Below are 212,801 nucleotides of genomic sequence, written 5' to 3' on the forward strand. Positions count from 1 at the left end.
GGTGAGGAATACAGACATATATATGCCGTGTTCAGGGAGAGTGAGCCAGGAGGGGAAATGTAAACGAGAGAGATTACTACATTTTGTCCTTGGAGTCAGGGAGCAAAAGAGCAAGCGGGTTTGCAAGAGACCTGGAGACAAACAGTGTCCTGTCGAAGCTCACCGGACAAAGCAGAGCAAAGAAAAGAGTCAGTCCCTCCTCAACTTGGGCTTTTTAAGGGGCTTGGAAGCAGAGTGGTTCCAGGTAATGATAAGTGAGCTCACAGGAGAGCAGAGTATTACAAATGCGGGAGATGGGGTTTCCAAGCTTGTGACCTGAACTGGCTGCCTGCTGGGGCCCAGCTCCAGCCAAGTTCGGAGCTTGAGAAGGGGGCATGGAGTTGGCAAAAAGAGACACGGACACTGTCCCTTGGTGCCCTCTGCCAACAGCTCAAGAAGCTGTCTTTTTTATTTACTCAGACACACCACAAACTTCTGCACAAACATTTGATTTTTCTGTCTTTTTTTTTTTAAAAAGATTTATTCATTTTATTACAGTCAGATATACACAGAGGAGGAGAGACAGAGAGGAAGATCTTCCATCCGATGATTCACTCCCCAAGTGAGCCGCAATGGCCGATATGCGCCGATCCGAAGCCGGGAACCTGGAACCTCTTCCAGGTCTCCCATGCGGGTGCAGTGTCCCAATGCATTGGGCCATCCTCAACTGCTTTCCCAGGCCACAAGCAGGGAGCTGGATGGGAAGTGGAGCTGCCGGGATTAGAACCGGTGCCCATATGGGATCCCGGGGCTTTCAAGGCGAGGACTTTAGCCGCTAGGCCACGCCGCCGGGCCCTGATTTTTCTGTCTCTAACTTCAGGACTAAGCCGGCATGCACAGATGTTTGATTAATTGATTTTCTACTTCATGGTCAACCAGGTGCTCTTAAAGATAATTCTGTAAGTTACTATAATCAGTTTCTTCAAAGCAAGTCATTATCCATTCAATAGTAGCCATCAGGTGACAGCCAGGACTTCAAGGTCAAGGCACATGTGGTTACCTACTAATTAGTAATACATTTCCACTACATTTCTGTTTCTATACCCTATATATCACTTAATGGGAGAAATACATCAAAAGGGAAAGAAAAATAAAGATCCAAGACTAAATTTCAAACATTTAAACTCCCCTACAACTATAGGCTCTACAACCCCATAAGCAGTCAAACAATAATTAAAGGCATATCTCTATTATATTAATAAAAGTACCCTATAATTCCTCTAGCCAAAAAATTATAAAAGCAGATAAAACAGATATATCTATGCTCCAAAGAGTTGCAAGGACAGGCTAACCTTTAATGTTACGGTAACTGTATTTATCACCATAACAGTTTCAGCTCATACTCCAATCACTTACATTAATTTTTAGTATTCTTATAAAGCCATTTGCAAGAAGGCATGCTACATATCTGGGCCAAATTCCGGAGCAATGGGAAGGCACACAATAAGGTGTCCAGAAACAGCATGGGCTCAATTGTACTCCTGTGTGTAAACTGTTAAAGGCTCACTAACCAAGACATTATCAGCCACATTAACTCCCAGGCTCACATTGGTTGTAAAAACAATCTCACAGGGGCAAACAACAATGCCTTAATGCATGACAGAATTCTTAGCGGGGTGGTTGAGTGTCCATGCAAAAAGGAGGTGAGGGCCAGGCACGGTGGCCTAGCAGCTAAAGTCCTCGCTTTGAACGCTCCAGGATCCCATGTGGGTGCTGGTTCTAATCCCGGCAGTTCCACTTCCCAACAAAGCTCCTTGCTTGTGGCCTGGGGAAGCAGTCGAGGTCTGTCCAAAGCCTTGAGACCCTGTACCCGCATGGGAGATCTGGAAGAAGTTCCTGGCTTCTGACTTTGGATCAGCTCAGCACCAGCTGTTGTGGTCACTTGGGGAGTGAATCATTGGATGGAAGATCTTCCTCTCTGTATATCTGACTTTGCAATAAAAATAAATGAATATTTAACAACAAAAAAAGATGAAACTGTCAAAGTGGTTGGAGAGACATCCACCAAGCCCTGCCATACACATGGAAGCTCCTCACGGTCTTGCTTCTTCACATCTTTGTGTCATCCACACTCACTGCACAGATCCCAGCAGCTGCCTGCCTAGACCAGCTCACCAGTGGAGGTGGAAAAGACCTGCTAGTGCCCAAGCTTTATGGAACAGAAATAGAATAGTCAATTTAATCAGTGTGTGGCTGGTTCAGGGTCAGGTCGATTGAGAAATGTCCCAGATCATGACATTTGATTTCTTTAGCTAGGGATGGAGGAGGTCCCTGTAGCGGGCCACTAGAATGACAGGTATTCAGCGGGAAACAAGGCACGCAGGACAATCATGACTGATAGTCAGGGGCCAGAACTTTGGCATAGCAAGCCAAGCCTCCATCTGAAACATCAGTTCCAGTCCTGGCTGTTTCGCTTCCCATTCAGCTCCCTATTAATGTACAGGGAAAGCTTCAGGGGACAGCCCAAAAGTGCTTAGCCCCCAGCACCTGTGTGGGAGACCCACAAGGAGCTCCTGGTTCTTGGCTCCTAGCTCCTGGCTTTGCACTGGATCAGCTCTAGCCACAGGCCATCAGGCAGTGAACTAGTGAATGAAAGGTCTCTTTTTGTGTGTTTCTTTCTTTCCCTCTCTGTAACTTGGCCTTTCAAATAAAAATAAATGCATATTTTAAGAAGAGATGAGTTAGCAGAAGTATTTTTTTTAAAGGTTTATTCATTTTTATCGGAAAGACAGCTTTTTCTTTTACAGAGAGATCTCCCAAGGCTTTGGGCCACCCTCTGCTGCTTTCCCAGGCCACAAACAGGGAGCTGGATGGAAAGTGGAGCAAGTGGGACATGAACCAGTGCCCAAATAGGATTCTGTCACTTACAAGGTGAGGATTTAGTCAATTGAGACTCCACAGCAGGATGATGCTTCAAGCAGCAGCAGCAGGGCAAAGAGGAGAATGAATAAAGGGCAAAGGTGTGAGAAGATGTAACAGTCTGGAAGCAGCAGGCAGGTGGAGGGAAAGGAAGGAGGGGAGGAGTAAGTTCTGCTCCACTTAGGAAGGCTGGACAGGGCAGGGCCTTCAGAAGCCACAGCTCTGGGAGAAATTTCTTTCTTTTTTTTTTTTTAAGATTTACTTATTTATTTATTTTTATTGGAAAGGCGGATATACAGAGAGGAGGAGAGACAGAAAGATCTTCCATCCGATGGTTCACTCCCCAAGTGACCACAATGGCTGGAGCTGAGGCAATCTAAAGCCAGGAGCTCTTCCAGGTCTCCCATGCGGGTGCAGGGTCCCAAGGCCATGGGCTTCCTCGACTGCTTTCCCAGGCCACAAGCAGGGAGCTGGATGGGAAGTGGAGCTGCCGGGATTAGAACCGTTGCCCATATGGGATCCCGGGGCTTTCAAGGTGAGGACTTTAGCCGCTAGGCCACTGCTCCAGGTCCAAAAATATATAAATCTTAAAAAAGAATTTTTTCTTTAAGATTTTTAAAATTTATTTTTTATTGGAAAGTCAGATATACATTGAGGAGGACAGACAGAGAGCAAGTTCTGTCCACAGATTCACTCCGCAAGTGACAGCAAAGGCTGGTGCTGAGCTAGTCAGAAGTCAGAAGCCAGGAGCTTCTTCCGGGTCTCCTTGAGGGTACAGGGTCCTAAGGCCCTGGGCCATCCTCAACTGCTTTCCCAGGCCTCAAGCAGGGAGCTGGATGGGATGTAGTGTAGCTGGAATTACAACCGGTGTCCATATGGGATTCTGCATGCAAGGCGAGGACGTTACCCACTAGGCTACTGTGCCGAGCCCAGAAAGAAAAATTTTCATGAAACAATTTCAGTGTGCAAAGCGAGATTTAAGAAAGCAAGAGAGAGGTGCTTTGCCTGCCATACTGCCAAGGCAGAAAAAAACCCGGGAAATGGTGGAAGTGGTGTCTTTTAAGCACCATCTGGGTGGGGAAGGAAAAGAACAACAGGAGTCACTCACAGGACAGAAAAGAGATAAAAAAAAAAGGGTAGCTCAGTTGCCTTGGGCAACGAGGCCTGGCAATTTGCTCAGGACAAAAAAACATAACACAAAGGTGACAAGGGTGGCTTCTTCCTCCCACTCAGATGATAATCTCAAATCTCAGACACCATTTCCTTGCAGGTAATTCAGAGTTGGGGTTGCTTTAGGTTAAGTCTCTCTGCTTTTGTCAAGACAACCACTTTAACAGATGGGAATTGATATGTTGATTTTCTTTGTTCTCCCTCAAAGGGACTAGGGAAATGAAGCTAGGCTAAAAAATGGAAGAGTAAGGGTCAGAAATGGGAAGAAGCAAGATTTTGTTTTAAGAGGAGCCAGGAACTAGAGACCCTTACTGCTTCGTTAGTCCGTCTGACTTCTCACAGAATCCCCAAACTCGGTCCAATTGCCTGAGTCAGAAGTCCAATCACTGACCTGGGGTGGTGGAAGAAAATAGGTATTTATCACAAAGCGAAAGAGCGAGACTCCCAGCAGCTATTACTTAATTCCCAGGCTCCCCAAAAAGTTAGGGGAGACGGTTGCTCTATATTGGAATTGCAAGTGACTAGTTCCTATTCAGGCTCCCAATCTTCCTTTGATGGGGGAGTTTGCTATACTCTTTAGGGAATTTATAGCGGGTGAGGGGGTAGGGTCACATCGATGTTACGTTTTCTCCAGTAATTCTCCCCAGACACTACTAGCCATCAAGGCTGTTACCTGCAGGGAAGCAGGTTACCATTCGAGATTAGCATTTTGTAGAATCCTTTGTGCCCCTCCCTCAATTCTTGGAATTCCTTTTGATAAAGGACTGGCAGGGACACCTTGTGCTAAGGGCGATGGGAGGGTAGGCTGACATCACGGGCAACTTGGTCTCACTAACCTTCTGTGAGTCATTCATATTCTCATTCCCCCAAAATCATTCGCTCCCCTCTCGCAAATTAACAGCGTAGACGGGGTCTGGGAAAGAGTAAACACAATCGCAAGGCCGCGGAGCGAGCCACGTCCCCAAGCCTCGAACGTTCTCCAGAAGACCGAGCTCCTCTCCGACTAATTCCTTTCTTCCGCCCCGCCCACCGCGCGCGCGCGCGAGGCTCGGGGTCACGTGGTCTCCCGGCGCGGGGCGGGGGGAAGGGAAGTGGGTGGTGCGGCGGCCGCCATCTTGCGTGGCTGGAGGCGGGGCGTGTGGGGCGCCGGGCGCGCGCTTCCCTTCCCGTCCCCTCCCCTCGGCCCGGTTGCGCGCGCTTCTCCGGGCTGCTGTCTGTGGCCGCCGCTCGCTCCCCGGATTAGCGGATCGGGGAGGCCCCGGAGGGCGGGAGGGGTGTGTCGGCCGCGTGCCCGCGCCCTCAAACCGCCGGCTCGCGGGGGCGCGCTGGGCCTGGCGCGGGCCGAGGGGAGGGTGCTGCCCCGGGGGGCGGCGCGCCGCGGCCCTGCTGGTGGCGGTGGCAGCGGCTGCAGCTGCGGCGGCGCGCTCGGGGCCCGCGTCCGGGGCGCCCGCGGGTCGGAGCTGCTGGCGGAGCCATGTACCGCAGCGGCGCCCGCCCCTCCGTCTCCTCACACCGGCCTAAGGATGGCGGCCCGCGCAGCAGCCGCAGCTCCGGCTCTTCGTCAGGCTCCGTTCGTCGCACTTCGCCGCCACCGCTCTCCTCCTCGTTCCGGCGGACCCCGACTCGCCGGCCCCGCTCGCCTTCAGGGCACCGCGGCCGCCGGGCCTCACCGTCTCCCCCGCGGGGTCGCCGCGGCTCCCCGTCCCCGCCGCGGGCCCGTCACGGCTCCCCGTCGCCACCGCGGGGTCGACGACTCTTCCCTGCGGGCTCGTCCGGCTACCGAGGCAGCAGCCGAGGGGAGTCCCGCGCTGACTTCGCCCGGGACGGCCGCGGAGACCATCCAGGCGACAGCGGCAGCCGGGTAATCCCTCGCCGGGGAACCTTCCCCTCCATCCCCAGTCCTTTCGGCTGGAGTACCCGCTTCCACCAACGCCCCCCGGGGCCTCCAGGCCCGGGTCCTGGGTGGAAGCCTCGCCTCAGCCCACCCTGCCCCTCTGACCCTCGTGTGGCTCCCGTCTGCCCGGGAGCGTCATTTTCCACGATAGCGGAATGGGGACCACTCGGGCGCCTGGACGGGAGGCAGCGTCCCGCTTCTCAGGACTTGGGGTGAGGTGTTGGAAAAGTTGGCCAGGACGAGGGGGCGTTTCGGAGAGTTGATGTCTCAAGGGTTTCGCGACGCGAGTCCCCCTGCCCAGGAGCTTGCTAGTTGCAGCACGGGGCCTGAACCTCGCCGAGGCTAGCAGAGGCTAGCGGTGTTAGCGACTCGCCGATCTAAAGAGGAATGAAGTGTGCAGAACTACAGCCCTGCGCATGGGCACCATCCCCTCCCTGACCTGGCAGTAGTAGTTTGACTTCCCCCTAGTCTTCCCCCTCCCACACGCACATCCCGACCCTGGCCACCTTGGTTGATGAGTTACTGCCAAGGGGATCCCTGCCCTGTCCAGGGAGGCTTGGGTATCTTGGGCGAGGAGGCGGCAGTGGTGCAGCTGGGTATGTTCAGTTGGCATCTGCCCCTGTGTTTAAGCAGTTTTCACCGTTAGGTTTTACTGCCCCAGCAGCTGCAGCAGCGCAGGGTAGATTCCGTGGACTTGAGGTATACTGGCCACCTCCGACTAGAGCCTCTGGGTAGGGTTTGCTGTTTTGAAAGTAGTTTTTGTTTTCGGTTCATCACTTTTTTGTTTTTCGTTTAAGCTTAGTAACAGTTTCTCTTTTCGCAAGCTGGTCTGACATGTAACCTGGTAGAATTGCTACTGTTTAGGCTGAGCAGTGTCGGTCACTCCCCTTCAGGGGAAACAGCAGAAGATGTGCTACCAAAGTCTCCCTTTTCTCTAACGACTGATTGGCTTCGTTCTTCTGGGTTTTAGTAAATGGTGTCTTCCATTGCTTGAGAAAAAGTTGTGGTCTCTCTCCTTCCCACAGCTTTCTGTCAGATGAACTTGATATCTGTGTAATCTGCTAGCTCTTCCCCCAGTTCCATCCCCCAGAACAGTCTTGTGATCTTCAAAACCCTAGTCCCTCTTGGTGGAGCGTTGTATTTGGCTCCCATCCAATTCTCTTTTAACACTGTGGTATATTATGCATGCAGTGGTCAGTTTGATGATTTCCATCTTTATTTTGTACATTTCACAAACATTCTGCAGCATCGGGCAAGCACTGTTCTGGGATGTCAGGCCACAAAGGTGAACTAATCAGACCAACGTTTCCTGTCCTTGTTTCACCATCTGGAGAAGAGCTAATTAGTAAGAGATGTTAGAAAGGCTGTGACATAAATGAAATTGCAAAGCAAATAAAAAAAAAGAAATACCGAAGTTAGTTGAGTTTTTTTAAGACTGATTTTATTTGAAAAGCAAAGTTATAGAGGGAGAGATAAAGAGACGCTCCATCTACTGGTTCACTCCCAAATGACTGCAGTCTGTGGGGTTAGGGCCAGGCTGCATCCAGGACCCTGGAACTAACTCATCCTGATGTCCTGTATGGCTGGCAGGGGCACAAGCTCTTGAGCTGTCTTCCACTGCTTTTCCAGATATATTAGCAAGAAGCTGGATGGGAAGTGCTAGCACCTAATAATGTAACTGTTGCTTATATGGAATGCTGACATTGTGGGTCAGGACTTGATGTGCCACAATGCTAGTCCAGGGAGTTAAAATTTTGAGTTACGGAAAACCCTTCTGGGAAGGTGAGCCTTGAAGACAGACCAGGAGAAAGCGAGGCAGTGAACCATACAAGCATCTGAAAATAAAAATGGAGACAGGCCACATCACTTTCCCTCTTAAAACTCTCCTGTACCTCTTACTAAGAATAAGTTCAGATTTTTTTTTGGAAATTCAGATATACAGAGAGGGGAGGAGATAGAGAGGAAGATATTCCATTCTTTGGTTCACTCCTCAAGCAGCCGCAATGGCCAGATATGAGCCGATCTGAAGCCAGAAGCCAGGATCCTCTTCCGGGTCTCTTGTGTGGGTGCAGGGTCCCAAGGGCTTAACTGCTTTCCCCGGCCACAAGCAGGGAGCTGGATGGGAAGTGGGACTGCCGGGATTAAAACCTGCTCTCATATGGGATCCTGGTGTGTTCAAGGTGAGGACTTTAGCCGCCACACCACCGCGCCGGATCCTAAATTTAGATTTCTTAGCCATGAGTTCTGTTTGTCAGTTCACTGCAGACACACACAGTGCTGTTACTTGAAACGTGCCAGGGACTTTATAGCTGTGGTACTGCCTTGGCCTGAATCAGTTCTACTTAGTTTTTACAGGACCAGTATCTCACCATCTAGTTGTTAGGGTGAGTGATACTGCCTCAGAAAGACTTTCTCCGTTCTGTGTGGAGAGAGTGACTCCTTTTCTTCAGTGTTTCTTGGGCTGTTTTATGTTTTAATGACTCTAGCATCTACCTCTGCTAAAAGTATTTGACAAAAAGTTCCTGTTTGTATTTTGCTCCCTTCTCTTTGTGGGCTCCAGTTCTCTGTTTGCACACTCACTAAAATGGGAAGTCACTGGGAAGATCAGATGTATGGGCTTTTGTCTCTGAAAAAGGAAAGCTTTTTTTTTTTTTTTTTTAAGATTTATTTTATTTTTATTACAAAGTCAGATATACTGAGAGGAGGAGAGATAGGAAGTGGAGCTGCCGGGATTAGAACCAGCAGCCATATGGGATCAAGGCAAGGACCTTAGCCACTAGGCCACACTGCCGAGCCGAAAGCTTTTTTTTTTTAAGTGCTTTATTTGTGGAGGAATATGTTCTGTCCACTGGTTCACTCTCCAAATGGCCGTAATGCTCCAGCTGAGCCAGTCTGAAACCAGGAGCTCTTCTGGGTCTCCTATGCAGGTGTAGCGTCCCAAGACCTTGGGCCATCCTCCACCACTTTCCTAGGCTACAAACAGGGAGCTGGATGGGAAGTGGAGCAGCCAGGACATGAACCGGCACCCATGTGGGATGCTGATGTTGCAAGGTGGAGGATTTAGCCAGTTGAGCTATTGCTCTTACCTCTGGAGTAGTATTTTGCAGCCCTTTTTCATCTTGTTGGACCGCAGCTCTGATTAGGGAGAGACGTGTTTCTGGGTAGAGAACTGTCTTGACCATATTGATTACCATGTGATCTTTGATCTTACAGAGGCGCTCTCCTAGTCTACATTCTGACTCTGTGGAACAAAGCCTAAGGATCACTGTAGGCAATGACCACTTCTGTCTTAGCACCCCTGAACGGCGGCGGCTTAGTGATCGGTTGGGGTCACCAGTGGATCATCTGGAGGACATGGAAAGGTAGGCCATGGCTGAAATAGTGTGTGCTATGTTAGTATTTGCAGGCAGAAATCTTGCTGTTTCCTCACAATGATGTGTTTGAAAGGCTGGCGCTGGCACTGACGTTATTCTGTGAGTACATTTGTCTGATAGAAAATACTAATTGTAAAAGTTTTTCTGAGTGAATACAATTTTGAATGAATTGTATAGGAGAAAAGACTTTAAGAAGGTCATCTTGTGCCAGGCCTCGTGGTACAGAGAGTGAAGTCACTGCCTGGAACTTTGCTATCACAGTGCTTGGGATCCAATCCTACCTCTGCTTCTGATCCAGCCTCCTGCTAATATACTTGAGAGGCAGTAGGTGATGTCCTTTGCTTGGGTTCCTGCCAGCCCCATGGGAAACCTGAATGGCTTCTGGCCACAACTGTTGTGGGCGTTTGGGGGAGTAAACAAACAGATGGAAGCCTGGCCTATTTCTTTCTCTGTTTGTCACTCTTCCTTTCAAAGAAAAAACAAAAACAAAAGTTTAAACCTAGAACAAAGAGAATCTAATCAGAATTCTTCCAAATCAAAAACCCTTGAGAGATGGTATAGATTATAGATTGTAAATTACTAGAAATACCAATGGTTATGGATAAAAGGACATCTTTTTTATTTCTTTTTTTAAAAATATATTTTTATTTTTATTACAAAGTCAGATATACAGAGAGGAGGAGAAACAGAGAGGAAGATCTTCCGTCCGATGATTCACTCCCCAAGTGAGCCGCAACGGCCAGTCCTGTGCTGATCCAAAACCAGGAGCCAGGAACTTCCTCCAGGTCTCCCACACAGGTGAAGGGTCCCAAAGCCTTGGGACGTCCTCAACTGCTTTCCCAGGCCACAAGCAGGGAGCTGGATGGGAAGTGGGACTGCCGGGATTAGAACCGGCACCCATATGGGATCCTGGGGCGTTCAAGGCCAGGACTTTAGCCTCTCGGCCACACTGCCGGGCCCTAAAAGGACATCTTTTTTAGTGGTATATTTAGATATATTTTTCACACTTGTTCAGGATGAAATACAGATTCTGAAAGGGTTTAAATAGATTCATATATAATGTGTGTGTGTGTATATATATATATTTAATGTATGTATATTAAATAAGCCATTAATAGAAATACATCTTTAAAAATGTTGAAGTTCAGTTATTACTTTACAGCTGAGGAAGGGCACATATTCCCAGGATGTCTAAAGACCTCAATCACTGGGAACCTAACTATATGTGGGAAGTAAGTAATCATGTCAGGTGTCTTTCACTTCACAAAAGACAAAATGTAGGGATGGAAGTACAAGAAAGCAGTTTCTGTGATCTCTCTGAGCTGAGACTATGTTTGACACGATCCCTGTCCACCACACTGCAAGTTTTCATATGGTTAGCAGCAGTTAGTCAGGATGGTACTCTGTCAAACTCAGGCTGTCTTTATTGGTGCCTAGGACTTGGACAGGGAGGTGGGGGGAAGTTGGGCAGTCCAAGGGTCAGTGAGTCCATTGGTGGTATTTTTTTCAAAGCCCCAGCGGCTGTGGATGCAGTGAAGCAAGCAAGACATGTACCACTGAAGCTCCTGAAGAGAGGGTTTCAATATATATGGGTATCCTGCTTAATTGAGGCAATAGCCCTTGCCCTTCTAACTGTTTCTAATCTGGGAAATGGTTGAGTAGGCTGTCTGGATAGTTGATACATGTTATCATTCTCTTCCTTCCTTTGTGAGGTTTTGAGGTAACTTCAATATTTCCTCTTGGTAAGCCTTTGCATAACCTTTGTTGTGCATATGTATCATGGATAGCCAGTTCTCTCTCTCTGTCTCTCTGTGTTTTTATAAGATTTATTTATTTTTTTTTGGAAAGGCAGATATACAGAGAGAAGCAGATTCAGAAAGAAAGATCTTCATCCTCTGGTTCACTCTGCAATCAGCTGCAATGGCTAGAGCTGAGCTGATCCAAAGCCAGGAGCATGGAGCTTCTAGATCTCCCATGAGGGTGCAAGACCTCAAGGCTTTGGGCCACCCTCTGCTGCCTTCCTAGGGCACAAGCACGGATGGGAAGTGGAGCAGTACCCATATGGGATCCTGGTGGATACTAGGCAAGGATTTAGCCTTTAGGCTATTGTGCCAGCCCCCACCCCCATTTTTTTAAAGATATTTATTTTTATTGGAGAGGCAGATTTACTGAGAGAAAGAAAAAGATCTTTAGTCTGCTGGTTCAGTCTCTAAGAGGCAGCAATAGCTGGAGCTGAGCCAATTTGAAGCCAGAAGCCAGGAGTCTCTTCTGGGTCTCCCATGTAATGCAAGGTCCCAAGGCTTTATGCTGTCCTCAACTGCTTTTCCAGGCCACAAGCAGGGAACTGGATGGGAAGTGAAGCAGCCAGGACTCAAATTGGTACCCATATGGGAAACCAGAGCTGTAGGCGGAGGCTTAATTTATACTGTGGTGTTCACATCCATTTTTCATTTTAAAATTTGTATTTTTGGGGACCAGTGCTATGGCTCAACAGGCTAACCCTTCACCTTAAAGCACCAGTATCCCAAATGGGTTCTGGTTGTGTTCCAGGTGCTCCACTTCTAATCCAGTCCCTCACTGCTTGTGGTCTGGGAAAGCAGTGGAGCATGGCCCAAAGCCCTGGAACCCTGCACTGTGTGGGAAACCCAGAAAAAGTTCCAGGCTCCTGGGATTCAAATCAGCTCAGCTCTGGCCAATACATCCATCTGGGGAGAGAGCCAGCGGATGGAAGATCTCTCTGTTTCTTCTCTCTGTAAATCTGCCTTTCAAATGAATTAAAGAAAAATATTTTGTGATATAGTGGGTTAAGCCATCACCTGTGATGCTGGCATCTCATAGAAGTACTTAGACCATCCTCTGCCTTCTTTGGCACATTTTCAGGAAGCTAGAATAGAAGCAGAACAGCTGGGACTCAAACTGGTACTTTAGTAGAGGATGCTGGCATTGCAGTTGGTCGCTTAGCTGGCTGTGCTGCAACACCAGTCCCAAACTTTGTTTTTAAGTTTTACCTGTATTTGTAGCATTCCTTTCTGTTGTTGATATTTCATTACCACATTTTACAATAATTAGCACTTTCATCATTAGTGAATAAATGATAACATTTGTGTTTTGACTTTTTGGATAGTGGTGCAGTGAACTTCAGTGTACAAGCCTTTCTGTCTTTATGTGGGCACGTACACTTTTTAAAATTTGTGTTTAGGGCCCAGCATGGTAGCTCTCGTGGCTACAGTCCTTGCCTTGCACACACACTGGGATCCCGTGTGGGTGCAGTTTGTGTCCCTGCTCAACTCCGGCTATTGCGGCTGCTTGGGGAGTAAACCAGCGACAGAAGATCTTTCATTTTATATTTCCTTCTCTCTGTATATCTGCCTTTCCAATAAAAATAAATAAAACTTTAAAGAAACCTTGGGTTTAAAGTTAAATTTTGTGTATTTTTCCTTAAAATTCAGAGTGATAAAGCGGGCAGAGAAAGAATCTTCTATCTGGTATTTCACTCCCCAGGTGTTTGTGATAGCTGGAGCTAGGTTGATCTGAAGCCAAGAGCCAAGAGCTTCGTTTGGGTCCCCGATATGGTTGCCGAAGCTCAAGGCTTTGGACCATCCTCTGTTGCTTTCCCAGTGTATAAACATGGAGCTGGATTGAAAATGGAGCAACCAGGACTTAAACTGGTGCTAATATGGGATGCCAGTGCTGATATGAGATGCCAGTGCTGCAAGCAAAGAATTGTTGTGCTATGCTACAATGCCAGTCCCATCTAATGAAGATTTTTAAGCAGAAAAGAACCCATGTACCTATCACCCACATCTAATAATCAGTTTTTAAGATTTGTAAAAGATTTATTTATTGGGTCCGGTGTAGCATTCTAGTGGCTTTATGTACTGGGGGATCATTATTTCTATCTGTGATTGAAGACATAAATTTTTTTTTTAAATTAAGGACTTGGGCCCGGCGGCATGGCCTAGCAGCTAGTCCTCACCTTGAACGCCCCGGGATCCCATATGGGCGTCGGTTCTAATCCTGGCAGCTCCACTTCCCATCCAGCTCCCTGCTTGTGGCCTGGGAAAGCAGTTGAGGATGGCCCAATGCATTGGGACACTGCACCCGCGTGGGAGACCTGGAAGAGGTTCCAGGTTCCCGGCTTCGGATCGGCGTGCATCGGCCCGTTGTGGCTCACTTGGGGAGTGAATCATCGGACAGAAGATCTTCCTCTCTGTCTCTCTTCCTCTCTGTATATCTGTCTTTGTAATAAAAGATAAATCTGTAAAAATAAATAAATAAATTAAGGACTTGTTTATTTTATTGGAGAGGCAGATTAGATTTACAGAGAAGGAGATACAGAAAAGTCTTCCACCTGCTGGTTCACTCCGAAGGTGATCTGAAGCCAGGAGCTAGGAACTTTTTAGAGGTCTCCCATGTGCTGCAGGGTCCCAATGCTTTGGGCCATCCTCAACTGCTTTCCCAGGTTACAAGCAGGAAGCTGGATGGGAAGCGGAGCAGTTAGGACACAAACTGGCTCCCAAAGGGGATCCCAGTGTTTGTAATGGGAGGAATAGCAAATTGAGCCATTGTGTCGGGTCCTAAACGTTCTTTTTAGATACAGAAGCTGTATGACCATCATGCCCCAAAAGATTCTGTCCATTTTTTTTAAAGATTTATTTTATTTTTTTGGAAAGTCAGATATACAGAGAGGAGGAAAGACAGAGAGGAAGATCTTCCATCCGCTGATTCACTTCCCAAGCAACCTCAATGGCCAGAGCTGCACTCCGCATCTGAAGCCTGGAGCCAGGAGTCTCTTCTCGGTTTCCCACATCGGTGTAGAGTTCCGAGGCTTTGGGCCATCCTTGGGTGCTTTCCCAGGCCACAAGCAGGGAGCTGGATGGGAAGTGGGGCTGCTGGTACACAAACTGGTGCCCATATGGGATCCCAGTAGCTGCAAGGCAAGGACTTTAGCGACTAGGCTACCACACTGGACCCAGATTTTGTCTATTGTATGTGGTGTAGAGTCAGAGCTAAAAGGATAACTGTCCCATCCTGTATTTTACCTTCACACCACCAAAGTCGAGACTTTTATTTAATTTACATTTTAATATTGTTTACATAGTTCAGAGGGATGCATGCCCATACATATGGGTCTCTCATTAGGGTGGGGAATTTGAGATATGGAAGACAGTGGATAAGACAGATGTTTCAGGTTTTTTTTCCCTCTGTATTCGCTGTCCCTATAGGGGGAAATGGAGGAGGCTGTTCTTTGCTGTCAAAGTACATCAGGTCCCAAGGGGTGAGGGATGGCTATTTAATGATGCCTTAGAAATCTTGATATGGAAGTAGATATTCCAAGAGTGTTGACTTTTAATAGTTCTGAGACATTGTCAACCTCGTTGCACCAGGGTTGAGAAAGTCCACTTTAGTGTATCCACATTTGTTACAAAGCTTGGCCAGGAGAGTTGAGCAACCTGTTTTGCTTCCTATCTTGTGATGTACTTAACGTCCCCTGATGGACTAGTTGAGCTGGCTGTCATGTCCCCAGTGTGAATCTGGGCATGCTGTCCATTTCACAGATAGGTATCAGGAGACCCAATCTTGATACATGACTCCAAAGTTGGACCACACATCCTGTGGTTTCCCTTTGGCCAGGGTCTACTCCAGGGGTCTAGTTGGGGAGTCCACCAAGAAGCCTCACCTGGGGTGACCTCAGTCTTGACTCTTTTTTTTTTTTTTTAAAGATTTATTTATTTTATTACAGCCAGATATACACAGAGGAGGAGAGACAGAGAGGAAGATCTTCCGTCCGATGATTCACTCCCCAAGTGAGCTGCAATGGGCCAGTACGCGCCGATCCGATCCGATGCCGGGAACCTGGAACCTCTTCCGGGTCTCCCACGCGGGTGCAGTGTCCAAATGCATTGGGTCATCCTCGACTGCTTTCCCAGGCCTCAAGCAGGGAGCTGGATGGGAAGTGGAGCTGCCGGGATTAGAACCAGCGCCCATATGGGATCCCGGGGCGTTCAAGGCGAGGATTTTAGCCGGGCCCAGTTTTGACTCTTGTGTGCAGCAGCCACTGAGGGTCAGATATAGTCTGTTACCTGATGCACAAACTGGTAGATGCAGCTGCTTGGTCAGTTGTGCTTCCAGCCCCATCTCTCACATGAGCTCATGGGTGTTGTGGCTTAGTCCAGCCTAGCCCACCACAGGCCTGTTCTTCACACACAGCAGTGGTTGCCGCAGCCTAGTTGTGGTGACCCCCAACAACAACTACCAGGCCTGTCTCCAACTCCATTTTTAAAAATTTATTTATTTTTATTGTAAAGTCAGATATACAGAGAAGAGAGACAGAGTGGAAGATCTTCCGTCCTGCTGATTCACTCCTCAAGTGGCTGCAATGGCCGGTGCTGAGCGGATCTGAAGCCAGGAGTTTCTTCCAAGTCTCCCATGTGGGTGCAGAGTACCAAGGCTTTTGGCCATCTTTTGCTTTTCCAGGTCACAAGCATGGAACTGGATGGGAAATGGGGCAACCGGGACACAAACCGGATCCCATATGGGATCCCGGTGCGTGCAAGGTGAGGACTTTAGGCACTAGGCTGCTGTGCTGGACCCCAGCCCCGGTTTTTGTTTGTGAAGCAGCCTAGCCATCCTGTCCGACATCCTATCTGGTTGTTGTCCGCACGCATGGATACTGCAGCCTAGTTCAGCCTGTTCTACTCACGGACCCGGCCCACACAGAATGCTAGCAGGTGCTGCCGCTTGACCAGTCGGCCTGTTGCAGTCCTGGTTCTCATGCTCACTAGTGGTAGCTACAGCCCAGCAAAGAAATGCCTGAAGTTCCCCTTCCAGGCATGTTCCCAGCTCTGGATCTTGTGCCTGTTGGTGGGTACTATGGTCCATCTTTACATAACTTGCATCATTACCAGCACTTGCCAGCTGGTGCTGCAGTCTAGCCCAGCTGGCCTGCGCCCATTCTGACTCTAATGCCAGCGAGTGCAGCCACCTAGCCCAACTGGGTCCTCCTCAAGACCCAGCCCACAGGCCTGCTACAACCCTGCCTGGATCGGCCCAGCTCCAGTCTCGGTTTTCAGGTGCACCAGTGGAAACAGTGACCTAGCAGCGGAGTCCCTAAAGTTCCCTTACCAGGCCTGCGTTCAGTCCTGGATCTTGCACGTTCCAGCAGGTGCTGTGACTCAGTCTGAGATGGCCCACCCTCAGTCTTGGGATTTGCTAGCAGATCTGCAGCTTGTCTCAGCCCAGCCTGCCCCAAGTCCCAGCTCTTGCTGGCAGCTGTTGCAGCCTAGCCCAACCTGGTCCATCCTCATCTCTCATGTGAAATGGCAGGTGTTGTGGTCCAACCTGGCCTAGCCTGTGCCCCATCTTAGCTCTTGCTCTAATCAGTGTGTGCTATGGACTGGCCCAGCCTAGCCTGGCTTTGCCTGCCTCTGCCTGACTCAAGCTTTGCCTTGGCTCACTAGCAGGACCTGCAGCCTAGCAGGGGAGTTCCTCAAATTTCTCTACCCAGCCCACTCCCAGCCATGGATCTCAGATTGTGTGTGTGCCGACTGGACTGTTGTCTAGCCTGACATGGCTGGTTCCCAGTCCTGGTAGTCACCAGCAGGTATTGCAACCTAGCCCAGCTGTCCTGCACCCATTCTGGCTCACTGCTAGGAGCTACAGCCTAGCCCAGCCTGCCATCTCCCGGACCTTTCTGTCATTGACCTGGCAAATGTCATGGTCTGGCCCATCCTGGCCCACATACATCCTGGCTCTTGCAGGTGCCAGCAGGTGCTGGAATCTAGCCCAGTCTTTCATTCCCCTAGACATAGCCCACATGCTTGCTGATAGATGCTGCAGCCTTATTCAGCCCAGTCTTCTCACACCCCTGGCTGTCTCACTCACCAGTGGGAGCTTCAGCCTAGCAGGTGAGTCTCCAGTTTTTCCCCTACCAGGCCTATTCCCAGCTCAATCTTGTGCATGCTGGTGGATGCTTCAACCTAGCCTTGCCTAGCCTACCTTCAGTCTCAGCTCTTGCTGGTGGGTATTGTAGCCTGGCCCAGCCTGGCCTGGGCTTCCCCCGGCACCAGCCCTTGTGCTCCCCAGCAGGAGCTGCAGCCTAGTTAGGGAATTCCCCTAAGTTTTATCAGGCCTGTTTCCAACCCCAATCTCGTGCTGGTGCATGCCATGGCTCTGCTTGGCATGGTCTGCCCTTGGTCCTGCCTTTGCATGTGCCAGTGGTACTGTAGCCTGGTCCAGCCTGGCTCATTCCATCACTGCCCCCAGCTCTCATTTGAACTGGCAGGTGCTGCAGTCCGACAGAGGTGAATCCACAAACCCACAAGTCCCCTACATAATCTGCTCCCGGATCCAATTTTCTTGCATTTTACCAGGTGCTACTGCCCAGCCTGACATGGCCTATCCCATGCTCTAACAGACAGATACTGTGGCCTAGTCCAACCAGGCGTGGTCCCCCAGCCCTAGCTTTCATAAGCACCCGCAGGCAGCCGGTGACGCTACTTAGCCCAGCCCAGGTTTTCCACATGGGCAGGTGCCTTGGCCTGACCCTGACATGCCCTCCAGTCTCTCCTCTCTAAACCACCTTGTCTCGGCTCCCTTGCCTGCCTTTGAGTGGAGTGGCCTGGTCTGTGGAAGACCCCAGAAGTCACTCCTCTCCTGTGAGACGTGTTCTTAGCTATTCCCACTCCAACATGTCCCAAACTCCTTTCCCCAGGCAATCTCAAGCTCAGATTTCTTGCCAGCTCTTGGCTGCTTTTCTTCCAGCAGTGTAACATTTGCCTAAGTAAAAAGCAACCTAGGCAGTTGTCTATAGCTGGGGGAAACTTTTGTGTATTTTTAACAATACTTATTTATTTGTATTGGAAAGTCAGATATACAGAGAGGAGGAGAGACAGAGAGGAAAATCTTCCATCCGATGATTCAGTCCCCAAGTTGCCGCAACCACTGGTGCTGAGCCATTCGAAGCCAGGAGCCAGGAACCTCTTCTGGGTCTCCCATGTGGGTGCAGGGTCCCAAGGCCTTGGGCTGTTCTCGACTGCTTTCCCAGGCCACAATCAGGGAGCTGGATGGGAAGTGAGTCTGTTAGGACACGCACCTGTACCCATATGGGATCCTGGCGCATGCAAGGTAAGGACTTAAGTCACTAGGCTATTGTGCTGGGGCCAAGACTTTTGTATTTCTGGGCCCGGCGGCGTGGCCTAGCGGCTAAAGTCCTTGCCTTGAACGCCCCGGGATCCCATATGGGCGTCGGTTCTAATCCTGGCAGTTCCACTTCCCATCCAGCTCCCTGCTTGTGGCCTGGGAAAGCAGTTGAGGACGGCCCAATGCATTGGGACACTGCACCCGCGTGGGAGACCTGGAAGAGGTTCCAGGTTCCCGGCATCGGATCGGATCGGCACGTACTGGCCCGTTGTGGCTCGCTTGTGGAGTGAAACATCGGACGGAAGATCTTCTTCTCTGTCTCTCCTCCTCTCTGTATATCTGGCTTTCCAATAATAATAAAATCTTTTTAAAAAAAAAAAAAAGAGTTTTGTATTTCTTTTTTTTTACTGCTCATTTTTTTGGGGGGGTGGGAGAGAAAAAGATTTTTTTTTTCTACTCTTACATAGTTGATGTAAGGGTACAAAGGGTCAAGGGCTACAGGAAAAGTGGGTAAGACCATTGTTTCCACATTAATATAACTTTTTTTCCCTGTATCTGGGGTCAGGGGAGAAACAAAGGGAGAAGCCTCACCCAGCCTCCCTCCCATCCCGATGTGGGGCATGCTCCGAGAGTCCTGCTTAAGCAGTTTTGATAGTTCAACAGTTCTGAATTGTTCCCAATCTTGCCGTTCCAAGCACGATGAAATCTTCAGAATCCACTGGCTGACATAGTCTCTTCATGGTTGGGCTTCTGAGATCAGCAGTTCAGTTGGAGGGATCTCCAAAAAAAATTGTGTCCAAGGTGTTCTCAGACCTGATTCTTGTGTGTGCTTGCCAATACAGGGTCCGGCACAGTCCATCACCCCAATCAGCTTATGCACATGCTGGTGGTTGCAATTACTGGGCCAGTTGTGTCTCCAGCCCTGTCTTCTACACAAACCAATGGGTGTTGCAGCCCATCCCGAGCCTGCCCACCACACACTCGGCCTTCATGCAAACCAGTGGGAGCTGCAGCCTAGTCGGGGCGACTCCCCATAACCCCCACCAGTCCCACCCCCTGCCCTGGTTCCCGTGCTTGCCAGTATGTACAGTAGACAGGTCTAGTCTGTCCCACATCCCATTCAGCTCTCGTACATGTCAGTGGGCCTTGAAGCCTGGTTCAACCCAACCAACCCCACTATCCAGCCCACACACATACTGATGGGTGCCTTTCTGTCTAGCCACCCCTGCCCCTGTCCTAGTTTTTGTGCTTTCCAGTGGGAGTGGTTACCCAAGAGGGATGTACCCACTATTTCCCTACTAGGCCATTCCCACTCCCTAATTATGCACTTTCCAGTTGGTTCTGGAGTTTAGCTTGACAGATTTAGCCCCCAGTGCCAGCCTCTGCCAGCTGATGCTGAGGCGAAGCCCAACCAACTCTCATCCACTTTGACTTTTCCCTGATCTAACTCATATGAAGCCCACAGGTATTGTAGCCCTGCCTGGTCTGGTCTGTCCCCATCCCAACTCACGCTCTCCAGTGGTAGTGGTTGTCCAGCAGAGGAGCCATGTTTCCCCTGCTGGCTTTGCCCCCTCCCTCCCTGGTTCTCATGTGTGCTGTTTGTGCGCTGTGGCCACATCTGATACGGCTCACTTACCTTGGCATTCCGTAACGTGCTTTGGTTTGTGTAGTGACTGAACCTGGCCCAACCCACACTCTGTTCTGGTGCTTGGGTTCTCCATTGGGTGATGTGAACTGGTACAGCCTGGTCTGCCCCTGACCTATGCCAGGTATATGCTGGTGGGTATTTCTCTTGTGTGGTCTGGGTTACTCCCTATCACGGTTCTTGCACTCACCTGCAGGGACTGTGTCCCGACAAAGGAGTTTCCCAGACTCCTCCATCCAAACCTCTTCCTATGTCAGATCTTGTGCATATTGGTGGGTCCATGGGCCAACCCTACTTAGTCTATCTCCTGTCCTGGTAGAAACAGTAGCCTTTCCTTGCTGGCCTTCAATCCATTCCAGTTCTTGCTGTTGGATGTTTCAGCCCAGCTGAGGCTCGTCCATACCCAGACACTGCTAACATCTGGCTCAGTAGGGGCAGAGACCTAGCTTAGTCAGTCCTACATCTACACAGGTTCTCCAGAGCACCAGATGGTGCTGGTATCTATCCTGGTTAGGTGTACCTAACCCCAGTTCACATTTGTGCCAAGGGAGATTGCAGCCATATCCAGACCAGAATGCAGCCCTCACTCCGGCCCCGGCACTCACCAGGAGGATCCCCAACCTAGCAAGGGTATACTCTCACAGTTCCACAACTGAACCTATTCCCAGCCCTAGATTACATGCGTTCCAGTGGTTGCTCTGACCCAGCTTGGCGTAGACCTTCACCTATCTTGGCCTTTGTCTTCGTTGCTGTGTCCTGGTATCCCTGACTCATGCAGACCGGTAGTTGTAAGAGCCTCGTTCAGCATGACCTATATGCTCCATCCTGATTTCTGTTCCTTGTGAATTGAAGTTTGCTCAGCCCTGTCCGGTCCAACCCCTTCCAGTTGCAGCTCTGCCCACCCCACATTCTATTTTAGGATGCACATTCAGGTGCTGCTGCCTTGACCTGCCCAGACTGTTGTTAGTTCCTTTACCTGTAAGTGATGGCAGATTCCATGGTCACACCCTAGCTCAGCCCATCACCACCCCAACTTGCAAGCTAACCAGCAGGACTTGTATTTCCAAAGGGTTGGGCCCACACTTCCCTCACAGAATCTACCTCTGGATCTAGTGCTCTCGCGTGTTGGTTAGTGTCTTGACCCTGCCTAGTTGACCCTTCCCCTGTTCCGCCCCTTAGTCAGGTACTGGTACCTACCCCTGCTAAACAGGCCCCCATTCATAACTTCTGTGTGGACTGATATGTGGCAGTCAGTGATGCTCTACGCTAACAGCCCATCTCAGTATTCTTTTTTTTTTTTTCAAATTTCCAAGAGGAATTTTGTTGATGGCTCCAGTTTATTTCCTCCCCCCCTCAAAAAAAATTAAGTAAACAGTAATCTTAAGACTTTATTCAATTCTAGAAGCCATAGAGAACAATGCCCCTCTTCTTTTATATATAACAAAAGGGAGGAATGTAAGGAGTTATTCCAATATCCTTCCCCGGACCCAGCACCATTCCTTCTTCCTCACAGCTCACTAAATTCCTGCCAGCCTAGCTATCCACCAATCGGATGTAACCTGGCATTCCACCTGAGAATCCCACCCCAATCTTCCAGCCCCCTCCCCAACTCCACCCACCCGCCACATTCGCTTGCAGGCGCCAACCCCCTGGGGCCTGCCCTCAATCCCTCCCAATCCCTGCCCCCTACACCTGGCAGACAAAAGGCCCCCCCCAGGTGCGGCTCTGGTCTCTTTCTCTCCCCCTCTCTCTCCTCTCTCCTTTTTTTTCCTCTCCTTTTCTTTCCTGATCTTCACCACCCCTATCTTGTTCCTGCTCCCTTGTTCCCTTGTTCCTGCTCCGTTGGAATAAACCTCCTAAGATACAAAAAAAAAAAGACTTTATTCAATTCATAACAAGGCTGAGAATGAAGTTTAGAACTGGATCACTTGGCCCTCTCTCTTCTTATCTCCTCCCAGTTCAGAATGTTTACATCTCTTAATAGCCTGCATTCTCTTGGATCTGCAGTTGCGCTCTACACACTCAAGCCTCAGCACAATCTTTGTGGTTTTAGCCTTTTTCTGGAAAATAGGCTTAGTTTGCCCGCCATAACCACTCTGCTTCCTATCATAATGCTGTTTCCCCTGGGCATAGAGGGAGTCTTTGCCCTTATACTGTATTACTTTGAGGGGCTGGTGCTTGCCTTCTTGCAGAAGGTCCGGCGTGCTTAGGAACGTTCACCATGTTTGCGGAACGATACCGGCACGAAAAGCCCATCTCAGGATTCCGTGTGTGCTGGTGAATCAGTCTGGCCCAAATAGATCATATGGACTGTCCCCTCCAAACCACCAGGTCTCAGTCCCCACCTTTGCCAGAAAATTCTGTGACCCTGTTGCTGGGAATCACCCACAATTCATGCCTCATCTACACTCACACTGGCCTTATCCATGGATGTCCCTGGGCAGCAATTACATATCCTAAAAACTCCAGAGCTTGCTGCCAGGCGGCCAGAGGCAGAGCCTGGTGTCAAATAGGTGCACTGGCCGCTTAAACCTAGGACTCGTTCACTGCCTGTGGGCAGTGACTTTGGCCTGAGTCACCAGCATTGGGTCTGGCCTTGCTGGGGCACCCCCAACAGCTGCTACACTGCAGGGGGCTCCATTTGCCCCAACTCCATGACTCAACACTGCCCAAACTCATCCTGCCACAAGATAACCGACTTTTGTATTTCTATGAAATGAAAGGCTACAGTGAGTTACACCAACTCCATTTCCTAGTCCCAGTATTGGCAATGTACTTGTGGATTTCCAGGTAAGGCAGGAGAGAGGGTTGCAGAACAAGCGGTGAAGTTTTGTGGTTGTTGGTATGTGACCTAGCAAAAGAAAGTGTTGAATTATCTTTTAAAACAATGAGAAAATAATACTAATTGGATAATTAGTTAAAGACATTTCCCCACAGTGACACCCTTTTTTTCAGATATTAAACAGAACTTTGTTATCTAGACAAAAAGTTGAAGGTATTATAATTTAAGTGGTATAGAAGGCCCAAAGCTCTGCTGGTTCCGTTTTCACAGCACCTTTTCCATTAGGTGGCTTCTTAGACTGCTTAAAATCTTTGTGGAGTATCTTTTTTTTTAAAGATTTATTTATTTTTTATTACAAAGTCAGATATACAGAGAGGAGGAGAGACAGAGGGGAAGATCTTCCATCCGATGATTCACTCCCCAAGTGAGCTGCAATGGCCAGTACTGCGCCGATCCAAAGCCGGGAACCTGGAACCTCTTCCAGGTCTCCCACGCGGGTGCAGGGTCCCAATGCCTTGGGCCGTCCTCGACTGCCTTCCCAGGCCACAAGCATGGAGCTGGATGGGACGTGGAGCTGCCGGGATTAGAACCAGCGCCCATATGGGATCCCGGAGCATGCAAGGCGAGGACTTTAGCCGCTAGGCCACGCTGCCGGGCCCTATTTAGTTTTTGTTTTAAAAATTGTGAAAAATGGAACCTTTTCATTAGTAACATGGAAACTAATTATTTGGGCATAATTTTTTTTTCAAATCTGTATGAAGTTTTCATATGCATTTTCTGTAAATCTTTTTCAAGACTTCTTAGTGCATGCATTTCAATTTTTTTCCCCATGAACTTTTAAAATTTTTTTCTTTTTTCTTTTTTTTAATAATTTATCGTTATGGAAAGGCAAATTTAAAGAGAATGAGAGACAGAGAGAAGAAGATTTTCCATATGCTTTTATACTCCCTAAATGAAAACAGCCAGGGCTGAGCCATTCTGACACCAGGAGCTTCTTCTAAGTCTTCCATGTGGGTGCAGGGACCCAAGGCTTTGGGACATACTCCAAACTTTGCCAGGCAACAAATAGAGAGTAAGATGGGAAGTGGAGCAGCAGGAACACGAACTGGTATTCATATGGGATGGTGGTACTTCCATCATGGTAACCCCAAACTTTTTGAAGTATCTTCATATCATTACTTGATTAGAAGCTGAAGCTGCTCATGTCCCTGGGGAAAGAGATGGGAAAAGTTCCACAGATAGTATATAGATCTATTCTTGTGCTTTGTGACTGCTGTCTTTTTCTCTGTGCTTTCCAAATGTGATTCTCATCCTTGTCTGTTTTTGCCAAGTCCATTTAATGATGCTTCTCTTCTTTTTTTCAGGGATGACCTGACAGACGATTCTGTCCTCATTCGAAGCTCCCAGTGCTCTCGTGGTCCTGAGCGATATATTTCCCGGGAGGAGGGACCACTCAGCCCCTTCTTGGAACAACTTGATGAGGACTACAGAACAAGGGAGGCTTTTTTGCATCGTTCTGATTATAGTCACCACATCGGTGGTCATGATGAATTCTTGCAGGGGACAGGGCGGAATAGAGACAAAGTTAAAGGCTCATACTCTGTACGATCTGAGGAAAGGAGCTGGGAGGCCAAAAGGGCCCGTTACGATGATGCTGAGAAGATGCACAGCACAGGTGGGGAACACCCAAGTTATACCTCGGGGACTCGAAACTGTCGACAGCGGAGACGGAGCCCAAGTCCGAGGTTTCTAGATCCTGAGTTTCGAGAGCTGGACCTTGCTAGGCGAAAGCGAGAGGAAGAGGAGGAACGAAGTAGGAGCTTGAGTCAGGAGCTGGTAGGAGTTGATGGCGATGGCACTAGCTGTTCCATCCCTGGATTGTCAGGTGTCCTAACAGGATCAGAGCCAGGATATTCTTTGCATCGGTCTGAGGAAGTATCTCTGATGCCCAAGAAGTCCATTCTCAAGAAGCGGATCGAGGTAGGTGTGGAACCCGCAGGTGTCTGTTGAATGTCTTGCTAGTCCCTTTGATATATTACAAGCTGGTTTCTTTCCCAGGAACTATGCCGCTAATAAATACTGGACCCATTTGTTATGTCTATACTTTCCAAGATTCCCAGCCAAAACTATAGGCCTCATAATATGTCAGTAAAGCTCTTCCCTTGCCATATAGTAGGTTTTTTAGGTAGACATTTGAGTATCTGCTCTCTTGTTTCCGTCTCAAATTAGGTGGGCCTATAAGAGTCTTTGAATATGGATTTCCATCGGATGGAAGATCTTCCTCTCTGTCTCTCCTCCTCTCTGTATATCTGACTTTGTAATAAAAATAAATAAATCTTAAAAAAATGAATATGGAATCTTAGAAATGAAGCTTAAAGGGAAAGAGAAGGAGTTGACCTAAATTTCCTCATCTGTTTTTAGAGTGAATTGTATAAGACATTATGCCAGAAATTGGTGATGCTGATTTTGGCTCCTTCCACCAGCTTTCTGTGTAGTTTTCAGACAAATCATTTCACCATTCTAGATCTTATGCATGAGAAAAAAATGCGCATACACACACACACACAGGGTGTGTGTGTATGCGCATTTTTTTCTCATGTGTAGATGGTAAGGCAGGACCATTCAAGTTCACCTGTCCTCTTAGGAGTGTAAAGCTTCTGAAGAAGATCACTAGAAGCCAGGAGAGACTCATGAGTTAAAGAGTTCAGAGTTCCTTTTCCTTATTGTAAAGCAGTTCTGTTTTTTATGGTTTTTCTCCTAACAACCCATATTAAAAACAAATACAAGCCAAGGAATCTCTGAAATCCTGTTGCATTCAAGTTCCTTGATTAAGACCATAGTGACCAAAGGTGAGGATTCTAGTCAATCTCCCTCACTTTAGATTTCTCTGTGCTCTAGCAGAGAACTGGAGAAATGGGAATGCTTATCATGAGCCTGGCTAAGGAAGCTCTTCTCCCGTTTATTCAGATTTATACATCCCCCAGTAATTCAGGAAAAGCTTGGTTTCCTCCTTGTGTTCTGAGATTCTTTGTAGAAGCTAAATTAATTATTTGTCTTTTGCAGCTTGAGAATTTTTCCAGCAGTACCAGCTCTAGCCAGGATCATCCTCTCTACTCTGCACACCCATCTCTTCCACTAAGTGGTGCTATTGCTGCATTTGCCTCAGAGATTGAGAACAAGGGGACTGCCTTAAAGGAACCTCAGGGTAGCCTCTACCAATGGGGTACCCTCCCTGGGATACCCAAAGACAGCAGTCCTCACAGAGAAAAATTTGGTAGTTTTCTGTGTCACAAGGAGAAACTGGATATGAAGGCTGAGGGACCTGAGCAGAACACAGACTTTTTGCTGCCTCATGAGAGAGCTAGCCAGGATGGTAGTGGTTTTTCCCGCATTTTGAGCATGTTAGCTGATTCTACTAGTACGCAGGAAAAAAGGCGACGTAGCTTTCCTGATATTGAGGATGAGGAGAAATTTCTCTATGGGGATGAAGAAGAGGATTTAAAAGCAGAGTCTCCACCAAAGCCCTTCGAGAGTGAAAATATGATGCAGAAGGCAAACTCCCTACCTTCTTCAGCTCCAACTGTGAAGCTAGAATCCCTAGAAGAGACCAATCCAGAATATGCTAAGATTCATGATTTGCTGAAGACCATAGGGCTGGATATTGGTGTGGCAGAGATCAGCAAACTGGCTGCGCGTACCCAGGAACGACTTCATGGCAAGAAGCCATCATCTCGCTCCTCAGCTGACCGGCGTTCCTCAGTTGACCGACATTTTTCAGCTGATCGCTGTTCTTCAGTGGATCATTGCTTCTCAGCTGATCGACGTTCCTCCGATCCCCATAGACTGGAGAGCAGGGATGCACGCCATAGCAGTATCCACTCTCCAGAGGCATCCCATCCACATCCAGCCTCCCCTGTGGATGCTTACCTGCTCACACAAAACAGCCCTCCATTCCTCAAATCTGACCATCCCTTGGGTCATATATCAGGACCAGACATGATTGGTAGTGGCTTTCGGTCATCAGCAGTCAGGTGCCGGTTACCAACAACCTCTTCTACCCCAATTAGACTTTCACATTCTGCTTCTTTATCTCAGTTTCATATGCCAAGGACCTCTCAGTTTTCTGCAGCCCGGATATCTTCAAACTACCAGGGAGCTGCCATACCCTCTTCCTCCTTTGATGCCCATAGGCACTTTATGGCAAATGCAGCCTCAAGATGGCCCATGTACCCCACCTCCCAAACATCAAACCACACTCTACCTGAGCCACACAGGATAATGCCAATAACCAGACTAGCTACTCGTAGTCGTCCCAATCTCCGTGTGATCCCCACTGTCACTCCCCATCAGCCCAAGCAGGAGGAGGCGGAGCTAGGTGCAATTCCTGCTGCTCAAGTGCCTGTCCAAAAGTCCATCCCACCACTCATAAGATATAATCCAGAGAAGATCTCTGATGAAAAGAACCGTGCATCCCAGAAGCAGAAGGTAAATATTCAGTTTGGGCATCCTCTGCCTGAGTTTTCTGTTTCAATATAAATTTATATTTGTCTTATAAAGGGGACTGAAAATTTACAAGGCCCTGTCATTTTCACTTTTTGGAGTTTTCTGTCATCCCCTGAGTAACATGGATAGCTCTTCTGTTCTTTCATGTTCTGCCATTGCAACTAAAAAAGTCTGGCCCTAGATCCCACTGTGATTGCCAGACTGTAAAATATTTTTTTTATTTACCTGAGAGGTAGACAGAGCTCTCAACCACTAGTTCCTTCTTCAAATGCCGGCAAATAGCTATTTGGCTGGTTGAAAACTGGGAACCAGGAACCTCAGTACACATTGGACATATCAGTGGTAGGGACCCAACCACCCACTGCTTGCTGGGTATGCAGTAGCTGAAGCTGGAATAAGGAACAGCAGGGTTGGAATTTAAACTCTGCCTCTTAAATGAATGTGGGATGCAGGTGGCATTTTTTTTTAAACTTTTTCCATTTTTTTATTATATTTTTGACAATCTTTACATAGTTATAACTAGGGTAAAAGGTTCAAGGGCTACAGGAAAGTGGGTAAGACTATTATTTCCATATTGTTTCCTTCATGTATCTGAGGTAAAGGGGGATATTGAGGGAGAAGCCCCACCCAGTCTTCCACGCAGGTGGCATGTTAACCACTTCTCCAAATGCAAATGCCCCCTTCACTTCTACATCTTTGTATATATTGTCTTAGAAGACTGGGTGGGAGCTAGCAGCCTTGAAGTTCTCAAATGACCAGATGCAGCAAACCAAAACTGGGTTGGATGAAGAAAAATCAGTAATTCTGTTTCATTCCAGTGAATTTTGGGTCCTTCTATAATGATTATGGGAGTTAAAAGCTAATTGTTAGTTAAAACAAACCAGGAAATAAGCTTGTTCTGGTTTGTCTTACAACTTAGAAGTAATGTTTGTTTTTGTGACTTTTGAAAAAACAGTTTTTGTATTGTCAGAGTTCATTGGGTTCCCAGGCTGTTTGAAGGGAGTAATACCTGGGATAAAGATGCAATAATTCTAGATGTCTTAGAATAGTAAGTAAAAATTATAAAGGCATGAGGAATGCAGAATACAATTTTTTTAGTGGAAAGATTAGTAATACTGTTAATACCTAATAAGTCACTTTGTTTAGGAACATAAATATGTAATTTATATGACTTTGGTTTCCTTGTAAGATAATGCCTGAGGAGAAAAAACGAAAAGGAAAAATTAGAGGACAACTCAGATTTTTTTTTTTAAATGGGAAGTTAAACCTTGTAAGACAAGAAATTTAATTTCCTGTTGTATTTAGATACTCTGAACTTGAGCCTTTAGTTTCATTGAAGTCTTTTGGGAAAGAGTAATAGATTTAATTTAAACAAAAGTTAGTTGGTTTTTGGGAACTGAGCGTGTTTCACTTTGCCTTATGATCCTGGCAGTTAAGTCAGGGCTGATAATAGCAGTCCCCGTGCGCCCCCCCCCCCCCAGCCTGTTACTTACAAGCCACATTTGCTTTTTTCCCATTAGATGGTGGTAATATAGTAGAAGGATCATGAGCTTTAGAGAAAACATTCCTTTTTTTTTTTTTTTTAAACATTTATTTTTATTGGAAAGTCAGATATACAGAGGAGGAGAGACAGAGAGGAAGATTTTCATCTGTTGATTCATTCCCCAAGCGGCTGCAATGGCCAGACCTGCCCCAATCTGAAGCTAGGAATCAGGAGCCTCTTCCAGGTCTCCCATGCAGGTGCAGGGTCACAAGGCTTTGTGCCATCCTCGTCTCCTTTCCCAGGCCACAAGCAGGGAGATGGATGGGAAGTGGGGACACCGGGATTAGAACTGGCACCCATATGGGATCCTGGCGTCTGCAAGATAAGGACTTTCACTGCTAGGCTACTGTGCCGGGCCCAAAATACCTGGTAGATTTTAAATCTACTTTTACTGTGTAACTCAATCTTGTGTATCCTCAGTTTTCTTACTGTACAATAGAGAAAATATTGTGAGGATTGATGTAATACAACTTACTCATAACACATGTAAGTTTCCTTCTCCAGGGTTCCCTTTGGCTCAAAGCCTTTATCTAATAGTTACTGTTAGCAGCCTTAGGATCTTCTCCGTAAAAGCAGAACTTTCCAGGCAGTATAGAACTATACTGGATAATTCTACTCTGGAACTTGGAATAGAATGAAATACTACTTTGATTATAAGGCAAATCTTTAGTGTGCAGGCATTTAATCCTTAGATTCAGATAATGAGGGCTTCTGGAAAAGAGAAGTAGGAAAGGGGGGATATTAGAGGTGGCAGGACTCTTTCCCATTTTGTACTTTGTAGGTTATTGAAGAGAGGGAAAAACTAAAGAGTGACCGGGAAGCCCGCCAGAAGAAAATGTATTATCTGAGGACTGAGTTGGAACGGCTTCGTAAACAACAAGGTATCAGACAACTCCTTGCATGACTGCCTTTCTGTAGTGACTTAAGCAGGTGATCCAAATGGAGAGGTTTTGGTGCTCTCAGATTCAGTCACCTAAAGCATGACTTAAAAAAAAAATTGACAGAGTTACAGAAAATTACAGTAATTCAAAGGTGCTCTTCTTCCAGGTTAACATTTTACTACATTTATTTGATTTGTCTATTTCTCCTTTTTAGTCTCTCTGTATATATAATTTGTTCTGAGTTCAATTACAGGAAGTTACAGATGAGAAGCTCCTTTATCCCCAAATACTTAAGCGTGTATTTCCTAACAACAAAGATCTCTTGTACATAACCATAGTGCACTTAACATTTTTTTTAAAGAGTTATTTCTTTTTATTGCAAAGACAGAGAAGGAGAGACAGAAAGACGTTTCATCTGCTGGTTCACTTCCCAAGTGGTTTCAATGGCCAGAGCTGAGCCAGTCTGAAACCAGGAGCCAGGAGCTTCTTCCTGGTCTCCAATCCAGGTACAGGGTCCAAAGCTTTGAGCCATCCTTGACTGCTTTCCCAGGCCACAAGCAGGGAGCTAGATGGAAAGTGGGGCTGCCGGGATTAGAACCAACACCCATATGGTGTCCCAGCACATGCAAGGTGATGATTTAAAGCACTAGATTACCAGCTGGGTCCCTTAGCAAAATTTTTTACGGTATGTTAATATTGTTATCTAGTCTACCATATTATTCCTATTTTACTAGTTATACTAGTTATGAACATTAGAGCACAAGGAAATAAAAGAGTATTCACATTCAGTTGTCATGTTCTTTTAGTCTTTTTGGTCGGTAGTAGTTTCTGAGTCTTTGAATTTGTTAATAGCATTGTGAAGAGGCCATATATCTTGTAAAATGTCTATTTGGATATGTCTGATCTTTCCATATGATTTTTGGCAGGAACATTGCAAAAGTGACACCGAGTTCTTAGTAGGTGTTGGTTTTGTACCATAACTGCTGGTCTTAACTGATCATTATTGGCTTAAGGTGCTATAAAGTTATTATTTGATCCATTTTAACTAAATATCTTATAAGAAAGCTGCTTTGAGACTATGTGAATATTTAGTTACTTCTCAAACTTCCATTTGCTAATTTTAGCATCCACTGATGATTCTTTTTTTTTTTTTTTAAGATTTATCTATTTTATTACAAAGCCAGATATACAGAGAGGAGTAAAGACAGAGAGGAAGATCTTCCGTCCGAAGATTCACTCCCCAAGTGAGCCGCAACGGGCCGGTGCGCGCCGATCCGAAGCTGGGAACCAGGAACCTCTTCCAGGTCTCCCACGCGGGTGCAGTGTCCCAATGCCTTGGGCCGTCCTCTCCTGCTTTCCCAGGCCACAAGCAGGGAGCTGGATGGGAAGTGGAGCTGCCGGGATTAGAACCGGCGCCCATATGGGATCCCGGGGCTTTCAAGGCGAGGACTTTAGCCGCTAGGCCATGCCGCCGGGCCCCACTGATGATTCTTGACTAAGTTATTATCATGGTCATTATATAGCAACTTTTTTTTAATATTTATTTTTTTTATTGCAAAGTCAGATATATAGAGAGATAGGAGAGACAGAGAGGAAGATCTTCCATCTGATGATTCACTCCCCAAGTGACTGCAACAGCTGGTGCTATGCCGATCCAAAACCAGGAGCCAGGAATTTCCTTCAGGTCTCCCATGCAGGTACAGGGTCCCAAGTCTTTGGGCTGTCCTCAATTGCTTTCCCAGGCCACAAGCAGGGAGCTGGATGGGAAGTGGAGCTGCCGGGATTAGAACCAGTGCCAATATGGGATCCCAGCACATTCAAGGCAAGGACTTTAGCCACTAGGCTACCATGCCGGGCCCAGCAACTTTTAATTTTGTTATCCCCTCTACCTTTATAGTTGACTTTCCACCTTAGAGGTAGGTACAACTTATTACCCCCATTTATTCTGTTAATTTGTATCAGTGTACATTCATGAATTCTCTATTCAAGAAGTTGTATTTGTCTATTATGGATTCTTGTGCTTTAATTAGGCCATTGGGAACCCCTTTATTGTTTCCTTTTGGTATGTCCCCATTATTTTTGAGTACATGCTTATATTTGAATACAAAAAGATGTTTCATGATTCCTTTTATTCCATCTCTACACTTTTGAGAATTCACATAAACATGAGGAAAGATTATAGTAAAACTTCTAAATACTGCAGCTGATGATAGTGTTAAAAAAAACAGGGAGAAAATGTAATTGTTTCTGGATTTGGACTATTTAGGGCTGAAAAATTATTATTCTTTTAAATTTATTTATTTTGGGACCCAGCGCCATGGCCTAGCGGCTAAAGTCCTCCTGGGATCCCATATGGGTACTGGTTCTAATCCCGGCAGCTCCACTTCCCATCCATCTCCCTGCTTGTGGCCTGGGAAAGCAGCTGAGGACAGCCCAAAGCCTTGGGACCTGCACCCGCTTGGGAGTTGCGGAAGAGCTCCTGGCTCCTAGCTTTGGATCGGCGCAGCACCGGCCATTGCGGCTACTTGGGTAGTGAATCATCAGAGGGAAAATATTTCAGTCTCTCCTCCTCCCTATATATCTGCCTTTACAATAAAAATAAATAAATCTTTAAAAAAAGAAATCTTTAAAAAAAGATTTATTTATTTTTATTGGAAAGACAGATAAACAGAGAGGAGGAGAGACAATGAGAAAGATCTTCCGTCTGATGGTTCACTCCCCAAGTGAGCCGCAACGGCCAGTGCTGCGCCACTCTGCACCTGAAGCCAGGAGCCCAGATCCTCTTCTGGGTCTCCCACGCAAGTGCAAGGTCCCAAGGCTTCGGGCCGTCCTTGACTGCTTTCCCAGGCCACAGACAGGGAGGCTGGGTGGGAAGTGGAGCTGCCGGGATTAGAACCAGTGTCCATATGGGATACTGATGCGTTCGAGACAAGAATTTTAGCTGCTAAGCCACCGTGCCAGGCCCAGGGATGTGAAATTACTTATCTTGTGAGAATCCACGAGGAACTGCAATTCAGAATAGTAAATAATATTAGGTAATTGGATGCAAAATTCATTGGAGGTTTACTTAGAGTCACAGAGGTGACTAAATATTTTTTTACCCTCTGAATACTACTTTGTCTCTGAGAGAAGGCGGCTATTGGATTCATAGTTATCATATTTATAAACCTTTTTGGAGGATACATGTACACATGCTTATGAAACATTCTGGCCATAGATCTCTAGTCAGTCATCTTCCACAAAAGATAAGGTGAGCATCCAACACTTGCCTTAATAGAATCTTTTTCCGAATCAGCCTGTGCAGTAGGAAAATCTTCCTTGCTGTTAGAAACTTTTGTGGGAATAAATTTGGTAACCATAAATCCCTGACTGATTGTGCTTATAAGTGAAAAATAAATCGTCCTAACTTATTTTCCCTTTGTTTCCTTTTGTTGACATTTGGCTATTCAGGAGAAATGCTTCGTAAGAAAAGAAGAGAGAAAGATGGCCACAAAGACCCACTCCTAGTGGAGGTCAGTCGGCTTCAGGATAACATTATGAAGGACATTGCTGAGCTCCGACAAGAAGCGAAGGAGGCGGAAAAAAAGCAATCCGAACTGGATAAAGTGGCTCAGATCTTAGGAATTAACGTCTTTGAAAAATCTCAGAAGTCTTTAAATGACAGTAAAGAGTCTTCCGAAAAGCTTGGGAAAGCAGAAAAATCTATGAGTCCAGAAGAAGTATCATCTTCAAACTCCTCCAACAACAAGGTAACAACTCGACTTTTCCATTTCTTTTTTTGTTGTTGTTGTTCTTTATTTTTGACAATCTTTGCATAAAGACTATCATTTCCACATTTTTTTTCCTATATCAGAGTTAAAGGGGGAGGTAAAGGGAGAAGCCCCACCGAGCATCCCACCCATCCCAGGTCCCTGATGTGGGGCATGCTCCGAGGGTTTTGCTCAAGTGGTTTTGATAGTTCAACAGTTATGAATTGCTGCCAATCTCGCCATTCCAAGCACGATGAAGTCGCTGAAGAATCTGCTGATTGACATAGTCCATCTTAGAGTCTCCGTTTGCCCAGTTTTTCACTGCCAACATATGGCTAGGGAAGTTGATTGATTTGTTCTGTCCTCTGTCTTTTCATGGTTAGGGTTCTGAGTCTGGCAGTTCGTTTGGGGGGGATCCCCAAAGAATTTTGTCTGAAGTGAATCCAGACCAGAGTCTTGTATGTACTTGCAAGTACAAGGCCTGGCACAGTCCATCACCTCAATCAGCTGGTGGTTGCAGTTGCTGGGTCGTTTCTCTTTGCAGCTCTGTCTTCGACTGGAAACAATGGGTGTTGCAGTCCAGCCTGATTCTGCCCAGCACACACTTGGCCCTCACATAAACCAGTGGGAGCTGCAGCCTAGTCGGAGCAACCCATAATAACGCCCACCAGTCCCGCCCCTGCCCTGGTTCCTGTGCTTGCCAGTATGTGCAGCATAGTCCAGTGTGTCCCACATCCCATTCAGCTCTAATACGTGTCAGTGGCCATTAAAGCCTAGTTCAACCCAACGAGCCCGACTATCCATCCCTCACACATGCTGTTGGGTGCCACTCCAGCCCCTGTCCTGGTTTTCGTGCCCTCCAGTTGGAGTGGTAACCCAACAGGGAGAAGACAACTGTTTTCATTCTAGGCCACTCACATTCCTGGATTATGCATTCTACAGGTGGTTCTGGGATTCAGCTTCACAGATTTAGCCTCCAGTGCCAATACATTTCTTCAAAAACAATTTTTTTTTAAAAAATTTTAATTGTAGATGAGTTTTACATAGTTGATTAGGGTGCAAAAGGTCAAGGGCTAGAGGAAAGTGAAATTATTGTTTCCACATTCCCTTTTTTCCTTTTTGTATCTAGGGAAACGGGAGAAAAGGAGAAAAGCCATACACAGTCTCCCAGCCATCCCAGGGTCTCCAGTGTGAGGCATACTCCAAGAGTCCTGCTAAAATGGTTTTGATACTTTAACAGTTCTGAATTGCTGTCGATCCTGCCACTCAAATCATGATGAAATCTAACCAGATTCCACTAACTGACTTAGTCCACCTTAGAGTCTCCGTTTGCCCAGATATTCACTGCCAACACATGGCTGGGGTAGTTGATCAACTTGTTCTGTTCTCCATCATCTGTTGTGGTACCAGGTGTCCTCTGCAAGCTCCAATATACTGCCATATCTTCCATATGTGTTTGAATGTGCTGTCCACTGCTCCGTCTGAGGCACTGAGGAGGACCAGCTCTGATACATGCACTCCATGGATAGACCATGGAACCTGCAATTCTCACCACGGTTGGAGTGCTGAGTCCAGTGGTTCAGTTCAGGGGGAATTACCAAGGAGACCTCATCTGAGGTGATCCCAGACATGATTCTTGTGTGTGCCTGCCAATACAGGGTCCGGCACAGTCCATCACCCCAATCAGCTTATGCACATGCTGGTGGTTGCAATTACTGGGCCAGTTGTGTCTCCAGCCCTGTCTTCTACACAAACCAATGGGTGTTGCAGCCCATCCCGAGCCTGCCCACCACACACTCGGCCTTCATGCAAACCAGTGAGAGCCTCAGCCTAGTCGGGTCGACTCCCCATAACCCCCACCAGACCCACCCCCTGCCCTGGTTCCCGTGCTTGCCAGTATGTACAGTAGACAGGTCTAGTCTGTCCCACATCTCGTACATGTCAGTGGGCCTTGAAGCCTGGTTCAACCCAACCAACCCCACTATCCAGTCCACACATGTGCTGGTGGATACCACTGTCTGTCTAGCCATGTCTGCCCCTAGTCTTGGTTCTCATGCTCACCAGTCAGAGTGGCAACCCAGAAGGAGGTGCCAACTGTTTCCCTGATGGGCCCACTCCCACTCCCGGATGTTGCACTCTCCAGGTGGTCCTGCTGTTTAGCCTGACAGAATTAGCCCCCAGTGCCAGCCTCTGCCAGCTGATGCTGAGGCGAAGCCCAATCCACCCATTTCCAATCTGGCTTATGCATGCACCAGAAGGTACAGTCAGCTAGCCTGGCTTTCTCTTGATTCAGCTCACCTTTAGGCCATCAGGCTTTGTAGCCCTGCCTGGCCTGGTTGGTCCCTGATCCCAGCTCCCATGCTCACCAGTGGGAGTAGTGGTCCAACAGGAGGACCCCTGCAGCCCTGCTACTGGGTTCTCCTCCACTCCCCTGGTTCTCATGTGTACTGATTGGGAATGTGGCCCAATCTGGCATGGCCCGCCTCATCTCAGCATATGCCAGTGGGTGGTGTAACCAGGCTGGGACTGGTCCACCCCCCAATTCCAGATCATGTTGGTGGGGCTACAGCCTAGCTCAGCCTAGCCGACAGCCAGTCCCGGCCCTAATGTGTACTGACTTGTGCTGTGGCCCGACCTGGCCTGACCCATTCTGGCCTGACCCTGGCACACTCCATTCTGGTGCTCAGTTTCACCAGCAGGTGATATGAACTGGCCCAGCCTAGTCTGTCCCACACCTGAGCCAAATGTATGCCGGTGGGTACCATACCCTGGCCTAGTCTGAGCTGTTCCTTGTCTTGGCTCTTGTGCTCACCTGCAGGGACTGTTTCCCAACAGAGGAGTTCCCCAAGCTCCTCCATCCAAACCTCTCCCACTGCCAGATCTCGCGCACACCAGTGGATCCATGGGCCAACCCTACTTAGTCTACCTCCCATCCTAGCAGGAATGGTGGCTATTCCTAACTGGCCTTCACCCATTCCAGTTCTTATGCTTGGGTGTTACAGCTCAGCCAAACCTGGTCCACACCCAGTCACAGCTCACACATGGCTCAGCAGGGGCAGAGACCTAGCCCAGCCCATCCTACACCCACCCTGGTTCTCATGAACACCAGTGGGTGCTGAAGTCTAGCCCAGTCTGGCATGCCCCAGACCCAGTCTGCATCTGTGCTGGGGGACACTGCAGCCATATCCAGACCAGACCACAGCCCCACTCTGGCCCTTGTGCTCATCAGTCAAAATCATAACGGAGCCAGGTCTGCTTTGCTCCCCAACCAGTCCTGTTCGTAGCCACAGATCTCACACATGCCAGTGGTTGCTCTGACCCAGCTTGGCATAGCTCCTCACCTGTCTTGGCCTTTGTCTTTGGATGCTGTAGCCTGGCCTGACTCAACTGGGCTCCAGTTTCCCCTCTTGTTGGTGGGTGCTGGAATCTGGCCCTGCTAAGTCTGCTCCCATCCCTTCCTCATGTAAATCAATATGTGTGATATCCTGTCCTGGCATGACCTGCACTCCAGCCTGGTCTGCACTCACTAGTGGGCTAAAGTTTGCCCGGCTCTTCCTGCTTCACCCCGTTCCAAAACCATCCCACATGCTTGCCAGTGGATGGAGCTGCCTTGCCCAGCCTGCACAACCCCCAGTCCTGGACCACATGCTCACCAGCGGTAGCTGTGGCCTACAGGAAAGTTTCCCACATTCCCAATTAGGCCTGCTCCCAGACCCAGATGTCATGCATGCTAGCAGGTGCTAGACCCTTGCCTGGCATAGCCTGCCACCTCCATCCTGGCCTTTATATGGGTTGGAGGGTGTTGCAGCCCAGCCAGCACCACACCCTGTTTGAAGATGCCCATGTGTGGTACTGCAACCTGGACTTGCCAAACTGTTCCCAGCCTCAGTGTTCACGGTTTCTTTTCTTTTTTCTTTTTTACATTTTATTATTATAACTATTTTATGATATAATTCTATAGGCTCCTTGCATTTCCCTTATCCCCCTCCCCAACTTCCTCCCCCCACCTAGTTCCTCTATGTCATTACTAAAATATAGTTCTTTATATACAGTCATATGTCCATTATTGCAGGCATGGACAATGGCAGAGAGTCCAGCATCCTATTGTCAAGATATAGTAAATAGTTTCTTTGTAAGTCCATCTTTGTCTGGAAGTGAAATGTGTACTACATTGTGTCCTCACATCTGGATGTTAGTCTCATTTCACAGCTACTGTACATCCCCTCAAATGAAAAGTTATAATACAAAATCAACAATAAAAAGAAAAATAGAAATTTACAATGCCATGAAGTTAAATGACATGTTACTAGATATGACAGTCTCCATTACACAGCTACTATACATCCCCTTAAACGAAACACCACGAAACAAAATCAACATCAGGAAGAAAAAAGAAATTAACAGCACCATGAAGTTAAATAACATGCTACTAAACAACTAACGTGTAGCTGAAGAAATGAAAATCAAGAATCTTGTTGCTGAAAATGATGCTACTGTATGATGTAGGAGTCATAGAATGATTTAAGTAGAAGAAAGTGTTTTGAAGAGATGAAACCAACAGAAAACAACAAAACCCATGCGATATAGTTTCCGTTGATTTTTGTTGGTGAAGTGTGTCTCTTCTAGACTATAAGTAGATGGGTTTTGGTTTTTAATCCAGTCTACTAATCTTTGACGTTTGATTGAGCTTAAGCCATTATATTCAGGGTTAATATGTATGGATGGTACTTTGGTCCTGTCATTTTAGGAATGGGCTGTTCATTGATTTAGTCTTCTGTTGTCATTTTACTGGGATGTTCTTCCTGTTTGCCTTTGGTTTTGTTAGGTGCTATTCCTTGAAGAGAACATCTTCAAGTATCCTTTGTAGGGCACGTTTGGAAGAGGCAAATTCTTTTAACTTTTCTTTACTGTGGAAGAATTTTATTTCATTTTCAAAGACAAAAGAAAGCTTTGCTGGATGTGTTATCTTAGGCCGACAATTTTTTTCTTTTAGAATCTGGAATATGTCACTCCTTTCTCTTCTGGTCTGTAGAGTTTCCTGTGAGAGATCTCCTGTGAGTTTAATTGGCATTCCTTTACATGTCAATTGATTTTTTTCACATGCACATTTAAGGATCTTATGTTCAACTGAAGAGAACTTGAAGGTTGAAGATCATGTGTCTTGAAGGTTGAAGATCGCTTTTGATCAAGCCTGTTGGGAGTTCTGTGCCCCTCCTGGATCTTGTTTCCCCATTCTTTCTTTAGATTAGGGAAATTTTCCTTTATTATTTCATTAAATACATTTGCAAACTCAGCTTCTCTTTCTGCACCTTCTGGGACTCCCATAACTCATATTTGACCTCTTAATAGTGTCTTTCAATTCTTGAATACTTTTTTTGGCCTGATCCAGCTCTGCTTCCAGCTTTTTGTTTGCTTCCCCCTGATGACAGGAAATACCTTCCAATTCTGAGATTCTTTCTTCTGCTTGCTTCAATCTATTTTGGAGACTCTCCATTGTACTTTTACTTTGCTCTACTGTGTTCTTAATTTCTGATATATCAGCATTGATTTGATACATTGCTTCCTTAAATTCTTTGAACTCTTTTTTTTTTTTTTTTTTTTAAAGATTTTATTGTTATTGGAAAGCCGGATATACAGAGAGGAGGAGAGACAGAGAGGAAGATCTTCCATCCGATGTTTCACTCCCCAAGTGAGCCGCAATGGGTCGGTACACGCCGATCCGATGCCAGGAACCTGAAACCTCTTCCAGGTCTCCCACGTGGGTGCAGGGTCCCAAAGCCTTGGGCCGTCCTCGACTGCTTTCCCAGGCCACAAGCAGGGAGCTGGATGCGAAGTGGAGCTGCCGGGATTAGAACCGGCGCCCATATGGGATCCCGGGGCTTTCAAGGCGAGGACTTTAGCCGCTAGGCCATGCCGCCGGGCCCAAATTCTTTGAACTCTTGCATGAGCTTCTCATTTTTGATCAAAATCTTTTAAATGAGCCTTATGGATTCTGTGTCCCCCATTTTCTCGATGTCTTCCTCAGTTAACTCTGAGGTTGGCATAGGGTTTTGCTCCTTTGCAGGGGAGTTTTTGGTAATATTCATTGTGCCTTTGCCTCTTCTTTTGTTCTTGGTCATTGTACTTCTGGTTAGCAGAGTCTTCTCCTTGGGGTAGGTTTCTAAGCTGTGTCACCCACAGGTCTACAATGCGATTTTACTTATTGCCGTTGGTACACAACTCTTTACTTGCAGCCACTTGTGCCACAACCTCCAGCAAGTTCCAGGTCTGGGTTCTTACGTTAGATTTCCACCATGGTCTCCATAGCCCCAGCTCCTGGCTTACCACTCTCTGCCTCCTGTGATACCGTGCTGAGGCTGCACCATTATCTCTGCAACCTTTCTCCCACTTTCGGTTGGAGCAGGTCCCAGGATTAGAGAGACACCAGGCGTCCTATATAGTTAGGTTGTTGGTGGTGGTGATCTTGCCGGAACCTGTTGGACGTTCAGTCTGGGTGCCACATGGACCTATTTTGACCCGTATGATGCCACAGTCGGTATTATTTTCCTGTGGGACCAGTGCTACCCACGGACCTCAGTGAGTTCTTGCGAGCTCAGCACATGTGCAATTCACTGTTATCCCCTGCAGTCCTAAAGCTATTGCCACAGTGTACAAAATGGCACCTGATGTACCACTACTAGAGTTCTTGATCTGCTGGCCGTTAGGTCTTTGGGTCACCTAGACCTGTCTTGGGTGGAATCTGTAGAATGCCTCGTTGCTGGAGTTCGCTGAGTCAGAAATGAGTTCACTCCCAGCATAGTGTATGCTCAGTCCTTTCCCTTGCCTTTGCCTCCGCACGCAGAATGGCGCCCAGTTCGGCTCTAGGGGGCTGACTGGGCTGTGAAATCCACCCTGTTCTCGCACTGTCCGTCTGGGATCTGCTGCTCTGTCTCTGCTCCTGGTCAAATCAAACGGACCAGCAGGACGGACAGTTCTTTGTCTGGGCTCACCTCCCAAGCTCCCAGTGAAAGTCCCTTCCCACTTGGTTGCTGGTGGAGTTCCGGCTGCTGGTGGAGTTCAGATCGCTGTTAAGCTGAATGCTGCTCGAGTATCAGTCACTGCAACACCACACCGTTGTGTCTGCTGCTTTCCTGTGTCTGTCAATTTCCAGGTACCCCTCTGGTGTTGTTCTGTCCTTTCCTATTTCCTGGAATATGTCCTCTCTGCTTCATACTGGCTAATGTTTCTCCATCCGTTTAAACGTGTCCTTACCCTATTCCGCCATCTTGATTCTCTCAGTGTTCACGGTTTCCATGGTCATACCTAGCTTGGCCCATGACCATCCCAACTCTTAAGCTAACCAGTGGGCCTTGTAATTCTACAGGGTTAGGCCCACATGTCCCCCGCAGAATCTACCCCTGGACCTGGTTCTCTTGCATGCTGGTTAGTGTCATGGCCCTGTTCCCTGTTAAGACATTCACTGTTAGGTGCTGGAATCTGGCCTTGCCAGACAGGCCCCTAGCCCTCGCTTTGTTTTGGGCTGGCATGTGTGGTCAGCAATGTTCCATGCCAGCAAGCCCAGCTTAGGTTGCTCATGTGGGCTGTGGCATTGGTCTGACCTATAAGGTCTTTTGGTCTCTCCCCTCAGAAACACCAGGTCTCAGTCCCCTCACTTACCGGCAAATACCATGGCCTTGTTGTTGGGAGTTCCTCAGGAGTCCTTCCTCACCTGCAGTCTATTCCCACTGTGGTCCTCCCTACTGCATATCCTCTTGCTCCTTTCCCTATTCAATCCACAATCCTTCTGCCCAGGAGTACATGAGGTTCTTCAGCCCAGCCTTCAGAAGCCCAGTGGGTGGTGTGCTGATCCAGAGCTCCACCCACCAGAGTTCCAAGCCAATAGATGCTGCAGCTTTGCTCGACTCTGAATTCAGCATGAAACTATTGATTGTGGTCAGGCTTCCCACCACTTTATCTTTCTCTAATGTTCATCATTTTCAATGAATGGCACTAGTGATCAAAAATGTTCAGACCGGGCCTGGTGGCGTGGCTTAGCGGCTAAAGTCCTTGCCTTGAATGCGCCGGGATCCCATATGGGCGCCGGTTCTAATCCTGGCAGCTCCACTTCGCATCCAGCTCCCTGCTTGTGGCCTGGGAAAGCAGTCGAGGACGGCCCAAGGCTTTGGGACCCTGCACCCGCGTGGAAGACCTGGAAGACCTGGAAGAGGTTCCTGGTTCTCGGCTTCGGATCGGCACGCATCGACCCGTTGCGGCTCACTTGGGGAGTGAAACATCGGCGGATGGAAGATCTTCCCCTCTGCCTCTCCTCCTCTCTGTATATCTGACTTTGTAATAAAAATAAATCTTTAAAAAAAAAAATGTTCAGACCAACAACCTGAATGTTTCTGTAATTGCTACACTCCTAATAAATTATGGCCTGCTTATCAGCATTCCCTCCAAAGTAAATCTCAGTCTCATTTTAAAACTTATTTTACTTATTTGGAAGGTGGAGTGACAGAGAGGGAGAGACAGAAAGAGATATATCCATTGAGTCATTTCCCAAATGACCACAGCAGCTGTTGCTGAGTCAGGTCAAACCCAGAAATTCGGAATTCCTTCTATGTTTCCCATGTAGGTGGCATGGGCCCAAGCTCCTGGGTCGTCATCTGCTGCTATCCCAGGTGTATTGACAGCTAGGTTGCAAGTGTAGCAGTTGAATTAAAACCAGTGTTCATATGGAATATTGGCATCGCAGGTGATGATTTAACCAACTTGCCACACTAGCGCCTCCATTGCAATAAAGATTAAGTCATGTGAAGCCTTGAAGTTCCTACTATATTCTTTAAAAAAAATTTTTTTTAAATATGTTTGAGAGAAATAGCCAGCACTTCTCTCAACTTCTAGTTCAATCCATAACTTCCCACAGTGGCTTAGCTAAGTCTGTACAATGCCTTAGGCTGGGAACTCTATGCAGGTCTTCCAGTAGTAAAGATCTAAGTTATTACCTATTGCCCCCCAGGGTTCAGAGCCACAGAAAGCTAGAATCAAGAGTGGAGCCAGAACTTGAACCCTGGCACTTCAATATGGGAGTCAGGTTTCCTAACCAGTCCTTTTATTCTTTCTAAAAAATATTTCATGATGCAGTTCCTTAGGTTCAGAGATTTCCCTTCCAGCTTCTCCCTCACACTGTTTTCCCCTATATTGTAACAATATTATAGTCTTTCAACAACAGTCCTTAACCTTAGTCTTTTTTTTTTCCTTTTATTTTTGATGATGTTTACATAGTTGAAAAGGACAGATACCCATGTGAACCTTTGATTAGGATGGGAGAGGTCAAGGAATGGGGGAAAGTGGATGAGACAATTGTTTTCAATTTCTTCTTTCCTCCTATATCTGGAGGAAGGGGAGAGTGTTGTTCTCAGCAGCCTACCTACATCAGTACCTAGAGATGGGACAGCCAATTGATGTCATCCTGTGGTTCCTGATGTGGAGCATGTTCTGAGGGTACTGCTTAAGTGGCTTGGATAGTTCTGACATGTTGATTTTGTTGTTCCAAGGTGGAGGAACTCCTTCCAAGGTCCATTGTCTGACATAGTCCATCCTAGAGTCTCCACTCACCCAGATACTTGCTGTCAAAGCTTGGCTGGAAGAGTTGTCCAATGTGTTCTTCCCTCCATGTTACTAGACATTCTCTGCAAGCCTCAACAATCTGTCATGTCCCCCATGTGCCACCCCCTGCACAGGCTTCATCAACCCCTAACCACAGTCGTAACCACCAGACAAAATGTCTGTCCCCTGCTTTAGTTCTTTCTCCACATAACAGCTAGTGATCATTGTACTTTTTCCTAATCTAACTCTTCAGCCTTATTTCATACCTATGGAGTGTGAGCATATATATGTGTGTGATTTATTGATTTGAGAGGCAGAGTTAGAAAGAGAGAGACGGATCTTCCATCAACCAATTAACTTTCCAGCCTCAGTGACTGGAGCTGGGCCAGGCTGAAGCCTGGAGTGAGGAGTCTTTTCTGGGTCTCCTGTATGGGTGTAGGATAACAAGCACTTGGGCCACCTTCCACTGCTTTCCCAGGTATATCAGCAGGGATGTGGAGCAGCAAGGACTCAAATAAGTGCCTAAATGGGATGTTGGCACTGTAGTTATTGACTTTACCTGCTGTGCCGCAACACGAGCCCCAGAGTGTGAGCTCTTTAATAACTCTTTCATAGGATTCTGATAGGGAATGAGCATCTTTGAATCCCTAATTGCTTCATTTTACCCTTTTTCTCCCCATCATCCAATATTCCAGGTGCCCAGATTATTCATCTGCTGTACAGCTCCATTCATATTTACCATCTCTGTGTTTCAGAATTCTGTTCTTTTAATCTTACTATCCAACATTAGCCCGTATTTTTTAAACATGTATTTTTATTGCATTTCATTTTTTTTAAATTAATTACATTGCATTATGTGATACTTTTTTTTTTTTAAAGATTTATTTATTTTATTACAAAGTCATATATACAGAGAGGAGGAAAGACAGAGAGGAAGATCTTCTGTCCGATGATTCACTCCCCAAGTGAGCCGCAACGGCTGGTGCTACACCGATCTGAAGCTGGGAACCAGGAACCTCTTCCGGGTCTCCCACGTGGCTGCAGTGTCCCAACGCATTGGGCCATCCTCAACTGCTTTCCCAGGCCACAAGCAGGGAACTGGATGGGAAGTGGAGCTGCCGGGATTAGAACCGGCGCCCACATGGGATCCCGGAGCATTCAAGAGGAGTACTTCAGCCGCTAGGCCACGCCGCCGGGCCCATGATACGTTTTTTATGTACTGGGATTCCCCCTCCCCTCCCCACATCCTCCCCCCACGGTGGATTGCTCCACCTTGTTGCATTTCCATAGTTCAAATTCAGTTGACATTCTTTCATTGGAGGTATTTACCAAGCATGAAGTCCAGCATCTTATTGTCCTGGTAAGTTCAATGGTTTCTTGGTGAGACCATCTCTGGTCTGAAGGTAGAGCCAGCAGAGTATCATCCCAGTCAACTAAAAGCCCCAACATAATATTTCCAACCATTTACAACACTGTGGCATTAATTGACATGGTATTGATTAACCAATATGTTAATAGGAAAATGCAGGTTCTCAACCACAACCTGTGACTTCTTCATAGACATTTCAATTTTGGTTTATATTCAACTGTGTTCTATACACCTTAAAATGGCTTAGATTGCTATTCGGCTGTCTCATGCCTATTTTAATTTTAGTATTTAGCAGTTTATATCATTGAAGCACGTTTTCGCTGAACCTGGCTGTTTTTCGGGTGGTCTAACTCTATAATTCTAACAGCATATATGTCAACAGTTTAGGTGAGCATGTATAGGAGGGGTATGCAGAGAAATCTTCCATACTCCAGTGAGGAGTAACTAATCTTTGTGTCCCACCCAGTGAGTTATAAGTGCATCCCTGCTGACCGTTTCCTGTCTGTTTCTAAGCTTTCCTTGTTGTTCTGTCTATCTATTCTAGTTTTGTTTGTTTGTTTTGAGGAGTTTCTGGAGTGATCCTGATGGTTATTACAAGAGGGGATGGGGACCCAAAATTGGAAGCAGGCATGGACCAGAGAAAGCTCCTCTCCCTAGTCCCAAAGGAAGTTTACTGTTCTTCTGTTTCTGCGGACTGCTCAGGGATCCTGGTTGTTGTTCCGATGACCTTGGATCCTGCAAGGCAGGATTTGTAGCCCGTATTTTCTAAGTATCTTGTTTCTCGCCTGACGATAGATTAATTTATTTTAAAATTATTTTCTTGTTGCAAAATTGAAATGTTTTAAAAGAGAACTAATTCACATGTAAATTCTATACTGATGACATTTCAGCAAATATTTTGCACAGATTTCTTAAGTAGTTCTTTATAGATAGCGGTCCACTTTGTCTATAGCCAACACTAGCCCTGCTCTTCAGTTTTCCATTTCAGGGTGAATATGGTAATTGAGTTCACTGCCTCCAGTTTTCTGCATTCTTTTAAAAAGATTTATCTATTTTTAGTGGAAAAGTAGATGTACAGAGAGGAGACAAAGATCTTTCATCTATTGGTTCACTCCCCAAATGACAACAACTGCTGATCCAAAGCCAGGAGCTTCTTCCAAATTTCCCACATGAGTGCAGTGTTTTCCACAGCTTTCCCAGGCTGTAAGCAGAGAGGTGGACAGGAAGTGGAGCAGCCGAGATTAGAACCAGTGCCAATATGGGATCCCAGCACATTCAAGGCAAGGACTTTAGCTGCTAGGCCACTGCACCAGGCCCGGAAGCAAATAATTTAACACTTAAGCTGGCACACAGATATGGGATACAGGCATTGCAGGTGGCAGTCTAACCCATTATACCACTATACTGGCCACTTATTTTTTACATTTTCTTTGTTCAACCTGTCAGTCACCTTTTTGTCTTGGTGTTTCTTCTCTCCCTGGCTGTTATTTTTTTTGTTGTTTTATTTTATTTTATTTTATTTATTTTTTTGAAACGACAGATATACGGATAGGAAGAGAAATAGAGAGGAAGATCTTCATCCAGGGATTCATTCCCCAAGCGGCTGCAACTGCTGAAGCTGCACCCATCTAAAGCCAGGAGCCCGGATCCTCTTCTGGGTCTCCCACGCAGGTGCAGGGTCGGTCTATCCTCAACTGCTTTCCCAGGCCACAAGCAGGGAGCTGGATGGGAAGCAGGCTTTCAGGATTAGAACTAGCACTCATATGGGATCCTGGCACATGCAAGGCAAGGACTCTAGCTGCTACGCTATCATGCTGGGCCAGTTGTTATTATTTTAAAACTTAAGTAGTATACTTAACATGTTATTAACATGTTATTCAACTACCAAAGTATATTCAGTGAAAAGAAGCAGCCAGTATTTCCAAAATTTTGTGTATTCTTCAGCTATTTTAGTATATGCAAGTAAATATATTGCTATTTTAATTTACTCCTTGTAATATGATAATGCCTTAGGATAAATTTTGGTTGAGCCTTGAGGCTGATTTCTCTTAGGGTTCCTCCCCAGTTTGTACAGCCTTAGGCACCGAAACGATAGTTAAGTAGCCATATTCTTATCATTGAGTTTTTGAGAGGACATGGATAATCTACCTTGAATTCCTTGTAAGTACCAATTTTCTTTCCCTCCCTAGGAATCAATGGTAAACAATGAACAGTCTGATACGAGAAGTCCCAACTCTGCTGAAAGCCTCCAGTTGGCTGCTACGCAGTCAGATCAGCCCACTGCTACTTATGAGTATTATGATGCTGGCAATCACTGGTGCAAAGACTGCAACACCATTTGTGGGACTATGTTTGACTTCTTCACCCATATGCACAATAAGAAGCATGCACAGGTAGGTGTCCTGCCTTCTGTTGCTTCCACGCTCACCTCCTTCCCCACAAGCTTCTATGTCCACATCTACATTGCAAAACTGGCAAATGAAATATTCTCATGGGCAGGAGCCCCAATCTGAAGAACCCAGAAATACCAACAAAGGAGACCCCATCCCCAGGGTTCAGTCTAGGGAACCTGCCTATAACTAAATACCATGGCAAGTATAAGTGAGGCTTCAGCCTCTTTGATTCCTTTGAGTACCTGATTTTTTTCTTTCATTTTACCCATTTCTGATACTTGCTCTAACATGTGTTTACCTTTTCCACAGGTGATTTCTGTTGGCAGAGGGGGTGGCTAGGGGTGGGTCGCTGGGGAATTCTGGCCCTGTGTTATATGTTTGGGTGAAAGAAAGAAGTGGGACATTGAGTTATCAGTGCTGTTGTATGAGCACCTCTGCCTCTTGCAAATAGACACTGGATCCCTACAACAGACCTTGGGCTTCAAAGACCCAGAGTGAGGCCAAGCAAGATACTGTAAAGCGCAATGACAAGATAACGGTCCCTGCAAAAGGTATGTTCTCTCTCTGCCTCCTTAGCATTTCTCTTACATTCAGCTGGGGAAGAGGTATTCCTGAATAGGGTACTAGGGAGCAGCCTAATATGAAACACAGTCATTCTTACTCATGAAGCTGTAAGAATGGCTTCCATATGAAAATGGGGAGTTAGGTCCTGGAGAGATGATGTCTGTAAAAGAATGGTCTCTACCCATCTAGGAAGAAATCTAACAGATTTTAAATATATATCATTGGCTTATCTGTCATAATCTTATTTGGAATCTAGGTTGAAAGGAATAGTGAGAGATGAAATAACCTCACTGCCTTTACAAGTACAAATTATACAGTATCTTGTCATTGTTATTAGAGAGTATGTTGAAAAGTAGAAAGTTTTTTTTATAAAGTTTTGTTTGTTAATTTCTAGTAAACGTTACTACTATATCCTATGGATCTTAAGTAATTGATACTAGCTTTAAAGATCTTTATATATATATATATATATATGATAATAGGTACTAAGATGCTTTGTGCCAGTTAGTGTTTGGTCAAAGTCAGCAACAAAGAATGGCCATGGCAAAGGGCCACTTGTGAATTAAGTGGTTATATTTCCAAGAGATTGGAGGAATAGAGGTCTGGAATTCAAGTTTTAGGTTAGGAAGGTGATGCCATTAGGATTCATCTAAATGCTGTTTCTGATTCCAGAGTGGTAGGTCCTCTGTACTCTTACCATTTTAGTGCACTGGGGTGGTAGAATTTCCTTTTGTTGCTCTCATCCTGTGTGAAAAGATTTATTTCCTTAACTTACTTCTGTTTGTTTCAGGCTCTGAGTTTCTGATTCCCATCACTGGATTTTACTGCCAGCTCTGTGAGGAATTTTTGGGGGATCCAATTTCTGGAGAACAACATGTGAAAGGTCACCAACACAATGAGAAATACAAGGTTGGTCTTTGTTGTGGATTGTGGGTTTCCCTCTTTCTGCAGTATTTCTTACAGATTTGTCAGGCAACTTCAGAGCCAGGGATGGTCACTGTAACCATTAGGAAGTTCTTAACCCTAATGAAAGATGATGAGCTGTTAGTCTATACCTTTGAGTAAGATTACTCTAGGAATTTTTTCTGAGTGAATTCTAAGTAGTAGTAGAACCAAATTTTCTCTGTTGTGTTTTGACCAATTGTTAAGCCTTTATCTTTTCTCTTCCCAGAAATATGTGGATGAAAACCCGTTGTATGAGGAACGGCGGAATCTGGACCGCCAAGCTGGCTTGGCTGTAGTTCTAGAGACGGAAAGACGACGACAGAATGAACTAAAGCGTAAACTTAGTGAGAAATCAAAAGAAGAGAAGAAAGAGAAAAAGGCAAAAGTTGTGAAAGAAATAAAGGAGGATGACAAGGATTCTGAAGAATTGGAGGACCAACTCTCTGAGGATGGGAGCTCTCCTGAAAAAGCTGAGAATAAGAAGAACGCTAGCATGAAACTCCAGTTAAAAGAAGAGATAAAGAAAGAATCACCAACATCATCTTCATTTGGGAAATTTAGTTGGAAGAAGACAGAAAAAGAGGAAGAAAAAATTTCAGTGGTAATCCCAAATGTCCCTAGAGAAGAGATGGTGGAAAGTAATAAAGACAAAGAAGATGGTAAAACTGAAACTGGGAAGGCAAAGCCCATCAAAATCAAACTCTCTGGGAAAACTGTTGTTGCACATAGCACTCCTTGGATGCCTGTGGTGACAACTTCAGCACAGACTAAGATCCGACCAAACCTGCCTATCCCATCCACGGTACTTCGCAAGTCCAGTTCAATCACAGTGAGCAAACCTGCACCTCTTAACACATTTCTCTCCATCAAGTCCTCTGGAACTACTGTCAAGCCCCTGCCAGTTGTTAAAGAGTCTTCAGCTGATCTCTTGTTGCCACCAGATATCATCTCCAAAGCATTTGGAGGGGAAGAGGTGATTCTAAAAGGATCACCAGAAGGAAAAATGGTGGTGGCTGAAAAGAATGAATCATCCCACGTACCTGAGCAAATGCTGCCACCTCCTCCACCACCACCACCACCACCACCACCACCACCCCCTCCAGTTGTACCTCATCCAGCAGCTCCAACTCAAGCAAATACTGTCTTGGCTTCAGTAAAATCGAACGCAGTTGTATCTCAGACTGTCAGTCCTGGCTTCCTGGGCCCTAACATTTTGAACCCAGTGTTGCCTATAGCCATCATGGCCTCAGCACAGCCAGCTGCCATTCCTTCTGATGAGACAGCTCCTGGGGTGAGTGAGAGTGACTGGGATCAGACCCTATTCTCTGTGTTAGTGCGTCCTCCACCACCTCTTTCAAGTGTGTTCAGTGAACAAGCCAAAAAATTGGAAAAGCGAAATTCATGCTTAGCCACAGCCAATGCCAAAGACTTGTATGGCATATTCTACAGTAGTGGTGGAAAGGGGGCACCTGAGCCTAAGCTGAGTGGTGCTCCATTGGCCAATGGGGAAAATAGCAACCTCTCTAGAACTGAAAGTTCAGACACTTCTACTTCTACATCCCAAGAGGAGTTACCTCAACATAAGGGTTCAGCCATTGCTCCTGTAGTCAGCACTGAAAAGCCCATTGCAAAAACTCTGGTGTCCCTAGGGAAATGGTCAGCTGTGGAGCCTGGAGACCCAAAAACCAGAGGCAGTAGCTATGGCTTTTTGCAACCTCTGACAAGGTTGTGCCAGAGCAGACCTTGTGAAAATATTACCCCAAAGCCAGACACTTCAGCAAAGTGGACTTCTAGCTCCTTCCAGATTGATACTAAAAAGGATGTATCTCCAGAAGTAAAACTTGAGCTTGACCAAGGAGATCCAGGGCCACCTGGTGTAGAAACAGCTGCTCAACAGTCAGATACACAGTGTCATACCAAGGACCCTCAGAAGTTTGTAGAAATTCACCTCATAGAATCTGGTAACCAGAGTAAGGAAAGCCAGGACCTTCATTCTGAAGAATGTGGAGAAAGTAAGTTGGGGACAAATATTGAATTAAAAGGAAGAGTAGCAGTTGAAGTGAGAGGAGATCATGATCATGTCCCCCACAGCTTGGAAGATTCTAGTGTGAACTATGGAAAGCCATACACATGGAAAGGAGAAGCAGAGCCGTCCAAGAAATTCATGACAGGGAGTGAAACTCCAGGTAAAGCAGTGATTGAATTAGGTACACAGGCTCTCTCATCCACAAAGAAAAAAATAGACTCTTTTCCATCAGAAACTAGATCTTTAACCCAAAGCCCACAAGATCTAACTGTGAAATTTTCTGCTCCAGAAGTACTACTTCCATCCTCAGCCAGATCAGATATATGTGTAACAGGTAGTCCACAGGAGCAAGGATTTCCAGCTGGTAACAAGGAGTGGCTAGAAAATTCAACTCCAGAATCAGCTTCCAGAACCTCTAAGTACAGAAACCTCAAACTCAAGAGAAAGAAAAGGTCAAAAGGCTTTCGTGGTAAAATGGCCTATGACCTGGCTGTTTGGAATGAGAGCAAGAAGAGACCAGAGAGCTGGGTAGGTCCTGAAAAACCAGAGATGGAAGCTGTGGAGCTGCGAGATGTCCGTCCAGAATTAACGGTGACAATAGAAAACAAAGCCTTTGATGATTTCAGAGGTGCAGACTTAAAGGTAGAGGAGATCGCTGCCCTGGGAAGTCTGGGGGATATGTGTGCTGATTTTTGCAATACTGAGATAGATCCAGCTTGTAGATCCCCAACTGCCTCATCTCAGAAAATGTGTGACGAAAATTCTGTATCATCTATAGGTTGTAAATCCTCTACTTCCACCGACTTTAAACCGATTCCATCTTTTTCTGGGTTTCCACGAGAGTCTCCCAAATCCGTGGTGCTTAATTTTGAGACAAAGGGTGTACAAAATTCATCTAATCCTAAAAGTGGGAGGATTACTTCTAACAGTATGAAAACTGGATTTCCTGTGGAAAATGTTGACCGAGGCTTCGGAAGTCTAGAGGGAACCCACCAGGCCCTTGACCTATTAGCAGGTGGCATGATGCCTGAAGAAGTGGAAGAAACTTCCCAATTAGAAAAACAGGAGTCACTCCGATTAGAAGCAGAAGCAGTTAATCCTGCAGGCCTTGGGCCATCTCCTTGCCTTCCAGACCTTGTTGACTTTGTCACACGGACATCAGGAATTCAAAAAGAGAAAGTATGTTCTCCCCTGTCTGAATCAGGCAACCTTCCTAATTGTAGTTCTCTGGATATGGGACCACTGCAGCCTGAAATTCTGAATGCATCCATCGCAGAGGTATCAATTCCTCAAATAGATGAAAACTCTTTGAATTTGGGAACAATTCCAGCTTCAAGGTCACCTCCAAGGGAGCAGATCATTGGAACCAATGAGACCCCTCTGGAAATGCCTGAACAGCAAGGTTCAGTTGATGTCATTCAGGACTACACAAAATCCAATACTTGTGACTAAGAATATACACCCAGAGCTACTTGTATATAAATCAGATTCTCAGATGACCCAGGGCTAGTTGGCAATCTCATCTAAAACCTACACCAAGAAATGAAGTCAACATCTTAAGTAAATGTTCATGGAAGCTAAAAAATGTACCTCCTTTCCTTCTTAAAATCCAAGACAAATTAATCATAACTTCTATACATATTTGTAAAAAAAAATATTTTTGTTTGCTTTTTTGGTCAATTTATTTCTCCTACTTTGTCATTAAAATCTGATGTCTATCTGTCTCACCATAGTGTGCTTTGATTGTATTTTGGCTTTGATGCTGCCATTTCTGGAATGTGGGGGAGGAGGGAGAAAGAGAGATGACTTTTCCAATTGCTGTGTTATATTCTTACCCAATTTTCTGGGCAGCTTATGGATCTCTGGGACAAACACCAGAAAGTTTGCCAAAATGGAAAGCTTCTGACGAAGAAAGAATTATTCATCTCTAAGGCTTCCATTTGGATGAGCCTGCCTTAACATGGTTTGTTTACTGTTTAATTCCTTCATTGGCATGTCAAGTCCTGCACTCTCCTACTCTGTTACCTGAGATGCTCCTGCTAACTCACAAACCCGTGGGGAAATGACCTCAGAAAACAGGGAAGAGAATCTGGCAGGCTCACTTTGGAAGACGGCAATCGGTAAGGCTTTTTCACAGCCCAATGCCAGGAGCAGATGTGATTTTTTGGTCACTTTTATTTTTGAAATGGCCTTTGTCCATTGTATTGTGGTCTGGTGACACTCTATATTAAATTATTTAGCAGCTATTTCTGTTCCAAAGTGATAGACTATCTGAAAGTTGTCTTGGAATTGTACTCATTATTTGTTCTACAAACCCATGTGTTTCCTTCCTACCTCTGCTTTTCCCAGGTAGTTTCTACCAGTGTGATGTTTTGGGTTGTACATTTTGTTAAAAAAGATTAAAGAATTTATGAGTTGACTTGGAAAAGTTTAACTTTATTTTTAATGTGTTAATTATTTGGAATAAATACTTTAATCTCATGTTTCTGGATTTTTGTTCTGAAGGTATATTCACATTTTGAACTACCAAGAAGCTAGAACAGTGAATTTGTACTGTCGTCATGTTGTGTGTCATTCTTCAACCACTTGTCAGCTGCTGCTTTAGTGCTAGAAAGCTACACAGTCTCTGCCCCAGTACTTGCTGGAGAGAACGAGGGTGGTAGGCATCTTCCTGCTGTGAAAGCCTGTGTTGCCTCTCCATGGGCTTTTCTGGGAACTCTGCTACTCTCAGTGTGTTTCTTGCTAACAGGAGCTCAGTCCTTAGTTTGTCGGATCTGTCTCAGCTTCCCATGACCTTGCTGTTAGCAGTTTGTCAACTTGGCTCAGCAGAGGCTTCAGATTGCTGTTCTCTCACCCACTCTAAACAGATAATGCAGAATTACTAATTTTTTTTTTTTGCCTCCTATTTCCTGTATACAAAGCTGCAGAATCGTTAGGTTGTTTGGCGATCTATTTCTAGAACTTTGGTTAAGGACAACGCTGAAGTCACACTCCTCGTGTGGAGAATACACAGATATGGGATAACTAAGATCCCCGACTATGCCGCAACCATTTACCTTGCTTTGATTTTGAACAAATTACTTCAGAGGGCGGTGTTATATCTGTTGGCTTGGTTTTGCTTGTTTCCTTAACAAAATTAATTATTCTTACCTTAGCACCAAAGCAGAAATCCAATATTTTTTTTAAGCAATCCAATATTCTAAGTAATTTTTTGTAGGCCTGATTTTTCGGCTTAAACTTGAAACAGCATATTTCCCCCAGAGGAGATTCCCTCAATTCATAACTATTATAATTATAACTTCATCTAAAATGAGTTTTAACCAAACTCAGTTGAAGCAGTTCTAAAAACTTGGAATTTTATAAATTTTCAAGCTTCCTGAGCTTGACAAGTTATATTTATACAGTGTCCTTTTCTGGCTTGGAAACCATAGACTGACTCAAAGGTACCCAATAGAGGAACTTAAATCTGGGTGGACTTGTTTACCCAGAGAATTGGATCCTCCCTGTTCTCTAGGAGGTCATTTGCAGGAATCCAAGGAATATGATAATTTAAAATATTAATTTGTACTAACTTTCAGGCATGTTCACTTGATAACTTCTGTTTCTTTTTGGAAACAGATTGGCTTTCTTGGGGAAAGAGTGGGTGAAGGTTGATTAGACTTAATTGACAATCCTAACCTCACTTTTTTTCAGTTAGAATCTTCTCCAGGTTAAAAGGCCACTTGAGAGTGACAGGAAGAAAGGCAGAATCTAGGAAAGACTAAATTAATTCATGTCACTGGGGCTGTTGTACTTTAAGCCTAAGCCTTGATAGCAACTCCTCTTGTGCTCTCTCGTGTCTACCAACCTAGGTGGATTGCCTAATTGGTTGGTTGGTTTTCTATAATAATACTCGTTTCTAAGAGTTAAAGGAATGACATTCCTCCTATCTACCTTGAGCCACTTGAGGGAGAGCTTTTAGATATCTATGGACTGGGCAAGAAATCTCTGGCTTCTTCCTCTTGATCAATGGGGTCCTGGCTTTTGAGTCCATTCAGAAAATCCCTGTGAAAGGAAGGGTAGAACTCTAGCATAGTAGCTGGAGGTAAGGCATATTTATTTACTGCCATCACAATATTGAATGTTATTTAGAAGACGGGCACATGTGAGAAATGGGCCCTAATCTTCACATGTGACATACAGTGTTCTATAGCTGTTTTATAGATTTCCACGAACATGATGTACATAGTTTTTATTGGCTACCCTCAACTGTTTGAATAGATGACCATTTGTGTTTAAATTGTGGGGAAAAAAGAACACCTAATTTTACCTACATTTTGAAAATAATTCCCTAAAATGGCCACTTGGGTTTATGCAGAAAGCCATCTTCCATTCACAACACACGTTATACTTAATATTTCTGCTAACTTGTGGGTAAGACAACAAAATATTTCCACTTTCCCCATGCCACTTATTCTTGGGGGAAAAAAAAGTCACAAAAATGTTTTGGTTTCAGAACTTGCTGCAAATTGTCTATCATTTCTAAGATGAGGGCCAAAGGGAGAATTGAGAATGGAATAAAGGGTAGATACACAGGACACAGGTGTCTAACTCGAACACCAAATGCTTTTTTTTTTTCCAGTGGGCAAGAGGGCAAAGCGCAAATAGCTATAATAAAAGTAAATAGTTAAAATGTTCTTAAATCTTAGGTATCCTCACTTTAGTAAACCTTAACTAAGCTCAAGTTACAGAAACTAGGCTAAGTCTTCACTGATAACAGTTCACGTGACAACACTGACAAATGGAAATAGTTTGGTATTGTGGAGCACATTTCTTATTTAGAATCTAATTTTTACAATGTTTATGTAATTTTAAATTTAGTTATGTATATGGTAACAGTATTCATTGTTCAGTTGATTCTAACATGAAAATCTTAAAATAATTGCTATTCTCCCAGATTTGCCCTCCACCCATACATTTTTAAGAAAGCAGTCTTAAGTATATATTATTTTTTTAAAAGATTTGTTTATTTTATTACAAAGTCAGATATACAGAGAGGAGGAGAGACAGAGAGGAAGATCTTCCATCCTATGATTCACTCCCCAAGTGAGCCGCAATGGGCCGATGTGCGCCGATCCGAAGCTGGGAACCTGGAACCTCTTCCGGGTCTCCCACGCGGGTGCAGTGTCCCAATGCATTGGGCCATCCTCGACTGCTTTCCCAGGCCACAAGCAGGGAGCTGGATGGGAAGTGGAGCTGCCGGGATTAGAACCGGTGCCCATATGGGATCCCGGTGTGTTCAAGGCGAGGACTTTAACCGCTAGGCCATGCCGCCGGGCCCATAAGTGTATATTATAGCTCTTAACATGGTTGTGATTTTGTATTTATGTATTTCTTTGAATAATATGTCTCCTCAAGTATATCTTAAATTCTCTAAAGCAGGAAGCTGTCTCTGCTTACTTTTTCATCATTTGTTTTTACAGTGCACAACAGTTGCCTAGCACACAGAAGATGCTTAATCAGTGTGGCAATAATGGCTATTTTTGTCAAGTGGTTGATAATTTAGCAAGTTGTAAGTGGGTGAGAACTTCCTAAGTTTAAGAACTTAAGAATACAAATTGTATTTGTATTCTTTTGGTGTGCTTAGCACTCCCAGGGCTAACTGTTCCTTGGCTGGTTTTTGGGATATTCACAACAAAGTCCAGTCTAAAGGAGTGAATACATATAAAGTCTGGGAAGGTGGTTCTACCCATTTCAACAGCCTTCTAAACTAGTGGGGCTAGGCCAGGAGAGGGAGAACATTGCCACTACAGTTTCTAGAAGACAAACAGGATAGGAAGGGGAAACTGGCCTTTAAATTTGCCAAAAAAAAAAATTTCTGGAGTTCTAATTTTCAAATGTTCCCTGTTCTAGCCATACTTTATGACCATGATTAAGTTAGTCAAATTCTAAATTCTGTCAATATCTAGAAGAAAATTAAGAAGGTTGTGTAGGGGAAAGAGATGCTTTCACTTTTTGTTTTTTTATGTTTTATTTCAATATTTTGATCATGAAAGTATATTTTAAACAGAATATTAATACTTATATAAAACGTACATGTGCACACACACATAAACATACTGTATTTACATTAGAAGTTTCATCTGCTGCTATGGAAATGAGGTCAGGTGTGTTTTCCTTTTGTAGCAAAAAAAAAAAGTTGTGTTTCTCCTACTCAGTGCATTCCTGTCATTACTGCTCTTGCTATTTTCCTTGCTAAACTTCCTAAATTTGTCATAGATGCCAGACAACACTTTCCTCAAGTGTCTCTCTACTTTCTTCTCTTCCTGCTTCCCCTACTCTTGCCTTGTCTCTGTTGAGGTTGTTGTACATACCCGTTAATGCTGTAACAGCACTAGAACATTCTATAAATCAGAGCTTTAATGCAAATGTACAAAAAAAATTACCAAGACTTTTCTGCATGCAAAATGATGAAAATAATGTGCCAAGGTATGATGATTGAAAGTTTTACATGTTTTAATTCCTTTCATGTGTAGGGGCAGGCAGGAAATTTTTTTTTTATAGAAAATGATGGAAATTAGTATGTTTAAGGAAGTGGGCAAGCAGGACAAAAATGGAGTGTTATGTAACAGTAAAACAAAAGGTAGAGGATGTAGAGAAAGCAAAGACAGTATGCCATACTGAGCTGGTATTTTCTTTCATCTTTGTTATTCTGTCCCTGCTAGAGTTCCATCCAGCCTTTCTGCAGCCTGCCTATTTCGGAATGATTGTGTCACATTACTGATTCTCACCAGCCTATCTTTCTTTCCAGGAACAATTCCAGAAGTCTTCAGATTTCCAGAAGGAAAGAATACAACAGACATCCCTAATCCAGGGAGGCAGGATTAAAAGCCACAGAGACCATGGAAATGATGAGCGCCCTTGGGGCCAGTAGGCAATCACCTCCAGGGTCTGAGTTTCAAAAGGTAGGTATGGCTGCTGTGAAAGGAGTGGGTTATAGAGAAAGCCCTGTTTTAGGTGCCAGGAGATGGTGAGTTGGATAAGAGAGAAAATTGTGCATGTGGTGTACATGCATCTTCTTGTCAGAGGAGGAATAAGAGTGGATATAGAAGGTATGTATTTTAGACTTGCCACTCCTTACCTTATTTAGCATTGAATAAATTATTTCTCAAGCATCTCTTGTTCTATGTTATGATGTGTTTGTAAAAGCTGGGAATTCAGATCTGCCCATTCTTGGATCTGCAACCCAGTGTCCTCAGCAAACAGAACATCTGTTGTCAGTGCTCGTCTTCTCTTACTGGTCCTTACAAAAATTTAGGTAAAAGTGGGACAGCTGTCTACTAGTTTTCATTTTACTACTTCTCCTACACATATTGGAAAATCTGGTACACAGAAGGGAGCAAGCATCAGTTTGAAATACCAAGGCTACTCCTTCATTTCTATCCATGTAAAATGCCAGTAAGTGCTTCTTTTACTCCACTGTGTCTTTTTGTGCCATGGGATGAGAAACCCAGTGGGAGTGAGAACCATAATAAGTCATTTACAATAAGATTCATTTACAGCTGAATTGCCCTGACACTACATTTACCCAGAAAGCCCTTACTCTAGTTTTGTTCCTAAGAACAAAACTTCTATAGCACTTTAGAATCCTGGAAATCTAGTTACTACAGTTTAGTAATTTGAGGGAATGTTCATGTACTACAAATAGTAAAATGTATAACCAAAGCCATCAGCACAGGATGAAGTGAAGGGGGAAAAGTGTCTTAGGGCCTCTTGCTGTTGACATCCTATCAGTTAAGAACTACTCACTTCTAAGACATGACCCTGGGATGAAGCAATGGAAAGCAGCCTTGTGCCAGGGCTGCCAACACTTTGTCACCACCGGTTTCTCTCCATTCTTCAGCCCAAGATCTGTTTTTCATCAGCTATCACATTCCTCTGCTCATGGACAATCAAGAATGTTGGTAACAAGCTTTCATTCCAATCTGTTACTCACAGTCCTACCTCCAGTTTTGCTGTTAGACCTCAATTACTTGTGTCTGAATTCCATGTTTAAGGTATACCCATCCAGGGAGTGGATGAGAGAAATGGAGCTGCTGCCTTTTTTGATGTATTTATTTATTTGAAAGAATTGCAGAGAGGGAGAAGTCAGAGAAAGATCTTTCACCTGCTGGTTCATTACCCAGATGACCTCAATGACCCATCTGGATTGGCCCAGAGCTTCTTCCAGGTCTCCTTCTTGGGTGCAGAGGCTGAAGCACTCGGGTCTTCTGATGCTGTTTTTCCAGATGCATTAGATGGAGCTGGATCAGAAGTGGAGCAGTTGCATCTTGAACCAGTGCCGTATGGGATGCCAATGTTGCAGGTAGTGGCTTAACCTGCTATAACAGTGCCAGCCCAGAACCTTTTCTTTTGAATCTTTTCGTTTTTCCTTTGGACTTTTTTTTTTTTCCTATCTGATGTGCTAGAGTTCATAGCTGTTATTAGTGATGATATTTTTAAAATCTACTTTTTCATGAAAGTATAACATTTTTATGTAACAAAACTTGCCATCTTAAAGTGTGCACTTCTGTAGTTTAATACATTAAAGTTACACAATCACTGTTGCTATGTAATTCCAGAATATTTCCATCATTCTCCCACCCCCAAAAAACTCATACCTATTAGCAGACACTCCTGCTCCACCAGCAATTACTAATCTATTTCCTATCTCTCTAAATGAACCTAGTCTGAATATCTCAATACATGAAGTCATGTTATATGTGTTCTTTCATGTCTGACCTGGATCACTTAAATGTAAATGTTCTCAAGGTTCCTTTGTGTCGTATATCATGTGCTACTGTTTCATTGTGTGTTATGACTAAATAATATCCCATAGTATGGATATAGCATGGGTTTCTAATTCATTAGTCAATAATGCTCAGCTTATTGTAAATAGTGCTGCTATGAATATTTATGTAGTTTTTGTGTGAATATGTGTTGTTGGTCATCTTGGAAAAACACATAGGAATAAAACCTAAATCATATGATAATAATGTTTAACCTTTTAAAAGTAAACATTGGGGCCCAGTGCGATGGCCTGGCAGCTAAAGTCCTCGCCTTGAACGCGCTGAGATCCCATATGGGCGCCGGTTCTAATCCCGGCAGCTCCACTTCCCATCCAGCTCCCTGCTTGTGGCCTGGGAGAACAGTTGAGGACAGCCCAAAGCTTTGGGACCCTGCACCTGCGTGGGAGACCTGGAGGAGGTTCCTGGCTCCTGGTTTTGGATCGGCACGGCACTGGCCGTGGTGGTTACTTGGAGACTGAATCATCAGACGGAAGATCTTCCTCTCTGTCTCTCTTCCTCTCTGTGTATCTGCCTTTCCAATAAAAATAAATGAATCTTTAAAAAAAAAAAAAGTGAACTTTGGCATTAAACTGTAATGTTGGGCCTGGCATGGTAGCCTAGTGGCTAAAATCCTCGCCTTGCATGCTCTAGGATCCCATATGGGCCCTGGTTCTAATCCTGGCAAACCTGCTTCCCGTCCAGCTCCTTGCTTGTGGCCTGGGAAAGCAGTTGAGCCTTGGGACCCTGCACCCGCATGGGAGACCAGGAAGAGGCCCTGGACTCCTGGCTTCCGATCAGCCAGCTCCAGCCATTGTGGTGGCTTTGGGAGTGAATTGTCAGACAGAAGATCTTCCTCTGGCTCTCCTCTCTGTATAGCTGACTTTCCAATAAAAATAAAGTTTTGTTTTTTTTTTATTGCCAAGTCAGTTATTTAGAGAGAGGAGGAGAGACAGGAAGAACTTTCGTCTGATGGTTCACTCCCCAAGTGACTGTAACGGCTGAGGTTGTACTGATCCGAAGCCAGGACCTAAGAGCTCTTCTGGGTCTCCCAGGCAAGTGCAGGGTCCCAAGGCTTTGGGCTGTCCTTGACTGCTTTCCCAGACCACAAGCAGGTAGCTGGATGGGAAGCGGGGCTGCCAGGATTAGAACTGGCGCCCATATGGGATCCTGGCGCTTTCAAAGGGAGGACTCTAGCTTCTAGGTCACCACGCCGGGCCCTATGCTCAGCTATTTTCACATGGTAAGCACAAGTGGGTAAGTATACCTAAATCAAAAAATAAAATATGACTAATATCCCTGAAAACATTCTTATAATCTATTATGGGTTATTATCCTAAAATGTAATCATAATTCTGACTAGTATATCAGGTGCTTTAAAAAAAAAAATTGAGGGCCCAGTGCTATGCCCTAGTGGTTAAATCCTCACCTTGCATGCACCAGGATCCCATTGTTGTGCTGGGTTATATCCCAGCTGCTCCACTTCCATCCAGCTGCCTTCTGGTGGCCTGGGAAAGCAGTAGAGGATGGACCAAAGCCTTGGGACCCTGCACCCAAGTGGAAGATCTGGAAGAAGCTTCTGGCTCCTGACTTCAAATCTGCTCAGCTCTGGCCATTGCGGCCACTTGGAGAGTGAACCAGCAGACAGAAGATTTTTTTCTCCGTATCTCCTTCTCTCTGTAAATCTGCCTTTCCAATAAAAATAAATCTTTAAAAAGGTGAAATTCACATTATAAGATATATTTTCATCACTACAAAATAGAATACTGTTTTTCTTTAGGCCTCATTATTTCACATTTCTACCTGGCTACACTCCTTGTAATCTCCAATTTGCTTGTCTCTGTAGATTTACACCTTCTGCATATTTCACTTAAAATGCCGTTATGTAGCATATGATCTTTGTATCAGTGTTTTATTAACAATGCTTTTGAGATTCATCGGTGTAGAATTAAGCTCCTAGTTATGTTGGAACAGTATTCCAGTTGGAACTGTATATAACACAGTTTATCCATTTATTCATCAGTGGACATTTGAGTTATTTCCAACATCTGGCTGTTATAAATAGTGCTGTTATTATGATTTGTTTATAAGTATTTTCTGAGTAATGTGTTTATTGTTTTCAATAGTCTGGTATTGCTGGGTCATCAGGTTATTCTATGTTTAACATTTTGAGGATCTGTCATATAGTTTTCTGTAGCAGTTAAATCATTTTACAACATTACCAACAATGTATAATAGTTTCATTTTTGTTTTTTCGTAGTTTCATTTTTCTACTTTACACTTGTTATTTTTTGTTTCAGACATTTTACAACTGTCCTCATATCTTAGTATGGTTTTGATTTGCATTTCTGTAATGCAATCCATGCTATTAAGGATCTTTTCATGTGGTTATTAGCTACTTATGTATCTTGTTTGGAGAAATGTCTATTCATTTTCCTCACCTGTGTTAAAATCAGATTGTTTATTTTTTCATTGTAGAGATCTAAGAATTCCTTATATTTTAAAGGTTTGTATTTATTTGAAAGGCAGATTTACAGAGAGAGGAAGAGATCTTCCATCTGTTGGTTCATTCCAAAATGGTCTCAGTGACTGGAGCTGGGCTGTTCTAAAACCAGAAGCTTAGAGATTTTAATGTGTCTCCCATGGGGGTGCAAGGACCCCACAGGCTTGGGTCACCTTTTGCTGCTTTCACAGGCACATTATCAAGGAACTGGATCAGAAGTAGACTCAAACTGGTGCTGTTATTGGGATGTAGACACACAGGTGCCTACTGTACTACAACACCAGCCCATCTTTATATGTTTTAGTACTAGATATTAGGCATGTGATTTACAACTATTCTTGTATTTTCACTTTTTAAAAACTTTATTTGGGGTCCAGCGCCGTGGCCTACCAGCTAAATTCCTTGCCCTGAACACACCAGGATCCCATAAGGGCGCTGGTTCTAATCCCGGCAGCTCCAGCTTCCATCCAGCCTCCCTGCTTGTGGACTGGGAAGGCAGTCGAGGACGGCCCAAAGCCTTTGGACCCTGCACCCACGTGGGAGACCCAGAAGAGCTCCTGGCTCCTAGCTTCGGATCGGCACAGCACTGGCCGTTGCGGCCACTTGGAGAGTGAATCATTGGACGGAAGATCTTCCTGTCTGTCTCTCCTCCTTTCTCTCTCTGTCTCTGTCTCTGTCTCTCTCTCTCTCTCTATATATATATATGTATATATATGTATGATTTTGTGATAAAAATAAATCTTTAAAAAAATAAAACCTTTATTTGAAACGATGGCAAAGAGAGGAAGGGGGAATCTGAAGGAAAGAGATCCATCTTCCATCCACTATCACTCACCAAATGACTATAGCAGTTGGGGCTGGGTAAGGCTGAAACCAATGACGTGGAACTCCATCTGGGTCTCACATGGTAGCAGGGAGAGTTCTTGGCCATCTTCTACTGCCTTTCCCAGGCACATAATGGGGAGCTGAATCATAAGGAGTGCAGCCGGGACTCAAATCAGGACTCCAGTACTGGATGCCAGGCTTGTAAGTGGCTTAATGGAACATCCCACAATGCCAGCCCCAGCCACATTCTTCATAATATCCGTTGATACACAAAATGTCTTTTTTATTATTATTATAAATAATACATATTTATTAAAAATTCAAATACAGAAATAAAAGCACAATATCCCACCCAGTATACAGACAGCCACATAAATCCCCTTCCCTCTAATCCCATTCCCCAGAGGTTATCACTGTGAACAAGTTAAAGTATATTCTTTGAAACATTTTCCTTTGTATATACAAGTATATATAAACACACATAAATGCACTTTTGCCTTTTACAAAAATGAAATCATGTAAATGTACATATTAATCTTTAATTTCTATCTTCATTCATTCATTATACAGAAAATTCACAACAAATCTGATTATCAGTCCTCTTGGGTTCGTTTTCCATTATATAAAATTCATATTCAAGCATCAATTACAAAACTCTTAATAATATACTTCCTGCTATCTTTGAGTCTCATCTCTAACCACTCCAGTATGAAAAGACTGGAACATAAATTACCTTAAATTCTTCCTGAAACAAAGGCAGTACAATCAAACAAACAAACAAACTAGGAACACACTCTGTCATTCCTAGATTTTGGCCTTTTCACTTTGTGTTACATTCTGCCTGGACTTTTCCATCTGGCAAGTCCCTAATTCTTCCAACAATCAGCTTAAAAATGATCTCTAGAAGACAAGACTTCCCAACTTTTTTCAAGACATAATCACTTCTCTATTTACCCCATACTTTATAGCTAGCTTCTTAATTGTACTTATCTCACAGTACTGCAGTAATTCACTTACATGTTTTGAGTTACCTTTCCATCCAAAGGATCTGATGGAGTGTTTATCTTGGAGCAGGTACTCAGCAATTTAACTGTTGAGGAACCAATGCTTTAGGAACATTTGCTGAGTACCTACTATGCACAGAACCATATCCCAAGCATGAAAAGAAACTTACCATTTTGTCCTAAGGAACTTACCATTTTCCTATTATTTCCCCTGGGTGGATGGGGGAGGGACAGAACACATTTATTGTAAGACCACATATTGCTTCTGACATATAGTTGGTTTCAAAAATCTATAGTCATTTGCCTCAAATTCATTTAGGAACAAGGCATTGCATAATCAAATAAATCACAAAATAACGGGTAGTTTGTCCAGCAGGTCTGTTAAATGTGGCACAGAGCCTACCAGATCCCAATTCTCTGTCCCAAACCATGGGAAGCCTCCCCACCGTCTCCCTCATAGGACATCATGCTTTCTTCATTTTCCATGCCCAGTCTTGTGTTCTCCTGAAGCACACGGGGCTGTTTAGGTCTTACACCACCAGATCCCACATCAGAGTCACTTCCACTCTCACTCAGCTGGATAGCAGAGAAAGGATTATCTCCTTCCTCATCACTTCCAGCATCTTCCTCATCATCTTCTTCAGACATAAGCAAATCCTCATATAGGACACTGGCTTGAGAGTGTTGCACAGTTCTCTCCTCTTCATCTGCAAGATCACCATCTCCATTTTCAGATTCCTGAATTACTGGCTTTTCTGCAGTGGCAGTGGGAATATCCAGGACAGAAATATTGCTCTCATCTTGATATACAGAGGCATCTCGAGACATACTGAGGGATGTGCTGGTATACAAATCAGGAGGCTGAGGTGTGTAGGGCCCAGGAGTCATAGGGTCCAGGCTTTCTAATTCTGCTTCCTCCAAAGCTGCTTCTTTAGCCATACAAATATCCTTCTCAAGTTGAGTCAAGTGCTCATCATACTCAGTCAATGTCTGGTAACAAACGTTCACAATTTCCTGAGTAGTCTTAGTATACTGACTCTCAGGCCCCTTTCCATGTTGGCTTCCTTATATGAGAGAGAATATATGGTATTTATTCTTTTGTGATAGACTCATTTCGCTGAGCATAATGGTTTCTAGTTGGGACCACCTGGTTTTAAATAGAATAATATCGTTCTTCTTGACAGCTGAACGATATTCCATTGAGTAGATGTACCACAGTTTTTTTAACCATTCTTCCTTAGACGCACATCTGGTTTGTTTCCATGTCATTGCTATTGTGGATTGTGCAGCTGTAAATATAGGATTACAGATTCCCTTCTCATATGCAGATTTTACTTCTGTTGGGTATATTCCTAAGAGCGGAATTGCTGGGTCATATGGCAGGTTTATTTGCAATTTTCCAAGCACAATCCATATGGATTTCCACAATGACTGTACTAGCCTACACTCCCACCAGCAGTGAAGGAGGGTACCTTTCTCCCCACATCCACGCCAGCATGTGTTGTTTTTTGAATTCTGAATGTAGGCCTACATTTAAAATGTCTTTTTAAGGTCTATTGATTTATTTGAAAGGCATAGTTAGGGAGAGACACAGAGATCTTCCATCTGCTGGTTCACACCCCAAATGGCTACAACAGCCAGGGCTTGGCCAGGTTGAATCCAAGAGACAAAAACTTCATGGCCAGGGTTTATCCAAGCTGAAACCTAGAGCCAGGAGCTTCATCCAGATCTCTTACACAGGCCTAAAGCACTTGGTCCATATTCTGTTTTTTCCAGACTTATTAGCAGGGCACTGATTTGGAAGTGGGACTTGAACTGGCACCCATATTGTATGCTAGCACTGTAGATGGTACAGTAACCCACTCTGCCACAACACTGACTACTCTGGGAATTTTATAAACATAGGATCAAGTTATAGGAGATAGTTTCACTTTCATAATAGCTGTTATCTTTTTTCCTTGCGTACTTGCTTCAGCTGGAACTTTGAAAACAGTGTTGAGGAACAGTAAAGTGACATCCTAGTCTTGCTCCTGATCTTAAGGAGAAAGTCTCGCAGTCTTTAGTCTGAGTATGATGTTAGCTGTAGATTTTTATACCCTTGTCTTGTTTCCATCTATTGCTGGTGTTTTGAGAATTTTTATTACTTAAGAGTTTGGGATTTATTCAAGTATATATTTTATGTCAAGGTTATCATATGTATTTTTTCCTTCAATTAATTGATTTTTCTGTTAAACCACCTTATATTGCCAGGATAAATACTACATGGCATGTAATCTGTCTAGTATGGTCTAGTATGTTAGATTCTGTTTCTATCATGTATATTATTATTAGATTATATATTTTATTGTGGATATTTGCATGTATATAAACAATATTGGTTTGTCGTTTTCTTATGGTGTCTTCATTTCACTTTGATGTAATGGGTAATGCTTACATTATATGTTAGTTTAGAATGTTTTCTGTGCTACTGTTTTTGGAAATTTGAGTAGAATTAGAGTTAATTCTTGCTTAACTGGTAGAGTTTACTGTTAAAGCCATATGACCCTTTACCTGTCCTTGCTTGGTCATTTTGAGTTATTAATTCAATCTCTTGTTACAGTACTGTTAGATTTTCTACTTATTCTTGAGTCTCTTTTGGTAATTTTATATGTTTCTGTAATCTTGTCCATTTCATCTAGGTTTTCAAATTTGTTGACATATAGCTATTTATAATATTCTCTTGTAATCCTTTTTATTTCTGGAAGATTAGTAATAACATCCTCACTTTCATTTCAGATTTTAGTTTTATTTACATGTTTTCTGTTAGTCCATCTAGAAGTTTCAAGTTCTGGTCATTGATTCTGTTTTTCTATTCTGTTTCCACAAGGTGAAAAGTTAGGTTGTTTTTATGAGATCTGCTTTTGTAAAATGTTTATTGCTATCATTTCCCTTTTGACAGTTTTAATTGCATCCCATAAGTTTTGAGATTTTTGTTTTTGTTTTTGTTCATCTCAATGTATTTTACAGTTTCCCTTGTAAATTCTTCTTTAGCCTATTGAATGTTTAAGAATGTGTTGTTCAGGGCCCGGCGCAATAGCATAGTGGTTAAAGTCCTTGCCTTGCATGCGCCAGGATCCCATATGGGCGCCAGTTCTAATCCCGGCGGCTCCACTTCCCATCCAGCTCCCTGCTTGTGGCCTGGAAAAGCAGTCGAGGACGGCCCAAAGCCTTGGGACCCTGCACCCGCTTGGGAGACCCGGAGGAGCTCCTGGCTTTGAATTGGCGAATACTGGCCATTACACTCACTTGTGGAGTGAATCACTAGAGGGAAGATCTTCCTCTCTGTTTCTCCTCCTCTATATATATCTGACTTTCCAATAAAAATAAATAAATCTTTAAAAAAAAAAAAAAGAATGTGTTGTTCAGTTTCCATTTCCCAGTGAGGGAAAGTATGTCCTAAGAGAGGGGTCATTGATTGAAAGAGCTGGGGGGAGTGTGGCTTCCAGCTTGTGACCCTAGCTACCTAGCTTGTAACCTAGCCAGCTTAATTCTCTCCCTCCCCTTAAAGAATTTTGACTTCTGAGGGTTCCTGAGGGATGCAGATTCATCACATTTTCTGTCATTACTTCCTGGTGATTAAGATGGTAGGGCTTGCCTTTTCCTGGATTTGGAACTCCTTCTATCCCATCCCTCTTACAAGCCAGAGAACCTCCACTCAGTGCCAATGGCTTTATCCCCATCTACATCATTACTATTAAGATGTTGGCATATTTGCACAGAAATCACAGCATAGGTCTAATGTGATTTCTGCACCAAGGTTAGACAACACCCACAGGTTCTAATCTCTGAGATAGGAGATTCTGAGATGTCTGCAGCCACCATTAGATGAAAGATCGTGGTGCCAATGCCAAAACCATTGATGGGCCTCCCCCAACAACATGCCAGCTCTTTAGACTCTCAACTCAGCCTGGCCTGACTCTCAACTCCAGCTCTTGTGTGCACCAGTGAATACAGCAGCCTGGCCCAAAGCAGTATTCTAGTCCCCCTACCTGGCCTGCCCCCAGCCCTGATTCTCAAGCACCTTCATGGGTGGTACAACTCAGCCCAGATCAGAAGTCCTCAGGGGCTTCCACTCCAGACCAAGCAGATGTCGGCAATCCAGTCATTTCCCTTCCCTCCCATTGTAGATTTAATATTAAAGACTAGGGAACTATGCTAGCACTCTGTTCTAATTAATACAGAGCATGAACCTGGCTCAGAATGCTAGCCAGCCGTTGGCTACTTTTCTTCCAGCAGTGGAACACTTGCCTAGGTACAAAGCAGCCTAGGCAATTGCCTAGAACTGGGTACTTTCTGCTGTCAATTTCTGACTTCGTTTCTTTGTTGTTGGTGAAGATATTTTGTATGGCTTAGAGATGTGTTAATGTATTGTTTTGTGACCACATGAAGGCCACATTTATTTTCTCACCCAAAATACATTCTTAGAGAATATTTCATGTATACTTGAAAAAAAAACCCATAATCTGTTGTTGGGTGATGTGTTCTATGTATGTCTGGTAGGTTTGCTTGGTTAAGTGTTGTTCAAGACTTCTATTTCTTTATTAAACTTGTGTCTGGATGTTGTGCTTATTATTGAAGTGGGAATTGGAGTCTCCATCTACTGTGTAGAAATGTTTATCTGCTTTCAGTTTGCCATGTATGTTTTGGGCTTCTATTGTCTGATACATGTATATTCATGGTTGTTCTATCTTCTTGGCAAATTGAACTTTTTATAAATATATAATAATTTCTTTGTAACAATTATTTGTTTAAAATATATTTTATCTGATGTTAGTATGACTGTCTCAACTCTTTTTTGGTTACTATTTGAATGGAATATCTGTTTCATCCTTTGAGCTTCAAACTATGTTTCTTTGAACTTAAGACAACATGTAGTTGAATGATGTTTCTCTTTGATCCAACATGCTAGTGTTTGTATAATTGATGTCTTAGTCCATTCATGTTGCTTTAACAAAATAGGTGACTTACGAACAACAGAAATTTGTTGTCACATATCAAATCGTTGGGAAGACCAAGATAAGGATATGAACAGACTTGATATTTCATAAAGGCCTTCTTGCTTTTAGATGGCATGAAGAGACAAATTCTCTCCAGATCTCTTTCAAAGGAACACTAATCCCATTCATGACAGTACTAGTCTCATGAATAAAAAAAGTATTTCTGTATTTCTTTTGAAAAAATTATAAAGAGAAAGGAAGAGACACAAACCTTCTATCTGCTTGTTCACTCTTTAGATGGCTACAGTGACCAACCCCTGGGCCACGCCAGAGCCAGGAGCTTCATACAGGTCTGCACATGATTGGTAGGGACCCAAACATTTGGGCCATTTTCTGCTGCTTTTCTCAAGTCATTAACTGGGATTTATATCAGAAGTGGAGCAGCCAGCAACCATATGGGATGCCAGCATCAAGCCGAAGGCTCACCCGCTATGTCATAATCATTTTTTAGTTGCATATTTGAAAAATTTCTTCACACTGCTCTGCCTATTTTTTGTTTTTTTTAAGATTTGACTTTAAAAAAATTTTTAAATCATGTTCTTTTAAAAAAGTATTTTTATTTTTCATTGGAAAGTCAGATATGCAGAGAGGAGGAGAGACAGAGAGGAAGATATTCCATCCATTGATTCACTGCAGTGGCTGGAGCTGAGCTAATGTGAAGCCAGGCACCAGGACCCTCTTCCTGGTCTCTCAGGTGATTGAAGTGTCCCAAGGCTTTGGGCCGTCCTTGACTGCTTTCCCAGGCCACAAGCATGAGCTGGATGGGAAGTGGGGTTGCTGGGATTAGAACCGGTGCCTATATGGCATCCCAGTGCGTGCAAGGCAAGGACTTTAGCCACCAGGCTACCGCACCAGGCCCTCAAGTTCATTTTTTAAAAAGATGTATTTATTTTTATTGGAACGTCAGATTTACAGCGTGAAGGAGAAACAGAAAGATCTTCCATCCACTGGTTCAATTCTGAAGTGGACTCAACAGCAGAGCTCTTCCCGGTTTCCACACGAGTGTAGGGTCCCAAGGCTTTGGGCCATCCTCTACTGCTTTCCCAGGCCACAAGCAGGGAACTGGATGGGAAGTGGGAGCAGCCAGGATAAGAACCAGTGCTATATGGACGGAATTCCGCAAGACGAAGACTTTAGCCACTATGCTACCTTGCCAGGCCCTTAGTTTCTTGAAAGACAAAGTTACAGATGGGGGGAAGGTTGAGAGAGAGCGCCTTCATCCTCTGATTCATTCCCCCAGATGGTCACAATAGCCAGAGCTGGACCAATCTGAAGCCAGGAGCCAGGACCTTCTTTGAGGTATGCCAGATGGCTGCAGGGGCCCAACCACTTGGGCCGTCATCTGCTGCTTTCCCAGGAACATTAGCAGGAACGGGATCAGAAGTGGAAGAGCCAGGACTGAAACTGGTACTCATTGTGGGATGCCTGCTGAAGGTCACTGCTTTCCTCACAAAGCCACTGGCCAGCCCTTAAATCATTTTCTAAGGGCTCTCATCTATTAATACTGTTGCGAATTAGGTTTCAATGTATGAATCAGAGATATAACAATTATAAATGTAATCCATTTAGTCTTAAAATGATTATAGTAAGGACTCCTACTGGATTGTTTCTTGTTTTCATTTGTTATATTCTTTTTCATTCTTCAGTTCTAATACTGTCTCGCTTGTTTGTGTCTTTTTCTGTAAAGTTACCTTAAGTGGGTTTTTTTTTGCTTTTTTTAAAGTTTTTTTTTAATTGGAAGGGCAGATTTACAGAGAGAAGACACTGAGAGATTTCTGTGCATTGATTCACTCCCCAAATGGCTGCTATAGCCAGAGCTGAGCTCATCTGAAGCCAGGAACCAGGAGTTCCAGGTCTCTTACATGGGTGCAGAGTCCCATGGCTTTGGGCCGTCCTCTACTGCTTTCCCAGGCCACAAGCAGGGAGCTGGATGGGAAGTGAAGTATCCAGGACATGAACCAGTGTCCACACAGGATCCACGTGCATGAAAGGCAAGGATTTAGCCATTAGGCTAACATGCTGGGCCCAAGATTCTTTTTTTGTCTATTTTCTTCTTGTTTTATACTTTTTTTTTTTTTGCTGATTTCTTATTTTTTTATATTGGAAAGTCAGATATACAGAGAGGAGGGGAGACAGAGAGGAAGATCTTCTATTCGATGATGATTCACTCCACAAGTGACTGCAATGCCCGGAACTGAGCTGATCAGAAGCCAGGAGCCTGGAGCTTCTTCCGGTCTCCCACGTGGTTGCAGGGTCCCAAAGCTTTGGGCTGTCCTCCACTGCCTTTCCAGGCCACAAGCAGGGAGTTGGATGGGAAGTAGAGCCACGGGAATTAAATGGGCACCCATATGGGATCCTGGCACATGCAAGGCGAGGATTTTAGCTAATAGGCTACCATGCAGAGCCCAAGATCCTTTTTTCAATGATTTGTATGAATAGCAGAACTACAGAGAGTGGAGAAAACAAAGGTTTTGCTTCCGTTGGTTCACTCCCCAAATGACCGCAATGTTAGAGCTGAGCTGATCTGAAGCCAGAAGCTCCCTGTGGGTCTCCCATGTGGCTGAATACTGAGACCATCTTCTGCTGCTTTCCTAGGCACATTAATCAGGAGCTGGGTCAGAAGCGTAGCAGGAAAGACTAGTACTGGCCCTCACATGAGATGCCAACACTGTAGAAAGTAGCTTAGCTTACTGGGCCTCAGAATTGGCTCTATCTTTTAATTTGCATTAGAAAATATATGTATGTGGGCCTGGTGCAATGGCTTAAGGGTAAAATCCTTGCCTTGCATGCCAGGATTTTATATGGATGCCATTTCCTGACCTGGCTGCTCCACTTCCCAAGCAACTCGCTGCTTTAGGCCTGGGAAAGCAGCAGAGGATGGCCCAAAGCCTTGGATCCTACACACGCATGGGAGACCTGGAAGAAGCTCTTGGTTCCTGTCTTTGGATCAATTCAGGTCCAGCTATTGGAGCCACTTGGTGAATGAACCAGCAGGTGGAAGATCTTTCTGTCTTTCCTTCTGTGGGTAAATCTGCCTTTTCAATAAAAATAAATAAAGCTCCCCCCAAAAAAAATGTATATAGGCCAATGCAAAGGTGTATCAGACTGTTCCTTTTCCTGCACTGCTAGCATCCCATATGGGCACTAGTTCATGTTCCAGCTGCTCCACTTCCCATCCAGCTCCCTGCGTGTGGCGCAAGAAATCAGCAGGGGATGGCCCAAAGCCTTAGGACCCTGTACCCACATGGACGATCCGAAAGAAACTCCTGGCTCCTGGCTCCTGGCTTTGGATTGGCTAAGCTCCAGCCATTGCAGCCATTTGGAAGTGAACCAGTAGAGATCTTTGTCTCCTTTCCATAAATCTGATCTATCTTTTCAATAAAATAAATCTTAAAAAAAATTTTTTTTAAAGGTTTTATTATTATTATTGGAAAGCCGGATATACAGAGAGGAGGAGAGACAGAGAGGAAGATCTTCCATCCGATGATTCACTCCCCAAGTGAGCCGCAACAGGCCAGTACGCGCCGATCCGATGCCGGGAACCTGGAACCTCTTCCGGGTCTCCCACGTGGGTGCAGGGTCCCAATGCATTGGGCCGTCCTCAACTGCTTTCCCAGGCCACAAGCAGGGAGCTGGATGGGAAGTGGAGCTGCCGGGATTAGAACCGGTGCCCATATGGGATCCCGGGGCTTTCAAGTTGAGGACTTTAGCCGCTAGGCCACACCGCCGGGCCCTAAAAAAAATTTTTTTCAAGGGGCCTGGAACGTTAACCTAATAGCTAAAGTCCTTACCTTGGATGCACCAGGATCCTATATGGATGCTAGTTCATATCTCTGCTGTTCCATTTCCCATCCAGCTCCCTGCTTGTGGCCTGGGAGAGGGGTCAAGGACAGCCCAGTGTCTTGGGACCTTGCACCCATGTGGTAGACCTGGGGGAATCTCCTGGTTTTAGTTTGGCTTAGCTCCGGCCATTGCAGCCACTTGGGGAATGAACCAGCAAATGGAAGATCTTCCTCTCTGTATCACTGTCTTTCTATAAATCTGATTTTCCAATAAAAGAATAAATATTGTATATATATTAATAAAAGAATATATGTGTGTAGACTAGTGTAGTGGCATAGCAAAATAGTCCTTTGCTTGCAGTGCCAGCATCCCAGTGAGCACAAGTTTGTGTCCCAGGTGCTCTACTTCTGATCCAGTTCCCTGCTATTGGCCTAGGAAAGCAGCCGAATATGGCTCAAGTCCTTAGGTTCCTTCACCTACTTGAGAGACTTGGAAGAAGCTCCTAACCCCCAGTTTCAGACAAATTCAGTTCTAACCATTGAGGCCATTTGGGGAGTGAACCAGTGGATGGGAGATGTCTCTCTGTGTCTCCCTCATTCTCTGAAACTGTGATTTTCAAATAAAATCAAGTAAACTCTGAAACTGATTTGCAAATACAATTAACCTTTAATGAAAAGAATATATGTATGTAAGACTACCTGCAATGACAGATCTTTATACATTGTGGAATAATTTTTATATACAATAAGCATTTCTGCCTGCATACAGGTATATATATGTTGTATTAATTGGGGTCCTTTTGGGTGTATCAGAAACCTAACTAGAACAAGCTTAGCAAAAATAAGTGGAGTAATTTATGGCTTGGCTACTGAGAAACTGAGAAACTGAGGAGAACCATCTCTGGATGATCACAGATGCTATGCCTTTCAACTTTGCTTGGCCTCGTTTTGTAGATCTTTTTCCTCAAAGAAAAATAACCCTACAGTCTCAAGACACCACAGATCTTGAAGGTTTCCAGCTTGAAAAATGAGTGGATCTTTCCCTATTATAGTAACAGAAAGTCTCCAGAATGAGGCCTGTTGCCATTGTCCAACAGCATCATTGATGCTTAGCTCTGAGCCTGCACACCATAGACAGTAACAGTCCCTTCTTTCCTAGAAGCTACTCTTGATCATTTTAAAATAATGAAAAGCTGTCTGATACATGCCTGAATAACATAGTCCCATGACCTGGAAGGGCTGATATTATACATTAGAAAACATGGGTTGGACATTAAGCCTCTGCCTGTGGTGGGCCACATGGCCCATGTGGGCACCAGTTCAAGTCCTAGCAGCTCCCTTTTAATGATCTGATAGAACAGCAGAAGGTGGCTCAAGTCCTTTGACCCATGCACCCATGATGGAGGAGCTGGAAGAAGCTCCAGGTTTTCAGCTTCAGATTGGTCCAGCTACATTGCAGCCATTTGGAAAGTGAATGAACAGATGAAAGATTCATTCTCTCTTCCTACTTCCCTCTTTCCTCCCCCACTCCCTCCTTTCTTCTCTTTTGTAAATCTTTCAACTATAAATAAATTGTAGGGAGAAATTTTTTTTAATTTTTTGATGATTTTTACATAGGTGATTAGAATGCAAAGGGTCAAGGGCTACAGGAAGGTGGGTGAGACTGTTATTTCCGCATTCTCTTTTTTTCCTTCCTTTATCTGGGGAAAAGGCAGAAACAAGAGGGAAGCCACACCCAGCCTCCCAACTGCCTCTACACGCTGGGATGGAGAACGGACAACCAATGCAATCCCAGGGTTCCCGATGTGGGATATGCTCTGAGGGTCCAGCTCAAGTATTTTGATAGTTCAACAGTTCAGAATTACTGCCAATCTTGACACTCTTAAGTGCGAAAAAAATCTCTCCAGAATAAACTGGTTGACATAGTCCACTTTAGAGTCTCCGTTTGCCCAGATATTCACTGCCAACACTTGACTGGGGTAGTTGATCAATTTGTTCTGTCCTCCATCATCTGTTGTGGTACCAGGTATCCTCTGCAAGCTCCAATATACTGCCATATCTTCCATATGTGTTTGAATGTGCTGTCCACTGCTCCGTCTGAGGCACTGAGGAGGACCAGCTCTGATACATGCACTCCATGGACAGACCATGGAACCTGCAATTCTCACCACGGTTGGAGTGCTGAGTCCAGTGGTTCAGTTCAGGGGGAATTACCAAGGAGACCTCATCTGAGGTGATCCCAGACATGATTCTTGTGTGTGCTTGCCAATACAGGGTCCGGCACAGTCCATCACCCCAATCAGCTTATGCACATGCTGGTGGTTGCAATTACTGGGCCAGTTGTGTCTCCAGCCCTGTCTTCTACACAAACCAATGGGTGTTGCAGCCCATCCCGAGCCTGCCCACCACACACTCGGCCTTCATGCAAACCAGTGAGAGCCTCAGCCTAGTCGGGTCGACTCCCCATAACCCCCACCAGTCCCACCCCCTGCCCTGGTTCCCGTGCTTGCCAGTATGTACAGTAGACAGGTCTAGTCTGTCCCACATCCCATTCAGCTCTCGTACATGTCAGTGGGCCTTGAAGCCTGGTTCAACCCAACCAACCCCACTATCCAGTCCACACATGTGCTGGTGGATACCACTGTCTGTCTAGCCATGCCTGCCCCTAGTCTTGGTTCTCATGCTCACCAGTCAGAGTGGCAACCCAGAAGGAGGTGCCAACTGTTTCCCTGATGGGCCCACTCCCAATCCCGGATGTTGCACTCTCCAGGTGGTCCTGCTGTTTAGCCTGACAGAATTAGCCCCCAGTGCCAGCCTCTGCCAGCTGATGCTGAGGCGAAGCCCAATCCACCCATTTCCAATCTGGCTTATGCATGCACCAGAAGGTACAGTCAGCTAGCCTGGCTTTCTCTTGATTCAGCTCACCTTTAGGCCATCAGGCTTTGTAGCCCTGCCTGGCCTGGTTGGTCCCTGATCCCAGCTCCCATGCTCACCAGTGGGAGTAGTGGTCCAACAGGAGGACCCCTGCAGCCCTGCTACTGGGTTCTCCTCCACTCCCCTGGTTCTCACGTGTGCTGGTTGGGGAATGTGGCCCAGTCTGGCATGGCCCGCCTCATCTCAGCATATGCCAGTGGGTGGTGTAACCAGGCTGGGACTGGTCCACCCCCCAATTCCAGATCATGTTGGTGGGGCTACAGCCTAGCTCAGCCTAGCCGGCAGCCAGTCCCGGCCCTAATGTGTACTGACTTGTGCTGTGGCCCGACCTGGCCTGACCCATTCTGGCCTGACCCTGGCATACTCCATTCTGGTGCTCAGTTTCACCAGCAGGTGATATGAACTGGCCCAGCCTAGTCTGTCCCACACCTGAGCCAAATGTATGCCGGTGGGTACCATACCCTGGCCTAGTCTGAGCTGTTCCCTGTCTTGGCTCTTGTGCTCACCTGCAGGGACTGTTTCCCAACAGAGGAGTTCCCCAAGCTCCTCCATCCAAACCTCTCCCACTGCCAGATCTCGCGCACACCAGTGGATCCATGGGCCAACCCTACTTAGTCTACCTCCCATCCTAGCAGGAACGGTGGCTATTCCTAACTGGCCTTCACCCATTCCAGTTCTTATGCTTGGGTGTTACAGCTCAGCCAAACCTAGTTGTTAGGAGCCACAGACTTATGGGCCTTAGACTTGGCCTACCTGACAGCCTGTTACATTGCAAAAGCCTGCAAGCAGGGCCACAGCAAGCAGGATATTAGGCCAAAACATCCTCTGTAGAGCAAGCAGAATAGAACCTCCACCCTTGTTCCTGTTCAAATAAGTAGTTCCTCCCCTGTTTCAATATAGCTGATTAGTTCCTTCCCTGCTTCAGTGAAGATAATTACTCCCAGGAAACCCCTCCCTTTTTCCCCCTCCCCTAGAGAAGAAGGTATATATATGAGGAGTAAAAATAAAGAGAGGCACTCTTTTCCACCAAGTACGAGTGTCCATGTGTTTCTTGGGCCAGCAGCCCGGGGCTAGCAGCCCGGCATTCCCAGTCCACCCTCAGGGTTTGAGCATTGTGTCCTGCAGGTCGGGACACCTAGTCCACACTCAGCCACAGTTCACACATGGCTCAGCAGGGGGAGAGACCTAGCCCAGCCCATCCTACACCCACCCTGGTTCTCATGAACACCAGTGGGTGCTGGTGTCTAGCCCAGTCTGGCATGCCCCAGACCCAGTCTGCATCTGTGCTGGGGGACACTGCAGCCATGTCCAGACTAGACCACAGCCCCACTCCGGCCCTTGTGCTCACCAATCAAAATCATAACGGAGCCAGGTCTGCTTTGCTCCCCAACCAGGCCTGTTCCTAGCCACAGATCTCACACATGCCAGTGGTTGCTCTGACCCAGCTTGGCATAGCTCCTCACCTGTCTTGGCCTTTGTCTTTGGATGCTGTAGCCTGGGATGACCCAGCTAGCCCCCAGTCCCACCTCTGGCCCTGCTCCTTCTGCTCCTACCCCTGGCTCATGCAAACTAGCAGGTGTAATAGCCTATCCTGGCATGACCTGCACTCCAGGTTGGTTTCTGCACTTGCCAGTGAGGTAAAGTTTACTTGGCCCTGTCCAGCCCACCCCCTTCCAAAATCAACCCACACACTAGTCAACTGGTGGAGCTACCTTGCCCAGCCTGCACACCCCCAGTCCTGGACCATATGTTCAACAGTGGGAGCTATGACCCACTAGGGGAATTTCCCAAGTACCCTCACTTGGCACACTCCCTATCCAGATTTCAGGCATACCAGCAGGTACTAGGCCCTTACCCAACATAGTCTGTCCCTGCATCTTGGCCTTCGAATGAGCTGGTGAACGTTGCTGCCCGGCCCACATCACACACTATTTTAGGATGCACATGCAGGCGCTGCAGCCTGGACCTGCTCAGCCTATTCTCGGCCCCAGTATCAAAATAATAGATAGATTTGTTTATCTATTATTGGAAAGGTAGATTTATAGAGAGAGACACAGATCTTCCATCACTAGTGCTCTCCCCAAAGTGGCTGCATGGCTGAAGCTGAGCCAATCCCAAGTAAGGAGCCTGGGCTTCTTCTAGGTCTCCCATGCATGTGCAGATTCCCAAGGCTTTGGGCCGCCTTTTACTCTCCCAGTCCACAAGCAGGGAGCTGGATGCAATGTGGAGCATCCTGAACATGAACCGACATGTATATGAGATTCTAGTGCCTGCAAGTCAACGTTTAACACTGAACTATTGACCAGGAAAAAAAAAATTTTTTTTAATTACCTCCCAACACAGTGGAGGATGACCCAGGGCCTTGGCACCTTGCACCCATGTGGGAGAGCTGGACGTGGCTTCTGGCTCCCAGCTTCAAATTGCTGTTGTGACCACTTGGAGAGTTGAACCAGCAGACAGAAGATTTTTCTCTCTGTATCTCCCTTTCTCTGTAAATCTGCCTTTCCAATAATAAAGATAAGAAAGTTTCTAGTATTTTATGCATACTCTAAGGAACATTGCCACCATCTTAACTGATAGGCAAGGTGACCTCTATATTTTTGCTGGTCACTTCAGTTCCCAGTAATTGTGTTAACTGTCTTGCTATTAGGTATTTGGAGGTGGTTTTTCCTATATACTCTCAGATGTAATACTTGAGAACAGACATCTATTTTTGCATAGAAAACCATACTTTAAAGCTGTTAATTGATTTCTTCAACAAAAATGTGGGGCAACTATGGCAAAGAACTAAAGGGTCTATCCCTGCCAGTCTTGATTCTGAATTAATCCAGCAGATGCCATGGAATCACAAAATGTAGCTCACTCCGTACCATAGAGGTAGTCAAAGTGGCTGTGTGGAGTGCACTCTGAGCAGGTCCAGATGGTGAGAAGATGATTCTTAAAATGAGGGGGAAATAATGATAACTGCAAGGGCCGTGACAGCTGTGTGATTCTACAGTAGGAATTCTCCACGGGGGATCAGTAGGAAGACAGAAGACTCAACCATCTTCTGTTCTATGTGTGTATCTTTTGTTTTTAAAACATATTTAAATGTATTTGAAAGACAAGGAGAGAACAAGCAGATGGGAGTGTCTCTGCCTTTCACATGATATAAATAAGTCAATATTGATTTGCAAAAATAGATGGGTGGACATTGTGGCACAACAGGCAAAGACACTGCTTGAGACCCCATCATCCCATATCAGCGTGCAAGCCCCCAGTCCCTGCTACTTGCTAGTTCGGATCCAGCTTCCTGTGAAAGCAACTGGGAGACAGCAGAAAATGGCCTAACTGTGTGGGGTCCTGCCACCCATAGGGGAGGCTCTGATGGAGTTTCTAGCTCCTGGCTTGTACCTGGCCTAGCCCCCAGGTGTTGCAGGAATGTGGGGTGTGTACAGGAAGTAGAAGGTATCTCTACTTCTCACACCCTTCCCGTCTTGGTCAGGCAATTTTTCTTGCTCCAGGGCTTTCATTAGTAGCAACTCTGCAGCCCTGCCAGTCCCCTTGTGTTAACACCAGCACTTATCTACTTAGGCGGGAGGGGAATTTGTATATGACATGTAACATTCATTCACCAACAAACCTTTGTTGAGTCCCATGTGCCAGAGATTTGAGTAAGGCACTAGAAATACAGTGGTTGGCAGTGTGGCCCTTGTTCCCACCTTCAACAGAGCACAACAGACTAGGCAGGCAGACAAAGCCTAGATAGGGTAGGGGGTGAGCAGGAAGTGAGCAGGTCTGTGTGACTGTCTCACTCATCGACCACCTCACCTTAATCAATGAGAAAGGCATTGCACTGGTCTCTCCTCTTCTTTCCTTGTTGAGATCACTTCTCAGGAAAGGAAATGAAAGCTGTCACAGATGGTGCCCTCCTCTGCTGGCTAGCAGAGGGTGTGCTATAGGAGAGAGCTCCTTGGGCCGGTAGCTTGGTGCTGAGTGGATGAAGGGAGCCAGGGATAGGCAGGACTTGATGAGGTGAGGTTATCTTGAAAAAGAGGTTAGCCTTTGCAGAGGCTCCGAGACAGAAAAGAGCTTTGGTAAGTTGAAGATCCTTAATGTGGTTGGAGGGGTTGATGCAACAGGCAAGTGGTGAGAAGACTAGAAAGTTGGCAAGTCCTAGGGGCAAAGAAGCTTGATTTTGAGGATAGTAAACAACTGTGGCAAAAGGTCTTCACTCCCCAAGTGAGCTTAACGGCCAGCTGGTGCTCTCTGATCCGAAGCCAGGAGTCAGGAACTTCCTCCACATCTCCCACGCAGGTGCAGGGTCCCAAGGCTTCGGGCTGTCCTCAACTGCCCTCCCAGGCCACAAGCAGGGAGTTGGATGGGAAGTGGAGCTGCCGGGATTAGAACCGGCACCCATATGGGATCCCAGGCATGCAAGGCGAGGACTTTAACCACTACGCTATCGCACCAGATCTAGCAAATTTCTTAAACTTTCCAAGCTATCTCATCAGATTATTGTATCAGAACAAGTACAGTGTTTGTGACTGTACTCCGTGGGTGGAAACTATGCTGTTTGGACCATGCTGTCTCTAATACCAGTTTCAAACTCCTCTTTGGGAACAGAGTCATAAAATCATGTATCATGAAGAGACTTCAAAATTCTGTCTGCATGTGTTGCTTGCATCCCTTCTGTAACACTGAGGATGGGTGGTCTGTTTCTGGCATTACTTCTATCCAGGGACAGGAAGTTCACTGCTGTCTGAAGCAACTACTCCATGTTGGGCTCTATTAGAAGGGTCTTTTCTTGAATTGCATCCCAACCTGCTTCTCTGTGACCTCTATCCAGGAGTCTTGATAGTGCCAAGAATGCCTTTCACCTGTGAGAACTCTCTAGGCGCTTCAAGTCATCACCATTCACTCATGCAGAGTTGAAAGCTCATGTCATCAGCTTTCCTGACAATAATCAAGGGATCAATTCATCAACAAAGTCACAATCTCAAAACATTTGTGTCTCATAACAGTTCAAGAATGTGAGGTCAAAAGTCTCAATGGGAGTCTTGAATAATACCAGGAGCTGTCATTTAGTGACTGTACTCAGAGCTAGAAATACCCAGGTAATGAAGTCCAGTCCTTCCCATGAAGAATGTCGAGTATACAAGCTCACTGTAGTGTACATCCTGTGGTGGGAAAGGTGCAGTGGGCAGCCAGGAAGGCGGATCCGCTGCTCATGGGAGACAAAATAAATCGCACCTTGACAGCCGAGTAAAGTCTCACTCAGCTGGCCTTTTCCATCTGTGGTAATCGTGTGATTATCAGAGGCTTGAGTCATGCCAGCTATTATTTAAAACAGACACTGTATCTGCAAATGCATTCCTACAAGAAGTGTTCCTTCTCTCTGTTAGCATTCACCACAAAGCGTCTATACAGCACCAAAATAAAGGGAGCCAAAGAAGAGGAGAATGTTGTCATTTATTCTGCCTGCAAATGGATTTGTTTATATTAGTGGTGCACTCAGTTCTAGATCTTGGGGAATAAAAGACCTGCATAGTAGGATGAGGAAAGTGCAAGGTTCCAAAGCAGAAAGTGCCAAAGATCTCTAGGAAAGAATTACTTGGTGTGTTCTGGAAGTTCTGAGGAATACACACATAGGCAGATGAAATCGCTTAGGGACTGGCCTTGTGGCTCAGGAGGTTAAGCCAGCATGCCTAATTGCCTGGTTCCTACCACCCTGATAAATCGCCAGGAGCTTTGGCCCCCATCATCCACTTGGAAGACCCAGATGGAGTTTCTAGTTCCTGGTTTCAGCCTGCCCCAGCCCTGACCTTTGTGGCTATTTGGGGAGTGAACCAGAGGATGGAAGGGCTCTTTCTCTTTTTCTCTACCTCTCAAATATTATATACTTTAGAAAAAGGAGAAATCCTTTAAGAAAAAAGTTCTAAAACTACTGCTCTTGGGAGTAGGCACTTAACACATCTCATATTGGAATGCCTGGGTTCAGTGCCCAACTCTGGCTCTTGATTCCAGGTTCCCCCCAGTGTAGACCTTGGCAGTCAGTGGTGATGGCTCAAGTAATGGGGTTGCTGACACTCATATGGAAGACCTAGATTGTACTCCCGAATATAGCGCTCCCAACAGTGAATGAGAGTCTACTCTGTTTGCTTTAACATTTATTTTTATTTTTTGAAAGGCAGAGGAGACAAATCTTGCATCCTCTGGTTCACTCCCAAATGTCTGTGAAAAACCAGGTCTGGGTCAGTCAGACCAAAGCCAGGAGCCCAGAAAATCTCCCTGTGGGTAGCAGAGACTCAAGTGCTTGAGCCATCAAGGCCGCATTCCAAGCACATTTGCAGGAAACTGGATCAGAATCACACACAAGACTGGATCCCAGGCACTCCAATATTGAATGTAGGCAAACCAGATAGTGACTTAACATGCTGTACTACAAAGCCCACCCCCAATGCCTTTAAAAAATTTCCTTTCACTTATTTATAGGCAGGGTGACAGAGATCTTCCATCCACTAGTTCACCCCAAAGGACTGTAACAGATGAGACTGGATCGTGGGACTCCATCTGGGTCTCCATGTAAGTGACAGGGCCCAAGTAATTTACTGCCTTCCCAGGCATATTTAGCAGGAAGTTGCCTCAGAAACAGGGCAACAGGGACATGCAAATCAAAATTCCAATATGGGATATGACACCATAGGCTGCTACTTCACCCACAAAACCATAATGCCTAGTCCCTCTTTTTCCAGAAGAAAATGTTAACTTCTGTTTGTTTTTTTAATTTCCATTTCAAAGACAAACACAGATCTCCTGTCTTCTGGTTCACTCCCCAAATGCCTGCAACATTCAGGTTGGGCCAGGCCTTGGTCTTGCACATGGGTGGCAGGGACCTTGGACATTAGCAGGAATCTGAATCAAAAGCAGAGAAACCAGGCAGCCCAACAGTGGATGCCCGTGTCCCATGCCACAACTTGATCACTGTGTCAAAATGCCTGCCCCTGGGGGAGAGCTGCAAGTGTTCCCTCCTCCCTTCTGTCCCCCCCCCACACACATACCACTGCCTGAATTATTTAAAGAAGAAACCATGTGTGGAAACTCACTATTTAATAAAAAGTTACACTCAAAAAAAAAAAAAAGCCTGCTCCAGCGTGTATATTCTGGTTACCAGATCCTTATTATAATCTTGATTATTTTTTTAAATTTTATTGGAAAGGCAGATGTACAGAGAGGAGGAGAGATGGAGAGGAAGATCTTCCATCCGATGATTCACTCCACAAGTGAGTGCAACGGGCCAGTGCTGTGCCCTCTCTGATCCGAAGCCAGGAGCCAGGAACATCTTTCCGGGTCTCCCACACGGGTGCAGGGTCCCAAGGCCCTGAGCCGTCCTCGACCGCCCTCCCAGGCCACAAGCAGGGAGGTGGATGGGAAGTGGAGCTGCCAGGATTAGAACCGGCGCCCATATAGGATCCCAGCGCGCCCAAGGCGAGGACCTTAACCATTACGCTATTGCACCGGGCCCACCAGATTCTTATTAGATAATTTTCAGATATGGTCTGCCATTCTGTGAGTTTAAATCTTGACATGTCCTTTGAAGTACTGTGCAATATGTTACCAAAACATTGTAGTGTCTTGGCAGTCATTTGGCCTAGTGGTTAAGATGCTGGTTAAGACGTGCAGGCCAGAATGACCAAGTTTAATAGCTGGTCTCACTTCTGACACCATCCTTGTTAATGAAGATCCTGAGAGGCAGTGGCCATGGCTCAAGGTAACCGGGATCCTGCCCACCCCCACTCCCATCCTATGAGAGACCTTGATGGTATTCTGCTCCTGGCTTCAGCCTGTTCCAGCGCTCGCCATTGCAGGCACTTAGGGAATGAACCAACAGATGAGAGTGTGCTCTCTCTTTTGCCAAAAGTAAAATATATATATATATAAAATATATATATAATTTTTAAAAGATTTATGTATTTTTATTGGAAATGCAGATTTATAGAGAAGGAGAAACAAGATCTTTCATCCACTGGTTCACCCTCTAAGTGGCCGCAATGACCAGAACTGAACTGATCAAAAGCCAGGAGCTTCCTCCGGGCCTCCCGCGCAGGTGCAGCGTCTTAAGGCTTTGAGCCATCCTCTACTGCTTTCCCAGGCCACAAACAAGGAGCTGGAAGGGAAGGGATGTGGAGCAACCGGGATATGAACCAGCACCCATATGGGATCCTGGTGCATGCAAGGTGAGGACTTTAGTCACTAAGCTACTGCACTGGGTCCCCAAGTAAAAATTCTTTTTTAAATGCAATCTTCATGTAAACTAGAAGTATGTTGTTGTGTGTAAATTACACTTTTAATAAGCATTATAACTTTTGGAGTCAATCATTCTATATGGGCAATTTTTAAAATTTATTTTTATTTAAGAGTCAGATTTTTACAAAGAAAGAGGGAGAGACGGAGAGAGAGAGATCTTCCATCCACTGGTTTACTCCCCAGATGGCTGCAATGGCTGGAGCTGAGCAGAGCCAAAGCTGAGATCCAGGAGCCTTCTGGACACAGGATCCCAAGGCTTTGGGCCATCATCTGCTGCTTTCTCAGGCCACAAGCAGGGAGCTGGATGGGAAGCGGGGATTAGAACTGGTGCCCATATGGGATCCTGGCACATGCAAGGCAAGGACTTTTAGCCACTAGGTTACCATGCCGGGCCCCAGATGTCTAAACTAAACAAGCCATCATGGTGGCAGCTTTTGGTTTTAGAGCATTTATGTGTTGGGTCTTGTTTGGGCAGTCTCCATGTACTAACTCCTCCAATTCTCATATCAGGTGAGGTGGTGCCTAGCACCATGATACCCTCTGTGCACATAAAAAAAAAAAAAGAAAAAAAGGAAGCAGTGCCATCACCCCTCCCTCCCTTCCTCTTTCTGCCTTCCACCACCTTCCTCTGCTTGCCAGCGCCAGTGCCCATCAGCAGTGCTGCAAAGGGAAGCAAAGGGCAGGGTCCTATTGCACCACGCCCCCAAGGCGACGTCAGATTTCTGTTGATGAAGCAGGACTGGGGTGACCTTCATGAATTTGAAATCATTGGTGGTCAGAAAGCTGGGGAAATTCTGGAGAACTTCACAGGCACGTTATGAACAAGCATGGGCGATCTGCTTGATGGGCAACTGGAAGATGTAGAAAACCAGGAGGAATCACCGCCCCCGGGCCGTCAGCAGGGAAAGCCAGAAGTGAAAACACAGGAGAGGCAACACCCTAAGGTTCCACCTGCCCCCAGGGATGTGAAACACACAAATAAACAGACTGAAGGGGGTGGAGGTGGGGGGTGGGGGGAAGAAACGGAAAACTGTAATTCGCCGAAGAATAGACAGCAAGAGAACGAAGCCCCGGACTGCACGGCTTTCGTTGCTGGCTAGCTGGACTTCCAAGGTGGAATCCAACCATTTCACGGAATGTCACTCCTTGACTTTCCTGGGGGACGGGGCAGGGGAGAACAGGATCTCCCTGGCATCTGCACTGTGCACATCTGTTCTTACCCCACCCAGAAACTAATACTCCCGTCTTCCCTCATTCCCCATGCTGCCCCGGTCTGGGCGTCTTGGTCGCACCCTGCTGGGAGCCCACACAGCTTCAGATCTCTGTATCCTCCCCAGGGGCAGCGGGCTTTAGCGTTCTTCTTAGAAGTCGCCGGCCTGTCCCGCACCTCCCACCCCAGCAGGAGAGAGGCAGGGATCAGAGCGTCCGGCGGCCAATGAGCGCCTCGGAGCTGCCCACTGAGACCGCCAGGTGAGCGGTGGGCGGGTCCGAGCCGCGGAGCCTCCCAGGTGCCGTGCCTGCTACCCCGAGCGAGTGAGCGAGTGAGCGAAGCCATGAGCTGGACCTGCCCGCGCTGTCAACAGCCCGTGTACTTCGGTGAGGCCAGGGCTGCCAGGCGGGTAGGAGATGGAGCGGGCGGGCTCCCTGAATGGGATGTGGTCCCCGCCCCCTTACAGTTCCCACCTGAGGCCTTTTCTTCTGAGAGCTCTGGAAGAGCTCTGGGCGCTGCGGTGGCATTGAGGTGGCCTCCCCCTGGGGGTCACTTGTTATTGCCTCCAGGGAGCAGGCAGCAAGGACAAGCTGAACTGGTTCTGGAGAGGGCTGATAAGGGTGTGGTGGAGGAGAAGGTCCCCCCTCCCCCACCGGCCTGACCTGGCTTCTGGCAGCTTGGTTCCACCCTGTCCCCCACAGCCGAGAAGGTGACCTCCCTGGGCAAGAACTGGCACCGCTTCTGCCTGAAATGTGAGCACTGCCACAGTATCCTGTCCCCGGGTGGGCATGCAGAGGTGAGGCTTGGCCAGGGCACACAACTCTGGACTATCACTAACCCCCTGTCTCCCCAGTTTCAGCCTTGGAGGCCTGCCAAAGGCAGTGCTCAGCAACTAACCCAGGGTGGGCCCCACACCAGCCAGGATTTGGGGACCACATGGAGAGAAGGGGGATGGGCAGCCTTGCCTCCTGGCTTCATCTTGCCCATCCTCCCTGGAGCACAGTGGTAGCTCTGCCCATTCAGCCACTACACAGACACTTGGCAGCCTGTCTTGGGGAAGGCTGTAGGGCACGGGGCCCCCTGGCTCTGAGCTACCCCTTTTTCTCCTGCATGTGCCCAGCACAACGGGAGGCCATACTGCCACAAGCCATGCTATGGGGCTCTTTTCGGACCCAGGGGTGAGTACCAGCCTGGGAAGGGGCCAGGGTGGGCTGGCAGGGCAAGCTCAAGGCTGACTTCCTCTCTTCTCTTTGCAGGGGTGAACATCGGTGGTGTGGGCTCCTACCTCTACAATCCCCCCACTCCCACCCCTGCCAGTGTCACACCCCTAACCCCCAGCAGCTTCAGCCCCCCTAGGCCAAGGACCGGCCTCCCGCATGGCAAGAAAAGTAAGACAGGCCCGGCCTCAGCTGCCGCGGCTGCTTCTCCTCCTCCTCATTGTTGTCCTCCTCCTCTTCTCCTTCCTCTTCCCCAGGCTGGAACAGGGGATAGGGTCAGGTGGTACTTTCCTACTCAGCCCTCTGCTTCACAGTCCCACAACTTCATTCTTGGAAAACTCTTCTCTCTACACCCCCCTCTGCCCCCTCATTCTAACTTGCCCCCCTCACTCATATTAGCTGCTGGGTGAAAGAGGTAAGTTGGACAGAGCATTGTAACTCCCAGTTTGCAGGGGCAGAGAGGAGAGGTGTCTCTGTGCAGTCATACAGCTAGCAAGAAGGCCAAGTGGGACTAGAACTCTGCCTCTCCCAGGCAAAGGCTGCGGAAGGAATGAGCTGTGCGGGGCACGAGGGGTCCTGGAGATGGAGCCATCCCCTTGCATTCCTCCACTTCTCTCTTTGGTCCCTGGATCTGCCAGCCTGTGCAGTGGGCAGTGACACCATACTTCCCAACACCTGACACCCCTGCCCTGGCCAGCTCCTAGAGAGGCTCAGGTTGCTTGAGGATTGAGTTGCTGATGGGGTGGGGCTGGCGAGTACCCCGAGCCCCTTGGGAGGAGGAGGAGCAGGAGGAAGAAGAGGCAGATGGTCCCTAACACCCAAAGGGATGGAGGAAACTTGGCTGGGGTGGGGGTGGGGAGGCTGTGGCTCAAACACAGGCATAGGGATAGGTCAGTGCCATATACTGGCTAATGCCAGGGACACAGTCCCAGCCAGGCCTCTCCTCCTTAAAGGCCCCCCCCACATGAAGACATTCACTGGGGAGACCTCACTGTGCCCTGGCTGTGGGGAGCCCGTCTATTTTGGTAAGTGACCATGGAAAGAAAGTTTGGACATTGAGGTTGGTAATGGGTGAGGGAGTGTGGTGGGGACACCAAATGAGCAGCAGAGGGCACCAGTCTCCCTGCCTGGCCCCTCAGACCCACCACTTCCCTCCACCACCAGCTGAGAAGGTGATGTCTTTGGGCAGAAACTGGCACCGACCCTGCCTGAGGTGCCAGCGCTGCCGGAAGACCCTGACTGCCGGGAGGCATGCTGAGGTGAGCAGGGCAGGGCTGGGAGGTTAGCTGTGTTGGGAGAAGGCAGACTGGGGCTGGAGACACAGCCAGACCCAGACGGCTCTTTCTCTTTCTCTCTCTCGTTCTTCTCTGTCTCCCCAGCACGACGGTGTCCCCTACTGTCACATCCCCTGCTACGGCTACCTGTTTGGTCCTAAAGGTGGGCACAGCCCTCGTCCCAGACACAAGGCATGCGTGCAGCCTGTGGGGATGGGGACCCCTCCAGATTCTCCTTGGCCCCACGCTCCCAGACCCAAGGCCCTTGGTGACAGGACTGTGTTCCTCAGGTGTGAACATTGGCGATGTGGGCTGCTACATCTACGACCCTGTGGATGAAAAGTCCAAATGAGCTGCTTGCCCTCACTTGGGTTTCTACCCCAGTCCCTCGGTGCTCCAGCAGGAGCAACAGAACTCTCCAGTCCCATGGCCTAGGATGGGGCATTGGGAAGCAGGGTCCCAGACACCTGGGCTTAGGGAGACAAAGAAGTGCAGACTTTTCTCTACTAATCCTTACCTTTCCCATTCCTGTCTGGATAGAGGACACAGGCCACCCCGTTGTGGAGGGTTTCCCTCATGGCCTTGCCCAGTGTCTTTCTTAGTAACTCCTGGAACTTCAGAGTCCTCACAACACTGGGTTTATTGCATTATGTCTTCTCCAATAAAGTGTTAAGTCCCAGGTCTTCAAGTCTGCTTTGGGCTAGGGTTGGGGGAGACGTTGCCTGCAGAGTGCCTGGGAGTAAGCAGGGCTGACCATGGAACCCCAGCAGTTCATTCGCCTTGCCCTTGGGTAGTCCCTAGCAGCACACAGTGCATGTCCAGCAGCCCCATTGGTCCCAGAGGTCATCACAGGGCAGGCTTTTTTTGCACCCTCTCTAGAGGAAGCATCCCCACCCATGCAGCCCCTCATGGGAGCGTGAGAGCATATGCTGCCATGAGGTCTGCAGAGAGGCCTCGTTATTCCCATGGGAGATGAACTCACAGAAACCCAGAGAGCGAAAACCACATGCCCCAAGGTTACACAGCAGACTGCCAGCAAAGCCGGAAGCAGAGTTTAGGACAACATTCAATGGGCTTTCCATCCACGGTTCCATCCCAAAGCCCCTCACCATGCCCCAATCCAAGAGCTACGTTTATTTATAGCATATGCACACATACCTCCCTCAGCCATGCAAAGGCTGCCCAGAGTCCCCCATGGCCTACTGCCTTTTAGGATGCTGTCAAGGCCAATGAGCATAGGGAGAAGGCTCCGGGGGCAACTCTGGCTCTAGGCAGGGGGAGTCTGAGGCCCCGAGCCCCCGAGCCCCCGTCGCAGGGCCTGACCTCCCCACATCCCATGCTGCTGAGTGGCCAAGGAGGGCTGTGCTCAGTGCCACTCAGTTCTGCACCTGTTTCATGACCATCTCTTCATCCTCAAGACGGGACAGGACCCTGGGGAGGAAAGAGGCATGGCAGTGGTGGGGGTCAGCTGTTGAACCCACCATCCCAACCTGTCTCATCATCAGGTCTGGCCCAGGGCTCCCTGCATTGCCAGCTTCCAGAAGGCAAATGCATGTCCTGCTCCAATGACTCACACACGACGTGTACAGTCCCCTGACACCTGAGGTTGCACACATACACCTCTTCCTGTGTCTGCACACACATGTACACTCAGGCCATGTACCCTGAAGCCCTCACTCCTGCACATACACAGATATGCCCCAAGCCCAGGAGGTTAGACACGTCTTCACACGCATGCATTCCCACAGACGTGGTCCTGCGCACACACCTCTTACTCTCCACATCCTGGATGGTCTCTGGTAGCTGGGCCCGCCTGGTCTCTGGCAGCAGGAGGGCAGTACAGGCGGCCAGTAGGGCTACCCCTCCGTAAGCAAGCTTGGGCAGTGACAGCCACACGCCATCCAGCAAGGCTGCAAGTGGGGCCAAAGAGCCCCCGAGCCGGCCCACCAGCGCAGTGAACCCCATCCCTGTCTGCCTGTTCAGGGAGAAGAGGAGGGAGACAGAGTGCACGCCTGCTTAGGGTCATGTCCCTCAGGGCTCTCCTCCCTCCCTGGCTAAGGAAGCTAAGGTCCTCCCAAGCAGATTCTGGGACCCTATACTGACCCAGTCACAGATAGTGTCCCAGCAAAAGCAGGGTGCCAGAAGAGAACTGGGGAGGAGCCATGCAGACCGACGAGAGTCGGCAGCTGGTACAGGCCTTACCTTGCCGCTAACTGCATCCCACCCTCCACCAACAGCTGATAGGGTAGCTTTGCTGGGGTGGGCAGATGGGGCGTCTTGGGACTGTTTCCTTCCCAAAATACCCAGAGAGGTGGTCCCACTTGACTCAGGGTCACACAGCTTGGGAGAGAGAAAACCTTCCCCCTTTAACTGGGTAAACATTGCAGTGTAAGAATGAGCAGAAAGGGAAGCATTCTAGAGACAGTGTGTGCACATGCAATTGTGGGTTAAGACACATGATTAGCAAGCCCCACCCCAAGGTGGGGACCCAAGCTGCCTTCACCTGAGCACGGTAGGGTACAACTCGGAAGTGAACAGGTAGGCGGTAGTGAAGGCAGCCTCAGAAAATCCCTTTCCCAACACCGCTAGGGCGGTGCTCCACGAGCTTCCCTCTGGAGGAAAACCGGTTCAGGAGATGAGAGAGCCAGTAGTGAGAGCCACAGTCAGAGCCGGAGGTTCCCGGAGAGGCCCAGTGAAAAATCAGAGCTGGGGATGGTGGTGTCCAGGGGGCGTGCTCACCGGAGGCCACCAGCAGTCTGATGCCCAAGGCCAGGGCCGCGCCCAGCAGTGTCCCGGCCTGCGTGAGGCGGCGTCCGGCGGTGCGCACCGACATGTAGACCAGTAGCTTGGAGGGCAGCTCCACCGCCCCGAACAGCAGCTGTGTCTGGTACAGATTCAGCCCCAGACCCGCCACAGCCAGACTCTGGCCGTAATAGGAGAAGTTCACGCCAAACCTGAAAGGCGTCGCGATGCCACCAGGGGGCCCCCCTTCCTTCCCACTTCACTGTCCTCTGTGCCCAGAAAGACCTGGACACAACCCGGTCCCCTCCCCCCAGAGACTCCCACCTCCACACCCCGACAATCCCAGCTGAGACTGCTGCCTGTGCTAGTGGCCGGGTCACTTTGACCGTGACCTTCACAGCAGAGAACTGAGAGCGGCCTGAGGCTCAGGAAGGTGGACTGACTTGTGGGAGGCCAACCAGGGAAGAGGTCATACAGCCTGAGTTGGAGCCCACGCATCTACGGCTTACTCCTTCTTCTGGCCTTGGCCAGCCAGATGGTCCCAAGGGTGGGTCCCCCTGCCCTTCTGCCTCAGCACCGCCGCCCTGGAGCTGGTCCCCCACCATCACTGTCAGCTTCCTCCCGGCTCTGTCTCCTCCTTCCTTACCACACCACCATGCAGCACAGGGAGATGTGTCGGAGCCTGGGTGTTCGGAACAGGTCAAGGTACGAAGGTCTTCGGACTACCTGTTCCCCAGCAGCCACCTCACTCAGTGCCTGGTCGGGGGAAGGGGAGCTCTCAACAGTGCCAATTGCCAGTCCCCCACCGTCCCCCCTCCTGCCACCCCTCTGTTCCTCTCCTCTGTTGTGCCAGGATGGCAGGTGTACATGAGAGCTGAGGAGGGTGAGCCCTGAGGGAAGGTGTGGCCCACCAGGTAGGAAAACAGCCTGGCATAGGGGGGCTTTTCCTGCCACCTGTAGTGGGGAGAGGAACTGGACCAGACTCCCCCAACCCCACCCCAGTACACAGGTACACCAACTCACGTGTGTCCAATCTCACCTCTCGACTCAGACTGTCCTCACACACCAGCCGCCTGTTGAGCCTGGCACAGCGGAGCAGGTATGTTTGGGCCTCATCCACTCGGCCCTGGGTCAGAAGCCAGCGTGCGGACTCCGGCACCCACCTGTGGTACAGACAGGAGACATCTCAGCTGCAAAATCAGTGCCTCCACCACACATCCCAGCACCCCACCATACCTCCCAGCACCCATGCCACACCTCCCAGCACCCCCACCATACCTCCTAGCACCCATGCCGCACCGCCCTCCAGGCCACACCACATGTTTTTGCTCCTGCAGACCCTCTCAAGCTGGAAGACTATCCATTCCCCAGGCCCTCCAAACCTCATAAATTCCTCATTGTCATTTAAAGCCCAATTTAAAAAGCCACATCCTCCCACACTGCCTGACCCAGACCTGAGGTCCCCCCAACCTGAGGGTCCTTTCCTTCCTCAACTGAACTTCACACCTCCCAGAGCTTGCCTGCCAGTACCAGCCACTTGCTGCTCTCCACTGAGCCGTCAGGAGGGCACAGAATGAAGGAAGGATAGACTTACCGTCACAGCCACAAGAGCCATCCAATCTAGAGTGTGTTTGGGAAGCAATGCCCACCTGGCCAGGTCCTCCCACTCCTGCCAGAGGCCAGCTTCAACCTGCATATTGGCCTGCTGACTGTGTCCTGGCCCACTGTCTTTTTGAATCTGCCTTCCCGTTCTAGCTGCTGCCGCTGTTCTCACACTGATCCGGTCCCTGACTCTCCACACCTTGTTCTTCGTGGAGTTTTTTTTTCCCCTTCAGTTTTTATTTATGCTGAAAGCTGGGGAGACGGACAGGAATCAACAGACAAGCAGAGCTTTTGTTCTCAAGTCCCCTTCCCAAATGGCTGCATGGCCTGTGCTGGGCCACGGTGGAACAAGGGGCTGAGAACTCCCTCCAGGTGTCCCACATGGGTGGCATGGATCTAACCGAGTGAGCCGCCACCTGCTGTTTCTCAGGAAGCTAGAATCAGGAACGGAGCCAGGACTCAAAATTGGGCACTTTGGTGTGGGTAGTGGGAATCCCAGGCAGGGTCTTGACCACTAGGTCAAATGCCCACCCCTTGTTCTTTGTTTTGTGGTGGGCCATGCCACCTTATTCTGTCCTTCCCCACCCCAACTCTCCCCATCCATCTTTATCAATCTCTATTTTTCTTCCCATCTCTCGCTCCATACTCCTTCCCTTTGCTCAGTCTGTCCTTGACTTCCTGCACCTCTCACCCCCCAGCTGCCCACAGCCCCTCCCTCACCAGAGGCTGAGGATGCCTGGAGCCAAAGGCAGGGTGACAGCCAGCAAGAGCCACCGCCAGTCCCGGATGAGGTAGCCAACCAGTGCCAGCAGCATCACGCCCCCCGTCCAGAAGGTACTACTCAGGACACCTGCCACGATGCGGTGCTCCACGTCCAGCCACTCCAGCTCTGGGCCCCCAGGGGGCCAGGGCCAGAGATGGGAAGACAGGGAAGTGAGGGTTAGCTGGGCTCAGCAGCACCCTGACCGCTGCCTCCCTCCAGCCCTCTGGGCTCCCCGATTGTCTCTCGCCTGCCTCACCCAGGGGCATCACAATGATCGTGAAGCCAGCCAGGGCTGAACCAGTGAGGGTGCGAGTGATGGCAAACATGACGTAGCTGACCGAAGCAGCGGACACCAGGCCCAGCACCAGGGAACTCACATAGGCCACCAGAAGCAGACGGCGCCGCCCAAACCTGCAAAGGGTCATGTCCAGTCAGCTCCCATGGGAAGCAAAGCTTCCAAGAACACACAGCTTGGAGGCCAAGCCCACCCTCCAGCCTGAAGGAAGAGGCTGCCCAAAGCCCCACATTTCACTCCACCTGTCAGCCAAGTATCCAAAGACCACAGCCCCTGTCAGCACGCCAACAAAGAAAAAGGTGGACACAGCTCTGCTCATATCCTTCTGCTCACACACGAGGTCCCACTGCAAAGACAGGCAGCGAGGGGCTCCCCTGGGCACCTGCCCTTCCCAAGCCACCTCCATCCCCTCCTTACCTGTCTCTGGGGCCTTCACCAGCTGTGCCATTTGAGTGAGCAACCCTTGTGGGGTAACCAACCTCCCAGTCTCAAGGAGTGTGACAATTCGCACCTGCAGTCTCCGCCTCTTCCTATGGGTAGCCTTGGCCATGACCACAGGAATCCTAACACTATCCCCCTCCCCCTCCCCTTCCAGCCCCAGGAGACTCTATTCCTACTCCTTCTCCTCCTTCACCTCCAGGTGGGTTTTTAAACCCCAGGCCTGGGAATCTAACCAGGCCCACTTCCAGGAGAAGTGCCCTCTGGGAGCCCCTTCCCTGATCCGCAAGAAGAGCTCCCATGGAAGGGCCTGGTGCTTGATATTCATCCCCAACATTTGTAGATGGGCAAACTGAGGCCCTAAGAGGTGACAGGTATCTAAGACCCACACACGGTTCACCAAAGGCAATGCAGAGCCTGCCCACACCCACATGTAAACACAGACATACACAAACATGCAGACACACAGACATGCCAACACAGAAACACAAACACAAATGCACACAGACACACAAATGTGCAAATACACACACACACACACACACACACATACACAGAGCATCCCTCCCCTCCTGAGCTCATGTACCTCAGTAGTAATAGTGGAGGAGAACTCAGAGTGGTCATATTCCCAGCCCTGTGAGCAGGGCACGGTGGAGGGTGTGCCCCCCAACTCGCCAGGGCTGGGTCCCTCTCTCCCCAGTGTGATGTTCTGGGGAGTCTGGGGTTGGGCGAAGCGGAGGCAGGAGCTAAATGTGCCATCAGGCTCCCGGGGCACGTAGGTCTCGAGCCATGAATCCTGGTGGCTGAGGTTGGTAGGAGCCCCAGGCAGGGCGCAGCGATGGGCAGGCACAGCAGCCAGGAAGACGGGCAGCAGGAAGTGCATGGGTAGCAGAATGCGGGGCAAGGCCAGCAGGGCCAGATTCCGCAGCTGGAAGGGCCCGAAGCCACCCACCTGCTCCAGCAGCTCCTCGAAGCCCATGCTGCCCGCCCACCAACCCACAGTGTCCGGGGTAGGCTCCTGCTGCAGCACCAGGTACTGCTCACCCTGCTCTCCACATGGACCCCTGGACTCTGGAGGCGCCAGGCCTCTGCAGCCAGGGCCCAGCCCCCTCCCTGGGAGGCAGGCCCAGGATTGGGCCCTCCTGAACCACCCCACCCAGTCCTCCCAGTGTCTGGGGAGGGGCTGCTATCTGGTCAGAGGTTGCTGACTCTGCAGCCCTCATATATTGCTACTCGGAGCAAGTAGGGGAGCCCAGGGCCATCATGCTAAAGAGACTGGGAGTATAGGAAGCAAGCGTTTAGTCCTGGGGCCCCTGGGACATGATGCACCTGCTCTCCTTAGATGTCTTTTGTCCTAGGAGGCACAAGGTAAGCTCTCCCTGTCTGCAGCAGCCTGACCCGCAGCCCCAGGTCTGAGAGTTGGACTCTAACCAAGTGAAAGGTTCTGCCCACCAAGCCATAAGGCCTCCTTCTTCCCCTAGTTCATTGCCCTGACCCAAGACACACCAATGCAGTTGGAGAACTCTTGGGGTTCCATGCTCCCTGTGCCCCCGTTCCACCCAGTAGCTGGCCCCAGGTCCTGCCTGTCATTTCCTACTATTTCCTGCAGCATCCCAGATGAGTTCTAGGAAGAGAGGAGTTGCTTCTGGATTTTCCAGCTGTGGAATCTGGCCCTGCTGGCTTCACCCCATCTTCCTAGCTGCTGTGTTTGCCCACCACTGTGCCCTGCCTGGCATTCCCACGAACTTCAGCCACAAACATGCATTGCTAGAGGTCCATCTTTCCCAGGAACTGCTGAAGCCTTGTATCTCACAGGAGCCACAGTGCTTGTGGCCAGTTTGATTGGCTTACTCTGTCGCTCTCAGTGGGACAGAATGTCACTCACAGTACCCCATCCGAAAGGCACAACAGAGCGGCCAGCATTGTGGCATGGTGGCTTAAGCTGCCAGCATTCCGTATGTCAAGCACTTCTGATCCAGTTCCCTGCCAATGCACCTTGGAAAACTGCAATAAACATTGGCCCAAGTGCCTGGGTCGCTGTACCCATGGGGGAGACCTATAAGCTTCAACCTGGCTCTTACAGGCATTTGGGGAGTGAACCAGTGAATGGAAAGATCTTTCTCTGTCTCTCCTTCTCTCTGTAATGTTGAATGCAAAATAAATCATTTTTAAAAAGATTTTTAAGTTTTTATTGGAAAGTCAAATATATAGAGAGAGGAGGAGAGACATAGAAAGAGGAAGATCTGCAGTCCGCTGATTCACTCCTGAAGTAACCTCAGTAGCTGGGGCTGAACCGATCCAAAGCCAGGAGCCAGGAGCCAGGAGCCAAGAACTTCTTCCAGATCTCCCACTTGGGTGCAGGGTCCCAACGCTGTCCTCCACTGCTTTCCCAGGCCATTAGCAGGGAGGTGGATGGGAAGTGGGGCCACCGAGATTAAAACCAGTGCCCATATGAGATTCCGGCAAGTGCAAGGCAAAGACTTTAAATCATTTTTTAAAAGACACAACAGAAACCAGCAATGTCAAGTTTATGCCCACCCAGTTCTCCGAACACCAGAGCTGAGAGAGTATCAGGTTGTACACCAAAGGTTGTAAGTGAGGAAGCCTCTACAGCGAGTAAGCATGCCTAGAGAAAGGGCCTTGGCTCAAAGCAGATTTAGGAAATTACTTATCTGGCTCTGCAACGAACAGAGGAGAAAGACAAGGACAGGATGTAGGGTGGGCAGTCACAGCAGGACCCTTGGCTGCAGCAGTGGGGAGCTCCTGGAGCTGTTAAGCAAAAATGTCTCTGGTTGCCCCAGGTAGGATCCCCAAGACAGCGCTGGGCGAGGCTGGGGGCATGGCATGTGCTGCTGATGACAAGCACGGGCTGAGGGAGGGGCTGGCCCGCGTGCTGAGGCCCAGTGCAGCCCGGTCGGCAGTGGTGGACTTGGGTGTACAAGGACACAGTTCCTGCTCTTGGGAAGCTCCTAGCAGGGCTAAGTTCCCCCACAGCTCTCTGCCCCTGATTCACTACTGGCAGCCCATGCCCACAGCCACTCTGAAGACTGCCTCAGAACACGTCTCCCAGAAGGCCACTTTCCTGGCTAAAATCCTTCCCCCAGGGAGGCATTCACCTAGGATTTAAGACAGCGGGAGGCAGTACATCTGAGCACCCAATTTGGGTTTCCAGCTCTGGCTCCCAAATCTGGCTTCCTGCTGATGGAGATCCTGGGGCTTGGATTGAGTTTCCACTTTTTTTTTTTTTTTTTAAGATTTATTTATTTTTATTGAAAATATTGAAAAGACAGATTTACAGAGATAAGGAGAGACAGAGAAAGAGCTTCCATCTGCTAGTTCACTCCCCAAGTGGTCACAATGGCCAGAGCAGAGCCAATCCAAAGCCAGGAGCCTCCCTGAGGTTTCCCACATGGGTGCAGGGTCCCAAGGCTTTGGACCATCTTTTGCTGCTTCCCCAGGCCATAAGCAGAGAGCTTGATGGGAAGTGGAGCAACCAGGACACAAACTGGCGTCCACATGGGATGCTGGTGCTTGCAAGCAGAGGATTAGCCAGTTGAACCATTGCACTGGCCCCTGAGTTTCCACTCCTGACTTTAGCCCAACCTTGGCCATTGTGGGCATCTGGGGTGCTGGTGAACCAACCAAGAGGAGCTCTCTCTGTCTGGCTCTTTCATTCTCTCTCTCCCTCTCAAGTAAACTAAACTAAAATATTTTTAAATAAAATTCCTTGCTAGCTCCCACTACCAGAGGGCAAAAATCCAGCTAGCACCTTAGCTAGGCTCCAATGATACCCTCCCCCAGAGCCATCCTTTCCCCTCCCTCATGTGCATGCCCAGCCTTCAGCCACCCCAGCTGCTGTCAGCTCAATGCAGTCCCTGGGGAGCAGGATTGGTGTCCCTGCAGATCAACTCGGGGCAGACAACTCCTGACCTTCCTGTGCTCCCCAGATGGGACTCCTCACACTGCAGGGGCCTCTCTCAGAGGACACTATGTCCTCGCAACCCCTACAGCTCCTGAGAAGAGGGTGTGGCCCTCCAGTGGATCTACCTGGGCAGACAACAGTGAGGAGACCAACCTGGGGCTTGGCTGGGGTGTCTGAGGTTTCACAGTGAGTATCTTCTTCCTGTCCTCATTTCACAAGTTGGTGAGAATCAAGGACAACTTGACCATTAAGTACCTCTGCCTTCATCTCACTCCCTGACCTCAGACCATACAGCAACTCTCATCTCAGGTTCTCAAGAACAATAGTCATGATGATGTAGTTGGACAGGCAGGTCTGTAATTTTCCATCTAACCAGAGGACAGACCAGCTTGGAATTTCCAGTTAAGTCCTATAGGAAAAAAAAAAATTAAAACATTTGTCCCACCCACCTTCCTCTAGACCTCAACCTTCCCTATCCTAATCAGAGGCCCACACAGGCATGCATCCCTCTAAACTATGTAAACAGTATTAAAACATAAATAAAAAAATTTTTAAAAAACTTGTCCTGATGGGATATTAGCCATCCATTCCTCCCTCTCAAAGCTGGGAATCCAAATCTAAACTTGGTAGGGACCTTCATGGATAGCAAGGGAGGGCATGCACTTATGCACAGAAAAAAAAAATGCCACCTTCATTGAAGTGGTTACTCAAACTAATGGAGACAGGGAAGGATATGTTCCTGGGATAAACAACTTCAACTTGGGATTACTTGCAACAAGCACTTCCTATACTTCCAGCCTTTGCTCTTTGGCCCCTCTCCCATTTGAGTGGCCTCTACCGACCTCCTCATCTCTGCTGGGGCTTCAGTGACCATTAACCAGTGGCTGTGACCCATGCAACCATGGACAGCAGCAATGAAGAAATCAATTAGAGCGCTAATTCTAGTGCTAGGATGGCAGAACCATGAGGAGGAAAGAACACTGATTGGTGGGGGTGGAGTAACAGGAGAGTAGAATAGGTGTACAGGGGCTGGAGCTGGTGGAGAAGAGGCTGGTGATGGTGTGGTGAAGGATGGTGGTGACAAGGACCATGCAGTGGATGGTGCGTGGTGGTGGCAAGCAGGTTCCCTGACAGCAGGGACCTTGCCTTATGAAGACCTGTCACGTCTTTGAAGCCTGTTGGGGTGAGGGGGAGAGGTTAGGCCAAGAGTGTGGGTGTCAGCCTCCAGGATGGATACTACACAGCTCTGGGTGGGAAGGCGGACTCGGAGCAGGGGAGGCGTGCTGTGTGGTCAGGAGGCCTTGCCATGGTGGGTGCTATGTGGACTCTAGGGTGGCCAGGAGTGAATCTTTTACTTGGTCAGTGCATAAATGGTTTCTGCCCCAGGGCCAAGCCTTGGGCTGCTCCTGGGGGTGAGGCAGGAAAGTCCAGACTCCGAAGTCCCGCTCTCCTGCCGAGCAGGCCCCTGCCATGCTTACTCATGAGCTTCCAAGTCTCCTTTGCTGTGGTTTCCCCACAGGCACTCACATTCTTCTTCTTCTTCAAGATGTATTTTTATTGGAAAGGCAGATTGATAGAAACAAGGAGAGACAAAGATCTTCCGTCTACTGGCAACAGCCAGAGCTGAGCTGATCTCTAGTCAGGATCCAGGAGCTTGTCTCCCATGTGGGTGCAGGGTTCCCAAGGACTTGGACCATCCTCTGTTGCTTTCCCAGGTCATAAGCAGAGAGCTGGATCAGAAATGGAGCAGCCAGGACACAAACTGTAGCCTACATGGCATGCCAGCACCACAGGTGGAGGATTAACCTGCGGAGCTACAGCTCTAGTCCCTCACCTTCCTTCTTGATTTAGAGCACCTTAAACAGGGTACACTTGCAGTAAACAGCCAAACATGGCATGCACAGGGAATGAAGCAGGGATGGGCCTGCCCACAACCTGACATTGGAGGCTTCTCTTACAAAAGGCTTGGGGCGTGTCATTTCAGTTTTTTGTTTGTTTTTTGCTTTATTTGAAAGGCAGAGTTACAGAAAGGAGAGACTGGAGAAGAGATCTTATACTCCACTGGTTCACTCCCCGAATGGCTGCAAGGGCCAGCGCTGAGCTGATCCAAAGTCAGGAGCTAGGAGCTCCTTCTGGATTTCCCATGTGGGTGCTACTTGGGCCCTCCTCTTCTATTCTCCCAGGTGCATTAGCAGGGAACTGGATCAGAAGTGGAACTGTACTAGCTCTTGGTGTTACTATTCAGGACACCAGCATTGCACAGAACAGCTTAACTCAACGCTGACCCCAGTCAACTGCTTTGTTTCTAAAGACCTGTTAGTGACATTTCATATAAATGAAGTCATGTGGGACTGTTGCTGCAGTTAGTCGGTTAGGCTGCCACCTGCAATGCTTGCATCCCGTATCAGCACCTGCTCGAGTCCCAGGTGCCCCATTTCTGATCCCACTCCATCTAACGGCCTGAGAAAGCAGTGGGAGATGGCCCACATGGATGAAGCCCCTGATGGAACACCAAGAGCCACCTCCTTCATTTTACCTCTTTAGTAAAACTACACCTTGGGAGCGGCCCCCCCGGGAGTTGGGAGACAGCAGCCATCAGAGAATTTGGCAGAGCGGTCACTTTCCTGCTGTGCGAAGGGTGGGGTTGAGTGGCTGCACACGTCCGGTCTGTCTGCGGGCTCGCAGCCCCCCCACTCTCGTGTCCACCAATCGGTGGTGGCGCTCTTCTCTCCGGCTCACCCCCGGCCCCGCCCAAGGGAAGAAGAGTCCAGGCCTACTGAAAGGTCCACAGGCTTTTTAATGGTGTGATGGCTACTTCCCTTCCGAGATCCAGTCTAATAATGACGGCGGCTTCCAAGGATCGGGGTGGGGGTGGACAGAGGCCATGCAGTGACTGGGAGGATGAGCGGTGGCGGCAGCGGCGTGTTACATTCTGTGTGGCTTGTAAACATTCTGCAGTGGCTTCTCCCTGCCCGGGGCTGGCCGTCCTCCCAGCCCTGGAGCAGAGAAGGCTGAGCAAGCCAGGCCCCGCCCTGCAAAGAGGTGGGCCGAGGGAGGAGGTATTGGTGGACATAGCTCCTTTCTGGCACCGAGGGGAAGGGAGGCAAGGCCTGGTCTTCAGGTGCATATCCTTCCCCCCACCCCCACGGTCTGAGTCAGTGATGCAGGCGGTGTGATGGACAAGTGCTGGGGCGCAGAGGGGGTGACACTCTATAGGGGAGGGGCCCAGGCCCAGCAGGCCTCATGGAGGGTATGGGGGCAGCTGGGGATGTGACGCTGGGGGGTGGGGGCACGGTGTCTGCTGCTCTGGGTCAATCCTGTCTGTCCCCTGCCACCCTCCCACTCAAATACTTTGTACCCCATGTCCTCCTCCCCCTCCCTGGTGACATTCAGTGACTCAGAGGCCTGGGGTCGGTTGGGAGACCCTGGGATTTGCATCATCCCAAGGACAGACTGTGTTTTCATTTGTTTGTTTTTGGTGTTTTTTTGTGGTGTTTTTTTGTTTGTTTGTTTTTGCAGTCTCTGCCAGCTGCAGTACTGAGTGAGGCTGGGGGTGGAATGGGCCCTGGAGTAGGGGCTGGGGCTCCCTTGGGCCCCTCTCCTTTTCCTCCCGGACTCCAAGCCTGGCTGTTGTTGGTCCAGGGCAGCGATGAGGCTGGGGCCCCCTACATTCACGGTTCGGTTGGTGGCAAGGAACAGGCCCTGGGGAGCCTGGATAGCAGGGGTCCTGCCTGGTTCCCACCTGGCACGAGCTGATTGTCATTCGGAGAAGCTCTAGGGTAGAGCAGACAGTCCCCCTCCAGCCCTGACGTCGGGTCCAGAGAGGTTTCCTGAGTGGTCTGTGTCAGCGTGGGCTGGACCTCGACAGCTGTCCACCCCAATGCCTCCCCCACCACCAGAGTAGCTGGTCTGCAGAGAAGCCGTGCCAGCAGCTGCCCAGGTCGGCGGACTGTCCGGGATTTTGGGGGTGGTGGTGATGTGAGGGGATCAGCAGGCACCACCAGCCTGTTCCTGGGCTCTTGCTCTCGTGGGCATCCTTAGGGGTGGCCGGCACACTGGGGAGGGGCTATCCTCTTCTTCCTTGAAGTGTCTTGGTTGCTCCCTGTGGCTCGAGGCAGGACAGCATAGGACCAGGCTAAGGGACAAAGGCTGAGTGAGGGAATTAAGGGTGGATGAGGTCCTGCCCGCTGTAGCCCTGGCTAGCCATCCCTTTTGCAACCAGGGCACTGCCTGCCCCAGCCACTAGCAGCTGGGGACTCATGATGAGGTGGGGGTGAACTCTAGAGGGCAGAGGCCCCCAGGTTCATTCAGGGAGGCAGGGTCTGGGGTTAGGGCAAGGGACTCTAGGGAGCTTGAGCTGGGCACTCATCATAGCACACACCCTCAGGACATCAGATTGGCACTTCTGCTTTGGGGGCCACCTGTGGATCTGCTCCTGCTTTCTCTGTCCACTGACCCAGCCCACACCCCACAGAGGAGAGGATGGAGGGTAGGAGCCAGGTAGAATTGAGCTTCTGCAAAAACAACCAGCACACAGATCACAACCAGCCCCATCTCTACCAGCACTGACTGGCAGGTGGAAAAGGTAAAATTGGCTGAAATGCAGCAGGCAGGATTGAGGTCAGAAGACAGGAAGGAGTTCCTGGTGGAGATGGGCTCTGAGCACTAGATCAGGTTAGACCAGGAGTGAGAGCTTTTCCAAAGACTGCCTCTTCCCCCACCAACTTCCCATTGGTAGACTCTTGCCCAGAGAGGCCCCCCCCACACACACACACTGCCACTGTTCTGCTGAGGCCCCACTCAAACTTGGGGGCAGCTGGGTCTCTGCTCCTCAAAGATGCAAGGAAGCATAACTGCCTTCCTCCCTCCCCCCACTCCCACTTCCTCCCTTCCTGCCCACTTCCTCCCCCAACGTGCCCAGGATGGAGCTGGGACAGGTCAGAGCTGCCCTGCCACACCTGAGTAGACCCGAGTCCCTGACCCGTCCTCTCCTCCTCTCCCGCCCCTCCTGTCACCCCACTCCAGGGGCCGCAGGGGTGCGGCAGGGAGATGCTGAGACTGGGGCTTCCACTTGGGCCTTTTAAAGCCGCTTCTCTGCAGACTAGGGGCTTTGGCTGGAAGAGGAGGCGGAGTGGCAGGGAGCCGCGGGAGATGTAAGCAAAGGTCCCGGGCAGAGGAAGATGAGCGTGGAGAGCAGCGAGGCCTGGGGCGTGAACGGGGCGTCCCCAGACGTGGATCCCTCGGTGACGCAGACAGACCCGAGCCTTGCCCCGGAGTACGGGGCGGCCGGGAGAGGGAGGATGCGGGCTGGGGAGGGAGGCGATCCCTCCCCTGTCCCGCGCGGCTGCGCGCGCGCGCGCGTCCACGCGATGCGGGCGGGAAGCCGGGGGCGCGCGGCGGGCGCGCGTAAGGCTGTGCGGGGAGCGCTTCCAGTGTGTCTGGCTGCGGGTTGGGGCCAGGGCGAGGGGGCCGCGGAGGGTCGCGGGCATCATTATCTGGCCCCGGCCCGGCCCTCCACCGCCCCCGCCCGGCCTTTGGTTGCTGCGCGCTGCTGAGTCTGCAGTTTCCCTCTGGGTCCCTTTTTGGGGCCTCCTGGGGAGGGGGTACTGCCATCAGGCTGGGCTCCTCCTCGGGCATGCGGGACGCCCCGAGGAGCCGGGGAGACTCCTGGCCGGGCCTGGTGAGAAGGGGAAGGGCTCTCTTTGCGAGACAAAGACTGGCTCCGAGGGGACGAGCTGGAGTGGCGTCGGGCAGAGGCGGGAAGGCCTGGGCTGCGGGGAACTGAGGGCTTGGCACCGGCTTGGGCTCTTCCGGTGCCCGGGCTGCGGCGGCCGGTCCCGGGGTGCTGTTTGGGGCGGAGATCAGGAGCGGTGGCCGACCCTGGGGGCTTCTGCAGCTGGAGCCTGCTCGGGAGCAGCGGGAGGCAGGAAGAGACCAGGACACAGAAAACAACAAAAAGACAGACTCAGAATCCTCCAGGGCCCTGTGCTTGGGATCCCCATCCTCATGAGCAGCCAGGACCTTGTCGACCAAGGCACAGATGGGTAAGCTGAGGCCTGGTGTGCCTGCCTCTAACGCAGGACCTCTATGGCCTGCTGGTGGAGGAGTCTACTACAGGCTTTGTTTGGGGACCTTCCTTTAATTCTCACGGATTTTGTACTGTAATCTATAATGCATCTGTGCTTGTATTAACATGAAATAATTTTTTCTTCTAGCCCTCCAGAGTGCTGGATGTTATGCTTTGGTGTCAAACACCTTCATGGCACCCCAAACCTGCATGTATCAGGGAACCCCCATCTTCCTCAAGATAGACTTGAACCCTACATCAGGGCCAGAAGTTGGCAGACAGGAGGCAACTCCTAGAATTTTTCCCTAGCCCTTGACCTGGAAGAGGTCACTTGCTGCCCAACCCTGGGACCAGCCGTGGCTTCTCTTACCTGCTGGTGATGGTTGTGTCAGACACCGGGGCCGGCGTGCCAGGGCCTCGGCTGAGAGTCTGCTGGGTTGCTGCAGTGGCAGGCATGCGAATGTTGATGGGGCGGGGAATCCGGCTTCGAGTGGCAGATGCCTGCCCAGCCTTCCTGGGCAAGGCCGCAGCCAGCTCTGAGGCAGGTGTGTCCTCCTCGGAGCCCGTGCCGGAGAGCGTTTCGGAGGCGCGACGCTGCTCATCACTTGAGGAGGAAGAGGCTAGCCGCAGCAGTAGGTGGCTCTTCCTCTTCTCCATCACCAGCCGCGCCAGGTCCTGCTGCGGCCGGGCCCTCTTGCTCCATCGCTCTCTGGCCGACAGCGAGCCCGACGGCTCTGAGCCTGTGTCCTCCTCAGAGAGCAGGACAGGGATGCGGCTCCTGGGGCGAGGGCCTGGCATGGCCTTTGGGCCCAGGGGGGGAGATGGGGTGGCCACTTTTTGCAAGCCTAACTCCGGCGGGGACACGGCAGCTGACCCTTCGGCCAGGGCTGGGCCATTGGGCAGGGAGTCTGTGGCCACTTCTGAGGGGGTCACCCCAGGGGACCCAGATAGGACACAGCTCTCCATCTCAGCCCCACGCAGGGCAAGGCCATTCTCCAGGGGCTCTGTGGCCCCCTCTTGCATCGCACCTCCATCTGAGGGTGCCTCTATCCCCGACTCTCCACCGACACTGAGCTCCTCAGGCCGTGAGCTCTGGCTGCCAGAAGACATGACGTTGAGGTGGGTTTTCTCCGCGATGTGTACGAAAGTCCTTTCGACTTTGGTGAAGGGTGAGGAGGTGACAGCCACGCCCCCCGCCCCTGTGGTCACTGCCCCCACCCCGGGTCCTGTCCCAGGCCCCAAGGGTTTAGACTCAGATTTGAGGACAGAGGACAGGGTGCCCGGCTCAGACACATCCAGCTGGCTGCCTGTGGGCTGCGGCCGCTCGTGCTGAGGCGTGAGGGCAGCCAAGGTGCCCAGGTCAGGGTCCGGGGCCAGCTCGGCAGTGACAGGTGACTTCTTCATGTCACCAGGGGAGACGAGCACCAGCGTTTTGGAGCCCTCCTCTGGCTCCAGGTCCCCGTCAGCCATGGAGGCCCGGCCCCGGGATTCCCTCTGATCTTCCGCCAGCAGCGTGGACGGAGCACCCTCCTGGCTCCGGTCTGTGCTCCTCTCACTCCCCTCACTGCTGGAGCCACTGCGTGGCCCGAGCACCTCCCCCAGGGCCACCGCTTCCTCTTCTTCTTCCTCCTCTTCCTCCTCCTCTTCTTCTTCCTCCTCTTCCTCCTCCTCTTCTTCTTCCTCCTCTTCCTCCTCTTTCTCTTCCTCCTCCTCTTCCTCCTCCTTTTCCTCCTTCCCATTGGCCTGAGGCTGAACAGGAGCCAGTGGAGTTTGGGGCGAGGTGAGCAGCATGTGCGAGAAGCCGACCCTGCGCACCCGGTGGAGCAGTCGGGCCCGCTCTCGGTAGTCAGAGAGGTCCCTCTTGAAGTCCTGGTAGGGCAGGTTCAGAGGCACAGCCCGGGGGAGGCCGTTCACCTCAAACGGGGGCGCCACGGAGAGCACCTGCAGGAGGAGCACACACAGGGACCACTGAGGCCACCCTCAGCACATGGCATGTTCACCCGAGGGCTCAGACTCCAGAACAGCACCCGGGAGTGGGGAGTTGGCCCTGAAGTCCCGGAACCTGATTCCTGTGGGTTTTTCCCCTCCCTGCTTGCCCCCATTTAATGCACTCCTCGCCATGTGCCCCTTCTCCCCCTCCCCCTTTCCCCACCCCAGGCCCACAGTCAATTCTAAGTGTAGGACCTGGATCCTAGAGGGCCCCAGGAGCTACCACTGAGGTCGTCTCTGCTCTCTGTAGACGAGGGGCAGCAAACATCCCTGAGTGCCCTCATGGCCATCTTACTGGGGGACTTGGGTCCCACAAGGACATGGTTGGGGCTGTCCCACATGCCCTGAAGGTACAGGATGGGCCCCTGCCTTCCAACACGCTCCGTAACTGCCCAGCCCCAGCTTGTGACTATTAAGTTTTCCTCCTTGATGTTTCACATATGGGTCCTTGACATCATGATAGCCATGCCTGTTCTAGCTTTTCCAGCCACTGTTCGGCCCCAACTGCCTTAGCCTCCTTTAGCTGGCTTAACCAGGTCAGGCCTCTCATGCTAAGGTCCCTGAACATTCTTGGTTCTCTCTTCACCATGTTCCCTGGTCAATCCACAACCCAGGATGCACAGGTCCGCCAGGGCCGTAGCCACAGTCTTGCTCCTCCTGGCTGTGCCACAGCCGCCGGCCTGCTTTCTCCATCCTGCCCTGGGTGATGGTCAGATCTGAAGCCCCCATGCTCTCTCGCCTGCTCTCACTCTTGCTCTCATTCTGCTGCAGATCCGCCATGGTTGCTCCAGGCACAGGAGACAGTTCTGACCCCTGGCTTGGCCACAAATGCCTCCCACCCCGATTCCTAGCTCTGGCTTCATCCCTAGCCTCTTTCCTACAGCCACCTTTGACCCCTGCCCTATGCTCCAGCCAGTGCTGAGGGGTGGTGGGAGGAGGCAGCAGCAGGTCCTACATCTCACCTTTGACCCAGGCTGCCCCCAGGGTCTCTCTCAGCCCTTCTACTCACGTAAAAAAAAAAAAAAAAATTACTTCTGGGCCCAGCGATGTGGCCTAGCGGCTTAAATGCTTGCTTTGAATGATTGGGATCCCATATGGGGGCCGGTTCTGATGGTGAACCTATCCAGCTCCCTGCTTGTGGCGTGGGAAAGCATTCGAGGACGGCCCGAGGCCTTGGGACCCTGCACCCACATGGGATACCCAGAGGAGGATCTGGGCTCCTGGCTTTAGATCAGCACATCACTGGCCATTGCGGTCACGTGGGGAGTGAATCATCAGACGGAGGATATTTCTCTCTGTCTCTCCTACTCTCTGTATATCTGACTTGGTAATAAGAAAAAATTAAATCTTTGAAAAAATTGCTTCCAGGTCTGGCGGTGTGGCCTAGCGGCTAGAGTCCTCGCCTTGAACGTCCCGGGGATCCCATATGGACGCTGGTTCTAATCCCAGCAGCTCCACTTCCCATCCAGCTCCCTGCTTGTGGCCTGGGAAAGCAGTCGAGAACGGCCCAAAGCCTTGGGACCCTGCACCCGTGTGGGAGACCCGGAAGAGGTTCCAGGTTCCTGGCTTCGGATCGGCGCAGCACCAGCCATTGCGGCTCACTTGGGGAGTGAATCATCGGACGAAAGATCTTTCCTCTCTGTCTCTCTTCTCTGTATATCTGACTTTGTAATAAAAATAAATAAATCTTTAAAAAAAAATTGCTTCCAAGTCTGCCTACAGCAACTCCACGTCTTCACAGACCCCTCCTGTCCATCCAGTGAGCAGGTGCTTCCCTGCACTCTCCGCTCAGAAGACCTTGCAGACCTAGCCAATGAGGATGTGCAGGGGTTTACCCCGTTCTCTCTCCTATAAACAGAATCCCTTGAAGGCTTTTTCATTCACTCATTTTGTTTTGTTTCATTCATTCACTCAAGCTGGAAGCAATCCTTGAGTGCTGTTATCCCAGCCACTATGTTCGGCCTGGAAGCTGGATGGGGCCAAACTAGACAGACAGTGGTCCCTGCATCTGTGGAGTGTACAGTCTCCCTTTCAGGACAGTGGTCCTGCACACTCCGCCATGGCATGGTCATGTTCACATCTCTTTCCATCCTGCTCCCTCATCCTGGCTTAGTGATCATTGCCCCCTTCTCTAACCACAGAACAGCCTGATGCACCGACTCAGGCTTGGCAAGGGAAGGCAGGCACATTTCACAAAAGTCCTGGTGGAGACCTGGTGGAGGCCCTCAGCAAATCCCAGCCCACCCTGTTTGAACCAGGCAGGGAAGTTTCTTCAAATTCTGCCCACCCTGCACACAGACAGGAAGTCTCCTGGCAACCACTTCCTTTCTCTGTGCCATCCATTCATTCGTTCTTACTCATCCTCTCCCTCTGCAGTGGGCATGCCTCTGGGCTGGGTCTTGCATGTGCAATGGGGCAGTAACCAAGGTCAGAGGCTGGAAAAAGTGGCTGGGCAGAGATAGGAGCTGTGAGCCCCTGGGTGAATGGTGACCAGGAGCCAGGGGCTGGCGCTGATAGCTGGGGGACAGGCAGACAGACATGGGGTTCTGATCATAACTTGCCTGTGCAGCTTAGACCTTGAGTCACCCAGCACCAGCCACACTTGTCCCAGAGCAGGTCACAGCAGGTCACCAAGACAGCCTCTGCCCATTTTCCTGTCTGTCTCCCACCACCTGCAGCATTGCTGCTAGAACCAGCATTTCTGTTGCCATCTGGCCAGGCCCAAGAGCTATTGTACATGACGCCCACAGTAGTGATGGCAGTTGGGACACTCCCCGCCACCATCTCAAAGCCCTCCACTCTTGGTACCCAGAGAGAGAAGGGATGAGAGCTCAAAGTCAGTTCTTGGGGCTGGTGTAATGTCTCAACTGGCTAATCCTCTGCTTGCAAGCACCGCCATTCCCTATGGGCACCAGTTCATGTCCTGGCTGTTCCACTTCCCATCCAGCTCCCTGCTTGTGGCCTGGGAAAGCAGAAGAAGATGGCCCAAAGCCTTGGGACCCTGCACCCATGTGGGAGACCCAGAAGAGGTTCCTGGATCCTGGCTTCGGATTGGCTCAACTCTGGTCATTGTAGCTATTTCGGGAGTAAACCAATAGATGCGAGATCTTTCTCTCTGTCTCTCCTTCTGTCATAAATCTGTCTTTCCAATAAAAGTAAATCATTCTTTAAAAAAGAGAAGTCATCCCATCCAGCTCCCTGCTTGTGGCCTGGGAAAGCAGTTGAGGATGGCCCAATGCATTGGGACACTGCACCCACGTGGGAGACCCGGAAGAGGGTCCAGGTTCCCAGCTTCGGATCGGCGCGCATCGGCCCGTTGCGGCTCACTTGGGGAGTGAATCATCGGACGGAAGATCTTCCTCTCTGTCTCTCCTCCTCTGTGTATATCTGGCTGTAATAAAATGAATAAATCTTTTAAAAAAATAAATAAAAAAGAGAAGTCAGCTTTTAGCTGTAAAATAGACTGGGAAGCTAAGACCTGGAGAGAGACCTCGCCTTGGCCATGGACCTGGACTTGTGCAGTGTCCAGCACCTCCTCAGCCTCCCATGGTGGGAAAGCCGGGACCCTTTGGCTTTGGGACGGAGGTCTCGCTCGAAGTCCCAGAGCGAGGGACAGTGCTGCCTTCAGGGTGGCTACACTCTTATACCAAGTCCCTCTGTCCCTCTCCCTTCTGACTCTGAGTTGAAGGAGGTGGTCCCGTTCCTCTCTCTTCATTCCTCACCCTCACCCTGAGAACTCTGAGATGGACCAGGAGTGGCTCATTCATTCACCCAGGCAGCAATCAGTAGCCCTATGTGCATGCCTAGCGCATACCTTGCCCGGGGTAGCGACTTTCACAGTCCCGGTTTGCTTATGGTGACTCCCAAGCCTGGCTCAACCCTGTCTGGTGAGCGGGCTCCCACATGCCAGCTCCCAGAGACCTGGCCGCTCTAAAGCTCCAACCTCACAAAAGCAGACAGGAGCACATCAGCCATGTGCTCCCTGCTGGCTTACATGGGGTTGGCAAAAGGCAGATGTGATGAGGGCTGGAGCCTGGGCAGTGGCTCTTCTGGCCAAGACCCTCAGAGAGAATGAAAGCCCAACACTGCCCCACCTCCACTGAGCCCAGTTTAGAGTCCTTTCTCATTTCAGCCAGCCAGCAACAAAAGGGAACAGGAGCCTGATGCTGTGGCTGAATAAGCTAATCCTCCACCTGCAAGCCTGGGTATCCCACAGGGGTGCTGGTTTGTGTCCTGACTATTTCACTTCTGATCTAGCTTCCTGCTTTTAGCCATACAGAGCAGCAGAGTAGCTCAAGTCCTTGGGCCCCTGCATGCACATGGGAGACCCGGAAATAGCTCCTGGCTCATTGCTTCTGATTGGCTCAACTCCAGCCATTGGGGCCACTTGGGGAGGAAACCAGGGGGTACAAGATCTTTCTCTCTCTCCTTCTCTCTGTTAGTCTGCCTTTCCAATGAAAATAAATAAATCTTTAAAAATGAATAAATCAAAAAGCAAATGGAGGGGACAGAGCAGACCTCCATTGTCCCTAGGCACCCACAACAGCTGGGCTCTCAGGCTTGAGAAGACCTTGTGGACCAGACACAGAACTGGGCTATTCCATGTCCCTGCCTGGGGTGCCCACGCAGGGTGCCCGGATCAGTTCTTGTCTGGACCCAGACACAGGGCACTGCCCAGCCACCCCCAGTCCCCAGCTGGCCGAAGGCAGGCTGGCAGCAAGTGGCTGAGAGATGGGAAGTGGAGGTGGAGCTGGAGCCTGGCACTGCCCCTTGCCCACTGTAGGAAGACAGCTTTGTGCCTTCCTCTTCCTCCTCCCTCAGGAAACTGCCTGGTGCACACCTCCCATCATGCCCCACCCACTCCCACACCAGATTTCAGAGTTCAGGGCAGAGCGCTGTGACCTTCAGCCCTCAGTGTCTTCTCAAAGCCTTTAGCTGTCCGGGTCTGTGTGGTCTCCAAGCTCAGCATGTCCCTGGGCATTACCTTACTCCCGCAAGTGCGGGGAGCAGGCTACCCGGGGTCCACACAGACTTCACACACCTGATCCCCCTCAGGGACCTGAGTGTTCCAGATTGGTTTAGTCTGCCTTCAACCTACCTGGCACCCACAGGCCCTGCATTCATCCCAGCTCCCCTCCTCCTCCCTACCATCCCCAGGAGCAGAAGAGAGAGCCTTAAGCCTCTGGCATCCTAGCTGTAACCCACTCCCACACCCTGACTCTGTACCCTCTGACTTGGTAACCTTCCCACTCTCTGCCATAGGCGATTTGGAGTTGGGCCCCATAGACCCAAGTGCACACACATGTTATGGGATCTCCCCCAGAAAAGGAGAGCGCCGGAAAATTCAATCAGGCCCAACCCTGCTGACGCTGCTCCCTTGAAACGCCCCTGTCCCCCATTCCCCAAGCCCTGGAGTCAATGTCAGGCTGCCCCACCCCCCCTCCCAGTGGCTGAGCGCTGGCAGGGGAGTGAGGGGAAAAGAAAGCAGGCAGAGGCGCGGGTTCCTGGAAGGCGTCTTTTAATCAGGATTTGGTAGCGCACAAGCTCTCCGGATTGTCTGCATGAACATACAGGGACTTCAAAAGGCACAGGATCCCTCGCACAGCGCGGCGCCGCTCAAGCGCAGCCGTGTGCGCGTGGGTGCGTGTCCGTGTCCCACCCCCGTGGCGGCGCCGCGCGTGTGCGTGTCAGTTTCAAGTGTTGGATTTGTACAGTACTCGCAGTCTAGGGGCAGGGAGAGGGGGGGCTCAGTGCATGCTCTTCTACCCATCCCGGGCCCCCACACCCCGACGCCGCTATGTACACTAAGAAGGACGCACCCCGGAGAGACAGAGGAAGAAACCAAACGCGTCCCATCTCCGTGTGTGTGCGTGTGTGTGTGTGGTTTTGAGTTTTTCGTGCATGCTGAGGTTGGCAGGGTCGGGGGACTAGTGCAAGCGTATAATACAGTATTATTGCAGTACAAAAGGGGCAGGGGCTGTGGGTCCATGGAGCCAGGGGGCCTCAGGAGTTACACCAGCTGGGCTTGGGACCTCCAGGAGGGTCCGCTCGCCACCCACCCCCTTTCCCTTCCCTTGCTCTCCGCCCCCACCCCACTCACCCCGAGGAGAAAGGAAAAGCCAGGGTCTCTGGAAGGAGGAGCTCAGGCGGGCACCCCTCTTGAAGGGGCAGGGGCCAGCCCCTCTCCTCGTTCAATACTGCCAGCTCTAAGGGCCCGGAGCCCCGCCCCCCGCCACGGAAACCTCTTCAAAGCAGGGTTGGGGGTGGCAGTTGGGAGGCCGGGGTCCACAGAGCAAGTGCAAAGGAAGCAGATGTTGGTCCCTGAGTTTTATTTTCGGGGGTGGGGATGGAGGAAGAGTCGGGAGTAAGGGCGTGTTTGGGGACCCTTCCATGGCCCAAAGTGAAGCAGGGCTATGGGAACGCAGATGGGTCGTGCGCACAAAAAAGGGGTGCTGGGTGGCTCAAAACTTCGCTCCCCCTCCACTCTGGGCTCTTTGGCATCCAAATGCAAGGCCAATTATGGGAGGAGGGGGAGAGAATGGGAATGAGGCAGCCCTGCGGGGCGAAGAGGTAACAGGCAAGGGGTAGAGGACGGGGAGGGGGTTAGGTCGCCCCTTTCTTCCCCAGCCTCCCCGAGCCTGGAGCGCTAGCCAGCTGCCCTACCTCCGTGTCCCCTCCCCTGCCTGCACCCCAGGCCTGGAAGCACTAACAGGGAGAGCCCTCCTCCCGCCCCTGCCTCCGCCCAGAGGAACCTGGGAGCCCCACAAACGGCAAAAGCAAACGAAAACGGAGCTTGAAGCAGGGAGCGACCCTAGCGGGAGGAGGGTCGTCTAGCAGCAGGGGGCGGCGGCGGCCCCGGGGGCGGACGCCGTGGAGCAGCTCGTGACAATGACAGAACGTACATTCGTGGGGCTAGGGCCAGCTGAGCACGGAGCCCGAGGGGGCGCCAGAGGCCCCCTCACCCCACCCCATTCCCGGGCGGGGGGCTGCCAGCTTGCTGTCTGTAGAGTACATTGAGAGTAAGAGTGTGTGTGTGTGTGTGTGTGTGTGTGTGTGTGTACAAGCGCGCGCGCGTGTGCACATGTGGGGCGGTGGGTACGTGGTTGGTAGAAGGAGAAGCTCCCGAAGGACCCCACTGCCCCATGGGTGTCATTTCCCCACAACACCCAGCGAGCTGAGGGCGTGGCCAAGGTCCCTCCCTTAGGGAGAAGGTGACTTTAAGGTTGAGAGATCGATTGAAGGGTGGGCTGCGTGCCAGCCCTGTTGAGGGGCAGTGTCCCACATCCACACGGGGTTGCGGGGGGAGAGCATTCAGGTCCGATCTCCCAGCTACCACTCAATCCAAGGATGCACCCTGCACCCCCACACTTGGAGGCAAACCACAGCTCCCCTCTGCAGGATCCCCTCCCCCACCATTCCACAGGGCTGTTTCTGCCATCTCCCCCCCCCCCCTTGCCACAACTAGAAATGCTAAATGTAAAAGGTCAGGTTCTGGACCGTTAGTGTCTGGGACGAGTGTCTGGTTATTGCTGTGACCCAAGCTGCCTTGAGCTCATGGGGATGGCTGTGGGTTCCTGGGCATCTCCTAGGGCGGGTACAAGGTTTCAGGGTCTCAACATCCATCCTATCCCACAAAGACCCCACTCACCATGAACAAGTTCCCAGAAGCACATGCACAAGACACACACACACACACACACACACAGCATTGGCCACATGTCCCACTAGTCAAAAACAGTGACAGAACACTGCTCCTCCCGCCACCACCACTTTCGAGAACTGCAGTCTTGGACAGGGTGGGCTGTGAAGGAGGGGCATTCTTCACACACGTGGCAAAATGAGCTCGGGTCATCTCTGCCAGTCAACTGGTTCTGTCCAGCTCACAGCATGATTTTTCTTTTAAAACTCTGATTTAAAAAGAATAGATGCCAACAATTAAAAATTGGACTTTGCACAATTTGGAAGAGAGTGGCCATGATCAGCAGAGGTGAGGATGGCTGTAGGATTGCTCTGTTGGCCAATCTGCCTGACACTGCTTGTCTCCTGTTGCTGTGTCAGTTGGTGACAGCTGCTCAGAGTTCCCTGCTGATGTCACAGATGGCCTTGTCTGTGAGGCTGACTCTCCGGTCAGGGGTTCTAGCACCTGCTTTCCTTCCCCCCAGAAAGGGGGTTGCGGGGGAGCATTTGGGAGTGAGTGGTTGGAGGTTCCCTAGTGAGAGAGAGAGGAGAACAGCATCTCATCTAGCTCCATGGGTTTCCAGGCAGTCAGCGTTCCCTGACCACACTGAGGAGTTCGATCTTCTGATTAGTCCGTTCTTGGGGATAACACTGGGGATCCCCTCACAGGCTTCCATGAGGTCAAAACGAGTAAAGTGCATGGATTATGGCCTGGCACCTGATGTGCCAGTGCCCATGACATAAAACGGAACAGAAATTGCCGGAAGCCGTTACTACATGCAAAAACTGTGACGACGGAGAACTAACAGGAGTTTCAAAACATCGAGGGGCACAGGCTCTTTGCCAATCACCCATTCCATGTAGGGTGGTGCCCCTTGAAACACCCTGGCCTCCCTTGCAGGGGTGTCCTTCAAAAGGAAAAAAAAAGGAAAAAAGAGTCTGATGCCACTGCAGGTTCATGGCCTACCTCTCTAGCCTGGGGGCCAGAGACACACGACTTTGCCAAGCTTCACATGAACCTCACCCTCACCAGTGGTTCCCCAAAGTCAGAGGCACCCTAAAGAGGTACTGACGCCATCAAGGGCACCTCATGCTAGTTCAGAATTATGGCTTACAAAATGCCCTTTGGATGCGCCAAAACATGCCACCTGCCCGGAGATCTGCAGGTCACATCTTGTTCCCCAGGTGCCCTGCGTAGGGGTGCATGAGACTGTAAATCCCACCCACCTGGGAAGGCTAGACAACCTGCCAGATCCCCTGCCATCATCTGGAGGAGGTACAAAGCACTTTGGGATCTTACACCTCAGGGTTCTGGTTCCTGAGATGGCCCTATGCTCAGACTAAGGTGATGGAAGCTTCTGGAAGAGAGAGTGACGGATCACTGGGGGCTGGGTTTCCTCTCATTCAGATGGGAGGGACTCTACCCTCAGTGCCCCCAGCTCCCAGGATCAGGGGGAGCACAGGAAGAGGGTCCAGGGTGGGGGTGGGGAGGGCAGTGCCAGATGGAAGGGACCAGGCCTGCTGTCTGTCTCCCCTCCCCCACTTGTGTACTTTGTTTCTGGTCTCCAGGAGAAAAGTCTTCTTTGACCCTTCTTCTGCCTTCTGTCTGGGCAAGGCATGGTGCCAGCCAAGGCCGCCCAGACAGCAGTGGAGGCTGGGGTTTGGGGAGCTCAGAAAGTGAGCAGTTGGGACGGGAGCAGGGATGGAACCCAAGGGCTAGGACCAGTCCAGGCAGCTTCTAAAAGAAAAAGTTTGTGGACAAAAAAGTAGAGTGGAATGGACAGCAGCTTGTGTGGCTGAGCCAGGGCACTGCCCACATCCCTCCAGCACCCCCAAGCCGGGGGAGGGGCCTTGAACCCTGTGCTCTGACCAGAGACAACCAGGGGATGGAACTAGATGGAGGCAGAAGAGAGATGAGCTAGGAGGAGAGCAGACACACAGGAAACCACCAAGGACTACACAGCCTTCTTTCTGATTCACACACAGATTCACACACACTCACTTGCATAGGGCTGTCGCACTGTGCAGCCTTATTAAGCACCAGTCACAAGGGGGTCCATACTCTCTGAAACTGCACAGTGCATAACCTGAGCATTCATTCATCCATGGCAGCCGTGTCACTGGCACCAGTCCACACACACACACTATCTCACGGAAACGAACATTGTGCACAACTTCATACTTCTCCTTTCCTTATAGATCCACTACCCTTTCTGACACCCTCTTCACCCCATTTCTTCCTGTCCTCCAAGTCGGAGAGTTCTAGCCAGCACAGGCACAAATGAAGACAGGGAGCCCTGAAGTCCCCTGCAGTGACACCTGGCATGTGGACCCCCTCTGCCCTGCCTGGGCAGCACTAACTCCCTGACTGGGCTACCCTTAGTTCTATCTCCCCCATCTCTGCCCCTCCCTGCTGGCCTGAGCACCTGCAGGAGGGGACCACGCTGTAGGGGAGAGGTGGGTTGCTCCTGTCTGGGATCTGTCAGACGTTGCTTAGCAACCACTTTTCTGGCTACCACTTTCAAACAGGATACCCTCACTGCTGGGTATCCAGTGCCTCTCCTGTACCCTGGTCTTAGCTCATGGGGAGCTGGTGCAGGTCAAGCCATCCTGTCTGGTGTGTGTTGGGGGATGGGAGGGAGGTGACGGATGACCTATAGATCTTGGCAGAGCCCAAGGCCAGTTGGGATGAGATGTGGGAGGGGCTCTGTCCCCTGGGGGAGGCTCACTAGGTCACAGGGTTGTGTACACCAGCTGGCCCAGGGCTTCCAGCCTGTGCACAAGGCCACCTGCGGAGCCCTACATCAAATGTGCCCACGGACACACACACACACACACACACACACACACAAGCAGGTACACCAAGCTCAGCCTCTGCAGGGAGCTTGGGCTCCTGCCACTCTAAGAATGCACAGTTCAAATGGATCCACCCAAGATGCCTCCTCTCACCCTGACTGGCACTGGCATTTCATTCGAACCCTAGATTCTGGGGTGACTTCAGCTCGGCTGTCCTTGTCTCACAACTGCACCACCGAGCCAGCCCTCCTGGAACTGTTTGGCTGGCACCTAGCAAGGAGCTGCTGTGGGGCAGCCTTACAGTACCTTGGGCCGAGGTGCATTGGGATAGTGGGTAAGGGGAATGGGCTAGCGCCTGTATTGCGCGACGGGCAGAGTGTGAGTGTGCGGTTATTGCGTCCTGGGAAGGACTTCCCCCCATGGTCTCTGCCTACTCCCCGCCCCCCCACACCTGCCCCCTCCAGGCTGGAGGGGGGGGCGGCCCCATCTAGGTTTTGTGGGTAAAACGGGCCCACACCTGCTGCAGCTGGGACCGCGAGATGCGGAGCACCGAGGGTACGAGTCTGTGGTTGCCGGCGGCCAGGGGTGCGTGGCGCCGGTGGGGCGCGCGCACGGGGCTGCTCTCGGCCGAGCGGCTGCGCTGAATGAGGGAACCGGAGGAGCCGCCACCGCCGCCGCCGTGAGGGTAGTGCTCCGTCTCCAGCGTGGAGGAGGAGAACACGGAGGACGCCAGTCGTCGCAGGGGGCTGTACCGCGGGAGGGAGTGCCCCAAGAGTCTGTCCTCCTCCAACTGAAAGAGACCAAGAGAGTGGAGGGAAAAGAGGCGTCAGGCACAGACTCGACAGCTCTGTGTCTCGGGGGCCACCCACCGCTCACAGCCCCCCGCGCCGAGGTCCTGCCTCGGAGCCCCTCCCCAGCCCGGATTCCTCTCACACCAGGGTCTCCTGCAAGAGCCCTTGGTCACTCACCTCCTCGGGCAAGCCTGCCTGGCCTGGTCCCACCTCAAGGTCATTCTGAGGCTTGGAGAACTGCCCACTCCCCAAATCCCCAAGACTGGTCAGCAAGTGTGGGCAGTTGTGTTGGACCTAGTAGGCTTCAGGCTCCTCCCCCTGCACCAGAACTCTGCCATGTAGCTGTCCCCATCGCGGGGGCTGTCAAGGTCTCAAGGAAATCGGGCATCCCCACAACTTGCTAACCGGGGCTCTCAGACTGGTCTGCCTCGCTGCCTCAGTTTCCTTGTCTGTGAGGCTGTAAGGCTCTGTGCTGGGAATAGCATCAGGTGGGTGGGACAAAAGGAGAAGGGTCTGACTGGAGTCACTTATCCAAAATGGTTTGCCCTGGCAGGATGTTGCCTCAGTGGCACCAGGCAGAATCCCGCCCTAGTGCCCTTGAGTCCCTGAAAGGGCAGGGGAAACATGGGGGCGGGGGTTTACAGTGTGACCTGTGCCTGTCACCAGCCCTTCCCTAGCTCACGAAGCCAAGGGTGTGTAGTGTGGCAGTGAGAACTGGCGGACCAGCTCTCTGGGGGGGTGGTAATGCACAAGGGGCCCACGACACAGCACTGGTGGGCACACAAAGGACTCGCCTGCAGGACAAGTGTGTGTGGTGGGGCAGGGGGTGGGGTAGAACATTCCAACAACATTCTCTTTGTTCTCACTCTACTTTCCCTTTCGACTTCATTCGTGCCAATCCTAGGAAGCTTCCCAGCAGTCCTATGCGCACTGACAGTTTGGGGTCTAGGACCGCGCTCCCTCTCCTCCCCCCCCAGGAACCAAAGGTGGCCCCAGCTACCCACACAGCAAGTGTGGGAGGTCAGAGTTTGATCAGCAGCCAGAGAGTGGCTCTGGGCTGACACGGATGCCCTTTAGGCAAGTCATCTTGCAGCCACCTCTATGTCCCCACGCCTGGCTGAAATCCCACCCCTGACACTCCCAGAGGGCTCTTAGCTCCTGGCACTCAGACACTCCTGGCTAGCTCCCAGCCGGCTGTGCCCGTGGTGCCCGCTGCTATGCCTTGCCTCGCATTGCAGCTTTTAGGACTGTGAACGAAGTTCCGGTCATCTTTGTCCCCAGCCTCTTGCACGCTGTCCAGCAAGTGGCAGACACCTGTCCCAGCAGCCCCAGGGACCGCTAACCTTCTGTGCAACAGACAGCAGCAAAGGATGGCAAGCGGCCCTCTCCCCCACCAACCAACCACACACTCTCTGCCTTTGCAGTCCTTTTGCCTAGCACTCTCGGCCCCTTCTCATTTGCACCTGAGGTTCCCTCTGGAGATGAGTTAGCTGAGTGTAGAGGAAATACCTGGAGGTGTCACACAGTGCCCCCCCCAAAACAGATGCTCCAACACCAGATCTGCTCTGTGTTTTCACACTTGCCACCACAAGAAAGTTCACACATCATATGCGCGCAGGGCACACTGAACTGCAGAGGGATTCCTCGCAAAAAGAGTCAGGAGCGTGTTCCTGCAGAAACTCACAGCCCCCTTGGCAGGTAAAGAGTTCTACAAGTTCCAACCGCAGCGTGCAGCCAGGTCTGGACGTCCCGGCCTCCATGCAAGCTGGCTCAGCACTCGCCTCGGGCAGAAAGAGGATGGCTGCCATGCTGAAATACTCAGCAAAATGTGGCACGTCCCATATGCTCTCCCACCAGGTGCACACGGAGGCCACGTGCATGCCGGCATGACCAGAGCCAGACCTGCTGGCACCAGTCAGTTGCAGGTGTGTTCCGGGCGTTTGCATGCACTCCAGGCTCCCCAGCTGACCCTGCAAAAGCCACCTGTTCCTGCTAAACACACAAGGCCTCAGATGGAGTGTCTAAGCCCAGACCCTGGGTTCAAGTCCCAGTTCTTCCACTCAGCAACTAGCCTGGTTCCAGAGACCAGGAAATGAGCCTCTGGCTCCTCACCTTTTAAATCAAGATTAACTGCCCGCTCATGGCGGTGCTGTGAGGAACACCCATACACACAAGCTAAGGGCCAGCTCTACAATGAATGCCTTTAAGATTACCACTCTCATTATTCCAGTTCCAGCTGGGATGTTTAGGCTTTTGTAGCTCTCCATACACCTGCATGCCCACTGCATGCTAGGTACACTCAATAGCTGTGCACCTGCATACAGGTGTCTCATATAGGTCCACATGCATGGTGATGCACACGTTAGAGCTTCCATGACACCCACAGCCGTGGAATGCCCGTCCAGGGAGGAAGTTGGGAGAACCTGGACCTCCCTCCTCTGGGTCTGGGTTTGTCTTGACTCCACACCGGCACCATCTGTCATCATGCACTCTCCTATTGTGTGTGTGCTCCCTCGATGTCTCCAATAGGAGACACATAGGAAACACTCAGCCAGTGTTCAGTGACTGCATGGGAGGGGCCCAGGGAGCCCAGCAGGACTGCAACCAGGCCAGCACCCACCTGGCCCTGCAGTTGGTAGCTGGCTCGCTGGGCTCATCCACTGCCACCCTTCATCCTGCCTGGCTGCATTCTCAGCGCATACATGGGCCTCATAAGGTTCCGGCCTAACAAACTCCAGGAGCCCAGATGGGAGCCCTGCCCTGTCTCCTGCCTCCAAGGTGCTGGCAATAGAGGGAGCACAGATGGGTCACCACACAATCAGGCTGGCACCACACTCTCACAGCTGAGCCACTCACTCTCATCAGCTAGGAACTCTCTGGTGAGGACTTGGGGGTTGCTGCTTTTTGAGCCCCCCATTTCCAGTGTCCAAGACAAGGTCAGGGTGTACACTCCTCAGGGCTCAGGTACCCCTGTAGCAGGACTGGGCCTCAGTATGTTCCTTCCCAGATCATCACAGAGTTCCAGGCCAGGTCTGCCAGCCTGAACCAGGGGCAGCACAATGCTCCCCCATCCAGACCCCAGCCAGCCAGCCCTGCACCTGGCACCTCCCAGACCACCAAGTGGAACACAGCGCAGCCCTGGGCTCCCTCCCATGTCACCTCTGAGGCCCTCAGCCCCGTGAGGAGATCATGACCTCATGTAGCGCACGGTGCCAGAGTGACCATCCACTTCCCAGGTCAGAGGTCAGCCTCCACCCCCACCCGGAAGCCAGCTGCACCAGAAGACATGCCCCTGTTCCTCAGTCTGACATTTGAGAGCCCCGGCCCTCACATGCTGTGGCAGTCCGGTTGCCCCCCCCCCACTTCCATCCCTGTGTCCTTTCAGACTCCCCCACCCTGTTCCCCCCTCACCTGGCCCTCTGTGAAGCCGACCTGATGCTTGGAACCACTTCCAGGGCAGCCCTCTTCTGCAGCTTCAGCCCTCCTCTGGGGGCCTCCCAGCCCCGCCCACTTCCATAGTTTCCAGTACCCTCAAATCTGCATCTCTAGCTTTGTTCTCTCTCCTGAGCCTTGCAGGCTCCTGGCGGGTCCCCCTCAGTCCCCGTCAATCCTGGTGTGCCCATCCAGAGCATGCGGAGCAGGAAGATGTGGGCTACCCCACCCCACCCCACAGCACAGTCGTCCTGCCCTAGTGTCTCCCCTGCACCCCTCGACTCCATACACTTGTCCCCATGGCTGCAGCCCAAGCCACCTCCAGCTTCTAGCTCATCTGGCAGCCAGAGGGACCATTCCAAGCAACCAATGTCACTGTGTCACCAAGCCTGAAGCAACATACTCCAACCTTGGCCTAACCCCACAGACCTGGCTGAGGGCTACCCAAGACTCTCCTGATGGCCCACGGGCTGCCTCCAGCCCTGTGCACAGCCTTGGCACACCCTATCGCCTGCGTGGCTTTGGATCTCAGCCTGTCCCCTGCCATTGAAACCAGCACGCAGGTGCATGCGTGGGGCGCTACAGGCTGCACACCAGGCCCCCCTCCCCTCCCGACCTTCAAGTGTCTGGGATCTGGAGTGGGGTGCAAGCCCACGCTTACCTGTCTCTGCGGGCCTGTGGGGTCCGACTCTCTCCGGCGAGGGCGGGGTCCCGAGTGGAAGGGTGAGTGGGAAGGGCTTCCGGGCGTGGGGGGCTGGGAGGTCTCCGAGCGGCCCTCGGCCTGGCTCAGCTGGGGTGGCGGCGGCTGGGGCGGCACATGCCGCAGGTCCTCCTCAGCCAGTGGGTGCATGCCACGTCCTCGAGGCCTCACGGCAGTGGCGGTGGCAGTGGGCTCCAGCCCCGATCGCCGCCTCTCCTCGCCTTCCTCGGGCAGCGGCCGCAGCTCCTCCGGCTCCTCGTCCGTGGTGCCCGACGTGCTGGGCTCAGCCCCCGGCGGGAAGTCCTTCAGCTCGGTCTCCTTGTCAATAATGACCCACTCCTTACTGTCGAAGTCCTCCTCCTCAGCCAGCGGCACCGAGCGGAAAGCGTTGCTCAGGGCCTCATGTTCCACCGAGGCCGACACGTCCATGCGACCGCTCGCCTGCCGGTCGGCGTGGCCTGTGTCCACTGACAGCATCTGGGCCGGCTGTGAGGAGCAGGCCTGCCGCGAGGGCGAGCCAGGCAGATCCATCCGCGACCTGTAAGGCCACCCCACCCCACAGGGATGCTCAGTGCTGTCTGTCTCAGTGCTCAGAGAGTCTGTCTCCCACACTCCTCCCTGGGCCTGGCCAGGTCACCTGCTGGCTGTCACCCGCTAACCTTATTTTCTGGGAAATCTTCATTCATCCAATAAATGCTTCCCAAGGCTTACCAGTGCCTAAATTCCAGGTCCTAAAGCCAGTTCTGTTCTTGCTCCTTCTCTGGTCCTGGGGTTGGCAGCTGGCTCTCTGGGCTCTTCCATTGCCACTTCCCAGTGTGCCTGGCTGAGATCTCACCCCCTACATGGGCCTCATAAGGTTCTGGCCTAAAAACCTCCAGGGGCTCAGTCTCCTGCCCTCCTAGCCAGATTCAGCTCTCATTCAATCACTTTCCACCTGATCCCTACCCTCATAGCCCACACTGCCCATCTCCTCCGCCCCAGCTGTTAGACCCTGCTCCAGGTGCCATCTGCCACAAGACAGCTTCCTGTCCAGGCCCCTCCCCATCACAGAGAGTATCCCAGCCTGTGGGTGTTATTTGTCTCCCGGGTGTGCTTTGGGGCACCTGAGTACCTGACATGACTCAGATCAGCTGTCTGCTCAGCATCTTGAACATACACAGCCCCTCTCCTGGAGTGATCCTAGCCACCAGGCAGGGACTGGCTACTCCAGGGAGCAGGGTAACTTCAGTGATGGCCTGACTCATACTCAACTGTGGTCCCCAGGACCCCAGCTCTCCACTCCTCCAGCTTGTACCTTCCCACACCTTGTCCAGCCCTGACCCTTTCCAGCATGCATGGGGACTCTGGATTCTCTCTCTCCCTCTAGGTCATGGACGCCCATTAAACATGGTTCCAGGTGGAGCATTCCCTTCTCCCCACATTGTCACCTCCCACCTTGCCTTGCCTTCAGCCTGGTCAAGTGGAGGGGGAGGGGACCAACAGGCCATGGCCCCACCCATCCCCAGACCCACCTCCTTTCGTGCAGCTCCACCCGCCCATCAGCAGTAGACAGCCGCTCTGACTCTGGGCTGGTGACCCTCCGATAGCGCAGAGAGCGGACTGGGGTAGTTGGGGAATCCGGGGGGACACGCACAGGGGAGCTGGGGACCCCCACACCTCGGCTCTGCTCCTCCTCCACACAGGGGGTCTGCGGGAGAGAGGAGCCTTGTGAGCTGACACAGTGGCAATGAGGAGGGTGCAGTGATGATGATGATGATAATGATGGTGATGATGATGATGATGTAGTAATGAGGCCGAGGTGCTAGGGGAGACCCAAAGCCCAGGCAGGCAGACAGCAGGGAGTGCCCCCCACCAGGGGGAAGTGGGTAGGGCCCAAGAATGAGGTATGGGGGCGCCTTTATTACTTTGCCAATGTTGATCCGAAGTTTGTTTCGGTTCACGTCCGTCTCCTCCCAGACTTCAGCCTCCAGACACCCAGGGTGGGGGATGAGGTGGGGACTGGGACCTAGCCCTTCGGGGGGCCTCCCTGGCAGGATTGGGGGTGCATTCTCCTGGTCACTCAGGTGCTCGCCCTGCAGCACGTCTTCCGTGTTCTCCCGCAGCAGGTCCCCGGGCACTGGTGTCACGTTGACCACCCTGCAGAGGCCAGGAGGTGGTGTGTGCAACGTTGACAGAGAAGCGCTCTCTTCTCCTAATACAGCTGCCGTGGTCTGTGCTGGGGACCCCTGACAGGAGTGGGCACAGAGGCAGCCCTGGCAGGGTTGGGATCTCAAAGCCTTGGCAACCGACGGAACCTCCTGTCATGAGGTCATGAGGCTACCCTGGGCCCAGCGCTCAGGCAGCTCTAGCTCCTCAGGAATTCCTGCTGGGCTTCAAGGCCCCGTGAGGTTTCCACTGGTGCTCACAGCCTGGCTTCTTTCTAGACAGCTTTGGAACTGTCTAAGCAAATGCCAGGTGCCACCATGTGATGTCAAGTCTTGTGGAATCTTTCAATGAAATGCATCCTCCAGGGACCAGTGTCTAAGCTGCTACCTCCAAAACCAACCTGCTGGTTTCATGGCAGGTTCAAGTCCCAGTTGTTCCACTTCCACTCTACTTCCCTGCTAATATGCCTGGAAAAGCAGTGCAAGTTGGTCCAACCCTGGAGGGAATACTGGGCTCCTGGCCTCAGCCTGGTCCAGCTGTTGTGGATATTTGAGGAGTGAACCAGCAGATGAAGATCTGTGTCATTTCCTTCTCCTTATGTAACTCTTTTTTAAAAATTAATTTTAAAAAACATGCTATGGCTAACAGGGTGGCTCAACATTCTGATCCTTAGTCTGCAGTGCCAAGATCCCATATGGGTGCCGGTTCATGTCCCAGCTGCTCCACTTCCCATCCAACTCCCTGAGTATGCCCTGGGAAAGTGGCAGAGGATGGCCCCAAACCTTGGGACCCTGCACTTGGCATGGGAGACCTGGAAGAAGCTCCTGACTCCTAGTTTAGGACTGGCTCAGCTCTGGCCATTGTAGTCATTTGGGGAGTGAACCAGCAGATGGAAGATCTTTTTCTCTGCAAATCTGCCCTTCCAATAAAAATAAAATAAATCTTTTTTTAAAAAGTGTGTCCTGGAGACCCTGCCCACTTCTCTCCCTGGCTTACTCATTCCAGCCCCTCCTCAGGCCACCTCCGGTTCAAAAATCATCCATCACCTGAGAGCACTTGGTTAGCAGGGTCTCTAAGCATTCTCAGTCCATCCCTGGACCTAAGTGACAAGCACAACAACAACAGCTGTGGACTCAGGTACTCACGTCGCTTTGGTCTCACCGAGACTGGAAACTTCTCTGTATGACACTACTTAGAATGGGGGTGCCTGGGCCCAGCGTAGTAACCTAGAGACTAAAGTCCTTGCCTTGCATGCACTGGAATCCCATATGGGCGCTGATTCTAATCCAAGCAGCCCCACTTCCCATCCAGCTCCCTGCTTGTGACCTGGGAAAGCAGTTGAGGACGGCCCAAAGCCTTGGGACCCTGCACCCCAGTGGGAAACCAGAATTTCCGGGTTCAGATGGCTCAGCTCTGGCCCTTGTGGCCACCTGGGGAGTGAATCAGTGGATCAAATATCTTTCTCTCTGTCTTTCCTCCTCTCTGTATATAGGACTTTTCAATTAAAAAAAAAAATCTTTAAAAACAAAGCAAAAATAAGAAGAATAGGTGTGTCTATGGTGCAGTCGCCCTGAGTTCTAAAACTCCACTGTGGAACAAGCACCAAGTGTCGGAAACACAGCCTGGTGTAGCCAAGGAGAGCCAGAACAACTCCAGGCAGGGGGTTACCAGCTGCCTGCCCCTGCCCCCGCCAAGACTCACCCAAACATGGCCGCTGTCTGCCGGGTGTTCTGCTGGGGTGGGGTGGAGGTGCTGGTGGAGAGCAGGGCGTCAGTGCCCGCCTTCTCCCAGTCGAAGGCCTCGTTCTCGGCGATGCCGCGCTCCTTCATGCTGTTCTCAAACACTGACATGATCAACTGCAGGGGGCGGGGTGGTGGGAGGACAGACAGGTGACCCCAGGGGCCAGCCAGAAGGACAGGATGACAGAGAGGGGGAAGACAGGGATTTCTCGGGGCAGGGAGCAGTCTAGAGCAGGCATGGAGGGAAGAAAGGCACAAGGGTTTGAAACGAAAACATGCACATATTATGCAAATCAGCATGCAAGCAAAATCATCTGGCATTGCACTCCAGGGGGGCCCCATCTCCCCTGCTTGCCACCATCCCCACTCTGCACTGGCTGCCTCCCTTCAAGGGGGCTCCCCACCCTGCCCATGCATCTGTCCTTCTTCCCTCCCTCTTTGGGTCCTGGGCTCAGAACACTGCTGTGAATTCAACAGCAACCTGCAGCCCTGTGACCACAGCAGCCTGCACACAATCCAGCTGCAGCCCCAAGGACCCACCTGGCCTGAGCCAAGAGCTGGGGCCACTTCTGCCAGTGACAGGGGTCATGAGGACAGACAGGGGCTACTAAGCAGCTGTAAGCGCCCTACCCCACCCCGCACCAAAGTCCCCACACCAGGTCATTTCCGGCTTGACCTGCTTTGGGACACTCAACGGGTGCTCTTGACAGCAACCCCTGGATTGAGTGCCCACTGTGTGCTCCTCATGCCTGCCTGGAATGCAATCAAAGAGCACTGGGTTGGGACGTGGGAGCTGCTTGGCTGTTTTGGCTACGCCAGGCAGCACACATGACTGCGGTTCTCTAAGATTCTGGTGTGGCTGGATCATTTTTGTCACCTTGGGAAGAAACCATAGCCATTCCAATGTGGTCCAATACACAGAGAATGCCAGGTGGTGACCACTCGTGTTGAGGTCACTGGCTTGCATAGGATACTATGCTGCCCTCATTACTTGTGAGTCCATGCCTTCTGCTTATTAAAAAAAGAATGGGGCCAGTCTTGTAACACAGTAGGTTAAGCCTCAACCTACAGTGCTAGGTATATCATATGGGCACCGGTTCAAGTCCCAGCCACTCCACTTCCAATCCAGCTCCCTGCTAAAATGCCTGGGAAAGCATAAGATAGTCCAAGTCCTTGTACCCCTGTACCCAGATGGGAGATCCAAAAAGAAGCTCCTGGCTCCTGGCTACAGATCAGCCCAGCTCTGGCAGGTGAGATATCTCTCTCTCTCTCTCTCTCTCTCTCTCTCTCTCTCTCTCTAACTGTGCCTTTTAAAATAAAAATACAATTAAAAAAAAAGAAAAATGACAAAAGTGTTGCCTGCAAAGCTGGGCGTGTCACCCAACAGCAGCCTCAATCCTTCGTATTGATCCCACCTCTCCATCACATCCTTTTCTCCACACTCCATCTAATCTGCTGTGTGTAGCCTATGGGTATGTAGGTCATGCCTGGCAGGCCTGTGTGGGTACACACCATCACGGTGAGCAGCCTGCACCCCTCTGCTCAGTGACATCCAAGTGCTTGTACTTGAAGCCACCCCTGCTCTGATTCCCAAATAACCCCTCCAAAACCCGCTGAGGCTCCTGCAGGTTTAGGGGGTCAACTGCCGGCATAGCAACATGCGAGGTGCACAGAGGTTGGCTGCCAAGCATGAGTGAGTTAACATGTGGCTAGGGCCAGCTCCAGCTGGGACTGCTGTGGATATGAGCACAGAGCAGGCAGAAGATTGGGGTGGGGCTGGAGCAGATGCTCAGGTCAAGCACCATCTAGGGCAGGGGAGGAGCTGGGGGGCAGAGGGAGTGCGGCGGCTCACACCTGGTAGTCAGGCTTGGTGAAGTAGTCGAGGCTGGCGATGTGGTCCAGGAAGAGGTGAAACTCTGAGGGCATGTGCTTCAGCAGCATGCGATGCTCATACTTCTCCTTGATCATCCCCACCTGCTCCTGCAGGCAATGGGGCGAGGGAGCTGCAGCCCGGCTGCCCCCATGCCGGACCCCTCCGCCCTCTCCAGCCCCACGCACCCGGGGCTCACTTTGTCCTTGATCTTCCTCCAGGGCAGCTGGCCCACTGCGAACTCCACCAGCATGTAGAAGAGGGACCACAGGTCATCGTGGCGGCCCATCTCCTGGGGGCGGGCAGCGAGTCACCCATGGCTCTCATGACCTCCCTTGGGCGTGGATGGCTACACGTCTCTCCAGGGACACTAATCAGGGAGGCTTGACACCCAGACCTCCTGCAGATGACGGAGCTGGGGTCTCTGTCCCCGGCCCGTCAGCACACACACAAACCCACAAGTTGACATGGCTGCCTGCCCTGTGTCACCCCCTCCTCCTCCACAGTGGGAACCAAAAGGACAAATGTCCCAGAAGAAAAGGAGAAAGAGAATGGGCATTCAGGATGTCAGCAGGGTCACCTTGTCTCAACCCAGCTGGCAGATTCCTGTCCCTGCCCCATTCACCTTTCCCCTCCTTAATACCAGCCTGCCCCCTGCTCCAGCAATACACTCCATTCTGACCTCACTCCCATGGCCACCGCCTCAGCCCACACCTGCCACTCACCCGGTTCTTGTGGGCATTGACTGAGGCGTAACGGACAGTCCCACGAAACCCGGCCACGTTCCGAGGCTGCAGAGAGGAGACCACCAATGAGAGGCTCACCCCTCCATCTTGGCCACTAGTATGCCTAGCTCAGCCCTGTCTTGTCCCTGGCTCCTTTTCCTTTCATCCCCCTTGCCCTGTAAGGTGGCCTGGCTAAGAGCAGACTCAAGATCTACCCTGTGACTTGTCCATCCCACACTTGCCTCTAGTGCACAGCTTGCTGGCCATGGCTGTGGCATCTCCCTGAGAGAGACCACGCTTGGTGTGCATGCCTCAGTTGGGGGACAACAGACACCAATCACCAGGCTGGGGTGGGGCTGGGGTGGCAGTAGGGGAGTCCACCACTGTCCTAGGTCCCCAGGATGTGGTAGCACTCACGGGTCGGACGTCTCCAGTGGTGTTGGTGTACTGACGGGCCAGCCCGAAGTCCAGCATGTAGCACTTCCTGTAGGTGGAGGGCAGCCTGCCCATAGCGAAGTTCGACTGCCAGCAAGAAAGAAAGGGCAGCCATGAGCCAGCACTGGGGGCTCCAACTCCCCAACCCACCATGAGGGCTGCCAAGACAGGGCTGGGGGCACGCAGTCACACACAAGAAAACCCCACACGTGTGACTGCATGTGTGTGTGTGCATGTGTAGTGGGCACCGTCCCTTATCTGAGGGCTGCCTACAGGCCTGTCCCTTTAGTGATGGGAAAACTGAAGATCATAGGCAAGAAGGGGCTTTTCTAAGATTGAACAGCAAGAGAGGGTAAGACGGCCAGGTCGTGAACCTGGACCAGCACAGCTCTAAACCCTCGGCCTGGTGACAGGGTCTAGGGTAGCTATCTGGCCACAGGGCACAGAACTGCTGTATGACATAGGGACACTTTTCTGATCCCTGAAGGCAGGGAGTTTTTCTCCCAGCATCAAGATCCAAGAGGTCACCAAAATCAGCTCCTTGGGAGTTCCCTTTCAAGCCCTCCACTCCCTGAACCTTGCAGTCCTCCCCCAGCTCCTGCCCTTTCTGTGTTCACAGGCCACTGGGGGGTCAGAGACAAAGAAGGGAAGAGTGGGACAGATGTGAGGACATGGCCATGGTCATGGGGCAGCAGGGGTGTGTGCTCCCTGGAAGCTGAAGGAAGAGGAGGAGAGGGAGCTCAAGGTGAGAGCAGGAGGAGTTCCAGATGGCAAAGCTGAGTGTCGGGGAGTGGAGTCTGGGGGTGAGGGGGGGCTCACCGGCTTGATGTCCCGGTGCAGGAAGCCCACCGAGTGGATGGCCTCAATGGACTCCAGGATCTGCTTGCCCAGGCGCAATGTGGTGCTCAGCGTGAAAGTGCCTCGGGGCTGGCTTCTGCGCAGATCAGCCAGGTTCCGGCCCTGGAGATGGAGGGCAGGGTAGGGAGGGCAGACAGGAGGATGGGGCCACAGACCAGCTTCAGCTGCCATCCTAGCCTCCTCCTCCCCCGAGAGACTCTTCCCAACCCCTTCCCTGAATGTCCGTGCCCACCCTCCACTGGCCCAGCAACCAGTCTCCACCTCCTCTGACCTGCAGGGAGAGAGGGAAGGCGTGTGGGCCGGGGGGCTCACCTGAAGCTGCATCACTACATAGTTGAATTTCTCGTTCCTCCCACAGCCGATAAACCGGCACACGTGGTCCTTCCCTGAGAGGCACAGAGAGGGGGGTTTCCCAACTCCAAACCTAATATGAGGGCTCCTTGATCCCTGGCCCACCCCAGCCCTGGACCCCAGGGTGCCTCTCCCATCACTTTCTCCTGCCCTTGGCCCCATCATGTCTGTTAGACTCTGGCTCCCTCATTTCCAACCCAGTACCTGCTCTATTATCTCTTCCATCCACTGTACTCCACCTCTTCCCCTGCTACCTGTCTCAGCATGGCTCTGAGCGCCTGGCTGCAGCATCCCTCCCTCACCCCACACCTGCCCGGTCCAACCCAGGCCCACACCTTGCAGCTTTTTGAGCACAGCCACCTCCATCTTGAGGACCTGCTTGGGCTGCTGGGCTGACTCCACCTTGAGGGCCACATTCTCCCTGGTCAGCAGGTCCATGGCCTCATAGATCTCACCAAAGCCGCCGCCCCCGATCTTTTTCAGCTACAGGGATGAAGGAGAGGGGGGCTCCTCAGGGATCATGCTGGACAGTTCCTGAGCCCAGCCAGCAGTTGAGGTTCTTCCTTCAGGGGCCCAGAGCCGGGGTGTGTGTGTGTGTGTGTGTGTGTGTGTGTGTGTGTGTGTGAATCCAGGCCTTCTTTCTTCCCATCCAAGTACTAACCAGGCTCTAACCAGGCTCCACCCTGTTTAGCTTCTGAGAGCAGCAAGATGGGGTGCAGTCAGGGTAGATGACTGTAAACAGGCCTCTTTCCCTTGCCTCACCCCCAGCATCAGTGCCCCAAATTCCTCTCCTAGTGCCTGGGACAGAGCTCAGCCCTCAGGTTTCCATCACCTGCATGCACACACACACGCACACACACATACATACACACATGCACACACATATATGTACACATGTGACTGCACAACCGCATACACACATGCTTGGCCAGAGCAGACAGCAGAGACGGGTGACTCCATACAGACAAGGGGACAGGCCTATACTGGATTATAAAGAGCCTAATGGACCACCCTGGGCATTTTCTTCTCTAGAAGAACAATATATACTCTCCTATCCCTTCCCTTACCCCTCCCACCTAGACTGAACAACCCCCATCCAGAAGGAAAACCAGCTCTAGGGCCTCCCAGACTGCTCCCCCCGTGGCAGCCAGCACATGTTGGGGTATCAGTGGAGGGAGAAGCTATTCCGGAGAGGGACTGGGCCATGGGTGTCCCAGCCATGCCCACTGCTGAGGGTCACGTGGCTGGCTAGGTGCCTGTGCCCGTGCTGCCCCAGATCGTGCCAAGACTCTCCCACTTGCGGACAGGGGTGGTGGGAGGGGTTTTGGAGAAGAATGAAGCAGTGATGTAACCTCAGGCACAGTCCTTGGTCCTCGGGACGCATGGCCGAGCTCTTTGAGGACAAGAGAGGCACAATGCTGAGTTCAGGGGAGGAGGAGCAGGCAGGGGGTCTGCTGGCAAGTGGTAGGGGAGCAGGGAAGAGGTGCTGAGGAGAGGCCAAGTTGTCAGCAATGACTCATCTCGGTTTCGGCTTCTCCATAGCCCCTTCAGGGCTGGCCTCCTTATTCTGAGAATCTCCCAGAGCCCACCTGCACCCTCACCCTGAGTTTCTGATGGCCTAGATCTACCTGCCAGCAAGTGGACTTGTGCGCTGCCCGCCGGCTGTGTCTATCTTGCAACCCTCCCCTTCCGCTCTCTCAGCACCTGAGCCAAGATCAGTGGTGGAGCTAAAGGACCGCAGCTTCCCAGCAGGTTCCCACTCCAGAAAGACAGAAGAAGGAAGGGAAGCAGACAGCTAGGTGGGCACTAGGGGAAGAGGGGGGTTCTTGTGTCCAGCAAAGAGGAATACAGAGAGAAATCATAGCAGCTTTCTACTTAGAACATGCCCAGGAAGAGAGACTCAGGACACGTGGGGGTGAGGGGACTGGAGGGGCAAATCTGCCTTTCCAATACAAATAAATTTTAAAAATAGTTCTTTAAAAATCAGAAGGGAGTGGAGCTGGTGTTTGGCATAAGACAGGTGTGTCCCACATGAGAAAGCCTGGGTTTGAGTTATGACTCGCTTCTGGCTCCAGCTTTCTTTTTAAAATTATGTATTTATTTTTATTGCAAAGTCAGATTTTTACAGAGAGGAGGATCTTCTGTCCAATGATTCACTCCCCAAGTAACCACAATGGCCGGTGCTACGCCGATCCGAAGACAGGAGCTTCTTCTGGGTGTCCCACACACGGGTGCAGGGTCCCAAGGCTTCGGGCCGTCCTTGACTGCCTTCCCAGGCCACAAGCAGGGAGCTGGATGGGAAGTGGAGCTGCCAGGATTAGAACCGGCGCCCATATGGGATCCCGGTGCTTTCAAGGTGAGGACTTTAGCCGCTAGGCCACCGCACCGGGCCTGTGGTTCCAGCTTTCTGCTGGTGCACACCCTGGAAGACAGCAGGTGGTGGCTCAAAGACTTGGCTCCCTGCCAGCCACGTGGGAGATGGAATTCCCAGCTCCTTCTAGCCTGGAGCAGCCCCAGTTGTTGCCAGCATTTGGGAAGTGACCCAGTAAATGCAAGATCTCTGTTTCTCTACCAAATCATATCTTTTTAGAAATATCAAGAAAGAAATAAAAATTAAGAGATGCAACCCAATTAAAACACAGAAGAAAATAAGAAGGGGAAAAATCAACTTTGAGGTTGAAGTGGAAACTTTTCTGGAAAGCATTGCTCTGACTGCTGAGGAAGGCGCAGACCTAGTCCAGGGTCCAGGAATGGGAGCACACTCTCCATCTCCCATTCCAGACCCTATTCCTCCCCCTCTCCTAAGTTCTTTCACAGTCCTAAACCCTGCTGAAGGTCTTCCTCAAGTTGGAAGGGCAGAAAGGTGCCTGGACTCTGGGCCCAGCTCTGATGCCCCGGGTGACAGTGCAAATGCCTAGCCAGGGAGACCTGGTCCCCCTGCCCACAGCCTAACCCTGAGCCTCAGTTCCCACACCTATGATATCAGGATCTGATGCCACAGATGGCTGAGGTGACGCTGTGTGCAGGCATGGTGACAGTGACTGCTCAAAACCAAGGCTGTGTGTTCCTGTCGCTAACTATTCTCTCTCTGCCTGGGGTCCTGGAGCCCCATTTCCTCCCAGCCACAGGCCAGATCAGGAAGTCTGTTCTTGGTCTCCAAGCCCTGCCTCCCTGGCATAAGATGGCACACTCCCTCCATCTTCCCTAGCCCAGCAAATGTCTAAGGAGAAAGGTAGGGGTCCTGGCCCCACTACCTGTCCACCCCAAGCTACTGTTGACCATTTCTGCCCAGTGCATCTTCCACTGCCAACTCCCCCAAGTACAGGAAAGTTCCAGACCCTCCTGCCCCTTCCTTTACTATCACCCTAGCTCCTGCCCCAACTTCTCCAGGATGACAAGACACTGTCTCTCTGGAAGTCCCCTTCTAGCACCCACACAACCCCTTTCTCATCCATAGGGTCCCCCCTCTCACCATATTGCTCTCCTGGAGGTCCCCAGAAGACATCCCTGAAAACGCCACCACCTTGGCCTCTCTGTACCTCTATGGGACCTGTGTGGCGGCCCGGAGGCTGTTGCCATGGATACCCGCCCGCACTCAGGCTCCACCCTCCTCCCCAGTCCCGCACCCCTGGCAAACCATCTCCACCCCCCATCCCGAGCCACAGTCCTCGGGCGGGCGCTCAGGCGCCAACACACACACATACGCACATGCACACGCACACGCACACACACACGCGCAGAGTAAACCTGACCTCGGCTCTTCTCCCTTCTTCCCGGGGCAGACCCATAGGCTCACGTGCTGCTTCTCCCCACACTGCCACCCCACGCCATCCTGCCCCCACACTGATAAGAGGACAGCAGCGCATTCTTATCAGAAATGGAAGCGAGGATCCGATCCAAGAGGCCCTACTCGCCAGACGATGCCAATCTCGACCCCCGCGCGCCCCCTCCCTTTCAGCCCCCCTCCCTCGGGGAATCTCGGACTACAACTCCCAGCAAGCGGAGCAGCCTAAAGTCCCGGGCTGGAGGAGAAGGGCACGCTGGGAGATGGAGTCTCGGCATGTTGCACCTGCCGCAGAAACCAGGGAGGGGAGGAGGGTGCATGGAGAAGATGGAGTGCGGCTGCCGCCCGCAGGGCCTCTTTCCCCACACACAAGCCTCGGCGTCCTCTGCCGAAGCGGAGGGACACGAGCTCATTCACTGTCCTTCTTCAAGGTCCGGGCAGAGGGAGAGCGAGCCCCCTCCCCCACCTCTCCCTCCCTCCTCCCCACACTGAGCTCTGCAGCTCCGGCCCAGACATCCAACCAGGAGTTGTTCCAGGCTGGGCCCCGACCAACGTGACCTAGCGGGGAGAGGATGAGCGAGGGCGGAGTTGGAGAGAGGGTGTTGGGAGGGAGTGACTGTCCACATGTGTAGGCAAAGATGATGACCTGCAAGCACTTTGCAAATGAGTCCCGGCAAGCACTTTGCAAATGAGTCCCGGGCAACCCCCCACACCTTAAGTAGAGTCACCGAGGGCACCGGTCTTTAGGTCGACCCCTCTCCCACCTGCCCCCACCCCCTTCCCAACGCCTCCGCCTCCAGCCCCACTCACCACCTTCCAGCGATCCTTGACCGGGAAGTTGGCCGGCAGGATGTCGGCCTGCTCCCCTCCCCCACTCATGTTGGTTTCGTCCTTAAGGGCAGCCGCTAGGCACTGCATCCGCCAGCCTGACGGAGGGGTGTCCGCAGGGTCTGCCTTGGGGGGGCCATCTACCTGGGGGAGCAGTGAGGGACCGTAAGTGGGGACCTTGCCGCACCTGGCAGGTGCAGAGGCTGCCAGCTGCACTCTGCCGGTCAGCATCCTCCCTGGGCCCCCTGGGTAGGTGCTCCAAGGATTGCTGGCTGGAGGTACAAACTGGCCCTGTGAAATCAGCAATGGGGCCCACGTGCTGACAGAAAAGGGCAGGGAACAGTGGTTGCTCAGGCTGTGGGGAGAACATTGGCTTGAGACCACTGCTAGCCAATGAAAGTGGGGAGAATTCACAGACCAGGAGGACATTCTGGACTGGGACCTTGTCAGGGTCAAGGAAGCCTGCGCCATTAAGGACCAGTCGCATGACCTGGGCTCCACGGCTCCCACATCTTCCCTGGGCCCCCAGGATGCCCGTGCAGCTGTGCATCACAGGCTCTGAGACAAGGCAGGACCTGCTGAGCCTGAGGTGACCCAGGAGAGAGCCACGGCAGAGTGACCTGATTAGGCACTAGGGGAAAAGAAAAGGGAGAGGAGACACTTCATCCCCTGAGGCCAGTGCCCAGGGAGGAGGAGGCGGTGGCTCTCTGGAGACCGGAGCCCTGTGGCCTTGCTGAACTGGGAGAGCAGGGAAGTAGGAGAAGCCCATTAGAAGGCAGGGAGCGGCAGCCTCAGGTGGGCTCGGGGTGAGAGTTCAGGGACCAGCAAGGGGCACAGCTCTGGTGCCCCTGGGAGAGACAGAAGTGGGCGTTTCCCCAGTGGTGAGGCACATGTTGCAATGTGCGCATGTGTGTGTGTACACCTGTGCATGCATCTCCCAGGGTAAGTGTGTGTCTTTATGCCTGTGGCCGTGAGCCTATGAGGGCTGGAGTGTGTGTGTGTGTTTGGCAGGTGCAACAGGAAACGACTCTGAGCTTTTTGCTAACCAACCCAACACAGCTTTGGGGAACCTGGATGCTTCCCCAACACTTTTTTTTATTCACACAACACTGTGCCAGCACAGTGACTCTGGAGGGTCCCAGTCAGAAAAGAAAAACAGGGCATGGGGGAACTTAGGACTGAGGCTAGGGAAGGAAGAGAGGGAAGGAGAGGAGCCAAGTGGCTCAAGACACCCATTAATGGGGTGGGAACTACCTAAACTTGTCCTATCTTGGGAGAAGAGAAATTTCTGGGGAGGGGGTGCTCCAGGGTGGAGGCGTCCTGAGATGGGCAGGGAGAGGGGATGTGAAGCAACTTTGCCCAGGTCACAGGGTGTCAGAGGGACATGAGGGGCAGAGCAGTCCTCAGGGCGCGACACCTGCCACTTGGTCTCTGACAAGGTGGAATCCGCATCACTCCTACTGCTGTGGGCTGTGAGCAACAGGACAGCAGCAGAGGGGAGAGCGGTGGGGGGGGTTGGGGACCAAAACCACAAGCTCAAGAAACAATTGCCCCTGTGAGGGCGGGGGGTCTTGAAAATTAACCAGGTGACCACCGCAGGATGGTGCGATCTGTGGGTTGACGAGGTAAAGTAGTGTACTGCGTCTATGCCTAGACGGGTGAACCTAAAGGGAACGGACAAGAGGGAAAAGGGCAGACCCGGGCCTCTCCCCTGCCCGCCTGTGTGTCCCTGAAGGTCGCATGCACACAGTGACTTGGCTGCCCCAGTACTGCCCCTCAGGCCCCTGAGCTTGCATGAGAGGTAGAACTTGAAGAAGAAATGTTTACTCATCTCTCCTGTGTATGGCCAGTGATGTGCGCAAAGATGTGTACATGCAATCATGCATGTGCATGTGTGTATGTGTGTACGTGTGTCAGGCAGCAGGACTGCCTAGCTAGTGACTGGGGACTTGTCCTGGTATGAGAAGGCAAGGCTGATCGCTTTGGCCAGGTGTGTGCCAGGTGTGTGTGGGCATGTGGGAGTCCAGTGAGAGGTCCTGGGAACAGGTGGAAAGGAGTGTGGATAGGGGCAGAGGAGAATGGGAGAGATGAGGGGTGATGGATCAGAGGGTAGGGTCAGGTACCACTGAGACAGGTGAACCACAAGGACAGGGAACCATACAGGGCCATGCTGGGATTCCCGCACAGTGCAGAGAGAAGGAAGTAGGTAAGGAGGCTAGTGGGAGGAATGCAGGGACAGGAGGAGAGAGATGAGATTGGGAGGCAGAGGAATAACCTCTACCAGTCTGACAGGAGAGTGGGATGAGACTACAGGACAGGGCACGCTGCTGGGGAGCAACGAGGAGCAAAATCCCTGGAGGACCGGCTGGAGAGCATGCTGGGGGCAGGGAGCGGCCCCAGGCCTCGGGCTGAGGCCCAGGCTGTGCAGGCCGATGTCCTGCTTGGACGGCAACCGCAGCCCAGGGCACGCTGTGTGCCTGCAGCCGAGCTGGGTGGGAGGCCCTCGGAGCTCGCGGCAAGCGCCCCCTCCCGCCCCCGGCCCGGCCCGCCCGGCCCCGCCCCGCCTCACCTGCTCTGTGCCCGCTGCGGCTGCGGCTGCGGCTGCAGCGGAGGCAGCGGCTCGGGGCGGCGCATCCCCCGGGGCCGGGGCGGGGCGGGCGCGGGGGCGGCTCAGCGCAGTGCGGGGCTGCCCGCTCCCTCTGGCGGCGGCGGTGGTGGCCTCCCGACCGGGACCATCCCGGCCCGGCCCGGCCCCGATCCTCTTCGGGCGGCGGCGGCAGCGGCGGCGGCAGAGCGGGGAGCTGCCCACAATGCACTGCGCCGCCAGCATCAGCACCAGCCCTGACATCACCGCTCCACCGCCCCGGCTCTGACATCACCGCCCTGTCTCTGACATCACGTTCGTCCCTGTGCCTCCCGCCTGTGCGCTCTCCCTGATAGCTCCCCCATCTACTCACAGGTCCTCAGTGGTGTCTACTTCAATGAGTTCAATCCCCCGGCACAGATCCACCACTCTTTACCTGTCCCATAAACCTCACCTGTTTCCAACACCTTTCGCCTCTCCACTGCGACAGGTCCCCGGTACTCCTGGCCTCACTGCACCAGCGTTACCTGGCTCCCCACTCCATCCTCCATGTGTTCATGGACTTCTAAACCTGTTTGCCCTCACCTGTTCCCAGTTTCGCATCCGGCCCCATCACTCACCTCTTCTAAAACCATCTTATGCTGCAACCTACCACCCTTTCCCTGGCTCCCTGGTATTCACCTCACTACACCAGAGCTTCGTCTCTTTTTGGCCCTTTCTCCCATCTCTTGACAAATTCTGCCATTGTTTCTGACTGCTTACCAAATAAGATGCACACTCTTTACTGTGACATTAACAACGCTTCCCAGCGTGCATGCGTGAGGCCAGTTCTCGCTTCTGGCAGGCAAGCCGACTCATTCTCTGAAGATACTCTGCACTTTGTCTCTCTCAAGTTGTTCCCTCCCTCCATGCTCCCCCACACGCCTTCAACAAACGCATCCTGGACAGCTCTCATAATAACAGCAGCAATATTTATGGCTGCCAAACGCTGTTCTAAATTAATACATCCGAGGGCACTATTTAAAGGCTGTGGGAAATGGAGCCAAAAAGAAGTTTATTTTGTTGGAAAAAAAATACATATTGAAATCCATGCTTGCTATTTCATGATTTTTTGGAGAAAACTTCCTATCTGCATAAATTTTTAAATTTTTAAAGAGTATTTATTTATTATTGGAAAGTCAGATTTACAGAAAGGAGGAGAGACAGAAAGATCCTCCATCTGCTGATTCACTCCCCAAGTAGCTGCAATAGCCAGAGCTGAGCCAATCTGAAGCCAGGAGCCAGGAGCTTCCTCCAGGGCTCCCATGTGGTGCAGGGTCCCAAGGCTCCAGACCATCCTCAACTGCCTTCCCAGGCCACAAGCAGGGAGCTGGAAGGGGAGTGAAGCATCCAGGATACGAACCAATATCCATATGGGTTCCCAGAGCATGCAAGGCAAGGACTTTAGCCACTAGGTCCAGATTTCAAACTTTTGTACCTAAATAATCTTACCTTTCATGCCATGTTCTGTGAAATTTTTAATAAAGATTTTTTGTTGATGTATATATTTTTAAAAGATTTATTTGTTTTTACTTGGAAGGCAGATTCACACACAGAGAGAGAGAGATCTTTCACCCATTGGTTTACTTTCCCCAAAAGGCCACAGGTGGGAGCCAGCAACTTTTTCTGGTATCTCATGTGGGTTCAAGGACACATGGGGCTAACCATTCTCTACTGCTTTCCCAGGCCATTAGCAGGAGCTGGATCAGAAGTGGAGCAGCTGGAATATGCACTGGTGCCAGTACGGGATGCTGGTGCCACAGGTGGAAGATTATCATGGCACACCACTATGTCAGCCCCATGCATTTCCTTTCTTTAAAAGGAAGCATAACTGGTATCCCAATTTGTGCCTAACCACCCCCTCCAGCCATTAGGCAGCTTGTTAACAGCCCCCAGAGCCCTGTCTTACCGTAGACCAAATGGAAATAAAAGTTTTTTGCTGCAACTTGAAAAAAAAAAAGGAAGCATAACAGAGAGAGAGAGACATCTTACATCAGCTGGTTTACTCACCAAAGGACCACAGTAGCTGGAGCTGGGCCAGCTCAAAGCCAGGGGCCATGAACTCAAGTCAGGTCTCCCACATGGTTGCAGGGGCTCCAGCTCTTGGGCCATCCTCTGCTGTTTTCCCAAACACACTAGCAGAGAACTGGATTGGAAGTGAAGCACCCAGGACTCCAACCAGCGCCTATATGTGATATGGCATCACAAGTGGTCCTAACTATACTTCGAGGTAAGAATACTATTGTCAGCCCTACTTTACCATGGTGGTGCTGAGTGAGAGAGATGAAATCACTGGCATTTGGCTACACAGCTAGCAACTCTAGTTCCAGGACCCATGCCCTTCCCACCCTGGAAGGACCCCTGCATCATCAAAGGATGCTTCCCAGAGAAGGTTCCTCTAACCAGGAATGGAAGATCGGTAGGAATTTGACAGGGGCCAAAGTGGAGGGTGAGAGAGACTTGCAGCCAGAGCAAACAGCACACAATGGGGCTGAGGGTGGGCCTGGGTTATGAGGCAGCTGGCGTTTATTCACCTGGCTTGGGGAAGCTGGTGGTGAGGCTGCCATATCCACCCTTGGGATCTGGGAATCCTTCCCCATCTGCCCAAGGGATCAGAGGAATACCTCCAGAAATCGCCCTTGACCGTGAGAGTTACCCCAAGCAAGGTCATACCCCCTTCCTGAGGCGTCCCACATCCACCTGATGATCAGCCAGGGCTTACACAGGCTTGATGTTGCTCTCATCCCAACTTGGGGTTGCTCAGAAGGGGCTGCCCTTGAGCTACAGCAAGTCAGGCTGCCATGTGCGACACCAACACCCAGTATTCCAGCACCAGTTAGAGTCCTGGCTGCTCTGCTTCCAAGTGGCTCGCTACTCGTGCATCTGAGCAAGCAGCAGAGAATGGCCCAGGTGGGGCCACGCCTGCAGCCACGTGGGAGATCTAACCAGGTTCCTGGTCTCAGCCAGGCCCAGTCCTGGCTCTCCTTCCCTCTCTCTACTATTCTGCCTTTAAAGAAAACAAATAAAATAGATTTAAACAGAAGGGATGACCCATTTTCAAAATTAGTCCGGCCAGCCGGGGCTGCCGTACAGACAGCATCAGAATGCAATTTCCCCCCTCCCCCAGCGGCAGTCGATCACCTGAGTGTGGCCTCATCATCCTCTGGCGCATGCATTTCTATCTCAGAGGGAGCGTCCCAAAGGGCCCTGCCTTCAGACAGAGCCACTGCAACAACTGCTTCTGCCCCTTTAGTGAATCGTCTGAGCGACAGAAAGAGTGAGCTGGGCACACGCGTGCGCACACACACATCTCCATTTGCTGCTCATCCCCCCCAGATGCCTGGATCTCGGGCCCGGCTCTCCATCCAGGCCTCTGGCAGGAATGACAAAGACCCAGTCATTTATGCCATGACCAGTGGGTGTCAAGGTCTGCACTGGCAAGAAGCTGGAGAGGAGCCAGTTTTTTTTTTTTTAATTTGTTTTTTTTAAATTTGTTCTAACTTTTTATTTATTAAGATTTATTTATTTTTCTTGAAAAGCCAGACCTACAGAAGGGAAGAGATAGAGAGAAAGATCTTCCATCTGCTGATTCACTCCCCAAGTGGCCGTGACGGCTAGAGCTGAGCTGATCTGAAACCAGGGGCCAGGAGCTTCTTCCTGGTCTCCCACACGGGTACAGGGTCTTAAGGCTTTGGGCCGTCCTTGAATACTTTCCCAGGCCACAAACAGGGAGCTGGATGGGAAGTGGAGCTGCCAGGATTAGAATTGGCACCCGTATGGGATCTCTGTGTGTTCAAGGTGTCGAGGACTTTAGTCTGTAGGCCACCACGCTGGGCCCTATTCTACCTTTTTAAAGATTTTCTTTATTTGAAAGGCAGAGGTACAGAGAGAAAGGGAGAGAAAGAATCTTCCTACTGCTGCTTAATTCCCTGACACCCCCCACACAGCCCTACATACACACCCAAATAGCTCCAATGGCCAACAATGGGTTCAGACTGAAGTCAGGAGCCAGGAGATTCTTCCAGCTCTCCCATGTGGATGCAAAGACCCAAGATCTTGGGCCATCCTACAGTGGTTTCCCAGATCCATTAGCAGGGAGCTAGAGTGGAAGTGGTGCTGCCAGACCCTATGCGATGGCTCAGTGGCTAAATATTTGTATGTGCCCGGATCCTATATGAGTGCCTGTTAGTATCCCAGCTGTCCCATTTCCCATCCAGCTCCCTGCTTGTGGCCTGGAAAAGCAGTAGATGATGGCCCACAGCCTTGGGACCCTGCACCTACGTGGGAGACCTGAAAGAGGCTACTGGCTCCTGGCTTCAGATCGGCTCAACCCAGCCTTTGCAGCCACTTGGGATGTGAATCAGCAACAGACCTTTTTCTCTCTGTAAAATTTGCCTTTCCAATAAAAATAAATATATGTAACAAAATTAAAAAAAAATGAAGTGGAGCTTCCGAGACTCGAACTGGTGCCCACATAGGATATAGATAGTGGCTTAAGCTGCTGCATCACAACACTGGCCTGTCTTCTAAGTTCTTACACAAATGGAATCATTGTTAGAACCTGGACCGACCCCAGCTGCTGCAGCCATTTAGGGAATGAATCAAAGAATGGAAGAGCTAACTCACTTGCTCTCTCTCTCCCCCAACACACATATTCCAATAGATTTTCTTCTTACCACTGATCATACTTTTCTGCTTTCCACCCTTACCAAACAATTTCTTTTTCTAAAGATTCGTTTTTATTGAAAAAGCAGATCAGATTTACCCAGAGAAGGAGAGAAAAAGATATTCCATATGCTTGTTCACTCCCCAAGTGGCCACAACAGAGCTGAGCCGATCCGAAGACAGGAGCCAGGAGCTTCTTCCAGGTCCCTCACATGAGTGCAGGGTCCCAAGGCTTTGGGCCGTCCACCACTGCTTTCCCAGGCCACAAGCAGGGAGCTGGATGGGAAGTGGAGCAGCCAGGACATGAACTGGCACTCCTGTGTGATCCCAGCACTTGCAAGGTCAGGATTTGGCTCCTGAGTCAACATGCCAGGCCCACCTAATAATTTCTTATTGGATGTTGAAACTTGTAAGTTTCACTTTGTTGAGTCCTAGGTATTTCTGTATTTCACCAAATGTTTCTGAACTTTGTTCTTGGCAGTAGTTAATTTTTTAACCTCATAATCGAGCTGCTTGAGGCTTATATTTTATGTTTTTGCAGGATAAAACAAGAGCGGTCACTGCTCTAGGACTGATGTTTGTCCCGCACACATACTGAGGCTAAGCCCCTCTGATCTAACTCACCCAGTGTCCCATGGGCCACGGGGTGCTCACATCGGCCTGTGGGAACGGACGCCCGGAGGACTCCACAACGACCTTCCAGCAGTTCTCCTCCCACCTCTGCTGGTCTCCTCTTCCGCACCTGCTGACCCGTTCACTGACACTCCTGGGAAATGCTCTGCTCTCCCCAGTCTTGCAGACCAACTGCCTTAACCTCCCGGGACGCCCCATCCCACAGCCTGGACGCCTGCTGGCCAAGGGCAGCCCGGGAGCTCACCTAGTTTTGGTTCTCGGGGACTGTCACCCAGTGCCACCTGCTGTTCAGCACTCAGCCACCACCAGGTCATCCAGTGTTAGTTGTCTATCTAGCTCGGGAAGCTGTCTCAGACATTGACCTTTAACTCTATTCAAGGACACTAGTTTGAAGAGGAAGTGTGAGGGGCCCTCAATAGCAAATTCCCGCCCCCTGGGGATGCTCTACCTGGTAGCACTAATCTGAGCCCTCCTAGCCCTGAGCTAAGACTGACTCTTCCCAAGGTCAAATTCAGTCTAAAGCCTCGGAGTCTCTTTAATTCCCTAAAAAAAAAAAAATAGATTTACTTATTTACATGGAAGGCAGACCCATGGGAGAGGGGGAGATCCTCCACCCACTGGTTCACTCCCTAAATGGCTGCAATGGCCAAGGCTGAGTCTGGTTGCAGTCAGAAGCCAGGAGCTTCACTGAGCCTCCCGTGTGGGTACAGGGTCCCAGCACTGGGCCACCCCCCACTTCCTTCCCAGATGCATCAGCAGGGAGCTGGATCAGAAGCGGAGCGACCAGGACTTAAACTGGTGCCCACATGGGATGCCAGCAGCCACAGGGCTGGCTCCTCCTTTGCTCCTTTTTGTAGCACCTTTCATCCCCACTGGGTGTCCTGCACAAAACGAATGCTTCAATAAATATATCTTCAACTTGCAAATTAAATCACACGTGGAAGTGTGTAGATGTGAACAAGGTTAGAACGCAGTGCCCAGTAATAAAATCATAAAGTAACATGAGGAAGTTGATTTGTGCCGCTTTTGTCTTTACTGTAAAAGAAATGGCAGCAGCTACCTTGGGGGGGGGGGGGGGGCGGCTCAGGCAGCTGTAATTGGAGGGAGCACATCAAAACCCAAGGATAATGACTACTGAAGTGTTTATATTAAAATGATCATGTGTCTTAGGAGTTTTCTGCAGCTGGATTTTATTTTGCAATAAATACACTTTGGCTAGGACCAGCACTATTAAGCAATCAGTTGAGTTGTTGTCTGTGATGCCAGCATCCCATAGTGGCATGTTGGCTCGAGTCTAGGTTGCCTTGCTTCCGATCTGATTCCCTGTTAACGGACCTGGGAAAGCAGCGGAGGATGGCTCAAATGCTTGGGTCCCTGCACCCTTGTGGCTGACCAAATGGAGTTCCTGGCTCTTGGCTTCAGCCTGGTCCAGCCCCAGCTGCTGTAGCCATTTTGAGGAGTGAACCAGTGGATGGAAGATTATCTCCCTCTCTCTAACGAATTTTCAAGTAAATACATAAGTCTTAAAAAAAATACTTTAATTGGCATGTCCTGTGAATGAATGAATGAGCAGATGTGGACATTGACCATCAGTGGTTCCTAAAGTCGAGAGAGAGAGAGAGAAAGGTGCAGGCTTTGGGTGTTGCATGGTAGAGGTGCACACCTCACTAGGAGCCAATCCTGTCTTGAATTGACGCTGACTCTGATGAAGCCTTAGATCCAAGCCCATTGCATGGGAAACATGGACAACAAAGGAACATGTTACATGACAGCACAGGGACACAGGCAGCAAATCCCAGGCGACAGGAACTTCAGGGGCAGGGAGGGAGAGAATAACATAGGGTATGCAGAGGACATGTGACTGCTAGATTGCAAAAACATGCCGACCAAGCACAATATGTGGAGTGTGTATCCTGAATTTAATCAAATAACTTAGAAGCAAATATTTTTTAATGTTTGTAAGATAATAGGAAATTTTTGTTTAGCTGAAAGGCAGAGTCACAGAGAGAGAAAAAGGAGAGAGAGAGAAAGAGAGAGAGAGGGAGACCTGAATTCTCGTTCAATCCACAAATGGCTGGGCTGCAGCAGCCAGGTCTGGGCCATGCTAAAGCCAGGAGCCAGGAGCTTCTTTCAGCTCTCCCATGTGAGTGCAGGGCTCCAAGCACTCAGGCCATCTTCCATAGCTTTCCTAGGTGAATTAGCAGGAAGCTGGATTGGAAGTAGAGCTGCCAGGACTTGAGCTGGCACCCGTATGGTGCCAGCATCACAAGAAGCAGCTTAACCCACTGTAACACCAACCCAAATATGTACTTTTTAAAAAGTTACTTATGTATTTTTTTTTCATTTGAAAGGCAGGAGCAAAAGAGAAAGAGGGAAGTCTTATTTCTGCTGGTTTACTCCCCAAGTGGCTGTAACAGTCAGGTCTAGGAAGCCAGGATAAATCCAGAAGTCAAGCACTTCATCTGGGTCTCCCACATGGTGGCAGGAGCCCCAGACTTGCGCCATCCTCTGCCGCCTTCCCAGGTGCATGGGGAGAAGGCTGCGTCGGAAGCGGAGCAGCCAGGACGTGAATCAGTACTTCGATACAGGATGCTGGCATAGCCACTGGCAGCTCAGCCCACTGCGCCGCAACACCAGCCCCAAATATTGTTTAAAATATTCCTTTAATACAGTCATGTGTAAATTAACTATAATAAAACATAAATATTTAAATGTTTAAGAAGTATTTTTTGGGTTGGTGTGGTGATGCAGTGCTGACGCCTGCATCCACATCAGAGTGTCTGGGTTTGAGTCCAAGCTCTGCTTCCAGAGCCAGATTCACCCAATAAGATACTGTCAACCTACTACGTAGGTGAAGCTACCAACTGTAATGCCAACATCCTGTGTGGGCACCGCTTCATGCTTCAGTTGCTTCCCTGATAAAGGCTTAGGAAAAGCAATGGAAGATGGCCATGGAAGTGCTCAAGGGTCTGCCACCCATGGAGGAGACCCAAGTAAAGCTTTGGCTGCTGACATCAGCCTGATCCAGCTCTGGCCATTGCAGCCATTTAGGGAGTTGAATTAGCGTAAGGAAGATCTCTCTGTCTTTCCTCTCTATAACCCTGCTCTTCAAATAAATAAATAAAAAAATATAACGTCAATATTGAGTGTTCAAAAACCCTTGCCTTTTAGATACACAATGAAATGCTTACTAATGAAACAATATGATCCAGAATTTGCATTAATATAGTATAACAAAGAGATGGAGCAGACAGGTAAAACAAGGTTGACCGTAACTGATATTTCTTGCAGCATATTATTTTCCTTTGTAAAAAAAAAAGTAGATGTACATATTAATGTTTAGTTCCATTTGTCCTTTTTAAAAAATAACAAAGATTTTTTAATTGGAATGGCAGATATTTGACAGAAAGATCTTCCATCTGCTGGTTCACACCCGAAGTAGCCGCAATGGCTGGAGCTGAGCTGATTCAAAGCCAGGAGCCAGGAGCTTCTTCCAGGTCTCCCGTGTGGGTGCAGGGTCCCAAGGGCCAGCCTCAACTGCTTCCCCAGGCCACAGGCAGGAAGCTGGATGGGAAGTGAAGCAGCCGGGACATGAAACAGCACCCATATGGGATGCCAGCACCACAGGGATGAGGATTAGCCAACTGGACCACCACACCAGCCCCAGTATGTCTTTTTAAATTGGATTTTAAATGATAAGGAGGAGTTTATGAGGCGTAGAGGGCTTGGGGAGGGGATTGAGCAGTAGGGACTTACGCTGGTGTCCATATGGTATGTCGGTGCTGCAGAGAGATTAGCCTGATATGCCACGGCACCGGCCCCGCCTTTGTAAAAATTCTAAAGATTTATTTTATTTACTTGACAGGTAAAGTGGATAGACAGAGAGATCTTCTATCACTGGTTCACTTGCCAAATAGCCACAATGACAGGAGCTGCGCCAGTCCAAAGCCAGGAGCCTGGAACTTCTGCCTGATCTCCAAGCACTTGATCCATCATCCACCGTTTTCCCGGGCACATTAGCAGTGGATGATGGATCAGGAGAGGAGTAGCCAGGACATGAACCGGCATCCATGTGGGATGCTGGCACCATGGCAACAGCTTTTACCGACTGTGCCACAGAGCCAGTCCCATTGTGACTTTCTTGAATTTTGCTTTGAGCACAGCGCTGCTGTTACCTGTGGCAGTCCTTCCTCGCTTCAAGCTGGATGCTATTCCATTGTGTGTCTATTCCATGTTTATCCATTTCTTTTCCTCATCAGTGAACAAGCAGGTTGTCCTTGTATTTTTGGCTAGTGTGGATAATGAAGCAAAAAATGTTTGCATGAGGATAGTTCTTCAGAATCTTGATTTTATTTCTTTTGCAGACACACCCAGATATAGGACTCATGGATCATAATGTAGTTCCAGTTTTAATTGTTCGAGGGCTCTTTTCCACAGCTGTTACATTCTCATCAATTGCACACAGAATTCCAACTTCTCCACATTTTTATCTTGGAAGTGAGGCAGCTGGGACTTGAACTGGTACCCATACTTGAACTGCTGCTACAGGCTGACTTAGCGTGCTACACTACAGCACTGGTCCCCAGGTCCTACATTTAAATCTGAGTAGGCTTTGATGCATGATATAAGATAGGGCTCCACTTTCCTTTTTGTCTCTATAGATCCCCAATTTTCCCACCACGGTTGGCAACAAGCGCACCTGGATGGGAGCGCCCTCTAGTGTGTATTCTTGGCATTTTTGACAGAAACGACGACTCCGTGGGCTTCTTTCTGGACTCTTAATTCTTTCCCATTGGGCTTTAGGTCTGTCTCTATGCCAGTGCCATACTATTTTAATTACTCTAATTTGTAATGGATTGTTAAATCAGGAAGTATACAACATAGAAGAACTTGGAGGCTATGCCCTAAATAAAATAACTTAACCACAGAAGTACAAACACTGCAGAAAATGGAATCAACTTCTGCAGCTATTTATAATAGCGAAATCCCTAGAAGTAGCAAATACAGTCATTGTTGCCAGGGGCTGGGAGTGTGGAGGAAATAGAGGGCTGCTTAATTAATATAAAGAATCAGCTCTGCTGATAAAACAATTCTAGGGTCAGAGTTGGGGCACAACGGCTTCTGTTTCTTATGATGCTGGGATTCCGTATTAGAGGGCTGCCTGAGTCCAGCTGCTCCACTTCTCATCCAGCTCCCTGCTTGTGGCCTGGGAAAGAAGCAGAGGATGGCCCAATGCCTTGGGACCCTATGTGGGAGACCCAGAAGAGGCTCCTGGCTCCTGGCTTTGAAGTGGCTCAGCTCCAGCCAGCCATTGTGCCTTTTAGGGAGTGAACCAGGAGATGTAAGATCCTTCCCTCTGTCTTTCCTTCTCTCTGTAGATCTGCCTTTCCAATAAAAATAAATAAATCTTAAAAAACCAAATACATAGACATTCATCTCTCTTTCTGGAATACAAGATCAATAGTTAGAGCCATTACAGAATATAATTTAGGACTTTATTTTAAAAAGTTTAATTTTTAAAATTTTTATTGGAAAGGCAGATATACAGAGAGGAGAAGAGACAGAAAGATCTTCCATCTGATGATTCACTCCCCAAGTAACCTCAACGGCTGGAGCTGAGCCGATCAGAAGCCAGGAGCCTGAAGCCTCTTTGAACTCTCCCACATGCGTGCAGGGTCCCAAGGCTTTGGGCCATCCTCGACTGCTTTCCCAGGCCACAAGCAAGGAGCTGGATGGAAGTGGGGCTGTCAGGATTCGAACCGGTGCCCATGCAGGAACCTGCCAGACCCAATTTAGAACTTATTAAAAAAAATATTTATTTCATGTTTATTGGAAAGGCAGATATACAGAGAGGAGAAGAGACAGAGAGGAAGATCTTCCATCTGATAGTTCACTCCCCAAGTGGCTGCAACGGCTGGAGCTGAGCCAATCCAAAGTCAGGAGTGTTTCCAGGTCTCCCACGCAGGTGCAGTGTCCCAAAGCTTTGGGTCATTCTTGACTGCTTTCCCAGGCCACAAGCAGGGAGCTGGATGGGAAATGGGGCTGCCGGGATTAGAACCTGCAACCATATGAGCCGTTGTGGCTCACTTGGGGAGTGAATCATCGGATGGAAGATCTTCCTCTCTGTCTCTCCTCCTCTCTGTATATCTGACTGTAATAAAATAAATAAGTCTTTTAAAAAAAAGAAAAAAAAAAGAAAACTTTTCCATCACCCCCAAAGCTCACCTGGGACCCCTGTGGCCAATCCCTGCCCCTTCTTAGACCTAGCCAGCAGCAGTGTCCAGCCTGCTCTCTGCCTGTGTTTTCCGGTTCCTTCTCTCGGGTGGAATGCCACAAAAAGCAGTCTTCTGCCCTTGTCCATTGTACTATCAGTGGGGGCTTGGACGCTCTGACACATTTACGATGGCATTCACCTCCATCTTGAAAGCACACACAGGACTGTCCCTGCCCCAGCAGTTCTGGAGAACCTGGTGTGTTCTAACAAGCTTCCACGGGCTCTGCTTCATCTGAATGGCACCACCCTGTGCATGCCCCTCATTCCCCCATTCCGGTCCTTCCTCCCACTCGGGCCTCCCAGCCTAGCTGAGAGCCAGGCTGCACCTGCCCCTGCCTCTTCCTTCAAGCTGGCCTTGTTTCTTGTAGGAAAGAACAGCTTTCAGTTGAAAGAGGACTCCAGGCACACACACCACAGAGGTGTACACCACAATGGTCCTGTGTGCATGTGTAAATAGCTGTGTTGCATGTACATGCATGTTGCATGTGTGTTCTTTGCTTATGGGACAAACTGGAGGGAAGATGGGAGGGCAATAGAACGCCTGGAGGAGACTGCATGCTCATGTGACTGTCATAAGCTGGGTGATGGGTAAGCCGACAGTGTGAGGCTGTGACCTCTGTGCACCTGGTTAGCCAGTGCTGTGAAATGCATGCTTTCCCTCAAGCCACTCACTCCAGTGCCACATGGAGCCGGCTAGAAGCTGCTAGAACAGCAGCCAACAGAAGCAAGAACACGCTCCACTCCCCTGGGAAGGGACCCTATGGGATGTAAAAGGACAAGGCATAATTGGTAAGTTACCGAGTGGTGAGAAGGCTAAAAGAACAAGGGCAGGGCAGGGTGGTAGGGAGCGGGGAGACCGTGCAGCCGGATGGAGGGTGGTGGTGGCAGGGGACGCGAGGTCAGGGTGAGTGCTGGCTTTCGCCCTGGCGGGGGCGGGCCCGGCCGGTCACGTGGGGGGCCGGCGGTGGCGGCGATGGCGGCGACCGGGACGCGGGAGCGCGGGGAGACCCCGGGGCCGGGCGAGCCGGCGCGCCGGGCCCTGTACTTCTGCGGGAGCATCCGCGGCGGCCGCGACGACCTGGCACTGTACGGTCGGATCGTGGCGCGGCTGCGACGCTTCGGGGCGGTGCTCACCGAGCACGTGGCGGCCGCCGAGCTGAGCGCGCGCGGTGAGGCCGCGGGGCGCGGCGGGGAGGGTCGGGCCCGCCTCTCTCCCCGATCCTGGCGCTCTCTTGGCCTGGAGCCTGCTCCGCCTGGCCTGGTCCTCCCCACGGGCCCTCCTGCCCGAGGACGAGGGCCTTCAGGCTCGAACATTCGTTGCCCCCCCTCCCCACCCCCTCCTTTGGGGCCATCTTAGCGAACTCTGGGTGGCCCCTGCCAGCAGCGAGGGCGGCTTGCGCTCTGTTACTGCTCTGCCCCACGGCTGAGGAGACTGAGCCAGACCAGCCCCTTCTCTGGCCCAGCTGTTACTGTGATCTGCTTTTGGTGCTGCCTTTATCCTTTAAAGACTTATTTATTTTTTATTGGAAAGGCAGATTTACAGAGAGAAGGAGAGACAGAAAGATCTTCCATCTGCTGGTTCATGCTCCAAATGGCCACAAGGGCTGTAGCTGATCTGAAGCCAGGAGCTAGGAGCTTCTTCCAGGTCTCCCACACACGGGTTCAGAGTCCCAAGACTTTGGGCCGTCCTTGGATCCTTTCCCAGGCCACAAGCAGGGAGCTGGATGGGAAGTGGAACAGCCGGGGCACCTGCACCCATGTAGGATGCCAGCACCACAGGCAGAGGCCTTGCATGCTACACCACGATGCTGACCCCCCAGTCTGTGCTCCTAACAAGCCCTGCAGTTGCTCTGTTCTGATGCTGCTGGCTGGGTGCCTTAGTGTCCTGGACGCTGTGAACCTGGTGTGCTCACCCCAAGATACCCCTCCTGCTTTGCGTCAAGTGCCCCTGCACCTCTTCATAATCACCCTGGAGTAGGGCAGTCCTTGCTTGTACTCCTCCCTGGCTCTAACCCCACAGCCCACCTTGCACAGGGCTGAGCATATCTCATGGCCCCCATTTCTTCTCTGTTTTTGTGCAGTCAGCTTGGGCAGGCCCTTGGAGGTCACACCTGAATGGAGCCTCCCTGACTGCCCGTGCCCCTGACTGGCTTTCCCTCACCTGTAGGGGAAGAGGCCACAGGCGGGGACAGATTCATCCACAAGCGGGACTTGGCCTGGCTGCGGCAGGCAGACGGTGAGTGGCCTCCCTCCTCCATGCAATCTCCTGGGATTTCCTTCCCACCACAGCCTGCTGCCTGCCCTCTCTCCCACAAGCCCCAATGGCCCACACACAGAGCCATCATCTCCTCTTTCTTCCTAGTGGTCGTGGCAGAGGTGACACAACCATCCTTGGGCGTAGGCTATGAGCTGGGCTGGGCCATGGCCCTCAATAAGCGGGTCCTGTGCCTGTTCCGCCCGCAGTCTGGCCGAGGTGAGCACCCCAAGCCCGAGATGGCCACCTGGCCCTCTCAGGCTTTGTGTGGGCTAAGCCCTTAGTGCCTTCCTCGGAGGGCTGAACATGTCTGCCCACACCAGGGCAGGAAAGCAGAAGACAGTATCACCTTTCCCTGCCCTTCTAGTACTTTCGGCCATGATCCGGGGAGCAGCCAATGGCACACAGTTCCAAGTGTGGGACTACAAGGAAGAAGAGGTGGAGGACCTGCTGGACCAATACTTCGAAGCTGACCCTCCTGGGCAGGCGGCTGCCTCCCCTCACCCAACCACGTGACATTATCTGGCTTGATTACACTCTTCTTGTCCCCCCCAGCACTAGTGGAGATTAAAGACCGTGTGAAAATTCTAACTTCACATCTGTGCAGCCAGTCTCTGCATGTGTGTGTAGTGGTGGAAGATTTATTCCATAAACAGAGAAGGGTGATGCTGGCAAGGGCAGCCCCTCCCCCACAGCAGGTGTCCAAAGCCCCAGGACTGTGGTGGTGCCATTCCAGGTGTGTCCCACGTCTCTCCCACCCCCTGCCTCCCCTCAGTCATAGGCCTCATCGTCGTCATCTTCCTCATCGCCGAAGAAGAAGGCGCCTTGGTCCAGGTTCTCTGACTCCTCGTCATAGGAGAAGCTGTCATTGTCCAGTTCCTCATCGAACTCGTCCTGCTGCCAATCAGGCACATCGTCTTCGTCCTCCTCCTCTTCCTCCTCCTCCTCCTGCAGTCCCGAAGAGCCTAGGGGCCTATGCATGGCCAGCCCACTCAGCCCCAGGGAAGCCCCACATCTCCTGCCACCCCTCTGAGGCTTGGCATCCCCCTTACCCCCTACTCACGGGTTGCCAGGCATGTTGGGTCCTTTGGCCTCCCGGGTCTCCACTGACGGGCCCTGCAGGCCCACCTGGAAATCCTAGTAAGGAAATTGGGTGTTTGTGGAGAGCAGGAGGGCAGAGAACACTGAGGCCCTGGGCCTTGTCTCCACTATTGAGTGCCTGGCTTGGGCCAGCAGAGTTCCCCCTACTCCCCCCTTATGCAAGTGAAATCACAGTGGTCTCCAGGGCATTGGGGCTGGGGGCAGAGGCAGACACACACATATACACCACCCTGTGCTCAAGGGGCTTACAGCAGGCCGTCAGTCCCCTAAGGCAGGGGCAGACTCAACGTGAGTGAGTCAGAGCCAGGGAAAATGTTGACCCCTCAACCCAGGGTTCCCAACTCCACCTGGGATTTATAGTCTGAAACTCCCGGAGGGAGTCTGATGGGTTCCCAGCTAACCCCTTTGTGGGTTGCGAACCATCCCAGCAGGGTGAAGGCCAGCAACTGGGAAATGCAGTCTCCGGGCTGTACCTGGGAAGAGTGCTGCAGGATGGCCAGCAGCCTCTCCTGGATGCGCCGTAGCAGCTCCATGCCCGTGCTGAGGCAGTCAGCCCGCAGGAGACGCAGGGAGGAGGCCAGGTCTTGGCACCGCAGCAGCGTCTCCTCTGCAGGGGCAGGGAGGGAGCGTGTGGTGGCAGGCAGGGGGACTCCTTCCCTTCTCTCACTCTCCATTGTTCCTCCCTGCAGCAAGCACTGAATGAAAAGCAACTGCCAAGAGGCAGGGCAGCTCTGGATGGCTTACAGTTGCTCACTGATGGGGCTCAGACTCAAGCAGTGGGGTACAGAGCAGACTGAGAACACGCAGGGTGAATGCCTGCCCCAAATCCGTTGGCATGAGGACTTCAGAGCTGAATGTCAACATCCAGGGGTGAGAAGACTACGTAGCAGGCAGAGGGAGCAGGAGCTGGTGTGTGGGGAGGTGGCCCCTATGGTCAGGGTGGGCTGCCCAGCACAGGCAGGATGGCGGGGCAGGGGGCCAGCTCACCCAGCAGGATCTGCAGGGCGTTGGTGTGCAGCTCCAAGTTCTCGGTCTGCTGCTTTAGCACGTCCATGTGCTCTGTGTCCTGGCTGTAGAAGCTGTACACGCAGGCATAGGCCAGCACCTGTGGGAGGCGCCGTCAGCTTTCCTGCCTCCTCCGCAGCCCCTCCAGCCAGGCGAGGGGGAGGAGAGCAGCCAAGCCCATCAGACCCCCTGGACACACACATACCCACTACCACCACCATCCCGCTGCACTACAACCTTTCGTGCTTGCTCAAGTCCCCGGCAGGCATCGTTGAGGAAGGTGAAGGATTTGGGTGGGGGCACCTCGTGGATGGCAGACACCTGATTCCGCAAGTTCACAGCGAACTCCTGTGTGGGGGGGTGTTCAGCAGCAAGGCTGCAGCCCAGTGCCGCCCCGCCCTGCCCCCTCCCCATGGCCCTCTGTCAGCCCAGCTCACCCGGGCCTGGTGATGGAAAGTGCATCTCTCATTGAAGTCCTGAAACCGCTTCTCCTGGCGGGCTGCTTTGCTCACCTGCCAAGACCATGTGGCAAGGGTTAGGGGGAAACCTTGCTGGGCCAGCGTGGGGGTTGTCGCTTAGCCGGGGCCACCACTCTTGCAGGCCTTCCTACACTGCACTTGGATGGTTTCTCACTGGATCCTCCGCTCTTGTCACATTGTGACCCCCATGAAAAGGCAGGATGCTGGAGCTCATGGAAGGAAACGGATTTGCCCAAAGCCACTTTCTACACAGCAGAGACCAGGCTCTGAGGTGAGAACCCTTGTTCTTCCCCGACACAGCCCTGGCACCCCCACCCACAGCCTTGCTTGTGGCTGCCTCTGTGTCAGAGTGGAAGGCCCCTGCTGACGGGATGGCCAGCACCCACAGGCCCATGTGACCATGCCCCTTACCATGGCAGAGCAGTTGTAATAGTCTTTGTGGGTCGGCTTCCAGGGCTTGAGGCAGCGCCAGCAGAATCCATGGTTGCATTTGGCACAAGTCATGCTGGGGAGGAGGCAGGTTGGTCAGGGGCAGCCTGCCTGTGGGCTGGGACACAGTGGGCCACCACAGATAGGGCTCTGGTCTCTGCCCCTGCCCTCTAGTCGAGTCTTGCTGAGGGTGCCCTGGCATCTGAATTCTCCAGGAATCACTGTGACACATGCCAGGTGAGGGATGGGAGCTGCCCTCTTTGCTGCTGCCCCCGCTCATGGCCAGGCATCTCCCCCCTGCCCACTCCCTTCCCTGCTTACTGCAGGCACCCCTCATTCTTCTCGATGGGAGCCTGGCAGCTGGGGCAGCGTTTGGAGATGAGCTTGGCCAGGTGCTTGCTCTGGGCCTCTGTGCTCATGCCATCGTAGTAGCCTCCATCATCCACCCACTGAGACATGTGGCCACAGCTGGCGGGATAGTGCGCCTAGGGTAGGAGTGGGGGGAGGGGATGAGGACACAGCCCAGTCCTGGCGGGGAGGGGTAGGAGATAACTCTGCTGGTGTGCATGGAAAGAGGGAGGGAGAACACACGGGTCACACATGGAGGAAGGAAGGGGAACCCAGATGGCAGAGGCTAAGGAAGGACAAGTCAGTGTGTGGTGGGGTGGGCTCAGAGCAGGAAGGAGAGGGGATCTCTCCTGGGGAGAGCGCCCACCTCGGGGAAACTACAGTTGAAGCAGGAGGCCCAGCCACACTTGGAACAGGTGGTTCCGCAGCCCAGGCCCTGGCGGCACAGGATGCGGTCACAGCCCTGGGGGTTGGTGCACCAGGTCAAGTTGGAGCAGCTCTCCACGTAGCCACGCAGGAGTGCCTTCTCGTACTGTGTGGGGTCAGAAATACCGTGGAGTGAGGTCATTGCCTCCAGGACGCCATGCCTCCAGGCCATAGCACCAAGCCCCACTTCCCACCCCAACCCAGGTTAGCCCAGTCCTGGGGCCCATCCCCTTGCCTCTCTATACTGCCACCTCTCAGATGAGAGGGGATACCTTGGAGATGACCTCTGGCGTGGAGACGATGGTGCGGATGAAGGCTCCAGTGGGCTGGGCGGGGCAGTCGGCGATGGGGCAAGTGCAGTTCAGCACAAGGTTCTGCTCAATCCGAGTTGTCAGATATTCCCTCCAACAAGACTGGGCGGGAGGCAGGGAGAAGCCATTCAAGAAAGAGACAGTGTGCCCGCTGGACAGCAGGTCCCTTCCTTCCTCCTGCTGCATCTGGAGCCACCTCAGAATTGGCCCCAAGCCTTCTAGTCTATCTGGATTGTTCTTTGCTTTTGAGGATGTGTTGGCAGTAGTGTCACCCTGATTATAATTTCTGTCAGGTTTGGCCATGGAGGGAGAATCAAGAAGAGAGACTCAAGTTCTATAAAAGGCATAGAAGCAGCAGGAAAGTCAGCTAAGAGGCCTGCGGATGTGGTGCTGGCCTTGCCCCGAGGCCAGCCCATTTCCAGCATCTTCGTGTCTCTTTAACTCTCCTCTTGTTTCCCCATCTCTGGCCTGCTCCATTATCCCTAAGCCGCTGTAAGAGCCTATTCTGACAAATGGTCCTTCCCCATCTCATCCCACGCGGCCCATTTGCTGTACGCAGGATCAGCAGCCTGAGCCTCCTAAAATACCCCTCTCCTGATGGCTGCCCTGCACGCTGCCTGTGGAGGGACTCTCTAAAAGGCTGGGTGTGCCTCCAGGAGTCCATATGGAGCAGTGCCATCAGAGCCGCAGGACAGATGCAAAGCACCTGACTGGACCGTGCATCCCACAGCCCTTCTGAAAGACAAACAAGGCCAGACCAAGTGCAAGTGCGAATGCAATATCCAGGTTGCCCCCAAGCCTTGGGGAACCCTTCCTACTGCTGCTGGCTGCTCCTGGCTTCCACTGCAGCCTGTCCAGGCCATGTGAAGCACGGGGCTGCCGCCTGTCCTCTGCCGCTCAGCTGTGACTTCGTCATGGCCTCCTCTCTGGCTGGAACTTGTACAAGGTTCTGCTTCCCCCATTTGCATTTCCAGGCTCCCCATCTCCACACCCTCACAGTCCCCCAGGCTCAGTGCCTGGCTGGGCTTCTTCTCTCTCCCTGAGTGATGCCGCCAGGCCTCTCCATCTCATCCCATACCCACAAGACTCAGTGGCTCCCTGTCAGCCCCAAACAGGCATCCAAACAGCAGCTTAAACTTCATTTGGGCCACAACACATTGAATTCCTCAGAAACCTGCTCTCTACTCCCAACTTCCAATCCTAACACTTGCTGTTCTGGACACTGGGACACATTCCACTCACCCAGATGCTTAGGTCAAAACCACAGGCACCAGCCTTGACTTTCTGGTCTGGAACCCCCACAGCTTCTCAGCTCCACCTCCGGGGGTATCTCAGCTTTCCACCTCCCTCATCATCTCTGCCCCAGATCAGACTCTTTGTACCACAGTCTACTTCTACTCTTATAAACCTACACACTTTGCCCACACACAACAGCCCAAGTCACCTTTCCAAGAATGTAAATGAGACCCTGTAATTCTCCTATTTAAAATCCACCAGGGCTCCCTGCAAAGTCAGATCTGTTGTCTGCTAGTCCCCAGTAACTAGGCCCCTTACGTCTTGTGAACTTGCTCTCCTGCCCTGTGGTAACCTTAGCCACCAAACTCAGCTCCTCTGCGCCCTCCTCCCCTCACCACCTCCCAAACAGGCCTCCCCTGACCCCCCCACCCCCGTCAACCCCACTGCCAACCACAAGCATTGCCTGGGACATCACCCAACTGTGCTTGCTCCACCCCTCTCATCCGAAAAGTGGGGAGGACCCTGAAGTGAGACTGCTAAAATCCAAATCTTGATCTTAAGCAGATTATTCTTCAAGAATCCCACCCCCCGCCATAATCCATAACATGGGAATGATAAAAATACCCAGTTCCTAGAACTGTTAGGAGACTTGGGTTTACAACGCATGCAGACAGTCCCAGGCCCCATCCCCAAGCAAGCTCCCCAGAAGTATTAGCTGCCATGATTAGTAGTTCCCGGATCATTGCTTGCTTGGGTTTTTATTCTCACTCCCTCATAACAGCATCCAGTACAAGGCTCATAGTAGGTCCATGACAAATATTAGTTGAATGGAAGAAAAAGATCAGAGTGTAAAGGAAGTCCTTGAGACCCTTGGAAGGGAGGAGCAGTATTCGTTAGGTGAGAAGAGTAAGAGATGCAGAGCCAGAGGGGAGAAGAAGAGTTCACACACAGTGTTTCTCTCTCTCTCTCTCTCCCTCACACACACACACACACAGAGTTCTCTCTCTCACACACACAGTTCTCTCACACACACACAGTTCTCTCTCTTTCTCTCTCTCACACACACAGAGGCAGGTTCCTTGGCTCACCCATGATCAGAAGGCAGCAGGAACCACGGCAACAGAAGCATGCCTCCTTGAAGCTGCTGGGTTTGGGTGCCACTTCTAAAAAGCTGTGTGGCAGACTCGGCACCCCAGCCCTGCTCCTGACCCGAGGAGGATTCGGCCCTCAACCACAGCCTCCTGTGTCTACTTCCCAGCCACCAGCCCCCTTCCTGCAATTCCCTCTGTCCTTCAGCTTTCCTATCTACAGCACTTCGTTCTGCTTCTGTTTTAAATGAGGGTCTAGTGACAGTGTTCTTGAATGGTGACAAGGGAACTATAAGCTACAGCCCTCATTGCTTTAATATCACTTCCTCATTTATAAAGTTCCTTAACAGAGATTTCATACAAAGATCCAATTCTGTTGCTATTGCCATCACCTGGGGGGATTTTAAAACTCAGGAAGCCCGGGGTTTCATTTCTAAAGCCTGATTTCATTGGTCTGGGGTATAGTCTGAACATCAGGACTTTTATTATCTTCTTAAAACTTATGACATAGTTTTAAAACTTATGACATAGCTGGGGTGGTGGCCTAACAGCTTAATCCTCCACCTGCAAGCACCAGCATCCCATATGGGCACCAGTTCATGTCTCAACTGCTCCACTTCCCATCCAGCTCCCTGCTTATAGCCTGAGAAAGCAGCAGAAGGTGGCTCAAGTCCTCTGGCCTCTGCACCCACATGGGAGACCCGGAAGAAGCTCCTGGTTTCCAGCTTCAAACCAGCCTAGCTCTGGCTGTTGCATTCATTTGGGGAGTGAATCAGCAGATGGAAGATTCTTTCTTTCTCCCTTTCTCTCTCTCCCTGTCTCTACCTCACTCATTGTAACTCTGACTTTCCGAGTAAAATAAATGTCTTTTTTAAAAAATAAAGTATGACAAAAGCAGACTTACAGAGAGAGAGCTCTACCGTCCACCAGTTCTCCCTCCAGATGACCACAGCAGCTGGGGCTGGACCAGGCTGAAGCCAGATGCCATTGTTTAGTAGCTCCCGAAGTCCACCTGTGTCTCCCATGTCAGGGCGGAGGCCCAAGCACTGGGCTCACCCTCTGCTGCCTTTCCAGGCACATTAGCAGGGAAGGAGCTGGATTGGAAGTGGAGCAACCACAATTCCAACTCTGATGTGGGATGCCAGTGTCGTCAGAAGTGATTTAACCCACTATGCCACCATGCTGGCCCCTGTCAGGAAAGCTAAAACTCCAACTGGCAATAATTGGCAGCGGAATCTGAGAATCACTGATACATCTCACTCGACCCTTGCGTTCACCCATCCAAGTACCACGGCAGGTGAAAACTTCAAGGGGAACAGAGCCTTGTCTGACATTCTCCAGGTTAGGCGTGGCCATGCTTTGTCCCCAAGGCACTGCATCCAGTGGCAAACCTGTGTCAGGAGGAGCCTTACCTTACAGCAATAATGCATGCAGCAGAGGCAGGGCAGGTCGTCATCCGGCTGCAGGGGGCTGATGCAGACAGGGCAGTGGTCAGGACGTGTGGAGGCTGTTTGGGCTTGGGGTACGCGGAGCCCTGCTGCCAGCAGCACCGGCTCAGGGTCATCACTGTAGCGCTGCAACAGCTGCTCGGCACCCCAGTGGGAATGGGCCAATAGGTGCTGCGCCACATCTGCCTCCAAGTTCAGTGTCTCCTGCACCTGCCGTACCATCTGCTCCATCAATCCTTCCACCTCCTGGGGGCTCATGGTATGGCCTGTGGGCAGCTGCAGAGATGCCAGAGCAGCCACAGCTTCTGGGCTTGGGGTGGTGGGGTGGGGGACAAAAGAAAGACAACAGTTACTGCCCTGCCCTGCTGAGAACCACGAAGGGAATCCAATGAGACTCCCCACCCCTCATGCACCCTGCTGCTCACGTGTGCCTTCCCAGCCAGAGAACAAGCACCAAAGACACTTAGAAATGTTGAGTGATTAGGGGAATCCAGCAGGCAGGAGTAAGGATGCTGCTTACAGGAGCTACTGTGGAAGGGACAGTCGTACTGTAGTCCTGCCCAGAAGAGCAGCAGCTGGCAGGGAAACAGCAGGGAGCCCTACCGAACCAGGATCTGCCCTGTGGCGTGGTCCCCACGCGGTACATGCTAAGGTCGGAGAAAGTGCACTGGAGAATGCAGCTAACACACAAGGCAAAGAGCATGTAGGAAAACACAGAGTCCCGACCACACCCGTGAGCTGCTTGGGACAACAGTGGAAGCTTTAGGGGTGCTGCCGAGAGGAACCCTGTGGCAGATTCATCTGTGGAACCAGAGCGGGGAAGTCTGTGTCTCATATCAAGCAAAGAGTACTGTTGGCTCTCGGTATGTGTTGGCAGAATGGTTTGTGTTGGCTTAGAATGAGAGACATCCATGCAGGAACCTGAGTGGCTCATGGGGATGGCTCCCTGGAAGGGAAGGTGAAGACCCTCTTTCCTTGCCAAAGGCCTCTTGGTAACATCATTTGTGAGCCATACAAAATTATCCACTTAACAATCAGTGGGCTCTAGATTTCTCGAATGTCAAGTCCCACATGATGTCGCAGGCTGGAGGTTTCCCCCTTGTGCTAGGAGCATCGGCACTCCAAGGCTCCTGGCTGGCAAAGGAGGGGGCAGGCGATGGTTCTCAGAAGAATTAAAACTGGCACAGGGGAGTGGGGGGAGGTAACACGGTTAGGGAGAATAGGACTAGACAGAGAAGTGATTGCCTACACATGAGCCTAGCTTTGGCATTCCCGTAAATCCACTGTAAGGGATAGGGAAGGGCGGCTACCTGGGCTTGGTGGCCTCAGCGCTCTGGCTGCCACAGAAGGGGATGTCCGCCTGACCCCGGCAGGGCCCCGAGGGCTCGGGGGTGGCATACGTCAGGATCTGAGGACGGTCATGGCATCGTTCCACATAACCCTGGCCCAGGAGGTGCAGGATGCAGGAAAGGACATCCGTGCTGCTACAGGCCACGCCACCGGCTATGGCACGGCCCAGGCTGCTGGGGGGATTTGGACCCTTGTGCCAGGCCTCCAGCACCTGGATGGGGGCAGAAAAACACCATGCTGTTTAATCCAGCTGGGCCTGCCTGCCTGGGTGCAGGACCCAGCTCTGCCATTTATTATGCTGGGTGACTGTGGGTGTGATTTTCTCATAGCTCACTTGTCACCTCTGCCAAATGGGATGAAACAACACTACTTCTCACAGGATTACTGTTGAGGATTCAACGATTCAATTAAGCAATTGGGCTCCCCCTGGAAGAGGGCCTAGCCCATGGCAAAGCCTCTTGTCTTGCCTCTCTCCTCTAACTGCCTTGTTAGCAACAGAACCCAGCATCAACAGAGAGCGAGAGATCTCACCTTTTCTGATGCTGAGCTCCAGTCCCAACCCCAACCACCCTGAAGCCTGGCTGGCTCCCTCCCTCCCATCACCACCCAAGCTGCCTACCAGACAAACCAGCTGGTCAATGTGAAGGCCTTCCTGGCCGTGGGCTTTGAGGATACGGACAAGCAGACAGCTCAGGAGGTTCCTCTTCTGTTCCAGGGTTCGCCCCTCATCCTTTTCCACATCCAGGTAGGTCTGAGGAGGGATCAGCCACAGGGCCTCCCCACTGGCCCAAGACCTGGGCTCACGAAGCTGCAGCACACCTGGAACCCGCTCCCAGTCAGGTCCTCAGGGATGGGGAGGAACAGCTGCAGGGAGTGCTAAGAGAACCCTTTCTCACAGCCACCCCAGCAGAGGCTCAGCCCAGGCCCCCCATGGACCTACCCCGTGGTGGAAAGTCTGGACCTTCCTGCAGGGTCAAAGGGCCATTTTCAGAGGTGAGGGGCAGAAATGCCTGGAGCAGCAGCTCCGGAGAGAGATCCGAGTGCTTCAGCAGGGACTCTACTGACACCTCCTGGCAAGGAGATGTAGGGCCGGTCAGGATTCGAGGGAAAGGAAAGGGACATAGAAGGAGGATCAAACAGAATAAAGACCAGGAGGTAGAAGACAGAAAGGAGCTAAGGGGGCTGAAGCACCTCTGTGTGATTGAAATTCAGCAGTAGCCACATCTGCACAGTGGACACATGCAGGGTCTGGTCCCCAAACTGCAGCTCAGCCCGGCCCAGCCACGTCCATTGCAGGCGCCGATGTGGTCCCACATCCAAGACGGAGTGGTTCTGACCTAGGGCAGTATGGAGAAGAATGGAGACAGAGTCCCCCGGAAAGGAAGGGGTTAGGCTTTGCTGGGGTTAGTTCCTGGAGGGAAGAAGCCCCACTTTGGCATTTACAGGCAAAGACAGTGTCCGGCTTCCAGATCCCAGCCTGGTCTAGGCCTGCCTCCCTGAGTGTCTCTGTGCCCAGCCCTGCCCCTGGCCGTCTCCTTGGGAAAAACCAAGATGGGAGACCTGAGTCTCAGCCCTGATAGAGTCCACACTCTTAAAGGACCACCAGCCTGGGTCTCATTGTCCTTATGGTATCACAGCTCAGGCAAGGTGGGGCTGGGATGTGTGCTCATGCACTAGAAAGCAAGGAACTTTGCAAAAGGAGGAGTGTCAAAAGGGACCAAGGCCAACCCAAGGTGGTAGTGGGGTGTTATCTGACCAAAGACAGAAGGACAATGTGACCATCCAAAAACAATACCTGGGATGCATGATGGAAACACACAAGATATTTATTTATTTATTTGAAAGTCAGACAGACACACACACATACACACATTGGCTAGGGTATGGGGCGATATCTTCCATTAGCTGGTTGAATCCCAAAATGGCTGCAACAGCTAGGGCTAAGCCAGGCTGAAGCCAGAAGCCTGAAACTTCATCCTAATCTCCTATGTGAACAGCAGGGGTCCAATACTTGGGCCATCATCTGCTCCCTTTGCAGGTGCATCAGTAGGGATCTATATTGGAAGCAGAGTTGCTGAGAGTTTAACAAGCATTCCAAAGGATGCTGGCATCATAAATGGTGGCTAAACTCGCCGTGCCACAATTCTGGCCCAGAAAATATTTTTAAAATTCTTGAGCCGATGACTTTAATAAAAAAGCCTAATGGCTACTAGGGAAGCCAATATTTATTATTAAAGAATTAAGTCTGTTGGATCAGGCATACTTGAGGGTCACCAAATAGTAAATGAGGAGTTTCTTTTATTTTTTTTAAAGGTTTATTTTATTTATTTTTATTATTATTGTTGTCATTATTGGAAAGTCAGATATACACAGAGGAGGAGGAGATACAGAGAGGAAGATCCTCCGCCCACTGGTTCACTCCCCAAGTGGTCTCAACAGCTGGAGCTGAGCCAATCTGAAGCCAGGAGTCCAGAGCCTCCTCTGGGTCTCCCACCTGGGTTCAGGGTCCCAAGGCTTTGGACCATCCTTAACTGCTTTCCCAGGCCACAAGCAGCGAGCTGGAAGGGAAGCGGGGCCGCCGGGATTAGAACTGGTGTCCATATGGGATCCCCGCATGCGCCAGGCCCAAGAGGGAGGGAGTTTCTTTACAGAGAACACACTCTTGCTAACACCTAAAGGAGGAATGACAAAACCATAACCCCGACGCTACTTCATAACCCCGACGCAATGATGAACATAAGCAATGGTAGTGACCGCCTAGGGAAAAGTTAGGAAAGGGGTATCCTATAGACCCTGCTAACAAGCCCACTGATCCACCTGCACACCACAGAGAAGCAGCTGGCTGTCGCATGCTTCTTGGAGGACACAATCCCAACCATCAACTCAAACCCAAAGCTGAAAATACCTCCACATGTAAATATCAGGTTTCAGGAAATAAATGTCAGGCAGAAGAACATGCCAGAGAACGCCACGTGGACGCATTCGGCAAACTTCAACCTGTGAACAGCTCTACTCAGCAAACAATCCAAGCTTGCTCCACAAATAACTGCAAGGTAGAAGAAAAAATTGGAAGGCAGGGACCAAAAGGGACAACCAGATGTAGTGTGAGGGCCTTACCTGGAGCCTCATTAACCAGCCAGCCAGAAAAACTCTCAAAAGTCTCCTGACTGTATACTTGATAAATGGTTCATTTATAAAGGCTTGATAATGATGGTGTCATTTTTAAGAGAATCTTTATCTCTTAGGTCTTCATGCAAACAAGACTGGCCAGGAGTTGATGTAGGTGACACACTGACAGTTATCTATTCTGTTTACACACTTGAAATTTATTATAAAAATATATATATTTCTTCATTTAAAAGGCAGAATCACGGGAAAAGAGGAGAGAGAGAGAGAGAGCACCTTTTTCCATTGGTTCATTCCACAAATGGCTGCAGCCACCAAGTCTGGGCAGGAAGAAGCCAGAAGCCAGGGATTCCACTGTGGTGTCCCACATGGATGGCAGGCGCCCGCGGACTTGGGTCATCTTTCACTGCCTTTCCAGGCCTTCAGCAGGAATGCTGGATTGGAAGCAGAGCAGCCAGGACGCAAACTATGTCCTGTCAGGAGATGTCAGTGTCACCTTACGTGAGGTTAAAAATAACTCATTCTCAGAAAAAAACCGGTGAGGTTTTTTTTTACTAACTAATATGAGTTTAATGAAAAAGCTCCAGCGGATATATTTTAAGAAGAGATCTGAACATGGAAGGCCTGAGAAGCAAAAGGAATGGTAACTAAAGCAACTGGTATGAGGGTACATATATAATCTGAAAACAGAAATAACGACTAAGCTGGCAGGTCAAAAAAAAAAAAAAAAAAAGATAATTCAAAAGTTTTGGACAGCAGTAAGCCAGCAAGCATCCAGAGCGGAAATGGAGATTTTCTAAGGTCCCTTTATTCTTCAGAAAGGAGGGAAGTGATATTAACAAATGCAAGCAGATAGGTTAAGTAAGAGGCAACCATTATGGAAGCATGATGCCTAAGAGAGACAGGAGAGACAGAGAGCGAGGGAGAGAGAAAGCAAGTTTGAAAAATCAATCATCAAAAAAGGGAGTGAGGAGCCTAGTACATTGGGTTAACATCGTATGGCTTCACAGCTTTTCACTCTGTTCTTTCTAAAACATAAGGAGGATGAATATAATCAGCAAGAGGTCAAAAATAAAAGCCAAATATCACTCATTATTAGTCACAAATCTGCTACTACAAGAGACTGGCTGAACAAAAGACAAATTCCAGGTGTTGGTAAGACACATATCCATGAAAATGGGGCAAGGTTAAAAGTGAAATGATATTGTGGAAAGGTAGCTTGTTAATAGCAGCAAGGAAATCCGCCATTAACTATGCTGCAGAGAAATCAAACAACTTCTTGTTCTTTTTCAAGATTTCTTCTTAGGGGCTGGCACAGTTAATTCTCAGCCTGCAGCACCAGCATCTCCCAGGGGCACTGACTCGTATCTCAGCTGCTCCACTTCTGACCCAGCTCCCTGCTTATGGACTGGGAAGGCAGCAAAGGATGGCTTAGGTAGGTCCTTGAACTCCTTCACCCACGTGGGAGACCCAGAGGAAGCTTCTGGCTCCTGGTTTCAGCTTAGCTCTGGCCATTGTGGACATCTGGGGAGTAAACCAGCAGACGGAAGATCTCTCTCTCTCCTCTCTCTCACTGCACTCAGCCTTTTTTTTTTTTTTTTAAGATTTATTTATTTTTATTGGAAAGTCAGATATACAGAGAGGAAGATCTTCCATCTGATGATTCACTCCCTAAGTGGCCGCAGTGGCTGGAGCTGAGCCAATCTGAAGACAGGAGCCAGGAGCTTCTTCCAGGTCTCCCACGCGGGTCCAGGGTCCCAAAGCTTTGTGCTGTCCTCAACTGCTTTCCCAGGCCACAGCAGGGAGCTGGATGGGAAGCGGGGCTGCCGGGATTAGAATTGGCACCCATATGGGATCCCAGGTGTGCAAGCTGAGGACCTTAACCACTATGCTATCGTGCTGGGCCCCACTCTGCCTTTCAAATAAATAAAAATAAATCTTTTAAATTTTAATTTTCTCTGGAAGGCAGATTTTACAGAGAGTTAAGGACAGACAGAGAAATTGGCCTTTCATCTGCCAGTTTACTTCTCAATAGTTGGCGCAGGGCCAGGCTGAAGCCAGGAGCCAGGAGCTTCTTCCAGTCTTCCATATGGGGGCAGGGGCCCAAGAACCTGGGCCATCTCCTGCTGCTTTCCCAGACACATAAGCAAAGAGCTAGATCAGAAGTGGAACAGTGGGTCTCCAACCTGGGTGCTGGCATCATGGACAGAGGCCTTCCATGCTGTGGGTTTTGTCAGCCCCAGTGAACCCCTTAATTGAGCTGTCCAAGTAACATCACAAGAGAGGGCAGGATGGGAAGCAGGTGTTGGGGATGGAAGTCCCTGAAAAGTACAGAATGTCTTACCATGTATTCTGCACAGGCTGCTTATCTGACAGAAAAGACACAATTACATATTCTTAGAAGGACTATATTCTCCAAAACTGCCAGATGTCGTAAGAGACAAAGAAAGGCTGAGCAATTTTTCCAGGTTAAATAGACACAATTTAGGCCAGTGTTGAGGTATAGCATAAACAAACCTTTAAAAACAACCAGACATGACTACACAGGACATGTGAGCCTAGGCTGCATCCCATTCTAGACAAACAACTATGTCACAGGACATGATCCTGAGTCAGTTCAGAAAATTGGAATATGGGAAGTACATTAACGCTCTGCTCAGTGTTATGTTTTTGACATTAAGGAGTGATCTGCTGTTGCATAGGGAATATCTTTATTCACAGGAAGTACAAACTAAGGCATTTAGGGACAGAGGGCTAGTGTCTATGGACATGTCTGCATATATACAAATACAAATAACATCAAGAGAAAATGACAAAAGGCAGTATTTTTAAAAGGTAATTTTGGTTAGAGAGTGGTAGATAGTATCACAGGTAAAGCCGGCACCAGTTTGAAGGCTGGTTGTTCCACTCCCATTCCAGCTCCCCGCTAACACAGCTGAGAAAACCATGTAAAACGCCCAAGTGACTCGGTCCCTAAACCCACATAGGAGACCTAAAAGCTTCTGGCTTCCTCTCTCTCGTTCTACCATTAAAATAAATAAATAAATTGTTTTTACAAAAGACCTTTTAAAATATCTTTAAATTTTTTCTTTTCATTACTGGGGTCAGTGTTACGGCACAACGGGCTGAACTGCCGCTTCTGTTGCTGGCATCTCACCTCAAATTACTGGTTTCACTCCTGGCTCCTCCATTTCTAATCCAGCTCCCGGCTAATGCGCCTCAGAACACAGCCAGAGAATGGCCCAAGGGTCATCCATATTGGAGACCAAGAAGAAGTTCCTGGCTCGTGTCTTCAACTTGACTGTTGAAGCCATTTAAGAAGTGAACCAGGGTCCTGGTGCAATGGCTCAATGGCTCAGTGATTAAATCTTCACTTTGTATCCGCCTGGGATCCCATATGGGTGCCAGTTCATATCCTGGCTACTTCACTTCCCATCCAGCTCCCCGCTTGTGGCCTGGAAAAGCAGTAGAGAACAGCCCAAAGCCATGGGACAATGCACACATGTGGGAGACCCAGAAGAAACTCCTGGCTCCTGGCTTCGGATCAGCTCAGCTCCAGCTGTTGCAGCCATCTGGAGGGTGAACCAGTGGATGAAAGATCTTTCTCTCTGTCTCTCCTTCTCTCTGTAAATCTGTCTTTTCAACTATAAATAAATAAATCTTGAAAAAAAAAAAAAAGAAAAAGCAATGAACCAGTGGGTGGAAGACCTCTCCATCTTTCCCTTTCTCTGTCACTCTGCCTTTCAAAGCAAATAAACAAATCCTTTTTTAAAACTAGTAAGTTTACAGAAGATGTGAATTATACATTACAGTGAACAAAGCCAAGGATACACAGAATACACAGCAGCTGAGGAACACAGTCTTCTGTATGACACATGGAACACTAAAGTTAACCATCTACTCAGCCACAAAGAGATTCTCAACAAACTGCAAAAATTCAAAATTATAGAAACTATTTTCTTGAGTCACAATGGGATAAAGGTGGAACTCCAAAACCAAATGATATGTAAACAGAGAAATACTTGAGGATTTAAAAATACTTACTTCTAAAAATAAAAAGATCAGACAAGAAACAAAAATGGACATTCAAAAATCTTTACACTTTTTCAGCAATAATAAAAAGACAGCATCATAAACGCTTGTGGTCTATCCTAAACTTCCCTTGACAACACAAAGGCTGATTCCATTCACAGCATGGTTGGGATTCAGCAATCCAGAAGAACAAACCAATGACACAACTGGCAGCCTAGGTGCCTCCCACAGACATGTTAAATGGAAGAAATCAGACACAGCAAAACACATCCATTTATATCATAGTCAAATGAAGGCAAAACATACTGGTGATAAAAGAAGAATGGTTTTTCTTAGAAGGAGATAATGACTGGAAAAGGCAGGACAAAGCCTTAGAGAGTGTGGGGATGCCCTGTATCTTGACCTGGGAGGTGGGCAGGGGAATATAGACACAAAATCAACATTCAAGATCTGTGTACCTTACTAAACACTAGTTGTGCTCTAATTTTAAAAAATCTTGGGCCCGGCATGATGGTCCAGTGGCAAAAGTCCTCATCTTGTATGCCCGGGATCCCATATGGGCACCAGTTCTAACCCCGGCTGCTCCACTTCCCATCCAGTTCCCTGCTTGTGGCCTGGGAAAGCTGTTAAGGACGGCACAAAACCTTGGGATTCTGCACAACATGGGAGACCCAGAGGAAGCCCCTGGCTCCTGATAGGCTCACCTCCAGCCATTGCAGCTACTTGGGAGTGAAACAGCGGATAGAAGATTTTTCTCTCAGTCTGTAAATCTGACTTTCTGCACCCGCATAAGACTGTTCTACTCTTCAATTGTTAATGTATGGCTTGTTAGAGTTATAAATCTGTTTTGATTATCCTAAAATGCACAAAGTTCTGTAAAATCTCGCTTGAATGCTATAAACTGCTAAATATAGATAATATTAAAAAAAGTAAAAATCTGCCTTTTGGATAAAAATAAATATTTTTCAAATCTTAAAAAAAAACTTTATAGGATAGGATGCAGCTAACCCAGAATTCACAGGGAAATGAATAGCCTTAAAATACTTTATTTGCAAAAATGCCTTAAAGAATTGAAAATGAAGCAAGCATGCAACTTGAGGATAGAAAGAAAAAACACATCTACACAAGCGGAAGGAAGGAATGGGAGTGTACTCTCCCATACTCCTCTGGGACACATGTACACAAGCAGGAGAGCATGGGAGCGTACTCTCCACACTCCTCTGGGACACATGTACACAAGCAGGAGAGCATGGGAGCGTACTCTCCACACTCGTCTGGGAGACTGCTGTCCCTACAGACTACTTTTCTTCACTCCCGCCCACACCTACCCATGGTCCTCTTCTTCTCCCCTCTTGCCACCCCAAATCTCATCCCCATCTCTGGCTTCCTCTCCTTAGAGCCTCACTCTGGCTGTAGAAGCTGGAGAACCGGTCCAGGGCATCACAGAATTTGGTGGGAAGGCACTTCCTGGGATGGTACAGATAGCAGAGTGGGGACACTGGCCAGCATCGAGGTGACAGGACCAGCATGGAAATCAATGGATGGGGATCTTCAGGAAATGGTTCCTTCTCAGTCTCCTCTTCCTGCTGAAGAACAGAAGGGTTCTGAGGACCCTTGGTTCCCATCTTGTGTCACTATCCTATTCTCCCACTCTTTCCCTGCACTCTTACCTCCTCTTTTGCCGGTCCCCATTCCTCCTCACCCTCACGCTCCAGGAGCAGCTTATCAAGCTGCTGGAGCTGGTACACGTGGAACTGGCGCTGCAGCTCCTCAGAGGTGCTCAGGCTCCTTAGCATCTGCTGGGGCAGGCGGTTGGGAAAACACAGGCCGATCTGCTCCAGCACGGCCCCCTCCAGCCAGCTGGAGCCCATGCTCAGGAGACGGTCCGCCATGTAGTGCCTGCAGCACACACACACACACAGTCCAAACCTGGCCTCAGGGTGGGTGCCAGAATAGCCCAGGTCCAAGCCCAGGCTCCCACATCTGCCTGTAGGTCCCTGTTAATAGTCAGCCCCAGTCATAGGCCCTACCTCACCCTCTGCCTCCCACTCCCTTCCCACTGGTGCATGACCCTCTCCACATCTTAATCTCACCTGCCCACTGCCAATTCCCTCATCTCTCTAAAACTCAAGTCTTGCCTCTCCCTGGAGTGCAAGCCTTCCAGTGCCCACCCCTCTCCCCGAACCCCACCCCTTTTGAGTTGGACTCACTGGTAGAAGTGCTCAAAAGTGGTGGCCAGTTCCAGGCCAGACAGGACCATGATGGGCTCCAGGTGTTGCTGAAGTTGCTCCAGCTTTTCCATTCCAGCAGCTCCACCAAGCAGGCCACCCTGGATCTGCTGGTCAATGTGCCTAGCAAACTGCTCGCTCATCTAGAGGACAATGGAAAGGGTTCTGGGCAGGGCATTCATGAGGGAATGGAGAGCAAAAGGGAGTGATGGGAAGGCTGGCGGAACGCACGTGAGCAGCCGTGAGGAAGGATTGCTGCAGCAAGGCGCCAGAGAAGCCACTGCGCAGGGCCAGTGTGAAAGCAGCCCGCGGCCCAAACAGCTCGGAGCCTGCTCTCTGCAAGTGCTTGTAGAGCTTGCAGTAACGGGCCACGAAGTCTGGGGATCTCCAGGCTGCAGCTAGGAATCTGCTGACCTGAGGGGAACAGGATGCAGGATGCCAAAGGAGTGGTGGTGCCGCCCCCACCCCACCCCCGGCCACCAGGCCTGTCTTGACTTTGGCCCACCTGCTCCTGCACCACGCTCAGCCAGCACTGGGCTATGTTCCTCAGGCTGCTGCTTGGGAGGACTGATGATGGTGTGGGACTGCGGTCCTGACCCTTACTGTTTTTGCTGACTGTGGAGACATGGGGGCAGAGGGATGGCTTGTAACATCTGTCTCCAGATGCAACGAGGAACCGTGGGCACTAGCCTTCTGGCGAGGCCCAGAGCGGAGCAGGAAGAGAGGGAAGCCAGGTACCACCTGGGATGGGGCATGTCTGGGCGTGGCATGGTCACTTGGCCTTGCCCTGCCAAGGCAACTGCAGGAGGGACTCACAAGTCAATCAATCTGTAGGCTGATTTCAGTTTTTAAAAAGCTGATTATTTTATCAGGCCCATGAATGATGTTATAAATATCCAAATGGTGTTGGCAGAAAGAGGATTCCCCACCCCTGGCCCTAGAGCCTTGGTTTAACCGGCTGAGGCTGGAACTTACAAGGCCGAGTGGGCAGCTCCAAGGAAGCCCCCGGGGGCGGCTCCACATGCACCAGCAAGCGACAGAGGCGACGGACGCAGGAAGTGAAGGATGCTGCTTGGCTTGAGGGACTCCTCGAGCTCTCTCTCTGCTCCAAGTATTGATCCAGCAGCCAGCCTAGAGAGCTGACACCTTCGGCATCTGAAAGAAGATGGGTCAGGAACAGGTCTCCGTGGGAAGAAAAGACGGCTAGCCCAGAGAGCAAGCGGTAAAAGGAACAACTGCCCAGCAAGGTTTGGGGGTGGGGGTGGCGGGGAAGGGGCTTGCTGCACTGCAGTCCAGGAACATGGTAACAGGGTGGCAGGGATAGGAGGATTCAAACACGAATCTCAGGGAGCAGTCCCTGGGGCAGCAAAGACAGAGGGACACTGAGGTGACAGGAACAGAGAGGACTAACTCAGGTGATCCCTAGGCATGATTAGAGGGACTGGTTAGTGGGACCAGCAGGGGGAACGGTTACCAGGCGAGGTGATGTTCTGCACCAGGGGGCTGACCAGGGCCTCCCAGCAGGTCTTGCCCAGTGCTTGGGCGGCCTCATCGTCAGGAAGGAAGCGATCCGCAAAATTCTGCTCGTGCCGCAATACCCTGTTCAGTCTAGGAACAGGGTGTGGTCAAGGATTAAAGGCACAGATCTCCTCCACTCAAGTGCATGGCGACTCACTGTCTCCCCTGCTCGGCGCTTTCCCCAAGGCTCCCGTCAGCAGCACACACTTCTCACCTGTGCTCACTCCCTCTCTCCCCTGACCCAGGGCCTGGCTGACCTTTACCCTTCCACACTCCGACAAGGGACTGCTCTGTCTCCACCTGCGTCTTGTGGCAAGCCAATTCCCCTCACCATCTTCCCCCTCCGGCCCCACCCACCTGGGACAGAGCTGAAGGAGGCGCTTGCGGTCCTCTGCTATGTCCCGGCTCCAGGCATGTGCCCTGATTGTGTAGAAGAGACATGTACGGCGACACAGCTGCTCCCGGAACAGTGGCCAAAAAGTGGGCTTAGGGCCCAGAACCTCCACACCCCGGACCCGGGTGTCGATACCGCCCTGCAGTGGCACATACACACTTCTCTGTCACCTGAGCCACCAAAACCAAAGCTTCAGTGCCCTCAGTTTCCCGTAACTGTTGTGGATATCTCCATATCTCGGCAGCTCAACTCGTTCCCCGGCCTAGACCAAGCAGATGGAGGAGGAGCCGTGGCTAAAGCCACAGCCTCCAAGCATCACAGTATACCTACAACTGCTCTACAGACCCCGGCTCCACAGCCCCCAGCGACCTTCCCCATGCCACACCTGCTGGCAGCGCTTGATGCGGATCTGGATGATGGGCCAGAAGCGGGTCAAGTTCTCCAGCAGAACCACACGGCTGGCAGAAGGTAACACATTCACCTGGCAGGGCAGGGGAGAAGAGGCAGGAAAGTGAGCCTTCACCATTCAGGTGGGGCTGGAGGGACTGCTGACGGCAGCCACATGGCCACGACACATGCCCCTGCCATGTCTGAGTCCATTCTTGTCACTTCCAAGGAGGAAGAGAGGGGCAGCTACTCCCCAGGTCCTGGATCCTTCCCTGAGACATACACAGGGAAGTAAGGAGAAGGGAGGGGGACCAAGAGTGCTCACCGTGTTGAGCTCAGTGACGACACAGCTGGCACAGCTGCCCCCAAACACTACCACCCTGGCCGGCATGTAGCTGGAGTCCTCACTGGCTACCAGCAGAGTCAGCTGCCTGCGAGAGGAGAGGCGAGTCAGTCCCAGCAGGACAGAGGCTCAGATCGAAACTGCATCCACCCATCCCTTCCCTCACAGGGCACTGACACATTCGCCATTCCCCAGATGCTTGATTCGTCCCTTTACCTTCCTGCCCAGGACCTCAGTGAAACCCACAGGTTCAGCTGAAAATGATGACTTCAAGCACACAGCTCTACCCAGGCTGCTCTCTTCTGCTCTCATACTGGGTACACAACAGACGCTCCCTATTACATATGTCCCATGGGCACCTCCAAGTTAATGGGCCCAAGTGGAATAATCTCCTACCTGCCCCCTTTGCTCTCTCCTGCAGTGCTCACTCTGCCACACCTTGTACCTGGAGCCATATCCATCGCACAGCTGCCCTCACCTGCCCACCAATAAGTCCTGAGGGCTACCTCCCAGCACCCTCATCTAGTCTTAACCCCATCCCTCCTCACCAGCCATACTGAACCTTTCCCAGTCAGACCACGACACACAACTAACGACTCTCCCTCCTGCCACCGCGAGCTCTTCTAAATAAAAGCCTAATGTGTCTCCTCCCCTCTTCAAATTTTGAAATCACGTTTGAACTTCTTAGCTTACAAACTCTGGAAAATGTCTCTGTCCACTCTCATGGCCTCATCTCCTGCCACACTGAGACACATGACACACTTAAATCCCACTCCACTGCAGTATCCTACATCTTCCCTCTTGCACTGACATTGTCCCTCTGTCTGCAACAGTCATTGTACTTCAAGACTCTGCTCAGGAAGCCCCTCCTTCCAGAAGGAATCCACCTCTGACTCTTCAAATAGCCTCAGGATCCGGGCCCTGGATCAGCTGTGATGCTTGTTTCATACTCTGTGCTCTGATTTCCTAGCCCAGCTGCACTGTAAGCTCCATGAATATGGGTGTCCTAACTTGTTGTCCAATGCCTGGCATTAAACAAGTGCCAACAGGAAGCAAGGACAGGTGAGCTGCTGACGTACCTCAGCACACAGAATGGTGGCATCTGCACCTGCTGGGATACAGGTCACCAGGTGCAGGGATTAAAGACATATTCTGTATGAGATGCAGCAAAGCACGTCAATGTGTCAAGGCGTTCATGACACAAAATGAGCCTGAGTGCATCCCTCAGGCACGGGGGCTATGGATGGAGTGGTGCAGGTGGGTTTTTTGGGGATATGTTTCGCAGCATACCAGAATATCTGTGAGTGTATATGTTTATGTGTATGTTATACTTATGTGCATGGACATAAGTATGCTCACACCTAATAAGAACACCACGGTGCATGTGCAAGGTGATGAAGTGGGAGCCAGCACTGCCGTTGGACTCCCAGTAAGTCTTGGGGTTGCGGTCCGTCAGCTTGCTGGCCCGGTGCGGGTTGGAGGATACCTCCACCTTCTCCCAGCACTTGTCCTCTTTTACTTCCACACTGGAGCCTATGGTGGGGGAGAAACAGGAAAGGGTGGAGGGCACAAGCTGGTAAACAGAGGAGCAAAAGGGGCACAAGCAGGGGGAGCAGGAAGGCTGAGGAAAGGGGGGCACTAACCCTGGCAGAGATGTCTGAGGAACACATCAAAGAAGGGAATGTTGATGGGCTGATAGGTCCGTCTGTGGTCTTCGATCTGGCCCAGCACCATCTGCATTAGAGAGGGAGGGACATAAGAAGATACCCAGGAACAGGTAGAGCAGAGAAGTCCAGGTGCAACAGAACTCTTCTTCCCTTCTCTACAGATTATGAAAGGGCCCGATGGAGCACACACTAGGGAGCAGGCGCCCCAGAGTGGCTGTCAACCACCCCACATGGGGATCCTAAAGAAGAAAACACCCCAAGTTTTGGTCCTCTGCCTCCGGCTTATGCTCCCTCAGCTCTGAGCCCACAGCCACTCACCTGGATGCAGCCCACCAGGATGCTGGAGGTGAGGCTGCTATAGAGCTGGGCATGCTTCTCACACTCTGCCACCAGGTCCCGCAGCTCACAACCCAGCAGAAGCGGGGCCGGGTGCTTGTCCAGGACTTTGGAGAGGGTATCTTTGGCTCCCAGGCAGCAGAGCACAACCGCATAGTCCTTATGTGTCAAGGCCAGCCGGTGCAGGAAACAGATCAGCTCCTGAACAATCTGAAGCCAGAGTCACAGAAGCTCACTGATGGGAGACCACAGGCTGATGGCTGGCTTTAGTTAGGGAAGTTTGCTGGCTGAGGTCTTGGAGAAAGTTTTGAAAGCCCAAAGGAAGGAGAGTACCCAAGACAGGGTGGAAAGAACACCCTGGGAGCACTGGGACCCCAACTGGCAGAGGCAAAGACTGGGCACAGCTACCCAGCCTTCCTCCTGCCAGGGCCAAGCTGTATCTTCAGAACTGACTGTGGTACCTTAGCCTCCCTCCACAGGGCACTATACAACCCTGAAGGGTAGAGACCAAAGACTGGTTTGGTGAGTGTGGGCTACTCCTAAATTCAGAACACCCAGGAGTAGCCCAAAGGTTTATAAGACAGAGGTCCTAGTTCCAGAAACTATTACACGACATTAGCCTTCCTCTTCCTACCTCCATCCCAGTGCCCCACATGAGTATAGACAGGCAGGGGTATCACCCCCAGAACCTCCCAAACTGGCAGGTCCCCCAGAAGCTGCCTCCTTTGCCTCACACACTCCCTTAGTGGTGCTCTGGTACCTCTGAGTCACTGCTGGGCCCGCTCAGGCAGCTGAGGCAGGGCTCCAGGACCTCATGCCAGGGGAGGGCCATTGCCTCGGGATAATCCAGCAGTCGGGCCAGGACCCTGGGGGAGAGATGGAAGCAGGGCAAGTCCCGACAACAACGACACGCTGCCGGCTTCCCTCCACCCTGCGCAGGTGAGCAGACGCCTTCTGGCCCCTCACCTCAGAGTAATCAGCAGCAGAGTTTTGTTGGGCCCTGGGGCATCCAGCGAGCGCAGCAAAAGGAGGAAGGGCTGAGTCTCTCGCTGCAGGCGCCTGAGGAGGGGCCGCACGGCCTCCCCTGGGCTGCCCTCGTGGCACAGCACGTGCTCCAGGTCCAGCAGCAGCTCCGTAGATGGGCCCCCTACCAGGGACCGCATCAGCAGCTCAGGGGTCCCTTCCTGGCTCTGGGTGCTGGGGGTCTCCATTGCTGAAGCCCAGACACACCGGGGGGAAGAAATGGGTACAAAGAGGATTCTTACAAGTTGGTCAAGCTGAAAACTGGAATGGTTCAGAAAATCATGCTAAAATGTTCCCCCATGCTGAGGAGGCATACAGTGTTTTTGGCTTTGGGCATTTTTGTTTTTGTTTTTTTTAAACAAACTTTAAAGTATTTTATTTTCTGGCCTCAAATATTTACCTAACCACACTTGCAAAAAAATTTAGCATAGCAAACACTGGTCAAGTTACACCCAGTAAATGTTTTAATCTCATATCATTTTATTATTAGATAAAAATTTATTTATTATTAGATAAAAATTAAATGCTAGCCTTCTCCAACATTAACTGTTATAATAAACATTAGCTATTATGAGTATGTACCCATACTGTTAGCATGGCTTCAGGGAAGGAAACTAAAAGAATCATGTTATTCACTGAGCTCTCCCTGTCATACTTCTGAATTGTCACTGTCTTTTAAACCCAAAGGGACATCTGTATTTCGTGTTCACAACCACAGACTTTCTGTACCATATAAATGGTAATTCTTCTTACGAGGGTCTCCCCAGCCTTCATTTCAACCCTTTCTATCATTCAATAAAATCAGACCACGCCTGGCCTAATGAAGATGTACGTTTAAGGCCATTCTGAGCAGGCAATTTTCTTGCCCTATGCTAGACCTTTTCTCTTCTCTTGGTCAGACGTCCGGCGTGTTTGCAGGAAGGGGCTGGTGTGCAAACCTCAGCCTTGGTGGCCACAAGCTGCCACAGTGAACACCACCACAGCTCCCTCTCTCCCCCAGCCATGACAGTTACCTGTGTGCTCAGGGCTGCCAGGTGCCTCTGAGTAGCGATTAAGAAGCATCGTGAGGATGGTACGTGTGGTAGGCATGGGTTCCGTCCCCGGTGCTAGCCCAGAGTGTCTAAACAAAGTGTCTCTGAGCTCTTGGGTTATAATCTGGTCTCCCAAGGTGTGGTGGTTGCACAAAAGCAGGTTGAGAAGGAGCAGCCCATTCCTCACTGCAGAAGAGCACCTGGGAGGAGGGAGGAGACACAGAAGAAACTGACAGTGAACGCAAGGGAAGCAGGGAAGCAAGCGTGCAGGGGTCCTGGGGTCCCCTGGAGCCATACATCTGACTCTCCTGGCCTCAGGCTGCTCCTTCCAATCCCAGCAAAGAGGGTCTGGGTCTCTCTTCCCTCTTGGGAGGAATCTCTACTTCCAACTACTTGGCCTCTCTTGCAGAGAGTCAGTGCAGCACGCCCACATTTAATCCAAGAATGACAATATGAGGGCAATTTCTGTGGAGCACAGGAGAGGAGTTGGGGTAGGGGAGGGGCATCTGGGCCTTGGCAGGGAATGGGCAGATTGCAGGGAAATGCCTGACCCCTCTGTGTTCAGCATCAGGACCACAGCTGCAGGGATGGTAAGGAGCAGGCTCTCAGAGCCTGGGCGGGTGGCCGAGTCGATGCTGGCGAAGATCTCTCTTGTCATCTGGGCATCAAACAAAGGCTGGATGGGCCCACGGCTGGCAATGAAAGTGGGGCTCTCCGTGGAGCTGGCCATGGCCAGCATCTTCAGGGCCTGCAAGAGAGACGTGGGAGCAGAGTTAGGAGTGGACAGAGCCTCTGTGAGGAAGAGGACAGTCAGGGCCACCATCCTCGACCTCAGATGTGAGAGCTGCTGAACTGTGGACCAATAAACAAGTAAAGTAGGAGATGGAAATGGAAAAGGTACTGATGGGACAGCAAACGCTGGGGCGGGGGGGAGGTGGCGGGTAGGAGGCCAGGCTATGGGAAGGGAGGGAGAAAGGAAGGGAAGAAAACAAAGCCAACAACAAAATCTTAAGACTGGGGAGTAAAATCAGCCTGTCCTTTCTCGCTGCTCTGTGCTCTCAGAATGAAGTCTAGCGGAGAAAACCTGCCTCTCCCTCCCTGCCTTCTTCTGGTACTGTCCTCCCACAACACCCAGGTCTCTGAGGCTTTCCTGTAGCTATCTCCCTTGGCCCTTCCTGCCTTCCTTTGCAACCCATCCCCTTAACTCCCCTGCTAAATTCTCTGACTTCTTACCCTCTTGGTTCTCCTCTTGGTCCTGAACTTCCTGCTCCCTTTCTCTACTCTCTGCTCCCTCCCCAGGCAACCTCTGTCTACTCCCAAACTTCTGTTCCCAGTGGATGCTAACACGCCCAAGCCCATGTGCCCCAGTCTTAGCCAGGATTGGCCTTCCTCAGCAAGGAAAGTCACCTGATAGTCCTATAGGGGGAAAAAATCAAATTAAAGTGAACACTATGCCCCAAGTATGGAGGACATCTCTCCTGCTGACCAGGGCTGATGCCAGAACACCTGCTAGGGACACACTGAGCTAGGACTGACGCTCAGGACCATCACCCTGGCCAGGCCAGGAACCCCAGGTCCTCCAGACAACAACTATCCAAGAGTCTTTCCCCCTGCTGTGACTCCAATCTGTTTCAATTAGCTGAATACTGTAAGCAGATATGAAGTTATAAACAATGTGATGGAATTTTGCTGCAGGGCAAGAATTTGAATTTTACAATAAAATAGTGCATTCTGGTCACCTAATTTGAGGGGATCAGAAAGTTTTCTGAATGCACACAGTCTGAATGCCTGGCTATTCGCAGCAGGCAGAGACCCTAAGTTGTTCCCAAAAAGGAGAGTCTCTTGGGCCCGGCGGCGTGGCCTAGCGGCTAAAGTCCTCGCCTTGAACGCTCCGGGATCCCATATGGGCGCCGGTTCTAATCCCGGCAGCTCCACTTCCCATCCAGCTCCCTGCTTGTGGCCTGGGGAAGCAGCCGAGGACGGCCCAAGGATTTGGGACCCTGCACCCGCGTGGGAGACCTGGAAGAGGTTCCTGGTTCCTGGCATCGGATCGGCGCGCACCTGCCGTTGCGGCTCACTTGGGGAGTGAATCATCGAATGGAAGATCTTCCTCTCTGTCTCTCCTCCTCTCTGTATATCTGACTTTGTAATAAAAATAAATCTTAAAAAAAAAAAAAAGGAGAGTCTCTCGGCCTCTCCCAAGACTGTCTGCTCTGAGAGAACCTGCATGCCCTTCCATCCGGTGGCCATTATACTGTCGCAATCCCAAACTGGTCCAGCTGCTCCTGACCTGTCTCCCTCAGGGACCTTAAGCCAGACAGCACCCGCTGCCTGCATCCCTACCCACCCCACCAGGCAGCACTTCATGCTGGAAGAGTTAGGAAGTAGACTCTTCGGTAAGCTCGCCAGGCCAACAGTCTCCCTTCCCTGTTCTCTGGGCAGGGTAGCAGGGCAGGGTAATGTCACTGCTGGCTTTGTTTCACCAAATTTGGTGACGGCATTTCCTCTGTCTAGGGGCATCACTCAGAAAAAAAGTAAAACAAAAAACAAAAACAAAACACTTTTAGTTTCATCTTATATCTAGGAGACTTCACCTTTTATTGGATACCTCACTGATTTAACTAAAAGACCTGGGACAGCCAATATGTCCCAAACTCCCAGCCTTCTCCTGCTAACTCCTATGGCAGTCCCTGGGCAAGTAGCCACCTCATGCCCCAGGCTGCTTGATTTTAAGCTTGGGAATCATCCTTACTAATTCACTTTTTTTTTTCTGTTGCTGACAGAAAAGTTTATTTGCGAAGGGATCAGGTGAGCAGAGAAGGGAGAGGGAAGGGGAAGCACCTCCGGAAAGAAAGCTGAGAGGTGGCGTGCCTCTCGAAAGGGGAGAGAGAAAGACACCCACCAATTCACTTCTAAACACGCCCACAGTCTCCAAGAATAAGCAGCCTGAAAAATCCACCCGTACCGTCCCATCCCAATGTCCGCACCCTGGTTTTAGATCTCCATAGCACATCACAGGCAATCCCCTCCATACCCATCTGCCTGTCTTGCCCATTGCTCTCTCCTGCCAGGCCCTGTGTGCACTCACCGCCAGCCCCGCCTGCTGCACTAAAACGGAAGTCTTATATTCTTGCATGCAAACCAGCACAGCGTAGATGCCGCCCTCCCTGGCAAAGAGCGGACGCCACTCGTGCTTGGTCATGAGCAGGTAGAGGAGTCGCAAGGCCAGCACCACCACCATCTTCTCTCCCACCTGGTTGGTTAACAGTTCCACCAGCGTCTTCACTAGCTTCTCTCTGAGAAGAGGAGAGGCAAGGTGATTCCCCATCCCAAGGATCTTGCCTGACTTCCAGTTATGACATCATCTGACTCCAGGCCAACCCCATCTACAAGACCTCATCCATTTCCCCACTGCACTCCCAATCTGCTTGCCTCAGTTTTCTTCTGAATCCTTTCTACACTTCACCCCACAATCTCACTAGTCCTGGATCATCACCTTACCAAGTGGCAGGAGAGTAAAGTGGTTAGAAACCCTGGTTCATCTTTTCAAATAAATCATAAATTCTATGTGATTTCTAATCAAAATGCGTAAAAGGTCTTTGAAAGCTACAACAGGATGATTCAGGCACAGAAAGAAAATATGCAATAATTAAGAAATGTTTGGGAAAAAATCAAGGTGAACTTGCCTTACGGTTATCAAGATGCAGCTAATAAACACATGCAAATCAAAATCCTGGAATTGATATAGAATAACCAGGCAGATGGCAGGAGAAATAGGCCAGCATCTCAGCCAGTGATTGAAAAAAAATGTACCAATTACAATGTGTTATCAGGAGGCATGGGTCAGGGAAGTCAGGGGGCAGAGGTTACAACACAATGGGTTAAGCTACTGCTTGAGATGCTTTTGTCCCAGCCAGGTTCGGTTGCGACAAAAACCAGTGCACAATACGAATGCCAAGGTGAGATGACCTGTACCGGATGTGACCGCAGCGTCCAACCAGCAGAACTGAGAACCAGGGATGGAGGGGGCAGAGCCAGCAGGGGAAATAAGGGGGAGTTCCCTTGCTGGACAGCTACTCCAACTGGAGAGCGTGAGCTGGGATGGGGACAGACCAGACTAAGCAGGGCTACAACATCTGTGCGCCTCATGTGGACTAGGTCAGGGAAAAGCCACGCTGGGCTGGTTATTCCTACTGGTGCAAACAAAACTAGAGCGGGTGAGGGTTGTTTGGGCTTAGCCACAGCATCAGCTGGCAGAAGTTGGCACTAGGGGCTAATTCTGTCAAGTCAAACCACAGAACCACCTGGAGAGTGCATAATCCAGGAGTGGGAGTGGCCTGGGAGGGAAATAGTGGGCTCCTCCCTCTTGGGTTACCACTCCCACGGGAGGGCACGAAAACTAGGACAGGGGCTGGGGTGGCTAGACAGAGAGGCACACAACAACATCCGTGAAGGCTGGATAGTTGAGCTGGTCAGAGGGAACTAAGCTTCAATACCCATCGACATGTATGAGAGCCAAATGGGATGTGGGACAGACTGGACTAGTCTGCTACACATACTGGCAAATCAGGTAGGGGGCGGGCCTGGTGGGGGTTATTGTGGGTCGCTCTAACTAGGCTGCAGCTCCCACTGGTTTATGCGGGGCCGAGTATGTGCTCAGCAGAACCAGGCTGGACTGCAACACCCATTGATTCCAGTGGAAGTTGGGGCTGAAATCAGAACCAACCCAGCAATTGCAACCACCAGCTGATCGGGGTGATGGACTGTGCCGGGTCCTGTGCTTGCTAGTACATACAAAAATCTGATCTGGGAACACCTCAGACAAAGTTTCTTTGGGGATCTCCCCAATCGAACTGCCGGACTCAGAACCCTAACCAAGAAAAGACAGAAGACAGAACAAGTCAATCAACCACCTCAGCTATATGTTGGCAGTGAAATACTGGGCAAATGGAGACTCTATGATGGACTGTGTCAATCAGTGGATTCTTCAACAACCTCATTATGCTTGGAGTGGCAAGACTGGCAGCGATTCATAACTGGTCAACTATCAAAATCACTTGAACAAGTATCTCAGAGCATGCCCCATATCCAGGACTTGGGGTGGGTGGGAAATTGGGTGGGGCTTCTCCCTCAATATCCCCCTTTACCTCAGACACATGAAGGAAACAATATGGAAATAATAGTCTTACCCACTTTCCTATGCCCTTGAACCTTTTTACCCTAATTAACTATGTAAAGATTGCCAAATTAAAAAAAAAAATAAAAAAATAAAGAGATGCTTGTGTCCCATATTGGAGTGTGTGGGACCCAGAACTGCCCCTGCTTGCAAATCTGCTAATACACTTATGAGGCAGCACGCTCATGTACTTGGGTTCCGGCCACCCAAATGGCAGGAGCTCCTGGCTCCTGGCTCCTGGCTTCAGCCTGGCCCAGTCCTAACTGTTGCAGGCATCTGAAGAGTGAACTGATGCATGGAATATAAATCTCCCCCAGCGCCCTCCACTCCCACTCCCAGGTCTCTCTCTCTCTCTCTCTCTGTGTCACTCTGCCTTTCAAATAAATAAATAACTTTTTAGAAAACTGTACAATCTGATATTGGGGTGGGTGGTCGGCACAAGGGTTAAGATGCTGTTTGGGATGCCTGCATCCCATATTAGTGTGCCTGGGTTTGGCTCTAAGCTCTACTCTTGAGTCGCTGCTTCCTGAAAGTATGGAGCCCGGGAAATGGCATGGGGTGGTTCGAGGACTTGGATCCTTGCCACCCATGTGGGAGACCCAAATGGAGTTCCAGGCTCCTGCCTTCTGTCTGTGCCAGTCCCAGCTGTTACAGGCCTTTAGAAGATCCACCAGCCAAAGGAAGATAGATCTCTGTCTCTTCCTCTCTCAAGCAAAATAAATAAATACACTAAAATGATAAGGATGAAATGAATGGGGTGTCAAGACACCTGGTTATCCATGCAAAGAAAACTGAAGCTGGAAATACACTCTACACTATCGACAGAAAACGAGTTGCAAAGGGATTTTAAAATGGATGTAGGTAGCAGAAATCATAGATATCTTTAGAAACTACAGGGGGGAAATTATATAATCTTGGAGAAATTTGTAAAATGCTGAGGACAGAGCTTCTCAATAAGACCAAAATTGTTAGAAGCCATAAAAAAGCTGAAAAGTACTGCAACCTAAATACCTAGAACTTCAGGACAGTGAAAGGGACTGTGAACAAAATTAGGAGACAAGCAACATGAGCTAAAAAAAAGGGGGGGGGGTTTGGAGAGGAGAGGAAGAGGGAAGGCCAAAGGGGCAAAGACAGATGTGGACAGCAGTCGGAGGGGTAGCCCAGAACCCTGGAGGGAAGGACTTGAATGAGGGACTTCTGGGAAAGGTGAATGAAGGCTCCCGAAAAACTCTTTTTACCTTCCTCATCTCAGAAGCCACATGATGACTGTAGTGTGAACCTGGCGTATTACCCTTCAGGAACCATGGTTTACTACTAACTAGTTAATGTACAAGAGTAATGAAAACAAATGCAGAATACAGGTACAAAAATAAAAGGGTGACTACCAAATCGTTAACAGGGACTATCTCTACGGAAAGCACTGTTGTATTTCCAATTTTGCCTACAGAAAATGGGATTTTAAAATCATAAAAAATAAAGCTGATATGATTTTTAAAGGCAAGCAAAATATTTGAAAAACAAAGAATTCATATCTATCCTATAAATCCACACAAAAATAGGCAGCCCCAATTTTAAAAGTGGGCAAAGGACAGAAGCAGAGTTTTTATAGAAGAAAGAGGACAAATGCATGCAAAGATGCCCAACTTTACCGGAACTAAGAGAATACAGAGCTACTAATACATTTTGCCATTTTGCCAATCTGGTTGATTATAACTATAATATCTAGTGTGGGCAGAGGTCTGGGAAAACAGATGCATCAGAACATTGTACTTGAACTTGGTCATAACTGCACCATGGTCCTATGCAGCAGGACCAATAATAAGGTAGCCTTACGGGGAGGAGCACAGCCAGGCTTCTGAGATATAGGGACGCAAAAACGAGTGTGACTTCTGCCATTAAAACAAAAGCTAGGAACATTCTCTATTTGCACACTGTTACAAAAGCAAATCAACAAAGACCTGAGAGGTATAGCGCTGAAAAACTACTTTGCTTTTTTCATTGTATGTTCGTTCAGATTCTTCAGATCTTTTTAAAGTAAGAATGCGCTTGCATATTATTTGTGCAACTAAATAGTAGGAGAAAATAAAAAAAGGAAAGTGGGGACAAATTAAAAAAAAAAAAAACACCTCAAGCTCTAACACCAAAAAGATACTGGTTTCAATCACGGATTTGCCATCTGTAAAATTCCAAGTGAGCTACTTCAATTCTCTAAGTTTCACTTTCTCACCCATCAAATGGAATAACAACACTTGCTCAGATGATGGGCAGATGTAATGAGAATGCACAATGCCAACACAGTGCCTGGCATTTAGGAACACCATAAGAATACCAGCCACCTTTAATACCCCACCCTCCCTCTCCTTGTGCCCACCGCTTTTTGCCAACCCTCTTCCAGCCTTTCTAACTCTTGATCTTATCACTCCTTGCCTCCTGTGACCACACTTCTGCGCACACAGCTTTAACCCACACCCCTTCCTCTCTGGTATGCTAACCTCAGTGATCTGTCAGGTCGGACCAGAGGGTGGTCTTGCTCGGTGGCCTCCTCCACAGCCTGCACGAGGGCTGACAGCCCTGAAAGCTGCAGGTTTGTGTCCACGCTGGATATCTGCACGGTGGCCACGACCGCCACCACATGCCGGTCCAGGGAGCTGCGTGGGCCAGGACCCTGCAAGGCTCTTGCCATTACTGAAATCAGTTGGAGGGGGGGAGACATTGGTCAAAAGGACTGTGACACCTACAGACTGGAAGTCTCTAGAAATGTCATGCCTAGATCGCCCACCAACACTGAGATAAGGTTATTCCTGGCTGTAACTCACATTGTAGAACCTTTCCAATTCAGAGCAAAGGGTCTTATCAAAGAAGATGAAGCTGCTCTGGGAAATGAATTCTCCTTTCCCAAAGATGCTGAAGAAAAGGAGTGAAGGCTAACAGGCATCATCAAGGTCAAAGGACAGATAGGCACATGGTGACCTAACTCCACGCCTTTCCCTCTACCCTATTTCTGCTACAAAGACCATCCAGGGCTTAGTCCAACAACTTGGCCCACTCCCACCTCCTCCAGAATTCGACTCACCATTGGCCTCTGCCTTCACCTCAGGGGGCAGGGTCATGCCCTCAGTCACCAGAAGATGGTTAAATAGCTGGGAGTCGCTCTGTACCACCAGGGGCTTGGGCTTGGCCTTGGCGGGCCGGGTCTCTGCCTCGGAGAGCTCAGCCTTTGCTTTGTGGGGCTCAGCCTCGTCCTCTGAGCAGCTGGCCTCCACCCGGCAGTCCTCTCCTGGATCTGGGGTCCGGCAGTGACCCCGGGAAGACAGAGAGCTGCTCAGCTCTTCAGCTGGGAGCCTGTACTTGGCATAGACCTGGGAGCTGAGCAGCTCACTGAGGGTATTGCCCTCGAAGCGGTTAGCGAGGGTGCGCAGCAGGTCTTCTGCTATTTCAACAGGCACGGACATGTCCCCCAGGGTCCTTCCCCTCAGCGTCTGTTGGCATAAGAGGCATGGGCTTCGATGACAGGCAGACACGAAGGCCCACTGACAGCCAGGGGAAGGATGGCCACCCTGCTTCATGCCTCACACCTCCCACATTCTAGACCCTCACTGCATCTGCCTCTAGCCCAAGCAGAACCCTCCAACCTGTAGTTCTAGCCTCCCTGCAGGGGCAATCCTGGGCTAGAACTCTCTCTAGAGAACCCCACCGCTCACCACCGACACCACTCCCACCCCCGCCAAAGGTAGTACCTTATCCAGTTTCTCCTGGATATTCTGGAAAATCAGCTGCTGCTCACTTGCGTCCAATTTCTTTAGGAAGAAGAGCAGCTCCCACCACTCCGCCTTGGTCAGGTGCCCCACCTCCTCACTATCCTGGGGTTCAGGCTGAAGGTACGGCAGAGAGTAGAGCCCATCCACAGGCTTCCAGTCCCACGTGGGAAGAGCTGAGGTTGGAGGCGCAGAACCGTGAGCACCTGCTGGGGGGTGGCAGGCTGGAGAGGGCAACCAGAGGGGTAGCTTCTGCTGCTTGTAAGCAGCTTCAGCCTGGTAATGCTTCCTCTGTGCAGAGACACACTCCTGTCCCTTGGGCTCACCTGTGTCTGAGACAGCTGCTCCTGTCCCCTTCTGCAGCGCTGCAGAGGCTGAATCCCCAGGAGCTTGCTCAGGGCCCAGGATCTCCAGCATGTGCCAAGGCACCCAATAGGTGCGGCCCGTTGACTGCCAAAAGACCTGGCATGAGAGGAAGAGTGGGAAGAGAAACAGAGAAAGGACTGAGGTCTCTGAGCCACCACTGTTGTCTTGGGAGGACATGCCCAGATCCAGATAGGGCCACACCCTCGGTTACGTCTCCTCACTGGGTTTGGAAAATCCTCCACAGCACAGAAGGCTTCCTCCCGCTAGGCAGGATGGGCCCTCGAGCCTCTGCAGTCTGCCTCCCTCCAAGACCTGTCCACAGGGGCTGCTGGGATGATGGAGCATCTCAACACATCAGTTTGAGAGGTGGTGCTGTGGCATAACATGTAAAGCCACTGCCCACAATGCCAGCATCCCTTATGGGCTCAGGTTTGAATCCCAATTGTTTCATTTCTGATCCAATGTGCCTGGGAAATCAGTGAAGGATGTCTCAAGGGCTTGGGTTCCTGCACCCAGAAGCTCCTAGCTCCTAGCTCCTGGCTTCAGCTCTGACTTCTGGTCATTTGGAGATTTTACTAGCAGATGGAAGATGTCTCTCTGTCTCTCCCTAACTTTGTCTTTGAAATGAAATGAATAAATATAGTATGTATATATGCATATGTATACACATATATGTATATGTGTATGTATACATATATGTATGTATATACACACACATACCACTTCCTGGGCAAGTCTTTCCAGGCCCTCACTCAACAGCATTTCTTTTCTTTTTTTTTTTTTTTTTAGATTTCTTTACGTTATTGGAAAGGGAAATCAGATTTATAGAGGAGAGACAAGTGAGAAAGATTTTCCATCTGCTGGTTTGCTCCCCAAATGGCCAAATGACCAGAGCTGACCTGATCTGAAGCCAGGAGCCTCTTCTGGGTGTTCTGGGTTTCCCATGTGGGTGCAAGGTCCTAAGGCTTTGGGCCATCCTTTACTGCTTTCCCAGGTCACAAGCAGGAAGCTGGACGGGAAGTGGAGCAGCCAGGACACAAACTGGTGCCCATATGGGATCCTGATGCTTTGCAAGGTGAGGATTCAATGAAATGAGCCATTGCATCAGTCCCTTCAGCAGGATTTCTTAACCCTCTCAATTGCTGACCCTCTTAAAAAGATAAAATCAGTCCAGTTCTCCTGGGAACTTTTTCTTACCAATAGCCTCCTTCATGGAAGCTCTGACTATGCTCCACCCACAACCGACCTCCAAAAGTATGCCACCCCCATGGGTCACACTCACCTGCGCAGGCGGCATGCCGCTGTTGCTCTGCCGGAACTCACCCTTGTCCCCAACACGGATCTCCTCATAGTCGTCCAGCATCCGCACGCGCATCCCCGGCTGCAGGGCCTGCTGCACATACTCACCGTAGCCGCTGAGGCTGGAGAATTCCACACGCTGCCGGAAGGCCCGTTCTGGCCTCTTAGGGGTGGTGATGATGGTGGGGAGGAGCAGGGGAGGGCAGGAAAGGCAGGGTTGAAAAATGGACCTGGTGGGCCGGGGTGGCAGTGTGCCCTGCTCACTGAGGTGCCCGGTCCAGCCCATGCTCCGCATCAGCTCTGAGATGAGGCTGCCCATAGCCAAGCTGAACTCCAGCTCTCGCTGGCCCTGGTTTTTCTGCCTCGTGGGGTCCAGCGCGCTTTGGTTGCAGGCTCCTGGATCTGGACTGTCATTCAGCTGGTCCAGCAGGGAGGTGACACAAAGGTAGCGCTTCACCAGCGAGAAGAGTAGCTTTCCTGGGATCTGTGGGACACAATGTTGGGCATAGGCTCCAGTCCCCCTGCCTGCAGCCTCTCCACTCTCCCCTCAGGAGAAACACAGAAAGGCCTCATCCCCCAGGCCAGGTCTGTGGGCCTCATACTTATGTTTGTGGAAGGAACATATAAGAAGGGTCTTAAAGCACAGAATTTCCTGGATTCTCATCTCAAGCATTCTGAATGCAGAGGAGCTGGGAGAAAAGCCATGAACCTTCCTTTGAACCAGTTCTTGGGGTGGAAGGTGGGAGGTGGGGAGGGGGAGAGGGGAGGGAAAGGGCAGGGCCTCAGGTGTTGACACCAGACCTGAACCACTGTTTCCGAAATCAAGTGCTGGCCTTTGTCATTGGCCTCCCACTCCAGCTGGCAGGGTACCTGCGGCAGAAGAATGCCCTCAAAGGCCATGCAGTGCTCTTCCGAGGACGTGGTCTCTGCAAACAGCTCCAGCAGAGTGTAACGGCTGTCGAAGTCCATGTGTTGCTCGATGCCATCTTGCTGGCTCAGTGACAGAAGCACATGGGCCCGACTCCCTGCAATCCACACCCAATCCACATTTCTTCAACCCCAGTCCTTTCTCCTGGCCTATCCTAAACCCTTTATTCCTTTCCCTAAAGACTTAAATGTCCCTGTGATGAAGACCCACAGCAAAAGATACATTCCACCTGCTGGCCCAGAACACAGACATCTGTAAAAAATATGTTGCAGTCTCTAAAACATGTCTCTTCCAAAGTCTTGCATGCTGATATTTTTTTTAAAGATTTACTTATTTTTATTGCAAAGTTAGATACACAGAGAGAGGAAGAGACAGAGAAGATCTTCCATCTGATGATTCACTCCCCAAGTGACCACAATGACCAGAGCTGTGCCGATCCAAAGCCAGGAGCCAGGAACTTCCTCCAGGTCTTCCATGTGAGCGCAAGTCCCAAGGATTTGGGCCATTCTTGACTGCCTTCCCAGACCACAAGTAGGAAGCTGGATTGGAACCAGGGCTGCCAGGATTAGAACCAGTGCCCATATGGGATCCCAGTGCGTTCAAGGTGAGGACTTTAGCTGCTAGGCCACTGCGCCAGACCCGATATTTTTATTTTAAAAGCAAAACTGGTTGTGACCCATCAAACTGGTTTCACAATCAGCTAGTCAATCTCAACTCAGTTTTGTTTTTTTAAAAAAAGATTTATTTATGGACCTGGCACGGTAGCTTAGTGGGTAAATCCTTATCTTGCATGCACCAGGATCCCATATGGGTGCCAGTTCTAATCCCGCCAGCTCTGCTTCCCATCCAGCTCCCTGCTTGTGGCCTGGGAAAGCAGTTGAAGATAGCCCATATGGGAGACCAGGAGGAAATTCCTGGCTCCTGGCTTCAAATGGACTCAGCTCTGGCCAGTGCAACCACTTGGAGAGTGAATCAGCAGAGAAAAGATCTTTCCCTCTCTGAAGCTCCTTCTCTCTGTATATCTAACTTTGCAATAAAAATAAATAAGTCTTTAAAAAAAGAGAGAAAGGATTTATTTATTTTACTTGAAAATCAAGAGTTACAGAGAGAGGTAGAGAGAGATCTTCCATCCACTGGTTTACTCCCTAAATGGTCATGATAGCTAGGGCTAGGTCAGGCTGAAGCCAGGAGCAAGGAGCTTTTTCTGAGGTTTCCATGTAGGTAGCAGCCAAGACTAGAATGTGTGCTCATATGGGATGCCAATGCCAAGAAGGATTAGCCTCCATGCCACTGTGTCAGCCCAACTCACAGTTCTAAAATGCAAACCTGAGGCCACTATTGTGGCTTAGCAGGCAAAAGTGACACCTGCAACGCTAGCATTCCATGTGGGGACCAGTTCCTGTTTAAGTTACTCTACTTTCGGATCCAGCTCCTTGTTAATGACCTTGGAAAAGCAGCAGAAATGGCCCAACTGTTTGGTTCTCCACCACTCAATGTGGGAAACTCAGATGAAGCTCCTGGCTCCTGGCTCCTGGTTCCTGGCTTACCAGGGCACAGAGCTGGCTGTTATGGCCACGTAGGGAGTGAATCAACAGATGGAATCTCTTAGGAACTATTTCAGAAAAAATAAATCTTAAAAACCAAGGGCCCAGCACAGGGGCTAAAGTCCTCACCTTGTACACACAAGGATCCCATATGGGTGCAGGTTCTAATCCCAGTGGCCCCACTTCCTTTCCAGCTCCCTGCTTGTGGCCTGGGAAAGCAGTCAGACGGCCCAAAGCCTTGGGACCCTGCACCCGAATGGGAGATCTGGAAGAGCTCCTGGCTTCGGATCGGCTCAGCTCTGGCCATTGCGGTCACTTGCAGAGTAAATCTTCAGATGGAAGATCTTCCTCTCTGTCTCTCCTCCTCTCTGTATATCTGCCTTTGCAATAAAAATAAATAAATCTTAAAAAAAAAAAAAAAAAGCCTATCCTCCCCCATTCTCTTCTCTGCCATGCACTGAGAATGGACACATGGACCTGGTGCTCTCATTTGATCCCACGTACGTACCTAAAATAACAGACTATTCATCTCTACGTGTCTTTTGCACTCACTTGGTATGAACCGAGTGCTATGTGTTTTCACAGAGCTGGGAAATCCCTCTTTCTGTTCTTCCACCCAACGGTTCCACTCTGCAGTGCCTGTCTTCTCTGCCCGCAGCTGTGTCTTACCTGCATCGTGGGCAGCCAGAGCCTGCAGCATCTTGCCCGCACTCCGGCGGATCTGAGGCTCAGCATTGCACAGCATATGCATGAGCAGATCCAGGGCTCCCGTCTCCCGAAAGACCTTGGTGAGCGGCCCGATGCTGGCGTAGGCACTCAGCACATGGATGGTGTGCAGCACGGCAGCTGTGAGGTTGGAGCTTCCACCTTCCGCCAGCTGCCTGGCAGCCCTGAGCACCAGTGCCCGTACGTCAGCCTCCATCTCGCCCATGGCTATTTCATCCAGGCCTCCTGGGTCTCGGGCAAAGCTTCCAGAAGCCCCAGTCGGCTTGTTCTGAGGTCCCTTAGACAGTGCTTGTTCGCCAAGCAGCATGGGACAGCTGGCATAGACCTCGGGGGCTGACAGCCACATGAGGATGTGTTCTGCCTTGCCTTCCTCCACACCTGCTTTGTCCACTTCCCCACACTTCAGAACACTCCATCGGATCAGGTATTCAGGATGCCCGTCATGTCCGGACCGCTGTCGAATGAGTTCTTCAGGATATGCCTGCAGCCGGAGCCCTAAGGGCACCATAAGGTCCCCAGCATGACATTCACCCACCATCCTGACCTCCTGGAGCACATAAGAAGAAGGCATAGGTGGTAGGGGACAAGCAGAAGACTCCATGAAGGGAGGGAGGATGCTGGGACACAGGGCAGGTTGTGACTGACAAGCTATAGGAAGGGGCCAGAAAAAATAGGGACACACAGGAGCAGCTGAGTACACGAGGAGCTATCAGGGAAGCAGAATGCAGTAAAAGCAGAAGGCTGAGAGGCACAGGAAACACAAACAGCAGGAAAACTGGACATAACGGAAGGGGAGTGGATGGGCCATGGCAGACTCAGCAAATAATCACAGGAGGGTTAGGATGGAGGAACGGATGACTGCAAGGGAAAAACAGGTCCAAGCCTTGTAAAAAATAAACAGGGGTGGGAGTTAGGAGGCCTAGGAACCAGATCAAGTTACGGGAGAATGGATCCAATATGATGGCTCAATCAACTAATCCTCCCCCTGCAAGTGCCAAGATCCCATAAGGGCACAGGTTCATGCTCACTTCCCACCCTGCCTGGGAAAGCAGAGGACAGCCCAAGTGCTCGGGACCCTGCACCCATGTGGGAGACCAACAAGAAGCTCCTCGTTCCTGGTTCCTGACTTTGGATTGGCTCAGCTCTGGCTTTGGCAGCCATTTGTGGAATAAATCAATAGATGGAAGATCATTCTGTCTTTCCTTCTTGCTGTAAATTTGCCTTTCCAACCAAAATAAATCTTTAAAAATATACATATGGGAGAAGAAAGTCAGGGCTTCTGTCCACTCAGGCTGTATGTACAGGAAGGGTCAGGAACATGGAGCTAGCAATGACCCAGCTGAGGGTCGGCGGTGAGGTTAGAGGGCAGGACAGGAGGCGAGCACTGCAGCACCCACGGCAGAGTTGCAGCCCGACTCACAGTTCTGGCTCTTTCACCCACTGTGAGATCCGCAACATATTCCCCCCTCTGCAAGGCAGTAATAATATTCCCATCTGCCTAAAGAACTTATGAAAACTTAACAAGGATGCAAAGCTGTGACATAATGAGTGCTTGGGAAACGTAATAGTATTCTTAGTTGGGAAGGCAGGGGCAATGATGAATGGAAAGACAACATGCAGGAGGGCTACAATCTTTTAGTATGTGTTGGAGGCAACAGGGAGAGTTAGGAATGGAAAGCAAATCCGGGGGAAGACATGATGAAGAGGGGAGGGGTCCTGGGGGGGAGGTGTCCAGGGACAGAAGGGAGAGGGGAGGAGGCACGAAGGGTGTGGGAGGGGTGAGGGTTGGGGAGCAACCCAGTGATGTGGGCAATAGGCCCATGGGCAACAGGAAGGAGGCAGAAGATGGGTCCAGACCAGGAGCAATGAAACCAGGTATGAGGATACGAACAGCAGGTGGCCTGCGGGCCACTAGGAAGGAGGCGGCGGCCAAGGAGGGATCTGGTGGAAGAGGAGGATTTGGGGGACCGGCAGAGGTGTGTGGGTGTGGAGGGGGGATGGCGGGAGGAGGTGATGCGGGGATGAGGCTAGGAGGACCTCTTGGAGAGCAAGGCCGTCTCAGCTCCACCGAGATGGCTCAGGGAGCGGGGCAGGGGTCGGGAGCGGGTCGGGCACAGCTCGCCTCTCACCTCCCTCGTTGGGACCCAGCGGCCAGTCCCGCCGTGCTGGCCCCGCCTCTGCTGCTCCCTTCCGGGTCACACGGCAAGCGAGGAGCGTGGAGTGCACGGTTCGGCATCTACGGATCCCCCTGCGGCCCACTCCAAGCGCGGCGGACGGAGCATGCGTGCTACCCGCGGGCGGCTGCAAGAGCAGAAGCCTGGGGCGCGTCTCGGTATTTCTGATCAGCTGTCCAGCGCCCCTCATCTCTAGGCTCGCGTTCTCTCCATCTCCAACCGCACTCAGAAATCTGGTGACTCGACCTCGCTTCAGGCAAGCGTTGGGCTTAATTCTGTTCCCTTTTCCTAGCACTTAAAAATCGCTCAGAGGTGTAGGATAAGCACAGGCCGACCCAAGCATCCGGGAGAATCCCCACCCAGCCCCTCCCAAAGTCCCTAGCGTTCAATCAGGGCACCTGCAGCGTTTCTAAGCTGCAAAAGCATTGACGTTTGCCTCTCCCGCTTCCCTCTTCAGAAAAACAGAGCCAAAGACCCCCACAGTCTGTGCACAAAAATGATACATTTATTGAAAGAGTAATTATTTTTTTAATACAAAAGAAAGCTCTGTACATAGGACCGTGATCACGTCCACTATTCCTGGGTCAGCATCCCAGGGGAAGTAGAAACCACTTGACACACACACACCCCGCATTCACACACACACACACTCATTCATTCAGGCACAAGCGCACGCGCGCACATACACACACATTAACCCCAGAGCCACCGAGGAAGGGAGACACCAAGGGCCCACTGCACATAAAAATGCCACCTCATTCGCAACACAAGCTTGTCCGCCCAAGGCCACGCTCACAACCACACACATTTATAAGCACTTTGCCTGGTTCACTCACTGGGTCTGTCTGTCGTGGGGAGAAGGAAGAATTCATTGCCATCTCCTCCCCCGCTCAACTGGGGCTGGGGGAAGTGGGGGGTGAGTGGGTGGGTGGATGGGTGGCAGGTAGAGTGAAACAAGAGCAGAGAAAAAGGGGGCTGGGCAGTTACTGACCTGAGTCCCAAGCTCCCCCAGCTCTCTGGCCCACGACTGGCTATCCCTCAGCCTGGAAAGCCACACACACGCACACCCCTCCCCCCCAGCCATTTCCAGGAGAAAGCCCCAGAAAGGTGACTTCCATTTTGGTACCCCAAATTGGGGGCGAGACAGCAATGGAGGGGGGGTAGAGGTTAAGGAGTTCTCCAACACGTCTCTGCAAATTGTCCCTTTGACAACTCGGCTGTGCGTGCAATCTTCCCCACTCCGCCCTTCACCCAATCGCAGGTGCAGGTAAGTTCCTACTTGAAGGCAGCTGGCTGAGGGGGTGGGAGGGAGAGTTTCATGACACCACCCCGGCAGCTGCCCCCCAAAGCTTCCTTTCTGGATCCAGGTGAAGGTAGGCTCGGACACAGGGTGAAAAGACCCTCCCTCAATGCTGGCCCACCCTTAAGGTCTACCCCAAAGAGGGTAGAGGGGGGTGGGGCATGGCCCCTGTACAAATTACATAAATACTGAGGTTACACTTAGAAAAATAAAGTCATTTTCTTCAAGGCTTTTTTTTTTGTCTTAATTTAAAAAAGTTACAGTAGCTGCTCACTCCCTGGGAGAGCTGCCGGTTCCTGGCTCCCCTATGCCTGCTCTGGGTCCCAGAGCTGCTCCCATTTCTCCTGACTGCCGCTACCCCCCAATTCCTGCCTCTCACCCCCTCCCAGACCCCAGCCTGCTCACTGCAACTTGGGCCCCAGGCCATCACAGGCCCGGGGGAACACAAAGATGCAATGCCCATGCGTGTGGCACAAATGAAGTCGGCTGCCTCTACCTGACACCCTCCCACCCACACCCCTACATTTGGTCTCCCTCTTCCCTCTCCCTAGCAACAGCCCTAACAAGGGCAAAAAGAAGCCCAGAACTGTGGGTCACCCTCCCCACCCTGTTGGGGCATGGCCTGAGGGCCCCTCCCCAGCTTGCTCCTGGAAACAATCCAGGACCAAGCTGTCCCAGAACCTCCCCTCCCCCGCACTGGCAGCCCCCAAGTTCATGGGGTAGCTCTGTCCCCAGAAGGGGCCCAGCCAGTTCTGGGGAGCCCCTAGGGCTCCCCAGGGAAGGGGAGTCCTAGGCAGGGAGGGGGAGGGGTGGGACAAGAAAAACGCCATTAAAAAAAAGTTAAATATTTTAAAAATATATATTTATAGATTTGTTTTCACTTCGTCTCCTCAAATAAAAAGTTCAAAATCAACTTTAAGTAAAGCAGCTGGGAGGAGAAGGGAAGACAAGGGGGAGAAGGGAACGCTGGTGCTTCCCTCCATCCCAGGAGCCCATGGAGGGCCAGGGCAGGTGGCAAGGCAGCAGGGCAGGCGGCCCCAGAAGCCTGCCCCAGTGTGCAGGCCCAGCTACTCAGAGGAGGTCAAAGAGCAGAGGGCAGCACAGGAGGGAAGACGCCCCCCCAGCCCAAGCCCCATCTCCCTAGCTGGCTCCCTAAGGGGCAGCAGCAGGCCTCTTGTAACCCAGCCTATGGCAGACACGGTGCTGACCTGGAGTCAAGTAGGAGGCTGGAGAGACACACAGCAGGTGACTGTGCCCCCAGGGGAAGACACAGGGCCCAGTTCCACAGAAAACCTGGGAGTGGGAAGTAAGGGCCCTGTCCGGTTGGATAAGCTAATACTCATGGCAAACACTGAGCCAAGCTGGCAAGGGGAGATTGCGGGGCAAGTAGGGGGTCTGGGGGTAGGGGAGGAGGAAAGCCCACCATCAACAAGAAATAGAAGGTGGAGCCCAAAGAAGGAGTGGGTGCTGGGGGCGGGGGTGGGGACGGGAGGGAGAGCAGGCAGGCCCGTTTCTTTGGCTGGAGTGAGAGGGCTTAGTCCTGTGTCTGCCCGCTCCTCCTTCCCGCCCTCCCTCCTGCGGCCCGTTGACGACGCGTGTAAAGAAAACGTGAAAAGGCAACAATAAATAAGTGGTGCCGTCCCTCGGGCCAGCTGTCCAGGGCGGCAGGGCGGATCATTCACTCTTGGTGCTGTGGGTGGCGTCCAGGTTGACCACCTGTAGCTCGGTGAGGTTGCTGCTGCTCCCGGCCTGCTGCCCTATCACAGCCATCTGGAGGGAACACGGGGGTGAGGGGTGAGGACAGGGAAGGTGGGGGACCTGGACAGCCTGTGCAGGCGGCCTCCCTGCCTAGGCTGACCAGAGAAACAGATGGGGCCCCGGGCCAGGGATTCTGGCTTTGACAGAGCGCTCACGCCCCACCCAGCAGGTGTCATGGAGTCGTCATCTGGCAGCAGGGAGCAGACCTCCCTGACCTACCTGGTGAAGCTGAACTGCAGAGACAGGGATCTGCACTGTCCCAGATGGTGCTGTCAGGAACACCTGGGGGACTCCACCTGCGTGGGGACAACAACCACAGGCGACGTTCAGATTGCTTTGCCCAAGGTAGTGGAGACAGGGAGAAATAAAATACACAAGGTTAAGTAAGCCTGAGACGCAAGTGCCCGGGGCGTGAGAGGAGGTAGGGTGTGAGTGTGCCAGTGGACGAGTATGGGAGTGAGTGTGCGTGTTTATGCACTTACACAGGACACACGTGAGCACCTGAATGGACACGTGTGTGTGAGCATATGCAGCTCCGTGCTGGGGCTGGGCTGGGGTTTTGGGGGAGGTGGGGGTTTAGGGAGGAAACAATCCTCCAGTCCTCACCCTGCCCCCTCTACTCACCTTGCTCTTGGACCTGGCTGTGGGACACCTGCATGGTGGATGGCGCCTGGGAGAAGGCATTGAGCACGGTGAGGCTGCCATCCGCCAGGCCCGAGGTGGGGGCATACATCACTGCATGGGGGCTAGGATACATCATGTGGCCGCCCACAGTGGTGGGCACAGACGATGTCATGATGGTGGCGGGCAACGTCACTGGCAAACACAGACACTCATCAGGGACTGGTCCCCTCCTCATTGCCCCCAGCCCACCCCTGGGATTCTGAGTCCTCTCCCCACCTCCCAGGGCAGATGTCACAGGACCACGCCTCTTCTCCATGTCATCATCAACTAATAAAAGCCTATTTTTTTTCTTGCATACATCAGCACATCTGGAGCCTTCTACTGCGTTGTTATTGGACTCTCTCCCCAATTCTCTAAGACCTAAGGTCTTACCCCTGTGACTCATAGCAGAGGCAGCACCTGGTTTTGAGTCCCAGCTCTGCTTCCAGTCCAGTTTCCTGCCAACACGCACACATCCTATGAGCTAGCCCATAATGATTCAAATACTTGGATTCCTGCCAGTCATGAGGGAGAAGACTGGAGTCTTGATTCAGCCCCAGCGGTTTGTAGGCCTTTGGGGAAGTGAACTGGCAGAGGCCAAGATAGCTGTCTCTGCTTTTCTGTCTTTCAAATAAAATGAAACATTTAAAAAATGTTCTTGAAAAGGAAAGTTTCCAAGGGAAAAAAAAAAAGGTTCTAATGACCAAGCCACTCTTGGGGGGGAAGCACAGGTTTTTAGGGAACCCAACGCTGCCACTTTTTATAGGTTCTTTTCCTCCTCCCTCTTTCTAAAAGTACAGCTCAGAAAGCTTAAACGAGCAATTCTCAAGTGTTTCTGGACAGGTGGATCCCTGGGTGTCTTACTGGATTGCAGAATCAGATTGAAGCTTAAAGGTCTGCATTTCAGTAAGTTCCCAGGGGCAATGATGGGGCTCCTATCCATACAGAGCACTCTCTGTGGGACAAAAATCATGTATAACTCAAACAGCGTATTGGCATTTCCAAAAGATGACGTACACACCCACTCCACTCCCTCGACCCCCTCCCACAGACAACTGCTCTCTACATCCTTCTTTTAAATTTAGCAAATGTTGTCTCTTTGGACAAGTAATGAATGTCTTTCTAGGCCACAGGCTCCTTAGCCTGAATGAGGAGGAGGTAGCTCCAGTGGTCTTGGATTCAAAACCCAGCCATCCTCACGGGACTCTGCCAGCAAGATGAGACTCGGTCAAACACTAATCTAAACTTGTCTGAAGATATCCTCCAGTCCTGCTGTGTCCTGACTGAGAGGTTTCCTGTTAGAAGGGGAGGGAGGGAAGGTAGAAGGGGTTGGGACAGGGAGGGTGCCGGCCCTGGGAGCTATACCTGTCCCACTGGAGGAGGTCTGCGTGAGGTCTGTGCTGCTGTCACGAGAGGGAGACGCCTGCTGTGGGGCCTGGTGCACCTGAATGGCCTGCACTGGGACCTGCTGGGCCACCGCCCCACCTACAAGACACAGAATCTTATTTATGGGCTCTATTGTACCCGGCTGCCACCTGCACAGAGCACCCCCACCCCCATCTCCACCACACAAACACTCCAACCCCAGAGTCTGGCACACCAGTCCCCACTCCCGTTGCTGTCTCTCCCAGCAATCTCCTCTTCAGGGAGTTCCAGGCTCTCTCTTGCCTTCACCCTTAATTCCTTCTCCTGCCTCTGGCCTTGCCTCTACCTTCTTCAGTTGGCACTGACCCATCGAGGACATGACCTGCTCTATAGTCACAGGAGGGACATGGAGGCATGTCACCTGTTTCCATGGCAATGGATGAGCAGGACTGGGCTAGCTTGGTGAGCCTAGAGTGTTCCGAATGGATGAGGACAGTAGAGGTCGCAGCGGGCAGGGGCATACCTGACAATGGGACCTAAGAGGCTTTCCTCTGGGGCACTGGCCTCTGCTCACCCTTTCTCTGACAGAAAAGGTGTTCCTCATCCCAGCCCTGAACCTGCTCTTAACCTGCTTGATTTACCACCCCACGCCAACCCCACCTCCAGGGAATAACCAATCTCTCCCTGGTCCCTTATGACTCACTAGGCATGAGGGTGAAGCCAGTAGGCAGCTGCATAAGGCCCCCAGAGGAGACAGGACCACTGCCTGTACCCTTCAACACAGTCCCGTTGGCACTGCTGACAGCGCTGGGGCTGACGCTAGCAGACACTGGTGCCAGGTAGTTGGTGATGGGGAAGGAGGGGCCGCTGCTGACTTGCATGGTGGTAGAGGTGCTCGGTGCAGTTTGGATGGTGGAGGTGGTACCCGGCAGGTTGGTGACCGTGAACACGGGCTTCAGGGTGTCCTAGACAGGGAGGAAAGATGGAGCAGTGAGTGTCTGCCAGCTCCGGCCCCCACAGACGTTCTGAAACCAATGTGCGCGTCGTTCACCCTGGCTCCACTGTCCACCTGTGGCTGCCCAACCCTTGAGTCTACCAAGCTGCTGAACTCTGCCTGCTAACTCTACAAACCTACCACATAGGTGGCTGTGGAGATCACACTGGTTAACATACTTAACGCACATAGCAAGGCCAAAATGGATTTCCGCTCACCATTATCATCATCATTCTTATTCCCTGAGTTTGCTGCCCCAATGGAGCAGCCCTCACACGCCATTTCCACCAGAGATCCAGAGACAATTGCTTCCCTTTTATAAGCCTCTGTTTTACTCTTATAGAAACAAGACGGGGGAGTGGCAAATAAACTAGTGACTAAAGTTTTTGCCTTGCATGCACCGGGATGCCATGGGGCACCAGTTCTAATCCAGGGAGCTCTGCTTCGCATCCAGCTCCCTGATTATGGCCTAGGAAAGTAGTGGAGAACAGTCTAAAGCCTTGAGATCCTGCAACTGCGCGGGAGACCCAAAAGAGGCTCCTGGCTTCAGATCAGCTCAGCTCCAGACGTTGCGGCCACTTGGGGAGTGAATCAGTGAACGGAAGATCTTCCTGTCTCTCCTCCTCTCTGTATATCTGACTTGCAATAAAAATAAGTCTCTAATAGCCCAATGCTTTGGGACCCTGCACCCGCATGGGAGACCTGGAAGAGGTTCCTGGTTCCCGGCTTCGGATCGGCACAGCACCAGCCGTTGCGTTCACTTAGGGAGTGAATCATCAGACGGAAGATCTTCCTCTCTGTCTCTCCTCCTCTCTGTATATCAGACTTTGCAATAAAAATAATAAATAAATCTTAAAGAAAGAAAAAGAAGCAAGAGAGCCTGGACAACTATGCTCTCTTACAAGCATTCCTCCAGCTCCAATTTGCCAGGCATCTGACCTCCCAAGGACAGAATTTTTGGGGGAAAGATCTTGGAGTCTTAGCAACGAAGCGTTTGATGCCAAATGCTCAAGATTTGAACTTATTCATGCAGCAAAACATCGTGTGAATCACTGGGCTCTGCTGCCACAGGGGTTTGAAAATGATTACGATGAGATAGGCTCAGAGGAGGAGGGGGAGCTTTTGATGTCGACTTATCCCTCATGAAGGCTTTTGCTCTTAGGAAGGGGAAGAAGGAAGATGGGGCTGAGAACCAGGCTCAGATAAGAACTGAGTCAACCTGGGGTGTCTGTTCAAAACCTGGGGGTGGTCACCCAGGGATGTTTGCTAAGCCGCAGGGCTTTCGAGCCTCTGATTGGCCAAGGCGTTGCTAAGGCAAACACTGCCGCTTCCTCCCATTAGCTGGTGACCGAAGGACCACCCAGAAGGAGGAGCTCCCCAGTCAGCGAGGGAGGAAGCCCCGCCCCCTCTCCTTACCGGGAAAAGGAAGGAGGAGGCGTAACTAGGGCCGGCACCCCTAGCATTAAGCAAACGCTCTCCCTGACTGCCCCGGTTGAATCCCAAAGGGGTAGAGAGCTGGCTAGCAAGGTAGTCCCCGTCCAACCAGCCGGCTTCCCAGGACCCTGGGACTCTCCCCAAGGGGCTCCCTTCCTACTCCCCAACGGCCCAGCCTGCCGGCCTGCCAGGAGGGCTGAGCTAAGTTACACCCCCGCCCCAGCGGGGAGACAGCTGGCGGGAGGAATGCAAAGGCCCTGCCAGGCAGGCGGGCTGGCGGGGCGGGAGGCCGGCGTGGAGCCCGAGCCGGCCTTATATGGGCACGGAGGCCACCCGCTTATCTAGGAGGCCGGCCTCCTGTCAGGAAAGCAAGGATGAACACCTGTCCCAGAGGATGAGGGTACTAACCAGCTCCACTGCACATCAATGGGCATCTAGGCACTTGTCCCAAACCAGGGAGGGAACAGGAGCCACCCCACCCCCGTGCCCCTCCCTTCCCTCCCCTTGCACGGCCATCCACACACACACCTTGGTCTCCCCACTGCTGTCTGATTCCGACACCTGGTAGGTGAGATCCGTCTCTTCGAAGCCAGTGGCACTCATCCTCTGGTCCGTGGTGGGATCCGAGCGGGGCGGCGAGTCTGGCGAGTTGAGGCACGTTTGAATCAGCGCCTTGCCAGTCTCACTGGTGATCATGGGCTGCAGTTTGCGGGTGGCAAAGGTATACACATGGCCTGTCTCGCTGGCCACCAACAACAGCACCTGGGTCCCTGTCAGCGTGGACAGCTCATAAGCCTGGGGGATGGGGAGGGAGATGGAGATATCAGAGAAATGGTTCATCTCTACCTTCCCTGGGCAGCAGGAAAGGGGAAAATGACTCAGGAATCTCCACTTCCCACTCCCAGAAGGACCTCTGGTTTGAGTGTGAGTGTGTGTGTGTTTGTAGGGGGTGCTATCAGGGTATCTAGGAGCAGCCAAGCAATTCAGTCCTCTGCCTGCAAGGGGCCCCCCAGTGACCTGTAGCCACCCCCAGCAAACAGTCACATCCTCCCTGGGATGGAACACATGGAGGGAGGGGAACCCAGAGAGTGTCCACCCCACCAACACAGGCCGGTGCCTGAAGCTACACAGGGCTCCACCCCTTCCCTACAGTCACTGTGGAGCAGGAGGGATCCCCACTGCACTGGAATTCACACCTGACAGCCAGGGTGACAACTCACCTAACTTCCAACTGTCCCCCTGGATCTCCCCAGAAACGGTGCAGAGGCCTTCACCTGTTGCCATCCCCTAACTTCTCCCTCAGCCCCTGGAATACCATGACTCAGGAAGGAAATTGTCCTTTGTGAACCACCTTCCCCACAACCTCTCCACTGATGATCAAGTGATAAGGGACAGCAGTCCAAGGGTATGTGGGGTGATGATGGCAGACTGGGAGCTAAATGAGCAACGAAGACCCAGCCCTGAGCCCAAGACAGGGACCCTGGAGATGCCATCAGCTGTCCCAACAAAGTTGCACAATCCACCTGAGGAGCAGCTCAGTGTCCATACAAGACAGAGAAAAACACCGGCCCCTGTTCCACAAGTTCTAGCTTTTTTCTTTTTCTCCTCCCCTCTCACAGTTCCTCCACTTCCAGCCCTTCCAAAAGCTTTCCCACTCCCAAAATGACACCTTTCCTCACCAGTTCTCACTGGTGGCTGACCAATTTGTAGGTACCCGTGCAAACCTCCCAATGCTGCCCCCACCCCCAAACTCCATGCAGGTTCTCCTCCCGACGGCTGGGACAGGCCAGTGTGCAGTCGCTCCTGCCGGTGGGCACATGCAGCTGCCTGCGGATGCTGCAGAGCCAGCCAGGTCCAAGGTCAGCACTGGACCAGTCTCCAGCCCTACTCCACTACCTGGTCCCTCCAGCTCCGGCTCTCCCCTCAGCACTGGACCAGTCTCCAGTCCTACTCCATTACCTGGTCCCTCCAGCTCCGGCTCTCCCCTCAGCCGCCCACCTTCCTCCTACACAGGCTCGCTGGGTTGTTGTGGTTCTGCAGCTTCTGCACACCTCCACAGTGCCACCCCCGCTTTTCGGGCGCCCTCCCTGCAAGCCCAGAGTGCACCGGGACCTATTGCCTCCCGCGCCTCCTAATGCACCTCACAGGCGCGGGGCCACCGCTCCTCAGCCCTGCACCCGGCTAGGGGCCTCTTCCTCTCACGCGCGCACCGGTCACTCCCACCTCCTGGGCGCCCTTCCCCTCCGTGCTGGACGCTGGCGCATCTCCCCCTCTCCCCACTTTTTTTCCCTGGCTGCGCCCTCCCCTCCCACACACCTCTTTGCGGACTCGCTGCCTCTCACCTCCGCCTCGGATCTGGCCTCCCTGCCGGCTCCCCCCTCACACACACACACACACACACACACACACACACACACACAACACCCGAGCTCCCCAACCTCCCGCCCCACGCGCGCGTCCCCATCCCTCCGGGTCTCCCCCACTCCGCCCCCGGCAGGCAGGCAGCCCTCCCGGCTTCGGTACCTTCTTCATGATGCCCGTCTTCCTCTTGCTGAAGGTCGTGTAGCGCCGCAGCTTGTTGTCGATGAACTCCATCTTGATCTTCACGCGGCCCCGGGTCTTCTTGCCCGGCTTGGCCCCGCTCACCGCCCCGCTCACGGGTCCGTAGCCCCCGGCGGCGGCCGCCGACGCCTCGGGCCCAGCGACCACCATCTCCATCTCGCTGAGGCTCCGCTTGAGGCCGCGCCGCTCGGCGCCCAGCTCCTCCTCCTCGCCCGACTCCGAGTCGCCCTCGCTGCCGCTGTAGAGGGCCCCCGCGGTGGGCGCCGCCGGGGTCGTGGCCGCGGCCGCTGCAGCCTCCCGCTCCAGGCGGCCCGACCCGAGCCCCGCGCCGTTCCCGGGCACTCGGCCCCCGTTGGCCCCGCGCGTCCCGCCGCCGCCCGGCCGCCCCGTCGGGGTCCGGTTCAGGCTGCCCCCCAGGGCCGAGCCCCGGCCCAGCGCCGCCGCGGCCCCAGCTTGGCTCGGTAACATGGCGCTCAGTGCAGGAGGGCGGACGGGCCAGTCAGCGAGGGAGCCGAGCCGCCGCCGCCGCCGCCGCCATGGGCTTCCCGGCTGAACCTGGCGCTCCCGCTGCTGCCGCTGCTGCCGCTGCTCCCGCCGCGGCCGGGGCCGCTCTCGCCGCCGCGGCGAACCCGGGGCCCCTGCACGCCCGGGCCGACCTGGGCCCTCACTTTCCTGCCCCTGGTGGCCCCGGGTTGCCCCAGGCCGCGCGCAGCGCCCCCTGTCCGCCTGCTGCGGCGGCGCGCTCCGCGGCCGTCAGCGTCCCCCGGGGGGCAGGGGCTGCGGGCCGCGGCCGAGACGGCGGCGGGCGGAGGGGGCCGGGACCACGCGCTGGCGGCGGAGGGATCCCCCGACCCTTCCCCCCATATAAAGAGATACAATGTTTCCTTTTATGGCGAGGCCGCTCCTTATATGGTGAGCCCCAGCGCCCCCGCCCCATTGGTCCGCGGTTCCGACACCCGCGCGTCCCATTGGTCCGCGGCGGGCGGTGATTTGCATAGACATGCCGAACCCGCTGCTGTCATCCCTCGCGTCAGACCGCGATTCCAAAAGGGGAGGAGCCGAGGCCTCTTAAAGGAGCAGGACACACCAGGCGAGACTCCGCCCCCTACTCACAGCCCCCCCGACAGGCACGCACAGACTGACATACACACAGACTGACAGACACACTCTGACAGACACACACACACGCGAACTGGGAGGCTCTGTGGGGAGGAAGCCGCGCTCTGCCATGCGGGTGCTGAAGAGGATGCTGGAAGAAGTAAATCCGAAGGGAGCCCCTGATTGGATTTGGGAGTTTGCCGTGAATGAGAAAATACAGTCCAGGTTTTCAAAGAAAACCATCGGGCAGCCTTTAATTCCTCCTGCCTTCCTGAGGGAGGCAAAGTTTAGTGGTCCAGCTGACAGAGTGGGAGGGCTTGGATCCGGGTCTCCCGCCCAGCCACTCGCTCCCAACCCTTGCCCTCCGCACCCCACCCCCAACTTCCCTTTCCCTCTCTTTTCCTGGGAACTGCACTTTCCGACCAGGCCGGCTCCCAGGGGCTCATTCATCATCGGCTACACCGGGTGGATAGATGATTGTGTGTAGGTGGGTGGATTTGTGGAGGGGGGTATTTTCAGACATCTGGAAGAAGTGGAGGAGACGGACAGCCGGCCTCCTCGACCCGGGTGGGGACAGAGGGGAGGGATGGAGAGTGGTGGAGACTTGAAGCTGCTCGGACTGCCTGACGGGAGGATGCAGCACAGGCTTGTGGGGAGAGTGTGAGGGACTAGCGCTCCGAGCTGAAGTTCTGGGAAGTCTCCAAGGTGGGAGGGGGGGTGTTGGAAAGTTTGAAAATGGGGTAGCACAAAGCCCCCAGTCGGGGTCTGGGTGGAATTGGGCTGGACTTGGCAGATTGGGGCTCTGCCTCTTGGCAACCCAGAACTTGGAAACCAGTGATTCAGTCTCCAAACTCCGTATTCCTCAAACCAGGAGGTTTTCAACATCAGGTGTAAGGACACCACGTCTGAAGTGCAGGGAAGCAGCTGTTGGAGTTGGGAAGCCGGCCCTTCCCAACTCCTGCTGTCATTGTCCTTTGTGAAGAGTACACGAAATAGTTGCAGCCCATCAGAGGTAGTGCCTGTGATGCTAAGTGAGTGTACTGCAACCCACACTTACATAAATCGGGGCAGATGTGTGGTCAGGTGGTTGGGTCACCCTTTAGGATGCCTGGTGGAGCCCTAACTTCCTGTATACTTCCCATCCTGCTTCCTGCTAATGCACACCCTGGCAGACAGCGAGTTAACACAAGTACTCCGGTCTCTACCCAGATGGAGTTCTGGGTTCCTGGCTTTTGGGGAGTGAACCAGCAGAGAAAAGATTCCTTCCCTCCCACGACCCCCACCAAGTTTCTCTATTTTCCTCTCTCTTTCAAATACAATGAAATCACTCAAATATTAACAAGCACCACAAAATGCCAAGGATTAATTATAGCTGTGTGTAAAAAAATTTCACATTATATGACAATAGTTCAAAACGTTTATATAAAAATTGAGTCAAGGGACCCAGCACAATAACCTAGTGAATAAAGTCCTCACCTTGCATGTGCCTGGATCCCAGTGGGCGTTGGTTTGTATCCCAGACATTTCACCTCCCTTCCAACTCCCTGCTTGTGGCTTGGAAAGCAATGGAGGATGGCCCAAAGCCTTGGGACAATGCATGCATGTGGAAAACCTGGAAAAAGCTCCTGGCCCCTGACTCTTGGCTTGGGATCAGCTCAGCTCCAGCCGTTGCGGCCACTTGGAGAGTGAACCAGTGGGTGAAAGAACTTTCTATCTCTTGTTCTGTCTGTAAATCTGACTTTCCAATCAAATTAATAAATCTGATTTTAAAAATGGGGTTAAGGGCCCAGTGCTATGGCTCAATGGCTAAATACTCACCTTGTATGTGCCAGGATTCCATATGGGCAATGGTTCATGTCCCAGTTGCTCCATTTCCCATCCAGCTGCCTGTTTGTGGCCTGGGAAAAAAAAGTAGAGCATGGCCCAAAGCCTTGGGATCCTGCACCTGCACAGGAGACAAGGAAGAGACTCCTGGCTCCTGGCTTCAGAGTGGCTTAAACATTGTGGACATTTGAGGAATAAATAAGCAGATGGAAGATTTCTCTGTGTGTGTTGTGTGTGTGCCTCCTTCTTTCTGTAACTCTGCTTTTTAAATACAAAGAGAAAAAATGATTTTGTGAGGTTGCATATGGTTAGTGCAAGAGCTAGATTGAGAGTGGGTGAGGAAATGGCCTTTCGTAAGACAGCAGATCTGCCAGCATCTTGATCAAGGACATTTTAGCTTTCAGAACTATGCGAAATACATTTTTTAAAAAGATTTATTTATTTTCATTGCAAAGTCATATATACAGAGAAGAGGGAAGACAGAGGAAGATCTTCCTTCTGATGGTTCACTCCCCAAGCCAGTACTGCGCTGATCTGAAGCCAGGAGCCAGGAACTTCCTCCAGGTCTCCACACAGGTGCAGAGTCCCAAGGCTTTGGGCCATCTCTGTCTGCCATCCCACAAGCAGGTAGCTGGATGGGAAGTGGAGCTGCCGGGATTAGAACTGGTGCCCATTTGGGATCCCAGCAGATTCAAGGCAGGGACTTTAGCCACTAGGCCTCTGCACAGGACCCAGAAAATACATTTTTGATACTTAAAACAACTGGTGCAGCCACTTTGAAATTTATACAAAACATTTTAACGCCACAACACTCTGAGTTTTTTGAACAAGTGCTCTCATACATGGGATAGGTCTTATAAAATGGCAATTTTGGGGCCCGGCGGCGTGGTCTAGCAGCTAAAGTCCTCGCCTTGAAAGCCCCGGGATCCCATATGGGCGCCGGTTCTAATCCCGGCAGCTCCACTTCCCATCCAGCTCCCTACTTGTGGCCTGGGAAAGCAGTTGAGGACGGCCCAATGCATTGGGACACTGCACCCACGTTGGAGACCCGGAAGAGGTTCCAGGTTCCCGGCTTCGGATCGGCGTGCATCGGCCCGTTGCGGCTCACTTGGGGAGTGAATCATCGGACGGAAGATCTTCCTCTCTGTCTCTCCTCCTCTGTGTATATCTGGCTGTAATAAAATGAATAAATCTTAAAATAAATAAATAAATAAATAAATAAAATAAAATGGCATTTTTGGGCCCAGCGGCATGGCCTAGCGGCTAGAGTCCTCGCCTTGAATGCCCCGGGATCCCATATGGGCGCCGGTTCTAATCCCGGCAGCTCCACTTCCCATCCAGCTCCCTGCTTGTGGCCTGGGAAAGCAGCCGAGGATGGTCCAAAGCTTTGGGACCCTGCATCCACGTGGGAAACCCGGAAGAGGTTCCAGGTTCCCGGCTTCAGATCGGCGCAGCACCGCCCGATGTGGTTATTTGGGGAGTGAATCATTGGACGGAGGATCTTCTTCTCTGTCTCTCCTCCTCTCTGTATATCTGACTTTGAATAAACAAACAAACAAATAAATAAATAAGGCAATTTAGAAAAGATTATTTTATTGGAAAGGCAGATATACAGAGAGGGAGATCTTCCATCCACTGATTTACTCCCCAAGTGGCTACAATGACCAGAGCTGAGCTGATCCGAAGCCAGGAGCCCAAGAGCTTCTGGGTCTCCATATGGGTGGAGGGTTCCAAGGTTTTGGGCCATTCTCATCTGCTTTCCCAGGCCACAAGCAGGGAGCTAAATAGGAAGTGGGGCTGCTGAGATTAGAACCGGTGCCCATATGGGATTCTGGAGCGTTCAAGGCAAGGACTTTAGCCACTAGGCTGTTGCACTGAGAAGTAAGATGGCATTTTCTAGACCAAGAGGGTAGACTACTCTCTCATGCAATTCACTGTGTGTCCTGGATGTTGGTTTTAGTTGTATGACATCACGTGTGTGCAAGTATATGTATGAATGCAGACACATTTGCATATACCAGGGTACTGCAGAAAGTTGATAGAAAACGAATACTATTTTTAATTCCATGTATATTATTTCATCCATAATTTTTTAAAAATTTGAAAGGCAAAGTCACAGAATTTTCTTTTTTTGTTTTTAAGATTTATTTATTATTTTTATTACAAAGTCAGATATACAGAGAGGAGGAGAGACAGAGAAGATCTTCCGTCCCCTGGTTCACTCCCCAAGTGGTTGCAATGGCTGGAGCTGAGTTGATCCGAAACCAGGAGCGAGGAGCCTCTTCCAGGTCTCCCACGCGGGTACAGGGTCCCAAGGCTTTGGGCCATCCTTGACTGCTTTCCCAGGCCACAATCAGGAAGCTGGATGGGAAGAGGGCCTGCTGGGATTAGAACCGGCGCCCATATGGGATCCTGGTGCATTCAAGGTGAGACTTTATCCGATAGGCCACTGCACCAGGCCCCAGAATTTTCTATCTACTGGTTCATTCCTCAAATGGCCTCGGTTGCTGGTTGGATCATAGCCAAGCCAGGAACTCCACATGGGTGAACGTGGCCACCTACCTCTGCCTTCCCAAGCACACAAGGAGGGAGCTGGGTACAAAAGAAAGCGGTAGGGACTTCAACACATAGGCCAAAATCTTGCCATTTGCTGATTCACTCTCCTAATGGCAGCAGCTAAGGCTGGGCCAGATCAAAAAACCAGGAGCCCACAATTCAATCTGGGTGGGGAATTACCAGGAACCCAAGCCCCGAAGCTACCTTTTGCCTCCTAGGGAACACATTAGTAAGAACCAGGATGTGAACCCAAGCACCCCATGAGGCATTTTTAACTGCTGAACCCAACCCAGCTCTGCAATAGTGGTAAGAAGGGTCTTCTTAAAAAAAAATTTCTTGGGCCCTGCGCTGTGGTCTAGTGGTTAAAGTCCTCGCTTTGAATACATTGGGATCCCATATGGGCGCTGGTTCTAATCTCGGTAGCCCCACTTCCCATCCAGTTCCCTGCTTGTGGCCTGGTAAAAGCAGTTGAGGACGGCCCAAAGCCTTAGGACCTGCACCAGTGTGGGGACCTGGAGAAGGTTCCTGGATCCTGGCTTTGGATTGGCCCAGCACTGGCCGTTATGGTCACTTGGGGAGTGAATCATCGGACGAAGATCTTCCTTTCTGTCTCCCCTCTTCTCTGTATATATGACTTTGCAATAAAAATTAATAAATCTTTTTAAAAATTTCTTTATTTTTATTGGAAAAGCAGATTTAAAGGGAGGGAGAGAAAGAAAGATCTTCCATCTGTTGGTTCACTTCCCAAATGCCTGCAATCGCCAGAGCTGAGCCAAACTGAAGCCAGAAGCCAGGAGCTTCTTCCAGGTCTCTCACATAGTACAAGGCCCCAAGACTTTGGGCTGTCCTCTACTGCTTTCCCAGGCCAAAGCAGAGAGCTGGATGGGAAGTGGAGCAGCTGGGACATGAATCAGTGCCCATATGGGATCCCAACACATGTAAAACAATGGATTTAGCCCCTGAGTTATCACACTAGATTCAAGGAGGGTTTTATTGCTTTCCCTTTTCATAAGTTACACAATAGGTAAACACGTGGAATGTATTAGCTCAAGAGGAAGAATGGGTTAAAGGAGTAAATAGCTCCAGATTGTTTCAGGGGCTGTGGAGATGGGGTAGGGGTCTATGCTGCCTGAGCCTTGCCATTGCACACCTGGGATTCCAGTCCTGCACTGGTTTACACACACACACACAGGGGTGACAGCTATCAGCAGGGATACCCCACACAACCTCTCTCACACACTCACAAAGGAAGGTGTCTGGGCAGAGCGCAGTCCTCAGCTGGCCTTCATACAGGCTGGCCTGGATTCTGGGCCTGTGCTCGGCAGGCTTGGGAGCACGATTCCTGTATCTGCTTATGGTAGCTTTGTCCTCATACCCTTTGGCCTCACAGGGAGGCCAGGAGGAAGCTTAACCCTACTTATCACATTTAGGTCTTGAGGCCTAAAGTGGTGATGAGAATAGTTAAAAGCAACTGGCTTGTACAAGTGTCTTGCATGGATTTTTTTTTAACATTTTTTAAAGATTTATTTATTTTTATTGCAAAGTCAGATATGTATAGAGGAGAAACAGAGAGAAGATCTTCCATCTGATGATTCACTCCCCAAGTGATTGCAACAGCCGGAGCTGCACTGATCCGAAGCCAGGAGCTAGGAGCTCTTCTGGGTCTCCCTCACAGGTGCAGGGTCCCAAGGCTTTGGGCCATCTCTGTCTGCCCTCCCATGCCACAAGCAGGTAGCTGGAAGGGAAGCAGGGCTGTCAGGATTAGAACAGGCACCCATATGAGATTCCAGCATATTCAAGGTGAGGACTTTAGCTGCTAGGCCACCATGCCATGCCCCTCCCCTCTTTTAAAAAGATTTATTAGATTTTTTTAATTGAAAAAATTTATTTATTTTATTACAAAGTCAGCTATACAGAGAGGAGAGACAGAAAAATCTTCTGTCTGATGTTTCACTCCCCAAGTGAGCACAACGGCCAGTGTCGATCGGGGAACCAGGAACTTCTTCTGGGTCCCAGGAAACTCTTCCAGGTCTCCCACACGGATGCAGGGTCCCAAGGCATTGGGCCATCCTCGACTGCTTTTCCCAGGCCACAAGCGGGGAGCTGGATGGAAAGAGGAGGTGCCGGGATTAGAACCGGCGCCCATATAGGATCCCAGGGCGTTCAAGGCGAGGACTTTAGCCGCTAGGCCACAGCGCAGGGCCCAAAGAGAGGAAGATCTTCTGTCTGATGGTTCACTTCCCAAGCAGCTGCAATAACTGGAGCTGAGCCAATCTGAAGCCAGGAGCCCAGAGCTCCTTCTGGATCTCCCACGCAGGTGGAGGGTCCCAAGGCTTTGGGCTGTCCTCCACTGCTTTCCCAGTCCGCAAGCAGGGAGCTAGATGGGAAGCAGGGCTGCTGGGATTACAAGCGGCACCCGTATGGGATCCTGGCGCATTCAAGGTGAGGACTTTAGCTTCCAGGCTACTGTCCGGGCCCTCTTTATTTTAGTTTTTAATAGAGTTATATATCTTTTCTTGGGAAGGAAGATTTAGAGAAGAACAGAAGACTGAAAGATCTTTCACCTGCTGGTTCATTCCCCAAGTGACCACAATGGCTGGAGCTGAGCCAATCCAAAGTCAGGAGCCAGGAACTTCTTCTGGTCTCCCATGCGTGTGCAGGGTCCCAAGGTTTGGGCCATTCTTTACTGCTTTCCATGACCACAAGCAGGGAGCTAGAAGGGAAGTGGAACAGCTGGAACACAAACCATTGCCCATATGGGATGCTGGTGCTTGCAGGTAGAGGATTAGTCAGTCGACCCACTGTGCCAGGTCCCTTGTGTGGACCATGTAAGAGCTAGGTAATGTGACATCAAAGCTCTTCTTCCACCCATTTCCTCATTCCCAGACAGCATCTCAGTGTTTGAAGAACAACTTCTCCTCATTCATTATTTGTCTTTTCACATTGTAAAATATAGCCATCCATTGGTAGCTGTGGGGAACTAATTCTAGAACAGCTTATCCTGACCCCTAAACCCATCAATGCTCAGGGCCTTATAAGGAATGCTGCAGTTTGCACATTCCTTGCACACATCCTGCTATCCACGTCAACGTATCTCAAAGACCTTCTTCTGTGTCAATGCCAGGTGTATTGTTTGGGGAATAATGCTAAGGAGACGTCTGCAAGCATTCAGTACAGATGCAAGATGTTTCCAAGGCTTTTCGACCCGCTATTGGTTGAATCCACAGATCCAGAACTCATTGACGTGGAGAGGAGGCTGCACAGGAGAAGGTGTGTAAGGTACAGGCAAATATGACTGCGTCTTACATAAGGGACCTGTGGCCTTTGGAGTCAGTCCCTTGTGGATGCAGAGCGACAAATCACACCCCCACATCCTTTGCCCTGTGGCTCTGCAGTGTCTTCTATTTGTGTTAATGTTGGGGCTTACCACATGACTCACTTCAACCAGTAAAATGTTAACCAACTTGTGATTGTGTATACAAATGATTTTTTATACAGTTTTTTAAAAGATTAATTTTATTGGGAAGGCAGATTTTACAGAGGAGACACAGAAAGAGGTCTGGTTCACTCCCTCAATGGCTGCAATAACCAGAGCTGAGTTGGTCCAAAGCTGAATGCCAGGAGCTACCTCTGGGCCTCCCACTTGGATGCAGGGTTCGAAGGCTTTGGGTCATCTTTTGCTGCTATCCCAGGCTACATGCAGGAAGATGCATGGGAAATGGGGCAGCCAGGGCTCAAACTGGTGCTCATATGGGATGCCAGCACTGCAAGGCAGATTAGCTTGTTGCACCACATGCTGGCCCCAGTACATACGTACCCGAAAGGCAGAGACAGAAAATACCCACAACAGCCAGGGCTGGGCCAGGCTGAAGCCAGGATCCCAGAACTCAATCTGGGTCTCCCAGGTGGGTGGCAGGGACCCACCTAACAGAGCCACCGCTATCTGCTGTCTCCTAGGATGTACATAAGCAGGAGGCTGGCACAGGAGCAGAGCTGGCGTTCTGATATGGAATGTGGGTTGTCCCAAGTAGCATTTTCCATAATGTACCAGACACCTGACCCACATGTGTGGCTTTCAACATTGCCAGAGTGTGCATTTGACCTAGCAAAGAAGATGACCACATTGGCGATGGAGTGCCTGGTTAATACCTCACTCCACCTTCCTGCTAACACAGACCCTGGGCGGCAACAGGGACAGCTCATGTAATTGGGTTCTTACCTCCCACGTGAGAAACTTGAATGAAGTTCCCAGCTTCCGGCTTCAGCCTGGCTTAATCCCAGCTGTTGCAGGCATTTGGGGAATGAAAGAGTATTCGGGAGATCTCTCTCAAAAACTAAATATTCTTAATTGATGTTTTAAAATGCACTTTTATGATTTGTCTTGACCACTTGTGCCTCTGCCACTTTATCACAGCCTGCTCTGGGTGTCTGCACACCAGACCCACAGCCTAAAGCCAAGCTCAGATGAACTCAGCCAAGATCAGCCAAACCTGAAGAACACTGTTGTGAGGGATTTATGTGACACTACCATCCCAACATGCAATAACTAACATACAACTCAATATAAACATTGCTCCTTATCATGGGGCACAGGTTCTAGAACATTCTACAGATTACTGAAACTGTGAATAGCACCAAACTCTATCCTTGTCATACTATCTCCAAATTACATGTACCTATAATAAAGTTTAATTTATAAATCAATCACAGTAGGAGACCACTAACAACATGGTAAAATAAAACAACTATAACAACATATTCTTTTTTTTTTTTTTAAGATTTATTGATTTTGTTACAAAGTCAGATATACAGAGAGGAGGAGAGACAGAGAGGAAGATCTTCCATCCGATGATTCACTCCCCAAGTGAGCCGCATCGGGCCGGTGCGCGCCGATCCGAAGCCGGGAACCAGGAACCTCTTCCAGGTCTTCCACGCGCGTGCAGGGTCCCAAAGCCTTGGGCCGTTCTGTTCTCGACTGCTTTCCCAGGCCACAAGCAGGGAGCTGGATGGGAAGTGGAGCTGCTGGGATTAGAACTGGCGCCCATATGGGATCCCAGGGCGTTCAAGGCGAGGACTTTCGCTGCTAGGCCATGCCGCCGGGCCCATAACAACATATTCTAATAAAAGTAATTGAAAACTTAGGAACTGCTTATTTCTGGAATTTTCAGCTTCCTATTTTTGAACCACAGTTGGCCATCAGTAACTGAATCCATGAGAAGCAGGGCTGTGGATAAGGGTAGTGGGGGTGAGGGGGCAGGGAAGCTGGCGGAATTTCCAAGGTTAAGTGAGACAATAAGTACGAGGTACTTAGCAACAAAACTACAACAGAACAAGTCTGCAGAAGCTATTAGCCGTTATTCTCACCACTGGGAAGTCTGGAACAGAATAGAAGGGACTGTGGTGACACAAGGTCTAGGTGGGGAAGAGGCCGAATCCAACCATTTGAGGCAGGAAGGCTCCATCTCTGCTCAGCTCCCTTCTGCAGTCTTTTTACATTATTTCTGTATTTATTTATTTGAGAGGCAGAGAGAGAGGGGGGAGAGAGAGAGAGAGGAGAACGAGAGAACTTCCATCTGCTAGGTCATGAGTTCACTTCCCCAGGCCCACAGTGCCCTGGGGCTGGGGAGTAGGGCCAGGAGCTGGGAGTTTAGCCCATGTCTCCTCCTTGAGCCATTCCCCGCTGCCTCCCAGGGTAAGCACTGGCAGCAAGCTGGAACCCAAAGCAGAACTGGGATTGGAACTTGATGAGAGAAGCAACCAGCCTCTTAACTGACAGGCCACACACACAGAGACACACCCTGCTCTTACGATATATTTTTTTCATTACAGAAAGAAAAAGGAGACAGATTTTTTTTTTCTATCTGCTGGGTCCAATGGCTGGAACTGGGCTGGTCCAAAGCCAGGAGCTTCTTCTGGGTCTCCCATGTGGGTATGGGCGGGGGGGAAGCACTTGGACTATCTTCTGCTGCTTTCCCAGGCCCATTAGCAGAGTTGGATGTGCAGTGGAACAGCCAGGACTTGACCTGGGGGAAGGCTTAGTCTGTTTGCTATGCCAAGGGGCTGGCTCCAGGCCGCAGCTTCTCTCAGGGAGTCAGAAAAACTGGAGTCTGTGATGAATTGCTCCAACCCCACTCTGTCCTCCCCTGGGTGTGAGGGCTAGGCCAGCCAGCAGACAGCAAGCAGCTGGCAGTCAGACCCAGTGTGGGTAGACGAGCCCATAGTCCGCCCCGAGTCC

General features: G+C 50.7%; 7 protein-coding genes and 1 pseudogene across 10 annotated transcripts; 3 read left to right on the forward strand and 5 right to left on the reverse strand.

Annotated features, from left to right (window-relative positions):
* The first annotated feature begins 5,347 nt into the window (after positions 1-5,347).
* Positions 5,348-84,993, forward strand: ZNF318 (zinc finger protein 318). 3 transcript variants are annotated; one of them, XR_009245265.1, is made up of 10 exons: positions 5,348-5,929; positions 9,176-9,324; positions 24,269-24,884; positions 25,968-27,389; positions 29,732-29,831; positions 33,282-33,580; positions 46,727-46,930; positions 57,256-57,409; positions 57,763-57,902; positions 84,977-84,993. XR_009245265.1 is itself a non-coding variant. In XM_058662575.1 (10 exons), exons 1-10 carry the CDS (start codon positions 5,543-5,545, stop codon positions 51,915-51,917), a joined length of 6,648 nt encoding a protein of 2,215 aa, XP_058518558.1. In that variant the 5' UTR covers positions 5,363-5,542; the 3' UTR covers positions 51,918-52,192. The 3 variants fall into 3 exon arrangements, 2 of the variants coding, with proteins under 2 accessions (XP_058518564.1, XP_058518558.1); XM_058662575.1 differs by lacking the exons at positions 57,256-57,409; positions 57,763-57,902; positions 84,977-84,993 and adding exons at positions 47,382-47,481; positions 48,285-48,403; positions 48,666-52,192 and having other exon boundaries at positions 5,363-5,929; XM_058662581.1 differs by lacking the exon at positions 84,977-84,993 and having other exon boundaries at positions 57,763-57,923.
* Positions 22,036-22,525, reverse strand: LOC118758253 (large ribosomal subunit protein eL42-like; annotated as a pseudogene).
* Positions 84,994-85,134: 141 nt separating the features above from the next.
* Positions 85,135-88,145, forward strand: CRIP3 (cysteine rich protein 3). Of its 2 annotated transcripts, XM_004590390.3 has the most exons (8): positions 85,135-85,235; positions 85,551-85,645; positions 85,970-86,027; positions 86,106-86,237; positions 87,020-87,091; positions 87,231-87,325; positions 87,446-87,503; positions 87,631-88,136. In XM_004590390.3, exons 1-8 carry the CDS (start codon positions 85,193-85,195, stop codon positions 87,690-87,692), a joined length of 615 nt encoding a protein of 204 aa, XP_004590447.2. In that variant the 5' UTR covers positions 85,135-85,192; the 3' UTR covers positions 87,693-88,136. The 2 variants fall into 2 exon arrangements, with proteins under 2 accessions (XP_004590447.2, XP_058518583.1); XM_058662600.1 differs by lacking the exon at positions 87,446-87,503 and having other exon boundaries at positions 87,631-88,145.
* A 502-nt stretch (positions 88,146-88,647) lies between these two features.
* SLC22A7 (solute carrier family 22 member 7) lies at positions 88,648-94,169 on the reverse strand. Its single transcript, XM_004590389.2, has 10 exons — positions 93,767-94,169; positions 92,985-93,088; positions 92,704-92,858; positions 92,405-92,573; positions 91,122-91,245; positions 90,729-90,838; positions 90,080-90,294; positions 89,844-89,952; positions 89,109-89,315; positions 88,648-88,771 (listed from the first exon to the last, which is right to left on the reverse strand). The coding sequence occupies exons 1-10, from the start codon at positions 94,157-94,159 to the stop codon at positions 88,717-88,719; spliced, it is 1,641 nt and encodes a 546-aa protein (XP_004590446.2). The 5' UTR covers positions 94,160-94,169; the 3' UTR covers positions 88,648-88,716.
* A 7,970-nt stretch (positions 94,170-102,139) lies between these two features.
* On the reverse strand, positions 102,140-133,399 carry TTBK1 (tau tubulin kinase 1). Its single transcript, XM_004590388.2, has 14 exons — positions 133,272-133,399; positions 129,013-129,160; positions 128,639-128,712; positions 128,288-128,428; positions 127,451-127,555; positions 127,034-127,099; positions 126,508-126,600; positions 126,293-126,418; positions 124,401-124,555; positions 122,459-122,690; positions 122,066-122,241; positions 120,516-121,092; positions 103,540-105,110; positions 102,140-103,005 (listed from the first exon to the last, which is right to left on the reverse strand). The coding sequence occupies exons 1-14, from the start codon at positions 133,377-133,379 to the stop codon at positions 102,594-102,596; spliced, it is 3,984 nt and encodes a 1,327-aa protein (XP_004590445.2). The 5' UTR covers positions 133,380-133,399; the 3' UTR covers positions 102,140-102,593.
* A 15,051-nt stretch (positions 133,400-148,450) lies between these two features.
* On the forward strand, positions 148,451-150,280 carry DNPH1 (2'-deoxynucleoside 5'-phosphate N-hydrolase 1). The gene is made up of 4 exons (XM_004590514.3): positions 148,451-148,653; positions 149,652-149,720; positions 149,847-149,957; positions 150,106-150,280. Exons 1-4 carry the CDS (start codon positions 148,458-148,460, stop codon positions 150,252-150,254), a joined length of 525 nt encoding a protein of 174 aa, XP_004590571.2. The 5' UTR covers positions 148,451-148,457; the 3' UTR covers positions 150,255-150,280.
* Positions 150,281-150,418: 138 nt separating this feature from the next.
* On the reverse strand, positions 150,419-191,058 carry CUL9 (cullin 9). Its single transcript, XM_058662615.1, has 41 exons — positions 190,968-191,058; positions 188,782-189,385; positions 186,511-186,665; positions 185,624-186,124; positions 184,302-184,437; positions 183,958-184,184; positions 183,294-183,699; positions 182,713-182,905; positions 178,133-178,340; positions 175,596-175,792; positions 175,027-175,244; positions 173,957-174,203; positions 173,751-173,856; positions 172,973-173,200; positions 172,631-172,721; positions 172,349-172,520; positions 170,970-171,075; positions 170,643-170,738; positions 170,221-170,396; positions 169,820-169,953; positions 169,321-169,500; positions 168,851-168,960; positions 168,577-168,759; positions 168,328-168,488; positions 167,788-168,016; positions 167,523-167,703; positions 160,151-160,296; positions 159,900-160,029; positions 159,579-159,802; positions 158,920-159,170; positions 157,574-157,919; positions 153,799-153,939; positions 153,468-153,632; positions 153,074-153,237; positions 152,735-152,828; positions 152,282-152,356; positions 152,082-152,192; positions 151,827-151,944; positions 151,313-151,446; positions 150,802-150,875; positions 150,419-150,711 (listed from the first exon to the last, which is right to left on the reverse strand). The coding sequence occupies exons 2-41, from the start codon at positions 189,374-189,376 to the stop codon at positions 150,510-150,512; spliced, it is 7,611 nt and encodes a 2,536-aa protein (XP_058518598.1). The 5' UTR covers positions 189,377-189,385; positions 190,968-191,058; the 3' UTR covers positions 150,419-150,509.
* Positions 191,059-191,494: 436 nt separating this feature from the next.
* On the reverse strand, positions 191,495-201,944 carry SRF (serum response factor). Its single transcript, XM_004590513.2, has 7 exons — positions 201,050-201,944; positions 199,055-199,321; positions 196,802-197,063; positions 196,099-196,218; positions 194,695-194,886; positions 194,290-194,366; positions 191,495-194,082 (listed from the first exon to the last, which is right to left on the reverse strand). Exons 1-7 carry the CDS (start codon positions 201,554-201,556, stop codon positions 193,987-193,989), a joined length of 1,521 nt encoding a protein of 506 aa, XP_004590570.2. The 5' UTR covers positions 201,557-201,944; the 3' UTR covers positions 191,495-193,986.
* Positions 201,945-212,801: the final 10,857 nt, after the last annotated feature.

The sequence above is a fragment of the Ochotona princeps genome, chromosome 1 (genome assembly GCF_030435755.1).
Source record: "Ochotona princeps isolate mOchPri1 chromosome 1, mOchPri1.hap1, whole genome shotgun sequence".
Lineage (NCBI taxonomy): Eukaryota > Metazoa > Chordata > Mammalia > Lagomorpha > Ochotonidae > Ochotona > Ochotona princeps.

What these genes read in the sequence shown, in the direction of transcription:
- DNPH1 (XM_004590514.3), top strand. Translation starts at nt 148,458, where the DNA reads ATGGCGGCGACCGGGACGCGGGAGCGCGGGGAGACCCCGGGGCCGGGC. An exon ending in CGCCGAGCTGAGCGCGCGCG is followed by an intron (nt 148,654 to 149,651) that starts GTGAGGCCGCGG and finishes CCTCACCTGTAG; the next exon opens with GGGAAGAGGCCACAGGCGGG. An exon ending in CTGGCTGCGGCAGGCAGACG is followed by an intron (nt 149,721 to 149,846) that starts GTGAGTGGCCTC and finishes CTTTCTTCCTAG; the next exon opens with TGGTCGTGGCAGAGGTGACA.
- ZNF318 (XM_058662575.1), top strand. Translation starts at nt 5,543, where the DNA reads ATGTACCGCAGCGGCGCCCGCCCCTCCGTCTCCTCACACCGGCCTAAG. An exon ending in TTCTCAAGAAGCGGATCGAG is followed by an intron (nt 24,885 to 25,967) that starts GTAGGTGTGGAA and finishes TGTCTTTTGCAG; the next exon opens with CTTGAGAATTTTTCCAGCAG. An exon ending in AACACAATGAGAAATACAAG is followed by an intron (nt 48,404 to 48,665) that starts GTTGGTCTTTGT and finishes TTCTCTTCCCAG; the next exon opens with AAATATGTGGATGAAAACCC.
- TTBK1 (XM_004590388.2), bottom strand. Translation starts at nt 133,379, where the DNA reads ATGCAGTGCCTAGCGGCTGCCCTTAAGGACGAAACCAACATGAGTGGG. An exon ending in TCAAGGATCGCTGGAAGGTG is followed by an intron (nt 129,161 to 133,271) that starts GTGAGTGGGGCT and finishes TCATCCCTGTAG; the next exon opens with CTGAAAAAGATCGGGGGCGG. An exon ending in TCACCAAGCCTGACTACCAG is followed by an intron (nt 124,556 to 126,292) that starts GTGTGAGCCGCC and finishes CGCCCCCTGCAG; the next exon opens with TTGATCATGTCAGTGTTTGA.
- CUL9 (XM_058662615.1), bottom strand. Translation starts at nt 189,376, where the DNA reads ATGGTGGGTGAATGTCATGCTGGGGACCTTATGGTGCCCTTAGGGCTC. An exon ending in CACCGTGGTGTTCTTATTAG is followed by an intron (nt 171,076 to 172,348) that starts GTGTGAGCATAC and finishes CTCCTCTCGCAG; the next exon opens with GCAGCTGACTCTGCTGGTAG. An exon ending in GCTGAGGCCACCAAGCCCAG is followed by an intron (nt 157,920 to 158,919) that starts GTAGCCGCCCTT and finishes CACCACCCCAAG; the next exon opens with CCCAGAAGCTGTGGCTGCTC.
- SLC22A7 (XM_004590389.2), bottom strand. Translation starts at nt 94,159, where the DNA reads ATGGGCTTCGAGGAGCTGCTGGAGCAGGTGGGTGGCTTCGGGCCCTTC. An exon ending in GATCATTGTGATGCCCCTGG is followed by an intron (nt 92,574 to 92,703) that starts GTGAGGCAGGCG and finishes CTGGGGGCCCAG; the next exon opens with AGCTGGAGTGGCTGGACGTG. An exon ending in CCAGGCATCCTCAGCCTCTG is followed by an intron (nt 91,246 to 92,404) that starts GTGAGGGAGGGG and finishes TCTGTACCACAG; the next exon opens with GTGGGTGCCGGAGTCCGCAC.
- CRIP3 (XM_004590390.3), top strand. Translation starts at nt 85,193, where the DNA reads ATGAGCTGGACCTGCCCGCGCTGTCAACAGCCCGTGTACTTCG. An exon ending in CCCCGGGTGGGCATGCAGAG is followed by an intron (nt 85,646 to 85,969) that starts GTGAGGCTTGGC and finishes GCATGTGCCCAG; the next exon opens with CACAACGGGAGGCCATACTG. An exon ending in CTGCCGGGAGGCATGCTGAG is followed by an intron (nt 87,326 to 87,445) that starts GTGAGCAGGGCA and finishes CTGTCTCCCCAG; the next exon opens with CACGACGGTGTCCCCTACTG.
- SRF (XM_004590513.2), bottom strand. Translation starts at nt 201,556, where the DNA reads ATGTTACCGAGCCAAGCTGGGGCCGCGGCGGCGCTGGGCCGGGGCTCG. An exon ending in ACAGCAGTGGGGAGACCAAG is followed by an intron (nt 197,064 to 199,054) that starts GTGTGTGTGTGG and finishes CTCCCTGTCTAG; the next exon opens with GACACCCTGAAGCCCGTGTT. An exon ending in CAGCCAGGTCCAAGAGCAAG is followed by an intron (nt 194,367 to 194,694) that starts GTGAGTAGAGGG and finishes GTCCCCACGCAG; the next exon opens with GTGGAGTCCCCCAGGTGTTC.